Genomic DNA, 237,584 nt, shown 5'->3' with positions numbered 1-237,584 from the left:
CGCCACTGTGCCATGCCATCAAATGCAGCCACTGTGCCATGCCATCAAACGCAGCCACTGTGCCATCAATTGTCACCACTGTGCCATCAATTGTCGTCACTGTGCCATCAATTGTCGCCACTGTGCCCATCAATTGTCACCACTGTGCCATGCCAAACGCAGCCACTGTGCCATCAAACGCAGCCACTGTGCCATGCTATCAAACGCAGCTACTGTGCCATCAAACGCAGCCACTGTGCCATCAATTGTTACCACTGTGCCATCAAGTGTTACCACTGTGCCATCAATTGTCACCACTGTGCCCAGCAATTGTCACCACTATGCCATTCCATCAAATGCAGCCACTGTGCCATCAATTGTCACCATTGTGCCATCAATTGTCGCCACTGTGCCCATCAATTGTCACCACTGTACCATTAATTGTCGCCACTGTGCCCAGCAATTGTCACCACTGTGCCATCAATTGTCGCCACTGTGCCCATCAATTGTCACCACTGTACCATTAATTGTCGCCACTGTGCCCATCAATTGTCACCACTGTGCCATCAATTGTCGCCACTGTGCCCATCAATTGTCACCACTGTGCCATCAATTGTCGCCACTGTGCCCAGCAATTGTCGCCACTGTGCCCAGCAATTGTAGCCCCTGTGCCCAGCAATTGTAGCCACTGTGCCCATCAATTTTCGCCACTGTGCCCAGCAATTGTCGCCACTGTGCCATCAATTGTCACCACTGTACCATTAATTGTCGCCACTGTGCCCAGCAATTGTCACCACTGTGCCATCAATTGTCGCCACTGTGCCCATCAATTGTCACCACTGTGCCATCAATTGTCGCCACTGTGCCCAGCAATTGTCGCCACTGTGCCCAGCAATTGTAGCCCCTGTGCCCAGCAATTGTAGCCACTGTGCCCATCAATTTTCGCCACTGTGCCCAGCAATTGTCGCCACTTTGCCCATCAATTTTCGCCACTGTGCCCAGCATTTGTCACCACAGTGCCCTGTAAAATGCCCCCCCCCTCGCCTGGCACTTACCTTTCTAGGGTTAGCCACCCTGCTTCTACTGTCCCTCGATGTCTTCTCCCGCCCTCGATGACGCTTCAGCCAATCAGGTTACCGGTAATCAGAACCGGTGAACCTGATTGACTGAGACGCCTGTCATTCTTATCCAAGGACTGCATCCCCCGTGCGTCCCTGGATAAGTGTTTGGAAGCCTATTACAGCCTGAGGGCTGTAATTGGAAAGCCTATCAGAGCCGCTGGCTTTGATAGGCACTTCCACAGCCAACCAGCTTCCGTTACTCAGATGACCGGCGCTCACCAGGGCCACCACTATGGACGCACCGCCACTGGTTGGGTGTGAAGTACATTCACACCTGAGCCGAGCGTTTTCAATCGTTTTTTCCAAGTGTTTTTCTTTTTTTGTACGAATGTTCAGAGGCATTTATTGTTTATAGGTGAAAGACGGTTAAAGCGCGGAGCTAATTTGCCAGGGCGGCTGTTAGAGGGACATCGTCCTGATGAAGGAGAGGAGCAGCCTGCTCATCTGTGCCACCCGCCAGTGCATAACAGTGCTGCCTATCAGTGCCACCCATCAGTGCCCACAGTGCCACCCATCAGTGCCCACAGTGCCACCCATCAGAGCTCACAGTGCCACATATCAGTGTCACCTACCAGTGCTGCCCATCAGTGTCCACTACCAGTGCTCATCAGTGTCACCTAGCAGTGCCCATCAGTGTCACCTTCCAGTGCCACCTATCAGTGGCCATCAGGGCCATTCAGTGCCCTCTTATCAGTGCCACCATATCTGTGCCCATCAGTGCTACCTTATCTGTCCCCATCAGTGCTGCCTTATCTGTGCCTATCAGTGCCGCCTATCAGTGCCCACCAGTGCAGCCTCATCAGCGCATATCAATGAAGGAGAAAAATTACCTGTTTGCAAAATGTTATAACAAACTATGAAACATGATTTTTTTTTTCAAAATGTTCCATGTTTTTTTCTTTGTTTAGCTGCGGAGAGCAGCGGGAGTCATCTCCCGCCGCCGATAAAAGTGATCTTGCGGCGAATCTACTGCAGAGACCACTTTTATTAGAAACCAGACCGCTCACTGAAGAAGAGGATATCGGGGTTATGTACACAGGGTCATTTCCAGGCAGTTGAGTTTAGAAGTTTTTTTTTTAATGCAAAAAATGCATTTATAACAGATGTTCAGAGGCATTTGAAACACCAAATGCTTGCAATGCTTGTAATAGTGTGTAAACGCACAATAGCAACTATTAGCCAGATTCAGAGAGACTTACGACGGCGTATCAGTAGATACGCCGTCGTCAGTCCGAATGAGCGGCGTCATATCTTTGCGCGCATTCTTAAAATGAGATACGCCTCACTGTTGCTAAGATACGACCGACGTAAGTCTCCTACGCCGTCGTATCTTATGTGCATATTTACGCTGGCCGTTAGGGACGTGTACGTGGATTTACACGTCAAATATGTAAATGAGCAAGATACGCGATTCACGAACGTACATACGCTCATCGCAGTAAGCTACGCCGTTTATGTAAGACATACACCGGCGTAAAGATAAACCACCAAAAAGATGGTGCAGCCCATGCAAGGTATGGACGACGGAACAGTATTTTACGTTGTTTGCGTAAGAGTACGTGAATGGGGCTGGGCGTAGGTTACGTTCACGTCGAAAGCATTGAGTATTTGCGACGTGATTCTGAGCATGCGTGAGCATGCGCCGTACCAACGGCCCTCATTTACATTGGGTTACGGTTACTTTACATGTAGCACACCCACTACCTGCCTAATTTGAATTAGGCAGGGTTACGCCGGGCCATTTGCGCTACGCCAACGTAACTTAGGGAGCAAGTGCTTTGTGAATACTGGCCTTGCCTCACTATGTTACGTTGGCGTAGTGCAAATGGGATGCGCTACGCCAAACTAAAGATGCGCCCGTCTCTCTGAATCTTGCTATATATTTTTCAATTGCAAATGGTCCGAAAAGATTTGTAAAACGCTTGTAAACTAAAACGTTCATTAACACCCCTAAACGCGGCATGTAAATGTGGCCAAATTTCATTTACTGTAATTTTATTGTCGGTTACTAGCTGTCAACTTTTAAAACGTCCCGTGTACGCAAAGCCCAAAAGGTTTGGAGTTCTGCTGAAAAAGGGAGGAGCTCTTTGAGCTGAAAAAACATCATGTTGAGCTGTACATCACGGGACACAGAGCCATAATAATAACTAAATGAGTTATATTATACCTTCAAGTGATTGAACGCTGGCACACCCAAGACAGGAAGTTCCCCTCTATATAACCCCTTCAGTTTTTTCGCCAGTGTCTAAGGTGTTGGTCACAGTTAAAGATGTGCTAAGAAGAGCTCCACTGAGGGTATCCCTGTGGGATCAAGGAGCTATGGAACCGGAATCATCCAAGGTGCCAAAAAAGGCCAAAATTTATGGTAGCCGGGCCTTGTGGAAGAACGAGGTTTTGTCTGTAATGTCTCTCTTTGTAGGACTGGACTCTGGGATCCAGCACATTGGGCACATATCTAAATGTCCAAAGGTTTTCTGGCAGGGTGCTATACAGGTGCTATACAGGTCCAGGTGAGAGGCCCCCTTAATGGGAACCCAAGTCCCTGAAGGTCTGGCACGACATGACAATTTAGGATGGGGGGGTCCCTTGCTATCTGCAGGTCCCACGACGGTCCGCTGAGTTTAATCCTTGTCCCCCCCCCCCCCCCGCTCGCCCGCCATCTGCTATTGTGCGTGGGCAGGAGACACTTCCAAATACCTACAGATAGGTTGGGATGGTGGGGAGGGGGTGTGGTTGCCGACCGACGTGCACGTGGATACTGGCTTGCACGTCTGCATACAGCAAAGGCGCAAGGCTAACTAATAAAAGCCTCATACCCTAGTGTCTCTGTTTACGAAGGGACACAGCAGCATATTAATGGGCATGTAAGCTTTGTGTGTTGGCTCCAGGCATACCTTGTAAAGACACCTACTCAGCATCAGGCTGTGCAGTGATAGCAGCATTTAGTTGCTGGACTAGAAGCTCAGCAGTGGATGCAATTGTTTTAGTACCTCTGCTTTTCTTAGGACTATGCCTTCCCAAAAAAGGGGTTCAGGGGCAGGAAAGAGGGGCGCAAAGACGTCGCCATTGGGATCTGAAGATCTTGGTCATGCCTCCCCAGTACCATCCTCCCCTGAAAGACCTGAGGTGGCCGTCTAGGATGAGCCATTATCCCTGTCAGGCATCGCAGCTTCTCCCAACTTTGCAGCCCCTGCATACGTCACTAAGGAAATTTTTGCATCAGCATTAGTGGGTTTAGAAGAGAGCTTAGCTGCTTTAATCGCAGCATCTTCACAGAGCGGTAGAAAGCGGAGTAGGTGCCCTTCCCCCGATCCGGACCCTCAATCGGAGAATCAGCAATCTGATGATTAAGAATCAACATCAGGGGACAGGGAAAAGGTGCAATCTGATGAATCAGAGGAGTCAGAAGAGCTTTTTTTCAGCCTCACAAACTCTGCAGTTGCAGGTGCAATCTTTTACAGAGGCCATTCGCGCCACGTATAAGTTGCCCTCAGAAACTCCTACCTCCTCTTTGAGGTCTTTAAGGTTCCCGCAGGCTTTATATACTTTCCTAGTCCACCCATTGCTGGAAAAGCTTATTTATGCTGATTGGGATCACCCAGATAAGTTTTTTTCTTCTCCTAAGAAGTTTTCTATACTTTATCCCATGGAGGAGAAATTCATCAAGAGATGGAGTGTACCAGCGGTAGACGCTGCTAACTCTTGCGTGAATAAGACTCTAACCTGTCCAGTAGACAATGTTCAGGTGTTTAGAGATCCAGCGGAAAAAAAAGCTGGAATCATTACTTAAAAATTATTTTGAAATGGCTGGTGCTGTAGCTCAGCCTGCAGTAGCGGCAATTGGCATGTGTCAGTCCCTAAAGGATCAAATGAAGCAGGTTATCAAAATTGTTCCTGCTCAGCAGTCCAAAGTTTTAGCAGGCCTACCCAAGGCCTTATGTGTTTTGCAGTGGATGCTATTAAAGATTCTATTCAGCAAGCATCTCGCCTTGCTCTCCTGCTAGTTCATATGCGCAGGATTCTGTTGCTGAAGCATTGATCAGCTGAAGCACCACGCAAGAAGCTTTTGGCTGGTTTTCCTTTTCATCAAGAATGCCTCAGTCAGAGACAAGAGGCAAAGCCCAAGGCCAAGCTCCGGACAGAAAAAGCCCTGGGGGCAGAAGTCTGCTAAGCAGAGTCCCAAGGCTTCCTTATGAAGAGGCGCCCCCACCTGATTGAGAGGGTGGAAGGCTTCTGCGATTCTCAAGGGCTTGGTAGGAAGAGATTCAGGACAGATGGGTCATCTCCACCGTAGCTCTGGGTTACAAGCTGGAATTTCGGGAACTTCCGCCATCTCGTTTATTAAGCGTTCCCAAGGACCCGGTAAAAAGAAGGCCCATATTTATAGCATTAGACCACTTGCTGTCCCAAGGGGTAATCATAGAGATTCCCTCAGAGAAGCAGGGTGCAGGGTTTTATTCAAACCCCTTTACGGTTCCAAAACCAAATGGAGATGTCAGACCCATTCTAGATCTCAAGGATCTAAATCAATTCCTAAACATCCGCTCCTTTTGCATGGAGTCAATACGCTCAATGGTTTCCACCCTACAAGGGGGAGAACTTCTAGCTTCAATAGACATCAAAGATGCGTTTCTGCATGTGCCTATATTTCCCGCCCACCAAAGGTTCCTGCGGCTTGCATTAGAACAACACCACTCTCAATTTGTGGCTCTACCCTTCGGTCTAGCTACCGCACTCTGGGTATTCACAAAGGTTCTGGTCCCGCTCCTGGCAAGGCTAATGGCTCAGGGCATAGCAGTAACATCTTATCTGTACGACTTGCTACTGGTGGATCAGTCGGTGGCATGCTTGAACCAGAGTGTGCTCAGCACAGTCAAACATCTAGAACACCTGGGCTGGGTTCTCAACCTAGAGAAATCATCCATTGCAGCCAGTGCAAAGGCTGGAGTACCTGGGTTTGGTCATAGACACAGCTCAAAAAACAGTATTTCTTCCCCAATCAAAGGTCAACTCTATAAGGGACCTGGTCCAGGTAGTCAAGGCAAGAAAAAATCCTTCTGTTCGCCAGAGGTGCGCCAGAGCCTCACTTGGTGGTTACTAACCAAAAATTTGCAGAAGGGAAAATCCTTCATCCCAGTTGCCTGGAAGGTTGTGACAACGTATGCCAGCCTTTTGGGCTGGGGAGCAGTCCTAGAAGAGGCTGGGTAAATGGTTCGAAACTGAAAAGACCTTGCCCATTAATATCCTAATGATCCGGGCAGTATGTTTGGCCCTGAGGGCCTGGACGCACAGGTTACAAGATTGTCCTGTCAGAATACAATCCGACAATGCCACAGCAGTGGCTTATATCAATCACCAAGGGGGCCACCAGAAGTCTTGCCACCCAGAGGGAGGTGAACCATATTCTGGTTTGGGCAGAGAGGCATGTACCCTGCCTATCGGCGGTCTTCATTCCAGGAGTGGAGAATTGGCAAGCGGATTATTTAAGCCCCCAGCAGTTGTTCACAGGGGAATGGTCCCTTCATCCAGGCATCTCTCTGGCCATATGCCAAAAATGGGGTACCCTGGATGTAGATCTATTGGCCTCCAGGTTCAACAAGAAGTTAGACAGCTTTGTGTCAAGGACAAGGGACCCACGACCCACTCACTGATCTATGTGTTCCCCCCCATTCAGCTTCTACCACAACTTCTTCACAGGATCAAGGAGGAGAGAAAACCAGTGGTCCTCATAGCCCCAGCGTGGCCCAGAAAACCCTGGTGTACAGAGATCATGAGAATTGCAGTAGGGGACCCATGAGTCCTTCCGCTGCGTCCAGACCTGCTCTTCCATCCTTCCTTACAAAATCTAAATTTTACGGTTTGGCTGTTGAAACATATGTCTTAAAGAGTTGGGGGCTCTCAGGTTCAGTCCTCTCCACTCTGGTTAATGCTAGGAAGCCGCACTCCAGGCTCATTTATTACAAAATCTGGAAGGCATGTTTCCTGGTGTGAATGCAAGGGTTGGCACCCTCGGAAACATATCATTGGTAGAATCCTTGCCTTTCTACAGTTGGGGGTGTAAATGAAGCTGGCCTTGAGTACCATCAACGGTCAGGTCTCGGCCTTATCAGTGTTTTGGCCTCACATTCCTTGATCCCTTTATTCAAAGGATGATGCGCTTGAATCCACCAGTTAAATCCTACTTGCGCCCGTGGTATTTGAATTTAGTTTTGTCTGTGTTACAGTGGCAGCCTTTTGAACCAATACGTCACATTCCCTTGGTCCTTTTGACAAGGAAATCGTTTTTTTTCTGGTTGCTATATCCTTCGCTAGAAGAGTATCAGAATTGGCAGATTTTTCTTGTAAAGAGCCATATTTCATTATCCACAGAGTCACGGGGCTAGATTCAGATACAATTGTGTATCTATGTGCCGGCGTAACGTATCTCAGATACGTTACGCTGCCGTAAATTAGGGCGCAAGTTCCGTATTCAGAAAGAACTTGCGCCCTTAGTTACGGCGGCGTAACGTATTTGGTCCGGCGTAAGCCCGCCAAATTCAAATGGGGATGATGTGGGCGTGTTTTATGTATATTAACTGTGACCCCGCGTATTTGACGTTTTTTATGAACGGCGCATGTGCTGTTCGTGAAAAAATCCCAGTGCGTACAGCCCTATTCGCGAACCACTTACGCAAACGACGTAAAGTTTTCAAAACTCGACGCGGGAACAACGTCCATACTTAACTTTAGCTACGCCTCATATAGCAGGGGTAACTTTACGCCGGAAAAAGTCTAACGTAAACTACGTAAAAAAATGCGCCGGCCGGATGTACGTTTCTGAACCGGCGTAAATACCTAATTAGCATATTCCTCGCGGAAATATACGGAAGCGCCACCTAGCAGCCAGCGTATATATGCAGCCTAAGATACGACGGTGTAAGACACTTACGCCGGTCGGATCTTAGGGAAATCTATGCGTAACTGATTCTATGAATCAGTCGCATAGATACGACGGCCCGCACTCAGACATATGACGGCGTATCCGGAGATACGCCGTCGTATCTCCTTTCTGAATCCGGGCCAGAGTGTTAGATTTTGAATTTATTACTATTTTAAGTGATAAAGGTTTCTGACATCTCTATTGAAATTTTGAGGGTTGTTGAGGAGAAGAGACAAGGTCATTTGCTGTGTATGTAACATCTATTCTTGAAGTTCTACGTCAAGACAATGGAGTTAAGTTACTTAATATACACAAGTGGGTGTTACGTTTGTGACAGTAGCCCCACCACCTTTCTTGGAGCTATTCTAAATGTAAATTATGCTTAGCTTGGCTTTAAGAACAGTATAAGAATCCATGTGGTTTGAGTAGCTAGGTAGGATTGTTGGGGGTCACCCGACCCTACAGGGAGATGGGGGAAGGAAGCCCACCCTGCGGGAAGCCTTCACTATGGAAGGATCGGGGGAAGAAGAGAAATTATTGAACTCTCTTGATGTAGTGAGAGCAATCAAGGTCTATCTGAAAGCGACGGCTCAGATACGGAAAACTGATGTTTTGTTTGTGCTGCCAGAAGGTCCCAGGAAGGGCCAGGCAGCCTCAAAATCTACTATCTCTAAGTGGATTCGACAAGTTATTGTTCAGGCTTATGGGTTGAAGAGAAAGGTTCCTCCTTTTCATGTGAAAGCGCACTCTGCCAGAGCAGTAAGTGCTTTATGGGCTGTTTATCACCAGGCCTCCATGGCTCAGACCTGTAAGGCCGAAACTTGGTCTTCGGTCCATACATTCACTAGATTATATCAGGTGGATGTGAGAGGGCACGAGGATGCCGCTTTTGGGCGCAGTGTACTGCAGGAAGCAGTATAGGTCCTCATGTCTGATGGTGGTCTGCCTTCATCTGTGTCTCCGTCCCCTCAAGTTGGCATTGCTCTGGGACATCCCATTTAGTTATTCTTAAGGCTCTGTGTCCCGTGATGTACGAAAAAGAAAATATAATTTTTATAACAGCTTACCTGTAAAATCCTTTTCTTGCAGTACATCACAGGACACAGAGGTCCCTCCCCTCTTGTTGGGATACTTATTGCTTTGCTACAAAAATGTAGGTACTCCCTGTATGGGAGGGGTTATATAGAGGGGAACTTCATGTATTGGGTGTGCCAGTGTCCAATCACCTAAAGGTGGAATATAACCCATTTATGATTATGGCTTTGTGTCCCGTGATGTACTCCAAGAAAAGGATTTTACAGGTAAGCTGTTATAAAAAATCATATTTTTTTAATGTCGGTTACTAGCTGTCAAGTTACTTCAATTAGAAGAGATTTTCAAATGTCCCGTGTACACAAAGCCCAAAAGGTGTGGAGTGCTGCTGAAAAAAGGAGGAGAGCTGCCGTTTGAGCTGAATATGCTTGAAAAACATCATGTTAAGCTGTTTAGGCGTTTCCATTGAAGTCAAAATGTTATATTCAGGTTCCAATCACAAGTCTGCCTGTGATTCCACAATCACTTCAAAACGCAGGACGCGTTTGCAATGCCATTACTTCTCAATGACATTCCCAAATGCGGTTAGATTGTTGCATGGCAAATTCACGCAAACAAAACAGTGGGTAGTGTGTCACCCCAAAAAAGTTGCAATTTTGTTTGCACGATTTTGCCACGATTTCTCACGCAACAATCGTGTCAAAATCGCTTTGTGTTTGAGGGGCCATTGAGAAATAATGGCATCACAAATACGCCCTAAGTTTTGCCATAATTGTGTTTGTGACTATTTGTATTCTGTGTATATCTCACATTACTCTGCTGTTAATTGGACTATAATTTTATACATTTTTAAACTGATACATTAGCCCAGTTTTCCCCCTTTATAATTTATTTTAAGGATGCACATTAGTGCAGAGAAGAAAACTCCTAAAATACTGTTTTTCTATTTCTAGTAACTCAGTAAACAATACACAGTTTTCACTTTGCTTTTATTAAATGTGCATTGTATATTTTCCAGTTGACTCATATTTTATTTTATTTACAATACAGAGTAACAAAATAAAAGTAGAAAAGAATGAGAAAAGGGTTCTATACATGGATAGCTATCGTTACATAATATGGTGGATTGCACAAAAATGAGTCCACGTATGATGTAAGAAGAAGCATTTCGTAACAACAGTACTGTCATTGCAACTAGAAAGGTATTTTTTTAACCCACCTTCTGTTCTTCTGTAAGGACATAAATAGAAATAGTCCAGTGCAACCCATAATTGTGTGAGGGAGAATTCCCACAATGCATGGAACAGTGAATATGCATGTTGGTGAATGAAGCATTGTGCGAGGATCTGAAAAATTGTTTTTGAATGAACAGATTTCAATGTGTATGGCTAGCTCAGCAGTAATATACACAGAAATTATTATGGCAACTAAATTAAATACACTGTAGTCTATTTTTCTTCTGCTAAACATTCAAACATACTTTTAACATTTTTGGTTTCCAATTTATTTCAAATATTTTGCATGGTTTACGAATATAAGGCAGATGTGGAACTTCTTTCTAACAATAGCAATGGGTCACTTGCCCTCTCTGCAACAGCAATATTGTAATGCAAACAAAAACCTTATATGCAGTACATCTCTGGGACACATGCACAATTATCCTTCCTTTATCCCTTTTTAAGACCCTGCCTATACAGAAAATATACCTATTGATGAGTCAGAAGTGCACTCGGACCACACTTTCCTGTCGTGAACTGACAACATGCATGTGCTTTTTCTAGACTAAAATTTATAAGGATTGGTGTCAGCACTGCCCAGTAGTCTTTTGTTAAACTACTGTTACGCATAGATTTCCCTTAGATCCGACAGGCGTAAGTCTCCTACGCCGTCGGATCGCAACTGCATATTTACGCTGGCCAATAGGGGCGTGTACACTGATTTACGCGTCGAAATATGCAAATCAGCTATATACGCAAATTCACGAACGTACGCCCGGCCGACGCAGTACAGTTACGTCGTTTACGTTAGGCTTTTCCCGGCGTAAAGTTACCCCTGCTATATGGTGGCGAAATTTGAACATTTTACGTCGTTTGCGTAACTCGTCCGTGAATGGGGCTGGATGTAATTTACGTTCACGTCAAAACCAATACGTCCTTGCGGCATATTAGGAGTAATGCACACTGGGAGATTTCCACGGACGGCGCATGCGCCGTTCGTGAAAAACTTTAATCACGTCGGGTCACAGAACATTAACATAAAAAACGCCCCCCTGTCCCACATTTGAATTAGGCGGGCTTACGCCGGGCCGATTTACGCTACGCCGCCGCAACTTTGAGAATACAGCACTTGCTCGTCTAAGTTGCGGAGGCGTAACGTAAATCGGATACGTTACGCCCGCGCAAAGATACGCGGATGTACGAGAGTCTGGCCCTAAGTTAGGTAGTGGAAACATTCTTTTTACTTGCCAAATTACTTTGTGGAAAGCAGCAATCCTTCTGTGGGAGCTCTACTGCTTGAGAAACTGCAACCACTCTGTAAAATCATATAGTACTGCTGATTTGCATGTAAAATAGGAAGGTTCTATTTTACAATTTGAACCAATTTGCTGTACTCCTTAGAAAATGTACTCATATAAAGAAGTCCATTCAGAAACATCACTGTAAAAACTAAGACTGGGACTGGCCCAAATGTGGCTAACATCAATGTCCTTTTTATCTGATATGTTGCAATAAAAGTTTAAAGATTGGATCAACTTTGGATGCTGACATTTTTGACTTGTAATATTTGCCTTTGGAGAAAATGTGCTGGAGAGCACCACCCGCTGTGCTTCAGTCCCGATATTGCACTAAGCAGGTGTGCTGACCACCGTTTTCCTATGTCAAGAAGCAATAAACATTAATGACCTATCAATAATGGTGCTGATTGGAACAGAACATCCAAAAAGCAAAAAAAAAACAAAAGGGAACAGAAATCCTGTACTTTTATTCTTTGACTGAAAGCACAACTAAGCATCCCTATATGATATTCTAAACATACTGTATAACAAATCTAGTCACTATATAATGCAGCCTCCTACAGTAAACACAACTTTCTTTATCTTCCCTGACAAAGCCAAATCATCCTTCATTTTTTCTCATGTACTACCCAGACACTGCATGTCACAGTGAGAGGGTTACATTTAGAAAGACAGTAGTGTCAATCTAGAAAGCAGATGGCAGGACTAGGTGTGGCAATATCCTTATTTGCAAGTCGACCAGCAGTGACAATGCTGACAGCCAACCCCCCATGCAACATTTTTTCATCCTATTGTAGTGCAAGCAACCTACATGAGCGTGTCAACTCTGCTCTGTATTCATTAGCAGTGCAGCATTTTTGCCACTTCGGTCATGACTCTCTTCGCTGCCCCTCCAGTGCTCACTGGAGCACTGGGCTGGGGAGGGAGCAGTTGGCTCAGCCTCCCATCCGCGCAGCCTTGCTAATTGATGACATTGATGACAGGCTAAAAACAGGTCGCAGGAGTGAAAGGAGAGAAAAACGTTGGTCCTACTTATCATTTTTTGGTTTAACCTTAAGTATAGCTTAGCGATATGATATTGGAAATAAAAAACATTGCCTTATAATTTGTCTCAACGCAATGCTTGGTCTGTTTACTTGTTTAGTTTCACTTTGAAAATAGCCTACCTATATTTGTAAATTTTAAAAAGTTTTACTCATGTGGTCCAAATCAATGCGTGGACAAGCATAAGAAAAATAGTACCTACCATCATTGGAGTTTCTATACTTGTGATAAACGTCATGGGTAGGGCAGAAAATAAGCAGATGGCATAGTAATATATTTGACAATAAGCCAAATAATAGAATAATGGGGGAAGTTATAATAAAGTCAAGAGAATTATAATATTTATTGAAAAGACTTTAAATAATTGTTATTACATAAAGAAGACACATGCTTAGGTAGATCATGATATGGGTGTAACTGTACTGAAGGCTATGGAAGAATTGTTTGATAAGAATTTTAGCACTGTTTAGAATCCCCTTTAAAGCTTAATATTGATAGCAAAACACTGTAATAGTATAATATTAATTAAAATCCACAAAACAATAAAAAGAATGGAAATGTTTTCATCTGATATAAAATCGCATAAACATTATAGCAGAGGTGAAAGCAGAAATGGGATATTAAAATTGTTGCCATTATGTACAGCAAAATAAACAAAGTACAGACAAAAGTGTAGAGGAAAAACAGCCAGTAAAAATGGCAGCACCATATACAGAAGATAAAACACAGATAGCCAGAGCAGAGGTAAAGGGGAATTTGAAATATTCACTCCTGTCAATGAACAGAAATAAATAATGAAATTAATTAAAGTTATATAAATTGATAAGGTTTGATTATTATCAAGAGAATTTGCATTGTGGTAATTATGGTTTTATTTCCAGCCAAGAAAAATGAAAGAAACATAAATAACTGAAGTTTGATATTTAAACACTTGTGCTGTGTGACCAAGTTGAGCTTATGTGGGGTAGCCTTTTCCTTTTTAAAGGATAAATACATTTGAAAGCTCCCCAAACACGACTGTACATTATTATTGACAATTGTTTATGGTCTGCATGGTAAAGGGTGTTGTGTGTGATTAACAAATATAGTACCTAAAGCTAATTATTGAGCGACTAAAAACTGCCCGAAAAAAATATATTTATTTTTAACTTAAGCCATAAAGCTAAAATATATACACACGAAACAGAACACTTAAACTTTCTTTCTATTTAGAATTATGCTGAAAAATAAAAAAATAATAAATAAAACACCACAACAGAAAACAGGTTTTAGTTCTTGCCAAAACAGCAAAAGTAAGTATTAATATACAGTTGTGCTCATAAGTTTACATACCCTGGCAGAATGTATGATTTCTTGGCCATTTTTCAGAGAAGATGAATGATAACATAAAACCTTTTCTTTCACTCATGGTTAGTGTTTGGCTGAATCCATTTACTATCAATCAACTGTGTTTACTCTTTTTAAATTATAATGGCAACAGAAACGACCCAAATGACACTGAAAAGTTTACATACCCTGGTGATTTTGGCCTGATAACATGCACACAAGTTGACACAAAGGAGTTTGAATGGCTATTAAAGGTAACCATCCTCACCTTTGATCTGTTTTCTTGTAATTAGTGTGTGTGTATAAAAGGTCAATGAGTTTCTGGACTCCTGACAGACCCTTTCATCTTTCATCCAGCACTGCACTGACGTTTCTGGATTCTGAGTCATGGGGAAAGCAAAAGAATTGTCAAAGGATCTGCGGGAAAAGGTAGTTGAACTGTATAAAACAGGAAAGGTATATAAAAAGATATTCAAGGAATTGAGAATGCCAATTAACAGTGTTCAAACTCTAATCAAGAGGTGAAAAATTAGGGGTTCTGTTGAAACCAAACCACGGTCAGGTAGACCAACTAAAATTTCAGCCACAACTGTCAGGAAAATAACCTCAGGTGAAATACAGGACTCTCTGAAAACATGTGGTGTGGCTGTTTTAAGATGCACAATAAGGAGGCACTTGAAGAAAGATGGGCTGTATGGTCGAGTCGCCAGAAGAAAGTTATTACTACGCAAATGCCACAAAGTATCCCTCTTACAAAACGCCAAACAGCACAAAGACAAGCCTCAAACCTTCTGGCACAAATTCATTTGGAGTGATGAGAAAAAAATGTAGCTTTTTGGCCACAACCATAAACGCTACATTTGGAGAGGAGTCAACAAGGCCTATGATGAAAGGTACACCATTCCTACTGTGAAACACTGAGGTGGATCTCTGATGTTTTGGGGATGTGTGAGCTACAAAGGCACAGGAAATTTGGTCAAAATGTATTGGAAGATGAATGCAGCATGTTATCAAAAAATACTGGAGGAACATTTGCAGTCATCAGCCTGGAAGCTGTGGATGGGACATACTTGGACATTCCAAGATGACAATGATCCAAAACACAAGGCCAAGTCGACCTGTCATGGGCTACAGTAGAATAAAGTGAAGGTTCTGGAGTGGCCATCTCAGTCTCCTGATCTCAATATCATTGGGCCACTCCGGGGAGATCTCAAACAAGCAGTTCATGCAAGACAGCCCAAGAATTTACAGGAACTAGAGGCTTTTTGCCAAGAGGAATGGGCAGCTTATCATCTGAGAAGATAAAGAGCCTCATCTACAAATACCACAAAAGACTTCAAAGTGTCATTGATGTTAAAGGGGGCAATACACAGTATTAAGAACTGGGGTATGTAAACTTTTGATCAGGGTCATTTGGGTAGTTTCTGTTGCCATTATGATCTAAAAAGAGTAAACACAGTTGATTGATAGTAAATGGCTTCAGCCAAACACTAACCACGAGTGAAAGAAAGGTTTTTGTGTTATCATTCATATTCTCTGAAAAATGGCTAAGAAATCATAAATTCGGCCAGGGTATGTAAACTTATGAGCACAACTGCATAGATCTATATATATAGTACATTTAAATTGAAAAGTTGCTAGTGGGAGACTAAGGCCGCGTACACACGGTCGATCCATCAGATGAGAATGGTCCGACGGACCATTTTCATCGGTTCACCGCTGAAACGGCCCGATGGTCTGATTTGCGTACACACCATCAGTTCAAAATCCGCTCGAGTCAGAACGCGGTGACGTAAAACACACGACGTGCTGAAAAAAACGAAGTTCAATGCTTCCAAGCATGCGGCGACTTGATTCTGAGCATGCGCGGGTTTTGAACCGATGCTATTGTGTACTAACCATCGGTTTGGACCTATCGGTCAGCGGTCCATCGGTTCGATTTTAAAGCAAGTTCTCTAATTTTTGTCCGAAGGTCAAAAGACCGATGGGGCGTACACACGGACGGTTTGGACCGATGAAACTGAACTTCAGTCCCTTTTCATCGGTTTGGACCGATGGTGTGTACGCAGCCTAAGTATAACTGGGGTCTGAGGAATTATATTTTTTATCATACAATCTAAGATTAGGTTTCCATTTATTTAGGAAGACGCCATTTTTGCTACTTAAAAGCAACACTACAATAATTTGCCTTGTAAAAATGTAAAATTTAACAGACACAAGTATGTTGGAAACTGTGTCTGATTGACTGAATATTCAGAATGTTGTTATTGTACCATAATATGTGTGGTGTGGCATGGAACACTGATTATGAAATATGACCTAAAGATTAAAGTGTTACTAAACCCAGGACCCTGCGTTCCCTATATCTGGTCTCCCACAGTACTCAGAACATGTGACTTTTATCAGTGTCCAGCCGAGCACTGGTTAAATCTTGTAAGCGTTTTTTTATTGTACTCTGACTGTCCTATGAGGCGGCATTACCCCTGACCCTCTGTCTGGACAGTGCTCATTGGCCCTGTGCTGATCACATGCACTCTCCCAAGGAAAAAACTCTACCAAACTCAGCATGTGCAGAGTGCTCCCAAGGCTCTATTCTATCAGGAGATAGATTGGGGTCAGTAGAAAAAGGAAAGGATAAGAGGAGACAGTATCAAACAGCCTTTTTACGCAATGAGGAGGCTTTACCCCTTGGGTTCCACAGTGAGTATAACAAGCATGCTTTACTGCATATACAGTGGGGATTGAAAGTTTGGGCACCCCAGGTAAAAATGTGTCTTAATATGCATAACGAAGCCAAGGAAAGATGGAAAAATCTTCAAAAGACATCAAATTACAGATTAGACATTCTTATAATATGTCAAAAAAAGTTAGATTTTATTTCCATCATTTACACTTTCAAAATTACAAAAAAATGGCGTCTACAAAAGTTTGGGCACCCTGCAGAGTTAATATCTTGTACTGCCCCCTTTGGCAAGTATCACAGCTTGTAAACGCTTTTTGTAGCCAGCCAAGAGTCTTTCAATTCTTGTTTGAGGTATCTTTGCCCATTCTTCCTTACAAAAGTCTTCCAGTTCTTTGAGATTTCTGGGCTGTCTGTCACGCATTGCTCTTTTAAGTTCTATCCATAGATTTTCAATTATGATGAGGTCAGGAGATTGTGAAGGCCATGGCAAAACCTTCAGTTTACGCCTCTTGATGTAATCCCCCATGGATTTTGAGGTGTGTTTAGGATCATTATCCATTTGTAGAAGCCATCCTCTCTTTAACTTCAGCTTTTTCACAGATGGCATCAAGTTACCATCCAAAATTTGCTGAAATTTTATTGAATCCATTTTTCCTTCTATTTGTGAAATGTTCCCTGTGCCACTGGCTGCAATACAACCCCAAAGCATGATTGATCCACCCCCATGCTTAACAGTTGTACAGAGGTTCTTTTCATTAAATTCTGTGCCCTTTCTTCTCCAAACGTACCTTTGCTCATTCCGGCCAAAAAGTTATATTTTAACCTCATCGGTCCTCAGAACTTGTTTCCAAAATGCATCAGGCTTGTCTATATGATCATTTGCAAAGTTCAAACGCTGATTTTTGTGGTGAGGACGTAGAAGAGGTTTTCTTCTGATGACTCTTCCATGAAGACCATATTTGTACAAGTATCTCTTTATAGTGGAATAGTGTACCACAACTCCGGTGTCTGCCAGATCTTTCTGGAGGGATTGTGCAGTGAAATGTGGGTTTTGAATTGCTTTTCTCACAATCTTGCGAGCTTTTCTGTCTGATATTTTTCTTGGTCTTCCAGATCTTGCTTTAACTTCCACTGTTCCTGATGACTGCCATTTCTTAATTACATTCCGAACAGAGGATGTTGACATCTGAAAACGCTTTGCTATATTCTTATAGCCTTCTCCAGCTTTGTGAGCGTCAACTATTTTCACTTTCAGTTTTCTAGACAACTGCTTAGAAGAACCCATGGTGTTGATTGTTGGGGCAAGGTCAGATGAGTCTGAGCATTTAAAACCTTCGAGATTGACATCACCTGGTCTTCCCAGATGATGATTGAGAACAATCCATGACACTGGCAGGTCTCAGCTTTGCAAAGGGGGCAGTGCATGCTATAAATTCTGCAGGGTACCCAAACTTTTGCAGACGCCATTTTTTTGTTTTCTGTAATTTTGAAAGTGTAAATGATGGAAATAAAATCTAACTTTTTTTGACATATTATAAGAATGTCTAATCTGTAATTTGATGCCTCTTGGAGATTTTTCCATCTTTCCTTGGCTTCGTTATGCACATTAATACAAATTTTTACCTGGGGTGCCCAAACTTTCGATCCCCACTGTATAGACAGATTTTACTGTTGCAGGTTTAGTTACACTTTAAAGTGATTTTAAAGTGTTATTTTTTTCCTTAATAACCAACAGAATTATACATACCTGCTCGGTACAATGGAATCATACAGAGTGCCCCCAAACCTCCTCTTTCAGGTCCCCCCACTGATGCTCCAGGCTCCATCATATGAGACCAGGAAGTGAGAGGAGAGAGTCGCTACAGACGGGCACTGGATCAAGCGAGGTGTTTAAGAACCACTTTGGTGGTCAAGCAGTTAAGTACACAGTTGCACATATGTACTGTATATATATATATATATATATATATATATATATATATATATATATATATATATATATATATATATATATATATATATATATATAATTTTTTTCACATACAGGTGGGGGATCAACCAAATTCTGCTTTGCCAGTCTTATGATGCAGCAAGCCAAGCCAGATCCTTGACTGCAGCAGCATACATAAGCAACAGAAGCATACTAATGGGTTATGTCCCCAGATTTTTCTGCTGCTTTCTTCTGTCGCCATGTTCCCTGTTAGCACAAATGCTCTACAGCAGAGATTGATTGGCAGCAAGTACTGGCCTTCCTTCTCCCTCACAGTCTGAGTGCTGCTTTGCAAGGGATTTCAGGTAGCTGATATCAAGACAAATGTTGGTATCTACAGCAGTTCATTTTAAAAGTACATTTAGATTGTTTAACCACTTCAGTCCCGGACCATTTTGCTGGTCAAAGACCAGGCCACTTTTTGCGATTCGGCACTGCGTTGTTTTAACTGACAATTGCGCAGTGGTGCGACGTGGCTCCCAAACAAAATTGACGTCCTTTGTTTCCCACAAATAGAGATTTATTTTGATGGTATTTGATCACCTCTGCGGTTTTTATTTTTTGCGCTATAAACAAAAATAGAGCGACAATTTAGAAATAAATTCAATATTTTTTACTTTTGCTATAATAAATATCCCCATAAAATATATCATTTTTTTTCCCCCTCAGCTTAGGCCGATATGTATTCTTCTACATATTTTTGGTAAAAAAAACAAAAACAATAAGCATCTATTGATTGGTTTGCACAAAAGTTATAGCGTCTTTAAAATAGGGGATCGTTTTATACCTGTTGGGGGCGCTGAAGGAGTTAAGTGTGACCTATTGAGTGATTCTTACTGTCAGGGGGCGTGGCTTGCCGTGTCACGTCACTGATTGCTGTTCCCGATGACAGGGAACACGATCAGTGACAGTGTCACTAGGCAAAACGTGGAAATGTTGTGTTTAAACACAACATCTCCTCGTTCTTCAGCTCTGTGACCCGATCGCGGGACATCGGCGGCAATCGGGTCCGTGGGTCCCGCGGGTGCGGTCACGGAGCTTGCGGCAAAAATCGCAAAAGCGCCACAGGCAGCAATTTAAAGGGGGCGTACCTGTACGCCCTTTTGCCTGTCCGTGCCATTTTGTCGACGTAAAAATGCGTGCGCTGGTCGGCAAGTGGTTAAAGAAGACGTAACAGAATTAATTGGTATCTTTTTACATTTTTGTAGCTTGGCTTTGAAAAACAAAGCAAAAAAAAAATACACAAAATGGGTGTCAAGAATTAGACAATTACAATATATATAGTATATTTAAAATTTACTACTAAAAAAAGTGCTGGGGATATCAAAATGAAACTGCAAAAATAATAATCACATTCAAGTCTGCATTGCATGACTCCAGATCAAATTTCTTTGCAAACATTCTGCAAGTCTGCTGCAAGTTCTAGTTCAGTTATGTTGTGCAATAGTCATCCCACCACAGGGGTCACTGTGGCTGTATTTTAATGCCGTAGACTTACAGAACTCTTGCTGTAGACTCACCACTGCAACTTTGCTCTTGCAAGAGACTTGCCACGCAAATTTGCTACAAATTGGAAAAGTGTCAACTAAAACGTATGCTTCAAGTGCTCCTCAAGTGTACAACTTGCCAGTGAAAATGTGCAGCAAGTTAACAAGACTTACAATAATACACTGCCACACATTTGTGGCAAGTTATCCTTACTATCTGGTATAAGGCAGCAGTGGGAGCCATTGGCTCCTGTTACTGTCCATCACAGCCTGTGAGGAGGGAGCAGGTGTCTGTGAGGAGGATCGGGACTGCTCTGTGCAAAACAATTGCACAGAGCAGATAAGTATGACATGTTTGTTATTTAAAGCGGTTCTCCACCCTAAAGTGGAGTCCCGCTGATCGGAACCCTCCCCCCTCCGGTGTCACAAGACAGGTATTTGCACCCACTTCCGGCCCGGCATTCACGGGCAAAAGACGGGCATTCCGTCACATCCCGTCGCCCCCCCGTTGTGTGCTGGGAACACTCGGCTCCCAGCACACAGTGGGAGCCAATCGGCGGGCGCGGCGCGACTCACGCATGCGCCATAGGGAACCGGGCAGTGAAGCCGCAGCGCTTCACTTCCTGGTTCCCTCAGCGTGGATGGCGGGGGGAGCAGCAGAGTGACGAGCGATCGCTCGTCCTCTGCTGCGATCGGCGCTGGACTCCAGGACAGGCAAGTGTCCTAATATTAAAAGTCAGCTGCAGTATTTGTAGCTGCTGGCGTTTAATATTTTTTTCCCATGGCACATCCGCTTTAAAATCCCTTTAAGCCAACAGCAGCAAAACAAGTGTTTAAACTGGAAGTTTCTTTTCAAGAAAAAAGTGATCATAGTTATTGAAGCACACAGAGGACAAGCACAAAACAGACCTTGGCTCTTCTGTGTGTGTGACAGTGGCCTTGTTATCACCTTGATCCATTAACCAAAGTGAGAAATAGTATAAAAAAAAAAATAGATACAGCTGGCTTTGCCAAATAGAAAATGCCTTTTAAGGGATTGGATTTAGTAAAGCATAAAATGTAGGGACAGCTGTTAGTAGAACATTGCAACATATAGCTGAGGATGATGATGATGAAGAAGAGTAAAAAGCACTGTGGCTAGTGGTGGAGGCTCTGATAAACATACACCCTTGAAGTGCTTTTAAATGAGGATTATGTATTATGACATAACTTCTTTTTTTGGCTTCTGGACAAGACACAAATGGACATCGGAGTCTACAAAACATTATTGGGGGGTGAAAGTTTTGGTTTGCGGCTTATTCTGGGTCAAACTTTGAACCAGGTGACTCAGTTTACTTATTTATATAGCATGTTACTATACAAACATAAGCAAATCATGTTTATTTTTAGAGGAATTATAGAACGATATTCCCAAGAGTCCATTATTATTGTCAGCCAATGTAATGACTCCCTCAAATGTCTTTTATACACAAATTGCATTAAAAATCACTTGGTGATTAATATTGGTCCACAGTGATTAATCCTCTACATCAGACTGCTGCAAAAGTTGATAGATTTCTTGGAAGCTTGGGCGATCTTTGGTTTCTCTTCTCCAACAGCTTAGCATGAGTTTGTAAACTGGATCTGGGCAAATGGCTGGCTGAGGAAGATATACCTAACAAAATACAGAATCAGAGATTTATTATAATTGGTATTAATATTGCAATTATTTTATTACTGATAAGACATGCATGGGAAGGAAGACATCTGGAGGAAGGAGTCAAACAGGGGAATAATAGAAATACCAGACTAAATGTTTCAGTTCAAATGCATAAAGGCATGTCACTTAAAGACATGGTTTGATGTGTAGGAACTTTAACAGCCTGCAAGGAACCCTGTCTTCAAAATGACTAAACACTTTTGGAAAAAAAGGTAATTACAGGCCAGGTCCTCTCAGCCAACATTTGCACCTGACCCTTGACTGAAGGGGCACAAATCCCCACAGACACGCTCCAAAATCTTGTGAAAAGCCTTCTGAGAAAAGACCGTCAGAGCCACAAATTCCATATAAAGGAAAAGGGTGCTCTTACATAAAGAAATGGGACTTTTCATCCTCATTTCAGGACCTCCACCCAGGCAGACATTGACCAGCACATTTCTATTTCTGCGAGCAACCAATAGTTTATATCAACTCTAATAGAAACTTTTGATTCTTTGTTAATTAGATCCCTCTCTAAAATTGTGGACAAGTTCCCTATCGATCTTGTGATACCGTGTGCTATTTGTGCCTTATGGATGCATCCATCGAGAGACCATTTGTCATGTAAATATACGTTACAATGCTCATTTTTTCCTTTGTATATATATAATTTTAGCAATGTAAATAACCCATTACCCTGTATCATTACAGATAACTACTTGTTCTCTGTTATACGTTACTCTACGAAATCCTTGTTATCGTCCTGAAGAAGCCCCACGGCGAAACATGCGTCGGCGACTTCTAAGGATTTTGTATACAGTGGTCATTTTTGTAATTGTATTTATTACCATGAATATTTGTTTGTAATTTAATATGATATTAAACTTTATTTTTTAATATACTTCCTTGGCCTCAAAGTCTGACCATCAATATCTACTTGTAGTTATTGTTCCCCCTTTACTATATATACAGATGTGGCCCATGTGAGTGCTATCCCCTTGTATTCCTAATCTTCTCCCCCTTTTTTCTTCTTCTCCTTTTTCTGCCTTTTCTTTCCCTTTCTCCCCTTCTTCTTTCCCACACCCCTCTCTTTAATTGACCAGCACAGTAGAGATGAGCCGAACCCCCCCCCCCGGTTAGGTTCACAACAGAACATGCGAACAGGCAAAAAATAATGCTTAAAGTGAAACAATAATAATGAAATATTCATTTAAATGTCATACCTGGGGGGTGTCTACAATATGCCTGTAAAGTAGCGCATGTTTCCCGTTGTCAGGGACCTGCCAATAGGCTCCGGCGTGCACGCATGCGCACACTTACTGATGGTCAGAATCAGCACCAATCGCCTATTCATGTGCGCAGGCGCGTCAAACATGCACACGGATATGAGCCAAATGCGCGCATCTGTGCGCCAAATGTGCGCGCTCGTATGCGCGCGCATGCGCCTACTACACGCGCACGTGCACGATGGCGGGAACGCGCGCGTGCACGTTAATGCGCGATTGGCGCCACTCAGCCTTTAAAAAGCAAGCAGCTGCAGTGACACTTTGCTGTCTGATCTGCAGCATTGTATCTGTGAAACTTGTGACCTGTTGTAACCTGTTACCTCAAACCGACCCGGCTCCGTCTGACCATCCGACCCTCTCCACTCCGACCCCTGGCTTGCTCTGACTCCGCTCTCCTGCCCATCGTTACCAGACCCTGTGCCTGAATCTGACTACGCTTGCCTAACCCACCTGATTATCTGCTAACCCGGTTTTGCTTCACCAGCTCCTGCTATCCAGTGCCTGTGCCAGCTCCAGAGACGCTGTCTCCTACAACCACCGTCCCGAAGGACCACCACTGGTGCCGGGCTGCTATCATCACCAGGCACTCCTACCTCGCCGCGCTCCCGAGCTTGCTGTCCCAACTCCAGCAGCTCCAGAGCCGGGGCTGTAAGAGAGGCCTCCTCCTGCACACTAGGCTCTGGCTACAAGGTACGTTCCAGTACATAACACCCGTGCTTAGAAAAGCCCCTGCGCAAAATTACATTTCTAAAAGAAAAGAAGTAATTTAAAACTACTCGCAGCTATAATGAATTGTCGGCTCCCGGCAATACAGATAAAAAAGTAATTGAAAAAAAACAGCATGGGTTCCCTCCTTAGTCCACTACCAGGCCCTTTGGGTCTGGTATAAATATTAAGGGGAACCCCGAACCAAAATTAAAAAAAATAAAAGCGTGGGGGTCCCCCCTAGAATCCAAGGGACTAAGGGGGGAACCCATGCTGTTTTATAGCCGCGAGTAGTTTTAAATTACTTTTTTTCCTTTAGAAAAAGGCAATTTTTAAAACTTTTTTTGCATTGATACATGTCCCCTGGAGCAGGACCCAAGTCCCCATACACTTTTTATGACAATAACTTGCATATTAACCTTTAAAATTAGCACTTTTGATTTCTCCCATAGATTTTTAAAGGGTGTTCTGCGGCTTTTCAAATTTGCTGCGAACACCCCAAATTGTTCGCTGTTCGGCGAACAGGCGAACAGCCAATGTTCGAGTCGAACTCATTTTCGACTCAAACAGATTTCCCCTCCCTAGTAGTGACATGACCAAACCTCATACTAGCAGTCAGCTAGATATTCACTGCAGATATACAGCTAGGAAGCTGTAGGCACAGGAGCTATTTTTTAGGGGAGAATTCCAGACTGAGCTTGAAATTTTCAGGGTACTGCTTAGGTACAATTAACATTTCAAACCTTGCTGCAAATCTTCAGATTTGGAAGATCCTTGTACACAGTAGCTATTAAAAGAGAGGGTGCACCAGCCTAGTGCATTACTATAAAAACGATTTATTAAATAAAAGCTATAAAAAAAAAAACTCACCAAAGTATGTATAATGTCAGGAATCAGCAGCAGGCATCAATCTATGTAGCTACACTTAGGCCCCTTTCACACGGACGGATAGAATGGTGCCTTTAGCTGCGGATTTTACCGCAGCTAGAAGCACACAATGCTTTCCTATGACACCCTTCACACACTACGGTTACCTGCGGTTTTGTTACCCTCGGTTTTGTGCGGATAGAAAAAATAGAACTGAATGCGTCCAGCTGCGATGTCCCGCATCTATCGGCACATAACCGCAGGTAACCGTAGTGCACTGTGTCAGCTGCATTTGGTATGAATCTTGAGGGGGAACTCCATGCCAAATTTCAAATAAAAAACTGGCATGGATTCCCCCTCCAAGAGCAGCCTGGCCGGTCAGGAAAGGGGGTGGGTGAGCGAGCGAGCCCCCCCTCCTTAACCATGCCAGGCCGCATGCCCTCAACATGGGGAGGTAGGTGCTTTGGGGCAGGGAGCGCCCCGCGTGCTCTGATATGCTTCTGGTATGGATTTTGGGGGGACCCCCACGCCGTTTTTTTGGCGTACGGGGTTCCCCTTAAAATCCATAGCAGACCCAAGGGCCTGGTATGCTCTTGGAGGGGGAACCCATGCCTGTTTTTTATTTGAAATTTGGCGTGGAGTTCCCCCTCAAGATTCATACCAGACACAGTGCTTGGTATTGGCTGGGATTCAAGTTGGATCCCTGTTCAATATCGTGTCGCGGCTAAACGCAACCGCAGCTAATCGCACTGTACAAATGCAGCTGACCACTGTACAAGGAGTCCTGAATTCCAGAAAAACATAAACATGCTTTTATCTGCGGCAAAACAGCCGTCCGTGTGAAAGGGGCCTTAGAAGATTGAGGTCAGACTGTGCATACTTTAAAGTGATTGTAAACCATCATCTTGTAAAACAACCCATTGAGTTTATAATATAAATGTAAGTAAGGCAAAACACTTGTGTATAGATATAAAAAAACATTATAAATACCTGTACCTTTTGCTTAGTTTTTTTATGAGTGATCACATTCCCTCTGTTCTCAGCTACATTAGAGCTGCAGGAGGGGGGGTGGAAGTAACAGTGCACTGATCAACCCAGTGAAAGGCTGTGCAGGGGAGGGCGGGCGTGTCAGGACAATCTGATCATTGGAGTTCCCAGCAGAGCTAGAGGCCTGACCACAGTGTGTTCTTCTGCTTAGTGTGGTCAGTTTTTTTAGATGAACAGCGGGACTGGCAGAAAACCAGGGATTTCACACAAATGAAGCAATACAAAGAGATCAGGATACCTTTTCATATAAGTAAATGGTGCAGCAGGTACATATCAAGAATATGCAATGTTGGGGTAACAAACACTTTAACCTCCCTGGCGGTATGATTCTGTCTGGAATTACGTACCAAAAGCGGTACAATTATTTTCCAGGAAATTTGGTGTTTTATACTGTAGGCCTGTAATTCTTAGGAATAACTCACTTATATCTGACCAAACAAGAGTTTAATAGGCATCCCGGGTATGACATTTAAAAAAAAACAAAATTATAAATTATAATATAATAAATAATTATAAATAATTATAACAAATAATAATATAATTCTAATAAAAAATATGTAATAATGTAATCAAATCAAAATCACTGAAATTTTCTCAGTTGCAGAATTGTTGCTGTCATTATTTTATTTTTTTATGACGGATTTCCCCACAAATCGCTATCGCACAATTCTGCGAGTGATTATAATTTATTATCGCTGTTTTTTAGCTGATCTAAAACCATTTTTGACATAAAGGGACACTTTTGGTTGCTATGGACAATCTACAGTTTGCAGGGAGAAAGAAAGGTTTTTATTATATAAAAGTACATGTAGGGCACTGGGCTGACCACTTGGGACAAGGGGTGTGTGTTTTTTTTTACATACAGTACTGTAATCTATAAGATTACAGTATACTGTATGTATAGTGTTTGTTTACTTTTTTGAATTTGGCGCCGTTCTCCGCTCCCGTGTGTCGTAACGTCGCAGGGAACGGAGATCGGCGGCACAGGAGGACGCTGTGTGAATCGAGCGAGGTCCCGCTCGCTCACACAGCGCGGTGACATCGCTGGATCCAGGACAAGGTAAGCCAGCGCACGCTGCAGGCTCTGCATAGCTTACCCCGAGCGTGACTCGGGGATACCGATCGCAACATAAAAAACCCACCCCGAGTCACGCTCGGGGATACCGCCAGGCAGGTTAAGTGAGATCGATTTACAGGGAAACATAACCCATCCAAGTACCAGCAAACAGAAAACACAGCAAACATAAAGATATAAGTGAGCCATACCGCATAACAAAAAATTGAGTAACCTAAAGCCTAACTAACAAACTGGTCATATACAATATAATCACAAAATGGGGAACACAGATCAACTTGGCAGACTGGAGAAGGGGGAACCAGGACTGGGATCAGGAAGAAGAGTAGCAGATAAGAGGCAGATAAGAGGCAGTAGGGTACAGGATGCAGTATAGGGGCAAGACCAGGGTCAGAAGCAGAATAAATGTCACACAGTTTCTGGCAGCAGAGCAAAACATTGGAGTGAGAGGCACTAGTAGGGAAGGACCTAAATACCCTCCCAGAAGGCGGCATCAAGAAGAATCTGATTAACAGGATCTGCTGGTGGATACTAAAACTACAATCTGCTGCTCTGGTAAGCACAGTGCCACCATTAGGTAATCTATGTTCTAACATAAAATCTGGCACATTAATAAGATCTAGTCAAATCCAATAGTAAAACTTCAAAGATGCCCACCAGCTGGGATTGAGGCTTACGCGTTACAAGGGCAGTACCCTCTTCACCAGACCTTCACATCAAAATACTACTTTATATGAATTCCAATCCTTCCCATCTTTAATCCTAAAGAGCCAACACCTTTTTTGTGCATGTTTACCTATTTTTTTATCACAGTCCAGCCCGCCCCCCCGCCTCCATTTTTACCTAGGCAAGAATGAAGTTAAAGTAAAACAAGAGAGAGTCTCTAAGTGCAGCATTGAAATAAATGTATTGGTTAAAAAGGTATAAATGTCCACTCACATTTAGTAGGAACTAAACAAGCATATCATGTAAGTTGAGTCAACATTCGTGGTCATAGGAGGCAGAGGAATGAATCCAGATGGAATGCACGGAGACGGTGGAACATGGGCAGCACAAGTAATGCTGCCAAATGGTCAGAGATCTGGCAGCGTGGCAACCTCTGTAGTAACATTTCTAAAGTCTGAGGCCCCGTACACACGACCAGTTTCCTCGGCAGAATTCAGCTTCCGACCGAGTTTCTGGCTGAATTCTGCCGAGAAACCCGGCCGTGTGTACACTTTCGGCCGAGGAAGCCGATGAGGACCTCGGCGAGGAAATAGAGAACATGGTCTCTATTTCCTCGTTGTTCTATGGGAGCTCTCGTCCCGCCGAGCTCCTCGGCGGCTTCAGGGCTGAACTGGCCGAGGAACTCGATGTGTTTGGCACGTCGAGTTCCTCGGCCGTGTGTACGAGGCCTGAGGCTTGAGAAAAAGGTGTTACTTTCTCAAAACATATAGCCATGCCCCCAGCATCATGACATAACTGCAGAGATTCCCAGATCTCTGACAGTTTGGCTCCTCTGTAGTCCAGGCTCTGCAGGGATCCCGACTATAATGTTGGGATCTGCCAAGATGCTTGACTGGCAGATGACTCAGCCTCTCAGTGCGCAGTGTGCCACTCCCACATTCTCCACAGCCCTGCACTCCAGTGAGCGATAGGAGGGAAGAGCACAGAGCGGTAACTGACAGTCACTGCTCTGTGCTCAGAGCGGACCTAAGAACTGAACGATCAGTGGTCTTTGATCGCTCAGTTCTCAGTGTAGAGCCGGCAGGGGACAGCTGCGGCAAGAGATCAGTGCTGTATCTACATAGGTAAGTAAGAATGTTTGGTATTTTTGAATCACGCACTTCTCTTTTAAATATCTTCTCTGTTACCTGTTTTCCCTGGTCTCTGAAAAATTCTCCTGTGTTCTCAATGACTTGCTCATCAGACTGTTCACTATAGGGTTGCTCCCGACAAAAAGTCAGCATCTCCCATAAAGTAACTGCAAATGCCCACACGTCGCTTGCTGTTGTAAATTTGCCCTAGGGTTAAAGTGTAAAGATTCATATTAATATTTTTTGATCCTATAATTTTTTTAAATCATACACATATACAATTTTTTTAAAATATGGTACAATGGTTTTTTATTTTGAAAAACATTATATTAATAATACGTTTTATTCAATGTTTAACAAAAGAAGCCGTAAGCAAATATTGATCATTGCCTAACACTATTGCCTTTTCAATTCTCCAAGATTCTATTGTGATTACAGATTTATCTGCACTAAGTTTGCATGTTTGTTTGTGTGTAATTTCTCTGGGTGCTAATACTTACCCAGTTCAAATGTATGCAATATGTATTTGTATAGTGCCTACATTTGCCTTAAAAGATTTGTAAAAAGAAGATTACGTTGTAAGGACTGCTAAAGAAAGTTCTTTGTAATTAAGCTGTATAATATCTTAAATAACTGCAGAGTATTTTAGGGCTGTGTAGATAAAAAACAAAAGGAAGGGAACATTAAAAAAAATAATAATAATTTATATGAAAATATGCTTGTTAGATTATTACATGATTTAGATTACATATAGTGGAGATCTACAATGCACACTGGACATTTTTAATGCTGCTCTTAAGGGTGTCTGGTGTTTTTTCTTATGCTTCTAAATGCCCCTGCATATTAGTCTATGGGGGTTATTTACTAAAGGCAAATCCACTTTGCACTACAAGTGCAGTCGCTGTAGATCTGAGCGGGACATGCAAGGAAAATAAAAAACAGCATTTTTGATTGGATGATAACATCAGCAGAGCTTCCCCTAATTTCAGAGCTTCCCCTCAGATCTACAGCGACTGCACTTACAAGTGCACTTTCAAGTGCAGAGTGTATTTCCCTATTAGAAAAATCAACGTGTCCATGCATATGTCCATAGAGGATTTTAGAGGCAGAAAAAACCCCACTGTCAGTACATCCAGGAACAGTGGCGTTATGACAAAAAAATGCCTGCCACATCTAAATGTGTGTTAATGCTAGGTGTGTTTAGTGCAAGAGTTCATAAAAACTATGAATAAATGATTATTTTGGCCAATGAAATTAATTAACGCCCAAGCACTTGATGTGCTTAAACGCGTTACATGCATTTAGAAGCGTCAAGAATTTTTCCTGCCAACACCACTGCAAGGAGGAAAGGTGTCTAGGAGATAGCAAAAACGTCCAGTGTGCTTAACCACTTAAGCCCCGGACCATATTGCTGGTCAAAGACCAGAGCACTTTTTGCGATTCGGCACTGCGTCGCTTTAACTGACAATTGCGCGGACGTGCGATGTGGCTCCCAAACAAAATTGGCGTCCTTTTTTTCCCACAAATAGAGCTTTCTTTTTGGTGGTATTTAATCACCTCTGCAGTTTTTAGTTTTTGCGCTATTAACAAAAAAAGAGCGACAAATTTGAAAAAAATGAATGTTTTTTACTTTTTACCATAATAAATATCCCCCAAAAATATATAAAAAAAACTATGTTTTTCCTCAGTTTAGGCCGATACGTATTCTTCTACATATTTTTCGTAAAAAAAATCGCAATAAGCGTTTATTGATTGGTTTTCGCAAAAGTTATAGCGTTTTCAAAATAGGGGGTAGTTTTATGGCATTTTTATTAATATTTTTTTTACTAGTAATGGCGGCGATCAGCGATTTTTTTTCGGTACTGCGACTATATGGCGACACTTCGGACACTTTTGACACATTTTTGGGACCATTGGCATTTTTAGCGATCAGTGCTATAAAAATGCATTGATTACTATAAAAATGCCACTAGGGGGCGGGGAAGGGTTAAGTATGTTCCCTGGGTGTGTTCTAACTGTAGGGGGGTGGCCTCACTAGGGAAAATGACTGATCGCTGTTCATACATTGAAAGAACAGACAATCAGGCATTTCTCCCCTGACAAGACGCTCTCTACGTTTGAGAGACTGCAAGGAGGTGTGTATTAGTGGGAGTGTCTATGAGGCCGCAGCACTGCCTCCTTTGACTTAGTTTCATTTACTAAGCTTTACTGCCCCGTCTGGACTCCGCCCCCTTTCTGTGTGAAGAACTCCTAAGCTGTGGAGGCTGGAATGGCTGGGTGGGCGTTTTTGTAAACAATGAATACAAATCTAGTGGACGGTATAGTGGGCTGTATATGTAAATCACCTTTGTATGTTCTCGTGCCTTTTTTTAACCAAAAAATGCACTGCACATGCGCAATACCGCAATGCATGCTGGGAAATGTAGTTCTATTACTACGGCGACGTCGCTTACATGAACGAGCGCCGCTAAGCAGAAGGTAAAGCACAGCAATGAGGTATTCATTTGATGTTAAAGAGAAAGAATACATTATTCTGCCTGTGTACCTAGCAGACATTGGCCCGGATTCACAAAGCACTTACGCCGACGTATCTCCAGATACGCCGTCGTAAGTACAAATGTGCGCCGTCGTATCTATGCGTCGAACCAGAAACCAAGATACGCCTAAAAATAGGCTTCCTCCATCCGACGTAACTTGCCTACGCCGGCGTATAGTGGGCGCATATTTACGCTGGAAGCATGTGGCGCTCCCATTGATTTTCGATTCAAATATGCAAATGAGGGAAATACGTCGATTAACGAACGAACTTGTGCCCGGCGCATAATATACACGGTTTGCGTAAGTCGTACGTCCAGCATAGAGTTATTCCCCATATATGAGGCACAACCCATGCAAAGGTATGGACCAGGGAACACAAGCTGTCGTATTTTACATAGTTTACGTTGGACGTGAATATGGCTGGGCGTAGGTTACGTTCACGCCATAGGCAGTGATTCAACTTATCTTAGGCAGTTGTTTCGACGTGATTCTAAGCATGCGCACTGGGATGTGGCCACGGGACGGCGCATGCGCCGTTCGTTATATGTATCTGTCTGGCACTCGGCCCATCATTTGCTTGGGGTCACGCCTCATTTGCATGTCTCACGCCCACTTCCACCTACACCGGCTTACGCCTTAGAAACCCAGCGCAGATGTCGGAGCAAGTGCTTTGTGAATTCGGTGCTTGCCTCTCTGCGCTGCGTTGGCGTAGCGTAAAAAAAAGATACGCTACGACGGCATAAATATGCGCCAATGTCTGTGAATCCGAGCCTTTAAGTTTAGCCCAATTTTTTTTTTTCCTTTACAACTCCTTTAAGGTCTAAAAAAAAATGTATGTAATATCTATGGACACTTCCTAGATCATGAATTAAGGTTTGCACTCAAAACCTTACTGTGTCAGGAAATATGAACTTCTGGATTTAAAAATGCTCATTATTACTTTGCCCGGGCATACCTTGAATACTTCATGTTATATTATTATATCATAGTATCATTGATGAGCATTACACTGTATTAGTAAATACTGACAATTGTGTCTTGCACACTGAATTACGAAAAGGAAACTTCTATTTTTACTCACCATTAAGATGCTTTCCCAAGACATCCATCGTATAGGGAGTACAGCCCTCCCCTGGATTCTATAATAATCACCACTGTACAAGTTTCGACTCATTCCAAAATCAGCAATTTTGATTGTATAATTCCTACCAACAAGACAATTCCTTGTTGCAAGGTCTCGATGTACAAAGTTAAGGGAAGAAAGGTATTTCATGCCAGAAGCAATCTGGGCAGCCATGTATCTGAGGTCTGAGTAGCTGGAAAACATGTATTTTGTAAATCAGTCAAAGATTTTGTTGCTTTCGTAGTAGAAGAGGTGCAACATCACTCTGGATAAAAAAGTTTAAACATTCCGAAAGAGTTCCTAGTCACCTAGGACATGACTTTATTGATAATACTACATATCAATGCTCTTAGAAAATGTATAGTAAAATAAAGTTAACCAGTCACCAGATCACGCCCAGAGCTAGAAAAAAGTTTTGGAGTCATATAAAAAAAATAACATTCTTACTTGATGCTCAGCTTGCTATTTGACTGTTCTCTGTCTGCTGGCTGACGAGAAAGGAACTGGTTTAAATCTCCATTTTCCATGTATTCTGTAATCATGCATAGCGGGTCCTCAGTAATACACACAGCCAGTAATCGAATTATATTGGGATCCTTTAATCTAGACATTATTTTTATCTCCTTGAGAAAATCATTTCTGTTAAAGTGAAAAAGAACAAGTCAGATCGTAATGCAAAGCTATATTAGAATTATAGTAAGTCTTTTTGAGAGCTGAATTTACCAAAAAGTGTATTTATAGTCAGCTGTTTTCTACATAAGAATTTATTGAGAATTCAACAAAGCACAGTTACTCAGTTGTTTGGCATTAGTAAGACCTATAACAAGTGAAGTAGGGGTATGGGGGTTGTTGAGCCCACTACCAACCAGTCAATGTTTAGAAACTTACCCAAACTCCATTACTCATTAGTCATTCTAAAATAATTTACCGTACTTTAAAAATATAGTATAACTTGCTCTCTCCCTGAGTTAAAGATATATATCCTCTGGGTTCCAACCTCAAACTGACATTCATTTTGTTGGCAAATTATTAGAGGGAACCTGCCATAAGCTGGTGTGACTGTCTGTGATCCTTCAGGTTCGTCGGCCACCGACGCTCCCTTGGGATTGGAGGAGCTGCACTCTGCCGCTAAATCCTTTAGGCGGGGCAGGACCCCGGCTAAGATGGTCTCCCAGTAGAGCTCTATGTAGCGCTGTGGGATCTTGTGAGCCTAGACCTGCTCGAGCTGTATGAGGATATGGTGGTGGAGGACAGAATGCCTCCATGGTTGAGGGAGGGGATGACATCAGATCTGAAAAATTGGCGTCCGATCTCTCTCTTGAACGTGGACTACAAAATCCTCACCAAGGTTTTGGGAAACAGGCTAAAGTCATTGGACAGATCATCCACCCGGATCAAACTTGTGGCATTCCTGGCCTCAGGATTGTGGGAGCCTTGCACTGGTCCAGGACATGAGTTTATGTTCAGAGTTCAGCGCAGGTTTGGTCTTGGAGAAATGTTTTGTTCATATGTGAATGTGATGTATAATGACATTTGTAGTTTGGTGTTGATGAATGGCTGGAAAACTGACCCCTTTCCGGTTCTCTGGGGTCAGACAAGGCTCCTCTCTCTCACCTTTGCTTTTTGTTTGCTGTATAGAGCTCTTCGCCCAAAGCATCAGATGGAACCCAAAGATTTGAGGGATCACCGCACCAGGACCGGACAGACAGGAGGTCAAGTGCTCACTCTACATGGACGACGTAACAGTGTTCTGTGCCGATCATCGTTCCATCGACACACTCGTCCAGACCTGTGAGGACTTCATCACTTCATTTGGAGCTCCAAAATTGACAGAGTGAAGCGGGTGGTTATGTTTAAGGAACCTCTCAAGGGCTTGCCTGACATCGCCACACTTTTGAGGGTGTTCTTTGCTTGTAGCTGCATCCGCAGGACTTTTGTTGACAGAACTTTGGACTCTGGCGGTAACTCCGACAGGTCAAATTGCATGACAAGTTGCAGCCTATTGACGGCAATGGCACTGTTCCAATCGGTGCAACACCGCACTGATTTGCAAAAGTAGTCCTGCACTACTTTTACTGATTTCGGGTGCGACTTCAATAGACATCTGTGCATGAAGCCACACAGATGTCTTTCAATTTGCACACAGACATGCTGCTTTGAAATCGTGCGGCTTCAGTTGAAGTTTCAAATCTGTGTTCAATGTGAACAATGGCTCAAAGTATATTTGACTGTACAAGTTATGATGATAAGGTACTAAAGCAACCAGAAAGCCCTCCAACCCATCAGTGCATAACACAGTAAATCATTTTTAGAACAGAATTGATTCACATGTCTCATAACATAAGAAAAATCTGTATGTAGTTTGGAATATATGGCGCTATAATATCTTGCTGTATTTGCAGTACACACCAGCTGTTCTTGTTGTGCATCTGGTTGATTTGCATGGCTGTGTCCACTGTGCTGAAATGAGAATAATCATCTTATATTTGGAAAATATGATGGAATTAGAGATGTGAATACTTTCTATTCTAAGGAGACTTTAATGTGCTAAGGAAATCTGCAAACATTAGGGTTTCTTTTATTTTCTCCTCAAATAAAACGTGCTTAACCATGGTCTGTTTCTACCAGTACCACTTTTGCTTATTACTAAAGCAGTGTCAGTAGGAACATGTGAAAAACTGATGAAAATAAAATTGTAGCCAGGACTGCTTTCTATAAATGAAGGCTTTGTTATAGCCTAGCTCAAAATTCAGTCCCAGAATTATGATTATGCTTTTAAAACAAGTCAACAAGCCAAGTGTGTTGGATGAAACAGCCTGCTTTTTGTTTGTAGTTTCCTGCCACTGAAAGGCTGGTGCTGCTGGTTCAACTTTTCCAAACTGCACCAGTTGCTTTACTGTGGGATAAGGCAACATTGAAAGGTCATTGTACCATACCAGTTTCTTGTATCTTCTTGTAAGAGCTCCAGTGATCTCCTCCCCAATGGTGGCTGTATAGTCCCACCTGTGATGTCATCCAAAGGAGTGGCATGGGACAGAGCCAGACATGAAGGTTAGTGCCAATGAACACCAATGATGTTGCATCGTTTCCCCTGACACAGGATTATCATTACCACTGACACAGGGGTACTATTGTGACTACTAACACAGGGGTATTTATTACTCCTACTGATGCAGGGGCATGCTTTACTTCCACCTTCTAACGATGCAGTGACTTTTTTTTTCCCACTGACCACTGATGAATGCCCATTTTTAAACTCTCACAACAATTTTCTTTTCTTTTATTGACCAATGATACAGGGGCATTTTTTTTACTCCCAATATGCTCAATGCCAAGGATTTTATTTTTTACTCCTATTAATCACAGTTCAGCTCCCAAACAGTGTGATGGACAGTGAACTGGACCTTTATTTAAAAAAGTTTTGCCACTGGTCCCTAAGTGCCATTATAGTAAACGCAGCTCTTAATTATGTACAATTGTTATGCAATGACAATGGTAAAGATAACAGAAATATGTTTGTGGAACCGAATGTCTGAGTAAGATACTACAAGTTTTAGAATCATGGTTCTTGTTCCCATTCTCAGATCAGTTAATTATTTAAATAAAGGAGGTCTACTGTGATTACAGTCTACCCACAATTGTTCTATTTGATGAAATTAGGTTACATCAGTTAAAGCATAGGAACTGGATTGTGGCAGCTGAGCAAGACTGAATCTCAGATTTGTTGCACTGATTGTTAATTTCATATTGTAGGTCTTGGTGCACGGTAATATTCAATGCAATACATGAAAAGATATTGAGAGATAAACATTGTATTGTCTTCTACTTACATTTTTTTTAATATTTCAAATACGGTACAAACCTGGCATTCTTATTGGCATCTGCTCTGAGCATTTTCACTGCCACAAGAGTGGGTTGCCCAACACTTTGGTCCAGAATCAAGTCCTTATCAAGAAAGTCTTCCACACCCTCAGCTTCACAAAGATGAACCTGTGAATAGTAACCACAAGGTTAAAATACATAGAATGCAAGCTACACAACATTTGTGTATTGAGATGGTTATTCTGCAAAGAAAAAAGCTAGTATCTAATATCTAAATTATACTGAAAAAATACATGTGTGAGGGTGGTAGAACACAAGACCTTTTTTATTACAGTGCTTTAGGACTTGGGTACATGTAGGTTTGTGTTTGGTTGATGAAATGTTTTTGGTCCATTTTGGCCACATTTGGAATATAGTGCTTGAATTTTTAGATATGTAATGTTTTATGCCATGCATTGTTGTCTTGTACAAAGGGGCCATGCATTGTTTTATATAGTTACATAGTTAGCCAGGTTGAAAAAAAGACACAAGTTCAAGCCAAAGAAGGGGGGGGGGGGGAAATATATACAATCCCATATACACAATCCTATACCCACTGTCGATCCAAAGGAAGGCGAAAAAACCTCAGTAAACCATGATCAAATTTTCTTAAGTAGGGAAAAATACTCCCTCCTGATCCCCCGAGAGGCAATCAGATATTCCTTGGATCAACCTTACCTATAAATCTTAGTATCCAGCTATATTATGTACATTTAGGAAAGAATCCAGACCTTTTTTAAAGCAATCTACTGAGCTGGCCTGAACCAGGTCTTGAGGGAGTCTATTCCACATTTTCACAGCTCTTACTGTGAAGAAACCTTTCTGTATTTGGCGATTAAATCTCCTTTCCTCCAGATGTAAAGAGTGCCCTTTGTCCTCTGTGATGACCTTAAAGTGAATAACTCAACACCAAGTTCACTCACTATATGGACCCCATATATATTTGTACATGTTGATCATATCCCTCTTAATCTCCTCTTCTCAAGAGAAAATTAATTCAGTTCCTCTGATCTTTCCTCATAGCAGAGCACTTCAATGCCTTTTATCAGTTTGGTTGCTCTTCTTTGTACCTTCTCTAGTTCCCCGATATCCTTTTTAGAGAACTGGTGCCCAAAACAAAACTGCATATTCCAGATGAGGTCCTACTAATGATTTGTACAGGGGCAAAATGATATCTCTCTCTGGAGTCCATACCTCTCTTAATACAAGAAAGGATTTTGCTCACTTTGGAAATTGAAGCGTGGCATTGCATGTCATTATTGAGCTTAGGATCTACCAAAACACCCAGGTTCTTCTCCACCATTAATTCCCCCGGTTGTACTCCCCCTAGTATGTATGATGCATGCATATTCTTAGCTCTTAGTGCATAACTTTACATTTATCAATATTAAACCTCATTTGCCACTTAGTCGCCCACATAAACCGTGCATTGTATTTTATGTATTTGTATGTGCAGTATGGCATTGATAGACTCAGGCCCCTTTCACACTGGAGCGGGAGGTGGTAAGCGCCGCTATTTACCGTCGGTATTGCGGTGGTATTTGGCCGCTAGCGGTGTGGTTATACCCCCGCTAGCGGCCAAAAAAGGGTTAATACCGTCCGCAATGCGCCTCTGCTTAAGCGCATTGACGGTGGTATACCTGTGGTTTCCCATTGCTTTCAATGGGAAGGAGCAGTGGAGGAGCGGTAAACACACCACTCCTTCACCACTCCAAATATGCGGCTAGCAGGACTGTTGGAGCGGTCCTGCTAGCGCACCGCTCCAGTGTGAAAGCCCTCGGGCTTTCACACTGGAGAAACAGCAGCCGCTGTTTTAGGTTGGTTTGCAGGCACTATTTTTAGCGCCTGCAAACCGCCCTAGTGTGAAAGGGGTCTAACTAGATTACCCTTAAACTAAGTTTTATACCTCTACACAAGTCAACATAAAAGCAATATGAAACAGGGAAACACACTTCAAAAGTAATTCACTTTTCTCTGAATGCATTTAGGAGCATGCTGTCTTGTGGCTGCAGTTAAGTTTCTAAATTTGATACCATGTACACAGGGTCTAATGTCGCGTACACACGATCGGATTTTCCGTCGGAATTCCGCTTGAGCTTGGCTTGCACACACATGGTCACACAAAAGTTCTCTGAACTTTCGACCGTCAAGAACGCGGTGACGTACACTATGACGAGCCGAGAAAATTAAGTTCAATGCTTTCGAGCATGCGTCTAATTGTTTCCGAGCGTGCGTCGGAATTTTGCGCGTCGGAACTGGTACAGATGAACGGAATTTCCGTAGGAATTTTTTCCGTCTGAAAATTTGAGAACCAGCTCTCAATCTTTTGTTGGCGGAAATTCCGACAGCAAAAGTCCAACGGATACACGTGGTCGGAATTTCGGACCATAAGCTCACATCAGACTTTTCTTGTTGGAATTTTCGATCATGTGTATGTGTATGTGCATTAGAGTTGTGCATGTATCCATTTTCTAGGTTTGAAATTTAAAAATGTAAACTTTTCTATTTACTCTATTTACTCTTAGGTAAAGTAGCGAAGGGTTAGATCTTATTGCAAAAAAAATGTATGGTCTGTGTCTCTGCCTGGGATATTTATTCCTTGTTTTGTCCTGCTGAACATTGAGACAGAAAAAAGGGCAAATCCTAAATTACAATTAAGTTGCTGAATCTGATGCCTTATACACAGGGCCCTAAAGTTGTGAGGGTATCCATTTTCTAGGTTTGAGATTTAAAAAGTATGCAAGGGTGAAACGGTTCTTTTATATATATATATATATATATATATATATATATATATATATATATATATATATGTGTGTGTGTGTATATATATATATATATATATATAAATAACAGGGAAAGGTTAGATCTTATTCCAAGTTGTTTGTTGTTTCTCCACCTGGGATATTCCTCCCTTGTTTTGTCCTGCTGAGTTTGATTGATTGATTGATTGTCACAGAGACAAAAAGTAAGGGCAAATCCTACATTGCAGAGTTGTCATATGACCAATAAGTGATGGATAAATCTTCTAATGGGGACATATCTTTTGATGCAAACTCTAATGCTGCGTACACACGATTGGAAATTCTGACTAGAAAACTGTGGATTTTTTCTGACGGTATGTTGGCTCAAACTTTTGTTGCATACACACGGTCACACAAATCTTGTCGGAAAATCCAACCGTCAAGAACGCGGTGATGTACAAGACATACAACAAGTCAAGATCAATGAAGTTCAATAGGCAGTTCAGCTCTTCGGCTTGATTCTGAGCATGAGTTTTTTTGCGCTTCGGAACTTCATACAGACGAGCGGATTTTCCGATAGGAACTTTTCCCGTCAGAAAAATAGAGAACCTGCTCTCAATCTTTTGTTGGCGGAAATTCCGACAGCAAAAGTCCGATGGAGCATACACACGGTCGGAATTTCCGACCAAAAGCTCATATCAGACTTTTCTTGTCGGAATTTCCGATCATGTGTATGCGGCATAAGATTGGGATTCCTGTCACTTCCTGTTGGGTCAAGACAGAAATAATGGGAACTGCCCCTAGCAGACAGAGACAACAAAAATAACCTCATAGGGGTTTTACCTTTTCCTACTCTATCCAAATCCAAAAAGAAAAATGTTGGCTATATACACTTTACTTAGACAGGGATGGTTTTGTCAAAGCAGATAGTCAATCACAAACCTCTGGAGGGTCTTTTATATTTGCAAAACGATATTAATGTCCTGACCTTGCTAAGTTTCTAAATCTTATCCACCCTATGGAAAATAAGTATTCGGAAACAGAATCCAGCATAGCAGGTGGTAAGAGCACCCAAAAACCTCAAAATTGTCCACAGCAAGTCAAGGAAAGATTAATCTCTGTTAGAATTATTTATTACTAAATAATTGATTTTAAGCCACCTCTACCTTATACAGACATTAAGGTTCAGTATCGCCAGGCTGAATTTAGGAGTGTGTTTTTGTAAGTTATGGGACCCTCAGTTTTTCCAAGAGGCTGCAAGTGGCTGCATGATGTCACCATTGATATATTGATAAGGCCAGAAGCGGGACCTGTGTCATCTTTTACTTTGAGAATAATTTTTTGGTTTTTAGCTGGTAATTTTACATAGGGGGCTGAATGGCTAGACATACATTTTAGTGAAAGGTCAGTTTTAACACATACAAAAAGGAAATACACATTCTAATAATTAAACCAAGCAGTTTAAAAGATGTGTCATTATTTTCTAATATACAAATATATATATATATATATATATATATATATATATATCTATATATATAGAGATAGATAGATAAATCTATCTATCTATCTATCTATCTATCTATCTATCTATCTATCTATCTATCTATCTATCTGGTATATTATTGTGTATTTATTTGTAATTGTTTTAGTATGTGAGCTGTATAAAATTGTAATGCTTTTTTAATCTGATTGACTGAATATAATTATTAGCATGGGCTCCTCATAACATGCAGTGAGATATATGCAGTTTAAACTATTTAAGTCTACCTATAAACATGGACATACTGACCTCACCAAACTGACCCTCGCCAAGTTTCTCTTTGAAGGTTAAATGTTTCCTTGGAAATTCCTCCACTGCTACTTCTTTACCAGACAGGAGGTCCATTGTGATTGCTGGGACTGAGTAGGTGTTGCCACCTGTCACCCCTTGTAAATTAACTATATCTGCCTCAGCGTAATGTGGGACTCCTTCTGCATTAGTGGGCAGTGGTAGTTTGCCAGCAGAACTTCCTGTTTGGTGGACAAAAAGAAAACACATTTTTTTAGGTAAAGTCATATACAAACTTTTAGATTTGCAGTGTAAACTTTAATTGTTTGTAAAGCCTATGATTCGTCATGAATAAAAATACAGTATGTCCCTTCATGTATAGTATATTTATTCTTCTTGCTTCCAGGTCAATTTGCAGCATTTCAAAGAGAAAGTGTTTGAAATGTATGATCAATTTTCCATATCATAATAATGCATAACTGGCATGAGTGTAGACATTTACAATAACGGGGCAATGCTAGAAATTCTGGAAGGCAATCAAAACTATGGTCATCCAAGGACAAATATGCTGTTTTTTTTTTACTCTTTGCAGAATTGGATAGCACTGATTTATAAAGCTGGAGGAAATGAATGCTGAAATGTGATTTTAAGTTTCATTCTTCTAGTTTAGGGTGGAATAATAAATAAATGTCAAGTTGCAATGGACTCTATAACCTGCTATAGCAGTTGTAGTCAAGGGACATTTGTAGGAAAACCCTTCTTTGTAGTCTTCCATGACATCAGCAACAGCAGTGTGGCCTTGTATTAAATGGCCTTGGATTAAAGTACTTACTTCCTAATGAACTTCATTAATTCAGTTAACTGAGCAAAACATTGCTATAGTTTCTTTACCTGAGATGTTTATTTCAGCATACAGTATTAGGAATTTTGTTTACTCAAGGAGGGGTATTGATTATCAAATTTGTAATTTATGAAGATAATGTATTGACAACTTTCATCATTTGTAGCTTAGAAGACTCATTTGAGTTTTCACTGTCTAACTCTTAAATGTAATGTTGAAACTGTATCCTATATACACTATAATATACAATACGGTTTTTCAATTGCACTAAAACCTATAGACCAGTGTTGAGCAATATAAAGTTTTCCTACTTGTTTGTTCTTGAGATGCAAAAGAAATGCTTGTATAGAGAAAAACTCAAACACCCAAATATAACAAGAACAATGCGGTATATGCAATCAAATGGAGTAAGTGCACAGACCTATTAAATGAAAACAATAGACTCAGACCAAACAAAGTATTGCTTATTCCTCATGTCAAGATTTGGCAGTGTACGTACACCTAAAGGTGTAGAGCACACTCTTTTGAGGACAGCAAGGCACACTTTTAGGACATTGAAGACTGATGGACCAAAATAAATATAAAGAAAGATATCTATGTCAAATTAGCTGTCCTTAAAGAGAGGTGGATGAGTTCAACACCCACTATCGGCACCTTACCATGCTTCTCTAATATCTTAAAAACCCAGCAGTTTTTTTTAACAGGAAACACTTGCCCCAGTGAATTGCTGTGAGTTGCCGTGTTAAAGACCAACTTCAGTCTAAAAATAATTTTTAAGTTTGGATAGATAGGAAAGGGTTGGAATCTTTGTAAGGATTTATTGCTGTCCTTGACCTGTGCTGGGGAGACTCCCCGTTCATTTTTTACTAAATGACACAAGGCCAAAGGGTATCACCTAAACAGAAAGACAGTCACAGAAAAAGAAGCAAAACAGACATTTAACCCTTTCACATATTACCTAAAAAGGGTGGTTTTTTTGCACTCTTTGATTTCATTGAAATAATTCTCATCACGTTCTGTCCCCCATGACTTCATGTTACTTTGGCAAAAAGTGAGGAAGACACAGCAATAAAAAAATCTTACTGTGGTTCGAAATCTTCCTCTCTCTTTCCAAAATGACAAAAACTTTGGAGAGAAATTAAGCTTCAACAATAATTCAAAACTTGAAATACTGCAGATAACTCATCTCATGTGCACAGGGCCAGATTGTCCCTTGGGCATAGTAGGCAAGTGCCTAGTGGTGCTATTGCTATAGTGTTTCCTGAACTCAAGGGGACCCACCATATGGTGGTAAAATAATTGTTCACAATTCAGGTATGTATCAATCAGACACCAGTCATCAATCTGAGTCCACCCTTGGTCCAACAAGTCTAAGCTGAATGCAGTCTTTTTGCTATCAGTGCCAAAATAAGGTGAATGAGGTAGCCTCAGGCCCCAAGCTCACCATAATGCACACATTATTGTTTTCAGTAATTCAAATGATTATCTTCCCCTGCTACAGATGCACAAAGAAACAATATGCTTAATAAAATATAAGTAAAGCTGATAGAGCATCATCCAGCATCAAAGAGAAAGACTAGTGAACTGAGTGCAATCAGTGATCTTTGACTCATTTGGCTCTTTGGGTCATTTAGGGGTCACTGAAGTCAAGTGCCACTGATATCCTATTACTAATTGCAGGGAACTGAGAGGTGGGTGACTATAGAAAACTGCTGGTACCTTATTTGCTGAAACAAGAAGGTGTTCAAACGTAAATGGTATTAAAGCAAGTCTATTGCAATACTGAAGTTCCTAAACAACGCCATACCTGTAAAAGAAAAGTGCAAATGACTCACCTCTAGTGCCATCAAACACTGATCCATTCATAAGAAATCATTCCTTTAAAGGGGTTGTAAAGGTAAAAGTTTTTTCACCTTAATGCATTCTATGCATTAAGGTGAAAAAACTTCCGACTATACTGGCCCCCCCCCCCCCCCAAGCCCCCCGTTATACTTGCCTGACCCCTCAAAAGTCCAGAGCTCAGCCCCGACATCCTCTTTTCCGCTCAGCCTGGACGTTTATTGGCTAGAGCGGATGTATTGATAGCAGTGCAGCCATTGGCTGATGCTGCTGTAAATCACATCCAATGACGCGGCTCGCCAATTCTGTAAATAAGTAATTTTTGTCCTTCACTGATGTGCACTGATGGGCACTGATAGACTGCACTGATGGTGTGGCACTTATGGGCACTGATGAGGCGGCACTTATTGGCACTGATTAGGAGGCACTGATGAGGAGGCACTAATATGCCGCACTTGATCGGTGTCACTAATGAGCACTGATAGGCGGCACTGATATATGGCACTGATGGGCACTGATAGGTGGCGCGGATAGGCGACACTGATGGGCGTCACTGATGGGCACTGATAGGCAGCACTGATAAGTGGCACGGATAGGCGTCACTGATGGGCACTGAAAGCCAGCACTGATTGGCATCACCAATGGGCACTGATTGGTGGTACTTGTGGGCACTGATTGCTGGCACTAGTGGACATTAATTGTTGGCACTGGAGACGCTTTAGTGTAATCAGGGCACTGATGATCAATTCCACTGATCAGCTCCCCCGCCAAACTCTCTGTCAGTGTGAGGAGATGAGAGCCGATTACCGTCACTTCCTGTATTTACATGTGACTGGCTGTGATTGGACACAGCCAATCACATGGTTAAAAAAAATGCGTTGGTGGCTCTTTACAGAGATCGGGGTTGCACCATTTCATAGCAACATGGCATGGCTGTGATCGCCACACTGCGTGCCCCTGGGGGTGTCCGGGAGCGGCTGTTCAGGTGCGCCATCATATGACGTCTACCCAGAACGAGAGCCACACCATCCCTCCGTCATTTGATAAAGGGATTCCTTAATGCCATTTTTCACTTTCTCTGTCACTTTAGCATTTCAGTGGATACTCCTATTGTAAACTCTGATTCTGCAATTTCAATAAGTGGGCAGGAGCTAGCCATAATTTCATAGCAAGGAACATTTGGGTAATTACACAATTTTCCTAATAGATAATTAACATACATTCAACGCTGTATCTTGGGCGGCACTTTCCTGGGGGGGGGGGGGTCACAAAATCTGCCCCCCTGTACAAAAAAAAACAGCCTCCCACATGAAAAAAGTGCACAAGTTTAGTCAGACCTAGGGCAGCACAAAACCTAAATACACCACTGACTACATTACAGACAGTTTTATTGCTTTATATTCATATTTAAGATCTTTAACAAAATAGTTTAATTTAGTTCATACAGCCCTACTTTAAAAGTTTGCACTAAACAAACTCTCCTTACCAGCTTCTTCCTCTACAACTGCTTGTGCTGTGAGTTCTTTATAGTCTGCGCTGAGTGGGAATATCCTGTCATAAGTGGAATTAGATTCTTGTTCACTAGCTGACACAGATTCATGCCTTCGATTTGTATTGTAAGTATTGCAATCACTTGGAATTGAGAGGCTGACAGTCAGCTCTTCATCCAACATTCGTCTTGATGCCTAGGAAAAGAGAAAAAGAGAAAAAAAATTACCAGGGCCAGTAGAGCAAGCAACTTTCCAAGTAATCTCCATTTAAATTAAAAAATTAAATAATACACAAAACATAATATCCAAGGTTTTTCAATCATGCTTACTTGCACTGGATAAAAATATGTCTGTGAGGCCTCGTACACACCACCCAACATGTCCGATGAAAACGGTCCGCGGACCGTTTTCATCGGACATGTCCGCTGGGATCATTTGGTCTGATGTGTGTACACACCATCAGACCAAATTCCCCGCGGACAGAATACGTGGTGACGTGGCGGCGACGATGACGCCGCGACGTGCGCGCACCAGGAAGTTCAATGCTTCCACGCATGCGTCTAATCACTTTGACGCATGCGTGGGATTTCGGGCCAGCGGACATGTCCGATGAGTCGTACTGACCATCGGACATGTCCGACGGACAGGCTTCCAACGGACAAGTTTCTTAGCATGCTAAGAAACTTTTGTCCGCTGGAAACCTGTCCGCTAGGCCGGGAAACTGTCCGGTCGGCCCTACACACGACCGAACATGTCCGCGGAAACTGGTCCGGCGGACCAGTTTCAGCGGACATGTTCGGTCGTGTGTACAAGGCCTCAGTGTAAGCAGTTGAAGTGGCCACACACAGATTATCAGACACAATAGATTTTAATCCTAATTCGCCAGAAGTTTACATGTGTCTGATTGGCCTACCTTACCTAGAGGAATGGATATCTAATTACGCAATGATAGTAATCATGCAAACTTTTCTTGTACAATCTAGAAATGTGTTAGTGTGCCTAATAACCAAATTGTTTAGTGTTAGCCATATGCATTGCCCAACCAATCAATGATCAGACTGCCAAATCTCATGCATTGTTTAAGTCACGTTTTACAACGTGAATAAGTCTTTAGTCTGTTTTTCCAGGCCCACCAACAAACCTATTATCACAGCATAAACAATTCAGTAAGGTGATCAATATTATCTTGTGAAGCTATGCATTCAGTATATTAGCTACGATCAAAATTATGATAAATGATTTGGTTACATTTATATAAAAAATAATGATATGTGAGAATGAGATAAAGATATATTATGTTTATAAGCTAACCTTTTCCAACATCTTTTGCCAGAACTGTCTCCATAGGATTATTACAATAATGGCTACAAGAATTAAAATAATTGCAACTAAGCAACCGATCAGCAGGCGGGTGTGGCTGTCATCTATTTTGAGAGTCGGATCTAGAAGAGAGTAAATATCTGTATAAGAACGTATTATAGAAGTTAAAAGAGTTGTAAAGGAACATTTTTTTTTTTGCTCAAATGACTGTTTACAGGGTATAGAGACATAATAGTTAACTGATTTCCTTTTAAAACGATTAAAAATAGATAAAAAACAATCATATAATGTTCCTTTAGTTTCAGTTTCGTTTTTGCATGTTATGCTGCCTCTGTGCTGTATAGAGCCATAGAGAAGTGAGGGTTTGAAAACGAAACTAGAATCTCCCAGTACTGTGGTCCAAAGGAAACAGACAACCAGGAAGTGTCCAGAACAGAGCAGAATTACAGCAACATCAGAGCAAAAACAAACAATGAGGACATGAACCCAGGACTGCAGTAAGGTAAAGGAAGCTATTTAGCTAAAAAAAAAAAATTCCTTTAGTGACCCTTTAAGCTTTAGTACAAAAAGAAAAAAAGAGACGTATAAGTAAATATATTCTGGCTTTAGGTTAAAAGTAAAATATCGTCAGGAGAGGAAGCAAATCTAGTTTTCCCAGATTAATTGCTTTTTTTTTTCCTTCAGTGGAACAATGGAGCTTCAGGAAGTGCAGGGGCGTCAAACGGCCGCTGGCTATGTCCAGATGTTGCAGAGAGCATTCCTCATGACTGAGGGCCCTCGTCTGTGTGGTAACGACTGGGTTTTTCAACAGTACAACGCTACAGTACACAATGCCCGCAGGACAAGGGACTTCTTCTAGGAGAATAACATCACTCTTTTGGCCCATCCTGCATGTTCCCCTGATCTAAATCCAATTGAGAACCTTTGGGGATGGATGGCAAGGGAAGTTTACAAAAATGGACAACAGTTCCAGACAGTAGATGGCCTTCGTGCGGCTGTCTTCACCACTTGGAGAAATGTTCCCACTCACCTCATGGAAACGCTTGCATCAAGCATGCCGAAACAAAATTTAATGGTGGAGCTACTCATTACTGAGTTCATGTTTGGAAGTTGGATTTCTGTTTTGGGGGGGTTTAGTTTTTTTTTGGAGGTGTGGTCCTAAACTTTTGATCAGCTGAAAAACAGCCTGTTTCAGTTTATTCGTTGTTTTCATTAAATTGAATGCTCAAATTTTTTTTTGTCTCACTCTAATTTCTTCTTGTTGCATGTTGAAGCTCTACTTGGAACCTTGTTAAGATCCAACAATGTAAAATATGATTTTTTGCCATTTTTCAAGTGGTCTTAAACTTTTGATCAGGACTGTATAAAGCAAAAGAACTCCAGCAAACTCAATGACCAGAAGAGAGTCCCACTAGGATGCAGGCTGTTTGTCAGCTGGGCCACTTATGCCTCATAGGGATTTTTGCCCTTGACTAATAAGTATTACTGATATATACAGCTGTTTGTCCCACTAATGCTATCTGGATTTGCAATAAGGGCTATGGCTGTTTGAATGCATCTTCAATTGGGCTACATTGATCCACATATGACCTGGGTAGAGCCTTGTCATTGTGTTCACCTGAATCTGGATAGCCTTTGTTGTGGGCAGAGCTTTTTTTCTTTGGGTCTGGCAATGCTGTGGACGTTGTGATTGACATTGAACATTGTTTTTTATTTTTTTTTAACAATTATCAAAAACTGTCTCTTGTCTTTTTTTTTTTACACTTTTTTTGGTGAATGAATAGGGGTACAATGTACCCCCAACTCATTCACATGGGGGGTGGATCTAGGCGGATCTTCCAGATTCGAATAAGCCCCCTGCCTGCAGGTCCCCACAGCCACCGCCCAGGGTTTAACATGCCTCCCTGAAAGTATTCCAAGTAGTAAATCAAATAGGAGATCCATATGGTGTCTGCTTAACTAAGCCTGTTTAACTACCTCCTGCCCAGGCACTAAACATAGATGGCCCGCTGGGAGCCTCCTTGTATACAACTTTTAGCATTTAAAAAAAAAATTGTTGCAAAAAATAAAAATAAAATTAAGTCTTTAAAAGATTGTTTCCTATCCAAAAACACATTATGGGTGTTTCTAGTGTCCTAAAGTTCCAGGACCTCCAAACAAGTGAGAGGTAGTCAGAAAAGTATATGCAATTTATGGCCCAAGAAAGCCTAGAGGTGCTCCTTGTATTTTGGACCCCTCTATAGGGTTAGGCTGTATAAAACTCTCACACATGTGGCATCGCCATGCTTGGGAGGAGTATTAGAATATGTTTTGGGGTGTTATTTTTAAGTATGCCTATACTGTGTGATAAAAATATCTTATCCATTGACAACTTTGTGTAAAAAAAATAAAATATTTTCATTTTCTTTTTGCATTTTCCAAAAATGAGTGGTTACACCAGCAGTCAAAATAATTTTATTTGCTGGGACTTAAGAAGCTGCAGGACAGATGTCAGAAGTGCATTCACTTCCTCAGGGAATATGTAGATTAGTGTGACAGTACAGCTTCCTAACTTTTTTTTCTGGGTAAAGCTCAATAATTATCAGCACTCCCTCGTATATATACGATAGTTTGTAGACTCTTTTACACAGACTAAAATTGATATACTGATTTGTCTTACTTTTACCAAAGGAATGTAGCAGAATACATTTTGGCCTCAGTTACAGAAACTAAGAAAACATTATTTTTTTGTTGGTCTTTTTTCTTTTATATCACTGTGCTGAAAACTGGAAAATGGCCTGGGCAGGAACGGGGTTGAAAGTGTCCGATCTTGAAGTGGTTAAGCTCAGTCAACATTCTTAAGTTCTGATGGAGGGGGAGTGTGTTTGGCCCCTAAAACAATTTGGCTTTTTCATGCTATAAATCAATTTTATTATTAAAAACCTTGGACTTTTGGACATTTGTTTGGTTCTCTCTTTGGACTGTATGTTTTTGGATTCTCAACTCTGGGTTCTTTCCCTGTTAATAAGGATAGTCACCATTTTGTGGGGTGCTGCCAAACTGGTGCCCAGTGACAATTTCAATGATCTTTAGAAAATCTGAATCCAGTACCCTATTTGTTCTTGTGTTTGGACACTGCAGGCAGAGACTGCAGAGCTCAATGTAACAGGCCGAACGTCTATTGCTTAACGATGTTAATGTCATTACCCCTAGACACCTGTCTGTTGTCTGTTGTAATGTTAATGAATCCAGACTTCTAAGGATCCTTTCATGGGGGCTTGGGCTTATTGACCCTGTATTGTAGGAAAGGATTCCTGTGATAATGTGTATTAAAGTTCAGGAGACAGCCAGGCTGCTAAAAGGAATTAGGTAATTAGCATGTTAATTAGGTCTGGTCACAGGTGTATTTCCAGAGTAATATGATGCACCTCCTCTTTTGACTGTGTATGAAACTTGTGTTTTTTTTTTAATAAAGATTGTCAGTCCTGCTTGAACCTCAAGACAGAGCTTAGTCTCGTTATTGGGGGAGAATTATTCTTATGGGTCTTGTTCGCCTGACTGGAGTGTCTGTAGCTGCCTTGTGTTTGGAAATGGCATGTCCTAAATGGCTTTAACAGCTTTCATACTTAGGGTGCTGTTACACTAGGCAAAACCTAATCTTTTATATTTTGCAAAAAAATTTAGTCATATGGTATGTGTGCATTAAAGGTAAATTTATGTTTTTTTTTAGGAAACTTGTGCATGCTTCTGGCATAAAAAATTTGAACTACCACCATTACATTCTCCAAAGTCTCTGCTTTCTCAACGTTCACACTGTTTGAGGGTTTTAACTAATCGTCAGGTCTAAAATTCGTTTTTAATATGTGTGCAAAAATGACATGTGAAAGGGAGATGTTGGGATCCGATGTAGTGTGAACACATTATTATGTAGTACCCCACACCGCAATTGACAGTTTTGGTAGCACAATACAGCAAAGTACTTTATAGCAATGCATATGGCACTGTATAGTACATCTATCGCTCCCTGATAACCTGATCACAGACTGTCAGCTCTCCAACACATACTGACAAAAGACTGCTGGAAATCCTAGCTTTGCAAGGGGAATATTGTATCCAAAATTATAAACAATTAGGGCCAGATTCTTAGAAGAGATACGACGGCGTATCTCCAGATACGCCGTCGTATCTCCGCGTCCGGCCGGTCGTATCTGTGCGCCTGATTCTTAGAATCAGTTACGCATAGATATCTGTTAGATCCGACAGGCGTAAGTCTCTTACGCCGTCGGATCGTAACTGCATTTTTAAGCTGACCGCTAGGAGCGTGTATGCTGATTTACACGTCGAAATATGTAAATCAGCAAGATACGCGAATTCCCGAATGTACGCCCGACCGACACAGTAAATTTGAGCCGTTTACGTTAGGCTTTTCCCAGCGTGTAGTTACCCCTGCTATATGGTGGCGTAAGTGCGGCGCACCAATGTTAAGTATGGCCGTCGTTCCCACGATGAAATTTGAAAATTTGGCGTTGTTTGCGTAACTCGTCCGTGAATGGGGCTGGATATAATTTACAGCCTTGCGGCGTATTAGAAGCAATGCACACTGGGAGATTTCCACGGATGGCGCATGCGCCGTTCGTGAAAAACATCAATCACGTCGGGTCACAGAAGATTAACATAAAACACGCCCCCCTGTCCCACATTTGAATTAGGCGGGCTTACGCCGGCCGATTTACGCTACGCCGCCGCAACTTAGTTGCGGCGGCGTAATGTAAATCGGATACGTTACGCCGCCGCAAAGATACGCGCTCCTACGAGAATCTGGCCCACAATAATTATGCTGATTGGTTAGTGGAAATGGCACAAGCACAGGGACGTTTCAGAGGGCTGTTTGTCTGTTTGTATAGAATGCCTATTAATACACCAATAATAAGCTTTTTATGCTTTACCTGGAATTCTAGATTACATCCCAATATTGGATGAATCATAATTAAAAATCTTTGAAGAAAAATATGTAATCCATAACCAATGTTAACAAACAAATTAAAAATGTATTTACATACCATAAGTGGTAGGAACACCAGCAGGCCGTGGGGGACCCAGTGAATTGTTGTACATAGTAGCATCTATAAAAACAGAGGAAATATATTGATCCCTACCGGTATATACACATGTACACACAAAAAACTAATATTCTTTCTAAAGTGGTTAAGGCAAGAATCAACCACTATTAGGTTTTATGCACACTAGAAAGCTAAAAACTGCTTTTAAGCTATGTTTAGTAATGTTAGAGTTAAGTAGCGGGGCAGCCGGTGTCCTTAGCAATCAGTAAATAGCTGGTTGTCCAGTGGGCTGGTCCTTAACAACGGATGAGTCATCAGCTGTCAGCGAGCCCTTGGGGTCTGGTATTGATTCTAAGGGGAACCCCATGCCAAAAGGTAAAAAAATAAATGTAGTGTGGTCCCCCCTAAATCCATACCAGACCTGAGCATGCAGCTTGGCAGGCCAGGAAAGGGGGGGGGGCAAGAGAGCACCCCCTTCCTAAACCATATAAAGGAAAAATACAGCGCTAACAAACATAAAAACACCTAAACTATGCAGCAGCTAGAAAGTGAAAATACACACTAATAAACAATGGCAATAAGGGTAGCCACCCTAACCCAACCTGTAAATAATATTAGAAAAACCCACATGTAGTAATGATCAATAAGATACACAATGAAGGAGGTATCATCAAAAAGTATGAGTGAACCAATCATATGAAAATACTAAAACATATTGTGCAGAATTTCAAATATGAAGTCCAATAAAAAGTCCAATATTGAAGGAAAGACAGCAAAAGTAACTCTTGAGTAAATGAGTGACATCAACAAAAAATTCCACCACCAAAAAGTGTTATCACCTTAAGGAATGCTCGCTTACCAAATAGCAAGCGAGATAAGCTTGCGGCTGCCAGGGCATTTAACCAGGTACTCGTGGTAGCGACAACTTCACAGGAGCAATTGATGGAAGACTGGATACTTGTATTAATCAAGTATCATGCAGGAAAAACGGTGGTTTACCGAAAATGAAAGAGGCTCACCATAGTCTAAATCCAATAAGTAAGAACGGTTTAATAAGGTTAAAAACACTTAGATCTATACGAAGATAATACAGCAAAATAGTATCAATTAGCCAGCCAGCTGGCGTCCGCTTGTCTGCTCTGACTTCAAACGCGATGACGTCAGCACGTCAACTCCTCCCTGAGATTTTCAGCCGCAAGCTTATCTTGCTTGCTATTTGGTAAGCGAGCATTCCTTAAGGTGATAACACTTTTTGGTGGAGGAATTTTTTGTTGATGTAACTCATTTACTCAAGAGTTACGTTTGCTGTCTTTCCTTCAATATTGGACTTTTTATTGGACTTTATATTTGAAATTCTGCACAATATGTTTCTGTATTTTAATATGATCGGTTCACTCATACTTTTTGATGATACCTACTTCATTGTGTATCTTATTGATCAATACTACATCTAGGTTATTCAAATATTATTTACAGGTTGGGTTAGCATGGCAACACTTCTTGCCTTCCTAAACCATACCAGGCCACATGCCCTCAACATGGGGGGGGGGGTGTTTGAGGCAGGGGTGGCTCTGCCCCCCACCCCAAACCACCTTGTCCCTATGTTGATGGGGACAAGGGCCTCTTACCCACAACCCTGGCCTATTGGTTGTGGGGGTGCGGGGATGACTTATCAGAATCTGGAAGCCCCCTTTAACAAAGGGGCCCCCAGATCCTGCCCCCCATGTGAATAATATGAAGTACATTTTGCCCCCACTCATTCACCAAAAAAGTGGCAAAAAGTAAACAAAATAATGCACAGACAGTTTATTTAAACTGGTGTAGATCCACCAGCAGTTATGATGAACGGCAGGCACTAACCAAAAAAAAGAAAAGAGAAAGACTGCTATCGTCTGACATCTCCGCCGCCTCCCGCCGCTAAATAAATGATGGAATGGGGCCACCCAGTGATGTCACTTGTGATGTCACCTGCCCAGCATGCCCCCCAGCTGTTGATGTCAAAAGGGGTGGGGCCACCTGGGGATGTCAGGTGACCCTGCCACTTAGTTTATTTATCGGCGGGAGGTGACGGAGTTGTCAAAGTAAGGCAACCTTCATCAGGTACAAACTTTTTTTTTCCGGGCCGGCGGATGGCGTTCATTATGATTGCCGATGGATCTACACTGGGGGAAAAAAATTTCCTGTGTTTTTTTTACACTACACTTTTTTTGGTGGTGAATAAGTAGGGATACCATCTGTAACGGAATGACCCGGGACATCCAGAGACTTTGTGAGGATGGGGGATACTCCTGTGTCAGCGTCACTGATAACTCTTGGGTCTGAGTCCACCCTGTGCCTTTTGGGCATGGGGTGGCAAGGGAATCATAATTCATGTATTACATGAGATAGGACATCAATAATAGTTCATATTGCAGGATCTTGAGAGATTGCAAGATGTTGGCCCAACCAGTCAATAGTGACTCATTTCTAGTGACATGCTAATTGCATCAGGGCTTGGAAGACATTCCATTGTCCTTGTGTAAAGGTGTTGTAACGGACAGGTGTTAATCCCAGGTCTGCTCCCAGAACTCTAATTATGCATACTAAATACTGCTTACGTGTTATAACACTGTCTACAACCTATTGATGCTCAGAGGTGTCAAGCTGTGAAATGGGATCGTGTCCTGTCGGTTGGAGTGTCGATAAGCTGTCGTGACTGGGATAGAAGGTCGTAAACGGTGGTGACCATTACACCATCTACCCCAGGCATGTCCAAAGCCCGGCCCCCCTGGGGTTTCGGATATATATTGTTTGTGGCCCCCAGGGCCACAAAAGATATACACCGTATTTATCGGCGTTGCCTTGGAGGGAACAGGGAGGGGGCAGGACGAGCGCCGTCAGATTACATGAAGAGAATCTCCCGTTTACTCAGCAGTGTCTGTATTGGAAGTCCCGTCTCCTGGGATGCCATTGGACGACTGTTCTGTCTATCATAGGAGGCGGGACTTTGTATTAAAGAGGCCATAGAGTAAACAAGAGATTCTCCTGTTTGTAATCTGTCGGCACTGGTCTTGCCCCCTCCCTCTGCCCTCCGAGGCTGCAGATGGGCATTGATCAGGCTGCACTGAGGGCACATGTGAGGCTGCACTGATGGCACGTGTGAGGCTGCACTGATGGCACGTGTGAGGCTGCACTGATGGCACGTGTGAGGCTGCACTGATGGCACGTGTGAGGCTGCACTGATTGCACGTGTGAGGCTGCACTGATGGCACATGTGAGGCTGCATTTATGGCACATGTGAGGCTGCATTTATGGCACGTGTGAGGCTGCATTCATGGCAATGGTAAGCCTGTGCGTGTCCTGTCAGTGGGGGAAATGCTGATCTTCTGTACATACAATGTATGAACAGAAGATCAGTGATTTCCCCTAGTGAGGCCACCCCCCCCCTACAGTTAGAACACACCCAGGGACCATACATAACCCCTTCCCCGCCCACTAGTGTTAACCCCTTCACTGCCAGTGGCATTTCTATAGTAATCCAATGCATTTTTATAGCACTGATCGCTATAAAAATGCCAATGGTCCCAAAAATGTGTCAAAAGTGTCCGAAGTTTTCCGCCATAATGTCGCAGTACCGGAAAAAAAACAACGCTGATCGCCGTCATTACTAGTAAAAAAAAATATTAATAAAAATGCCATAAAAATACCCCCTATTTTGTAAACGCTATAACATTTGCGCAAATCAATCAATAAACGCTTATTGCGGGGTTTTTTTTTGAAAAATATGTAGAAGAATACGTATCGGCCTAAACTGAGGACATTTTTTTTTTTTTATATATTTTTGGGGGGATATTTATTACAGCAAAAAGTAAAAAATATTATTTTTTTTCGAAATTGTCGCTCTATTTTTGTTTATAGCGCAAAAACTAAAAACCGCAGAGGTGATCAAATACCACCAAAAGAAAGCTCTATTTGTGGGGAAAAAAGGACGCCAATTTTGTTTGGGAGCCACATCGCACGACCGTGCAATTGTCAATTAAAGCGACGCAGTGCCGAATCGCAAAAAGTGCTCTGGTCTTTGGGCAGCAATATGGTCCGGGGGTTAAGTGGTTAAAGCATCTAACATGTAAGGTGGGGTACTCTTACATGTATGGTGGACTACAGCTGCTTTACAGCAGTGAGTCTAAAGCACTTGTTTGTCTCTCAGGACCTTGGCGTTCATTATGATTGCCGATGGATCTACACTGGGGGAAAAAAAATTCCTGTGTTTTTTTTACACTACACTTTTTTTGGTGGTGAATAAGTAGGGATACCATCTGTAACGGAATGACCCGGGACATCCAGAGACTTTGTGAGGATGGGGGATACTCCTGTGTCAGCGTCACTGATAACTCTTGGGTCTGAGTCCACCCTGTGCCTTTTGGGCATGGGGTGGCAAGGGAATCATAATTCATGTATTACATGAGATAGGACATCAATAATAGTTCATATTGCAGGATCTTGAGAGATTGCAAGATGTTGGCCCAACCAGTCAATAGTGACTCATTTCTAGTGACATGCTAATTGCATCAGGGCTTGGAAGACATTCCATTGTCCTTGTGTAAAGGTGTTGTAACGGACAGGTGTTAATCCCAGGTCTGCTCCCAGAACTCTAATTATGCATACTAAATACTGCTTACGTGTTATAACACTGTCTACAACCTATTGATGCTCAGAGGTGTCAAGCTGTGAAATGGGATCGTGTCCTGTCGGTTGGAGTGTCGATAAGCTGTCGTGACTGGGATAGAAGGTCGTAAACGGTGGTGACCGTTACACCATCTACCCCAGGCATGTCCAAAGCCCGGCCCCCCTGGGGTTTCGGATATATATTGTTTGTGGCCCCCAGGGCCACAAAAGATATACACCGTATTTATCGGCGTTGCCTTGGAGGGAACAGGGAGGGGGCAGGACGAGCGCCGTCAGATTACATGAAGAGAATCTCCCGTTTACTCAGCAGTGTCTGTATTGGAAGTCCCGTCTCCTGGGATGCCATTGGACGACTGTTCTGTCTATCATAGGAGGCGGGACTTTGTATTAAAGAGGCCATAGAGTAAACAAGAGATTCTCCTGTTTGTAATCTGTCGGCACTGGTCTTGCCCCCTCCCTCTGCCCTCCGAGGCTGCAGATGGGCATTGATCAGGCTGCACTGAGGGCACATGTGAGGCTGCACTGATGGCACGTGTGAGGCTGCACTGATGGCACGTGTGAGGCTGCACTGATGGCACGTGTGAGGCTGCACTGATGGCACGTGTGAGGCTGCACTGATTGCACGTGTGAGGCTGCACTGATGGCACATGTGAGGCTGCATTTATGGCACATGTGAGGCTGCATTTATGGCACGTGTGAGGCTGCATTCATGGCAATGGTAAGCCTGTGCGTGTCCTGTCAGTGGGGGAAATGCTGATCTTCTGTACATACAATGTATGAACAGAAGATCAGTGATTTCCCCTAGTGAGGCCACCCCCCCTACAGTTAGAACACACCCAGGGACCATACATAACCCCTTCCCCGCCCCCTAGTGTTAACCCCTTCACTGCCAGTGGCATTTCTATAGTAATCCAATGCATTTTTATAGCACTGATCGCTATAAAAATGCCAATGGTCCCAAAAATGTGTCAAAAGTGTCCGAAGTTTTCCGCCATAATGTCGCAGTACCGAAAAAAAAACAACGCTGATCGCCGTCATTACTAGTAAAAAAAAATATTAATAAAAATGCCATAAAAATACCCCCTATTTTGTAAACGCTATAACATTTGCGCAAATCAATCAATAAACGCTTATTGCGGGGTTTTTTTTTTGAAAAATATGTAGAAGAATACGTATCGGCCTAAACTGAGGAATTTTTTTTTTTTTTTATATATTTTTGGGGGGATATTTATTACAGCAAAAAGTAAAAAATATTATTTTTTTTCGAAATTGTCGCTCTATTTTTGTTTATAGCGCAAAAACTAAAAACCGCAGAGGTGATCAAATACCACCAAAAGAAAGCTCTATTTGTGGGAAAAAAAGGACGCCAATTTTGTTTGGGAGCCACATCGCACGACCGTGCAATTGTCAATTAAAGCGACGCAGTGCCGAATCGCAAAAAGTGCTCTGGTCTTTGGGCAGCAATATGGTCCGGGGGTTAAGTGGTTAAAGCATCTAACATGTAAGGTGGGGTACTCTTACATGTATGGTGGACTACAGCTGCTTTACAGCAGTGAGTCTAAAGCACTTGTTTGTCTCTCAGGACCTTGGTCGCTGCAACCAGGATTTCCCGAATGATGGTGCGTTTCTCAATCCTTAGGATGCAAAATCTGACGCATTTCGGCTCAAACAGCCATCAACAGGGGCCCTGTTGATGGCTGTTTGAGCTGAAACGCATCTGGTTTTGCATTATAGCACCCCATACTGCTTTTATTCATGTGATCACCTTCATTTTTATCTTTTGTCATTTATTGTGACCTTTTAAAATAAAACCTGTCACCTCATAACCCCCTGGAGTAATTCTGTTTTTTTGTGGTTATGGGATATAGGCACAAGGCATGTTGGGGCTGTGTGCGGGGTGGGGGGTGGGGAACTGTTCACTTTATGTTGGTTGGTGCCGTGTGCTGCTGTCTCTCTCTTTATCGATCCCCACAGGTTACAAGTACTGGTTCTACTTTGATGGACCAGGGAGTTCCTCAACACATATCACTGATGTGTCTACTCACTGAATGGCGGGTAAGATAAATATACTGTCCTGGAATGTACGGGGTCTGAACTCGAAGATAAAGCGCTCCCTTGTATTTGACTTTGTAAAAAGGTATAAACCCCATATTATCATGCTACAGGAGACGCATCTTCAAGGCTCTAAGGTTCTAGCGTTGAAAAAGGCTAATATTATGAGGGTTATACACGCTGAGTACTCCACCTATTCTAGAGGGGTGGCCATTTTAATCACTAAGAGGGCAGCTGCGCATGTGTTGCAGGTAAAAACTGATCCGAAGGGAAGATATGCTATCCTAGTATGTCAGATATTTGGGGTGTGTTTGACATTGGTATGTGTGTATATCCCCCCTCCTTTCTCTTTCCAGGTCCTGGAAGAGGTCCTTAGTGCTGCAGTACAGGTGGCACAGGGTCCGCTGCTCCTGCTGGGTGATTTTAATGTGGTGTCGGATGCGTCACTCGACAGGCATGGGTGTGTGGCTGGCCCTCGCCCTACTCTTTCCTCCTGGTTGGACAGCTATGCCCTCAGGGATGTGTGGCGCTGTCGTAACCCTGGGGTCAGGGCATATTCATGCCACTCGGGGACGCATCGGACACTCTCCAGGATAGACATGGTACTGTCCTCGGTTGATGCTCTCTCCATCGTTTCTGAGATTAGATACCTCCCCAGAGCTCTTTCTGATCACTCCCCCATGGAGGTCACATTGACTTTAGATGTGCCCAGCGGGAGACGGATGTGGCGTATGAAGACGCAATGGTTAGAGGAGGAGTATGTGACGATAAAATGCAAACTAGCCATGGAGCAATATTGGACTGAGAATGCTTTGGGCACCTCGGTGTCCACTCAATGGGATGCTTTTAAAGCCACTTTGAGGGGAGTGTTTGCCAGGGAGACACGGGAATTTGCAAAGGCACTAAACTCAGATGTTCAGCTAGCCGAGCAGGCTGCCGTGGCTGCTGAGCATCGTTACATACAGACCCCATCCCAGACCGCCTACAGCTCATGGCAGGACCTGACAAGAAAATATAGGCTGCTGCTGACTGACCAGACTATGAAACTACAGTTACGACAGGCCAGGTCTATTTTTGAGTTTGGTGACAAGAGCGGCAGACTTTTAGCTTTTCTGGCAAAGCCCCTGTATACACCTACTTCAGTTCTGCAGATTAAGAACCCTGATGGTGATGTAGTGAGCGACTCCCAAGGTGTTCTTGACACATTCCTGCACTTTTACGATACTCTGTACCGATCCCAGTCCTGCTGTTCGGATCAGGAATTAGCTTCCTATCTGGAGGGTATGACTTTACCATCCCTGACGGAGGGGGACAGGAATACTCTTGACCAGCCCATCACATCTGAGGAAATAGCTGCTGCAATTGCTTCCTTTAAACAGGGAAAATCGCCCGGTTTGGACGGCTTCCCGGCGGAGTGGTACAAGCTGCATAGAGAGAGCTTGACTCCCCGTCTTCAGAAGGTGTTTATCACTGCAGAAAAGGAAGGTATACTACCGGAATCCATGCGAGAGGCTTTGATAGTGGTGATACCAAAGCCCGGTAAGGATCCTCTGGAATGCGAGTCATACAGGCCGATCTCGTTGATCAACACTGATGTCAAGATATTGGCCAAAATTCTGGCAGGTAGGCTGCAATCGGTGATACTTAAGCTAATTCATTCGGATCAAACCGGGTTTATACCGGGGAGATGCACTCAAATGAATTTGAGGAGGCTACATGTCAATCTGCAAATGCCTCATGCTAATTGTGGTAAGAGGGTGGTGGCCTCACTCGACACAAAAAAAGCATTCGACTCTGTCGAATGGAACTACCTCTTTGCCTTACTTCTGAAGCTGGGCCTTGGGCCTCGTTTCGTGGGCTGGGTTAGGTTGCTCTATAGGGAACCGAAAGCAAGTGTTAGGGTCAATGGACTTATCTCGCAATCATTCAACATTGGCAGGGGAACGAGACAGGGTTGCCCCCTGTCACCACTTTTATTTGCCTTGGCCATAGAACCCCTGGCGGTTAAGCTTAGAAATCAGGCTGACATCAAAGGACTGTTAGTCGGGGACTTGGAGGAACGCGTATCATTATATGCTGATGACATGCTCCTGTATCTGGGAGACCCGGATGGGTCTCTGACGGCTGCTTTCTCCTTGATACAGGAATTCGGGGATTTCTCCGGATTCCGGATCAATTGGTCCAAATCGACGCTTTTCCCTCTAGATCCACAGCCGACCCTGACCACCCCCCTTCAATACCCGCTTAGGGTGACAACCCGTTTTAAATATCTAGGAATAAATATAGAGCTACCTATGGATAGATTCTCTGAGACAAATTTATGGCCGGTAATTAGAGACTTCAGGGACAGGATACAGAAGTGGAAGGACCTTCCGCTCACGCTGTTAGGGAGGGCCAACCTGTTTAAAATGATATACCTCCCAAAGTTTTTGTACATACTTTCTAATGCCCCCCTGTACATCCCCAGGAAGACCTTTAGATACATTGACTCCCTGCTGTCTTCCTTTTTATGGGGAAATGGAGCGGTTCGGGTGGCACTGGCTGTGTTACAGCTACCAGTAGGGAGGGGAGGTCTGGCCATCCCCGACCTCCGCCTGTACTACTTGGCGTCGCAGCTAGTTCAGGCACACTGGCGAATGTTTCCTCAGCTGAACAACGCCGCGGTTGCGGTGGAGGCAGCTGCGGTGACCTCTTATGAGACACTTTTAAATTTCTTCTATAGGGGGGAAGCTCCGACGGAGGGTGGAATGGCGATCCTCCGACCAGCCAGGAGGGTGCTTGAGATCTGTATGAAGCATGTCCAGGATAATCCCCTACACCTGTCCCCCAATGCCCCTCTGTGGTTCAACCCCAGATTGGCGGAACTTCGCCTGCTGGAGGATGGGCATAGATGGGCCAAATTTGGCCTAGTATATCTCCATCAAATCTTTGATCGGGGGGAATTTAAGACATTCACACATATAAGGGGAGAGCTGGGGGTGCCTGCAGCTTGGCTGTTTCATTACACCAGACTGAGGCACGCTGTTCGCGCTCAGTTTGGCATGGGACCCGTCGCCCTGGGAAACACTAAGCTGGAGTCCTTGCTGCTGAAACCTGAACACACTAAACTGATCTCTACTTATTATGCGGTACTAATGGGAAAGACACAACCAAGGGAGGAAAAAGCGAAACTTAGATGGACGGCTATAATTCCTGAACTGACTGATTCCCACTGGGAGGAGGTACTACTATCCTATCTCCCTACGGTGATTTCCGCTAGGGACAAACTAATACAACTGAGGTACCTGCACCAAATGTACTATACACCACACAGATTATATAGAATGGGCAGAAGAGAGGACCCTGTTTGTCATAAGTGTCTGGTGGCAGAAGGCACCTTTATTCATATGGTGTGGGAGTGTGACAGGATCCGCCCGTTATGGTCACAGGTTACACAGTTTATTGCAGATACTTTCGATCTCCCAAATATATGTAGTCCACTTTTGTGCCTTTTAGGCATTATAGAAGATGAAGTTATGAGTAATAATATGCGAATATTTTTGAGGTTGCTCTTTTACTATGTCAGAAAACTCATAGTCCTAAACTGGGTGAAGAGGGAAGGTCTTACTCTATCTGCTTGGAAGGGGCTGGTAAACACAAATGTCACGATGTATAAAATGACTTATGAAGCAAGAGGGAGTAAGAAAAAATTCTGTAATGTATGGGGGAGATGGGTGGACTCCAAGGATACCACCCCTGATGAGACGTCAAGGCCGGCTGGCTTTGACTGAACCGTATAACAATCATTGTATACTTGTTGTTGAGAGAACTGTGGGGATTGGAGGGACAGCAGCGCACGGCACATAAATGGGGTTTTATAATTTTTCTATGCTGGGATATTTTGGTTTTTTTTCCTCTCGCCATTTTAGTTTCTTTACTCTGTGTTCTAATCTAGGATGGCTACGCCACACTATGTCACTTCTCCACGATATGGACTAAAGTACTACTTGACGGGTATTAGACAGAAATGTGGAGCTTAGTTGTAGTTACAAGTTTGGAAAATATAAAAATGGCTATATGCACTTGAGGAGAACCCATGTTGGGATCTTCTTCTGTTATTTAGGTACGAAGAGACGTGCACTTGGGATATTCCATATCCTCCGCGTTCCAAGAATGCGTGCTATTATTCTTATACTTTGAATGCCTTGTGAATTTTCTATCCTCCTCACAAAAATGTACCATTGCTTTTGTACCCTGAATGCACTGTCGTTTCCTGAGAATGTGTTTTATGGCTAATAAAAACCTTTTAAAAAAAAAAAAAAAAAAACCTGTCAGGGTTTTGACCTGCACCATTGGAGCACTCTTTTTCTTTTTCCATTTCGAGTTCATTTGAACCACCTGTTTCCTGTGTCCCTGCATTTGAAACCCGATTGGTTTGGTTCCTGTCGTTTGTACCGTTCCTGATTTAATGCTAAGGATTGAGAAACGCACCATCATTCGGGAAATCCTGGTTACAGGGACCAAGGTCCTGAGAGACCAACAAGCGCTTTAGACTCACTGCTGTAATGCAGCTGGAGTCCACCATACATGGTAAGAGTACCCCACCTTACATGTTAGATGCTTAAGGATCCCTGCAGACAACCAATCATTTGTCAGTCCATACCAGCGACTGGAGAATTGGTTACAGTTGTTTTCACTGACTATTTCCACAATAGTGGATTCTTATTTTGTATCACTTTTGTGATATTCAGTTTTCACATATGGACTTTATCAAATGTTTTATCATTATTTGTTATTATTTGTATGTTATTTCCATCACTGTGTTGAGTTATATCCTATAGCGCCCTCCCCACAATCCCCCCTTCCAGTATAAAATCCTCAGTCCCATATAAATTCCAACTTACATCCCTACTCTCAGCAGAAACCTTCCCCCAATCTCCCCCTCTCAGCACAAATCGTCACCCTCTTATACCCCCTTATATTTTAAATCCCCCCTCTCAGCACAAAATGTCCCCAATTTCCCTCCTTCTAGCATAAATCCCCCAAATCCCTCCTTCTTTTACAAATTCTTTTACCCCCCAAATCCCCCTCTCAGCACAAATCATCCCCCACATCTCCCTCCTCCCAGCACAGATACCCCCTCTCTGCACAAATTATCCCCCACATCTCCCCCCACCCAGCACAGATACCCCCTCTCGGCACAAATCATCCCCCACATCTCCCCCTCCTAGCGCAGATACCCCCTCTCTGCGAAAATCATCCTCATATCCTTCCCAAACCCCTCCTTCTTTCACAAATTATCCTACCCCCCCACCCAAATCTTCCCTCTGTGGACAAATCCTTACCCCATATAATCCTTCCCGTGTAAATATCCTCTAAACCTCTCTTCTTACACAAATTATCTCATCCTCCTTCCCTCCATGCCCCCCTTAGCACAAATCTCTTATTTAACCCCTCCCCACTATATCCTCCCAACAAGCACAATCCCCCCAATACAAATGCCCTCATCTCAAATTTGCAGCACAAAAATCCCTCATTTCCTCTTCTTCCTGCCCCAAGCACAGATTTTCGTTCCTCATAATTCCTCAGCTTCGGGAGATCTCCTTCCCAGGCTCCTCCTCCTGCCCTGTCAGAACACACGTCAGAGCTGAGGAGCTGGGAAACTTCCCTCGGTGCTCTGACACTTTGGGGGTTATTTACGAAAGGAAAATCCACTTTGCACTACAAGTGCAAAGTGCACTTGAAATTACACTGAAAGTGCACTTGGAAGTACAATCGCTGTAAATCTGAGGTGTAGATCTGAAATAAGGGGGAAGCTCTGCTGATTTTATTATCCAATCATGTGAAAGCTAAAATGCTGTTTTTTATCTTCCTTGCATGTCCCACTCGGATCTACAGCGACTGCACTTCCACGTGCACTTTCAGTGCAATTTCAAGTGGATTTGCCTTTCGTAAATAACCACCTTTAGCTGATGTAAACATGCAGCCGGCTAGGAGAGATACTGGCTGCTATAGTGTCACCGATGACTGTGCTGGAGACCCGGAGACACCCCACAGGAGACGTGGGCAAATTCTCGGTGCCAGTGATCGCCCGACACTCCTGCCTTGCCTAGTCCCAGCCCTGGTGATACACACCGCGATGCAGTCTCTGCACTGCAGTCGACATCTCCCTACGGGCTGCCTATCACTGTAACTTATGGTGACAGACAGCTGGTGGGGAGATGTCAGTTGCAATAAAAATATTAGGTCACGGTGTTTAGTACCCCATGCACCTTGCACAAGCTGCTGGGCAAAGGCAACCAGTGCCCATGCTAGCGCGCCCCCTTCGGACATGTCCCTGGAACCAAGTGCTGGAACTTTTTCGCCACTTGGCTCCACTCCCGGGAATTAGCCTTGGTACACCGGGACGCTGGGCCTTGCATCAAATCTGGGACAGTTGGGAAGTATGATTACCACCACCGTTTCATCTGAGGGAAATCCTGAAAACATGACCTGTTGGGGGTACTTAAGAACTGGAGTTGAGGAACATTGCCATAGAAAACCATGTCATATGAACTGTAGTGCGTTTCTGCAAAAAGCATCAATGCATAGATGTAAACCAGGCCTTAAGACTCATTCTCCTCTTTAGCAAACATAAATACAGCCCTGCAAACTTCTATTACTTATAAAGGGCGCAAATCTGCTAAAACACGAAAACTCAAAAAGACAATATCACTCCAGACTTTGAGAAATCTTTCAGGTTTTCAACAACGGTATACAAAAATTTGTATATTATGTCCCCTTTTCAGAGTGCAGAAGTAATTGTTTTTGTACATTTTTTCCACCAACAAACCATTGATGATCATCACCAGGTCAAAACGAAGACATGATGGGGTGGGTTTACTAAATGCAAATAGACTGTGCACTTTGGAAGTACAGTTGCTGCAGAGCAATGAGGGGAAACTCTGCTGACTTCCATCATCCAATCATGTGCTATCCAAAATGCAGATTTGTTTTTATTTTCCTTGCATGTAATTGGGTGTTATTTGCAAATTGAGGGTTTACTTCATGTACTAAGCTCTGGAGTAACTGCACTTGCAACCTCCACAGTTTATTTGCTTTTAGTAAATCAACTCCTCAGTGGCCATTATTGGCTTACATTGATAAACAAAAGCATGAAGCAAGTGTACAAAAACAAAAGACACTCCAAAATGTTAAAAATGTTGTATTTTCTTTGCTTATTTGTTTTGTGTATTAGGAAAACAAAGTACAATATAGCAGTTTTTTAACAATGGGGTGTTATTTTGGCAGTTTTTTCCATATTGTGTTAAAAATACACCCAAAAATATATTTGGAGGGAGGGGTGTGGTTTGACCGTAATAACAAGCAGCTCTTGATCTAAGTAGCACCCGCCGCCCTCTTTCTTCACAGCTCAGTCAACCTTTTCAGCGCTATTCCGGCCCAACACTACCACCAATCCTTTGAGAGGAAAGAAAGGAGGAATCGCAGCCTATCTGGTGGACTGCAAATGCCTGGACTCGGCCGGCTCAAATATGGCAAATATAACTTCCTCCTCACTCCCTGTCTGGTGAGATACTGGTGCTGCTGCAGGAGGACACACTGATGGAAGCTTCTGCTATGGGTGAGTCCCCCTCCCTCCCTGTCTTCCTTTCTATCTCTATTTCTCAGCAGTGGGATCAGCATTACAGCATCCCCTGGAAACTGACCCACTATCCTAATGAACTTCCCATTAAAGCGGATCTGGCAGCATTCATTAAACAAGTTGAGGAGGCATACTGTAGAAGGCAGGCTTTCTGGAACTGAATTCAGAAACTTTACAGCTGGGAACTAGGGTGGAATCATTAGAAACTCACCGCACTGAGCCCCCGTCTGCATTACAATCTCAACAGACCCGCCTGAACCAACAAGATTGAGGACTATGAGAATAGGTGGTGCAGGGAAAAACATTTGCATAAGGCACCTTGCAGCTGGGAACTAGGGTGGAATTGTTAGAAACTCACCACACTGAGACCATGTCTGCATTACAATCGGTGTAGACCCGCCTAAACCAACAACATTGATAACTATTAGAATAGGTGCCATAGGGAAAAACATTTGCATAAGGTGCCTTGCAGCTGGGAACTAGGGTGGAATTGTTAGAAACTCACCACACTGAGACCATGTCTGCATTACAATCGGTGCAGACCCGCCTAAACCAACAACATTGATAACTATTAGAATAGGTGCCATAGGGAAAAACATTTGCATAAGGTGCCTGGTGGAGATAAATAAATTTTAACTTCGCTTATGATGTTCAATAAAGCCCTGGACAGGCCCCTCTAACAAGCTAAAGAAATCAAAAGAGTCTTGGTGCTTCCAAATCCTGATGCAAACAAGCCAAGAGATGTGATTCGTAAACTATCATGTTTTCAGACCAAAACACTATCATCAAAGGCATATGGCGAAGGTCTCATCTTGATTTTGAGGCAAAAAAATACAACTTTTTACTCTTTACTCTGATCTTTCACGTTGCACTTTGGCGATACATAATGCCGCACACTTCCTCCTGGATGCTCTCAAGCAGACAGAGGCCAATTATATGTGGGGCTTTCTATTTCGGCTCACTGCTACCAGAGGGGGATTATGGCTTCTCTCCGTGACAAGGATGACCTGCCTCATTTCCTCCAAACTATCACCCTGTCGGAAATTAACTTTCCTGATAGGAGGGGTTTAGGAGACTTTTCGTATCTTAGTTTTTACCGTGATTTTTACTGTGATTTTGTACAGGTCACCAATGTAAAAATCAGAAAAACTTCCGTAATTCAGGTGTTTTGCTTTGGGTGACAAAAAACGCTCAGATGTGAACAGGTGCCATTAAAATGAATGGGATATTACTTGTTGGGTGTTTTTCAGGCATTTTATGAGCTGAAAACGCTCAGGTGTGAATGCAGCCTGAGTTGCAGGAACCACGTGGCATCAACCTGGTTTCTCACCTGCAAGCACCAGGAAAGAATGAGTAGTGATTTTAGAGCCCTTTTCTCTGACTTTTTGAAATAGAGCTTTCTTTTTGTGATATCTAATCACCACTTCTCTCCTCACACTGTCAGCATGAGGAAAGAAAAGCAGATAACCGGCTTGTGTTTCCTTTCATGCTCATCTGTCATGGGACACAGCAAATCATATGGTTAAAGGGCAGCTGTGATTGTCCCTTTACCTCCAAAGGACTCAGCGATTACAGAGCGTGCCGCCCGCACGTTGCAGGTGGTGTGGGGCAGCGCGGATGGTGGATTTCAATGGACACCCTCCTGGAAAAGTAAGCCTGCACTGTAGCCATCTTTTGGTTATAGCGTGGGCGAGAAGTGGTTAGATGCATTCTTTATTCATGGGTGATTATTGTTCTGGTGATATAAGATATTAGTCGGCCTTGTCCTTTTTGGCTACTGTTGTTTACTGTTTTATCTTAAGCTAGGGTGTATGGTCTATGTTGGAGCTAGCTGGATAACGCAGCAGTGGTGAAGGCAGTCTGCACGGTTCTTGAACATTATTTAGTGGAGAATTGTGTGGAGGATATGATCGAAAGCTTGCTATGGGAAGCACACAAGACAATGGTGAGAGGTGCCTTCATAGTCCAGACAGCATCCTTGAAAAAGCAGCTGTAATATGATTTAACCACTTTATTGTCTCAGATTACGGACCTACCACACAGACATAAGGCAGACACAGACCCTTTGGTTGGTGCACAACTCAAAAACTTATAACTGCAGCTAAAAGACTTATTTGATAAACAGACCCGCCACAAATGGATTTTTTTTTGCCCATAAATTTTAGGTCCAGGGTAACAAATGTGGGTGTATGCTGGCGAGAACCCATAAACGCAACTATGGTGGTACACATGTACCCTATGTCATGTCTAGTGCCAGAGACAAACTTTACTATTAATTGGACATCTCGTTCCGCTGAAATCCTGCATGTGCTAAAACACCTTCAGGGAAGAGTCTGGGACCTGGATAGCCTTAGGCCCCATACACACCATAGAATCCATCCGCAGATAAATCCCATCAAATGGGTTTCTGCGGATAGATCCTATGGTGTGTACACGCCAACGGATATTTATCCGCAGAGAAATCTCCCCTGGGATGGATTTCCAGCAGATGGATATTTGCTGACATGCTCAACAAATCCATCTGCTGGAATCCATTCCAACGGATGGATCCGCTCGTCTGTACAGACTTACCGGATCCATCCGTCTAAAGGGATTCCCCGCACGCGTCGTAATGATTTGACGCATGCGTGGAATTCCTTATATGACAGCGTCGCGCCCGTCGCCGCGTCATAATAGCGGCGACGGCGCGACACGTCATCGGCAGAGGATTTCAGCGCGGATTTCAATGCGATGGTGTGTACACGCCATCGCATAGAAATCCTCTGAAATCCTCGAGAGGATTTATCCGCGGATACGGTCCGCTGGACCGTATCTGCGGATAAATCCTCTCGTGTGTATGGGGCCTTACTAGGGCCTACTTTGTGAAATTTTCCAACATGTTGCTGCCACATATGCAATCTTACTTCAACTCTTTGGCCAAGGGTGGGCAGATTCCTCTAGAGCAGAGCTGGGCAAACTACGGCCCGCGGGCCGTATACGGCCCGGCGGACCTTTTAATCTGGCCCGCGGATCGCTAGCTACAGTAGTGCCTAGGGGTGCAACGGATCGTTATTGATCCGCACGGATCAACAGCCTCGGATCGGCACACACGTGATCCGCGGGATACGCTGTAACAGCCGACATTGTAATTGCCTCTGCTCTGCTGCACTCACACAGCCCCGCCTCCTCCTAACCCCCAGCTTGTGATAGACAGAATGCTGGGATGTGTTCTGTCCATCACAGTGCAGGGTTAGGAGGAGGCGGGGCTGTGTGAGTGCGAGTGAGCCGATCCCTTCCACCCTCCAATCACACTCTCTTCTATCGCTCCTCATACGTCGCCCCGCCCCTTCTACACACACGCCGTGTCCCCATGTTATCTGCCTGTGTGTCCATCCAGGAAATGTAGAGGAGAATCACCGGGAACCGCAGAAGTGGGTGAGGGGCGGGTGTCCCTGGCATGTAGATCTGTCACAGCGCCGGTATTTGTGAATTTACCCTAAATGAAATAGCCGGCAGTTGTTTAGTGTGGATTGGAGGACTCTGCTGGTTTTCTCTCCTTCACTCCACGGGCTAAACAAGAGAAATGTATGCGTGTATGGCTAGCATTAGTAGAGGAGGGGAAAGCTATAATCTCTCATCCTTTTATCACTATTTGTGAATTTTGTTTTCTCTATCTTGTGACTGAAGATAAGAGAGTGAGGGGAAATGTCACTAATGTTGCCCTAAACCACCATAACAATTGGTCCCTACCTTTTACCATGCCGTTCAAAGCTATAAAATAAAAATTTTGCTGAAGTTAAACTTTAAGTGGACCAGGTGGGTGTCCTTTCTCAAGTATTCAAGATTGATGGATGAATGCTGCATGTACTACAAACCATTGTCACACTGTAGTTAACCGTTATGGTGCAGATAGAACCAGGATCAATTGGAAAATATATATTTCCAGTTGATTGTCAGTACTAGTAGTGTAGGGATGATCAGTTGATGATGCTGCAATTTGGGGCACGGTGAGACTACAGTGGAGGGCACAGGTCACACTGCATTGATGGGCATTTGTCTTGTCTTTTTTTTTTTGCCGATCCGAAAAATGATCCGATCCGTGACTCCCAATCCGAGGAACGATCCGAACCGTGAGTTTTTTGATCCGTTGCACCCCTAGTAGTGCCTGGGCCTAGTAACATCTCACAGCGTCTCCTCCTCCTGGCTAGTCAGTGGCTGGGCCGGCCAGCAGCTAGTGGGGGGGGCGGGAACATAGGCAGAGTACGGATTGAGCCGTACGTGCAGGCGCAGGCAGGGAGTTGGCGTCACGTCAGATGACGTCAGCTGCCTTTCCGCGCGCCTGTGAGGAACAATCCATGCGGCGTGAATGTGAGGAGTAGACGCTGTGAGTGTGAGATGTCATTCCGGTGTAATACACAGGTGAGTCCACCCATGGCATGCCATGTATATTACAACCCTAAAACCCCTTTGCTGACAGCTGAGGGACAGGGTGATAGACCCAAGAGGCAGGGTTCACCCAGCAACTGCCAACCTGTGTCTCTTCAGAGGATGGGGAACTACAAGCCCCAGCATGGATTTGATATTAGGCAAAATCAAATGTTAGGTTTCTTCAAAGAGAGGGTTTGTAATATACGGTATATATATTGTACCACTGTACACTATTGCTATGTATATATTTTTTACTTTTTAATACTGTACTTATACTTATATATACATTTTTTTTTATACTGTACCCCTGTGCCCTATTGCTATGTGTATATATAAAGTACAAGTACTCGTACCAGTTGTCCAACAATGATATTTACTGCTTTTTATAAAGAAATACAATTGATTTTATGCAGTATTGAGTTTAGCCTTTTGGCCCGGCCCTCCAAAATATTTTTAGTTTCTCATGTGGCCCCATCGAAAAAATAATTGCCCACCCCTGCTCTAGATGGTCTATTAGCACATATATCTGTCTTTATTAAGGACAGCAAAGACCTGTTAAATGTGGATAGGAAGGTCCTAGCAAAAATTTGAGCTAACCTCCTCCAGGATTATATGCGCAAGATTATACATAAAGACCAACTGGGCTTTATTTGTAGTAGGTAAGGCAGAGACAACTCCCAATGGATAGTCTCCCTTATCCATAGGATCTCCAAGACTTGTACTCCCTGCCTTGTCCTATCGATCGATGCAGAGAAAGCCCTTGACAGGTTTTATTGGGTTTTTAAGTCAATGGTGTTGCAAAGCCTTGGACTAGGTGAGCATGCTTGGATCTCTGAGATATATGATAGCCCCAAAGCTCAAGTGAAGGTGAATCATGTTTTCTCTCCACCATTCAACATCTTGAATGGCACAATGCAAGGATGCCCCTTGTCACCTCTGCTGTTTGTCCTCGTACTAGATGTACCGACCAGTGGATCCACCTGCTCAGCTGGGCATCTGTCTGGTGATCCCTGCTGAGCAGGCAGATGCAGAGCGGACACAACCCGCTTGCTCTATGGAGGGTCGGATGTAAATGGACACATGTCTGTTTACATATGGCGTTCCATAGAGGACAATGGATGATCCACCTAAAAAACTGACAGGCTGTAACAGGCGCCATTACGCCGCCTGTTCTCTCCTAATGACAGGCGTTTTCGGCGCAGTAATGCGGTCCATGCTGGAACGCATACGGCGCACGCGCGATGACCTCATCGTTTTGTCATAATGGGGTCAAAGACCCCATTGAGAACGTCTGACTTATGACGAAACGTGTCTGGGAGGACGAGCAGTGACGTCACCACGCAGAGGAGGAAGGGCTCCAATAGTTGCCGGCCGGCACTTTTGTTTTACATGCTGCTTGTTTTTATCTACGTTTGTAAGTACGCTTACGTTTTAAATAAATATACATTTTATACGGAATTACGCTATGGTGCATCCTCTTTCCATCTATATGTCTGGATGAGCCTGAGATTGTGCCTGGAGTTTTCCTCGGGAACCTGTCTCCCCCTGCATTTCTGTGGGTCCATAATGGCCACGGCTGGGTTAGAGCCGACTGCATTTCAAGCTTGCCCTCTGGTAAGCGGCCTTGCATCTTGGTGAAGGGTGTCACTTCAGTGTTGAAAAATCTGTCACTTTTGGTGGTGTGTGCTTCCAGGATTCTGCATCTGCATGAACTTTATTGCAATTTGGAATTACATACTTACAGTTTGCATCCTATGGACTTACCCTAACATCAGAAATCATTTTCCTGAATGTACTTTTCCAGTTAAGAGTTTTCTGGCGCAGCTTTATTTTTTGTGTATGTCTTGCTCTGTGGATCGCACACAAGCTGCTGCCTTTGATAATATAATTTTTTGCATGATTTTCTGTATTGTATTAGCACAGTTTTTTCCCTTTTAAGGACTGCTTAGACTCTGATATTAGCTTAGGTTAGCTGGGATGTTTGATTTTGTTGTTTTAAAAAAAAAAAAAAACATTTTTATTGTGAGTTTTTCCTTTTTTTTTGTGTAATTTATTGTTATACAGTGCCTTAAAAAAGTATTCATACTCCTTGAAATGTTACACATTTTGTCAAGTTACAACCAAAAACAAAATGTATTTTATTGGGATTGTATGTGATAGACCAACACAGGGTGGCACATACCGTATTTATCGGCATATAACACACACTTTTTCCCCCTGAAAATCGGGGGACAAAGCAGGGGTGCATGTTATACGCCGATAGCGTACCTCAGAGCTGTCATCTCCTCTCTGTGGACCAGTGTTCTGCCTATCACAGTAGCTGGTCCAATGCCAATGGTGGAGGCGGGACTGTGTGTGTAACGTGAGAGCCGAGTGCAGAGGAGATGACGGCTCAGTGATTTCCTGATTCAGGCTGTTGGTGTGGGAGATGGTGAGACTGCAAATGATATTAGTTCAAAAAGGCATTAATGACAATAATCAGGCTGCAATGAGGACTTTATTTGTGCTGCATTGAGGACTTTATTTGTGCTGCATTGAGGACTTTATTTGTGCTGCATTGAGGACTTTATTTGTGCTGCATTGACTGACCCTTAATTTGCTTCAGAGTTGTTTATTTTAAAAATATTTTTTTTCCTGAAACTTACCTCTTAAAATTGGGGTGCGTGTTATATGCTGGCGCATGTTATACACCGATAAATACGATAATTGTGAAGTGGAAGGAAAATTATAAATTGTTTTCCAAATTTTTTCAAAATAAACATCTGAAAATCGTGGCATACATTTGTATTCAGCAAAATTTGGCCTTTATGGAGTGGCAAGAAGAAAGCCATTGTTGAAAGAAATCCATAAGAAGTACCATTTTCAGTTTGTGAGAAGCCATGTGGGGGCACAGCAAGTATGTGGAAGAAGATGCTCTGGTCAGATGAGGCCAAAATGTAACTTTTTGGCCTAAAAGCAAAACGCTATGTGTGGCGGAAAACTAACACTGCACATCACCTTGAACACACCATCCCCTATGGTGAATCATGGTGGTGGCATCATAATGTTGTGTGGATGCTTTTCTTCAGCAGGGACAGGGAAGCTGGTCAGAGTTGATGGGAAGATGGATGGAGCCAAATACAGGGCAATCTTAGAAGAAAACCTGTTAGAGTCTGCAAAAAAAACTTGAAACTGGGGCATAGGTTCACCTTACAAAAAAGGAGAAAGAAAGGCGCACCAGCCTCGTGTACTACCATATGACAATTTATTAAATAAAAATGATATTAAAAACTACTCACAAACAAATGGTGATAAAAGGCTTGTCTCAAACGATAAAGTAAAAATCGTTTGAGACAAGCCTTTTATCACCATTTGTTTGTGAGTAGTTTTTAATATCATTTTTATTTAATAAATTGTCAAATGGTAGTACACAAGGTTGGTGCGCCTTTCTTTCTCCTTTTTTGTTTCCTGCCAGGATTTCCCCATCCATGAAGGGCAGCAAGGCTTGTGTTACCATGACTTTTTGACTTTTGAGGAAATCTGCACGCAGACTATAGACTAAGTGTTGAACATCCCACCCGTGCGCAGGAGTTTGTGTTCCGTTGTCTGTATATCACAGAGGTTCACCTTCCAGCAGGACAACAACCCTAAACATACAGCCAGAGCTACAATGGAATGGTTAAGATAAAAGCATATTTATGTGTTAGAATGGCCCAGTCAAAGTCCAGACATAAATCCATTTGAGAATCTGTGGCAAGACTTCAAAATTGCTGTTCACAGAGGCTCTTCGTCCAATCCAACAGAGCTTGAGCTATTTTGCAAAGAATAATGGACAAACATTTAATGTATATGTGCAAAACTGTTAGAGAAATACCCCAAAAGACTTGCAGCTGTAAGTGCACCGAAAGGTGGCTCTACAAAGTATTGACTCAGGGGGGCTGAATTCAAATGCACACCACACTTTTCAGGTATTTGTAAAAAATGTTGAAAACCATTTATAATTTTCCTTCCACTTTACAATCATGTGCCACTTTGTGTTGGTCTACACATAAAATCCCAATAAATACATTTATATTTTTGGCTCTAGCATGACAAAATGTAGAAAATTTGAAGGGGTATGAATACTTTTTCAAGGCACTGTATGTGAAAAAAAGTCAAAGTCAAAGTCAAATATCTACACAATACCCTAAAAAAAGCAAAGGATAAAAACAAAAAAAAAAAAAAATTTCAACCCAATTGCAGCCTTAAAGTGACCTTCAGTTATTTAAGCAATTTTCAGCAGTTGATTCAATCACTTACTAAATATGCAACTTTTTTATTGTTTAATCCTTGCCCAGTTCAAGCGGGTGCCATGACACTGCCCCAGGTTTCATGTTTCAGTATGGCTCCTTTCTCTTGTAGCATCCTATGGAGCCATCTTGCAGGAATTTAGAGTTGTATCTCCCTACACTATGTGCATAAATAGAAACGCCCAGCACTTTAGCATAGAATGGTAAGGCACTCCCCTGCTCCTCCCTCCTCCCTTCTCCAAGCTAACACACTGATTGCAGTCTGCAGTTTCCACTGCTAACTCTTTTTTGTGGAGACTGGAAGTTCCGAGAAGCAGCATTGGGAGAAAAGGAGCCAGCAGTAAGAATTTTAACAATAGTTTAGTGGAGAATGTTTGCTTTGTTGTGCTCAATATATTAAGCTAAAAATGCAGAGGTTTTTAATACTACCTTAACCCTCGTACTACCAGAGCCATTTTTTTTGCATTTTTTTTGCACATGTTTAAAAATTATTTTAGGCCTAAAAACCCCAAAACATTTTCTATTCTTTGAAAGCAGACACTCTGAAGAATAAAATGGTGGATAGTCCCAATTTTGTATGTTACACAATATTAGCACAATGGTTTATCATGCGTAAAATGTCAGTAAATGTATATTAAAGTTAGTTTTATAGCACACAAATGTAATATATTACCCAATTGTAGGTAAAATATAAAAGATGAAGGGGGTTATTTACTAAAGTCAAATCCACTTTGCACTACAAGTGCAAACTACAGGTACAAAGTGCACTTGAAATTGCACTGAGCGTGCACTTGGAAGTGAAGTTGCTGTAGATCCAAAGGGGGACATGCAAGGAAAATAAAAAACAGCATTTTAGCTTGCACATCATTGGATGATAAAATCTGCACAGCTTCCCCTCATTTCAGATCTACCCCTCAGATTTACAGCGACTGCACTTCCAAGTGCACTTGTAGTTTGCACTTGTAGTGCAAAGTGGATTTGCCTTTTGTAAATAACCCCCAAAGTGTCAAATATGTATATACCCACCATGTCAAGCCTTAAAATGGCAACAAACTTTGGGACCTTAAATTTTCCATAGGTGGCACTTTTCAAAGCTTCTACAGATCATCAGTATAGAGTTAATCATAAATAATGGTCCTCCAATTATTGCTCGCTCCGGCAAGATGTTACATGTGCAGTGCCAGTGATGTTTTCGTATGTAGGCACCTCTGAAGTGTGAGGCCTTGTAGGCAGCCTACACAGTCCAAAATCTAAGAATAGGATGTTGCATTGGGGTTGATTTACTAAAGGCAAATATACAGTGCACTCTGCAAGGGCATCTGCCCCAGAGCTTAGTAAATTAGCAGGAGCTCTGCTGACTTCCATCATCCAATTATGTGCAAATCATTTTTTTTCCTTGCATGTGAATAGATATTCTTTGCAAAGTGGAGCTTTACCACATTTATTAAGCTCTGGAGCAACTCTGGGATCAACCCCATTGTATGTTACCTCAAAGGGTCTACTGTTTATTTGGATGAAGAGGTCATAGAAAACAGCTTTACTGATCCATCCTAATTGGATTTGAGTGTGTGCACATTGTGAAATGCTGTACAGATCTCATTGTGGAATGAGCAGAATACTGCATGTCTAGGTGATATCTAATGTGATGAGACCTTTAGCCTAGGTTCACACTGCTGCGAATTCAAAATCGCGGTAAAATGAGCGATTTTACCGCGATTTCGAAATATACTTTTTGAAATCGCAGATGCGGCGTCACACTGATTAGGACAGTGCCATTGCCGACAATTGCCGCCGATTTGAGATGCGATTTGACATGTCAAATCGCATCTCAAATCGTTCCAAATCGTACCCAGTGTGAACCAGGGCTAACTGACATTTTTCTTAGTGTTGGACTTGGGATGCAATTGTAGCAGGTACTTCTCCAGACTGATCTAAACTATTAGGGCACAGCTGTCTGCTGCAGCAGCGTGGGCTTTTCACCCTCATTTCTCTCTTCACACACAGATTCTCAGAACTCCTTGTTTGTAAACTCCCTATTGGAGGTTGTCTGAAAACTCTGTATTATAGCAAATGACTGTGGGGGAGGAGATAAAAAGCCAGAAGAACTTTTTGCCTGCACCCCATCAGGAGAGGATCTCCTGCACTATGTGTGTGTGGAATCGCGGCCTACCAAGGGGCACACAGCCTGCAACTCCAGCCCAGAGGAACAGGTTGTTCATGCAGCTCCAGCCCAGAGGAACAGACTGTCCATGCTAAAGAAGGACACCCTGCAACAGCTCAGGGACTGAATGCTAGGGTGACCACATTTCCAAACTACTATTCAGGGACACCCTCCCTTCCCAAAAGTCGGCTTGTACTGTAACAAATCACAGCACAGTGATTGGACACATGAGGCGGGATTTATGATTTCTCCAATCACAAGCAGGGGGCAGGGATTGTGCTCCTCAAGGCTTTCCTGGCCAGCACAAGCACTGTCAGTGAGTAAAGCGTGATGTGGTGGCCTTTTTTGGAGGCATCAGATTGGCCCGGGGGGGGGGGGGGGGGGGATGTGTCAGTTTTATTCCGGGACAATGCCTGGGACAGACCTACAAAATGCGGGACAGTCCCGGGCAATCCGGGACACGTGGTCACCCTACTGAATGCCACACACCTGCATCTAAGATCAATCGATCGCCCAGGGGAGGACCGCTGACTGTGTACAGGATTTGGTGAGAGGGCTTTGCCCAGGAACCTTTAATGCTTTTCATAGAATACCACATCCAAATATTGCCACAGAGTTCCTAGATTGCCGGTGAAGATAATAAAACACAAAGCTTTGTCTCCAGGACATTACAGGGGACACACCGCGGGTATTGAGATCATTTCACTGGGTGTGTACTAGAAGCATCGTAGGCTGACCTGGGGTTCCCCTTTATTCACAGCATCCCACACACACCAAAAGTTATTGGGGAGTCTATTTAATCTCTACAGTCTGACTGTTTTCTTTAAACTGTTTCAACCAAGTCTTAGGTACTTACACAGGTCCTGGCTGACTAATGTTAACCTGAATTTTACTTTTCTTCAAGTAAACTACATGAAGAACTGTGTTGTGTATTCCTGCTAAGTTATTCCATTAATCACATTGCTAGGTGTACCAGAGGGGCTGGGACATTTTTTTAGGGTTGAAAGGCAGAGTAACGGACTGAACAAACAAAAGCAGCTCCCTCTGGGGTTTGCTACACAATAAATTGGATGACAAAGGAAATAACATTGCTTCCAATTGTGCGTTTTCTCAACAATGCAGCACAGCTGCGATACAACTTTGGAATGAGTCTTGTACTACTTTAGTGGGATTATGGCATCATTTGGCCCAAAGGAATATGTAAACTATATCCAAAATACATCCAAATCTGTAATAAAGTCGCACTACATTATCGCACTGCAAATCGAGTCAAAAATTCATCAAGGTAGTGTAAATCGAGCCTAATGCCACACAACCGTTTTTCGCGATGTAAAAAATGGGCATTAAAAATTTCGAACACGTTGTAAAAAATGGTCGTGTGTGGGCTTTAACGATGTGAAAAAAAAGCGTATGCTCAGAAGCAAGTTATGAGAAGGGAGCGCTCGTTCTGGTAAAACTAGCGTTAGTAATGGAGATAGCACATTCATCATGCTGTAACAGACTGAAAAGCGCGAAGACTGAAAAGCGCGAATCAGCAAAAGCAGCCCCAAGGGTGGGGCCATCCGAATGGAAATTTCCCTTTATAGTGCCGTCGTACATGTTGTACGTCACCTCGCTTTGCTAGAGCATTTTTTTTTCACGATCGTGTGTAGGCAAGGCCGTTTTTTCTAGACCATTAAAAACGTCATTTTTTACAACCCGAAAAACGGTCGCGTGTACGTGTAGGGTTGCCACCTCATCCCTTTAAACCCGAACACATATTAATTACACAGGTTCTGTGGCTGATTAAGGTGGTAATTAACCACTTCCCGACCGCCTCATGTAGATATATACGTCGGCAGAATGGCACGGACAGGCACATCAACGTACCTGTACGTGCCTGCTTAAACGTGGGTCGGGGGTCCGATCGGGACCCCCCCCCGCTACATGCGGCGGTCGGATCCCCTCGGGGAGCGATCCGGGACGACGGCGCGGCTATTCGTTTATAGCCGCTCCGTCGCGATCGCTCCCCGGAGCTGAAGAACGGGGAGAGCCGTATGTAAACACGGCTTCCCCGTGCTTCACTGTGGCGGCGTATCGATCGAGTGATCCCTTATATAAGGGAGACTCGATCGATGACGTCAGTCCTACAGCCACACCCCCCTACAGTTGTAAACACACACAAAGTGAACACTAACTCCTACAGCGCCCCCTGTGGTTAACTCCCAAACTGCAACTGTCATTTTCACAATAAACAATGCAATTTAAATGCATTTTTTGCTGTGAAAATGACAGTGGTCCCAAAAATGTGTCAAAATTGTCCGAAGTGTGCGCCATAATGTCGCAGTCACGAAAAAATCGCTGATCGCCGCCATTAGTAATAAAAAAAAAAATTAATAAAAATGCAATAAAACTATCCCCTATTTTGTAAACGCTATAAATTTTGCGCAAACCAATCGATAAACGCTTATTGCGATTTTTTTTACCAAAAATAGGTAAACGAAAACGTATCGGCCTAAACTGAGGAAAAATAATTTTTTAGATATGTTTTTTTGGGGGATATTTATTATAGCAAAAAGTAAAAAATATTGCATTTTTTTCAAAATTGTCGCTCTATTTTTGTTTATAGCGCAAAAAATAAAAACCGCAGAGGTGATCAAATACCACCAAAAGAAAGCTCTATTTGTGGGGAAAAAAGGACGCCAATTTTGTTTGGGAGCCACGTGGCACGACCGCGCAATTGTCTGTTAAAGCGACGCAGTGCCGAATTGTAAAAACCCCTTGGGTCATTTAGCTGCATATTGGTCCGGTCCTTAAGTGGTTAAACTCACTTGGTGCCTTTCCTGCATTAAATTAGACTCAGAACCTGTGTAATTCATGTGTGTTCGGGTTTAAAGGGATGAGGTGGCAACCCTACGTGGCATTAGAATACTATCTCCAGCTTGCCATTTCCAACTATCTAGCAACTTCTGTTCAACCACAGTGGTCATACATTGATCGAAATTTGTCCAATCCCTGCTGAACCGGCTTGAATTTCAATTCATGCATGGCCAGCTTTAGTCTATAAAACCCTGAAAAACAATAAAACTGAATAATTTCTCCCAGATGTGCTACTCTCCTGACTGGTTCATTACGAGCAAAAGACACTCAGAAAGTATGCTAATTTTGAATATTTCAAATCTACCAAAAGGTAGTTAGGCAATATCTCCCATCATGAAGGTCAGAACTGAAATACGTTCATTGAGGCTGCATTCACACCTGAACGCGGCGTATGTTACCGCGATTTGTCGCGACAAATTGCAGCGTTTTGTCCCGCGATTTGCCGCGACAAAACGCTGCGGTTTTTAAGCCTAACATACGCCGGAGGGGTGATTAACATTGTCGGCTATGCCGAATGCCAAAAACCGCCTGAAAAAAAGGTCCGGGACTTGTTTTGAGCTTCAGGCGTACTACGTTTCGGCGTTCGGCGTGGAGATGTGAACAGCTGACAATGTTAAATCACCCCTCCAGCGTATTGCAGGCTGCAATAGCGTTGCGCTACAGGCGACAATACGCCTAGGTGTGAATGGAGCCTTAGTCATGTAAGAAAATGTAACATATAATCACCACATTTGCATAGTAGAGAAAATTGGGACTGGATTTAGGTGAACTGTGACATGTTATAAAGATGGTAACATTTTAGATGTTATCATTTAGTATTTCTTACCAGACTGGAAGGTGATTTCACTAAACATCATCCAGGAATCTGCAAAATAGTACTGGCACTTAATTGCCCTTGCCATGCGATTGTGCAGTTGCACAGTGACATATCGAGCGCTAGGGTTGGCATCGTCCAGTATCAGGACAGATAAGACAGAATTGGCTTCCCACTCATTGGCCTCAGATCTGAAAAAGCACTGTACCTCCCTAAAGACCTTTACACCTTTTGAGAACATGTTGTTACAGTGGACCTGCATAGAAAGAAATTCATATTTTTATTTATTTTACATAAACATATTTAAAACAATGAAACATGCTAATTTAAAAAGAAAAGGGAATGTAAAAATTATAGTAAAGCATTTCAAACAATCTAAATTCATTTTCACTATGCCAAGTTCAATAAACTCACATTTGCCCATATGCTTAGAAATTCTGCAGTTTAGACACGCCCCAGCGGTTGATTTACTAAAGGCAAATCCACTTTGCATTACAAACAGGGCCGTCTTTACCGCAGGGCAAATGGGGCAGGTGCCCTGGGCCCTGTCACTGTTGGGGGCCCAAAGCAACCCCCTTAAAAAAAAAAAAAAAAAAATTTTTTTTTTTTTTTTTTTTTTTTTTAGGGGTCCGGAGGCCCCCAGGGGCCCGGAGGACCCCAGGGCCCCAGATGGCAACCCCCCCCCTTTTTTTTTTTTTTTAAATAATAAAAAAAATTATATATTTTTATTAAAGGGACAATTTTTTAATATATTTTTATTTTATTTTTTATTAAAGGGCCAATTTTTTTTAGAGGTCTGGGGGTCCCCAGGGGCCCATAGTTCCCCAGGGCCCCGGATGACAACCCCCTTTTTTTAATAAAAAAAAATCGTTTATATATATTTATTATTATTATTATTATTATTATTATTATAGGACCCAGAGGTCCCCAGGGCCCCGGATGGCAACCCCCCTTTTTTTTTATAAAAAATATTTTTTTTATATATTTTATTTCTATATATATATATATATATATATATATATATATATATATATATATATATATATATATATATATATATATATATATATATTTTTTTTATTTTTTTATTAAAGGGCTCAGAGGTCCCCATGTGGCAAACACCCTTTATCTTTTTTTATAAATGTTTATTTTTTTATTTTTGTTTATATATTTGTTTTATTTATTTTTAATTTAAGGGCCCAGAGGTCCCCAGGGCCCTGGATGGCAACCCCCCCTTTTTTTTTTATAAATGTTTCTTTATATATATTTTTTATTAAAGGGCCCAGAGGTCCCGGATGGCAACCCCCTTTTTTTTGTAATTTATTTTTTATTAAAAAAAAAATATTAAAGGGCCCAGAGGTCCCCAGGGCCCCAGATGGCAACCCCCTTTTTAAAATATATTTTATATATATATATTTTATTTCTTTTTTTCTTTTTATTAAAGGGCCCAGAGGTCCCCAGATGGCTACACCCCTTTTTTATATATATTTTTCTTTATTTCTTTCTTTATTTCTTTTTTTGTAAAGGACCCCCGCTTCTAAATTTGCGGCAGCCCCCCCCCCTGCTTCTCAATTTCAGGCGGCAGCACCCCCCATCCCGGTTCTCTGCTCCAGGGGGCCCATGCCTGAAGCTGTGTAAGTGGCCCCATAATTCCTGATGGCGTCCCTGCCTCCCGTTAAGCCCCTGTGCTGCCCACAAATCAGGCTGAAAATCATCAGCGGCACGCAGCCAGTGACAGTACTGCTTCCCTTCCCAGTGTTTTAAAATGTACAGCACCCCTGACTTCCCTTTAGACACGCACTTCTCCCTTCCTGCCACTGGGTGCTGCTTGTATATAAAAGTGAATTAGAATGTGATTTTATAACATCCCCAGTTTGCTCTTCCTGAGGCTGACTTCTTCATGTCCTGCTCCTCAAGGTATGTCACTGTTTGCTAATCTATATTGTAAATTGAAGTTTTCTGTAGAGTGTGCCCAAAGTCTTTATAATATTTGATGATTCACTGCAGGTCTGGTCAGTGTTTTAAAAAGTTCCTCTATTTTACACACATGGCATGGCATGGGGTCACAGCACCGTCTGTCCATTCTGCTTTAGCACCATGGGACCCCATGCCATGCCATGTGTAAAATAGAGGAACTCTTTAAATCACAGACCAGACCTGCAGTCCAGGCTGAGTAAAGCCTCAGAGTACATGACATTACTGTCTGTATTTAACTGCTTGATGGGCTTATTTTGGGCCTGGCTGGTTCACATGTATGTGTTTTGGCGGCCCACATTTGCGCAGGCACAGCAGCCCATTCGCCATGCCTGCGTTTCCTGCAAAGAAAAGCGCATGCCTCATGTAATAGGCTGCGCGCCTATGCCCATCAAGCACTGAAATACAGCACTGTCTGTCCATTCTGCTGTCTGCTGTGACTTATCTGCAGTTCCCGCACTGTCAAACTTGCTGCATTTTTAGATGTTTAGGTCACGCTTTTAAAAACACCGTGCGTTTGTGTGTGCAAGAACTGCAGGTAAGTAGCATGGTGCAAAAGCAGAATGGATTTCAAGGCAACTGTATTTTTAAAATGCTGAATGCACCTTTTTTCTGCAGGAAACAAAGGCATGGCAGCCCATTCAAATCAATGGGCTGCTGTACCTGCACAAATAAGGACCGCCAAAACATACATGTGAACCAGCCAGGCCCAAAATAAGCTGGAGGGGGGCCCAAAAAAAATGTTTGCCCTGGGCCCATACCATATTAAAGACGGCCCTGATTACAAATGCACTGAAAGTCGCTGTAGATCTGAGGGACATGCAAGGAAAATAAAAAACAGAATTTTTGCATGTACATGATTGGATGATAGAAATCAGCAAATCAGCAAATCAGCAAATCAGCAGATTTTCCCCTCAGATCTACGGCAACTGCACTTCCAATGGGAACTTGCAGTGCAAAGTCGATTTACCCTTAGGGGTTGAATTACAAAAGGCAAATAGACTGTGAATTTTGTAAATGCAGTTGCACTCTGAAAGTGCAGTTGCTCCAGAGCTTAGTAAATGAGGGAAAGCTCTGCTGACTTTTGTCATTTATTTATGTGCATGCAAAAATGCTGTTTTTTTTAATTACCTATTTTTTTTGTTTATTTGCCTTAGAGCGGAGGTTCCATTACAAAAAATAATAAAATAAAAGTCAGCAGCTACTAACACTGGAGCTGCTGACTTTTAATAAGGACACTTACCTGTCCTAGCCGCCAGCGATGTCAGTCCCCGCCGTGGCCGATCCTCGATCCTGGCAGCTCCAAGCGCCGCCATCCACAGTAAGGGAAACAGGCAGTGAAGCCGTACGGCTTCACTGCCTGTTTCCTACTGCGCATGCTCGAGCAGCGCAGCGCTTTGTGAATGGGCCGGCTGCTTTCTGGGACACATACAGTTCCCAGAATGCAGCGCGCCCCATTCACAAGAAGACACCGAGTGTAGGAGGAGGAAGAGAATCCGCCGCGGAGGATGAAGAGGCAGATTCGCCACTTTCGCATAGCAACAGCTACTAATTTAGGGTAAGTAAAACATTTTTTTTTTTTTTTTTTTAGATTATTGGTGGAATTTTTTTTTTCAGGTGGAACCTCCACTTTAACTACTTCAATACCAGGGCAGCACTTACACCCCCTTCCAGCCCAAGCCAATTTCCAGCTTTCTGCACTGTCGCTGTTTTTTTTTTTTTTTTTAAATATTTTTATTGGAGATTTTTAAACACATTAAACATCACATTTTAGACAAGACTAGACACAGACAGCTCAACATCGTACGACTCTCAAGGAGAGGCAGTTGGTACAACAGAGGGATAACATCATCTATCGTGCAAACATGTTAATAGGCTGGTACCTGCAGTGAACGGCATACACATAGGGGGGGAGGATGGGGAAAGGGAGGTGTCACATCTCAGAACCTTCAACCCGCAGTCTCGGATTCCTCCACCCAGACCCGCCATATCTTATCAAATTTCTGCTGGGCAGCCACGATTGGCATACGTGTCTTTATATAACGGAAGGCTGGCGTTCACCAGTCGCCGCCACTGCACTAAGGATGGGGGCGAGGGTTTCTTCCAATGCATAGCTATGTTCTTGCGGGCGTAAAAAAGCAGCAGGCTTACTAGGGTACGTCTGGCCGAGGTTCGGACAACATTCTCTATTATGCCCAGGAGGCATACCTCCATAGTGAAAGGTAGTGATGTTCCAGCAATCTTGTTGGTCAGTTCCAGCACAGCCTCCCAATAGTGCATCACCTCTGGGCATCGCCAGAAAATATGGGAGAAGTCACCCGGGGAGGCGCCGCAGCGCCAGCACTTCTGTGAGTGTGAAGGGTTCATCTTGTGTAACCTGTAGGGGGTGAAGTATGCCCTATGCACTATTTTGTATTGGACCAGTCTATCGCGAACAGACACCAACGTAGTGAAGGGAAGGTCCCATATGTCATCCCAGTCGTCTGTATCTAGCGTGGGAATGTCAATTTGCCACCTGGCTCGCAGCCCGTCAAGGGGAGGGAGGGACACAAAGAGTAGGTAGGAGTATAGGTGTGATGTGGGCTTCACGCAACAATCGAATCTGAGTGTCCTCTCCAGCTCCGACTGGGCCACGATACAGGAGGACAAAGGAAACTGCGCCGAAAAAGCGTGTGATAGTTGGAGGTACCTGAAATAATAGTGAGTGGGCAGGTTGAACTCAGACGAGTGCTCGGCGAAGGACTTCAACGCGTTCCGCGACACAATATGGGAGACCAGTTTCACGCCGTGCTTCGACCACGCGAGGGGATCTAACAACCTGTAAAGATGGTTCAAGGTAGGGTTTTTCCAGATCGGGGCGTTAGGTGAAATTTCAGTGGGCTTACATTTTTCGATGGCTAGGCCGGTCCGCCACGCCCTCAGGGTGGTAAGCATGGAAGGAGTGAGAGAGTATGGCGCATGGGGGCCCCGAAACAGCAAGAGCTGGAGGGCCTCCAACGAGCCAACCACCGATGCCTCGAGAGCAGTGGAAGTGTTGGTACCATCCGGCCGCAACCACCAGGCCGCCGTTACCAGCTGGGCGGCGAGGTAGTACTTGTAGCAATCAGGAAATGCCATCCCACCCTGCGTTCGCGGCCTCATTAAGGTAGATAGTTTGTACCTCGGCGGAGAGGACCCCCAGATAAAGGAAGAAAAGAGTTGATTCAGTTTAGTAAAAAAGGACCTAGGCACCCACTGCGGCGAGTGACGGAAAAGATAAAGAAGTTTGGGAACTATTTTCATTTTAAGAAGGTTCACCCTCCCCCATACCGATAGAGGGAGGTTGCCCCAGGCTTTGAACTTGGATTGGGCGTCCACCAGAACCGGAAAGAGATTAAGGGGACAAAGTCAGAAGCCGAGGTAGAGATATATACTCCCAAATATTTAAACGTGTCCACCCAGCAAAGGGGGTTATCAGGGGGGGATGTGGATCTGGCCGCCTGGTCTATCGGGAACAGGAGAGATTAGGACCAGTTCACTTTGAGTCCAGTGACCGGGGCGAAGGTGTCCAGAACAGACAAAGCGCCCTGCAGAGAGGGGCCTGCATCATTCAGGAAAAGCAACATATCGTCGGCGTATAAGGCCACCCTCTCCTCTAGCATACCCACCCTTAGCCCCTTAATGTGGAGAGATGTACGAAGAGCCTCTGCCACAGGTTCGATGGCAAGGGCAAATAGGGCCGGGGAAAGGGGGCAGCCTTGCCTAGTGCCACGAGAAAGCTGAAAGGGGACGGAAACTCCACCACCCAGACGCACCGACGAAGTGGGGGCCTTGTAAATTACCTGTAGCCAAGTTATAAAAAGCAAGGGGAATCCCATCCGACGCAGGGTCTCCCATAGGAAAGGCCACTCGACCGTGTCGAAGGCCTTTTCCACGTCTAATGAGGCCACAGTCCTCGTTCCGGTGTTAAGGTGTTGGGTGTGAATGTTTGTAAAGAGCCTCCTAAGATTAACGTCCGTAGACCTCTTGGGCATGAACCCCGTCTGGTCAGAGTCTATCACCGTGGGCAGCATGGGGTATAGTCTAAGGGCTAGTAACTTAGTAAGCACTTTAAAGTCAGTGTTCAGTAGGGCAATAGGGCGGTAAGATGCACAGGAAGTAGGGTCTTTTGGAGGTTTGTAGATCAGTGTCAAGTGGGCATGGTACATAGAAGCGGGGAGGCTGCCCTCGGCTAGACATGTAGTGTAGAGCTGTGCCAATAAAGGGGCCAGGAGGCCCGCATGAGCTTTATAAAAGTCTAAGGGGAGACCATCCGGTCCGGGCGCTTTGCCCGGTGGGAAGGACCGGATGGCATTCTGAACCTCAAGAGCTGTGAATGGTTGCACTAGGGCTTCCCTCTCCTGGTCGGAGAGCCAGCCCAACGCCAGGGGATCAAGCAGGTCACCTAGTGTCTCAGGCCGGAAGCCCGCGGGCAACCCAGAAGAGTAGAGGGTCCTGTAGAAGTCATTGAAAATCTGCAGTATGTCTCGAGGGGAGGACACAGTTCCCCCTCCCGGAGTCTGAAGGATAGATATGGTCGTGAGAGGCTGGTCGTGTTGGGCCATCATGGCCAGAAACCGGCCATTCCGGTCCCCCTGTTCAAAGGCCCTCTGTCTGCCCTTATGTAGTTCCAGACGCGTCGCTTCAGCTGTGTGCAGGTGTAAGTCACGCTGGGCCGCCATCATCAGATCAAAATGATCCGAAGAGGGGTCAGAGTTATAAGTGGCAGTGCGGTCTGTAACCAGTTTCTCTAAGTCACCCAGCTTCGCCGAATGTTGTTTTTTGACACTAGCTATAGAGGAGATGTATTGCCCCCTTGTATATGCCTTAAAGGTATCCCACACTACGTCCGGGGAGGCCGTACCAGCATTTTTCTCCCAAAATTCTGTCAGTAGGGGGGGTACAATAGTAGTCACGTCAGGGTGAGTGATCCACTGCGCGCCCAGCCTCCAAAGTGCGGCACATCGCGAGGCCGGAGAGCGGAGCACCACCAACAGCGGGCTATGGTCCGACAGACCGCTGGGAAGATAGTCCATCTCCAACACATCCGCTAACAGTGCAGGGTTGGAGAAGGCCAAATCTATCCTGGATGCGGTCTTGTAGGACGCTGAATAACAGGAATATGCGCGCACATCTGGGTGCTTCCACCTCCAGACCTCCTCCAGGCCCACCGCCTGAGCCCAGGCCAATAAATCTGAACATCGTGACTTCGGTGGGGTAGGTCTGTCTAACTCTTGGGACAAGATGGCATTGAAATCCCCCATCACCATAACCCTCCCAGGGCAGAAGGGCGTAATCTTGTCTAGGACATCATATAGTAGGGCTGAGGAGAAGGGAGGGGGGATATACACATTAACAACAATGTACCTCTGCGACCACAGTGTGAAAACAAGTATCACATATTTACCCAGGGGATCCGTACGGACTTCTTCAATGACACAGGGAAAATTCTTATGAACAAGGACTGTCACCCCCCTGGCATATGTAGAATACGTAGCATGTATCGCCCGCTGAACCCAGGGCTTTTTCAAGGTCAGGATCTTGCTGCCCATGAGGTGAGTTTCCTGGAGTAGGATGAGCTGTACAGGGCGTGACTTCAAATATTGGAAGAGGGTGGCACGCTTAAACTTGGAATTAAGTCCCCTGACATTCCAGGAGAGGATAGAGAATGAGTCAGTCGGGCGATCAGCCATTAGGCATAAAGGGTGAAGGGAAGACAGGATACTCATATGAGAACAGCTCGGGACACCTCAGGAACAGCAAGACACCGAGTACACTGCTTGACACATAGGCCAACCTTGCACATTCCATCATCCTTATAGAGTAAAAGACATTGAGCATAACACATACAGTAAACACAGAAAATAACAAATTTCCCAGGCACTGGGTGCCTATCCGACTATGTCCCATACCTCTAGCAACTGCCCGAGGGGTGGGAATAGTTTTTCCCCAAAAAACAGTCAACCGTTAAAGGTGTAAATGGGCCCCTAAACTGGGGACCCTACACAGTATCCGCAGGGCTATCCTCTCACAGCGAGGGTCTGCGGTCAATGTTCATGCCCAGGGAGCCCAAATGGGCCAGGGCGCAATAATAGATCCAAAAACAAGAAACAAAAATAAAATAAAATGAATAAGGGACAAAACAAGCACTGGGGGGGGGGGGGTAGCGGCTCCTGCTCGTCACAGTTCCGTGGAGTCTAAGTGATGCGCCGCCGTGTCCACGCGCTGGGTAACCAGCTCTAAAACATCGGAATGGGCAGATTCCAGGCCTGAGCAGGGCACGGGGGCCGAGGTGCGGGGGGTAAAGACCCCCGTTTCGGAAGGCAGCGGAAGGAGGACAGTCCAGCAAAACGGGGAGGAGAAAGTAAATAAATGAAATAATAAAAAGATGAAACGATGGGGGGAATCGTATCTCAGTTCACAATGTAGAGAGAATACCTCTTGAGGGACACATGCATATTCGCCCCCCTGTAACAGCAGGATTTGGGATCAGGGACGGCATCAGCCATCTTGCAACGGATGGCAATGGTATAGTAAAATAAAAGGAAAAACAAATGTAAAAATTAGTCAGCCCTGACAAAAAAAAAAGGGGGAAAAAACAAGGGGGGGGGGGAGAGCTGATCCCCATCTGAAACCCCGAAGCTGTAGCCCACCAACAAGGATACCATCAAGGTGGGAAGAAGAGGAAGGGGTGACCCAGGGACAATCAGAAAACTGGTCTCGATACTTGCCACGAGGTATGCTCCATCAGCGGGTCTCCAGCCAGGACATAGCCGCCTCCGGATCCGTAAAGAAGCGCGTGCGGTCCCCGTCTATCACCCGCAACTTACTGGGGTACAGCAGGCTGAACTTGAGGCCTTGGTCACGCAGGTTCCTTCTCACCTCAGTGAAAGAGCTGCGTTGGCGTTGCACCTCAGGAGAGTAATCCGGGAAAAGCATGATCCTGGCTCCCTCAAACATCAAATCCCTCTTCTCCCTGGCAGCCGCCAGGATTCGATCTCTGTCACGGTAGTTAAGTAGGCGAAGCAGGAAAGGCCGCGGAGGGGCCCCGGGGACCGGAGGCTTGGGGGGAACCCTGTGTGCCCGTTCAACCACAAACGTAGGTGGCATAGCTGGTAGGCCCAGGAGGGAGATGAGAAAGGTTTCAGTGAACTCCGCAGGCTTGGGGCCTTCCGCCCGCTCCGGGAGGCCCAGGATCCTGATATTGTTTCTCCGGAGCCTATTCTCGGTGTCGATGGACTTCTCCTGAAGGGCTCTTACTTGTAGCTGCAGGGCATGAAGGTCTCTTGAGTCTACCCTGGTAGAATCCTCAAGCTGCGAAATGCGGCCCTCCGCCTCGACGAACCGGGCCCTAAATTTGTCCATGTCATGCCTAATGAGGCTCACATCCGCCACTAGGTGATCGATCTTCACCATCACAGAATCCCGGCCCTCCTTGATGGCTGCCAGGAGTTCAGCATGTGAGGCGGCTTGCGATGCCGACGGATTAGGCAGGGCTGGGAAATCGACGGACATCTCTATAGCTGAAAGCCTCGTGGGTAAGATGGCCGCTGCTGCCCGTGCTCCAGGCGTCGAGGACAAACGGAGCTTACCCGGCGACAGCGGAGGGGCTCTCGGGGTAGCTGGTGCCTTCTTCCGCCCCAGGGTGCCTGTCAAGCGGGTATTGGAAGCAGGAATCTGCGCTGGAAGTCAGTCAGGATGAGGGTCTGCACTGTCGCTGTTTAAATGACAATTGCGCGGTCATGTTACACTGTACCCAAAGAGAATTTTTATCATTTTGTTCCCACAAATAGAGCTTTCTTTTGGTGGTATTTGATCACCTTTGCCAAACAAATAAAAAAAGACCGAAAATGTTGAAAAAATAAAGTTTTCCTTTTGTTTCTGTTATAAAATTTTGTAAATAAGTAAGTTTTCTCCTTCACTGATGGGCACTGATAAGGCGGCACTGACGGGCACTGATAAGGCGGCACCGATGAGGCGGCACCAATAAGGTGGCCCTGATGGGCACTGATATGCGGCACTGATGGGCACTGGTAGACGGGACTGATGGGTGGCACTGATATGCAGCACTGATGGGCATTGATAGGTGGCACTGATGGGCACTAATGGGTGGCACTGGTGGGCACTGATGGGCACTGATAGGTGACACTGATGGGCACTGAAAGGCTGTCAATGATGGGTACTTTTGGGAGGCACTGGGAGGCGGTACTGATGGGCACTGATAGGTGGCACTGCTGGACAATGATACATGGCACTGATTGGCACTGATATGCGGCACTGGTAGGCATTGTAAGTGGGCACTGATTGGCAGTTGCCTGGGCATTGATTGGCAGCTGCCTTGGCACAGATTGGCATTTCCCTGGTGGTCTAGGCGGCATACCTGGTGGTCCAGTGTGGATGGCCATCCCTGGTGCTCTCGGCGGCATGCTCGTGGTCCTGGGCAGGCATCCAAGGGGGGTCTCCCCCTGTCAGGAGAGCAGCCGATCGGCTCTCCTCTACTCGCGTCTATCAGACGCGAGTGAGGAAAAGCCGCTCAACGGCTCTTCCTGTTTTCATCGTGATCAGCCGTGATCGGACGGAGGCTCTTTACGGAGATTGGTGTATCGGTGTGTTAGACTGACACACCGCACCACCGATCGCCGCGATGCGTGCCCCCGCGACACTGTACCCAAATAAAATGTATGTCCTTTTTTCTCCCAAAAATAGAGCTTTCTTTTGGTGGTATTTGATCACCTCTGCGGTTTTCATTTTTTACGCTATAGACAAAAAAATACTGCCAATTTTTGGTTTACAGACCGCCATTCTGTCTCTCTCCCACCGATTGCCGGGTTTCCGCCAGACCCACCGATTGGCTCCTGCTGTGTACAATCACAACAGGAGCGGAGCTCCAGTGGCGTGTGCGTCCGGCCCCAGAGCAGAAGAAAGAAATCACGTACAGTATATGTACATGGGGCGGTCCTTAAAGTGGATGTAAACCCCACATTTTTTTTTATGTCACAATGTAGAGTATAAGATTTCCTATCATCTGTGCCCAGTCTTGCCACACAGAGTTAATCCAGCTCTGAGCAATCCTCTTTTATTGTTCAGTGAAAATGAACAGACTTTCAGATAAAAGTCTGTTCCTCTCTCCTTGCTTTGAGTGACAGGTTATTTACATATCTAGCTTGGACATGTTTATCATATGTTATGTTATGTTTATCATAATATGAGGTGATTCACAGTTCATTGTATATTACCAGGATGTGTTATGTGGGGGAGGGGTGGATTTCTCACTTTTTATACTGTGGATCACCTCATATTATGATAAACATGTCCAAGCTAGATATGTAAATAACCTGTCACTCAAAGCAAGGAGAGAGGAACAGACTTTTTATTTAGGCAGGGTTTTATCTGGAAGTCTGTTAATTTTCACTGAACAATAAAAGAGTGGCACAGATGATAGGAAATCTTATACTCTACATTGTGACATCAAAAAAAAATAAAACATTTTGGGGTTTACATCCACTTTAAGCAGTTAATGTCATGTAATCATAAAAGAAAATGTGGTGAACATTTATTAAGGTGATACAAATACATGGATATGTAAAATTCACAACTATATATCAAATGAATCAATTTTGTAAGGACTCATTTACAAGGGCAACTAAAAAACCTCAGAACAATTGGCACAGTGAATATTCAACATAAATATAACCAGTCTAAATTCAAATGTAATATATACCCTTAATTGCCGCTAAAACATCTTATATCAAATAAAGTCTATAACACATAAAGCATCCAGAACCAGTGTGTTGTGGTAATTACTGTCTTGGAGATTTTCCTATACGCTACGCGTAATCCATATCTTCTGCACTTTAAGCGCCCTTTTAGCTTAATGGTATAATGCATCTTATTATCACTCTGTTTCCTGGATATCCCCAAGTAAACAGACTTGACCACCATGCTTACGTGATTACATTCTCCACTCGACTGCCTCTCCCGAGCACAGCACTTGGTTTTTATTCATTGACAACAAAAGGAATGACAAACAGGAAGTCATGGCCCTAACAGCCAATTGCTTCCTCCATGCGAAATGACATCAGAGGAAATGGCATCACAGGATATGACATCAAAGGAAATGGCATCACAGAAAATGGCATCACAGGATATAACATTCAGCATGGAGCCAATTCAATACTGCTCAGAACCAGTATCTAGTGAGGATCATTCTATTTGTTCTTACAGGCTTGAGAAGATCTGCGGGGACCTTGCTACTGCTGTTGTCAATATACGGTATGAGTATACCAACAAGGCGGATATCAATGTCCTCTTATAAAAGCAGATATGTATCCAAAAAGGATAGCATAGCCACAACAGAGATATAATAGGTTTCTCTCGTTATGCAGACTTTGCTTCTCTAATGTGCATAGACATTTGAAGGCAAGAAATCCAGTGCATTGCGCTTGATACTTACAAACTGACAAACGTCCACAAACACAGAGAATTTGTCTCCAAACCCATGAGAAGGTTTTCATACTGACAGTTTTACCGCTGGTCCCGATTCAACCCAAGTACACTCTGCTAGTGCGCTCTTCGATTAAATCAGTCACAGGGAGACACATGACAATCTATAAAACACACATCCTAGAATAAAATGTCCACACGAGTCCACATAATAATATTTCCACAACAATTACTAATATCTTCCAATCAACTAAATGCTGCTCAAGCTCACCTCACAATGCCACTAATAAAATCATGTCTAATATAGGAAAACTCTGTTCCGCACATGTTACTCCTAGACAACCGGAAATTTGGTTTTCATACGCAAATTCAACAGACACTATCCTAATTGACCTTCTCATGAAATGGCAACTTTTCCCTGCTGTTTCTCATCTCCGCGTATGACAGTGATGGCCATATGTTTATGGAATTTCATATATCTCAGAAAAGTCAAATCTGAATTAGAACTGTGATTATTTCTGAAAATATATTTGAAGTGTGAGGGACATGCCCTCCTAGACATTTATCACAGAATATTTTTCCCCATTGGAGATTTCCACTTTACTGCTGTTCAGATAAAAAATTTAAGTTATGGTGATAATGGTCATCAGAACAGAGGATAGTAAATCTTCCTAACAAACGCAGACAGTAATAAAAACCTAAAAGGGTTGTAACCCTACCACAATAACCAAAAATCTAAATAATGAAACATTTCAAACCTTTTTGTGACTGAGGGTAAAACAAATTTCAGTGCCTGAATACAATTTAGCAACTTTGACATGCATTAGTAAAGCTGTGCATATCATCGCAAATACTTTATGTATCCAGGTGGATTGTACCTTGTTTATTTTGGAGGAAAACGGGCATTCTTTTGGTGGTAAATGGTAATTGATATCTCCTGATTTTATTTCTATTATCAAAGGAAAACTGGTCCAAAATGATAAAAAAAAGTTTTCCTTAAATGAGTCTGTATATTTCTTGCTATTACCATAACTTACCACCAAAGAACAACCCAAATAAAATTCCCCTGCTCCTGACAATCACAGCGATACCACATATGTGTCCTTAATTTGTTGTTTGTACCTGTAGTAAACTGTGGTACAGCACTTATGCCCCTTACACACGATCACTTTTTGTGATGAAATAAAATGACATTTTTAAAAAAGTAATTTAAAATGATCGTGTGTGGGTTAAACATCGTTTTACGTCTTCCGAAAAACGACCAAAAAAAAAATTAGAACATGCTTCAATTTTTTATGTCATTTTTGAAAATGTCATTTTTTGTGTTGTAAAAAATGATCGTGTGTGGGCTAAAACGACGTTTTAAACCCGCACATGCCAAGAAGCAAGTTATGAGACGGGAGGTAAAACTACCATTCATAATGGAGTAAGCACATTCATGACGCTGTAACAGACAAAAAAGTACAAATCGTCTTTTACTAACAAGTAACCAGCTAAAAGCAGCCTCAAGGCGAATAGAACTTCCCCTTTAGAGTGCTGTCGCTTTGTTCATCATTTTTCAAAAACAATGGTGTGTGGGCAACATCATTTTTAATGATGAAGTCGTTTTTTATCATGATGAAAAAATTATTATTTTTTTCAAGACAAAAAGTGATCATGTGTACGGGGCATTAGAGGTTACCAGAGCATATATGGTCTTTAATGGCACTGGAAGCATGAAATCTGTAGTGCAAGAGACTTGTTTCAGCAACACTGCTGGAAAAAAAAGCTCACATGAAATGGCATTGCCAGTGCATTAGAAAGGTGGATTGTTGTGGAAACAGCATAACAAACTAACTTTAATATTATATATTATTTTAACCAAACATTAATCCAGTTTGACTTTACAAACCTTCATTGTTGTAAAATTTCTCATTCTGTCAAATTCAAACATTATTTCCACATATCCATTGGGGAAAGTTTCATTGCTCCACCCTACGTAGTCATATCCAGGCCACATATGATATTCATGAGTCAAAGTAAAGTCATCAAGACCAGAAACGCCATCAGTCAGCTGGCCAAGTCCTTCCATCATGCTGACATAAAAACAAAAACAGAATAAATATAATCACTTACTATATAGCAAGTCTTTTATATACTATATGTTAAACCCATTACTGCAGTGATTCACAATTTTTTTTTTATCCAAGGAGATTTTTATTTACCGTATATACTTAAGTATAAGCCGAGTGTTTCAGCACATTTTTTTTCTGCTGAAAATGCCCCCCTCGACTTATACTCGAGTCACCTTTTTGCGCCTGATCTCCCGGACTTTGGGGACCCAGTACCGGCTGGCACACATGTAGCCCCACTCTTCCTCTACAAGTATGCAAAGTTTGTTGTCCGGGGGACCTACGGCCGGGGAGCATCGATTTTTCAAACCTGGGCACCCCTTCCATAGACTCCCATGTTAAACGGTCATTTCTCCGGTAAATTTGGGGACCCGGTACACGCCAGTCATAGGTCTCCTGGACCCGACACACATGTAGCCCTATTTCTCCTCTACAAGTGTGCAAAGGTTGTTTTCTGGGGGACCTACGGCTGGGGAGCACAGATTTTTCAAATCTTGGCACCCCTTCCATAGACTCCCATGTTAAACATCAGTCTAGTCATAGTGAGGCATGGAAACAGTGATGCATGGGCATAGTGAGGCATAGAAACAGTGAGGCATGAGAACAGTGAGGCATGGACACAGTGAGGCATGGACACAGTGAGGCATGGACACAGTGAGGCATGGACACAGTGAGGCATGCACATGGACACAGTGAGGCAAAGTGAGGCACAGTGAAGCATGCAGATGGACACCCTAGGCTTATACTCTAGGCAATACGTTTTGCCATTTTTTTGTGGTAAAATTAGGTGCCTCGGCTTATATTCGGGTCGGCTTATACTCGAGTATATACGGTAACCAAATCTTTTACTCTCCACCTAGGGTTATAACTATTTAATGTTTGGCATAATGAATGTTATATACGCTACTAATCTGCATGTCTGCTTCACCAAAATGTATTTGATAAATATTCAATACAATCATTAAAGAATTCATTGTAACTTATTTGTGTTTTTTTATATTTTGTATCCCCATATCAATTTATAAACAGATAGTACTTAAGTTTTTTTTTAATTTATTTATCGTCAATTTACGCAGTGCTTTTTTTCTTTTAAACTTAAAATCTCTATTTTCTCCTTCTCTAGAACATTCTAAAATTATTCAAACTCTCTTAAAGCATAACCTCACTTTCTCAATTAACATTTTAATCCTTTAGCATTAGTGAATAGATAGGAAAGCATATCATATTTACTTTTTTTTTTTATTACATTTCTATTTCTTCAGTTACTTCCTGATTTCCAGGCTTAGGCACATTATGTCATACATCCCAGGAGTTTTCGGAGGGGGGGGGGGGGGCGTAAGAGGCGTTTTCTAAGCACACCCTCCTGCATGCATGCCTGAGCTAAGGACATATGGATTCCAGGAAGTAAGTGCCACATTAATTATTTGCTCTTACTAAACATGACCACTGCCAGAAATGCTAGGGGTGTTTATTAAAGTTATTTCTCAGCAAAATAAACCATGGAGACATGAAAATATGGATGGGTGTGTTTTATTTGAGTGTTAAAAAATACTTATTATGTATGCCAATAAAAGTCTTTAAAGAAAAAAATTAATTAAATTGTGTTTTTTGTTTTATGGTGCTCAGACGTAGTCTAGTTTCATTTTAAATATTTACTTGTCTTTCTCATCCAAATTCTATTTCTCATCTTTCGTAAATCTTTCCCAATCTTTCTTATCAAAATTGTATTTATTCTTGGTTCATTCTTCTAACTAATAATTGATTTTTCCTCCATAACTAACATTACACCATTTTTCATGTATTCATGAAAAGTGAGAGTGCTCTTTTGTGCAATAAACACAAAACAAGTAATATTATTGGCCACTGACATTATAGTCCTCAATCTTTTAGAGCTTCTTTTTGACCAGCCCATTGTCATCTGTTGAGGAGATCATGTATGCCCTTTTTTGTTGAACATCAGATGACATCATCAAGTAAACATGTGTATGATGTCTATGACATCATTGAGGCAGGCTGCGTCTACATGCAAAATGGTGTTAAAAATTCCCAGTACTTCAGTTACTCAAATAATTGTTCCTTTATAGTCAATGGAGCTAATTATGGAATGGCATTATTGTGTATTTACCATCATTCCATAGTTATCGAATTGAGTTACCGCATTTATCTAAGTATAACACACACTTATTTAGAAGCTTTGATTTACAATGAGAGTGACACAGAAGGAGTGGTATATGAGAAGGGGCAGACAGTGACGTTTTCTCAACTTTAGAGTATTCGGGCAGCGCTATCCAAGGAGACAGGGCATCTCCTGGGAGTGCAGGGGGGGCTTTTTAACCTCCCTGGCGGTATGATTCTGTCAGAAAAAAGGTGCTGAAAGCGGTACCATTATTTGCAAGGAAATTTGGCGTTTTATATTGTAGGTCTGTCATTTTTAGAAATAACTCACTTAAATCTGTCCAAACAAGATTCTAATAGGCATCCCGGGTATGACATTTTTTTAAAAACAAAATTATAAATTATAATATAATAAATAATTATAAATAATTATAACAAATAATAATATAATTATAATAAAAATTATTCAATAATGTAATCAAATTAAAATCACTGAAATTTGCTCAGTTGCAGAATTGTTGCTGTCATTATTTTTTTTTTTTTTATGACGAATTTCCCCACAAATCGCTATCGCACAATTCTGCAAGTGATTATAATTTATTATCGCTGTTTTTTAGCTGATCTAAAACTATTTTTGACATAAAGGGACACTTTTGGTTGCTATGGACAATCTACAGTTTGCAGGGAGAAAGAAACGTTTTTATTATATAAAATGACATGCATGACACAGGACAGACCACTAGGGACAGGGGGGGTGTGTTTTTTTTACATACAGTACTGTAATCTATAAGATTACAGTATACTGTATGTAAGGTGTTTGTTTACTTTTTTGAATTTGGCGCCGTTCTCCGTCCCCGTGCGTCGTAACGTCGCAGGGAACGGAGATCGGCGTCACACGGAAGCACTATGTGAATCGAGCGAGGTCCCGCTCGCTCACACAGCGCGGTGGCATCGCTGGATCCAGGGACAAGGTAAGTAAAAAGTGCCTGTGGATTCAGCGAGGCGAGCCCGAGACTGACTCGGGGTGACCGATCGTAGCAGGAAAATCAAACCCCGAGTCAGTCTCGGGAAGACCGCCAGGGAGGTTAATGTAAGGGGGCTGTGTGTTGTGCAGGGGGTTGTGTACTATGCAGGGGGCTGTGTGTTGTGCAGGGGGCTGTGTGTTGTGCAGGGGGTCTGTGTATTATGCCAGGGGGCTGTGTACTATTCAGGGGGCTGTGAATTTTTTCCCCTGAAACTTCCCTCTTAAAGTTAAGGTGCATGTTATACGCCGATAAATACGGTATATCTTTTTAGGTTTATATGTTGTAAAATTATACTTCTCAATTTATTAGATATTTATAGATTCCTATATATTTTTAAGAGTTTATATATAAGGTAAACAATCAAAATAATATATAATGGCTGGGTACTTAGAACAGGGTATACACTTTCAGTTAGTGTCTCTAGAAGCCAGTCATGGATTCTTTAGTAAAGCCCTGCAGATGAGGAGGAGAAGGAGGTGGAAATGAGTGACGTCTTTAGAAGAATTCTGAAATTTTAATAACATTCAAGAATAAGATGAAAGTTAGCTAGCTTGGAGATGTATATCATATAAAAAGAAAACACAGTCAAAGATTAAAGGAAAAGCGTATGAAATAAAAAAATAAACACCTATATAAATACACACACCTATTTGGCTGTCCCCTTCCGACTCTAAGACTGAGAACTGAGTGATTGCTTGGTTCTTGGTCTTCACTGAGCACTGCCCCTCCAGCACTCACTGAAGCGTTGGGCTGTGGAGTGGGCGGGAAACGGCTGGTTCAAACTCTCATTGGCATGCCGAGAGACTGAGTCAGCTGCTGGTCATGCACCTGGATGAATCCCGACCTTAACGTAGGGATCCTTCCATAGCGTGGGACTATAGCTCTGTGATGTCAGCCAACAGTGGGCTTCAGCCCCCTGTCTGCTGAATCTGGGTCATAGGATTTCAGAAATAGGTGCACTCCTGTGACCCAAAAGAGACATATGGCCAAAAAATCTTTGGCTATACTTCTCTTTTAAGGTCTCTGATTAAACCTATTTCAAACAATAGTGATAAAAAAAATATGAAAGAATGGGGGCAGTTGCAAACAAAAAATACATTGAGAAACATGCCATACTTACTGGGACTATGAAAATAAATATTTTGAGAGAAAAATCTGAAATTTAAAAACACATGTTGATTTTGGTAAGGTGGAAGAAAGCCCTATAACTCTGGAGGAATAAGATCACACAAAAAATGTATTGGGACTGACTTTTAGAAAGATGAAGTATATAACTTGGGCATTTCAGTATGTAGTGAAACAGAAAGTTCTAGTAATGATGAGCAAGTTGAAAAGTTTAATAATATATTATTGAGGGCAGAGGGAATATAAAGGAAGACAAAGGAGCAATAAATATTTGTACCACCAAAAAAAAAATTGTGGAGATGGCTATTTATGAAACTCTGGTAATGGAGATTACACTGCTTCTGAACGTTTTCAGAAGGTCAAAAACAGCAGATGTTTTTAAGAGGAAGTTAAAAAGATCAATGGGAAAGAGGAAAAAGAGGGGGACCGGGAATAGAGAGGTAGCGGCTGATAGTACCGCAAACTCACACCAACTATCACCCAGGTCAAATGTATGAATGGACTTTCTCGGTACTGATAACACAAATCAATGTGGTAAAAAATGTATTTATTATACATAAAACTATACCGTTTTTGACCACTTAAGGACCGCCACCTGTAAATATACGTTGGCAGAATGGCACGGCTGGGCAGATGGACGTACCGGCACGTCCTGTACATCTACCCAGCAGCGCCCGCGACCCGGTCCGAAGCTCCGGGACCGCAGGACCCGCGGACCCGATCGCCGCTGGGGTCCCGTGATCGGTCCCCGGAACTGAAGAACGGGGAGAGCCGCGTGTAAACACGGCTTCCCCGTGCTTCACTGTGGCGGCTGCATCGATCGTGTCATCCCCTTTATAGGGAGACACAATTGATGACGTCACTCCTACAGCCACACCCCCCTACAGTTGTAAACACACACTAGGTGAAACATAACCCCTTCAGCGCCCCCTGTGGTTAACTCCCAAACTGCAACTGTCATTTCAACAATAAACAATGCATTTTAAATGCATTTTTTGCTGTGAAAATTACAATGGTCCCAAAAATGTGTCAAAATTGCCCGAAGTGTCCGCCATAATGTCGCAGTCACGAAAAAAATCGCTGATCGCCGCCATTAGTAGTAAAACATTTTTTTTTTATAAAAATGCAATAAAACTATCCCCTATTTTGTAAATGTTATAAATTTTGCGCAAACCAACCGATAAACGCTTATTGCGATTTTTTTTACCAAAAATATGTAGAAGAATACGTATCGGCCTAAACTGAGGAAATTTTTTTTTTTTATATATTTTTGGGGGATATTTATTATAGCAAAAAGTTAAAAATATTGAATTTTTTTCAAAATTGTCGCTCTATTTTTGTTTATAGCGCAAAAAATAAGAACCGCAGAGGTGATCAAATACCACCAAAAGAAAGCTCTATTTGTGCGAAAAAAGGACGCTAACTTTGTTTGGGAGCCACTTCGCATGACCGCGCAATTGTCAGTTAAAGCGACGCAGTGCCGAATCGCAAAAAGGGGCCTGGTCCTTTACCTACATTTTGGTCTGGGGCTTAAGTGGTTAAAAGACAAAACTAAGACCATCAACCTCACTTATGATACAAAGATAGAATTTGCAACGGAGAACCGTGGGGTATCTGAAATTGTGAGGTGGGGTCGTAGGGAAGACCTCTACCGGTTTCGCGGATGACCGCTTCTTCAGGAGGTGGTCAGGGGTCGAGGACCGTTGTGGAGCTCGCTGACCAAGGTTCCCCGTGGCGAACAAGGGTGAAGAAAAACGGGTAATGCTCAATGCTAGTAGTAGCACTAGATTAAGGGCGGCTGGGGAGAAGGCTTTAAGTCAGGTATTTGAATTCAAGAATGGCAAGGCAGCTGGAGATGATCAGCTGTGAGCCAGAAGAAACCCCCAACACACTGGGTGACAGTGGAAATTAAGGGAGCCAGAGAGATGGAATACCGCACGTCCAGGCAACCTCCCAGTGTTAAGCCCAAGGAGAGTCACAGAGGAGCTTAATCTAAGCCGCCCTAAATCTAGTGCTACTCGCATTGAGCATTACCCGTTTTTCTTTCCCCTTGTTCGCCACGGGGGACCTTGGTCAGTGAGCTTCACAACGGTCCTCGACCCCTGACCACCTCCTGAAGAAGCAGTCATCCGCGAAGCCGGTAGAGGACTTTCCTACGACCCCACCTCACAATTTCAGATACCCTACGGTTCTCCGTTGCAAATTCTATCTTTGTATCATAAGTGAGGTTGATGGTCTTAGTTTTGACTTTTAAAGCTGTATAGTTTTATGTATAATAAATGAATTTTTTACCACATTGATTTGTGTTATCAGTACCGAGAAAGTCCATTCAAACATTTGGCCTAGGTGATAGTTGGTGTGAGTTTGCGGTACTAGCAGCCGCTACCTCTCTATTCCTGGTCCCCCTCTTTTTCCTAATTAATTCCGGATGATGGTACATTTTATTTTTGTTTAATCTTCTAATCTGAGGCTACACTCAAAATTTACACATCAATGGGAAAGTGATGGAGAAGAAGAACGCACCCCCAAAAGCAAAATGCTGTCTCGGGATCACCTAAGAATTTCACTAGACATGTGCACTGCCGAAAAATTTGTTCCGTTTTCGCTTAACTTGTTTTTTGCATTTTTCGGAAAATCTAAAATTCGAAAATTTCAAAACATTCTTAAATTCATAAAATTGATTTCAGAATTCAGAAATTCGACATTTTGGAATTTAAAAATTCCTAATATTTAAAATTCGAAAATTCGGAAGTTCGAAAATTCAAAAATCGGAAAATCCAGAAATTCAAAAATCCGAAAATAAGAAAGGAAAATCCGAAAATTAGAAAGAACGTAAATTCAAAAATCCAAAAATTCTAAATAATAACTAACTAACTAATAACTAACTATTAAATTATAGGCATTGGAATTTTGGAAAAATGTGGCTGTTAGTGAACATAACAAATGCTAATTTATCTGAAGTTATGAATTATCCAAAATAAAAAATGCTGCATATAAACAAATGGAACAAAACTAAATAATAATACATAATAATTTGTTTTTATTATTATTATTGTTATTTATTATTAATAATTTGTTATAAATTTGTGTTCACTACGTTCACTATCAGCCAAATTTGAAAGGAAATTCCAATACCTATCATTTAATAGTAAGAAATAGTTAAGTTATTATTAGTTATTATTTCCGATTTTCGAGTTTTCGGGTTTTTGAATTTCCAGATTTTTGTTCTTATTTTCAGATTTTCGATCTTTTGAATTTTCGGTTTTTCATTCTTATTTTTGGATTTTCGAATTTCCAGATTTTTGGATTTTTGAATTTCTGAATTTTCGAATTTCCGAATTTTCAAATCTCGAATTTCCCAATTTTCAAATTCAGAATTTCAAATTTTCGGATTTTCAAATCTTTGGATTTTCCAATTTTCGAATTTTCCAAAATTAAGAATTTTTAGATTTTCGGATTTTCAAAAATTCTGAAATTCGGATAATCGGAATATTTAGGAATTCGGAATAAACAAATTTGTCTAAATTTGGTAAAAAACGAATTCGGAACTAAACGAATTGCACCTGTCTAAATTTCACCATCATTGATCAGTGCCAAAGATTCAAGTAAACAATATCAAATTTAGATTTTAGAAAAGAGGTTAACCTTTATTCCAATATCAAATTCCATCTTCTTTAATACGATTAAAGATCTAAAAGTATTTACAAGAAAAGCTAGCTTTGACAAAAGAAGATGCTAAGGATAGGGATGAGTGTAGCGAATAAACTTGAGAATACTTGAATCCTTAGGCCCCTTTCACACATGCGGACCGGACTGTATGTCTGCTTTTTCATCCATCCGTTTGCGGATGAAAAAGGGAAAGACATTGGTCCCTATGAGATTGCGGGTGTCAGCGGTTGAACATCCGCTGACACGCGATTTCGTCCCCCTCCGCAATGATCCGATTCTACAGACGAAAGAAAACCCTATTTTTCCATCCATCTGCGGATCGGATGAACATACGGTCCGTGTTCATCGGATCCCCCCATAGGGGAGAGCGGAGAAAAGACAGGGCGGCTCAGCGGGGGATCAACGGAGCGATCCCCACTGAGCATACGAAGGCGGATCATTACTGATCCGCCCCGTGTGAAAGGGGCCTTAGGAAGAGAAAAGGCTGAGACAGAAGTAACAAGCCCTTTTACAAACTTGAAACACAAAAACAAAAGCACTTCTTCCTTTGTCCCGTTATCCAAACATCCAACTATTTGTGAAATTAGTGGAGACTGAATCAATGCAGATCAAACACAACCTTTCAAGTAATGAAATAGCTGCTTTAGAGATCTTGAATCTAATTCCAATATAATTATGCCTATGGACAGGGGCAAAAATATAGTTCTATTCTGGATGGACAGAAACATTTGATTATATGTTTAACATTGTTACAAAATAATGCACTATAAAACAATACAGTGGAACCTTGGATTGTGAGTAACGCGGTTAACGAGCATTTTGCAATAAGAGCACTGTATTTTAAAATATCGTAAATCGGTTTGCAAGTGTTGTCTTGCAACACGAGCAGGATTCAGGCCAAAGCGGTGTGCAGTACCGCATTTGGACTGAGGTGGGGGGCGTCGGAGCCGAACGGCGCAGATTGCAGCTGATCGGCTGCAATCTGTATATAAGTAAATACGTGGATGAAATATTGAGACCATTTGTAAAAATGCTTCCATTTGAAAGATTTAGAACATTTTTAATGACTTGCCTACTGTAGAAAACACTCTTATGAAAAAGCCTAGATGTTGAGACATTATGTAACGACATTGAGCATATTCTAGGCTTAGATACCTGTGCCACTTTCCTGAGCAATCCATTTTCAGCAACATTTGGAGTTATTGTTGGATTTATTACATTATGTCCCTAAGCATAATTATTTTCTCTTTATAAATAAAAAAGAGGCACAACAATGAGAACGTAATGTGCTCTTTGCAAATGTGTTTTTTTGGGTGGTGGGAAGAGAACATTGGGGCAGATCCACGTACAGCGGCGCATATTTCCGCTGGGCGTAGCGTTTCTAAGATACACTACGCCGCCATAACTTACTTTTTTTTTTCGAATCCTCAAAGAATGCGCGCCATAAGTTACGGCGGTGTAGTGTATCTTTGGCGGCGTAAGGGCGCGCAATTCAAATCGATGTCATGGGGGCGTGTTTTATGTAAATACGTTGTGACCCGACGTAAACAACGTTTTTTTTAACGGCGCATGCGCCGTCCATGGGGGTTTCCCAGTGCGCATGCTCGAAATTAAACCGGAACAAGCCAATGCTTACGACGCTGACGTCATTCTACGCAAATCCCTATTTGCGAACGACTTACACAAACAACGTAAAAAATTAAAATTTTGACGCAGGAACGACGGCCATACTTAACATTGAGTACGCCACCATATAGCAGCTTTAACTATATGCGAGAAAAAGCCGAACACAAACGGCGTAAAAAAATGCGCCGCCCGGACGTACGTTCGTGGATCGCCGTATCTAGCTAATTTGCATACTCGACGTGGAATTCGACGAAAACGCCACCTAGCGGCCAGCGTAAATATAAACCTACGATCCGACGGCGTACTAAGACGTACGCCTGTCGGATCGATCCCTCATTCCATCTTATCTTGTTTTGTGGATACAAAACAAAGATACGACGTGGGAACTTTGAAATTACGCGGCATATCAATAGATACGCCGGCGTAATTTCTTTGTGGATCTGCCCCATTATGTTTAGTGAAGGACTGAGTTGATATTTAGTCTCAGTATTATTATGGATATGTTTTATTGATAACAATATTATGGGAAGGATCCAAGAAAAGACACAAGGAAAATGTAAGGATTCTAAATAATAATATAGGGATGTTTTTAACAAGTGAAGCACAAGTAGATACATTTAATTTCCTAGATCTAACTATATAGGAATTTTATAAATATAACTAGTTTTATATAGTTTTATTATAGTCCCTTTAAAACTAAACTCTCTAAATCAACAATAATAATTTCAATCCTTATGCTACTAGCATTAGTAAAAAGATTGGAAATTATATTTTATTTACTTGTTTTAACCACTTGCCGACCAGCGCACGCAGATATATGTCGACACAATGGCACGGGCAGGCACATTGGCATACCTGTACGTCGCTTTAAATTTTCTGCCCAGCGTGCGCTGCGTGCCTCGTGAGTGTGCTCGCGGGTCTCGGGAACTCGATTGTCCCCAATTGTGGTCGGCAAGGGCAAAACAGGGGGATACCTTTGTAAACAAGGCATTCCCCTATTCTGCCTAATGACACTGTCACTGATGGCTGTTCCCTGTGATCAGGAACGGTCATCAGTGACGTGTCACGTGTAGCCATGCCCCCTAACAGTAAGAATCACTTCCTAGTACTGACTTAACCCCTGAAGCGCCACCTAGTGGTTAACCCCATTCACTGCCAGTTTGCACCTAATGCTACGTAGTGTGTACTGCCTGTGTCCTCTGCAGTGTGCACCTAAAGCTACGTGGTGTGTGTACTGCCTTTGTCCTCTGCAGGCCATTAGTATGCCTGAAAGGACAACAAGGAGAGGCAGAGAGTCACGAGCCGATAAAAGAGGGCAAGCAGGCTCTGCGTCTAGAGGCAACAGTGCTGGTCATGGACACGGTGCATCCTCATCAGCACGTGGCCATGGGACAACGCCGTCCTTTTTTTTCGGCAGCTGGCCATGTTGAGCCACAACATGCCGAAGACTTGGTAGAGAGGATGACCAAGCCGTCCTCATCCTCCTCATCCTCTCTCACCCAGGCTCAGGGTACTTTGTCTGGCAAAGCAGCTGCCAAGGCGTCCCCTTCACTCTGCTCAATGGCATCAGTCACGCCTTCTCTAGCCCCACCATGTCCTCCTGAGGAGTCCCCCGAACTGTTTGAACACAGTGTTGGGTACATGCTGCATGAGGATGCGCAGCGTTTTGAAGGCTCCGATGATGGTACACAGCTAGAGGAAGGCAGTAACTTGAGCCCAGAGAGAGGGGGTGCCCAAGAAGGACAGCAATCTGGCAGTCATGTTCCCCCAGCTGCAGCATACTGCCAGGTTTTCTACAGTGATGAGGAGGGAGGGAATGATGAGGTCACTGACTCTACGTGGGTGCCTGATAGGAGAGAGGAGGAGGAGGCACAGGCACATCTCCAACGAGGCAGGATGCCCTCCAGGGGCCAGCTTAAGGGCAGCACACTGACTGCATCACAACGCAGAGCTACGCATGTGCAGTGTCTCAACGTTATTCCAAAAGTTCTTTGGTGTGGGCCTTTTTTGAGACAAGTGCATCAGATTGCACCGCTGCTATTTGCAACATATGTCTCAAGCATATCTCGCGTGGCCAAAACATCACCCGCTTGGGCACCACATGCTTGACCAGACATATGTCGACCTGCCATGCAGTTCGTTGGCAAGCGTACCTCAAAGACCCACACCAAAGAACAAAGCGGACCTCCCCTTGCCTTTCATCAGCTGGGATCTCCAACCCCACTATACACTCAGTCATCTCTAAAGCCTGCACTGATAGGACTGAAGGTGTAGAATTAGGTGTGTCACAGCCTAGTACATGCGGGCAATCTACTATCGGTACACCGATGGCAGATTGTACCAGGCAAATTTCCCTGCCCCAGCTGCTGCAGCGCCAAAAGAAGTTCTCTCCCAGCCATCCACATGCCCAGCGGTTGAATGCTAGCTTAGCTAAATTGCTAGAAATTCAACTGATGCCTTTTCAGTTGGTAGATTCTGCCCCCTTCCGTGAGTTTGTGGAATGTGCGGTACCTCAGTGGCAAGTTCCCAAACGCCACTATTTCTCACGGAAGGCGATTCCGGCTCTCTACCGGCATGTGGAAGGCAATGTCCATGCCTCGCTGGACAGGGTGGTCAGTGGTAAGGTGCATATTACCGCTGACTCATGGTCCAGCAGGCATGGACAGGGACGTTACCTATCTTTCACGGCCCATTGAGTGACTCTGCTGGCAGCTGGGAAGGACGCAGGACAAGGTACAGTAGTGTTACAGGTTGTTCCGCCACCACACCTCCAAAATGCTACTACTGGTTGTGACACACCTCTCTCCTCCACCCCCTCCTCTTCTTCTTCCTATGTGGCCTCTTCCTGTGCTGATGTGTCCTCGGAACCAATGGTGCTCCGTAGGCGTTCCAAGGGGCTACGCAGGAAAGCAGGCAATGAGATGCCATGCGGTGCTTGAGCTGGTGTGCTTGGGGGACAGGAGCCACACTGGGGCAGAGGTTCTGTCAGCTCTGCATGGGCAGGCTCAGAGGTGGTTGACGCCACACCAGCTTAAGCCAGGAATGGTGGTTTGCGACAATGGCACCAACCTGCTCTCCGCCCTGCGACAGGGACAACTAACCCATGTGCCCTGTTTTGCTCATGTCCTTAACTTGGTGGTGCAGCGGTTCTTGGGCAGGTACCCGGGCTTACAGGATGTCCTAAAGCAGGCCAGGAAAGTCTGTGTGTCATATAATGCCAGTGCTCGGCTGGCAGACCTCCAAAGGGAATACAACCTGCCCAAGAACCGCCTAATCTGTGACATGCCCACCAGGTGGAATTCTGCGTTGGCCATGCTGCAGTGGCTGCACATGCAGCAGAGGGCCATCAATGAGTATCTGTGCCAATATGGCAGCAGAACTGGGTCAGGGGAGTTGTTTTTTTCCCCCACGCCAGTAGGCCATGATCAGGGAAGCATGCACTGTCCTGTCAGCATTTGAGGAGGCCACGAGGATGGTGAGCAGTGACAGTGCATGCATCAGTGAGACTGTCCCTCTTATTCACATGTTGGAGCACACGCTGCATGGAATAATGGACAGGGCCCTTGAGGCAGAACAGAGGAAGGAAGAGGAGGACTTCCTTACCTCTCAAGGCCCTCTTTATCCAGACAGTGTTCCTGCTTGCCTGCCTATCACACAGGAAGAGGACAAGGAGGAGGAGGAGGATGAGGATTGTGTCAGCATGGAGGTGGAGCCTAGCACTCAGCATCAGCAGCAGTCTTCAAGGGATCATTACAGTCCCAAGAAACCCATGGACTTGTACGTGGCTGGGACGAGGGTGGCTGTGGATTCATGTCGTCCTCAGTGACCCAAAGGGACTCCGCACCGAATGCCTCAGCAAACCTACGTGTATGGCCTCCCTGATCCTGCAAAAGTCTGCGGAAGGATCCTTGTATTCGTGCTATCAAGGAGAGGGATCATTTACTGGCTGGCAACTCCTCCTTGATCCACGTTTACAAGAATAAGGTTGCGGACCTTTTCTTGGCAGGGCAGAGGGACCGGAAGATAAAACATCTTCGGGAGGCCTTGCAGAAAGGTCTGTGCAATGCCTTCCCAGAGACTGGGAGGTTACAAAATCCTGGTCCTGGACAACGTGTTGCTGAGGCTTCAGTCAGTCACAGAAGGAGCGATGGAGAACGTGGCTGTCTGACCGATGCGTTCAGACAATTTTTTAGTCCGCAGCCCCAAGGTATGACCGGTTCCAGCAACCATCGCCAGCGTCTGTTTTACATGGCGCAGGAATACCTAGGGGCAAGATCAGACTTGGACACCTTTCCCACTGAAAATCCTCTGGCTTACTGGGTCTTGAGGATGGATCACTGGCCAGAGCTTGCACAGTACGCAATTGAGCTACTGGCTTGTCCTGCATCCAGGGTTCTTTCAGAACGCACATTCAGTGCTGCTGGAGGCTTTGTAACCGATCACAGGGTGCGCCTCTCCAACGACTCCGTCGATCGACTGACTGTTACGGAACCATGAACCAGACGTACAACAAGAGATAAGTGAAAATAAGAAGGCTTTATTGAAAATCAAGCTGTAAAGCAAAAGTCCAAACGGATGGTGAAACCGAAGCAGAGTCTTGCGAAGCCAGAGGTCAGGAACCAGAAGGGTAGTCAGACGAAGCCAGGATCAGGAACCAGCAGGGAAGTCAGACGAAGCCAGGATCAGACACCAGCAGGGAAGTCAGACGAAGCCAGGATCAGGAACCAGCAGGGAAGTCAGACAAAGCCAGGATCGGAACCAGAAGCAGCAGCAGTCTTAGAAGCATGTGAACACAGGAGGACCAAGCAAGGAACTGAAGCCACAGACCTCCTATATATATGAGCCAGGCATCCAGCTCCTCCCAGTGGGAAGGAGGAGCCGCAGGGTGGGAGGCTACAAGAGACCCAGAAACCAAGATGGCCGCCAGCACATGTCAAACGAAGGAGACAGGAGAGAGGTAAGACCATGACAGTACCTCCCCCTCAAGGGCCCCTCCTCCGCGGTGCGAAAAACGGTTTCTGAGGGAAGCGTGCGTGGAAGGCTCGGAGCAAGGCAGGAGCATGGACATCTGCAATACTCCTCATGATTGCCCACTTGGACCGGACGAGGCCGAGGAACCGAGGAAGTGAAGCGATTGCACACCAGTGGCTTCAACAGAGAGACATGAAACACGTTGGAGATCCGCATGCCAGGAGGAAGCGCAAGGGCATAGGCTACCGGGTTTACCCTGCAAAGCACTCGGAAGGGACCAACAAAGCGAGGAGCCAGCTTGGGAGTGGGCATTTGAAGGTTGAGGTTGCGAGTGGACAACCATACACGGTCTCCGACCTGGTAGGAAGGAGCAGGCGCTCGTCTGCGATCAGCCTGGAGTTTCTGGCGCTGCGCAGAGACCTCAAGGGACTTCTGGATCTGTACCCAAGAGGCGCGTAGGACGGAAAGGTGATCCTCCACAGCCGGAATATCCTGGGGAGAGAATGCCTCCGGTAACACGGCAGGTTGGAACCCATAATTGGCCATGAAGGGAGACGTCCCAGAGGAAGAGTTCACCGCCGTGTTCCTGGCAAACTCAGCCCAAGGCAGGAGGTCAACCCAATTGTCCTGGTGATCGGAGACATAGCAACGAAGGAATTGCTCCAAGGCCTGATTGGATCGTTCTGCAGCCCCATTGGACTGAGGGTGGTAGGCCGAGGAGAAGGAGAGATGAATCCCCAACTGGGAGCAAAAGGCGCGCCAGAACCTGGACACAAACTGACTCCCCCCGATCCGACACTATCTCCTTGGGCAAACCGTGCAACCGGAAGACCTCCCAGGCAAAAATCGTGGCCAACTCTTGTGCAGAGGGTAACTTCTTGAGAGGAACACAGTGGCACATTTTGGAAAACCGATCCACAATCATGAGAATGACCGTATGGCCTCGGGATGCAGGGAGGTCCACAACGAAATCCATCCCCAGGTGTGACCATGGGCGCTCCCCGGTGGCTTTGGGTTGCAGCAGGCCCAACGGAAGGTGCAGAGGGGACTTACTTTGGGCACAAACGGAGCATGCCGCTACATATGCGGCGATGTCGGAACGTAGGGAAGGCCACCAGAACAGACGTGAAACAGCCCAGGACAGCTGATTCTTACCAGGATGCCCCGCGGTCTTGGAGTTATGGTAGGTTCGCAACAACCGAGTGCGCAACTCCTCAGGCACAAAACATCTGCTGTTGGGTCTCCCAGAGGGAGCACCAGATTGAGCCGCCAAAATCTGCTCACCAAGGTTAGAGGTCAGGCTGGTGCGAATGGCGGCCAGGATCTGATTCGGAGGTATGACCGAAGTCGGTATAGATTCCTCCCTGGACAGCTCGGAGTACTGCCGTGATAAGGCATCCGCCCTGATGTTCTTGGAACCGGGTAGGTAGGAGACCACGTAATTAAAACGTGACAAGAACAGAGCCCATCTGGCCTGACGTGGTGTCAATCTCTTGGCCTCAGAAAGGTAGGTCAGACTCTTGTGGTCTGTCAGGATGAGAACCGGAACCACCGAGCCCTCGAGCAAGTGCCTCCACTCTTTGAGAGCCTGCACTATGGCCAATAACTCCCTGTCACCAATCTGATAGTTGCACTCCGCGGGTGACAGTTTCTGGAAGTAAAACCCACAAGGAAGCAGCGGACCCTCTGGTGTTCTACGCTGAGACAGAAGGGCGCCTACTCCCGTCTCAGACGCGTCCACCTCGAGGACAAAGGGCAACCCAGGGTTGGGATGAGACAGAATCGGAGCCGACACAAAGGCGGAATTTAGGGCCTCAAAAGCCCGGATGGCCTCGAGCGGCCAGACCTGGGAATTACTGCCCTTCCTGGTCAGATCCGTGAGAGGCTTGGCCAGCATGGAGAAGTCCCTGATGAACTTCCGATAATAATTGGCGAAGCCCAAAAAGCGCTGCAAGGAACGAAGACCACTGGGCTGAGGCCACTGTAAGACAGCCGAAACCTTCTCAGGGTCCATGGAGAACCCCACAGCGGAAATGATGTAACCTAAGAAGGTTACCTGGGATCGGTAAAATTCGCATTTCTCAAGCTTACCGAACAGCTTGTTCTCTCGTAACCGTTGCAACACTAGCTTGACATCCAGAATGTGGGCCTCCATGGATTCAGAGTATACCAAGATGTCATCCAAATAGACCACCACACACTGCTGCAACAGGTCACGGAAAACATCGTTGATGAATTCCTGAAAGACTGCGGGCGCATTGCACAACCCAAAGGGCATAACCAAGGATTCATAATGACCGGTCCTGGTGTTAAACGCGGTCTTCCACTCATCGCCCGCCTTGATCCTTACCAGGTTATATGCCGCCCTCAGGTCGAGTTTGGTAAAGACCGTGGCCCCCTTAAGGCGATCGAACAGCTCGGAAATCAAGGGTATCGGGTAAGCGTTCTTGATTGTGATGCGATTAAGGCCCCTGTAATCGATGCAAGGCCTCAACTCACCGCCCTTCTTTTTCACAAAGAAAAATCCAGCCCCTGCCGGGGACGAGGATTTGCGAATGTGACCACGGGACAGCGCCTCCATCACGTACTCCTCCATGGCCTCATTCTCCGCAACCGACAGTGGATAGACCCTGCCGCGAGGAGGAACGGCACCAGGTTGTAACTCTATGGCACAATCGTATGGGCGGTGCGGAGGTAGGGCAACTGCGCGCACCTTATCGAATACATCCCGGTACTCCTCGTAATCAGGAGGCAACAGAGAGTCCGAGGAAGTACACAGCAACTTGACAGGCCCATGGATGCAACTAGCCCCACACTGTGGTGACCATGAGAGGATCTCGGCCGATCTCCAGTCGAAAGTCGGATTATGCTTCTGGAGCCAGGGGTACCCCAAGACCACCGAGTAGTGTGGAGACGAAATAACCTGGAAGCAGACCGACTCTCTGTGAACGGCACCAATGGCTATCCCCACTGGAAGGGTCTCATGAGTCACGTGTGACGGCTGGAGGGGTCTGCCGTCTATCGCCTCTAGAGCCAGCGGGGAACCTCGAGCCTGCAGAGGAATGGAATTGGCGGCAGCGAACTCACTATCAATGAAAAAACCACCAGCACCAGAGTCCACCAACGCCTGGGTCGTCACCAAGCCCCCGACCCAGGAGAGGACAACAGTGATCAGTGGTTTATCAACACGGGAAACCGGGGACGAGGAGACTCCACCCAAGATCTGCCCCCGACAGGATCTCAGGTGCGAGCGTTTCCCGGACGGTTCGGACATGCCAACCGAAAATGCCCACCGAGACCACAGTACATGTATCGGCCCTCGCGTCTCCGGAGTACCCTCTCCCCCTCGGACAGGCGAGCAAACCCCAGCTGCATGGGTTCACCCCCAGACAAGTCAACCCCAGGAGGCGTGGGAGGAGAGGGAGGCACGGGTGGGACAGCAAACGTAGGCGCCAAACTGTTAGGAGGCCTCCGCAGGCTCTCCTTAAAGGAAGGTCTCTCCCTGAGTCTGGTGTCAATCAAAATCAGGAAAGAAATAAGAGCCTCGAGCTCCACTGGTAGGTCCTTAGCTGCAACCTCATCCTTCAAGGCATCCGAGAGACCATGAGAGAAAGCAGCGACCAGAGCCTCATTATTCCAACCCACCTCTGCTGCCAGGGTACGAAACTCAATGGCGTATTCGACTACGGATCGTGAACCCTGTCTGACGGACATAAGGAGCCTCGCAGCAGAGGCGGCGCGAGCCGGCACATCAAATACCTTCCGAAGAGAAGCAACAAAACCGGAAAACTCGGCAACCACCGGATTGTTGTTCTTCCATAAAGGGCTGGCCAAGGCCTTGTCCGAGAGCAGCGAGATCAAGAAGCCCACCTTTGATCTCTCAGTGGGAAAGGCATGTGGCAGCAACTCGAAGTAAATGCCCACTTGGTTAAGGAAACCTCGGCACTGAGTTGGCTCTCCCCCAAATCGCTGTGGAAGGGGGGCAGAACCGGTCATACCCCGAAACACCGCAGGCGCAACAACAGGTGTCGGGGTAGACTCTGGCACAACAACCGGAGCGGCAGTAGGAGCGGGCCCAGGAGCGACAACCGACCCATCGGCAACGGGAGCGAAATGAGCCGTGCGTTCAAGCAGGGTTTGCAACGACCCAACAGGTGATCCTGCTGATCAAGTCTGGCAACCAGCGTGGGTACCGAGGATGGCCCTGTACCGTCAAAATTCATGGCTTGGTCCTAATGTTACGGAACCATGAACCAGACGTACAACAAGAGATAAGTGAAAATAAGAAGGCTTTATTGAAAATCAAGCTGTAAAGCAAAAGTCCAAACGGATGGTGAAACCGAAGCAGAGTCTTGCGAAGCCAGAGGTCAGGAACCAGAAGGGTAGTCAGACGAAGCCAGGATCAGGAACCAGCAGGGAAGTCAGACGAAGCCAGGATCAGGAACCAGCAGGGAAGTCAGACGAAGCCAGGATCAGACACCAGCAGGGAAGTCAGACGAAGCCAGGATCAGGAACCAGCAGGGAAGTCAGACAAAGCCAGGATCGGAACCAGAAGCAGCAGCAGTCTTAGAAGCATGTGAACACAGGAGGACCAAGCAAGGAACTGAAGCCACAGACCTCCTATATATATGAGCCAGGCATCCAGCTCCTCCCAGTGGGAAGGAGGAGCCGCAGGGTGGGAGGCTACAAGAGACCCAGAAACCAAGATGGCCGCCAGCACATGTCAAACGAAGGAGACAGGAGAGAGGTAAGACCATGACACTGACCTTCATAAAAATGATTTAGGCTTGGATCACCACCAGCTACCAAGCACCTGATGCTGATGTAACTGAATAATTTTTTTTGAAATGTCAGATCCCTTCAAGACTGCTTATGCTGATGCTGAGTGACTATCCTGTTATGCTGAGTGACTATCCTTTTACTCCTCAATGATCATGCTGATAGCTTGTAAGAACATTTTTGGTTCTGGGCACCGCCACCAGTGGCTAAGGCCCAATTTTTCTGCCCCTGTTTAACAGGGGCGTGTAATTACAATTTTTGATGCAATACTTTGCAGCGGGCTCATTCCTGCGCTCCAACTAGAGTATCTGTGAGGGGTTGCAGTGTTGTGGCACCAGCACCAGTGCCTAAGGCCCAATTTTTCTGCCCCTGTTTAACAGGGGCGTGTAATTACAATTTTTGATGCAATACTTTGCAGCGGGCTCATTCCTGCGCTCCAACTAGAGTATCTGTGAGGGGTTGCAGTGTTGTGGCACCAGTGGCTAAGGCACAATTTTTCGGCCCCTGTTTAACAGGGCATGTAATTATAATTTTGATGCAATACTTTGCAGCGGGCTCATTTCTGCGCTCCAACTAGAGTAACTGTGAGGGGGTTGCAGTGTTGTGGCACCAGCACCAGTGCCTAAGGCCCATTTTTTCTGCCCCTGTTTAACAGGGGCGTGTAATTAAAAAATGTTGATGCAATACTTTGCAGCGGGCTCATTCCTGCACTCTAACTATAGTATCTGTGAGGGGTTGCAGTGTTGTGGCACCAGTACCACCACCAACAAAGGCCCAATTTTTCTGCCCCTGTTCAACAGGGGCATGTAATTACATATCTTGATCTAATATTTCACAGCAGGGCCCATTCCTGTGCCCACCAAGAGTAACTGTGAGGGCTTACAGAGTTGTGGCACCAGCACCACCATCACCAACAAAGGCCCAATTTTTCTGTCCCTTTTCAACAGGGGCATGAATTACAATTCGTGATCTAATATTTTACAGCAGGGCCCATTCCTGCACCCACCAAGAGTAACTGTGAGGACTTACAGTGTAGCACCAGCACCAAAGGCCCATTTTTTCTACCACTGTTCAACAATGGCATGTAATTAGAGTTCTTGATATAATAGTTCACACAGCAGGGCGTTCCAGCGCCCGCCGCCCACCAAGACTAACTGTGAGGGCTTACAGTGTTGTGGCAACACCAACACCTAGGGCCCAAATTAATATACGGCAGGCCCCTACTTTCAAACATCCAACTTACAAACGACTCCTACTTGCAAACGGAAGGAGACAACAGGAAGTGAGAGGAAATCTACCCCTAGGAATGGAAATTCTCTTCTGTAAGAGGTGTCTCCTGTCCACTGATGCTTTATCACCAATCCTTGTTTCAGTAAAAAAAAAATTTTTTCAAAAAATCATTTGTCATTGGGACAGAAAGTGAATTGCAATCTTCTGAACAGATGCACACAGACAGCAAAACAAATGTTACTGGGGTGATAACCCTTCTCTATGCTTTCAGAAAAGCTTAAAAATACATTTTATGGCTGGAGCTACACTTTAAAAAAGTACCAGTTCACAATTACAAACAGATTCTACCTAAGAACAAACCTACAGTCCCTGTCTTGTTTGCACCGCCTGTATACTGCTGTTCAAAGTATATAGGGCCAAACGGGCTTGTAATGACGGATGGTGAAACCGAAGCAGAGTCTTGCGAAGCCAGAGGTCAGGAACCAGAAGGGTAGTCAGACGAAGCCAGGATCAGACACGAGCAGGGAAGTCAGACGAAGCCAGGATCAGGAACCAGCAGGGAAGTCAGACGAAGCCAGGATCAGGAACCAGCAGGGAAGTCAGACGAAGCCAGGATCGGAACCAGAAGCAGCAGCAGTCTTAGAAGCATGTGAACACAGGAGGACCAAGCAAGGAACTGAAGCCACAGACCTCCTATATATATGAGCCAGGCATCCAGCTCCTCCCAGTGGGAAGGAGGAGCCGCAGGGTGGGAGGCTACAAGAGACCCAGAAACCAAGATGGCCGCCAGCACATGTCAAACGAAGGAGACAGGAGAGAGGTAAGACCATGACAGTACCTCCCCCTCAAGGGCCCCTCCTCCGCGGTGCAAAAAACGGTTTCTGAGGGAAGCGTGCGTGGAAGGCTCGGAGCAAGGCAGGAGCATGGACATCTGCGGAGGGAACCCAGGAACGCTCCTCTGGACCATAACCACGCCAGTGGACCAAAAACTGCACCCGACCGCGGACCAGGCGTGAGTCCAGGATATTGCTCACCTCATACTCCTCATGATTGCCCACTTGGACCGGACGAGGCCGAGGAACCGAGGTAGTGAAGCGATTGCACACCAGTGGCTTCAACAGGGAGACATGAAACACGTTGGAGATCCGCATGCCAGGAGGAAGCGCAAGGGCATAGGCTACCGGGTTTACCCTGCGAAGCACTCGGAAGGGACCAACAAAGCGAGGAATCAGCTTGGGAGTGGGCACTCGAAGGTTGAGGTTGCGAGTGGACAACCATACACGGCCTCCGACCTGGTAGGAAGGAGCAGGCGCTCGTCTGCGATCAGCCTGGAGTTTCTGGCGCTGCGCAGAGACCTCAAGGGACTTCTGGATCTGTACCCAAGAGGCGCGTAGGACGGAAAGGTGATCCTCCACAGCCGGAATATCCTGGGGAGAGAATGCCTCCGGTAACACGGCAGGTTGGAACCCATAATTGGCCATGAAGGGAGACGTCCCAGAGGAAGAGTTCACCGCCGTGTTCCTGGCAAACTCAGCCCAAGGCAGGAGGTCACCCAATTGTCCTGGTGATCGGAGACATAGCAACGAAGGAATTGCTCCAAGGCCTGATTGGATCGTTCTGCGGCCCCATTGGACTGAGGGTGGTAGGCCGAGGAGAAGGAGAGATGAATCCCCAACTGGGAGCAAAAGGCGCGCCAGAACCTGGACACAAACTGACTCCCCCGATCCGACACTATCTCCTTGGGCAAACCGTGCAACCGGAAGACCTCCCAGGCAAAAATCGTGGCCAACTCTTGTGCAGAGGGTAACTTCTTGAGAGGAACACAGTGGCACATTTTGGAAAACCGATCCACAATCATGAGAATGACCGTATGGCCTCGGGATGCAGGGAGGTCCACAATGAAATCCATCCCCAGGTGTGACCATGGGCGCTCCCCGGTGGCTATGGGTTGCAGCAGCCCAACGGAAGGTGCCGAGGGGACTTACTTTGGGCACAAACGGAGCATGCCGCTACATATGCGGCGATGTCGGAACGTAGGGAAGGCCACCAGAACAGACGTGAAACAGCCCAGGACAGCTGATTCTTACCAGGATGCCCCGCGGTCTTGGAGTTATGGTAGGTTCGCAACAACCGAGTGCGCAACTCCTCAGGCACAAAACATCTGCCGTTGGGTCTCCCAGAGGGAGCACCAGATTGAGCCGCCAAAATCTGCTCACCAAGGGGAGAGGTCAGGCTGGTGCGAATGGCGGCCAGGATCTGATTCGGAGGTATGACCGAAGTCGGTATAGATTCCTCCCTGGACAGCTCGGAGTACTGCCGTGATAAGGCATCCGCCCTGATGTTCTTGGAACCGGGTAGGTAGGAGACCACGTAATTAAAACGTGACAAGAACAGAGCCCATCTGGCCTGACGTGGTGTCAATCTCTTGGCCTCAGAAAGGTAGGTCAGATTCTTGTGGTCCGTCAGGATGAGAACCGGAACCACCAAGCCCTCGAGCAAGTGCCTCCACTCTTTGAGAGCCTGCACTATGGCCAATAACTCCCTGTCACCAATCTGATAGTTGCACTCCGCGGGTGACAGTTTCCGGGAGTAAAACCCACAAGGAAGCAGCGGACCCTCTGGTGTTCTACGCTGAGACAGAAGGGCGCCTACTCCCGTCTTAGACGCGTCCACCTCGAGGACAAAGGGCAACCCAGGGTTGGGATGAGACAGAATCGGAGCCGACACAAAGGCGGATTTTAGGGCCTCAAAAGCCCGGATGGCCTCGAGCGGCCAGACCTGGGAATTACTGCACTTCCTGGTCAGATCCGTGAGAGGCTTGGCCAGCATGGAGAAGTCCCTGATGAACTTCCTATAATAATTGGCGAAGCCCAAAAAGCGCTGCAAGGAACGAAGACCACTGGGCTGAGGCCACTGTAAGACAGCCGAAACCTTCTCAGGGTCCATGGAGAACCCCTCAGCGGAAATGATGTAACCTAAGAAGGTTACCTGGGATCGGTGAAATTCGCATTTCTCAAGCTTACCGAACAGCTTGTTCTCTCGTAACCGTTGCAGCACTCGCTTGACATCCAGAATGTGGGCCTCCATGGATTCAGAGTATACCAAGATGTCATCCAAATAGACCACCACACACTGCTGCAACAGGTCACGGAAAACATCGTTGATGAATTCCTGAAAGAAGGCGCATTGCACAACCCAAAGGGCATAACCAAGGATTCATAATGACCGGTCCTGGTGTTAAACGCGGTCTTCCACTGATCGCCCGCCTTGATCCTTACCAGGTTATATGCCGCCCTCAGGTCGAGTTTGGTAAAGACCGTGGCCCCCTTAAGGCGATCGAACAGCTCGGAAATCAAGGGTATCGGGTAAGCGTTCTTGATCGTGATGCGATTAAGGCCCCTGTAATCGATGCAAGGCCTCAACTCACCGCCCTTCTTTTTCACAAAGAAAAATCCAGCCCCTGCGGGGGACGAGGATTTGCGAATGTGACCACGGGACAGCGCCTCCATCACGTACTCCTCCATGACCTCATTCTCCGCAACCGACAGTGGATAGACCCTGCCGCGAGGAGGAACGGCACCAGGTTGTAACTCTATGGCACAATCGTATGGGCGGTGCGGAGGTAGGGCAACTGCGCGCACCTTATCGAATACATCCCGGTACTCCTCGTATTCAGGAGGCAACAGAGAGTCCGAGGAAGTACACAGCAACTTGACAGGCCCATGGATGCAACTAGCCCCACACTGTGGTGACCATGAGAGGATCTCGGCCGATCTCCAGTCGAAAGTCGGATTATTCTTCTGGAGCCAGGGGTACCCCAAGACCACCGAGTAGCGTGGAGACGAAATAACCTGGAAGCAGACCGACTCTCTGTGAACGGCACCAATGGCTATCCCCACTGGAAGGGTCTCATGAGTCACGTGTGACGGCTGGAGGGGTCTGCCGTCTATCGCCTCTAGAGCCAGCGGGGAACCTCGAGCCTGCAGAGGAATGGAATTGGCGGCAGCGAACTCACTATCAATGAAAAAACCACCAGCACCAGAGTCCACCAACGCCTGGGTCGTCACCGAGCCCCCGACCCAGGAGAGGACAACAGTGATCAGTGGTTTATCAACACGGGAAACCGGGGACGAGGAGACTCCACCCAAGATCTGCCCCCGACAGGATCTCAGGTGCGAGCGTTTCCCGGACGGTTCGGACATGCCAACCGAAAATGCCCACCGAGACCACAGTACATGCATCGGCCCTCGCTTCTCCGGAGTACCCTCTCCCCCTCGGACAGGCGAGCAAACCCCAGATGCATGGGTTCACCCCAAGACAAGTCAACCCCAGGAGGCGTGGGAGGAGAGGGAGGCACGGGTGGGACAGCAAACGTAGGCGCCAAACTGTTAGGAGGTCTCCGCAGGTTCTCCTTAAAGGAAGGTCTCTCCCTGAGTCTGGTGTCAATCAAAATCAGGAAAGAAATAAGAGCCTCGAGCTCCACTGGTAGGTCCTTAGCTGCAACCTCATCCTTCAAGGCATCCGAGAGACCATGAGAGAAAGCAGCGACCAGAGCCTCATTATTCCAGCCCACCTCTGCTGCCAGGGTACGAAACTCAATGGCGTATTCGGCTACGGATCGTGAACCCTGTCTGACGGACATAAGGAGCTTCGCAGCAGAGGCGGCGCGAGCCGGCACATCGAATACCTTCCGAAGAGAAGCAACAAAACCGGAAAACTCGGCAACCACCGGATTGTTGTTCTCCCATAAAGGGCTGGCCCAGGCCAAAGCCTTGTCCGAGAGCAGCGAGATCAAGAAGCCCACCTTTGATCTCTCAGTGAGAAAGGCATGTGGCAGCAACTCGAAATAAATGCCCACTTGGTTAAGGAAACCTCGGCACTGAGTTGGCTCTCCCCCAAATCGCTGTGGAAGGGGGGCAGAACCGGTCATACCCCGAAACACCGCAGGCGCAACAACAGGTGTTGGGGTAGACTCTGGCGCAACAACCGGAGCGGCAGTAGGAGCGGGCCCAGGAGCGACAACCGACCCATCGGCAACGGGAGCGAAATGAGCCGTGCGTTCAAGCAGGGTTTGCAACGCCACGGCGAACTGACCAAACAGGTAATCCTGCTGATCAAGTCTGGCAACCAGCGTGGGTAGCGAGGATGGCCCTGTACCGTCAAAATTCATGGCTTGGTCCTAATGTTACGGAACCATGAACCAGACGTACAACAAGAGATAAGTGAAAATAAGAAGGCTTTATTGAAAATCAAGCTGTAAAGCAAAAGTCCAAACGGATGGTGAAACCGAAGCAGAGTCTTGCGAAGCCAGAGGTCAGGAACCAGAAGGGTAGTCAGACGAAGCCAGGATCAGACACCAGCAGGGAAGTCAGACGAAGCCAGGATCAGGAACCAGCAGGGAAGTCAGACGAAGCCAGGATCAGGAACCAGCAGGGAAGTCAGACGAAGCCAGGATCGGAACCAGAAGCAGCAGCAGTCTTAGAAGCATGTGAACACAGGAGGACCAAGCAAGGAACTGAAGCCACAGACCTCCTATATATATGAGCCAGGCATCCAGCTCCTCCCAGTGGGAAGGAGGAGCCGCAGGGTGGGAGGCTACAAGAGACCCAGAAACCAAGATGGCCGCCAGCACATGTAAAACGAAGGAGACAGGAGAGAGGTAAGACCATGACACCTTCCCCCAGGGCGTCACTATTCTGTCTGATCGCCTCCTTGCTACCAGATTGTGCCTGATACCTTTCCTGAACCTTCCTGTGTCCTGATCCGTCCTGCACCCCTCTGCCTTGCCCCTGCTCTTGTACCCAGTCGTGTTTACCTTCCTTGCATCCCTGTTACCTTTGCCCCTTATGTTGTAGATATTGTATATAGATAGTAGTTAGGTTCATTAGTTATTTTTGTTCTTGTATGTTGGAGTGGTTTATGTTTTCACTGGTTGCTGTGTATGTTTATTGCTGTGTGTTCACTGTAAAAAAACATCACTGGATAAATACATTGTTTGGTGTCAGCTACGTGTCTAGTCTCCTTAACCACTGATTCCTGACAAATAAAGTGCTTGACATATACAGTATATGTGCTCAAGTTAACAAGTAAAGTGCTTAACAGTGCAAATAATTGTGCTTCAAACTAATGTCACATTTCTTGAAAATATAAACAGTCCAATTCATTAACCATTAAGTGCTTCCTTGTATCTTTACATTTCATGCATGTGCCTAACATGCACCCAAGTGCTCCCCTATTCGGTGTGTGCTCACCTCAGACAATGTGACCTCATACTTAAAGGGGTTGTAAAGATTTGTTTTTTATTTTCTAAATAGGTTTCTTTAACCACTTAAGGACCCCTTCACGCCGATATACGTCGGCAGAATGGCACGGCTGGGCACATCAACGTATATGTACGTTGCCCTTTAAGCCTAGCTGTGGGTTCGCGGGCGCGCGCCCACGGCACGCGCCCACGGCCCGGTACGAAGTTTCGTGACCGTGACCGTGGGACCCGATCACCGCTGGAGTCCCGCGATCGGTCCCCGGAGCTGAAGAACGGGGAGAGCTGTGTGTAAACACAGCTTCCCCGTTCTTCACTGTGGCGGCGTCATCGATCGTGTGATCCCTTTTATAGGGGGACACAATCGATGACGTCACACCTACAGCCACACCCCCCTACAGTTGTAAACACATATTAGGTCACACATAACCCCTTCAGTGCCCCCTGTGGTTAACTCCCGAACTGCAACTGTAATTTTTACGGTAAACAATGCATTTTAAATGCATTTTTTTCTGTGAAAATTACAATTGTCCCAAAAATGTGTCAAAAGTGTCCGCCATAATGTCGCAGTCATGAAAAAAAATCGCTGATCGCCGGCATTAGTAGTAAAACATTTTTTTTTATAAAAATGCAATAAAACTATCCCCTATTTTGCAAACGCTATAAATTTTGCGCAGACCAACCGACAAATGCTTATTGCGATTTTTTTTACCAAAAATAGGTAGAAGAATATGTATCGGCCTAAACTGAGGAAATTTTTTTTATATACATTTTTGGGGGATATTTATTATAGCAAAAAGTAAAAAACATTGCATTTTTTTCAAAATTGACGCTTTATTTTTGTTTATAGCGCAAAAAATAAAAACCGCAGAGGTGATCTAATACCACCAAAAGAAAGCTCTATTTGTGGGAACAAAGGACGCCAATTTTGTTTGGGAGCCACGTTGCACGACCGCGCAATTGTCTGTTAAAGCGACGCAGTGCCGAATTGTAAAAACCCCTTGGGTCATTTAGCAGCATATTGGTCCGGTCCTTAAGTGGTTAACAGGGGCGTGTAATACATTTTTTTGATGCAATACTTTGCAGCGGGCTCATTCCTGCGCTCCAACTGGGATTTTGGGAGCCACGTCGCACGACTGCGCAATTGTCTGTTAAACCGACGCAGTGCCGAATCGCAAAACCTGTCCGGGTCCTTTAGCTGCATTTTGGTCCGGGTCTTAAGTGGTTAAGCTAGTGCATTGTTGGTTCACTTACCTTTTCCTTCAATTTCCCTTCTAAATGTTTTTTTTCTTTGTTTTCTTTGTCTGAATTTCTCACTTCCTGTTCCTCCTCAGTAAGGTGTTCAGGAAGCTGTTCTAAATGAGTTTCCACCGCTCGGATGATGGTGGAAAGCTTACCGAGGAGAAACAGTAAGTGAGAAATTCAAACAAAGAAAAAAAACATTTAGAAGGGAAATCAAAGGAAATGTTAGTGAACCAACAATGCACTAGCTTAAAGGAACCTATTTAGAAAATAAAAGACGAAACCTTTACAACCCCTTTAAGTTCGGTCAAACAAAGAAATAGGAATAGGAATCCCACTGAGGAAGTCTTGTGACCATGTGACATCACGCGTAGGGGAGGGGCGGATGGTGTGACGAGAGGCTAAGACACTTGATTTTAAAATACGCTGTATATAGTTGGTGCACTGCAGCACCCATCAAATGTGAGTGTGATATATATATCCTTCAATAAACATATGGTTTAAAACGATTAAAGCACTATTCTGAGCTCTTTTTCTCTTGCATATATCGAGCAAACACTGCCATTGGTGATATACACTGACAGACTGGAAGGAGGCAATAAGACTAAAAAGCTTTGTTTGACCAAACTTAAGTGTGTGGTAACATTGTCTGAGGTGAGCACACACCTAATGGGAGAGCACTTGGTTGCCTTCAAAATCCTATCAGAGGGAAACACATTTTGCTTGCAAGTGATAAATGATAGATGTTGGCACATCTTCACCATATTTACTAAGCTAAGTGAAAATCCCCTTGCAAAGGGAAAATCCACTCTGCAAAGTGATTATCCTTTACGCCTTTAAATCAGCCACATTATGCAGAATTTATAATATAGTTTCCTTGATGTATTATAGCAAATTCTGCAGACAAAAATAATAATAATAATAACAATAATTTACCTGTAGCCAACTGCTCCATCATATATAGTATCATTTAGGTTAATCATCTGGCCATCAGATAAGATAAATTGCTGACCAGCTGGGGCATTGTAAGAGACAAGTCCATCTATTTAAAAAAAAGAAAAAAAAAGTTTACATATTTTGATCTGTTACATATATTAAATATTGTGTTAGCTAGATTAAAGTGGTTCTAAAGGCAGAAGGGTTTTTATCTCAATGCATTCTGAGTACAGCAGCCCCCCTCAGCCCCCCTATTACTTACATGAGCCCCATCTCGATAAAGCGATGTTGCATGAAAGACTCGGCTGCCTCTCCCTCCTCATTGGCTGAGACATCAGCGAAGCGTCACTGGCTCCTGCTGCTGTCAATAAAGGTCAGTGAACCAATGAGGAGAGATTTTTTACATCAGTATCACTTTATTCATTTCCATACCAGGCCACAGTAAAATTACGCTGGCATGAACACTATCTCCATCCGGGCAGGTGTCATAAAACGTCCGTCTGTTATCGCCGCTCCTGCACACTGAAGCATGTCCCTCAGGACACAGCCCATCCTTGATGAGGGTAAGGAGCCAATGAAAATGTCAGTTTACCACGTGACCGGCTGTGTCCCATTAAAACCGGTCATTTTCAAGGTCTGTGTGCAAGCCGCTCGTGAGTGCGCAGCTTGGTAATCAGGGAATGTCAACAAAAGTGTGAGGAGGAGATCACGGGAACAGTGAGTTACCGTTTACTGTGTATACTACTGTGCCCTGATTGCCTCACTGAATAAAGAGTACCTGTCACCAGATCATCCGAGTACCTGTCACCAGATCATCCGAGTACCTGTCACCAGACCATCCGAGTACCTAAGTACCTGTCACCAGCCAATCAGAGTAATCGATTACCTGTCATCAGCTCATCAGAATACACGTGTACCTGTCATTAGCTCATCAGAGTACCCGAGTACCTGTCACCAGCTCATCAGAGTACCCGAGTACCTGTCACCAGCTCATCAGAGTACCCGATGCCTGTCTCCAGCTCATCAGAGTACCCGAGTACTTGTCACCAGCCCATCCGAGTACACGAGTACCTGTCACCAGCCCATCAGAGTACCCGAGTACCTGTCACCAGCTCATCAGAGTACCCGTGGCCTGTCTCCAGCTCATCAGAGTACCCGAGTACTTGTCACCAGCCCATCCGAGTACACGAGTACCTGTCACCAGCCCATCAGAGTGCTCGAGTACCTGTCACCAGCTCATCAGAGTACCCGAGTACCTGTCATTAGCTCAGCAGAGTGCCTGAGTACCTGTGACCAGCTCATTAGAGTACCCAAGTACCTGTCACCTGCTCATCAGAGTACCCAAGTACATGTCACCATCAGAGTACCTGAGTACCTGTCCCAAGCCCATCAGAGTACCCAAGTACCTGTCATCAGCTCACCAGAGTACCTGAGTACCTGATACCAGCTCATCAGAGTACCCAATACCTGTCTCCAGCTCATCAAAGTACCCGAGTACCTGTCACCAGCTCACCAGAGTACCCAATACCTGTCACCAGCTCATCAGAGTACCCGAGTGCCTGTCACCAGCTCATGAGAGTACCTGATACTTGTCACCAGCCCATTAAAGTACCAGATACCAATCACCAGCCCATCAGAGTAGCCAATACCTGTCACCTGCTCATCAGAGTACCCGATTACCTGTCACCAGCTCATCAGAGTACCTGTCACCAGCTCATCAGAGTACCCAAGTACCTGTCACCAGTTTATCAGAGTACCTGATACCTGTCACCAGCCCATTTTGAGTACCTGAGTACCTGTCACCAGCTCATCAGAGTATGGGAGTACCTATCACCTACTCATTAGAGTACCCGAGTACCTGTCACCAGCTCATCAGAGTCCCCAATACCTGTCTCCAGCTCATCAGAGTACCAGAATACCTGTCACCAGCTCACCAGAGTACCTAATACCTGTCACAGCTCATCATAGTACCCGAGTACCTGTCACCAGCTCATAAGAGTACCTGATACTTGTCACCAACCCATTAGAGTACCCGAGTACCTATCACCAGCTAATCAGAGTACCTGTTACCATCTCATCAGAGTACACAAATACCTGTCACCAGCTCAGAGTACGTGAGTACCTATCACCAGATCATCAGAGTACCTGATACCTGTCTCCAGCCCATCAGAGTACCCAAGTACCTGCCCCTAGCTCATCAGAGCACCTAGTACCTGTCACCAGCCGATCAGAGTACCTGTCTCTTGGTTGTCATGAAATTATATGTGTAATTTATGTCCCTAGAAGACCCAACAGTGCTCCCTGAATGTTGGGCCTCTGTATGTGGCCAGACTGTGTAAAAGTCTCACACGTGTGGTATCACTATACCCGGGAGGAGTAGCAGAATGTACTTTGGGGTGTAATTTTTTCCTATGTACATTCTATGTACATGCTATGTGTTAGAAACATCATATAAATTGACAACTTTGTGTAAAAAAAAATACGTTTTAATTTTCTTTGCACATTTTTCAAAAAACTTGTGGAAAAAAATGACACGTTCAAAAGACTCACTATGCCTTATATAATATACCTTGGGGTATTTATTTTCCAAAATATTGTGGGTAATTTCATAGTCCTGGTGCTCCAGGTGGTTGTCAGAAAATTATATGTGTAATTTATGTCCCTCGAACACAGTATTTATATGCCTCTATTGAGGAGACTTTAAAAGTTTAGTTAGGACTGCAGAACGCAGAGAGCCTTGTCGATGGCTCTGCAGCTTAATCATGTACTTGCAAATGCGTGCAACCAATCCTCTGCTTTTAACATATACAGTTAGACAGTTTAATTTGGCTTGCTGTTTGGGTGGTAAGTGTGAGCCTGATTAAAAACGTTTACAACTTTATTTATACTTACTGTTTGCTTAAAAAAGCATCTCATCTAAAGTCCCCAAATCTCCCCTCTTTTATTTATGCTCCTAGAACGCCTAAGAGGTGCTACTTGGATGTTCAGCTTCTGTATATGGCCAGGTGTAAAAGTCTCACACGTGGTATCACTTTACTCGCATGCTTCTGCATTACTTGGATGATGGAAGAACACGTCTCGGGGATGAAGCCTATTTTATTTTTGGTTTGAAATACTCACTCAAATAAATGTTATACTGATGTTGGACAAGGATGTCTTTTTGTAATCTGATTGCAATGTTTATGTGCAAAAGTACTAATTTTTTTTTGTTTGACTCCACAGTTTCCTTCCACGCCACAGGAATGGCAGACTGTGGCATCCCATTTTGCCCAGCGGTGGGACTTCCCTAACTGCGGAGGGGCAATTGATGGGAAACACGTGCGCATAGTGCCGCCACCCCGTTCGGGGTCCTACTTTTATAATTATAAAGGTTTTGATAGTATTGTGTTTATGGCGGTGGTGTCGGCACAGTATGATTTCATGTATGTGGACTTGGGGACGAATGGCCGGATGTCAGATGGCGGAGTATTCGCGCAAACAGAGTTTGCCCAACGTCTCCAGACTGGTGGCCTGGCACTGCCACCGGATGAAGATAATGTGGAGGGACTGGTGTTTGTGTGTGTCGCGGATGAAGCTTTCGGGCTGGGACCACACCTGATGAGGCCGTTTCCCCAGAGGACCCTCACCCCGGAGAGGAGGCTTTTTAATTACCGGCTGGCCAGAGCCTGGAGGGTTGTCGAGAATGCCTTTGGGATAATGGCCAGCCGGTTCTGCCTGTTCCTGACAGCCATCCACATGGCGGAATATAAACTTAACACCATTGTCTTTTGCTGCTGCATACTGCATAATTTTCTGCGCAGACATTCAGTTTCCTATCTTTCAAACCTTGGGCCTGAGGCCGGACATTCTGAAACCCTGACTGGCCTGGACACTGGCCGTACTGGCTTGGCCCCCCAAACTGCTCAAAATGTACGTCAAAAATACATGGAGTACTTCACGGGTAGGGGGGCCATCGCTATGCCAGAGCACATCTATTTTTTTAGATAATAAAAAATAAACACCAAATTTGATCTTTGAAAAAAGTTTTGTAATTTTTGCTTGTGTTTGTAATTTTGACTGTCCTATGATCCTGGACCACAAACCTTCCTTGCTGTGCTATATGTTTCTGCTGCACCATTGGCATGGTTATATCTCTCCATAAAATTATCAGAAACTTGTACTTAAAGTAGAACTATTGGCAACATTTTTTTTTTCATTTTGGATAGTTAGGGAGGGTTATAGCCCCTGTCAGTTTATTTTTTACCACCCCTGTCCCATTGTGGAGATTTCCCTTCACTTCCTGCCCCATTGCCAAACAGGAAGCGAGAGGAAATCTATGTAAATCAGGGGAATCCATTGCCCACCCGACCCTCGGAACTAGTGTCACCACTTGAAAATTTCAGGGCAGGTCTTAAACAGCAAGGGGTGTGGCCTTCACAGGAAGGGATGGGCCATATTTAAATTAGGTGGTGCATGAGTTTAGTCAGGCCTAGGACAGCACAAAACCTAAATACTCTACTGTATGTTACAACATAATTTATTATTTATCTATTTACTGTGAAATTACTGGTTTGAAGTTATAACTTCAAACTTCAGTAATGTGTCAGTTAAGCCACCTGCTTGAGTACAGCTTTTGAAAATATAGTAAATTACCTTAAAAACAATATATAATACTTATTTGTATATTACTTATGGTAATTAACCCCTTGCCACCCAGGCCAATTCTGACACTTCTCTCCTACATGTAATACATTTGTTTGCTAGAAAATTACTCAGAACCCCAAACATTATATATATTGTTTTAGCAGACACCCTAGGGAATAAAATGGTGGGCAATGCAACTTTTTAAGTTACACGATATTTGCACAGCAATTTTTCAAACTTTTCAAAGTTTTTTTGGGGGGAAAAAACTGTTTCATTAATATATAAAAAAAAACACTAAAGATGACCTGATTTTTTTTTGTATACTGTGAAAGATGTTGTTACACCATGTAAATAGATACCTAACATGTCACGCTTTAAAATTGCTCACACTAGTGGAATGGCGCCAAATTTTACAAATGACATATTTAGAGTTACAGAGGAGGTCTGGTGCTATAATTATGACTGACTAATAATACCTAGAATTCTAGGGGTCCCTAATAGCAGGGGGTAAGAGGGTTTTACACTTAATAACAGTAGACACAGACAATCATAAAAAATAGAAAAAGTTTATAAATACAATATAAAGTAATCTGTAGACTTTTTGGGTAGCAAGTAGATAAGGTATTTTTAACGTTTTTATTTTGGCAGCTAGCTATAAAATACATATTGAAATATATAATAATAACAACACATTTCCAAAGGTAACTGTTTGAGGCTATTTGACTCTTACCTAGCCAGACGCAGCCATATAGCTCCACTCGTAAACACACATTCATAGAATGATCAGTAACTGGGATGAAACGTAGAAATCTAGCAATAATCGGTGGTTCCAGATCCTTTAAGACTATGTCATAAGGGTTGATATTTCCTTCAAGAAGCTGTAAACATATGTGATTTAATGAGAATATGAAAATTAGAAATAAGGAAATAATAGCATACTTTCTTATTATGATAACTATATACAGTACATATGTAAAGCTAATCAATTATTACAAGCAGGGACACAATTTTACTATTAATTTTAGGACAGCATTTTTGGTAGATGTGCAATGCTAAATCCTATATTACATAATTGGAAAAGGAGGGCTTTAGAATCTTATTTTTTCACAGTAGAACATTTAGAAAAAATATTATGGTCCCCAAAGTTAGGCGTTAACAATTGTGAGGAAGTTCATGTGAAATGGAACCCCACTTACAACCCAAAGAAAAAGCTAAAAACATCTTTTATGTTTCGTTAGTATTCTTCAGTAGCTCAGAAGCACCTAGGGGAATGTGAGCTAAACAGCTTTAACCCCTTTATGAGCCTACAGCTATTAGACATGAATCAAAACTCTTGCAACTTTACACTAGGATGTTAACAGTTCCCAGGGAAATTCTTAGAAGCTCTTTGGCAGACGTTTCTACTGATTCCCAAAGTACAAAAAAACAAACAATTCACCAGTTCATGCATTGATCACAGAAACCCCAAATCCAGCTGGTAATATTGATTAAATGAAATAAGCATCTTCTATCACTAAAAGCAAGGCAAAAAAGGAAGAGAAGCACCAATCAGGATTGACCAGACACAGTGGTATGCGGCTTCTCACTCTGACAGCTCCGGAATGCTCCTACACAGTTACATAGCCAGCGGCCTCCCCAGGTCCCTCAAAGCTTCAGCTTCCCGCTGACACACATCGCTCATGGACTCTTTCAGAGGGACACCCCGGTGGCTCTTCTGTTATGCTGGATCTGGAAAGCACTTACCCCCACTAGCACTATGTAAGTGCAACTTATATTGTCAACGATTTGTATTTTAATCAAATAAAATAATACTACACTAGGATTTGCCTGGCGCTTCTCTTCCATATTTTCCTTCCTTTTCCCATAGTGATCGAGTCCCCCAGCCCATGCCGGAAGCAGACTTGCTCCCTTTGCAACATTTGTTTTAGAGACTCAGAGTTGACAGGGGCGCACCCCCTAGAACTCCATGTTCAACTCGTTTATTTCAGGACTTTGATAGGTTGATTTTTTACAAAAACTTTTGTTTTTTATTTAAAATGTATTATATTCTTACCTCTACAATATTTTTTTTGTTGTTGCTATTGGCGAATCAGCATACTTATGCATGTCCTCCCACTATTTTTCACAATCAGGCGTTTCAGCGCTGAGCGTTACACTAGTGCTTTAAAGATGTGTGTGTGTTTTTATAAAGTTCTATCACTAAAACGCTGCAGCTCCATAGTAAATCCACTGGGTGGTGGAAGTATATCTAAACAGGAAATGAGAAGAGAAAAGAGCGCATGTCCACCCTAGTGTGATGCTGTTTAATAAAACGCATAATAAAAACTTTTACAAGTTGCACTCACATTTGGAAGTGTATGTACAGGCATGAGGTATACATATTCTCCTCTCCCGGGTGGTTGCTGTAAGATGTATCATGGAATGAGGGACATCCAACCTCCCCAAAGACGAAATTGCAGCTCAATAGACGCTCAACAGCACCTCTGACATGCACGAAGACAGTACATGCGCCGGGCCAGCCAGTGCCGAGCAACAATGGTACGGCCCTCAGTACAAGGAGTACCGATGGAGACGGAGAGTAGTACGTCAGCCCACAGGGTTGCTATGACAACACATTTCAGAGACATGGCCTCTTTTATCAAGTCACACCCATACCTCTGATACACAGCTATTTATTAAGAGTTGCGTCACCCCCCCTCCAACCCATCATAAAGGGGACTTGCAAGGAGAGAAAAACTCACATTATTAACAGTAAATGGGGCTGATAGCAACCTTAAGTATTAGATTCATTTAGAAGTTACACACACAGAAGACTTGTGTGTAACGTGTGGTGACTCTTCTTGTGCAAGCCACAACTCAGCCTCATCACCCTCCAACACCGAGCCCCTGCTTGCAGATCCAGAGCGGCGTCCCAAGAGATCTAGGCTTAGATCAGCCTTTTTATATCCTCTCCCAGCAGGCTGTTCTTCTCTCCTCAGCAGTGTGGAAGTTAGAGTTCTAAAACAAGTGCAATCTCAATGTGAAATGAGTCCTGGAACTACAATTCCCTGTATGCTTTGCTTCCTGGCTTTATTCACTCTGTTGGCAGGATGTGATGTTTCTGCTGTCATGATTTAATTTTTAATAGATTTGTCATGAATTTACATAGCTTTATATGTTTTTAATTATTATATGAATTTAGTAGATGTTTTTAGCATATATTCTATTTTATATATATATATTGTAAGGGATTAGCTCGGTAGCGGGGTGTGTGACCCCCTGGATGGGTTCACTACACACTGATTTATACAGAGAAACAGCCTTAGACGGTTGAAAGCAAAGATTTTGGTTTATTCTTCCATCTTGCTGGAAACAAGTGCAAGCATCCAAACAGCATAAACAAAATCAAACATAAAATAAACCCTGGCCACTTGGGGCGTCTACCTTCACCACACAGGAACCTATATAGAGTCTCGCACAGCCTAGTGCTGGGCAGACACTGCTGGTCCTACATCAGAAAACAATAGTCTCTTTTTGATTTTTATCACACAGAAAAATCAAATCAACAGCACTTCACCTCTTCAGAAGTATTTCTGTTCACTGCTCTCCTTCACTCAGAAAGCCTCAGGATGCAGCAATCAGTAGTAATCCTCTGGATTACTTATAGAGGCCTTAATTGCCTCATTCTGAACAGCTGAAGTTTTCCAACGCCCTTAAATCTTTCTGGCTGCTTCTGCAGCCGACACCACCTGATATTAATTGGTTTATTGTCCAAACAAGGCAGAAATGTATCTTCCATCTGTGACAACACCCACAGATTTACCTGACTTCCTGTCACATAATTATATATATATATAAGTCTTCTGCATGTGTAATTTCCCAAATAATCTAGTAGTTACAGTTGCTATCAACCCCATTTACTGTTATTAATGTGAGTTTTCCCCTTCTGGCCTGACCCCTTTAACCACCCTGGCGGTAAACCCGAGCGTGACTCGGGGTTGGTTTTCAATGCTAAGATCGGTATCCCCGAGTCACGCTCGGGGTGGACGTGCAGCGGCGCAGCTTACCTTTCGCTGGATCCACAGGCAAGTAACTCACCTTGTCCCTGGATCCAGCGATGCCACCCTGCTGTGTGAGCGAGCGGGACCTCCTCGCTCGATTCACAGTCTCCCCGTGTGCCGCCGATCTCCGTTCCCTGCGACGTTACGACGCACGGGAGCGGAGAACGGCGCCAAATTCAAAAAAGTAAACAAACACTTTACATACAGCATACTGTAATCTTATAGATTACAGTACTGTATGTAAAAAATACACACACCCCTTGTCCCTAGTGGTCTGCCCAGTGCCCTACATGTACTTTTATAAAAATAAAAAATGTAATTTCTGCCTAAAAACTGTAGATTGTCCAAAAGTGTCCCTTTATGTCAAAAATGGTTTTAGATCAGCTAGAAAACAGCGATAATAAATTATAATCACTTGCAGAAATGTGCGATAGCGATTTGTGGGGAAATTCGTCATAAAAAAAAAAAATAATGACAGCGACAATTCTGCAACTGAGCACATTTCAGTGATTTTGAGTTGATTACATTATTGAATAATTTTTATTATAATTATATTATTATTTGTTATAATTATTTATAATTATGTATTATATTATAATTTATAATTTTGTTTTAAAAAAAAAATCATACCCAGGATGCCTACAAGACTCTTGCTTGGTCAGATTTAAGTGAGTTATTTCTAAAAATTACAGGCCTACAGTATAAAATGCCAAATTTCCTTGCAAAATAATTGTACCGCTTTTGGTACGTAATTCCAGACAGAATCATACCGCCAGGGAGGTTAAGATGGGTTGGAGGAGAGATGAGGCAACTCCCAATAAATAGCTGTGTATCAGAGGTTTGCGCGTGACTTGATAAAGGAGGCCACGCCTCTAAAACACATTGTCATAGCAACCCTGCGGACTAATGTACTACTCTTCGTCTCCATTGGCTCTCCCTGTGCTATGGGTCATACCATCGTTTTCCCAGTACCAGCTGGTCCGGGCGCATGCACAGTCTTTCTGTGCATGCCAGGGTGCCAACGGGGCGGTTTGTGAGCTGCCATCTGTCTTTGGGGAAGTTGGATGTCCCTAGTTCCATGATACATCTTACAGCAACCATCTGGGAGAGGAGAATATTTGTACTTTATGCCTGTACATACACTTCCAAATGTGTGTGCATATTCTCAAATATAATTTTTATTAAACTTCCAGAAAGGGCAAGGCCCAAATATTAACCTATCAAAGTCTCTATACTTTACTGTTTCCTCTTCCAGTTAAAAAAATGTATTGGAGGGAAAGATTTTCACAACTATGCCCTGAGGGTCCTGCTGCAGACCAACACGAATTCCATTGTGAATTTTGAAAAAGATTTGTTTAACCCGTAAACCTAGCTGAGTAGGTACAGAAGTTTTTGCTCCCTAAATTTGAAACTTATTTTCACAGGAGGTGGATATGGAAAGATACATAAAAGACTGAATACCTCAGATGGATTTTTATAACATCTGTTATTTCATGCATAACCATTTCATCAGTGCAAAGTTTGGAAAACTTACTTAATTTTAGCTCCACCATACAGCAAATAATGAAAGAATATACTTTATACCACAATAACTACTAGGTTTAATACTATAAAATTAATCAGATTATATACTTTTCATTTTCCAGCATCCATTTTTTATTTTTTTCCCTGGATTCTGTATATGTTGTATCTTATGTACTGTTGAATTTATAGTTATATAATAACCACTGTTCTAAACTACACATATAATTTGGCATGGTTTTAAAAGCTATGATTGGTAAGAGGCTGCCTGAAACCTCTAATAAGTTGGTCAACTTTGACTGTGTGTGGCCAGCTTTACTTGATGAAGTAACCTATCACCAAGTACCTTAACAGCAATCCATTATCCATATTTTCTTACATTATAGGTCAAGATTACTAAACTATATTTTAGGTCCGGGTAGATGTTGAGCTGATGGGGTTAAATCACCAGCCAGCACCTTCTATCTCAGTCATGCACATCTCTGCAGCTTTAATGGCCATTACTTTAAGGGAATCACTGTTACAGATGGTTGTGATTCACCCTTTAGAAAAGTTGAAATTATACAGTGTTTGTACCTGACTGCCGTGTCGATTTTTCCAGGAGATCCAACGAGTGCCATCTCTACTGTAGTTTATTTTAAACATCTGAGCAAATTCGTTGCCATGTCCTCCTGCATGTCGACCTTGAGTGCCTACCAAGGTTATGAAATGAAGGACCCGCAAATCAATCTGCAGGAATTCTGTCAGTTCTTCTGGATCTACCGGTAACTCTGGACACCATGCCCCATCTCCTTCTTCTAAATCCAACCTGTTTGACAATAAGTTTCAGACTTCATATACATTTATCCTTGCATTAAACAGATGATAGATCTCTAATTCCTTGTATTATGATTTGCACAATTTTTTTAAGCAATAACACAATTATAAATGTATGATTGAAAGTATTATAAGCTATATATAAACATGCTGGCCAGGACACCAAAGTGAAAAGGCTTCAGGGGACCAGTCACATGGAAGCATTTATAAGGTAAGTAAAAGGGGTACCCTAGGCAAAAATTTGCATTTAACGCTACCAGTGCAAAGGGATCCTCGCTGTAACTGCCAATTTTTAATTTCCCCAAGTTAAACTTTAGGATTCCCATTAACCTGCCTGGCGGTATCCCCGAGCGTGACTCGGGGTGGATTTTCGATGCTAGGATCGGTATCCCCGAGTCACGCTCGGGGTAGCTGTGCAGAGTGTGCAGCGGCTTACCTTCGCAGCATCCACAGTCAAGTTACTCACCTTGTCCCTGGATCCTGCGATGCATCCCCGCTGTGTGAGCGAGCGGGTCCTCGCTCGATTCACAGTGTCCCCGTGTGCCACGATCTCCGTTCCCTGCGACGTTACGACGCACGGGGGTGGAGAACGGCGCCAAATTCAAAAAAGTAAACAAACACAATACATACAGTATACTGTAATCTTATAGATTACAGTACTGTATGTAAAAAATACACACCCCCTTGTCCCTAGTGGTCTGCCCAGTGCCCTACATGTTATTTTATATTCTTTCTGCCTGAAAACTGTAGATTGTCCAAAAGTGTCCCTTTATGTCAAAAATGGTTTTAGAGCAGCTAGAAAACAGCGATAAATTATAATCACTTGCAGAATTGTGCGATAGCGATTTGTGGGGAAATACGAAATACGGAAATAGCGACAATTCTGCAACTGAGCAAATTTCAGTGATTTTGAGTTGATTACATTATTGAATAATTTTTATTATAATTATATTATTATTTGTTATAATTATTTATAATTATTTATTATATTATAATTTATAATTTTGTTTTAAAAAAAAATCATACCCGGGATGCCTACAAGACTCTTGTTTGGTCAGATTTAAATGAGTTATTCCTAAGAATTACAGGCCTACAGTATAAAACGCCAAATTTCCTTGCAAAATAATTGTCCCGCTTTTGGTACGTAATTCCAGACAGAATCATACCGCCAGGGAGGTTAAGTAATTTTTTACTCTTTTTTGCTGTCTCCCTCTGGGGGGGGGGGGGGGTTCTTCTACTTCTTATCTTGGAGATGCAAGGGAAAATGAAAGGACATTTCCCCAAAGTGAGGGGAATTCTCATTGTAGGCAGCTGTCCCCAAGACATTTGTCTGCTTTGGAAGATTTCCCTTCACTTCTTGATCTCATGATAAGTATAAAATGCAGGATTTTTACCTTTCTGACTCAGTAATAATGGCCATCAGGACAAACAGAGTGTGGATCTTCCCAGCAGGAACAAAGACAGCAAAAAAAAACATGAGTCACTTTTAGTAACCACTGTACATTGAATTTGGGAACATGACATGGACAGTGGGTAAATCTGGAGGACAGAAACGTAAATTTAAAGTAAAAAGCCTGAAGGAATTAATATAATGTGAACAAAAACTGCATATCCCAAACCTCTTAATTAAATTACCAAATAGAATCACTGATGCCAAGCATGGGCATAGCCAAGTTGATGTTCTCTATAGCTGGCTGTAAGTACAAGCACACTATGGCAGAAACACCTGGCTCTTTTATGCTGTAAATCCTGCCAGGCTGTGAGCAAGCAATGAAAGTACTTCTTGATGTAAATACTATATGAATTTGAGGTCTGTGGTTTTATTTAGCCTTTTTATTGAGGAAGGTGTGGGGGATTTTGACAGCTTATAAAGCAAACATAAAGTTACCATTTAATAATGGAACATTCATTTTTTTTGTGCTGAAAATTGGCTGTTGTTTTTTGGTGTGGTAGTATTGGAACTTACAGTTGTGCTCATAAGTTTACATACCCTTTGCTGAAATCACAAAAAGTAGTACAGAAACTACTTTTTGAAATTAGTGCAGCACCGCAGATGCCGCGTCACACCGATTAGGATGGTGCCATTGCTGGCAATAACCAGCACATGCTGCCGATTTGACATGCGATTTGACATGTCAAATCGCACCAGTGTGAACCAAGGCTAAAGGTAACCATCCTCACCTGTGATCTGTTTTCTTGTAATTAGTGTGTATGTATAAAAGGTCAATGCGTTTCTGGACTCCTGACAGACCCTTGCATCTTTTATCCAGTGCTGCACTGATGTTTCTGGATTCTGGGTCATGGGGAAAGCAAAATAATTGTCAAAGGATCTGAGAGAAAAGGTAGTTGAACTGTATAAAACAGGAAAGGGATATAAAAAGATATCCACGGAATTGAGAATGCCAATCAGCAGTGATCAAACTAATCAAGAAATGGAAAATGAGGTCAGGTAGACCAACTAAAATTTCAGCCACAACTGCCAGGAAAATTGTTTGAAATGCAAAGAAAAACCCACATATAACCTCAGGTGAAATACAGGACTCTCTGAAAACATGTGCTGTGGCTGTTTCAAGATGCACAAATGCACAATAAGGAGGCACTTAAAGAAAGCCATTACTATGCAAATGCCACCAATTATCCTGCTTACAATACGCCAAATAGCACAGAGACAAGCCTCGAAACTTCTGGCACAAAGTCATTTGGAGTGATGAGACCAATATTGAGCGTTTTGGCAACAACCATAAACGCTACATTTGGAGAGAAGTTAACAAGGCCTATGAGAAAATGTACAGAGGTGGATCGCTGATGTTTTGGGGATGTGTGAGCTACAAAGGCACAGGAAATCTGGTCAAAATTGATGGCAAGATGAATGCAGTATGTTATCAAAAAATACTGAAGAAACATTTGCATTCACCAGCCAGGAATATGCGTATGGGAGGTACTTGGACATTCCAACAGGACAATGATACAAAACACAAGGCCAAGTCGACCGGTCATTGGCTACAGCAGAATAAAGTGAAGGTTCTGGAGTTGCCATCTCAGTCTCCTGATCTCAATATCATTGAGCCACTCTGGGGAGATCTAAACGTGCAGTTCATGTAAGACAGCCAAAGAATTTACAGGAACCGCAGGCTTTTTGCTAAGAGGAAAGGGGAAGCTTTACATCTGAGAAGATAAAGAGCCTCATTCACAAATACCACAAAAGACTTCAAGCTGTCATTGATGTTAAAGGGGGCAATACATGGTATTAACCCCCCTGGCGGTATTCCCGAGCGTGACTCGGGGTGGGTTTTTCATGTTACGATCGGTAACCCCGAGTCACGCTCGGGGTAGATGTGCAGAGCCTACAGCGTGCGCTGGCTTACCTTGTCCTGGATCCAGCGATGTCACCACGCTGTGTGAGCGAGCGAGACCTCGCTCGATTCACACAGCGTCCTCCTGTGCCGCGGATCTCCGTTCCCTGCAACGTTATAGTGTTTGTAAACAAACACTATACATACAGTATACTGTAATCTTATAGATTACAGTACTGTATGTAAAAAAAACACACCCCCCTTGTCCCTAGTGGTCTGCCCAGTGCCCTACATGTCATTTTATATAATAACAACCTTTCTTTCTGCCTGAAAACTGTAGATTGTCCATAGCAACCAAAAGTGTCTTTTTATGTCAAAAATGGTTTTAGATCAGCTAGAAAACAGCGATAATAAATTATAATCACTTGCAGAATTGTGCGATAGCGATTTGCGGGGAAATTCGTCATAAAAAAAAAGAAATAATGACAGCAACAATTCTGCAACTGAGAAAATTTCAGTGATTTTGATTTGATTACATTATTGAATAATTTTTATTTTTATTATATTATTACTTGCTATAATTATTTATAATTATTTATTATATTATAATTTAAAATTTTGTTTTTAAAAAAATGTCATACCCGGGATGCCTATTAGATTCTTGTTTGGTCAGATTTAAGTGAGTTATTCCTAAAAATCACAGGCCTACAGTATAAAACACCAAATTTCCTTGCAAATAATTGTACCGCTTTCAGCATGTTTTTTCAGACCGAATCATACCGCCAGGGAGGTTAAGAACTGGGGTATATAAACTTTTGATCAGGGTCGTTTGGGTAGTTTCTGTTGATTTAAAAAGCGTAAATACAGATGACTGATAATAAATAGCTTCAGCCAAACACTAACTATGAGTGAAAGAAAAGTTTTTGTGTTATCATTTATATTCTCTGAAAAATGGGCAAGAAATTGTAAATTCTGCCAGGGTATGTAAACTTATGGACACAACTGTAAAGTTTTGTCACTAATTCACCATAATTGTAAATGCAATTCTTAATCCCTATTTGTATCAAAAATTTAAGACATGAACTTAAGGTTGAACTCGGCAAAAAAAAATGTATTCTAATATATTTCTCAATAGCCACAAAGGATTTAAATCCATTTGTGTGTATTAAATGCCATTACGAAACCAAATATTACTTTGTAAAAGTAGAAGTGACATTATCATTGTGCTACACAAAGCCCATCAGGAAAGCAGAGCTGTAAGTGGGACCCATCAGGTCCTCCTACTACATGCAGTCTGCAGGAAACTACAGGGGGCAGATACAACACTGATTACACTGTCAGGGAACCAATGGTAGGAGAAGGACTCTAGGACCCAGCATCTGTCAAGACACCAATGGCAGGAGAAGAAGCATCTTTACCATCAGGTCACATGGGTCTTCATAAGGAAGTCTGTTAGTGGCAAGTTGCTGATTGAGCTTCAGCTTATACCGTGTTCCTGTGATCCTTGTTCCTGAAAGTTCTCTGCTACCAACTCAGCTTGTCCTTTACTATTCTCCTGCCTGTCTCCTGACCTGACCTCAGCTTGTCCACGGATATTCTCTACTGTCTCCTATGTCTGACTTTGGCTTCCCCATTGACCCTGCCTGCTCTGTTACCCTTCTGGCTCCCAACTCTGGCTTGAACTAACTTACCATTTTCTCAGCGCTACTACAGACCTGCCATTTCTCACAGGTACCACCTGTCTGCAGCCACTACTTAGCACATCAAAAACTCATCTGAGTTCCACTGCAAACAACATCACTGGTGACCTGTGCTACTTTGAGCCTGACTCCTCCTGTTCTCTCTTTCAGGGGAGTCTGGGAACTTAGCCGCAAGGGAAGCCCTCTCTCCATTGGCCTCCAGTACATGATATACACTACACAAGGAGAGAGAGAGAGAGAGAGAGAGAGAGAGAGAGAGAGAGAGAGAGAGAGAGAGAGAGAGAGAGAGAGAGAGAGAGAGAGAGAGAGAGCAACAGTGACCGGTCTAGAATACAGTCTTAATACAGAAAGAAGTAACATAGAGGCAATGTTTCACGCTGGATTACTGTAATGATTGGGAAGAAATACACAAAGAATGTCAAGATTCAAGTAAAGAATACAAGTCTTTTGTATGTAAAGAATTTTTGCTTATCCTGGTGTTTAGCAGTAAATCTTTATCTGGAACACAAACCCTAAACTCAACCCTGCACTTAAACCTAACCACTAAAATTAAAACCTTCACCTGACCCAACTCCTAACATTAACCCTAAACCAAAAGCATTGTTTTTAAAGAAATGGACAACTTGATTGGTTACAGAGAAATACAAACACTTTTACAGTCATATACTCAATACTTGAGGCCTTTAATTAATTCAGGTTCTGGTGCTAGAATCTTGGCACTAAAGAATCCAGGAGTAAGCCACCTGGGACTAGCGGCATAGAGACTGATTCTGTTGTCCAAGGCTTTGTGACTCTTAGGCCCCGTACACACGTCCGAGGAACTCGACGGGCAAAACTCATTGTGATCTCGGCGAGCCAACTTTCCTCATTGAACAATGAGGAAATAGAGAACATGTTCTCTATTTGGCTCGACGAGGAACTCGTCGTCTTCCTCGGCCGAAAGTGTACACACGCCGGGTTTCTCGGCAGAATTCAGCTCCGATCGAGTTTCTGGCTGAATTCTGCCAAGAAACTCGGTTGTGTGTACGAGGCCTGACAGTGAGTAAACTGGTTGCCTGCATTCCTATTGCACAGCCATGTGGCAACATCACATGGCACCAAGATCCAACAACAGAAGAAAAACAGAGGTCCCTGTATTATCACAGCACTAAATAAATGGAAAATGTCATCCAATAAAATATTTTGCATCTATTAACAATATGATAGATTACTGCAGAAATAATTATATAAAGAATTATACAGCAACCAGGTACAGTATCAGCTTTTACAATATAGGGCAGCTGAATGTTGAAAGCTGCAGTCTGATTGTTTGCTGATTATTATAGTATGTAATATGAAATCACAAAAATAATATTTTACAATGTAATATCTAGCAGATACATTTTACTTAAAGGATAGGTTCACCTTTGTAAAAAAAAAACAAAACAAAAAAACATCTTTTTGCAGGTAATAAAATGTGCATTTATTACTTTTTTTACTAGGAGCCTGCAAAGCACTGTACCCACGTTCAGCAGATTGAGCGATCATCGCCCCCCTGGTAGTTTATCGAGTACTATAAGTTGACAGCCACAAAAGGCTGTCGATACATTTAGTCAATTCACAGAACTTCGTGAAGGAATGACAAGGCCGGGTGGGCGGAGCTCCGCATGGCCACGTTTTTCTAAAATTGTGACAGCGAGTGGTTGGAAAAGATCCTCGCTCACTGTCACAATGGGAGATCGATCTGGGGATTAGCAATCTGTAACATGTTACATGTTAAACCCTGAATATGGGTGTAACATGTAATATGTTATGGAGGGTGAACTTATCCTTTAAGCGCCTGTCCTTTTCTTATAAAAGTCTCTGCCCAATTAATGGACATACCTGCCATATTTTGCTGCCGTAGATTCTGACCACTGACTAGACGCAGTAATATCTTCATCCAGAATCTGTCTTCCAGTCATGCCCAATGGATAGCGGCATACAGCTGAAATGAAGAAATAGGCATGTTGTTTGTGTCATAGCTGGTAAGATTTCAGCATTAAATAACTGGGTCCCATGAGCACCTAGGATCACCCCACACACATTATAATTGGTTTGTACAATTCTTTCAGTTTATATACAATCAGAAAAACCCTGACTCTATATAGTTGTTGATATACTGTATATAAATAATCCAAATCCATTTGCAATAAGTATGGTCAGATAGATAAAATATATTCCTGTTGAAATCAATAATCATGTGTTAGTACAACGTAGCCATTCATACAAAGACTGTGCCAAAGTGTGCCATAACATGAATATTGTTGTAATATTAATTCATCTGAAAATACTGCATGCAGCTCAAATCAAGGCTGTTAAAAAAAAAAAAAAATAGGGCTTACCGGGATTGACCTGTGATTCGACAAAATCCAGAATTAGGATTAGTAGTAAAATGTGGATTATTTCTTTTTTCACCAACATCTTCCCGTGGCTGAAGTCAACACAACCTAAAAAAAATTATGAAAAGTTTCACTTTTTCAAATGAAGTATTTACCTTAATAAATATATATAAATATAAGTATATTCAAATGCTTGAAGACTATTGGGCTCCATTTACAGAACCAGATCGCTTACGGTATGTAGGTGTTTGGACACATTTTCCCTAAAGTCCGTCGGAAAATAATATAAAGTACAGACACGCATGCTCAGAAGCAATGCTAACCATAACACAACATTAGCAGAAGTTGCCCAAAGGGCTGAGAAAACACATTGTTTCGTGTTTGTTGGCCAACAATTATTTGCTGTTTGTATGCAATACAAGTTCCTGGCCAACGTATTTCGGACAAAAATCCTATGCTTTGTCCGCGGAAAATCCGATTGTGTGTACAAGGCTTTAGAGGGGAAATCTTCCAATGGGACAAAGATAACCATCCCTTCCGAAATCTAATACCCCTATACAAACTTAAAAAAAAGGTTTTGTCTATAGTTCCGCTTTAAAGAGTAACATTTCCCCTCTAGGTGATCTATGTACATTACAAGGATTTTAACAATTTTTCTGCAGGTTCCTACCTTTTGTTATTCTGAAGAAATCCCTGTGTGTTCCCATGTGTGAGTCTAATGGGAGTGATTTCATAATTATCAACCAGCTGCAGCACCTGCAAGGCTCAAATGAGGAAAATTGCAGGCTCTGCATCCCTTTAGAGGTGATTTCCTATTGGCAGTAGAACGCCCAAAATTACATTTTTGCTGCAGGGGATGCCTGAAATCTGGCTTGTATCTTAGTGCAGACTTCTGGGAAAATCAGTGAGCCAATCACACAAGCAGGAAATTACATATCTGGGGGGCGTTCTGTACACATTCTGTGTACAGAATACCTCCAGGTGGCCATTTTGGTGGCCATTTTGGACCAAAAGAAAGGTAACTTTTAATAACGTTAAATTACAATATCTTAATAACTTGTGTCGCAATTGTATATGATATATTATTTTTGTTTTTATTTTGTACCCTTTAAGACAAATAGACTGTGCATATTGCAAGTTGCTCCAGAGCTTAGTAAATGAGGCAAAGCTTCACTTTACAAAGAATACACATGCAAAGAAAATTAAAAAAATGCATTTTTACTTGCACATGACCAGATCATGAAAGTCAGCAGAGCTCCCCTCATTTACTAAGCTCTGGAGTAGCTGCAGTTGCAAAGTTTATATGCCTTTAGTAAATCCATCCCATTACATGTAGTGAAATATACACTATATTGTCAAAAGTATTGGGATGCCTGCCTTTACAGGCATGAACTTTAACCACTTCCATACAGGGCACTTATACACCTTCCCGCCCAAGCCAATTTTCAGCTTTCAGCACTGTCACACTTTGAATGGCAATTGCGCGGTCACGCTACACTGTACCCAAACAAAATTGGCGTCCTTTTTCCCCCACAAATAGAGCTTTCTTTTGGTGGTATTTGATCACCTCTGCGATTTTTTTTTCTGCGCAACAACTAAAAAAAGACTGAACATTTTGAAAAAAAATTACGTTTTTATTTTTTTCTGTTAATTATTTTGTAAATAAGTAACTTTTCTCTTTCAATTACAGGCACTGATATGGCGGCACTGATGGGCACCGATGAGATGGCACTGATGGACATCGATGAGGTAGTACTGATGGGCACAGATGAGGTGGCACTGATTGGCGGCGCTGGTATGCGGCACTGATGGGCACTCATAGGCGGCACTGATGGGCACACATAGGCGGCACTGATGGGCACACATAGGCGGCACTGATGGGCACACATAGGCGGCACTGATGGGCGGCACATGATGGGCGGCACTGGGCACTCATAGGTGGCACAGATGGGCACTCATGGGCGGCACTTATGGGTGGCACAGATGGGCACTGATAGGTGGGCACTGGGCATGGATGGGCACTGTGGGGTGGCACTGATGGACACTGTGGGGGGGCACTGATGGACACTGTGGGGTGGCACTGATGGACACTGTGGGGCGGCACTGATTTACCAATGTTGCCAGTCAGTGCCCATTTGTGGGCACTGATTGTCATCCTTTTTTTTTTTATGTTTTTTTTTTCCCCAGACTTTTTTTTTTTTTACCTTTTTTTTTTTTTTTTTGCCCTTCCCTTGTCCAGGGTGGGCTTCCCCGGGGGCGCGCAGCGGCTCAGAATCCTGAGGACGTCATATGACGTCCAGTCAGGATTCTACAACCACTTTGCCGCCGTCAATATGTCATTGGCGGGCGGCAAGTGGTTAATAGCATCTCAATCTTAGTCCGCAGGGTTCAATATTCCTATAATGGCTGCAAAGGGTGGGCCAACTTAATTTTGAACCCTACGGACTAAGGCTGCATTCACACCTAGGCGTAGGCAATAGCGTCGTTTTCCGGCGTTTTTTTTAGGCGTTTTTTCCGCGCGTATTCATGCTAATATGCGCGTTTGCATACAGCGTTGTCCGACGTTTTTGTACTTAGACGTTTTTTTTTTAGCCAATAGGAAAAACTATCATCTTTTCATCACTTGTTGCTATGTTGGTAGATTTTTTTAATCTTCTGCATGGGCGACAAGTTCTATTGACGAAACGCCTGTAGCAAACGCTTGTTGTCGCGCAATACGCGCGTATCTGGCGTTTTACATTGATTTCAATGGAAAACCAAAAACGCTCAAATACGCGCATATCGCGCGTATTGCGCGACAAAAAAGGGTCCGGAACTTCTTTTGACTACAGGCGATGCGCGTCAGGCGCATCAGCGTGCAGATGTGAACCATCCCCATTGACTTTCATTGCTTTTCGTCCCTCTGGCGTTTGTTCGCGTCGCGCTACATGCGACAAAACGCGAAGGTGTGAATGGGGTCTAAGACTGGGATGCCATTAAAGTTCATGTGCGTGTAAAGGCAGGTGTCCCAATACTTTCGACAATATAGTGTATTTTCTTCTACAGTCATTTTTCCAGCTTTTGGAGACTTTATTTGTGTATATACAAGCATATACATCATGTCATATGTACAGGGCCAGATTAAGAACAACATGAGCCTGGTGCTGAGGATTTTGGTGGGGCCTTTCAGGCTGCATTCACACCTCCGCGACAAGTAATGCCGCGTACGCGACGTATTTTGCCGCGAATAGTGTAACTTTTTTTTTACAAATCCTTCCTATTGCTTTGTATGGCCGAACGCCAATGCCGCCTGAAAAAAAGGGTCCGGGACTTTTTTTCATGCCGCAGGTGTACGGCGTCTATGAGATGTGAACCATCTCATAGACAGCAATGGGAATTCTCCCCTCCAGCGACACGAGCGGCCGGCGTCGGGCGTTTTGTCGCGGAGGTGTGAATGGGGTGTAATAAATAATAAATAAATGCGTGGGAATGACATGAACGCAGCCCAGCCAAGGCAAGTGACCAAAGGCACAGAACCCAGAAGGAAGACCGGGTGAAGATGTAAGCGCCCGGGCCCCGCCTGATTCATCGCAGCACTGGAGGGCTCAGTCTGAAAATGTAAGTGTACACTAATGTGCTAATATGCTGTGCATACTTGTACGTTGTGGCATAACCTACCCCAGGGCCTCTAAAAAGTAGTAATGTCAGGAAAGTTTACTACCGCTTTATTATCACAGGATCCCAGGAGCCTCTCATGGGGCCCCCTACTGACCCGGTGGACGGTGGCCCTTGGGCAGTGCCTAAGTGCACAGTTGCCAACATTTAAAAAATATTTTCAGGGACACTTTTTTATATAAGTGCTATATTTAGAGTAGCTGAGATCCCCGATGTTCCTCTATACATCATAGTAGTAATCACAAAATTAAAGGAGTACTAATAATGGGGCAGAACAAATATGAGAACTGATATTTCCTTTAGTTGAACTAACAAAAGTGTGTCCATTCTAGAGCTGGTAACATTGAGGATATTCAGTATAATTTTAAAGAACTGTTTTTGTGGGTAAGCGACATAGGGGAGGAGTATGGACGGTATATAAGTGGGAAGTATGTGCAGGTGAGGGAGAGGAATGTGGAGGGTCTAACAGTGGGCACTATGTACAGGAGAGGAGTACAAAGGGTACGGAAAAAAGCACTATGGGCAGTATGTACAGGAGAGGAATGTAGATAGTATGATAGTGGGCTCTATGTATAGGAGAGGAGTGTAGAGGGTATGACAGTGAACACTATGTATAGGAGAGGAGTGTGGAGGGTATGACAGTGGGCACTATGTATAGGAGAGGAGTGTGGAGGGTATGACAGTGAGCAGTATGTACAGGAGAGGAGTGTGGAGGGTGCGACAGTGGGCACTAAGTACAGGAGAGAAGTGTATGACAGCAGGCACTATGTACAGGAGAGGAGTGTGAAGGGTATGACAGTGGGCACTATGTATAGGAGAGGAGTGTGGAGGGTATGACAGTGGGCACTATGTACAGGAGAGGAGTGTGTAGGGTATGACAGTGGGTACTATGTATAGGAGAGAAGTGTGGAGAGTATGACAGTGGGCACTATGTACAGGAGAGGAGTGTGGAGAGTATGACAGTGAGCACTATGTACAGGAGTGGAAGGATATTTAGGGACTGAGTAGTGGTTAAGCGGGTCATACATGGGTTGAAATTACGCCAATTATGCAGAGACCAGCCATAGTCAATCTATGTATGGGCTAGCTGGTTTTACACAAGTCAATCTATTAATCAACTTGAGTACAACCAGCCTGTTTTTTTTTTCTTAAAACAATCAGTGCTGCCAGCTAAAGTTAGCAACACTGATCATTGTACGCACTGGCAGAACACAATAACACTGCAGGAGTGATTCCCCCATCCACAGGTCAGCAGGTGAGAGGGTGTGTGGGGACAGGCTGGGGAGAGATACTAGTCAGTGGCTGGGTAGGCACTGGTAGTATCAGAGCCAGATACACACAAGTTACATACGCCACGATCGTTAGAGCGAGAACAATAATTCTAGTACTAGACCTCCTCTGTAACTCTAAACATGTAACCTAAAAAAATGTAAAGCATCGCTTAGGATACCAAAAAAAAAATGTGCTAACTTAACTAACTAACTGTTTTTTTAATGAATGAAACATTTTTTTCCAAAAAAACATGTTTGAAAAATTGCTGCGCAAATACCGTGCTAGAATTGCACAATTAATCGTTAAAAAAATCGTGATCTCGATTCAACCCCCCTGACGATCTTCAATGCAGAGTTTGCTGATTCTTTCATATAACAAGTGGAGAGACTTTCAGCTGTCAAAAGAAAATATGTGGGCAGTCTGCCAAGTTTTTAACAGGAAACATTGTAACTGACACTTCCTTCTTAGATCAAAGGGATACACTTCTGTGTGTAAAGAACAAATCTGGGCAGTCTGCGAAGTTTGTAAACAAAATGAAACATTGTAACTAACTAACATTGTAACAAAATTTAACCACTTAAAGTCCAACACTTGTTTCTTAAGTTAGAAAGCAATATTATTTGCTAGAAAATTACTTGGAACCGCCAAACATTATATATATTTTAGCAGAGACTCTAGGGAATACAATGGCTATTGCTGCAATATGTTATGTCACACTGTATTTTCCCACTTCAATGAATAATAAAAACAAAACAGTGAAGTTAGCCCATTTTTTTTTTTTTTTATGTGAAAGATGATGTTACGCCGCAACAATCGTGAGAGAATCGTGATCTATCTTCTAAGCAAAAAAATTGCAATTCTCATTTTAGCCAGAATCGTGCAGCTCTGTACCCTGCAACATAAAAAGTGCAAAGACCACCATAGAGTAATTTTCTAGCAAAAAAACAAATGATGATTTTTACATGTAGTAGAGAAGTGTCAGAATTGGCCTGGGTGGCAAGGGGTTAATTACCATGAGTAATATACAAATAATTATTATTATAAGCACTGTGATCCTATCAGTCTGCTGTAGTGTGTCAGCTTGTATTTATATTGGCCGCTCTGAATGTAGCTTCTGACAGGCTGTGCAAGCCATCAATGCTGCCAATCTGTGCCCATAGGTGCTGCCAATCAGTGCCCATCAGTGCTGCCAATCAGTGCCCATCAGTGCCTCCTCATCAGTGTCACCTATTAGTGCCACCAACCAGTGACCATCAGTGTAGCCTATCAGTGCCCATCAGTGTAAACTATCAGTGCCCATCAGCGTCCATCAGTGCAGCCTCATCAGTGCTCCTCATCAGTGCAGCCTCATCAGTGCTCCTCATCAGTGCCCGCCAGTACCATCTCATCAGTGCAGCCTATCAGTAATCATCAATGCCCATCAATGCCACCTCATCAGTGCCCAGCAGTGCAGCCTCATCAGTGCAGCCCATCAGTGCCCATGAGTGCAGCTTATCAATGCCCATCAGTGCAGCCTCATCAGCGCACATGAGTGAAGGAGAAAAAATACCTGTTTGCAAAATTGTATTACATGTTTGTTTATTTAGTAAAAGAAAAAACCTAGTGGTGATTAAATCCACCAAAATAAAGCTCTATATGTGTGATTAAAAAATTGTCTTTCAAAGTGCAACAGCGCTGAAAGCTGAATATTGGCATGGGCAGCAAGGTGGTAAAAGTTCCCAGTAGGCAAGTGCTTAAAGAAGGGTCTCTCAACCAGGGTTCAATGGAAGCTTAGGGTGACTCCAGAGGTTACCAGGGGAAAATAGCATAAAAAATGACACACATATACATACTGGACCAGATTCAGGTAGGAGATACGATGGCGTATCTCCAGATACACCGTCGTATCTCTGAGTCTTAGGCGTCGTATCTTGGCGCCTGATTCAAAGAATCAGATACGCCAGAATTTCTCTAAGATACGACCGGCGTAAGTCTCCTACGCCGTTGTATCTTAACTGCATATTTACGCTGGCCGCTAGGGGCGTGTACGCTGATTTATGCCTAGAATATGTAAATCAGCTAGATACGCCTATTCACGAACGTACGCCCGGCCGTTGCAGTACAAATACGCCGTTTACGTAACGCTTTTTCCGGCGTAAAGTTATCCCTGCTATATGAGGCGCAGCCAATGTTAAGTATGGACGTCGGGACCGCGTCAAATTTTCGTCGTTTGCGTAAGTCGTTCGCGAATAAGGCTGTGCGTCATTTACGTTCACGTCGAAAGAATTGGCTTTTTGCGGGTTAATTTGGAGCATGCACACTGGAATACTTTCACAGACGGTGCATGCGCCGTTCGGAAAAAGCGTAATTTACGTGGGGTCACAATTCATTTAAATAAAACACGCCCACCTCTTCCAGATTTGAATTAGACGGGCTTACGCCGGCCTATTTACGCTACGCCGCCGCAACTTTGCTTTGTGAATACTGCACTTGCCTGTCAAAGTTGCGGAGGCGTGGCGTAAATAGGATACGTTACGCCCGCACACAAATACGCGCTGCCTACGTGACTCTACCCCACTGTATATATCTCTGACGGATGCTCTTTACCACAAGATCATCCAGAAAAAAATGAAAAAGTGTAACCAGAAAAAGCCGTGAACAGCTTTTCCTCTACTTGCGCTAACGGGCGTGAGTAGAGGAGATCCGATTGGCTGCTCTCCTGATAGGGGGGGGTCTATAATGATGGATTATCGGTGCAGCCCCCCCGAGAATGCCCACCCAGGACCACCAGGAGCCATCAGGGATGCCCACCCACCAGAGATGCCCACCCATGACCACCAGGTAAGCCCAATAGAGCCCACCAGGGATGGCAATCATTGCCCTTTAGGGATGGCACTCTGCGTCCATCAGTGTTGCCTGCCAGCGCCTCGGATCAGTGCTGCCTATTATTGCCATCTAGCAATGCCGCCCATCAGTGCCGCCTATATGTGCCCTCCAGTGCCACCGATCAGTGCCACCTATGAGTGCCCATCAGTGCCACCTATGAGTGCCCATCAGTGCCAGCTATCAGTTCCCATCAGTGATGTATATCAGCGCCCATCAGTGCTGCTTATCAGTGCCGCCCATCAGTGCCGAATATAAGTTCCACCTCATCAGTGCCCATCAGTTAAGGAGAAAACGTACTTATTTACAAAGTTTTGTAACAGAAACAAAGAAAAATGTATTTGTAGCGCAAAAAATGTAAACACCTGAGGTGATCAATTACCACCAAAAGAAGGCTATATTTGTAAGAAAAAAATTATAAAAATGTTGTTTGGATACAGCGTCGCATGACCGCGCAAATGCTAGAGCGCTGAAAGCTGAAAATTAGTCTGAGCAGGAAAGTATATAAGTGCCATGTGCTGAAGTGGTTAAAGCTATGAAGAGAGTGAGGTAAGCGTGTGTAGAATTAATGGAAAACTGTTTTATTTTTGCAAAATAAATACATTAATGCTATATTGGTACATAGGGGAACTGAAATTGAAAAAAAAAAGGTGAACTTTAAGTGCCAACTTTGCAGCATATCTTCCAGTTCTAGCAACATAATCAGGACGTGAACCAGCACTGACTTTACCTGGCTACTTGATCCATTGCACACTAAGGCTCGGGTCACACTGGAACCGGCTGCGGATCATACAGGAACGCTGTGCGTCCAACGAATCGGGGCTGAATCTTTGCCTAAATTTGGCCCTGAAACATGCGCGTGGGAGATTTCAATCCGGCATGGGTCGGCGGGGCCGGCCCTTCAGCCGAGGATCCCCCCTGCGCATGCGCCACTGCAATCATTGCGAGGGGAATATCTCCTAAACCAGGGGTCTCAAACTCAAATTACCTGAGGGCCACAAGACAAGTTTTCATAAGCCATGGGGGCCGCATGCAAACTTCAAAAACAACAGTACTGGTGTCAGCGAACACATTATTAACCCCCAGCACTGGTGTCAGCGAGCACATTATTACCACCTGCACTGGTGTAAGTCAGGATTTGACAAATTTGCTTGGAATCTAGGAGCCAGCTAAAAAAGTTAGGAGCCAGAAAACGCACCCCGTCCCGACGAGCTTGCGCGCAGAAGCGAACACATACGCGAGCAGCGCCCGCATATGTAAACGGTGTTCAAACCACACATGTGAGGTATCGCCGCGATTGGTAGAGCGAGAGCAATAATTCTAGCACTAGACCTCCTCTGTAACTTAAAACATGCAACCTGTAGATTTTTTTAAACGTCGCCTATGAAGATTTTAAAGGGTAAAAAAGTTTGTCGGCATTCCACAAGCGGGCGCAATTTTGAAGAGTGACATGTTGGGTATGAATTTACTCGGCGTAACATTATCTTTCATAATATTAAAAAAAATGGGGATAACTTTACTGTTGTCTTATTTTTTAATTAAAAAAAGTGTAATTTTTTCCCAAAAAAGTGCGCTTGTAAGACTGCTGCGCAAATACGGCGTAACAGAAAGTATTGCAACGATCGCCATTTTATTCTCTAGGGTGTTAGGATAAAAAACATATATAATGTTTGGGGGTTCTAATTAGAGGGAAGAAGATGGCAGTGAAAATAGTGTAAAATGACATTAGAATTGCTGTTTAACTTGTAATGCTTAACTTGTAATACCAACGTCCACCACCAGATGGCGCCAGCTCACATCTGGTGGTAATAACTTGTAATACCAACGGCTCACCACCAAATAGCGCCAGCTCACAAAAAAAAAAAATTAAAAAAAAAAATTTTTTTTTTTTTTTTGCTCCCCCCACTTCTGCCCTGCCTGCGGGCCATTTATAACTGGTCCGCGGGCCACAAATCGCCCACGGGCCGGTACTTTGAGACCACTGTCCTAAACCGTACAGGTTTAGGAGATATTCTTTATACAAAAAAAATGTAGAAGAAAAAGTAAAAAATGTGGGTTTACAACCACTTTAAATCACTATGCATCCAACCACCTGTACAAAATGCAACAAATATATACAGTACCTCAAAGGTCACATTTTCGTAAATATTTTATTGTATCTTTTCATGTGACAACACTGAAGAAATTACACTTTGCTACAATGTAAAGTAGTGAGTGTACAGCTTGTTTAACAGTGAAAATTTCCAAATTGGGCCCAAAGTGTCAATATTTTGTGTGGCCACCATTATTTTCCAGCACTGCCTTAACCCTCTCGGGCATGGAGTTCACCAGAGCTTCACAGGTTGCCACTGGAGTCCTCTTCCCCTCCTTCATGATGACATCATGGAGCTGGTGGATGTTGGAGACCTTGCGCTCCTCCACCTTCCATTTGAGGATGCCCCACAGATGTTTAAAGCGGATGTCCGCTGAAAAAAAAATATTAAAAGTCAGCAGCTACAAATACTGCAGCTGCTGACTTTTAATATTGGCACACTTACCTGTCCTGGAGTCCAGCGATCGATCGTCACTCTGCTGCCCCCCCCCCCCCCCGCCATCCTCGGTGAGGGAACCAGGAAGTGAAGCGCTCCGGCTTCACTGCCCGGTTCCCTACGGTTCATGCGCGAGTCGCGCTGCGCCTGCTGACTGGTTCCTGCTGTGCTCTGGGAGCCGAGTGTTCCCAGAACACAACGGGGGGGGGGGGGGCGCGGGTTCAGGAGGTGACGTCCTGCCCGCAGTCGACCCGCAGACTGTGTGGCCAGAAGTGGGTGCAAATACCTGTCTTTAGGGTTAGGGTTAGGCGATCAAGCAGAGAACTTCTGCTTGATCGCCTAGGGTATCAAAACTAGGTACCCGCCTTTAGACAGGTATCTGCACCCCCCTCCCCCCTGAAAGGTGTCACCGGAGGGGGGAGGGTTCCGATCAGCGGGAGTTCCACTTTAGGGTGGAGCTCCGCTTTAATTGGTTTAGGTCTGGAGACATGCTTGGCCAGTCCATCACCTTTACCCTCAGCTTCTTTAGCAAGGCAGTGGTCATCTTGAAAGTGTGTTTGGGGTTGTTATCATGCTGGAATACGGCCCAGTCTCCGAAGGGAGGGGATCATGCCCTGCTTCAGTATGTCACAGTACATGTTTTTTTTGTAAAAAAAAAAAAAGGGCTCCAGTCATATTTGTGTTTATTAAAAAGTCAGCAGCCACAAAAACTGTAGCTGCTGACTTTTAATAAACAGACACTCACCTGTCCCAGGAACCAGCAATATGCTCACCTGAGTGGTTCTTTCGATCTGTCTTCTGCCCCCTGCTGCGCTGGCATTTCAACTGTGGGCACCCGCCTGTGACAGCTTGCAGCTTCACAGCCGAGTGTCCACTGTGCTTGCACAAGCCACGTTATGCATTGTGAATGGTCCCGCAGTCTTCTGGGACATGTGATGAGTCCCAGAAGACTACAGGGTGGGAGGTGTGGAGGAGAACTTCTGCTTGATCGCCTAGGGTATCAAAACTAGGTACCCGCCACCCTCATGAAAAAAAAAGTTCCATGTTCTAAAGAGGAGGAGGGGGAGGGGAGAAGGCCTTAAAGTGGAACTTTCCCTTTTGGGTGAAGTTATGGGGACCGGGGTACTGCCCACAGGGGACATATACCAATGCAAAAAAAAACTTTTAAAAATATAATTTTTAAAGGAGTAGGGATTTTAATGATGCTAAAAGTAAAACAATAAAAATGAAAAATTATTTTAACTATAGTGCCTATAGTCTGCCTGTAAAGTGGTGCATCTGTACTGTTTATAGAACCTGCTGCAACAAAACTGATATTTATAAAGAAAAATAATTTACATTTAAATTCATCTTCCCTGCAAGATTTTGTTATTTGGACAAGCTGGAATTAGGACGATGGGCATGTGGGTGGCAGAGAGTGTATTTTTTTTCAAAGCAGCAGCTGGGGCAAAGAAATTTGCCTGCTATACAGTACTCTACAACTGGTGGTATGCTGCTGGCAGACGTGTTGCAAGGACCTGTGGCACCATTTGCTAAACCATCATCCCAGTCAATGGAAGCTGCTAAGAGATCATGAGATATAACAAGGGTAAACATGTAAGGTGAGTAGTAATTAGGTGAAGAATTGTGTCCTTTTTGTTTGTTCGTTTTGAGGTGTTCTTGCCAACAGGCTGAATGGTGGGAGCTTAAATGCCTTTGCAAGCATTTGGTACCCATGCTTGATCTGCTTGCCACAGAGATTGCAAATTGCAGCCGTGCGATCAGCTGCACATGTGCTAAAAAAGGCCCACACAGCTGTGGGAAGTGGGCCAGGAGATACAGTAACAGCCCCACAATCTGATGAAATAGGCCAGACAGCAAGCAATTGTCCTGCAAGTTTAAAAGTTTGCAAGTTTGCAAGTTGCCAGGGTTCACAAGTTTGTTGCACAATTGCAGCAAGTCCGCATTGCATGACTCCAGATCATTCTGCAAGTCTGCTGCAAGTTCTGGTTCAGTTATGTTGTGCAATAGTCATCACACCACAGGGGCTACTGTGGCTGAATTTTCATTCTGTAGACTTGCAGAGTTCTTGCTGTAAACTCCCCACCGCAACTTTGCTCTTGTTAATGCAGCCCACCGTTGGATGGGCTGCATTGCTACAAATTGGAAAAGTGTTAACTATAACTTTTGCTTCAAGTGCTTTGCCGGTGTACAACTTGCCAGTGAAAATGTGCAGCAAGTTAACTTACAACTCAACACTGTCACTAATTTGTGGCAAGTTATGCTTGCTATTTTGGAGGGTGGCTGCTCTCTACTATTTCATCTACCATCTTCCATCTTCCTCTACCTCAGAACCAACATCAGAATCAAGGAAAGCCTGTGCATCCTTAAGAAGCAAGTGGCTAACGCTGTGTTCAAATAATTCAGTAGAATTCTCCATGCCTTATGCTGGGGCTATGGCAGGAGTAGCTGTGAACAAGAAGGCAGAAAAAGACACTCTGGCAGCTGCGGTAGACTGCACACTAGTCTCTGCTTGGGTGACGGAGGATGAGGAGGATGGTTTAGTAAGCCAGTCCATCACCTCCTCTGAATTCTGTGGCTGGATAGCATGGGCAACATCACTAAACAGAGACAAATGTGCCCTGCCTGAGGACAGACCATGTCCACCTTTGCCTGTGGTCACCAGTGGCGTCGCTAGGAGGTGGCTGTTGGGGCTGTAGCCCCAAATCTGGAGCCCATAGCCCTGAGTCTCTTGCCACAGGGTTCCTGCCTAACCAGCGGATCTTGGCTGTGATGGGTGGGCTGCATTAGAAGCAGATGAGAGTAGAGAGGTGAGTGGGCGGATGAGCAGAGATGACATTATCTCTCTCCGCCCCGCTCCACTTCATCGCTCTTCTGCCCTCACAGCCGGGCCTCTTCAATGTGGGAGCGATGAGAGGCGGGGAGCAGAGAGATGACACCGTCTCTCACTACCCGCCACACATCAGCGCTTTTCTGCCCTCACAGGTGCGGGTGCTCATTTTTTCAGAACATGGTCCTCTTCAATGTCGGAGGTGCAGCGGGGAGCAGAGAGATGACAAAAAGGTTGGTGACCGATGCTATGGGCTCGAGCCCCAGATCTTTTGCAGACCTAGCAATGCCCCTGGTGGACACAATCACTGCTACTCACCTCATTGTGGCATAAGAAGGTCTGCCCCTCCTTAAAAGAAACCGGAAACTGTGTGATTGGATACACTTTATTGAATGAAAAGTGGTGTTTGAGGACTGATGCTGGCAGAAATGTAAAAACTATAAAAAAAAACAATAAATAAATGAAGAAAAAAGGGTAAACACCAGCGTCGCAGTCAAAAAAACTGTGGCTGACAATTTAAAAAGGGGGGGGGGGCAGGTAGGAGACAAAAAAAAAAAAAGACAGGTATACAGCACTAAATGTTATGTAATGCTGTGTTAAACATTACACTATACACACAATATACTCATACTATACTGACACACTACACTATAGTCACATTACTGTATACTGATGCAGTACACTATACTCACAAACTATACTATACTCATACTATACTCACACAACACTATACTGACACACTAACTCTGTAGTAGCAAACTGAGCCCTGCTCTATCTATCTCCACTCCAACAAAACACTGCAAAAGCTTCTGGTGAGAAGGAACATTTTATAGTGCGGGGTGAGACTATGAGCCATGATTGGACAAAGTCATCATCATTTTGTCAAATCAGGGCCCTGACAGTGCTCTGTGCCCTTATTGGCAAAGGTGCATGGCTTCATCCAATTAGGGCCCTAGAACGCACTGTGCAGCACACAGTGCATTGTGGGGCACTCGGTAAGCGAACATCCTGCCAACCGCCCCGTAAATTTGGGTGTTCGCCAAACTTTTGCTCGGCCCAAACCATTTGCCTAACTCTAGTTACAGCATACACTTTCATTTTATAACATCAGCAATGTAATAACAATACAAACAATAGTTATTTATGACAATTCAATATGAGCTTACTTTAAAAATCTTCTTTCATGTTGTGAGTTCTATTTACAGAGGAAATGCTGTACTATCTGGATGTTAGCATGGGTGCCTTGATGCAATGACCCTTAATAAAAAGTGTGTTGATGTGCAAACAAAGTATTTTTTACCATAGAGCGTGTGATCATAGCATCACAAACCTTATAATCCACATATGTGCTGGAATGTATAAAGTGCCTCAGTGCTGGTAAAATAAAAATAAAGTGTTGTCGTGCAAACTCCAAAAAATTCACACAAAATCAAATCAAAAACTTCATGTGTCACATAAAGTAATCAAAATACATGCAAATATATATATATATTTAAAGTGAACTAGTGATGAAAAGTGCTGAGTGCACACACAATAAATGTAAAGATTTCATATAAAAAGAAACATCATTAAATATTGAAGTCCATTCCAAAATTATTCACAGCTTGTACTGGTGATAAAACTTGTGTTCTCATGTTCACCCAAGTGCTCCCCCGTATGTGTGTAGGCTCACCTTAGAGCGGGTGACCTCACAATTAAGTTCAGTCAAATCACGCTTGTGAACCACCCCTGGGTTCTGTGTCAGTAATGGAGTCCTCTGCTGCCCAGATCTGCTACTTCCACAGTCGTGCAAAACATAAAACGACTTGATAGTGTGATACTGTTTTGTAAAATAATTGTATTAATAAACCATAACCCCTCTGACAGGGTACTCATGTTTGCTGGGTGCTTCAGTGCACCACACTATAGAAAGCCAAACAAAATGCCAAAAAGCGGAAATAGTGTGTTTCTTCAATACAGGGATAAATCGTATCTTCCTCAGGGGAAATCAGTCTCAGTGAAAACATAGAATTACTGAATTGCAAGCATTAAATCGGTTGTAAACCCTTCTATATAACCAGTGAAGTGACTGGCCACAGGTGATACACAGAGATGAAACAAATCCTTCTACGTAAGTTATACTGGTTAATCTACTGTCTTCTCTTCATCTGTTCAAAGCACAGCGTTTACAGTATAAAGCTAGTCTGAGCTGTCAGAAAACAGGGGGTGGAGAGCTAATTGGAGGGAAGAGACTTGCCCCTTTCACACAGCACAGAGGAATGGAGATGAGTTTGTCAATCAGCTAAAGCTCCCTCCCCTATCCCCTTTTTTCTCTTGGTGTCAGAAAAACCTGACGGAAGTGATTCATACTGAAAGTAAAATGAAGCAGGAGACAGAAATGACACGAGTGCTCTTAACCTCCCTGGCGGTATGATTTTTTCTGAAAAAAGGTGCTGAAAGCAGTACAATTATTTGCAAGGAAATTTGGCGTTTTATACTGTAGGCCTGTAATTCTTAGGAATAACTCACTTAAATCTGACCAAACAAGAGTCTAGTAGGCATCCCGGGTATGAATTTTTTTTAAAAACAAAATTATAAATTATAATATAATAAATAATTATAAATAATTATAACAAATAATAATATTATTATAATAAAAAGTATTCAATAATGTAATCAACTCAAAATCACTGAAATTTGCTCAGTTGCAGAATTGTCGCTGTCATTACTTTTATTTTTTTATGACGAATTTCCCCACAAATCGCTATCGCACAATTCTGCAAGTGATTATAATTTATTATCGCTGTTTTCTAGCTGCTCTAAAACCATTTTTAACATAAAGGGACACTTTTGGTTGCTATGGACAATCTACAGTTTGCAGACAGAAAGAACCGTTTTTATCATATAAAAGAACATGTAGGACACTGGGCAGACCACTAGGGACAAGGGGGGTGTGTATTTTTTACATACAGTACTGTAATCTATAAGATTACAGTATACTGTATGTAATGTGTTTGTTTACGTTTTTGAATTTTGCGCCGTTCTCTGCTCCCTTGCGTCGTAACGTCGCAGGGAACGGAGATCGGCGGCACACAGAGGCACTGTGTGAATCGAGCGAGGTCCCGCTCGCTCACACAGCGCGGTGGCATCGCTGGATCCAGGGACAAGGTAAGTAAACCAAGCCTGTGGATTCAGCGAGGCGAGCCCGAGTCTGACTCGGGGTTACCGATCGTAGCCAAAAAATCTCACCCCGAGTCAGACTCGGGAGTACCGCCAGGGGGGTTAATTGAGACATGTACACACTATAGAGGGATATGCTGTGTTTATATTACATGTCTGAAGCCTCGTACACACGACCGAGGAACTCGATGGGCGAAACACATCGTTTTCCTCGTCGAGTTCCTTGTTAGGCTGTCGAGGAACTCGACAAGGCAAGTTTCTCCATTCCCGTCGAGGAAATAGAGAACTTGCTCTCTTTTTGGCTCGTCGAGTTTCTCGACAGTTTCCTTGACGAAAATGTACACACGACCGGTTTCCTCGGCAAAAAAATATCTCCCAGCAAGTTTCTTGATTGGTATATGACTATATTTAATGGTTTATAAATTTAGAGTGAGGAAAATTTCGGTATACTGTATGTAGCAAGATGTACACATTTTGAGACCCAGTATAGCCTATGGTCCATAATTGCTCAACAAACATTCTGTAGCAAAGACAAGGCGTTTTCTACACATACAGAACAGCAAACATTCTTTGGTATCTTTCTCTACATAGACTTCACACATTCTTTTCTTAGCAAATAGTAGTGAACGTGAGAATTCAAACATACAAAATAAGGTCTAGAACAGCCTTTCTCACACGTTTTACTCCAGAGGAACCCATGAAATAATTTTCTGGTGCCAGGGAACCCTGCTAAGAAACCTTCATTGGAGGTTAGTGTAGTGAAAAAAATGCCCCTTACATTGGTGACCAATGGGAAAAATGACACCCTTACAGCGGTGGTCAAAATGCTACACTTGCAGACAGCTAAAAAGGTCACTGGTGTCATGTCCCTGGCTTTGCTAAGTGGCACTGGCCTCAGAACTAGGCAGCACCATTAAATGGGAGGCCAATAAGCCACAGCTCAATAAACCCCCAGCAACCTGGTTGAAAAGGGCTGGTCTCCTATCCTGAGATAGGAGGATTTTCTTCCATCAGGCTTAGCAACCTTGCCCTGATTGAAGTGCAAATGGATAGACAGACTGCCATTTGTAACAACTGTAATTATCTGTGCCTGTAATATTCTGCTACCGCTTCTTGTATGTTCCTTAGTGCTAGTGGTATGTTATCAGGTGTAACTATGGGTTCTTGTCTGTCAGTGCTCCCTAGTGGAGTATTATAAGGTGAAGTATTATATTCATGGATTTTGTGCTCACTAAATGTATATTATAAGATGGATTCTATGTTAATGCTCACTAATGGTATGTTATCATGTTATCATGGATTTTGTGGTAATGTTCACTAATAGGTAGATTCAGTAAGAGTTAGGCCGACTTATCAGTAGATAAGTCGACCTAACTCAGAATCTCCGCTGACCTATGTTTAAGCGTATGCTCAAACAGAGATACGCTTAAACATATCTAAGATACGACGACTTGCGCCGTCCTATCTTAGATTGCAATTTTTCAGATGGCCGCTAGATGGCCCTTTCATTGCGGTCGGCGTAGAATATGTAAATGAGTTTGTACGCCGATTCACAAACGTACGCCCAGCCGCCGCAGTCGATTTACGGCATTTCCGTAAGGCCTTAGGAGGCCTAAAGTTATTCCACCTATTAGGTGGAATAACAATGTTAAAGTATGGCCGCTGTTCCCGCCGCGAAATTCGAAAAGGCACAAAAACAGTTTATGACCTGCTGGAAGACAGCGATACAGAATCACTTGCAAAATTGAGCGATAGCGATTAGTGGGGAAATTCGTCATCAGACACAGAAAGTTATTTTAGCAACGATCCTGCGACAGAGCTCAGTGATGTGCTCAGTGATGTGCTCAGTGATGTGTGGACTTGGTGCTCTATTGACTGTGGTACGGATCACACAGCACCACCAAGATTCCCAATTACTGGAGCAACTGGTATGAAAGTGAATGTTGAAGATGACAAGCCCTTGGCACACCTACAACTTTTTTTAACCAATTAGGTTATTGAAAAAATAGATGGAGACAAACCGGTAACAAGAGCAACAAGCTGCTACGCATCAGAAGTTTTCAAGAAGTAAAAAGTGGGAACCAGTGACCAAAGATGATATTTGAAAATTTTTGGACCTAATAATAATTCAGGGAGTGGTGGGGAAATCCCTGAAAAAGTGGTATTGGACAACCACTCCATTCTTTGGCACAGTCATGCCAGAGTACAAATTTCCCATGATAATGAAGTATTTGCACTTTGAAAACAATGAAGAATTTGAAGAAACTACTCATACTCACACCAAAACTCAAGAAAATTATGAAATATATCAAATGAGTCTGAAGAATTTACAATGGGGCTATGTGCCAGATAGAGACATCAGCATAGATAAAGGTTTAATGGCCTACAAGGGAAGGCTCAGCTGGATACAATACATGGCATCAAAGAGAGCACAATTTGGCGTAAAATCCCTCATGCTATGCGAATAGACAACTGGCTACATTTGGAATTCAAAATCCAAGTGCAAACAATAAGTGACAGTCCTTTAAAGATTCCAGTGCCGAAAATATATTTGACTTTTCCGTGCTCCCCTCTCGTAAATGCACTGACCAGAGCGCCCTACCCCTGCCGGGGTGAAAGCCATGTAAGAGAATATTTGTGTTCCTGGAATTCCAAGGGCCAGAATGTATTCCTCCTCCACTGCCTGGTTGAAGTGATCAGATATCCGCCTGTAACCTTGATCTCTCTAAGGATGTGTAGAGAACTCTGCTCTGCCAGCCACTCCTTCACTAGTTGCAGTATCCTCTTTCATCCACCGCAAGGTTCAAACATTTGGGTATCCTTATGTAAATTAATTAAAATAAAGGAACCTCATAGCGTACAACTGTAAAAACTATGGGCCGGATTCAGATACATTGGCGTATCTGTCCGGCCCGCGTAACGTATCTCCAATTTAAGCGCCCTTAGTTACGGCGGCGTAACGTATGTGTTGCGGCGTAAGGCCGCGTAATTCAAACGGGGATGTAGGGGGCGTGTTTTATTAAAATTTTGTTTGACCCCTCCTTTTTGACGTATTATTTGAACAACGCATGCGCCATCCGTAAAATATCCCAGTGTGCATTGCTCTAAATGACGTCGCAAGGACGTCATTGGTTTTAAGGTGAACATAAATTACGTCCAGCCGTATTCGCAAACGACTTACGCAAATGACGTGAAATTTCAAAACTCGGTGCAGGAACGACGGCCATACTTAACATTAGCTACCCCTCATATAGCAGGGGTAACTATACGCCGGAAAAAGCCGAACGCAAACGACGTAAAAAAAAAGCAGTCGTTCGTTTCTGAATCGGCGTAAATGCTCATTTGCATATTCGTCGCGTAAAGATACGGAAGCGTCACCTAGCGGCCAGCCGGGAATTGCAGCCTAAGATCCGACGGTGTAAGACACTTAAACCTGTCGGATCTTAGGGTTATCTATGCGTAACCTGATTCTATGATTCAGGCGCATAGATACGACGGCCGGACTCAGAGATACGACGGCGTATCAGGAGATACGCCGTCGTATCTTCTTTCTGAATCCGGGCCTATGAGTATTTATTTAAAAGAAAAAAAAATCCTATTTAACAAGACCTTAAATAAATACTCATAGGGCCAAATCCACAGAAGAGATACTCCGGCGTAAGCCGTCGTATCTCTGGTTCTAACTTTGGAACTGATCCTCAGAAGCAGTTTTCCTAAGTTAGGCAGAAGATCCGACATCTGTAAGGGACTTACACTGCCGGATCTTAGGATGCAGTACCGCATCCGCCACTGGGGGCATTTCGAGTCGAAATGCCTCTGTTAGTATGCAAATTAGCACTTAGGGCGATCCTCAAAGCTTTTGTGCCTAGTTTTTTCGCCGTAAGTGTTAGTTTGCCTGGTGTAAAACTAGGGCTGCTTTTACAAAGTGTAAAGTTAGTCACACCTTGTAAAGGCCCATTCAAGCGACGGCATTTGGTATGCAGTCCCGAGGGAGAACTCCACGGCAATTTGTAAATTCCAAACCGGCATGGGTTCCCCCCCAGGAGCATACCAGGCCCGTAGGTCTGTTATGGGTTGTAAGGAGACCCCCCCTCCGCCGAAAAATTGACGTAGGGGGTCCCCCTACAATCCATACCAGACCCGTATCCAAAGCACGCTACCCGGCCGGTCAGGAATGGGAGTGGGGACGAGCGAGCGCCCCCCCTCCTGAGCCGTGCCAGGCCGCATGCCCTCAACATGGGGGGGTTGGGTGCTCTGGGGCAGGGGGGCGCACTGCGATGTTGATGAGGACAGGACCTCTTCCCGACAACCCTTGCCATTGGTTGTCGGGGTCTGCGGGCGGAGGCTTATCGGAATCTGGGAGTCCCCTTTAATAAGGGGGTCCCCAGATACCGGCCCCCCACCCTAAGTGAATGGATATGGGGTACATCGTACCCCTATCCATTCACCTGTAGGCAAAAAGTAAAAGTTAATAAACACACAACACAAGGCTTTTTAAAATATTTTATTATTCTGCTCCGGATGCCCCCCCTGTCTTCGTTATTAGCTCAATTACCAGGGGGGGCTTCTTCTTCCACTCTCCGGGGGTCTTCTTCCACTCTCCGGGGGTCTTCTCCGCTCTCCGGGGGGGCTTCTCCGCTCTCCGGTGGGCTTCTTCCATCTTCTCCCCTCTTCCGCTCTTGACTCGGCGAACCCCGGTTCTTCTGCAGCTCTCCGGTGCCTTCTTCTTCAGCGCTGGCTGCCTGCTATGTTTGTGTGTTAGCTCAATTAGTAACAGGCAGCCGGCGCGGTCTTCTGTGGCGTCAGGGTCTTCTGTTCCTTTCTTCCGATGTTGCCTCGTCGCCTGTTGTCGCTGTAATGATGGAAGCGTGCCTTGCATCCCATTTATATAGGCATCACCGTCCCATCATGCTCCGGCAGGTACCCACGTGGTGGGTGCCTACCCACGTGCACCCACCACGTGGGTACCTACCGGAGCATGATGGGACGGTGATGCCTATATAAATGTGATGCAAGGCGCGCTTCCATCATTACAGCGACAACAGGCGACGAGGCAACATCGGAAGAGGGGAGAAGAACAGAAGAGAAGATGACGTCACAGAAGACCACGCCGGCTGCCTGTTAGAAATTGAGCTAACACACAAACATAGCAGGCAGCCAGCGCTGAAGAAGAAGGCACCGGAGAGCTGCAGAAGAACCGGGGTTCGCCGAGTCAAGAGCGGAAGAGGGGAGAAGATGGAAGAAGCCCCCCGGAGTCCGGAGAAGCCCCCCCCCCGGAGAGTGGAAGAAGAAACCCCCCCCGGAGAGCGGAGAAGACCCCCGGAGAGTGGAAGAAGAAGCCCCCCCTGGTAATTGAGCTAATAACGAAGACAGGGGGGGCATCCGGAGCAGAATAATAAAATATTTTAAAAAGCCTTGTGTTGTGTGTTTATTAACTTTTACTTTTTGCCTACAGGTGAATGGATAGGGGTACGATGTACCCCATATCCATTCACTTAGGGTGGGGGGCCGGTATCTGGGGGCCCCCTTATTAAAGGGGACTCCCAGATTCCGATAAGCCTCCGCCCGCAGACCCCGACAACCAATGGCAAGGGTTGTCGGGAAGAGGTCCTGTCCTCATCAACATGGGGACAGGGTGCTCTGGGGTGGGGGGGCCCGCAGTGCGCCCCCCTGCCCCAGAGCACCCAACCCCCCCATGTTGAGGGCATGCGGCCTGGCACGGCTCAGGAGGGGGGGGGACGCTCGCTCGTCCCCACTCCCATTCCTGACCGGCCGGGTAGCGTGCTTTGGATACGGGTCTGGTATGGATTGTAGGGGGACCCCCTACGTCGATTTTGCGGCGGAGGGGGGTCTCCTTACAACCCATAACAGCCCTAAGGGCCTGGTATGCTCCTGGGGGGGGAACCCATGCCGTTTTTTTCATTGAAAATTGGCATGGAGTTCTCCCTCTCAGGAATGCATGCCGAGCGACGCTGTCATTTTTTTTTATAATTATTTGTTTTCCCGGCGCGTCTTTTTTTCACCCGTCGCAACTTTAGTGTCCCGTCGCAATCCACAAAGCCGCCCGGCGTCAATTACGTTCGCGCGATGCACGTCGGGAAAATGACGTCACACGCATGCGCAGTACGGCCGGCGCGGGAGCGCGCCTCATTTAAATTGTAAACGCCCCCCGGAGAGGAGGAACGCCTTACGACGGCGGCACTTAACTTACACGGCTTGAAATTTTTACGTAAGTGCTTTGTGGATCAGGCACTTAGGTAAAAACTTTAAGTCAGTGTAACTTAACTGCTGAAAGTTAAGTTACGCCGCCTGGCTGAGGATTTGGCCCATAGTTTTTTACAGTTGTATGCTATGAGGTTCCTTTCTTTTTTTTTTTCTTTTAAATCTCTTTATTGATTTTTCTTTTTTTTTTTCATACAAAAAGAAGTAAACATACATACACATATACAGTACATTCACATTATACATTTAACATGTATCTGCTCTCTTCTGGAGCCTCCTCAAATTTCACATTTATTTTACCTAACTCAAATACCTTTTACACCCATCTCCCTCCCTTCCTTTATTCAATGGTGTGGTTATCTTCCCCTAAGGCTGGGTTCACACTACTACACTACTTTCATCCTACTTTGCTCTGCTACATTGGTCCTACATTTATCCTACATTGGTCCTACATCCATCCTACTTTCATGAACAGGATACTACTTTGGTCCGACTTCAATGACATTCAATGGGCTGAAGTAGGATCAATGTAGGACCAAAAGTAGTACAGGGAGCATTTTCAAAGTCGGACCGACTTGTGTAGGACCAGTTAAGACAGCTCTCATAGGGAAACATTGAACACAGAGCAAAGTAGGATGAAAGTAGTGTAGTAGTGTGAACCCAGCCTTATACCTTATTTAACCTGAAGCTGTTATGGGATTTTCTATCCACCTTTCCCATACTCTCTTGTATTTCTCCCCATGAAAATGGCAGATTAGTATTTACTAGATTTTTCCAATGTACTATCGAGGGAGCTTCTGCCTTTTTCCAGTTTAAAACTATCGCCTTTCTAGCATAAAATAATAATAAAGCCACCTGTGTTCTCCTTCCCACAGAGACGATATCTTTTCCTACCAATCCTAGCAGGCAGATTTCTGCCTCCTGTTCCAGAACTATTGATGTTATTATAGCAATCACTCTCAGGACCTCTCTCCAAAATGCTACTATCTTCGGGCATGACCAAAATATGTGCATAAAATTACCTGGCATGTCTGCACATCTCCAACAATTTTGAGGATTTGATGGGGAGATCTTATATAACTTATATGGTGTGTAATGGCTTCTATGTATTATTTTAAATTGTATTAATTTATCTCGAAGTGATACCAGGATCTGAAATGGAAACCTCCATACTTCCTCCCAATCCTCCTCCACCAAATTTGGAACGTCTCTTCTCCAATTTTCACTTACTTTACTTATATCTGGAGATGTAGGGGCAGATCCACAAAAGGATTACGCCGGCGTATCTACTATCTAAATTTCCCGCGTCGTATCTTTGTTTTGTATCCACAAAACAAGATACAACGGCATCTGGGATCGATCCGACAGGCATACGTCTTAGTACGCTGTCGGATCTAAGCTGCAATTTTTCGGCGGCCGCTAGGTGGCATTCCCGGTTGAAATCGGCGCTGAGTATGCAAATTAGCTAGTTACGGCGATCCACGAACGTACGTCGGCCCGGCGCATTTTTTTACGTCGTTTTCGTATAGTTTCGTACGGCGTATAGTTAAAGGTGCTATATGGTGGCGTTCTCAATGTTAAGTATGTCCGTCGTTCCCGCGTACAATTTTGAATTTTTTACGTCGTTTGCGTAAGTCATTCGCGAATAGGAATTTGCGTAGAATGACGTCACCGTCGTAAGCATTGGCTTGTTCCGGTTAAATTTTGAGCATGCGCACTGGGATACCCCCAGGGACGGCGCATGCGCAGTTAACAAAAAACGTTGTTTACGTCGGGCCACGACGTATTTACATAAAACACGCCCCCATTACATCCATATGAATTCCGTGCCCTTACGCCGCAAGAGATACACTACGCCGCCGTAACTTACGGCACAAATTCGTTGAGGATTCAAAACAAAAAAAAGTAAGTTACAGCAGCGTAGTGTATCTTAGATACACTACGCCCGGCGCACTAATGCGCCGTTGTACGTGGATCTACCCCGTAGTCTTTATTAAATATGTGTATATGGTTGAAATTGACTTTTTTCCACTTTTTACCATTTGTTCCAAATCTAGTTCCATTAATTGTGGGGTTCCTCCCAGGAACTGGGCTAACAAAGCATGAATAAGTTGCATATATTTGAAAGCATAACTCTCAGGAAACTTCCAAAATTGCCTCATTTCTACATATGGATAGAACTTCTCCCCCTGTAGTACTTGTGACAACCTTTTTACTCCATATTTAGTCCATGCCCCTGGATCCTGAATAGAATCCAAATGTGGTAATTCAGGTTCAGGTTCCTTTCTTTTAATTACATTTTTAATTAAATTACATGAGGATACCCGAATGTTTGAAAAATAGTTACTGTCAGCTAGCTATGAAAATAAAGACATCCAAAAGAGAGAGGGTTGTCTGTAGTTGGCTTCATTATACCGCCGCTTTTATAATGTATATTTGTTGGCTGTTTGTTGTGTTTTTAGCATGGAAACTATTAGTTATTATGCTGTTATTGGCACAGGCTGACATTACAAAATGTTAAAAACAATGATGTTCACCCTGTGCCTCCTGGACCTCTCTGTGGTCATACTACCTACTCCTAGCTTTTTTTTTACTTGGTAAAAGATTACAATATTTAAGTTTTGTTTAAAGCTGCAGTGTAGGTATGACCATTTTTACAAAGGTACACTGGTCCAGCTGGGAACAAAGCAAGTAGGATCCCAGTGGAAGCTGGAAATTACTTTAATAGGCACTGCTGCTACAGTCATTTACACGAGCCCGTGCCCATGCCCATTCCCCCACCAAGTGGCTGCCCTGCTGCATTGTGAACACATGAGGTTCTATTCAGGGAGCACCTTGTATTCTCTCATTGAATGCAAAGGGCTCTCTGATTAGACAAGGTGGAGAAGCTGAAAGGTGACATCAGTATCTCCACCTCATTCAATCAGAGAACTGTTTGCATATACTAAGAAAACTAACAGTGTGCTCTGAATGGCACCCATGCTGCATAGGCAACCCCCTGTATTCACTATGTAGCAATAAAATGTATATTCTTGTAAAATTTGTAAAATGTATGTTCTTTTTTTCCCCACAGATAGAGCTTTCTTTTGGTGGTATTTGATCACCTCTGCGCTTTTATTTTTTTGCGATATAAACAAAAAAAGAAAATTTTGAAAAAAATGCAATATTTTTTACTTTTTGCTATAAAAAAAATCTCCATTAATTTAGGCCAATATGTATTCTGCTAAATATTTTTGGTAAACAAAAAAAAAACAATAAAGCCCTGTACACACGATCGGTTTGTCCGATGAAAACAGACCGATGGACTGTTTTTATCGGACAAACCAATCGTGTGTGGGCCCCATCGGTTTGTTTTCCATCGGTGAAAAAAAATAGAACATATTTTAAATTTTTCCTATGGATAAAAAAACAATAGAAAAAGCGATCGTTCATGTGGAAGTCCATCGGTCAAAAATCCACGCATGCTCAGAATCAAGTCGACACATGCTCGGAAGCATTGAACTTCATTTTTTAGCACGTCGTAGTGTTTTACGTCACCGCGTTTTGGCACAGTCGGATTTTTGATCGATGGTGTGTAGGCAAGACTGATGAAAGTCAGCTTCATCGTATATCCCCTGAAAAAATCCATCGGATTAGATTCTATCAGATATCCGATCGTGTGTACAGGGCTTAAGTGTATATTAATTGGTTTGCAAAAAAGTTATAGCGCCTATAAAATAGGTGATATAGTTACAGCATTTTTATTCATTTATTTTTGGCAGCGATCAGTGATTTTTAGCGGGACTAACTGACACTTTTGACACTTTTTTGGGGACCAGTGACACTAATACAGTGATCAGTGCTAAAAATATGCACCGTCGCTGTATTAATGGCACTGGCTGGGAAGGGGTTAACATCAGGGGCGATCAAAGGGTTAACTGTATCCCTAGGGGGTGCTTTCTAACTGTGTGGGGGATGGATTCACTAGATGAACAGAGTGATCCGTGTTCCTGGTTAGCAGGAACAAAAGATCACTCTGTTCATCTCTGACAGAGCAGCGGTCTGCTTTGCTTACATCAGCAGACCGCTGTTCTATCTCTGTGGGGAGCGATCGTGGGTGGTCGGACTATATGATAGGGGCGGTGCCTCCATAGTGGGCGCAGGAGCGCTGCCCCCTCTCTCCTGCATGCACCTGTCACTCAACAATAGATAAATTCATGCATTGCATTAAATATATATATTGTCGCCACTGCCGCCCACTATTCAGGTGTCCGCCCCATTGTTGAGCGCCGGCCATCTGAATAACAGCGGTGGGTGTGTTTTGGAAGTGCCTGATTAGAGCCAGAGCCTCTAATAGTCTTCCTGATTAGAGCCTGTGGGCTCTAATCGGCTTCCAAATGGTTAAACAGAGGGTGCACGTCTGTGCGTTTCCTGTTTAAACCATGCTTTGTTAGGGAATCGCTTCCCTAACACTGAACCGCCTCTCAGCCAATCAGGTGCACCGGGTCTAGTTACCTGTCACCTGATTGGCTGAAGTGACATCGAGGACGGGAGAAGACTTTGAGGGAGGGATGGAGCGTGGAGAAGGAAGACGCTGACCCGAGGAAGATAAGTGCCAGGCTGGAGGGAAACTGGCTGTATTTGGGGGCAAACTGGCTGAATTTGGGGGGCAAAGTGGCTGCATTTGAGAGGAAACTGGCTGCATTTGGGGGGAAACTAGCTGCATTTGGGGGGGAACTAGCTGCATTTGGTGGGAAACTAGCTGCATTTGGTGGGAAACTAGCTGCATTTGGTGGGAAACCTGGCTGCATTTGGTGGGAAACCTGGCTGCATTTGGGGACAAACTGACTGCATTTGAGGGGGCAAACTGGGGATGTTTGATGGGCACAGTGGCTGTGTTTAATGGGCACAGTGGCAGTAATTTATTTATTAATTTTTTCAGTTTGTTTGCGCCCCCCAAAAATTTTGAGCACCAGCTGCCACTGCTGTATGATACGTTAAATACAGTTTCGTAAGCAACACCTTATTTTCTAGCAGTGCCCCCCCCGAGACTAGACTCTAGATCCGCCACTGGTAGCAGGGCAGTTGCTCAGTACCTGATCCAGAAGCTAGCAGCACCAACTGTTGTGGAGTACAGTACAGTCAGTGGTGTAGCTAGCACATCTGGCACCCGGGGCTGGACATTTTTTTGCACCCCCCAAGAAAAATGGTATGTGGCAATATAGTAGCGCCACGCCTAAACTGTGGGTGTGGTCAGATTGCATCAACAGTGGTAGGGGCTTAAAATGCCATATGCCGGGCATTACTAAATGGTGGACAGCGGGCCAAATGTGGACCACAGCACTCTGCCATTTAGACCGCCGTGGTACCGCCATTTAGGAGTCTTTTCTTTCTCCTGCCGTCACTCTGTAATCCTCACAGAGCCGACAGCGGGAGGTGGGACAGTTCTGGGTGGAGAGTGGAGCTGCCCGAGGTTATCAAATAGGTGATTGGCTGCTAGGACCGTCCTTCATCCTAGAAGCCAATCACCTGTTTGTTACCTCGGCAGCTCCGCCCTCCATCCAGAACTGTCCCGCCTCTCTCCCTGCAATCCCTGCCTCTATCCAGACATGCTGTGCCTCCCTCCGATCTGTCTGTATAAGGTAGGACAGTGAGGGGGGTGAAGTTATAAGCTAACAACTGAATGTAGGGGAGGATGCAGAGGATTGCAGTGGTGTGGGGGGGTGGGGGGGGGCTAAGGACATCAAAGTAGGGGAACTAAGGACTGGAGTGTGGGGAAGCTGAGGACTGTAATGTGGGGGAGCTGAGGACTGTAATGTGGGGGAGCTGAGCACTAGAATTTTGGGGAGCTGAGCACTACAATGTGGGGGAGCTGAGCACTACAATGTGGGGGAGCTGAGGACTGGAGTGTGGGGGAACTGAAGACTAAAATGTGGGGGAGCTGAGCATCAGGATGTGGGGGAGCTGAGGACTAGAATGTGGGGGAGCTGAGGAATAGATAGTGGGGGAGCCGAGGACTAGAATGTGGGGGGAGCTGAGGACTGGAGTGTGGGGGAGCTGAGGACTGGAGTGTGGGGGAGCTGAGGACTAGAATGTGGGGGACCTGAGGACTAGAATTTGGGGGAGCTAAGCACTAGAATGTGGGGGAGCTGAGGACTAGAATGTGGGGGAGCTGAGGACTATAATGTGGGGAAGCTGAGGACTGGAGTGTGGGGGAGCTGAGGACTATAATGTGGGAGAGCTGAGGACTGGAGTGTGGGGGAGCTGAGGACTAGAATGTGGGGGAGCTGAGGACTGGAGTGTGGGGGAGCTGAGGACTGGAGTGTGGGGGAGGGGGGATGAAGACATTAAAGTGGGGGACTGAGGACTGTAATGTGAGGGGACTGAGGACTGTAATGTGGGGGGCTGAGGATTGTAATGTGGGGGGGCTGAAGAAGTTAAATTGTGGGGACCAAGGACTGTCATATAAGGTGGGGCTGAGGACATTAAAGTGGAGAGGGGAGGAAGTCTGAGAACTGTGATGTGGGGGACTGAGGACAGTGATGTGGAGGGGCTGAGGACTGTAACATGTGGGGGGGGGGGACTGAGGACAGTAATGTGGGGTTATGATGTAAATAGGGGCAGAAGACAGTACTGTTAATGGGGGTTGATGTTAAGGAAGTGTGAGGACACTACTGTGGAAGGAATAGAGGGGGATGATGTAAAGGGAGAGCTGAGGACACTCATCAAGAGGGGATCTTGATGTGAAGGGGAAGGGGACTGTGATGTGCACTGGGGTCTAAGGGTCATGATATAAGAATGGGTTAGGATCTGTGCATGTTCATTAGGTGTACACGTCGTGGGTGGATCAGCCCATTTTAATGGGCTGTATTACCCACAAGAAACTGAGAGAAAGGAGTCCTTGACCTTTTTTTAAAAAGAATAGCGCCGCACCAAGCCGCATGGTGTTGCAGCAACATGTAGTTTGGCTCACGTGAAAAATGCATGACAGGGAACCGACATGATATTCGGACCTCTGCTAGAAGAAAATTTTACTGACCGAACCTTGGCGAATTGTAATTCAATACCCCTGCCATATGCTTTAATGACTGTGCCACAAGCGAGTATGTAACAGTATGTATGTAACATTTTAATAAAACAAAACTGTTCAATTGCATATCCTTTACTACAATGGTTCTCAACCCTGTCCTCAAGTACCCCTAACAGGCCATGTTTTGGGAATTTCTCTTAGCTCGGATTCTCCTCTTCTTGGGTCCCTCACAGGCACCTCTGGCCCCTCCATCTTTGTGGATGCCCCAACAGCAAGCAGCTTGCAGGCACACTCCCGTGTCCATTCACACACAGAGCCATGGCTCGACTCCGATCTCTCTGTCTTCTGATTGGCTCACTGCCTGTGATTGACAGCAGTGTGAGCCAATGGCTCCTGCTGCTGCCAAAAGCCAATCAGGAGTGCGAGTCCCCAGACAGCCAAGGCTCTTGTGGACATCGAGAAGTGGGAGGGCTGGGTGGGGCTGCTGCACAAAGAAGGTTTTTTACCTTCTTGCAGAGAATGCATGAAGATTAAAAACTTTGTGCCTTTACAATCACTTTAACAAAGAATGTTCTGTACTTAGAATGCAGTAGTCAGGAGTAAGAAATGTAAAACGCAGTGAGGGGAATTTATCAAAACTGGTGCAGTCAGAATTTGGAACAGCTGTACATGGCAACCTAATGGCAGTCAGGGTGCCATTGTCTAGTCTGTAGAGGTCTGTGTGTCCCTCCATAGATATGCCTTTCCCAGACCATCACAACCCACCACCAAACGTTGTGCAGAAAGATGTGCTCAGGGTGCTTATGCTCTCATCTGTGAAAAGCATAGACCTGCCAATTCTGGTGTTCAATAGCAAATGCCAATCAAGGTCCACAGTGCCGAACATTAGGCACAGGGCCCACCAGAGGACGTCGGGCCCTCAGGCCACCCTCACGGAGTCCGTTTCTGAATGGTCAGAGTCTGTTGCTTAAGGTCATTTTGTACGACTCTGGCAGTGCTCATCCTGTTCCTCCTTGCACAAAGGAGAGGATACCAGTCCTGCTGATGGGTTAAAGTGATACTAAAGGTTTGTTTAAAAAAAAAGTAACAAACATGGGTTTTGCACAAAGCGGCACCCATCCTCCTCTTCTGGGGTCCCTCAGCGGTGCTCATGGCTCCTCCTCTTCTTGAGTGCTTTCCAAGGGGGCCCTCATTTGGACAGCAGGCCCTGTCCCCAGCTCCTGTGTCACTGGATTTGATTGACAGCAGTTTGAGCCAATGGCTCCTGCTGCTATCAATCTAGCCAATGAGGAGCCGAGACTGCCGAGGCTGTGCTTATTCTTGTCGCTGTAATGATCAGGTTCAGGTAAGTAAAAAGGGGCTCTGGGGGGCTGCTGCAGCATGGAAGGTTTTCACCTCAATGCGTCTCCTGGAATCTCTTCCATGCTCTTGAGACCTTCTAGCAATGGTACATATTGACGTGCCATTATGGACAAGTACAACTACCTATGCAACCTCTATAGGGTCCAGGTATCGCCTCATGCTACCAGCAGTGACATTGACCCTAGCCAAATGCAAAACAGTCAGAAAAGATGAGTAGGAAAAAAATTCAGTGGCCTCCACCTGTAAAACCATTCTTATTTTGGAGGTTGTCTCATTGTTGCCCATCTTTGTCAGACAGCTTCTATTTATGTGATTTCTTGATTCAACAGGTCTGGCAGTAATCAGGCCTGGGTGTGGCAAGTGAAATTTAACTAGGCTTTCCAAAAAGTTGTGGTTATTCACAGTTCATTCATGATTCAGCATGGGAGGGGGCAATTACTTTTTCACCTAGGGCCAGACAGGTTTGAACAGCTTTTTTCCCTTAATAAATGAAATAATGATTTAAAAACTGCATCTTGTATTTACTCTGGTTATCTTTGTGTAATACTAAAATTTGTTTGATGATCTGAATCATTTAAGTGTGAGAAATATGCAAAAAAAAAAATCAGGAAGGGGTAAATACTTTTTCACACAACTGTAGGACACCCAACATTAGAGGTGATTTATTCTTACAATGCATGCTGGTACTGACTAGTGTTCCAGCGTTTCTCATTCCTCTCATTTTCTCTTCTTTCTTTGGCTAACGTGACCCCAGTGCTGATGGAGAGGGTCAAACAAGGAAGTCCTCAGGCATTAAACATCCACCTTATCAACCTGTAACATCATTGGTTGTTAGGACACCGGCAGATGACATGCATGGTGCCCAAGGTTGTAATGTTGCACAATAAAAATCTGTAGCCTTGTGTAACAAAAAAGCATCATGTTTGAAAAAGGCTGACATAGTGCAACACGCAAAATTCATTTACCTCTAAATAGACATAGCCTTGCATGGAATGTGGCGATTCTCCTGGAGAACAGAGTTTCTCTTTCTTCGTAAAATAAATAGTTCTATCAGCGCAAAAATATACTAATCAAATAACTAATTCAGCTAGCACAAAAAGATCATTGCATAATCCCAATAGAGTATTACAAAATTTCTCTATGACCTTGCTCACTTTTCACCAATTTTTTTGGACAATTTGGGGCAATTTTTAGGCATTTTGCCAAGGCACCTCTGAAGGACCCAGAAGGCACCCCAGGGTGCCACAGCACCCTGGTTAAAAATGTTGCTCTAGTCATCCTGCTCATTTCTGGACAAATTGTTCACTGGTTGTCTTGGCAGCCGTCAGCTGTTGTTCTTGTAAAGCGTGATGGATACTCTTCCTGCGTTTTAGAAAGTCTAGGAGGACACAACAAGTCTGTAGCAGGAGCCTGTGATGTCATCACGCTCAATATCGCTGTGAGTCAATGGAGTCTGTGTCTGGTAACAATTGTGGACTGGATAATTTTGCTGTTATGCTCAAGTTTATTATTTATATGTGAGTGCAATTTAAGAAGTTTAATTTGAATAAATATACAGTGAGCACTATGCAGTTTTTCCTTATGTGTATATGGGACACTGAATGGTGTTTACAAGCGGACCCAGATTCCGAGGGAGACCTGTGGAGGGTAACAATCTATATGACCTTCTATTAACACTAAGGTAAATCGAAATAGGTGAGGGCACATCTGATAATGCACTTAGGTGGAAGGAATTGTCACTCTGGGAAATTGTGGATATTTGACACGGGATAATCTTTGTGAAACACTGAATTTTTTTGGTGATTCATAGCATCATGCTGGTAAATGTTTGAACTTGTACTACTTTGGTTTGTTTTTTTGGTTTAAGAGTACTTACTGGTTTATGTATGAACATTTGAATTTATGAGGAAAAATTTGATGTATTTATATTCACAACGTCTTTTATGATCATATATATCTGTGTTTTTTTTTTTCATTCTTTAATGTGTGTGTTTTTCCATATAAAGCAATAAATACTGTTATTTGCAAAAGAAAACCTGCTTAAGGAGTGCTGCACTATTTTTTAGAGATTACTGCTACGAAAGCTTGCCATACATTTTATGTTTTGTTTTAGGACCATTCATTTAGTTTTCTAATAATTAGTGGGGTCAAATCAACATTTGTTTTTCAACCACAGTGACGAGAAAATTCAAAAGAGCAGGATTAATTTTTTTTCTTAAAGCGGATGTCCGCTGAAAAAAAAAATACTAAAAGCCAGCAGCTACAAATACTGCAGCTACTGACTTTTAATATAAGGACACTTACCTGTCCTGGAGTCCAGCGCCATCCACAGCAGAGGACGAGCGATCGCTCGTCACTCTTCTGCCCCCCGCCATCATCGGTGAGGGAACCAGGAAGTGAAGCGATCCAGCTTCACTGCCCGGTTCCCTATGGCGCATGCGTGAGTCGTGCTACGCCTGCCGATTGGCTCCCGCTGTGTACTGGGAGCCGAGTGTTCCCAGAACACAACGGGGGGGGGGAAGAGATGACGTCATGCCTGCAGTCTGCCCGAGACTGTGTGGCCGGAAGTGGGTGCAAATACCACTTTAGGGTGGAGCTCCGCTTTAAACTAATACATTTCTAACATTGTATGTGATTTTTATTTGGAAAGTTACATTCATTCCGAAACAAATGTAAAAAACAAATGAAATGTTAAAATATTTTCAAATGACATTAATCCACTCATCAAATATACAAAGAATCATTGTATAAATCCACTGTTCCTCCTCCTACCTCGCCCTTCTTCTGCAATAATTGGCACATTTTTGTTGGGGGGGGGTGGGGGGGAGTGGGTACGTGTTTTTGTGGAAGTTCTCCTTCCTCCTACCTCCCCACAATCATCACAGGTCCCAGAAGACTCCAGGACCTTTCACAAATCGCAGAACAGTTCATGCATGTGCAGCGGGCAGGGCTTTGAAGCCACAAGCTGTCAGAGCTGAGTGCCCACAGTTAAGGAGCCTGGTGAGCGGTGGAAAAATCAGCTCGGGTAAACACAGCTCTAAGTCTTGGAAAGGCGAGTGTCTGTTTATTAAAGTCAGCACATACAGTTTTTGTAGCTTATGACCTTTAATTTTTCCTCTTTAAGCTAAAGACATAGTAATGCCCCATACACACGATCTGAATTTACGATGGAAAAGGTCCGACTGATTTTCTCCATTGGAAATTCCGACCGTGTGTATGCCCCATCGGAGTAATTCCATCGGAGTTTACATAGAGAACATGTTCTCTTTTCCTCCGGTGGAATTCCGTCGGAATTCCGATGTGAATTTGGTTGGACAAAGGTCCGATCGTGTGTACGGGGCATTAGTGTACTTATACGTTTTATATGTTCAGAATTGTTAAGAGTTAAATCTCCCATCTTCCAAAACTTCCACTTCTGCATTACCAGTGCTGAGATCCCAGGTAAAGCTGTTAGGACATTATATTCTCCCAGTCTTTGTTTGTATTTCATCTGTATGCTCTAGTTTCCACTCAAAGTCCCAAAACACACTTGCCACTTTAACTGCTTCCTGGCTAAACTAGCTATGTCTAAATTTCATATACTGCCATGACCAATTCCAAGTCTGTTCCAAGAAAAGAGGACAGCAGGGTAATCGGCCAAGAACCAAGGGCCTGATCCACAAAAGGGATACGCCGGCGTATCTACTGATACGCCGTCATATCCCTGTTTCTACCCTCCCTGGGGAGGAGCCTAAGTGACGCGATTGATGGGAGATTCGTCCCAGTGAGGAGATGGCAAAGCACTGAGCGGCGTTTGACTCTACAGCTGAGCCTGTTTGATCTGAAGTGTATCGTGAGTGCAATTTTTCTCCTTTTATGAGCGGTATTGTCCTGAAGGAAGATGAAATCTAGGGGGTGAAGTTTACATACATTGAATTGTCTGCTACAGGATTCCTCATCACAGGATCGTTTTGTCCTTTCTCCATAGTGATTGTGCAGTGTGTTTTTTCCATGGAAGTTTTATGCTGACCTTTAACGGGACTGGTATATTTTTGGCACTAGCACTTCATCATTTATTTCTTCAATTATATTAATTTTAATTAATGTTTATTTGCACCTTGATGCCCCTTATTTGATTTATTTGGGGATCTCTTATGCACTATTGTATGTTTACAACAAGTTAATATTAGCGCAGCACCTATTTTTCTTCATAAGTGAAATATTACTTTAAATTTCGTACCTAGGGGGGGTGTACAGTTGGCATGTGAAATAGCGCATGTTTCCCGTACATAGAACTGTCCCTGCACAGTGTCATTTCTGAAAGAAAAAAAATACATTTAAAACTGACTTGCGGCTATAATGAATTGTCGGCTCTGGCAATTCAGAGAGAATTCATTCATAAAAAAAAAAAAAAAATAGCGTGGGGGTCCCCCCCAAATTCCATTACCACGCCCTTCCGGTCTGTAATTGATACTAAGGGAAACCCCGCCGTCAATTAAAAAAAAAAATACGTGTGGTTCCCCCCAAATATCCATTTCAGACCCTTCAGGTCTGGTGTGGATTTTAAGGGGAACTCCACCCCAAATTTTAAAAAAAATGGCGTGGAGTTCCCCCAAAAATTCACACCAGACCCCTTATCCGAGCATGTTAACCTGCCCGGCCGCAGAAAAGAGGGGGGACAGAGTGCGCCCCGCCCTCTCCTGAACCGTACCAGGCCAAATAACAAAGGGGACCCCCAGATCCTGGCCCCCCCCATGTGAATTGGTAATGGGGTACATTGTACCCCTACCATTTCACGAAGGAAGTGTAAATAGTTGGAAAAAACACACACACACCGTAGAAAAAAGTCCTTTATTAATAGGAAAAAAATCCAGCGGTGGTAATCTACTCGGTCCCAGCTCTCTGCTCCAACGTTGTCTGTATCCAGCGACAGGTGATCTCCGGTCCAGCGATGAGAAGATCTATCCATCCAGAGCGCAGCCACACCGACCTCCTCTCTCCGCTGGACACAGCCCAGCGAATAACGCGGCTGAAGCTGTGACATTTCTTATATAGGGAATGCCCCCTCTGACGCACCCTCTGCTACGTCACTGGGGAAGCCCAGTCTTCCCCCTTGCGTCAGAGGGGGTGGGGTCACCTGGCGGGTGGCCCCGCCCCCTATACAAGAAATGTCACAGCTTCAGCCGCGTCATTCGCTGGGATGTGTCCAGCGGAGAGAGGAGGTCGGCGTGGCTGCGCTCTGGATGGATGGATCTTCTCATCGCTGGACCGGAGATCACCCGTCACTGGATACAGAGAGCTGGGACCGAGTAGATTACCACCGCTGTATTTTTTTTATTTATTTTTTATTAATAAAGGACTTTTTTCTACGGTGTGTGTGTGTGTGTGTTTTTTTTCCAACTATTTACACTTCCTTCGTGAAATGGTAGGGGTACAATGTACCCCATTTCCAATTCACATAGGGGGGGCCAGAATCTGGGGGGTCCCCTTTGTTAAAGGGGTCTTCCAGATTCTGATAAGCCCCCCGCTCGCAGACCCCCACAACCACCGGGCAAGGGTTGTGGGGATGAGGCCCTTGTCCCCTTCAACATGGGGACATCCTCCCCATGTTGAGGGCATGTAACCTGGTACGGTTCAGGAGAGGGGGGCCACACTCTGTCCCCCCCTCTTTTCTGCGGCCGGCCAGGTTAACGTGCTCGGGTAAGGGTCTGGTGTGAATTTTTGGGGAACTCCACTCCATTTTTTTTTATTTGGGGTGGAGTTCCCCTTAAAATCCACACCAGACCTGAAGGGTCTGGAATGGATATTTGAGGGGAACCCCACGTAATTTTTTTTTAAATTGACGACGGGGTTCCCCTTAATATCCATTCCAGACCTGAAGGGCCTGGTAATAGAATTTGGGGGGACCCCCACGCTATTTTTTTATTTTTATGAATGAATTTGCTCTGAATTGCCAGAGCCGACAATTCATTATAGCCGCAAGTCAGTTTTAAATGTCTTTTTTTCTTTCAGAAATGACACTTTGTGCAGGGACAGTTCTATGTACTGGAAACATGCGCTATTTCACATGCTAACTTTACCCCCCCCAGGTACGAAATTTAAAGGAATATTTCACTTTTATTGTTTCACTTTTTAGCATTATTAAAATCACTGCTCCTGAAAAAACGTCTGTTTTTAAAACTTTTTTTTGCATTGATACATGTCCCCTGGGGCAGGACCCGGGTCCCCAAACACTTTTTAGGACAATAACTTGCATATTAGCCTTTAAAATTATCACTTTAGATTTCAAATGTTCGAGTCCCATAGACTTTAACGGGGTTCTAAAGTTCACATGAACATTTGGTGTGTTTGCAAGTTCTGGTGCGAACCGAACAGGGGGGTGTTGCCTACAGACAAGACACACTTGGTGGCAGGAGTGTCATGGTCTGGGTCTGCATGAGTGCTGTTCCCCACTGGGGAGCTACAGTTCATTGAGGGAACCATGAATGCCAACATGTACTTGACTGTCACGGTCTGGAGTCAGGCTCAGAGGCCAGTAGCTATAGCAGCAAAGCAGGTATTCACACAGGTCACCCTGGCTGATGACACGAATGGTAGCAAAGATAAAGTCGGCAGCAGGAGACAGGAGCAATATATTGGCTGGTAAAGGCACAATATTCTGGCAACCAGGAAGTGCAGGGACATGGCTTAAATGCATTTTTATAAAAAAAAAATTTGTACTACTAATGGCGGCGATTAGCGATTTTTTTTCATGACTGCGACATTATGGCGGACACATCAGACAATTTTGACACATTTTTGGGTCCATTGTCATTTTCACAGCAAAAAATGCTATACAAATGCATTGTTTACTGTGAATATAACAGTGCAGTTTAGAAGTTAACCACTAGGGGGCGCTGTAGGGGTTATGTGTGACCTCATATGTTTTTCTAACTGTAGGGGGGTGGGGCTGGACATGTGATGTCATTGATCGTGTTTCCCTATATTAGGGAAACACACGATCAATGAAGCTGCCACTGTGAAGAACGGGGAAGCTGTGTTTACACACAGCTCTCCCTGTTCTTCAGCTCCGGGGACCGATCGCGGGACTCCAGCGGCAAACGGGTCTGCGGGTCCCGCGGTCACGGAGCTTCGGACTGGGTCGCGACCCACGGCTGGGCACTTAAAGAGGACGTACAGGTACATGATTGTGCCCAGCCGTGCCATTCTGACGACGTATATCTGCAGGAGGCGGTCCTTAAGTGGTTAATGGCTGTGTGTTGAGTTATTTCAGGGGATGGCAAACTTACACTGTTATGCAAGCTGTACACTCACTACTTTATATTGTAGCATAGTGTCATTTCTTCAGTGTTGTCAAATGAAAGGTATAATGAAATATTTACAAAAATGTGAGGGTGTACTCACTTTTGTGAGATACTGTATGTATTTTGTAAAAAGGCAGTTGGTTCCCTGCCTCATAATAGCCTGCTACAGGGTGTGAGTATGCAAGGACTTTAGGAAAATACATGTACAAGGGTAAAAAGAAAATAAAGTGTAAACTCATAGAGACAGAAAGAGAATATGGTCTTTCCAAAGAGGACACTGAAAGCTGTTTTTTTCTTCATAAAAGTGGAGACCTGTTAAAACCTTTCTCAGATTTCCATTGATATTTGTTCTTGGAAGTGGAAAATTCCCATTACTTGTCATCCAAAGAGAAGTGAAAAGAAACATTTCCATCTGGAACAGCAATAAAAAATCTCACAGACTTTTTAAGCTTAGTAAACAAATTAAATATGTCCAAAATAGGCTACGATAAGCAGTGGTGTTTTAAGGGATTGGTATTGGAAACATTATCTCCATGTTTTAATTGATTACATAGTGGATGAAATGTAAAGTAATGATGATATTTTGCTTATTACCAAAATTATGTTGAATTATTAAGACTTAGCAGGAAGTGTCATATTTGTGAACAAATCAAGAAGCAAACACACCGCCCTGAAGTCATACTGTATTGCAACCAATAAAATCATAACTATATAACAAGATGAAAAATTAGCACAGAATTCAGCTACAGACCTGATAGGAAAAATACCAGCCCTCTAATAAAGTCGTTTCAACTATTTTTATATATTTAAATATATCTCATATTTATAGTAGATGTAAACCCAAATGAAAAAACTCATATAACTTTTAATGCTAATTGTGATTTCAAACATTCTTTCAGCTTTTAAAAAAAAAAAGTTTTCTGCAATAAAGGCACTTCATGGAATAGGGTGACAGCGCTCTGCTTCTGGTGGCTTTTTCCTGATTAAATATAAGCCACATATTTTCCCCCTATTATCAATAGAATGATAGTCATCCCATATATATTTTTTTTACACATGGCCACTATATCTGTGACCACTAAAAGAAAGAAATACTTAGGCCTCGTACACAAGACCGAGTTTCTCGGCAAAAACCAGCAAGAAGCTTGCTGGGTTTTTATTTGCCGAGGAAACCGGTCGTGTGTACACTTTTCGACGAGGAAACCGTCGAGGATCTCGTTGGGCCAAAAAGAAAGCATGTCCTTCTTTTTCCTCGACGGGAATGGGAAATTTGGCTTGTTTTGCCCATCGAGTTTCCTCGGACGTGTGTACGAGGCTTCAAAGTAGATCTCCAATCAAAAAATCAAAGGTCCACTACAATTACAGCCCCCTTCTATCCTTAAAGCGACGCTAAAGTTAAAAGTTTTTTTTTTTTTTTTTAAATAACAAACATGTTATACTTACCTCCACTGTGTGGCTCGTTTTGCACACAGTGGCCCTGATCCACATCTTCTGGGGTCCCTTGGCGGCTGTCATGGCTCCCCCTCCGCAAGAGCTTTCCACCTTCATGCGAGCAAGCTCGCATGGTGGAAAGCTCTTGCGGACGCGCTCCCGTGATACAGTGGCGGGCATATCCGCGACTGTATCATTCGGCCCCGCCCCCCGGCGCGCCGCATCATTGAATGTGATTGTCAGCAGCGCAAAGCCAATGGTTGCGCTGCTATCAATCCATCCAACCTAGCCAATCAACGGCCAGGCTGGGAACCGAAGAGGATGACCGGGATGAGCGAGGGTAAGGTAAGTAGAACGGGGGCTTGGGGGGCTGGTGCTGTCGAATGTTTTTTTCAACAGGATGCATTAAGGTGAAAAAACATTTACCTATTACAACCCCATTAAATAACAAATGGCTTAAAAAGGGCAGGCATACAAAAATACAGCGTTACCAAAGAATAAATAAATTAATACTTATATGCATAAATAAATTTACAATTCTTACCTTTGACCGGGCATCCAAAGCTTTCTGGAGGCGGGCGTGACATTACCGAGTTTCACAGTTACCTCCTGGGAAAGTTAGGTGCTTTAAATCCATGGGAATGTGCTTCAACCTAACGTAAGAGTAAATTCTTGTGGGATTTTGAGGTCAGCCGTGTCTCCCAAAAGCTTTAGGAGCTGGGCTGAGTTACGTTTAACCACTTTGCTTACTGGGCACATTTACCCCCCTCCTGCCCAGGTGAAATTTCAGCTTTCGGCACTGCGTCGCTTTAACTTACAATTGCGCGGTCGTGCGACGTGGCTCCCAAACAAAATTGACGTCCTTTTTTCCCCACAAGTAGAGCTTTCTTTTGGTGGTATTTGATCGCCTGTGCGGTTTTTATTTTTTGCGCTATAAACAAAAAAGTGCGACAATTTTGAAAAAAATACAATATTTTTTACTTCTTGCTATAATAAATATCCCAATTTAAAAAAAAAAAACACATTTTTTTTCTCAGTTTAGGCCGATACGTATTCTTCTACATATTTTTGGTAAAAAAAAAAAAATCGCAATAAGCGACTGGTTTGCGCAAAAGTTATAGCGCTTACAAAATAGGGGACAGAATTATTATTTTTTATTATTTATTTTTTTACTAGAAATGGCGGCGATCTGCGATTTTTATTGGGACTGCGATGTTATGGCGGACACATCGGACACATTTTTGGCGCCATTCACATTTATACTGCGATCAGTGCTATAAATATGCACTAATTACAGTATAAATGTGACTGGCATTGAAGGGGTTAACACTAGGGGGTGAGGAAGGGGTTAAATATGTTTCCTATATAGTGTTCTAACTGGGCGTGGAGGGGGGGTGACTGGGTGGGGTGACCGATCTGTGTCTCTATGTACAAGAGACACAGATCGGTCTCCTCTCCAGAGACAGCACCGCTGTCTCTGTGTAAAACGGCAATGAGAGATGATCTCATATGTTTACATATGAGATCATCTCTCATTGGCCGCACAGATCGCATCGCAAACGGCCACTCTGATTGGCCGTTCGCGGCGATCTGTAATTGGCTGTGTCGAAGGGACACGGCCAACACAGATTTTCCCCGCTGCGCGCTCTGGAGCGCGCGCGGGGACCGTCCAAAGGGGCGGACGTCAATTGACGTCCACTTGGATTTTGGGATCCGCGCTGTAGCCGTCAATTGACGGCTAGCGGATCCCAAGTAGTTAAAGGGGTTGTAAAGTAATTTTTTTTTTTTCATAATAAGCATCCTTTACCTGCAGACATTCCTCTTTTCACTTCATCATTGTTCGTTTTTGCTCAGAAGTTGCTCTATTTCTTCTCTGTTCTGTTCACTTCCTGCTTGTCTGATTTTACTGACCCCCGTGACGGGAGGCTTTACTGCGGTGGTCAGTAACGTGCTCACCCCCTCCTGGGAACTACATCTGTGTGGCAGGACGCTCTCTTCGTGTTAGAGACCTCAAGGAGGTGTGAATTACTGGGCGTGCCACAATCCATACTGGGAAATGTAGTTCTTACATGAACGAACAATGAAAACCAGGAAGTGAATGAGAGAACAGAAACTAGAATGCCGGAGGTGATATAGATGAAGGAATTTAATAGGTATTTACTCGTTTTTTAACAGAATCATTACACTATTCTGTCTGTCTACCTTGCAGACATTAATTTTAGGCAAAAAAAATAATTCCTTTACAACTCCTTTTTAATTTTTGGTCAAACGTAATCTTTGCATTGTTCTGTCCACCAGATGTCTATGCTGATTATCTGTATATGTGTTGTTAAAATTACATGTAAGGTTTGTAATTTACATAAGACAATCATATGTGGAGTGCAGGCTCCATCTAGTGTTCTTTTTTCGTATTGCTGCAGTTGTTCTGTTTATTTGATTTACTGTATATGTAGTTAAGGAAGTTGTTAGTAAGCAGAGAATTCTGGGAAGAATCTTCACAAGAAGTGAAGCAGCCACCATTCTTTGAGAAGATACTGCAGGAAGCAAGACATGTATTTCTCAATCTAACGCCATCACCCCTTAGAGAACTTAAAAAGTATGTTTTACTGTCTCATCTTATATTGTAGATCTTTGTTTCTGTAATGTGTGCTGTAATGTATGCAATATTGTACTTATTGCGGTCCATTTCTGTTATTTTGTAGTTTCACCTGGCTTGTTCTAATAAAATTGAGATCAAAGAAATATGGTATCTGAAGTTTATGGGACAAGAAGGTTTAGCTATATGTCCTTGAGACAGAACATGCATACCTATAAAATTTCATTTGCGTACAGTGTTGCATGACCATGCAATTGCATGTAAAAGTAGCACAGTGCTGAAAGCAAAAATTGCTCTGGCCATGAAGGGAGTAAAACCTTTTGGTGTTCAAGTGGTTAAGCTGCTGGCTAAAAAGCTTGTGATTAATGATAGGTGAAAATTAAAAAATGAATGTGATATTTATGTATTTTAAATATGATTCCAGTCCATTTTTCAGATAATAAATCTGTTTAAAGCTTGGGGGCTCAATATTTAAGAAAGAGGTAGCACCAAATAGCACTGATCACAGCCACTGCAATAGAGCATATACTGTATATTTTTATGCACACATGGACCTAATATATACTAGCAATGAGTGCCAATTCCTTGCCTTGACTGGATGATTCAGTGTATTCAGTCTTGTATAAGATAAGTGTCATAGTTTGTGAATTATGTGGTGTCTTGTAAACAATATTTAGCTTTAGGTACATCAAGAACAACATTGCAACAACATGGCTGAACAAGTCATAGAGACATCTTTTGATGTCTTTGGTGGGTTTCGCAAACATAAAGGATGTTTGCTGATACCAACATGATTATTTATTATGGTCATTTCAATAGTAATGTACAGGTGAAACTCAAAAAATTTGAATATCGTGGAAAAGTTCATTTATTTCACTAATGCAACTTAAAAAGGTGAAACTAATATATGAGATAGACTCATTACATTCAAAGCAAGATAGTTCAAGCCGTGGTTTGTCATATTTGTGATGATTATGGCTTACAGCTCATGAAAACCCCAAATCCACAATCTGAGAAAATTTGAATATTGTGAAAAGGTGCAATATTCTAGGCTCAATGTGTCCCTCTCAAATCAGCTAATTAAGCCATAACACAAAGAGTTCCTGAGCCTTTAAATGGTCTCTCAGTCTGGTTCAGTAGGAATCACAATCATGGGAAAGACTGCTGACCTGACAGTTGTGCAAAAAACCTCATTGACACTCTCCATAAGGAGGGAAAGCCTCAAAAGGCAATTGCAAAAGAAGTTGGATGTTCCCAAAGTGCTGTATCAAAGCACATTAATAGAAAGTTATGTGGAAGGGAAAGGTGTGGAAGAAAAAAGTGCATAAGCAGCAGGGATGACCGCAGCCTGGAGAGGATTGGCAGGAAAAGGCCATTCAAAAGTGTTGGGGACTTTCACAAGGAGTGGACTGAGGCTGGAGTCAGTGCATCAAGTGCCACCACACACAGACAAATCCTGGACATGGGCTTCAAATGTCGTATTCCTCTTGTCAAGCCCCTCCTGAACAACAAACAACGTCAGAAGCGTCTTACCTGGGCTAAAGAAAAACAGACCTGGTCTGTTGCTTAGTGGTCCAAAGTCCTCTTTTCTGATGAGAGCTAATTTTGCATCCCATTTGGAAACCAATGAGCCAGAGTATGGAGGAAGAATGGAGAGGCACACACTGCAAGATGTTTGAAGTCCAGTGTGAAGTTTCCACAGTCTGTGTTTATTTGGGGAGACATGTCATCTACTGGTGTTGGTCCACTGTGCTTCATTAAGTCCGGGGGAAACGCATCCGTCTACCAGGAGATTTTGGAGCACTTCATGCTTCCTTCCGCAAACGAGCTCTATGGGGATGCTGACTTCATTTTCCAGCAGGACTTGGCACCTGACCACACTGCCAAAAGCACCAAAACCTGGTTCAATGACTGTGGGATTACTGTACTTGATTGGCAGCAAACTCGCCTGACCTGAAACCCCATAGAGAATCTATGGGGCATTGCCAAGAGAAAGATGAGAGACATAAAAATTAACAATACAGAAGAGCTAAAGGCCGCTATTGAAGAATCCTGGTCTTCCATAACACCTCAGCAGTGCCACAGTCTGATAGCTTCCATGCCACGCCGCATTGAGGCAGTAATTGCTGCAAAAGGGGCCCAAACCAAGTACTGAGTACATATGCATGCTTATACTTTTCAGAGGTCCGATATTGTTCTATGTACAATCCTTGTGTTATTGATTGCATGTAATATTCAAATTTTCTGAGATTGTGGATTTGGGGTTTTCATGAGCTGTAAGCCATAATAATCACAATTATGACAAATCACAGCTTGAACTATCTTGCTTTGCATGTAATGAGTCTATCTCATATATTAGTTTAACCTTTTAAGTTGCATTAGTGAAATAAATTAACTTTGACCGATATTCAAATTTTTCAAGTTCCACCTGTATATGCTCTCTTATCATGGCAACATTAAGAATGTCACAGCCACAGTCTCACACTGTCTCTCCCCTAAATTGCTTAGCATATGTTTCACCCTTTTTTTTTACCACTGGTCTACATCATATTTCAAATTATAAGTTTACAAAGTATTCAAAATGATCTGCAAATAAAACATTTCTTGAGTGCATAATCGTGGTAAACTCCTGAACAAGCTCTGGTCAACGAAAAACGCCTTTGGAGGTTTCATAATTAGTTCAATAGACTCTGCTCCACTGAAATTAAGGTGTCACATAATAAGAATTTAAGGACATTTTTTATGGAAGACCTACATTTAAAAAATGAAAATAAAATATGGAGATCAATGAGAAATGGTATAATGTTCTCAAGAAGCACCAATTAGGGTTGGGCTTTAAAACAATATCCCATTTTTAAAAATGGAAAGAACATGAAACAACCAAACTCATGACAGTGGTGATAGCTCTTAAGATGTTGAAGAGATACAGAGCCAGGAGAAAGGGTCCATGGGCCAATTATGACCCAGATTCTCCAGAAAGCTAGGATGTGTGCAATAATTACAAGGAAAAACTCACCTGTGGAAAAAAAAAGATCAAATCCCTTTTGATGTTTGTAAAATAAATACATAAGCATACCCAACAAAACTGTAGAACACTATTCTTGTGTTCAAAGAGATCAAAATCAAATGTTTTTGCCCTACAACAACATTTTTTTTTTAGAAGAAAGCATCAATGCTCACCAACCTGAGGACCCCATTAGCATGTTATAGCAAAGGGGTGATCACACCTTTTTTTGGAATTGTTCTCTTGCGCACAGGAGCCGTTGTGTGATGTCACTCCGGCTCATGTGCACCATTAACGGCACAGGCTAGGGAAGAAACGGCACAGAGTTGATTTCTTCCCCGCTCATGCGCTGTTAACATTTTTGGCGGTCTACAACAAGTGAAATATCTCCTAAACTGCACACGTTTAGGAGATATTTCCACTACCTATAGGTAAGCCTTATTCTAGGCTTAACTATAGGTAGAAGTCCAAAAAAAAGGGTTTACAACCACTTTAAAGGTGTAATTCTGAATAAATATATGAAAACCACCTTGGCTCACCCAAATTCAACTTGTTTTATACTCATTAGCCATTCTTCTATTAGTTAACGTTCAATTTGACTCGAGCCAAATTATATAAATCTTAAAATATGACACCTTGACAGCCATACATTTCAATGAAAAATTCCCCAAAAAAAGCCAAGCTATTCCTATATGAAAACCACCTTGGCTCACCCAAATTCCACTTGTTTTATTCTCATTGGGCATCCTACCATATAGGAAAGTTCAATTTGGCCGGAGCCAAATGATGGAAATCCTAAAATATGGCACCTTGACAGCCATGCATTTCAATGGGAAATTCCAAATAAGAAACCAAGCTGTTCCTTCATGAAATCCCATCATGGCTCACCCAAATTTAATTTGTTTTATACTCATTGGGTACCCTTCTATTAGTTAAAGTTCAATTTGGCCTGAGCCAAGTGATATAAATGTAACGGCTCTGGGGAACGGGAGTGAACCACAACTGCGGATGCAAGGATTTCAATGCTCTTCTCTATGTGAGAATTCAGTATTAGACCCCAGGCGTCACTCCACACAAACAGGAGTTTGGGGGTTCTCTACATCATCTCTCTCTCACATAAAGATAGGCGTTGAGCTACTAAGCTTGGACGCATTACAGCATGTGACCAGAGCTTAGTGTTTAAATTATACTATGCACTAAAAATTCCAATGCACAACTGTATGCAAGTGATTATCAGTATTACATAGCGTCGTGCATAAGGCCACTAAGGGAGAAGGTATGAAATACGTCAACCCTTAGCATAGAAAAGTTTAGGCGAACATGTTCCGCAACTTAGGGCATAGGCCCATAAACAAGTAGCACTTATGTCAGGCACGTAGTAAATAGACATTGTAGAAACAACTAATAACTGCTTATGAGAGGCAAATATAGCTCAGGAAATTTGAGAGTACCCATAGTAAAGAGGAGTTGTAGAGACAACTAAAAGTTTCATATGAGAGGCAAATATCGCTCAGGTAATTTGAGAGTACACGTTAGCAATAGCAACTAGTAAGTGCATATGAAGGGCATCCATAGCACGGGTATTTTGAGAGTGTATGTCCCTTTAAGATATTCCTTAGCAAACAGTCATAGGCACAACAGTCTATCCCAAGTAGTATGTTAATAGCCACAAGCCATAATAAATAACAACAATTGTTTTAGATGGAAGTATGCAGCAGATCTGTCTATAGAACTACAAGTGAAACAATTGCTACTTATCCATTTGCAGGGCTTCAGTGTAGAAACAAGGGATTCCATAGTGTAGGTGTCAGCAAGGAAGGTGATCTTTCATTCAGGGTCTCCTGGTGGGGCGTATTTTGGGCTGTCCTGTAGAACCTGCAGTAAGGTTTGCAGCGCTGATACAGGAGTGGGATGGTTGCTGGGGATGCCTTCAGGTCCAGGGAAGGATGGCTGGTCTCTGCAGTTCTTCTGTAGCCATGCCAGTTACGGCCGACAATAATAGAACAGGGCTTGTATGGCTTGTAAATGCCTTTATAGGCAGGAGACAGCTGTAGTGCATAGCACTAATTTAAGAGAACCGCCAAATCGCAGTGCACTTACGCGTTCCACAGTGGAACGCACGCGGCGCCGGGCAATGATGTAATCACGCGGTCACCGCAATGCGCTCCAGCGTGGAACGCATTATGACGCTGGAAGCTCCTGTTACAATAAATCATAAAATATGTTACCAAACGTTGCACCATGACTGCCATGCATTTATATGGGATATTCCGAATAAGAAACCAAGCTATTCCTATATGAAAACCATCGTGGCTCACCAAAATTCCACTTGTTTTATACTCATTGGGCATCCTACTATATAGGAAAGTTCAATTTGGCCCAAACCAAGTGATAGACATCATAAAATATGGCACCATGCATTTCAATGGGAAAATACTGAAAAGGTAGCCAAGCTATTCTAATATGAAAAGCATCTTGGCTCACCTAAATTCCAATTGTTTTATACTCATTAGGCATCCTACTATATAGAAAAGTTCAATTTGGCCTGAGTCAAATGATAGAAATCCTAAAATAGGGCACCAAACATGGCACCATGACAGCCATGCATTTCAATGGGAAATTCCGAATAAGAAGCTAAGATATTCCTATATGAAATACATCTTGGTTCACCCAAATTCCACTTGATTTATACTCATTGGGCATCCTACTATATAGGAAAGTTCAATTTGGCCCAAGCCAAATGATATAAATCTTGAAATATGGCAACATGACAGTTGTGCATTTCAAATGGGAAATTCTGAATAAGGAACCAAGATATTCCTATATAAAAACCACCTTGGCTCACCCAAATTTCACTTGTTTTATACTCACTGGGCATCCTACAATACAGTAAAGTTCAATTTGGCACAAGCCAAATGATAGAAATCCTAAAATATGGCACCAAACCTGGCACCATGACAGCAATGCATTTCTAAGGCCGCGTACACACGGTCTGTCCAACCGATGACAACGGTGAAGCTGACTGAGGGTCTGATGTGCCTACACACCATAGGTTAAAAAAACGATCGTGTCAGAACACGGTGACGTAAAACACAACGATGTGCTGAAAAAAAAATGAAGTTCAATGCTTCCAAGCATGAGTCGACTTGATTCTGAGCATGCGTGCATTTTTAACCAATGCTTTTGCATACTAACCATCGGTTTTGACCGATCGGTTAGGCGTCCATCGGTTTAATTTTAAAGCAAGTTCTACATTTTTTGACCGAAAGATAACTGACCGATGGGGCCCACACACGATCGGTTTGGATCGATGAAAAGGTCCTTCAGTCCGTTTTCATCGGTTTTGACCGACCGTGTGTGTACGCGGCCTAAGGGAAATTACGAATAAGAAGCCAAGCTATTCCTATATGAAAACATATATTTTAGGATTTCTATCATTTGGCTCGGGCCAAATTGAGCTTTACTATATAGTAAGATGCCCAATAAGTATAAAATAAGTGGAATTTGGGTGAACCAAGTTGGTTTTCATATAGGAATGTCTTGGTTCCTTATTCAGAATTTCCCATTTGAAATGCATGGCTGTCATGGTGTCACATTTGGTGCCATATGTTAGGATTTCTATCATTTGGCTAGGGCCAAATTTAACTTTCCTATAAAGTAGGATTCCCAATGAGTATAAAACAAGTGTAATTTGGGTGAGCCAAGATGGTTTTTTATGTAGGAATAGCTTGGATTCGGAAAATCCCATAGAAATGCATGGCAGTCATGGTGCAACGTTTGGTGCCATATTTTATGATTTATATCACTTGTTTCGGGACAAATTGAAATTTAACTAATAGAAGGGTACCCAATGAGTATAAAACAAGTGAAATTTGGGTGAGCCAAGATTGTTTTCATATTGGAATATCTTGGCTACTGGCCCCATGGCACCATGACAGCCATGTATTTCAATGGGAAAATTATGAATAAGAAGCCAAGCTTTTCCTATATGAAAACCATCTTGGCTCACACAAATTCCACTTGTTTTATACTCATTGGGTATCCTTCTATTAGTTAAAGTTCAATTTGGCCTGAGTCAAGTGATATAAATCTTAAAATATGGCACCTTAACAGTCATGCATTTCAATGGGAAATTCTGAATAAGAAAGCAAACTATTCCTATATGAAAAACAACTTGGCTCACCCAAATTCCACTTGTTTTATACTTGTTTTAACAAGTGGAATTTGGGTGAGCCAAGATGGTTTTCATATAGGAATAGTTTGGCTTCTTATTCAAAATTTCCTATTGCATGGCTGTCATGGTGCCACGTTTGGTGCCATATTTTAGGATTTAGATCACTTGGCTTGGACCAAATTAAATTTTAACTAATAGAAGGATACCCAATGAGTATAAAACAAGTGGAATTTGGGTGAGCCAAGATGGTTTTCATATATTTATTCAGAATTACCCCTTTAAATACCTGGCATTTAGGGATATATTATTATAAACATTGCAGATGATTGTTTAGTAAATAATCACTTTTGTGAATAAAGATCCAACCTGAATAAGAAGCTGGCCGAATAAGGAGCCAACTTCTGCATTCGAATAAGAAGCTGGCTGAATAAGGAGCTAACTTCAACTTCATTATGTATATTCTTTCTGTTATTGCTTTGGTTGTATGTAATGCAATCACTTTATCATATATAAAGTTACACTAATCACCTGCTGGTATGTCTGCATATATTTACTCTTAGAAATCTATGCTGGGTGTGTTAGTACTATTGCTTTCAGTTATTTTGGGTGTGTTACTAGTTATTGTCCTAAAAAGGGATAGGCCCGGATTCACAAAGCACTTGCGCCGACGTATCTCAAGATACGCCGCGTAAGTGCAAATATGCGCCGTCGTATCTGTGCGCCAGGCCCACAAAACTAGATACGCCTGAAAATAGGCTTCATCCGACCGACGTAACTTGCCTACGCCAGCGTATCGTGGGCGCATATTTACGCTGGACGCATGTGGCACTCCCATTGATTTTCTATTCAAATATGCAAATGAGGGAGATACGCCGATTCACGATCGTACTTGCGCCCGACGCAGGCTACGACTTGTGCGCGTAAGTTGTACGTACGGTGTAAAGTTATGCCCCATAAAGGAGGTGTAACTCAGCAGCATCCATGCAAAGGGCTGCACCAGGGAACACAAGCCGGCGTATTTTACGTAGTTTATGTTGTACGTGAATAGGGCTGGGCGTAGGTTACGTTCACGCCGTAGGCAGTGATCCGGCGTATCTTAGGCATGTTCCGACGTGATTGTGAGCATGCGCACTGAGACGCGCCCACGGGACGGTGCATGCGCAGTTGGCAATACGTATCTGTCTGGCGCTCGGCCCATCATTTGCATGGGGTCACGCCTCATTAACATGGCTCACGCCCACTTGCACTTACGCCGACTTACGCCTAAGAAACCCAGCGCAGATTTGGGAGCAAGTGCTTTGTGAATTCAGTGCTTGCCTCTCTGTGCTGTGTCGGCGTAGCGTAAAGAAGATACGCTAAGGCGGCATAAATATGCGCCGATGTATGTGAATCCGGGCCATAATCTCTACATAAACTGGAGCCCTGTTCTAGGTGGAGGCACTGCCAATTACATACAGTATTCATAGTCCACTCTTCCTTTAGCTAAGGCTCTGACTCATTTGGTTACTTGTAGGTTAGCGCCATAGCCTGTGTGGAGAGGGCAACTTCCTATGACCCGCAGTATAATAGGGCTACTCTTATGTACATGTGATTTTCTTTTCGTTTTTAATACATTTGCAAACATTTCCAACAAACTTCTTTCACAGTGTCGTTATGGGGTAGCGTTTGTAGAATTTTGAGGAACATAATGAATTTAATCCATTTTGGAATAATGCTATAACATAACAAAATGTGGAAAAAGTGAAGCGCTGTGAATACTTTCTGGATGCACTGTATGCGTGCAGAGATCTTCAAACTGTAGAGGATTATACAGTTTATGAATCATAGATTCATGATTCCTGAATTATGGGAAGCTTTGTAGATTAGACAGTTCTGCATGGAAATACTCAGGCAAATACAAATTAGCCCAGTAGCTTGTTAATGACAATCGTCTGGTATTCAAGCATATACGTGGTAATGTCTTAACATCAGTTACTGAAGTTTTAGATGTGACAAAAATGTATTTAATATGTTGATGTTTATTAGTCATTAAATGTGGTGGCTGCATTCGTTTTTATTTATCAGGCTGGGTACATTTTGTGCAGGTAAAGAATACCTATAAATCTTGCTAGAAGTTTTGGGTGGATGTAAAGTCCTGTTCACTGAATTGAATTGTTATCAGCCTTTCCAGCTATTATCTGGGAACTACAAAAACAACAAAGTATAGTGGAGAAAAAGATAGGGGAAGGTTTTTGTAGCCCCAATCAGGATTACAGCCAAGGGTAACAATGTTCATAGAGTGCAGTGAATGTCATCACTCTAATACAGGGAATGTATTGCTAGCAGCAGGGCCGGACTTACCATTGTGCTTGACTTGGCTCAAGCCCATGGGCCCCGTCCAATAGGGGGCCCCTGCCTGTTAAGTCTCCTTACTTTTTTATTTGATTATTCCTCCAGCACATGCGCTTCCCGTCCACTGAGTCAAGGCACACTCTGTGTGTGCTGTTCCCAGGGCCGATCCGCCCTATATGATTGCTACGCAAGATGCGTAGGGCCCCCGCAATGTACTCGGGTCCCCCGCCTCCCCTTCCTGTCCTTCTCCATACACGTGACGTAAATAGGTAGCGCCGCCCTGAGCTATTGACTGTCTGACGCTGACTGTGTGTCCTGCCAAAAAAGTTCCCCGGTGTCCTACCAAAAAAGTTCCCTCGGCAGATAAGCACCCCCCCTGTACTGCGTAGGCGTAGCGCGGCGCTTGCCCAGTATGAACCTGAACTGAGCCTCCAAAAATAGCCAAACGTGTAGAGCTGAGACGGAGGCAGCACTAGACGGCAAGTCACGTGACGCGTCTGCGCAGTACAGGGGGGTTCTTATCCTCCGGGGAACTTATTCGGCAGAACACCGGAGGCTGTTGAAAGGTAAACCAGTTTCAAGGCTCTGTCTGCACAATCACAATGTTATTATTGTATAATATATAATATATTATTGTTGCTGCTAGTTGACCTTCGTTTTGTCGCAGTTTTTATTAGGCTGGTCAGATGGTAATTACTAGGACATGAATCATAGGGAAAAGGGAATATTTCTGTACTGACTAATGAATGATTTTTATTATTTAGCTCTTGTTTTCCCAAAGACTCCGGTGAGTGCACAAGTGGGCCTTTTGTTTCTTTTCGGACCAAGAAATATTGGTTGTGGATATTTTAGCGGCGGGAGAGTCATTGGTATACAGGGGGTAGCAAATAGGCATTAAAGAGCTTGTTATATGTTTAAGATGAATAGCTGAATTGATAGATAGATAGATAGATAGATAGATAGATAGATAGATAGATAGATAGATAGATAGATAGATAGATACACATATTTTTATTGTGGTGTAGGATCTGGGCCTGCTGTACCTCCATCTCTCTCTCTCTCTCTCTCCCTCTTTCTCTCCTTTCTTTCTCTCTTTCTCTCTTTCTCTCCCTCTTTCTTTCTTTCTTTCTTTCTTTCTTTCTTTCTTTCTTTCTTTCTTTCTTTCTTTCTTTCTTTCTTTCTTTCTTTCTCCCTCCATCCCTTATTCCTCTCATACTCTAACCACACCCCTTACGGGCCACGCCCATTTGAGTCATGCCCACTATTTAACGTGAACCACGCCCATTTTTCGTAATGTATAGAAGGTAGGGCCTGAAAGTGACTCATGCCCAGGGGCCCCCACCACCCTAAGTCCTGCCCTGGCTAGCAAGATTACCAAGTGGAAATAATGGGGGGGGGGGGGACTAAATAAACACAAATACAATCATCACAACTAACAACTGGTAAGCTGAAAAATATGACATTTTTTGTTTTAGATTTAGATAAACTTTAAAGCTGCTTGCAACAATTTACTGGTAATCTTGTGCACACTGCAATGCTATAACATGAATTAAGCACGTTTTGAAGATGGTGATGAGCAGTTTGCCATCTGCCGCACTCTTAAATTTAGATACAGTTTATAGAAAGATTTTTGTCTTGAGTCTTTCACAAATCACATACATCACTGGCCAATGCTCTGCAGAGTAAATAGTAAAATAGAGAAAGACATATGTGACTGCCTTATTTTGTATGTTTAAGTATTTCTATGTTAAAGCATTGTCTATGTGGAACAGCTGTCTGCAACACACAGGAAAAAGTCAGTTGGCAAAAACCGATGGCTAGTAGTGTACAGTGACACATAATGCAGCAGCAGTAACTGCAGAAAATCATGTCACTGGATTTGTGTGGAGATACAAAATAAGTTGGCTTGTTTTAAAAGTCATTGGGGGAAATATTTTTAGTGGTGTCTTATTATTGCGTTTACTTGGGAGTTTACATTTTTTTTTTTTTTATATATAAAACTCTTTTTTACTTAACCATTGAGGATGATTTACTAAAGTTAAATAGACTGTGCACTTTGCAAGTGCAGTTGCACTCATGTTCCCCAGAGCCTAATGAATGCAGTGAATCTTCACTTTGTAAAGAACACCAAACTAGGTGCATGGGGGAAAAAAACAGGATTTTTTTACTTGCACAAGATTGGATGATGGAAATCAGCAGAGCTTTACTGCATTCACTTACAGTAGCTCTGGGGAATGTGGGTAATGCATAATTTTATATTCATACTATTATGAGTCATTTTACACACTTTTTCCTGGGCTTGTGGAAAACTAAAAACATTAGTCTTCAAACGCCTAAACCTGCTTCTGTTTAATTTGTCAGCTCCTATGTGTATGCTTCAAAGTGTCCCTGCAAGCCCTGCTGCCCTCACCTCTGCAGAGCTCTGCCAGAGAGTATGTAATTTTCCAGCTCTGTATAGGCCCTCATGTACATGGACATGTAATGCAAAAAAAGATCTCCTGCACTATAACTGTGAATGTGTGCAATCCTATTGGCAGACAAGGTGCCCTAGACACCCTAGGAATATAGTTCTAAAACCCCAAAAAATAGGCTACAGCGCTGATATAAGAATATATAATAAAATGAATCCCATGCAACGTGATCAAATTGGTATGTGGGTCTTGACCATATTATTTTTGTTATTTGGTTTAAGTGATTAATTTTGTTATATATTCACCGCTTGCAAACCGGCTCACGCCGAAGAACGAAGATTTGCAGTCCAAGGACCACGGCTATTGAACGCTCTACCAACAGACATCCGCATGGAAGAAAACCATCAGGCCTTCAGAAAAAAACTTAAAGGATCACTAAAGGAATTTTTTTTTTTTTAGCTAAATAGCTTCCTTTACCTTACTACAGTACTGGTTTCATGTCCTCATTGTTCGTTTTTGCTTTGAAGTTGCTGTAATTCTGCTGTGATCTCCACACTTCCTGCTTGTCTGGCTCCTTATGAAAAATCTCATGGCAGCTTTTCACTGTGGTCCAAGCTGTGTGTCTAAAACTCCTCAGAACCAGATTCATTTAAAAACAAAACAATGCCCTAGATTTGTTTGTTTTTGTTCTGTGGGTCTCTTTACTACACAGAAACATGAAACCAGTTTAAAAACGAAAGTGAAACTGCAGGTACGTTATATGATTGAATTTAATCTATTTTTAATAATTTTTAAAAGGAATCAGTTAACTTTTATGTCTCTATACCCTGTAAACAGTCATTTCAGAAAAAGCGACTTGAGGCGATTTAGTTTGCATGTGTAGCGCTATACAAGTTATTCACTCACTCTCTCAGCAGCTCTAGCTGACAAGCAGGAAATGAAGACCAGGTGAGTCAATGTGGAAGAAAGAGTCTTTGGCAATTACCAGCAGCTGAGCACAGAGCTCTGAGAAGGAAGGGCTGAGCCCAGCCCTGACAGTACCCTCTCCTCAATGACCCCTCCGACTCGGAGGACCACCATAATTCACCATGAATGTCGTGTAATGGATTTCTTGAAAGTCAGACCAAAGTAGTGCATGAACTTTTTTGAAGTTGCTGTGACTTTAAGCCACACATATATGAATGGTTATCATTGGAAAACCTGGGATATGATTGTCATGCAACTTTGATGTCCAAAGTCCTATGACAAGTCACACAAGTGTGAATGGGGTGTAAAGCCTGTCTATGACTGTGTTAAAACAGTGAGATCAAGGTACACGTCCCATAGTTGTAAAGTGTGGTATGGATCATTTATAGTCTGAACTCCCTGAAAAGGGGATAACATTTGGAAACCATCAGTAGTGACGCCAGTTGTACAATGGTCATGTACCCTTCTGAATCAGGAATCTCTGATCCCTTTTCATTGTTGCTCCTATTTTTGGTCTAAGCCAAAGTGTATGTCCAGGCATTACCTAAATGCACCTCTAAACCTTCAACGTCCCAAAATATGAACCAGCATTTATTTTACCTTGTTCCTGTAGCGTGAAACAAATTTTATTACTCCCTGGGATTTGATCAAGATGTTTGTAACATTCTTGCAGGGGTAGCTCAGTTTCCATCAATGTAGACCTGCTCCCAGAAATACATCTCCCAAGAGTCTTTTCGTTGTTTAGGCAGGCTCTTAAACATCAAAGTAGCGGAATTATTTTACTGGCAAATAAGTCGATATATATGATTGTGGAGTGGACTAGAGAGTGCTGGGACCAGGTTGTCTGGTGTTTTTTTTTGTGTATGTTTTTCTGTTTGTTGGTTTGCCTAAAACATAATAAAAATATCTTTTAAAAAAAAAAGAGGGCTGGGGATTTGGGGAGTTCTGTAGTCTAGCACATGGGGTTCACAACACTGTTGTGGATTTCAATGCTGCAAAAGCACTTTGCTGTCAGCCAAAAATAGTTAGGAGCACCAAACTTTTGGTGAATCAACAGATGCTCTGTACTTGCATTGTTTTTAAAGAAATAACACATGGGGAAATGTGCATGCATTGGCAGAGATGCACTGAATATTTTTTATTTTAATTTCTCTTTAAAACATTATCAGGTATTCATGTTATACCGAAACCGGGTAAGGATCACGGGGACTGCGCAAACTATCGTCCGATTTCGCTAATTAATACTGATTTAAAAATCCTGACTAGAATCCTAGCTCTTAGATTGAATACCTTCCTCCCCCGCTATATTCCACTGGACTAGGCAGGTTTTGTCCCTAATAGACAGGCATCGGACCAAACCCGCAGAATTTTGAATTTGATTTTGGCCGTCCAATCTGATTGGGACGGCGGAGCACCTAGAAGGGGTATGATACTTTCATCAGATATTCAGAAGGCGTTCGACTCCCTTTCTTGGGATTATCTGTTCGATGTATTGCATCGTTATGGATTTGGCGAACGCTTTCTGGCCCTTCTCCGAACGTTATTTGATGCTCCGATAGCCTCCTTGGTGCTCCGGGGGTATTCTTTCCAACCTTTCGCTATTAAGAGAGGAACTAGGCAGGGGTGTCCGTTGTCTCCGCTCCTGTTTGTCCTGGCAATAGAGCCGCTGGCTTAAAAAAAATTGGGATTGCCAGGATATACGGGGGATAGTGGGCGGTGGACATGAACACAAATGTTTTTGCTTTTTGCTGACGATTTGTTAACTTTAACTTCACCGATCACGTCTCTTCCCAATTTGTATGCAACACTTAATCCATTTTCGGTAATATCGGGGTTACGAATCAATCATAGTAAATCTAGGGCACTTAATATTTCACTGCCAAACTCCACCCAGAAAGCACTTGAACAATCGCACCGGTTTTAGTGGGAACCCGAAGCACTTCCCTACTTAGGTATCAACTTAACTTCATCTCTACAAACGCTATATAGGAGGAATTACCCAGCTCTTTTTAGGAGGTTAACTGAGCATCTGGCCAAGTGGCAAATTCATCCCCCATCGTGGTTTGGCAGACTTCACTCTATTAAAATGAACGTCCTACCAAGGATATTGTATCTGTTTCGTACGATACTGGTACCATTGGTACACAGTGATTAGAAAATTTTGCAAAAGAAAATCTTACAGTTTGTTTGGGGGGATAAGAGGCCTAGGGTAAATAAGCACACTATGTTTACTCTTAAACGTAAAGGGGGCTTAGGTCTACCTGACCTGCAGAAATATTTGTATGCGGCCCAGCTAGCTCACTTTTCCAAGTTTTAATTCTAAGCGACCACAAGCGATATGGATGATCATGAAATCCTACTCCTGTCGTCCGCATCAAATATCCCATATTATGTGGCTTCCGCTTAAGGATAGACCCACTATATTATGTTTATCTTTCTCCTGGGATCATTTGGGATAGAGTCTCTAGATCCCAGAATTTTAAATCACCACACTCCCCATTGGCACCTATAGTGCGGAATAGTGCCTTTACCCTGGGTCTCGATCCTCTTGCTTTCAAATAGTGGACAAATAAGGGTTTGCTGCATAAAGCAGACGTTTGTGATGGAGGGGGTGTACTTACTGAGCAAACTATGAGGGAAAAATATCATATGCCATTGGTGGAATGTTATAGATATGCCCAATTGCGTCATTATGTGCAGACCTTGGCTCGTCGGGGGATCTTGCGACCTCTACTCCCATGGAGCACTTCTGTATTCAATATGATAGACTTAATAGCCATATTTCTGAGATATATGCAATGTTGATGAGTTCATCGACTAAACTGAACTATATGCTCCAATGGGAGGGAGATTTGCAGGAGACCCTAGGTTTGGAAGAGTGGCACAGGTTGTCAGACACAGCGTCCAGATCGCTTATCAATACGTCTATAATAGAAGCTAATTATAAAGTGTTACTTAGATGGTATATGGTGCCGGCTAGGCTTGCTACCTTTGTACACGGAGCTACCCCCAAGTGTTTTAGAGGCTGTGGTCAGACTGGAACCACCTATCATATATGGTGGACTTGTCCTAAAGTTAGGAGGTTCTGGATCAGGGTCTATAATTTTATATACTCTTTGACTCGGTTGAATTTGGTTAAATCAGCGAAACAGGCTCTTTTGGATGACAGGGTTGTGGAGGCTTCTAAGGCCCAAAGGCGGTTGCTTGCTTTCATTTTTATATCGGCTAAAATTACAATTGCTAGAAATTGGCAGTCCGCAGCCCTGCCATTTGATCAGCTTAAGAGGAAAATGTCCTGGCTAATGCTGAATGAACGCTTGACGGCACTGGTACAGGACAAAATTAAGTTTTTCCATAAAGTTTGGGACCCATGGCTTGGGTATCTTACCAATGACCTGAGGACACTGGCGATGTAGGTATGATCCTATCTGATGGATTTTGGGGTACTGGACGGTAGCTCTCACCTCTTTCTTCCTTCTCTCTTCTTTACTTCTCTTCTTTTCTCTCTCAATTTCTCATTCAGGAGCTCTCCAACACGGGCCCTTATTGCTTAGATGTTGGTATTAGCAGTAAGATGGGCTTACAATTTTGTGCCCGAGAACTTTTGCCCTGCGGGACTTGAGGTCCCTGGGATACACACTGTTCGTTATGCTGTTCCTGAAGGGTTATTCTTAGGGTGGTATCCTGGAGGGGTTCCTCAGAGTCTGTGTATATTTGTACTTTTATTTTTCATGACTTACTGCACTATTTGTATGGTATATGTATGGGTCCTTGACTGCGCTTGCTAACTCCGGTGGATGTGTTGAAATGCTTTTGTACTGTTGTATATATCTTTTCAATAAATACCATTGAATATAAAACATTATTAGGAGCAGCCAATCTAATTTTTTAAATATACATTTTTTTATTAAAAATTGTGAAAACATTTGTCTAAAGTTATCACATACTAAGGCTTCGGTGTTACAAACATCACCATCAGCATTGGATGAGCAAAATGTCTAATGCCGCGTACACACCATCACTTTATGTGATGAAAAAAAATGACGTTTTTAAAAACGTCACTTTAAATGACCGTGTGTGGGGGAAAATGTTGTTTTATGTCTTGTAAAAAACGACAAAAAAAAAATTGAAGCATGCTTCAATTTTATGTGTCGTTTTTCAAAACGTCGTTTTTTACTTCACAGAAATTGACCGTGTGTAGCAAAAAACGACGTTTAAAATGACGTTTTTAAACCCGCGCATGCCCAGAAGCTAGTTATGAAGCGAGCTTCAATGGAAAAACGTGGTGAACGTAACCTCGCTTTGCTAGAGCATTGTGAAAAAACGATGGTGTGTAGGCAACTTCGTCTTTGAAAATCGAAGTTACAAAAACGGCGTTTTTTACTTCACAGAAAATGTCGTTTTTTTTCATCACATAAAGTGATGGTGTGTATGCGGCATGACATTAAGCAGCATTAGGTAGAGGTAACAATTCATCCATGGGAAAGTGCAATAGAGGGACCTGGTAGCTATACATAAATGGAAAACTACTGTATTTATTGGCGTATAACACGCACTTTTCCCCCTTAAAATCAGGGGGAAATCGTGGATGCGTGTTATATGCCGAATCGCTGCCTCGGAGGGGAAGGAGGGAACGAGCGCCATTGAAATAGACAGAGACGAGTGTACTGTCTACACGGCTCCGCTCTCAGTTACGCCTCCTAACATTTACGTCCAGCCATTAGACTGGCGTTATGTGCGATAAATATGGTATCTGTTAATTTTAATATTAACAAAATCAGTTCTTTAACCACATAGCGACCAGCCATAGGCATGCACACAGGGTTTGCCGGATGTGCCTGGGCACACCCTAATCACCCGTGCAGTGTTTGTGTAGCCCCATGCTCTCCCGAGATCTGCCCGCTGGACTGCTGTGAAATGCTGCTGTGAATTGCCGTGCTAAAACAGTATCACATTGAGCGGATATTGGGGCTTGTAAGATCCGCTTAGTGTGTGACACTGTCCTGTATTGTAACTGCTTGCAGGGAGAAAGATAATCTGTCAGATTTCATTGTTGACGTCGGGGGTGGGTGGGGCCTAGCAGCTATCGAACACCAGCCAATAGGAAGAGGAATGGCCGGACCGCTACGTATGTGGCCCTGCCATTTTTCTTAAACAGCCCAATAATTGGCTGGTGTTCGATAGCTGCTCAGTCCCGCCCACCCCCATATCACTGCAGAATTATGACAGCTCCTCCTCTCTCCCTACAAGCAGTTACATCAGATGACAGTGTCACACACTGAGCGGATCTTACAAGCAGCAATATCTGCTCAATGTGATATGTCAGTGCTTGCAATCCGTGCCAGCAGTCAGTGCCAATCAGTGCCAGTGCTGCTTGTCAGTGCCAACCAGTGCCATCTGTCAGTGCCAATCAATGCTAGCAGTCAGTGCCAATCAGTTCCAGTGCCGCTTGTCAGTGCCATCTGTCAGTACCAGTGTCGATTGTCAGTGCCAATCAGTGCCAGTGCCGCTTGTCAGTGCCAATCAGTGCCATCTGTCAGTACCAGTGCCACTTGTCAGTGTCAGTGCAGCCTGTCAGTGCCAATCAGTGCCACCAGTCAGTGCAAATTAGTGCCAGTGCCGCTTGTCAGTGCCAATCAGTGCCACCTGTCAGTACCAGTGCCGCTTCTCGGTGCCACCAGACAGTGCCAATCGGTTCCATCTGTCAGTGCCAATCAGTGCCAATGCTGCTTGTCAGTGCCAATCAATGCCACCTGTCAGTGCCAGTCAGTGCTTCCAATCAGTGCCACCTGTCAATGTCACATGTCAGTGACAGTCAGTGCTACCTGTCAGTACCAGTCAGTGAAAATTAGTGCCACCTGTTAGTGCCAATCAGTGCCACCTGTCAGTACCACGTGTCAGTGCCAGTCAGTGACAATCAGTGCCACCTGTCAGTGCCAATCAATGCTGCCTTTTAATGCCAACCAATGCCCCCTATCAGTTCTCATCAGTGATTCCTATCAGTGCCACCTGTCACTGCCAAACAGTGCCTCCTATCAGTGACAATCAGTGACAATCAGTCAGTGCCCATAAGTGTCAATCAGTGCTGCCTACCATTGCCAGTCAGTGCCCATAAGTGCCAATTAGTGATGCCAATCAGTTCCCATCATTGCTGCCAATCAGTGCCCATCAGTGCTCCCAATCAGTGCCCATCAGTGCCACATATCAGTGCCCACCAGTGCCGCCAATCAGTGCCGCCAATCAGTGAAAGAGAGCAGGTATGGGGAGATGAGCTCAGCAAACAGGCACATAGTCCATGGGCTGCCGGCATGGTGGGGCACAACTGAAACCTGTTGATGTAGTATAATAGGCAATCACCACACTACTATTTACAATAATCTACTGGAGGTAAAATAAAAAAGTGTCAGTAAAAGGCCTGCCACTAAGCACTGTTATATGTTCCCACACCACAAAAAAAACAAAGTGCAACACTAACCCACTAATCAATAACTTAACAATAATGGTGAAACCCTCTAATGTATGAAAATCTCAATAAACTTCAAAATTACCACAATACCGGTCTCTGTGATATGTAACAACACATATAATACACATCACACTGAAAATAAGACTGTATAAGGCCCCTTCCACACGGGCAGACCGTTGAGGTCCGCCTGTCAGTTATTACGGTGGACCTGAACGGGCGCTCCATACAACTCTATGGAGCGTCAGATGTCAGCGGTGACTGGGATTTCAATTAAAGTTCATGTGTGTAAAGGCAGGCGTCCCAATACTTTTGACAATATAGTTTGTGTGTGTATATATATATATATATATATATATATATATATATATATATATTGTAAGGGGTTAGCTCGGTAACGGGGTGTGTGACCCCTTGGATGGGTTCCCCACACACTGAATTTATACAGACTGGCAGTCGAAGACGGTGGAAAACAAAGTTTTTGGTTTATTTTTCCATCTTGCTGGAAAACAATTGCAAGCATCCAAACAGCATAAACAAAATCAAACATAAAATAAACCCTAGCCACTCTGGACATCTACCTTCCACACAGGAACCTATCTATGGAGTCTGGCTCAGCCTAGCGCTGGGCAGACAGTGCTGGTCGTACAGCACAAAACAATAGTCTTTTGATTTTTATCACACAGAAAAATCACTCCTCTCCACACCTCCTCAGAAGACTTTGAGTGCTGCTCTCCTACTCACAAAGCCTTAGGAATTATGCAGCCCATTAGTGGTAATCCTTTGGACTACTTATAGAGGCCTTAATTGCCTCATTCTGAACAGCTGAAGTTTTTCAACGGCCTCAAACCTTTCCTGGCTACATTTTTCAGCCGACGCCTAATAACAATTAGTGTATTGTCTAACAAGGCAGAAACGTATGTCCCGTCTGTGACAACACCCACAGATTTACCTGACTTCCTGTCACAATATATATACACACACACAAACACACACAAACTGTTTGAGCTTTGGGTGCACACCCTAATGCAGTAGGCTGCACACGCCAATGCGAACAGCGCACACACATTTACTTCTACACAATGTCACGGGCAGGCAAACAGGCGTACCTGTGCGTCCCTTTAAATTTGCCGTCCAACGGGGGCGTGCGCGCCACCAGAAGCGTGCACCCGCCGTGTGCCTTGTGAGTGCGCTCGCGGGTCATGGGAACTAGATGTTCCTGGGTGGCCCGCGATTGTGGTCGGCAAAGGCAGAACAGGGGGATGCAAAACAAGGCATTCCCCTGTTCTGCCTAGTGACATGTCACTGATCTACTGTTCCCTGTGATCGGGAACAGTGATCAGTGACATGTCACTGGTAGCTCCTTCCTCTAACAGTTAGAATCACTCCCTAGGACACACTTAACCCCTTCAGCACCACCTAGTGGTTAACCCCCTTCACTGCCAGTGTAATTTTTACAGTTAGTGCATTTTTATAGCACTGATCACTGTAAAAATGACAATGATCCCAAAAATGTGTCAAAAGTGTCCGATGTGTCCGCCATAAAGCCGCAGTCACAATAAAAATCGCAGATCGCTGCCATTACTAGTAAAAAAAAATATAATAAAAATGCCATAAAACTATCCCTTATTTTGTAGACACTATGGGCCAGATCCACGTACATCGGCGCATATATAGGCCGTCGTAGCGCATCTCATTTCCGCTACGCCGGCTCAACTTAGAGAGGAAAGTACCGTATCCTTAGAGTATTTCCGTCCAACGTTGCGCCAGCGCGACGTAAATTCCTAGGCGTAAGCCAGCGTAATTCAAAGTAGGAAGGAAGTGGGCGTGTTCCATTGAAATGAACCGTGACCCCATGCAAATGAATGGCCGAACGAACGGCGCATGCACCGTGACGCTGACTATGTCCCGCGCCTCTCTGCCCATGCTCAGAACTAGGCCCGGCGTAATCCCTGAGATACGCCCAGGGCATAAATACGCCCAGACATGCGCCCGTCGAGTGCAAAAGTACATCCGCTTGTTTCCCCCCCTGAAGCAAGGTACTTTTGCTGGTTGGTTTGGTGCAGGAGAAGGAGGTGATTATCAGGGCCATGGCCCAGTTTGATGTCTTCCTCCATGGTGCAGAGAGTGCCAACACCACCAAGGCCAGGAGGACGGAGATCCTGTCGCAGATTGCGGCTGATGTGAATGCATTGGGCTACGAGGTCAGGACCACCAATGACATTCAAAACAAATTAATGATCTGCATCGCCTGGTCAAAGGTAAGATGGCGAGGATGAGGGCTCATGCCAGGGGCACTGGAGGGGGACCAGCAACTACCTTGACACTCACTCCTGAGGAGCAGGTGGTTGCCCAGTGCCTCCACAGGCATCAAGTGGAGGGAGTTGAGGACTTTGAGGACAGGTAAGTGTGTTTTATCTCCTATCTGGTGTGTAGCATGTGTGGCGGTGGAAGGGAACATGTGACAAGTGTGTGGATCCTGCAAAATGTGAATGTTTTGTGTCATCCACAGATGTGCAGGAGGGTGCTGGGCCATCTGCTGCTGGTGGCTCTTCAACACCATCCCCCGGACATCAGTCCGATTTAGACCCCCTGGCAAGCCAGGAGTCATCAGTGGAGGGGAGAGGCCACACCTCTCCTCGGGAGGTGGTTGAGGAGGAGGTGACCAGTGGAAACGAGGTCAGCCTCTATTTGGAGGAGTCTCCATCTCCCCCTTTGGCTGGGACCAGTAAGCCCTCCATCAGGGGTAGCCCCTCCGGGTCCTCCCCCAACAGGGCTTCCCCCTCAAGGGTCTCCCCTTCTCCACGGCCCCAAGCCTCTTCTGGCCACAGGAAGGTGTCCAGGAAGACTAGGGGGGTGTCTGATGTTCTCCCAGACCCGCCATCTGGGTGAGGTTGCCATGCAGATGGAGCGCATGGCAGACAGCATGGCCTCCTATGTCACCATGACGGAAGCTGTCCAGGACGTTGGCGCAAATTTTGCTGCTGTGGTCATCTGCCTGGGGGATCTGCAGGCCACCACAGCAGGCCTTGTGGGTGAGGTCTACGCCCTGGCAGAGGCTGTCAGGGAAAATACAGCTGCCATCCAGGCGGAGGGGAGGCAGTCAAGGCTGCTGCAGGCCGACACAGATGCGGTCCTCACCCGCATCGCCCTGGCGTTGGAGGGCAGGCTGCCAGGCGTGGAGAGACCAGGGGATGCTCCTCCTCCTCCTGATTCCCCCCCCATGAGTCTCCCATGAGGAGTCGGGGCCGGGGCCGTGGCCGTGGCAGGCGTGGGCCACGTCAGCGTAGCTGATGGTTTTTTTTGTGTTTTTTTTTTATACTCAGCTTATGAGTTGTTTTTTTGTAGCCCCCAAGCACACGGTCAGTAGTGCAGGCTACAGTGTGACTGGTGTTTGAATGTGGGGGTGACATTCCTGCCGGAAAAGGGGTGTCACCATCGGTCGACGGGGAAAAGTGATCCCCAGGACCGTGTGAATGTGGTATGAATGGACAGCAACATAACTGGAGCCTTGACGGGGCGTTGCTGCTCCCAAGTCCTGCATTGTGGACTTGGGCTAATCCAATGTGATGAGGATGTGGGGTGTGTGTGCTAGGGACCACAGTGGTGTGTATGCGTGCATTCTGCTTGTGCCATGATGAATGTGTGTGTTTAACATGCAAAGATGCCTACTGTGAGGCATCTCCTGACTGCTCTTCCCTCAGCAGACGGGGTAGCCTCGGTTAGGGGGGGAATGTCTGGTTCGGGGGTCAGGTCATTACGTATGTCAATCTCTAGGCCCTTTCTCACGGCGAAGTTGTGCAGCATGCAACATGCAACATGCACCGATGATCTGGCACACAAAGTTTGGGGAATACAACAGGGTACCCCCCGACTTATCCAGGCATCGGAAACGGGACTTGAGAAGGCCAAAGGTGCGTTCCACCACTGCACGGGTACGTGTGTGTGCATCATTGTATCTTCTCTTTCCTGTGGTTTCAGGATTCCGGAATGGAGTCATGATATGGGGCCCAAGTGCATATGCCGCGTCACCTGGAAGGGAAAAGACAGGAGGATGTTAGTCGTGCATGTGCCCCTCGTGATGTCTGCATCATGGGGTCGGACAGTCATGCCTGACTCCCATGTCACTCACCAACCAGCCAGCTGTCCCCATACACGTTCTGTTCAAATTCTGTTGGGATGGTGCTTTGACGGTATATGTAGCTGTCGTGGCTGGACCCTGGGTGTTTGGCACGGACGTGCCATATGAGGCATTGGGCATCGGCTATCACCTGTACGTTGATGGAATGCCAATGCTTACGATTGCGGTATATGTGCTTTGTGTCACGGGGGGGCCGTAGTGCCACATGTGTGCAATCAATGGCCCCCACGGTGCGTGGGAATCTTGCAATACTGTAGAAATTACGCATTGCCTTCTGCCGCAGATGCTCCTGGGTGGGTCTGACGATGTGGTGGGCCATGCGTCTGAGGATTGCGGGGACAACCTGGTGCACACATCTGCTAATGGAGGATTGTGCCATACCAGCCACAACTCCACTTGTACGCTGGAACGAGCCACTGTGGCAAGGAAATGGAGTGTTGCCAGTACCTTGACCAGTGGCTCCACTGCATGTGAGCGCTGTGTCTGGCTGGTGATGTCATCTTTCAGGGTTGTGGCTAATTCCAGGATGGCAGCAGGGCTGAATCTGAAGATGCGATACACCTCCGAATCCCCCATGCCAAAGACGTTTAGGTGCGGTCGGTATATCCGCTCCCGTGCCCTCCTCCTACGCGCCTCTGAAGCCAGTAGTATAGCTATGACCATGGATGACCCTGGCATGTTGGCATACAGATTGTTGTCCTGCAAGTGTGGATGCTCAGCTCGTCCGTAACGGTGCTGCTGAAGCTGCTCTCCAGCTGACCTGTGCATGTCTGCTGCTGACTTACCCCTGCTTTATGAGGGGTAACTTTAGGCCGGACTTACAACCTACGCGTGGTGCCCGTAGCCCACGTCGGCCACACGTACGTTCGTGGATCGCTGTATCTCCCTCATTTGCATATTTGAATAGCAAATCAATGGTGCGTCCAGCGTATATATGCGCCCACGATGCGCCGATGCAGAAAAGTTACGTCGGTCGGAAAAAGCAGATTTTCAGGCGTATCTAGTTTTGTGGATACGGCGCATAGTATATATACACTTACGCCGCGCATCTCAAGATACGCCGGCGTAAGTGCTTTGTGGATCTGGCCCTATAATACTTGCCAACCAATCAATATACGCTTATTGCGATTTGCTTATTGCACAACCACCCAATTGTCAGTTAAAGCAACGCAGAATTTGGTGTCCCAAGCACTTCCGGGCAATCTGATAGCGGTACACTAACATCGGATTGTAGCAGGAAAATTTCCCTACCCCAGTTGCTAAACCAGCGAAACACATTCGGTCCCAGCCATCCACATGCTCATCGGCTGAATGATAGTTTGGCTAAATTGCTAACACTCCAACTGCTGCCTTTTCAGCTGGTAGACTCTGCCCCCTTTCGAGAATTTGTGGAATGTGCGGTACCTCAGTGGCAGGTTCCCAAATGCCATTTTTTTGCTCGCAAGGCCATTCCGGTGGTATGGTGACTGGTAGTGGTGATTCTGCCACACCTCTCTCCTCTACCCTCTTCTCTTCTTCTTCCTCTATGGCCTCTTCCTGTGCAGATTTGCGGTGCTCCGTAGGCATTTTTAGGGGCTACGCAAGCACTCAGGCAAAAAGATGCCATGCAGTGCTGGAGTTGGTCTGCAGGAGCCACACTGGGGCAGAGATTCTGTCAGCTCTGCAGGGGCAGGCTCAGAGGTGGTTAACGCCACGCCAGCTTCAGCCAGGAACGGTGGTTTGCGACAATGGCACCAACCTCCTCTCCGCCTTCTGACAGGGACAGTTGACCCATGTTCCCTGTTTGGCTCACGTCCTTAATTTAGTGGTGCAGTGGTTCTTGTGCAGGTACCCGTTCTTACAGGATCTCCTGAGGCAGGACAGAAAAGTCTGTGGGCATTTCCACCGGTCATTTAATGCCAGTGCTCAGCTCCTTCAAAAGGAATGAAATCTGCCCAAGAACCGCCTCATCTGTGACATGCCCACCAGGTGGAACTCAATGTTGGCAATGCTGTACATGCAGCAGAGGGCCATCAATGAGTACCTGTGCGAGGATGGCACCAGGACAGGGTCAGGAGAGCTTGGCTTTTTTTCACTACGCCAGTGGCTACTGATCAAGGCTGCATGCATTGTCCTGTCACCATTTGAGGAGGCCACGAGGATGGTGAGACGTGACAGTCATGCATAAGTGATACTGTCCCTCTTGTCTTCCTGTTGGAGCACATGCTGCATGGAATAATGGACAGGGAACTTGAGGCAGAACAGAGGGAGGAAGAGGAGGACTTCCTTATCTCTCAAGGCCCCCTTTATCCAGACAGTATTCCTGCGGGCCTGCTGCTCACACAGGAAGAGGAGGATGAGGATTGTGTCAGCATGGAGGTGGAGCCTAGCACTCAGCATCAGCAGCAGTCTTCAAGAAATTGTTTTACAGTCCCTAAAAACCCTTAGTGACCCAGAGGACTCTGGATGGAATACCTCAGCAAATCTACACTGCATGGCCTCCCTGATCCTGCAAAGCAAGAAGAGGGGTCACAACTGGTTGGCAACCCTTCTTGATCCAAGTTACAAGGGTAAGGTTGCGGAACTTATCCAGCCTTTGCAGAGGGAGCAGAGGATTAAACATCTTCGGAAGGCCTTGCAGAAAGGTTTGTGCAATGCTTTTCCAGAGCTACAGGCTACAATTTCCTGGTCCTCCTGGATAACGTGTTGCTGAGGCTTCAGTCAGTCACAGAAGGAGCGGTGGAAAAGGTGGCCGTCTGACCGATGCGTTCAGACAATTTTTTAGTCCACAGCCCCAAGGTCTGATCAGTTCCAGTAACCATCGCCAGAGTCTAATTTACATCTAGTGCAGGAATACCTAGGGGCAAGATCATACTTGGAGACCTTTTCAACCGAAAATCCACTGGCTTACTGGGTCTTGAGGATGGATCAATGGCTAGAGCTTGCACACTATGCAATTGAGCTACTTGCTTTTCCTGCATCCAGCGTTCTATCTGAACGCATATTCAGTGCTGCTGGAGTCTTTGTAACTGATCACAGAGTGCGCCTGTTCACAGACTCAGTTGATCGGCTCACCTTCAGAAAAATGAATCAGTCCTGGATCACCAGCTACCAAGCACCTGATGCTGATGTAACCAAATAATTTGACTATGAATGTGAGATCCCTTAAAGACTGCCTATGCTGATGCTGAGTGACTATCCTGTTATGCTGAGTGACTATTCTATTCCTCCTCAATGTTCACGTTGAGATCATTTCTGTCCCAATTTTTCTGCCCCTGTTTAACAGGGGCATGTAATTAAAATGTTGCTGTAATATTTTGCAGCAGGGCTCATTCCTGGGCACAACTAGAGTATCTGTGAGGGGTTGCAGTGTTGTGGCACCACCACCACTGCCTAAGGCCCAATTTTTCTGCCCCTGTTTAACAGGGGCGTGTAATTACAATTTTTGCTGTAATATTTTGCAGCGGGGCTCGTTCCTGCGCACAACTAGAGTATCTGTGAAGGGTTGCAGTGTTGTGGCACCACCACTACCACCTAAGGCCCAATTTTTCTGACCCTGTTTAACAGGGGCTCGTAATTCCAATTTTTTATCTAATATTTCTCAGCAGGGCCCGTTCTTGCGCTCAACAAGAGTATCTGTGAGGCTTTACAGTGTTGTGCTACCACCACCACTGCCTAAGGCCCAATTTTCTGCAGAGTATATAGGGCAGGCCGTATATTTTTTTTATGTATTTCAAACATCTGACTTACAAACGACTACTACTTGCAAACAAGGGGAGACAATAGGTAGTAAGAGAAAATCTACCCCTAGGAAGGGAAATTCTCTCCTGTAAGAGTTAATATGAGAAAAACGTGTTTCCCCACTGATGCTTTATCACCAATCCTTGCTTCCCTAATAGCCCCAATTTTCTAAATCCAATTGTTATTGGGACAGAAAGTGAGATGAAATCTTCTGAACAGGGGCACAGACAGCAAAACAAATGTTACAGGGGTGATAACCCTTCCCTATGCTATCCAAAAAGCTTAAACATTTATTTTTTGGCTGGAGCTACACCTAAAAAATGTACCTGTTCCACATTAGAAACAGATTCAACTTAAGAAAAAACCTACAGTCCCTGTCTTGTTTTGACCACCTGTATACTGCTGTTCAGAGTATATAGAGCCTGGGGGCCCCACACCTTTTCGTTTTTTTATTTGGGTGCAGGGTTCCCCTTAATATCCATACAAGGCCCAAAGGGCCTGGTAATGGGCTGGGGAAACCCATGCTGTATTTCTCAATAATTTTCATCTATATTGCCAGGACCCAACATTACATTACAGCCGCAAGCAGTTTTAAATGATTTTTTTCCTTCAGAAATGTTGTTTTGTGCAGGGACTGTTCTAAAAACAGGAAACACGCGCCACTTAACAGGCATACTATACCCCCCAGGTAAGATATTTAAAGGAATACTTCACTTTTATTTTTTCACTTTAAGAATTATTAAAATCACTGCTCCCGAAAAAACATCAGTTTTGAAAAAAAAATTGTCCCATGTGGCAGGACCCAGTCCCCAAACACTTTTTAGGACAATAACATGCATATTAGCTTTTGAAATTTGCACTTTTGATTTTTGAGTCCCATAGACTTTAAAGGGGAGGTTCACCCTAAAAACGACTTTCTAGTATTACAATGGCCCCCCACATTACAATACAATTATGCCTATTATGTTTTTTTTTATGCTGTACATACCTTGGTACAGCTAATTCACCCGTGGCTTCCGGGTTGCGAGTCCCGCGGGAGTGGGCGTTCCAAACTTGCTGGTGATTGACGTGATGACCAAAAACTAGCTCCCCCCTGTCGCGTAAGCTGCGTCACGATTGCCGAAAGGAGCCGAACGGCGGTGCGCAGGCGCAGTATAGCGCTGACTCGCCGTTCGGCTCCTTTCGCCAATTGTGACGCAGCTTACGCGACGGGGGGGAAAACAGTATGCATTGCATACTACAGTACAGTAGAAAAGTAATATTCTAATAGAGACATACGCAAAAATCGTGAATTCCAAAAATAGGCATGCTCTGAAATGAGTATCTCCAAGTATCAACAAGCAGATATAGACTATCAGCCTAAAATATTTCTAAGGTAACAATAGTGCTAAAGTGCAGTCAGTCACACACCTCTCATCTTCATATCAATCCCCATGTCTCTATGAAGCTTCTTGGATCCAAAGTAGGGTTGTCCCGATACCACTTTTTTAGGGCAGAGTACAAGTACCGATACTTTTTTTCAAGTAGTCGCCGATACCGAATACCGATACTTTTTTTAAATGTCATGTGACCGTTTTCAAACCACAATACAGACTAAGGATATTTTCTTTAGAATTATGAAGAACTGGTACATCATGGTGTGGGGATGTTTTTTAGCATACGGTACTGGAAAACTACATATTGAAGGAGTGATCACTGCCAGTGCCACCTATCAGTGCAGCTCATCGGTGCCAGTGCCCAAAAGTGCAGCTAGCCAGTGCCACCTATTAGTGCAGATCAGTGCCCATTAGTGCATCAGTGCAGGGAGGCAGCTTATTAGTGCATCTCATCAGTGCCACCCAATCAATGCCAGTGCCACCTATCAGTGCCATCCATTTATGAGTGCCATTCATTCAATGCCAGTGCCACCTATCAGTGCCATCCAATGGCACTGCAGCTGCCTGGACGTGTGGATTTATTATATAGCGGTCGTTGGCCGGCCGCCGGGCCCTGGTGAAAGAATTAAGTTTGGGCCTATATTATGATGGGGGCCTGGAGCTGCAGCTCCATCAGCCCCACGGTTAATCCAGCCCTGCCTCTATGCACCGCTCGATGTCAAAAAAAAAAAAAAAAGTATTCTATTTTGGTATCGGGAGTATTTGCGCGAGTACGAGTACTAGCGCAAATACTCGGTATCGGTCCCGATACCGATACTGGTATCGGTATCGGGACAACCCTAATCCAAAGTATAAAAAGCACATGGGGCATCAAATTCAGCTCAAGTAGAACTAAGTCCTGTCCCCTGATTTTCAACTCTCAAATGCTAGCACCTCAGTGGGCAGGACTTAACATGAGTATAGGGCTTAATAACTTAAAGAAGACTTTCAGAAGGGGGTATGGCGGTTCCACACCCAAAGTTATATTTTATTGCGTCACAATTGCAACATCTGGTAGGGGGTGGAACCACTGAGGGAGACGGCTTTATTAGTCGCTTGATGTTAACGGGTAATCCCCATAAATTGTTGGTGGAAGCCCTAGAGGCAGATTATTTCCCCCATAAATTCCCAACTATAAAATTGGCTATTAAAGTATGGCATACAATAAAGACCTTATTGGGATATAGTGGCCAAACAGAATTCTCCCCCCTATGGAAAAACAATAATCTACAGGAAATAACAAGCATAGAAGAATCAAGAGAATGGAAGAGTCAAGGTATAACTCGTTTAAAGCACCTGTTTGAGGGTAACACACTAAAATCATTCTCAGATTTAACAAGAGAATTTAACATTCCCAACAAAACATTCTACAAATATCTGCAGGTACGCCATGCTATTCAAGCACAATTTAGTTCTAAAACAATTGTATGGACCCAGATCCCCGTCCTTCTCAAAGTAATCAGGGCAAGTACTGCCAAGGGCTTAATAACAGCAACATATAACAGCTTGAGTGCTAGAGCGATAAGCAGAGCGGGCCCGGTCAAGAGTAAAGAAGCGTGGGAAAGAGACCTGGGAACAATATCATCTGAACAGTGGGAGAGAATTCTGCATCAATGCGCCTGTGTTTCAATCGCCCCAGCGCAAAGACTGTCCCATTTGTTTTTATTGCATAGGGTATATCATACTCCGCATAAAATGTTTAAATTGGGGTGGAGACAAAATAATGAATGCCTGAGATGCAAAGATAAAGGGGATCTAATTCACATGGTCTGGAAGTGCCCCAAACTTTACGACTATTGGGTAGAAATAATAGAGAGGATAAACAAGATATTTCGCACATCCCTCAATCCAGTGGCCAGAACCTGTCTTCTGGGGTGTATAGAAGATATAAGGGCACCTCAGGGTAGCTTGGAAGCTATATTGAGGTGCCTTTTCCAGGCACGTAAAACGATAGCCCAAAAATGGCAGGCGCAGATGCCCCCGTCGGTAGATAACTGGTTAGCGACTATGAACCTAACAATTTCAAATGAGAGAGTATATTTTACTAGACAGGGGAACCATGGGAAATTCACTAGCATATGGGGGCCGTGGCAGAGGGCGGTGTGGAACAAATGAGGATGGCACTTGAGGAAGTGACCCCAGGGTAACACGTCCCCTCCCTCCCCCTCCCGACAGAAGTGGCTGTCACCTATTGCGGCGGGAGCAGGGTTGAGGGGTGCTCTAATGGGGATTGGCGATATAGGGCATGTGACCACTGTTATCGACACAAGAGACAAGGGTAAAATACGGCCACCTCCTCTCTTCTGTTCTCGCCTGTCCGCTCAGTGGATTAACTAATGGGGTAGTACGCTCCCTTAGGTAGTTGGGGGGAGGGTGGGGGAGGGGGGGGAGTGGATATAGGGTTAGAAGACCTAGAAGATATCAGGTACATCTGATTATACAGGCTAATGCCGCGTACACACCATCACTTTCTGCGATGGAAAAAAACGTCATTTTCAAAAACGTCAATTTAATTGACCGTGTGTGGGCAAAAACGTCGTTTTATGTCTTCTAAAAAACGACAGAAAAAAATTGAAGCATGCTTCAATTTTATGTGTCGTTTTTCAAAAGTGCACTTTTTACCTCACAGAAATTGACCGTGTGTAGCAAAAAACGTCGTTTTCTAAGACGTTTTTTCATCCACGCATGCCCAGAAGCTAGCTTCAATGGTAAAACGTGGTGGAACGTAACCTGACTTTGCAAGATCATTGTGAGAAAACGATGGTGTGTAGGCAACTTCGTCTTTGAAAATTGAAGTTTCAAAAACGTCATTTTTTACTTCACAGAAAGTGTCGTTTTTTTTCATCACATAAAGTGATGGTGTGTACGCGGCATAAGAATATGCTTAGTATCGATTTGTAGTATGTTGCTTTCCTTTTCTTTTTCCTGTTTGTACAACGCTAGATGGTTACCTGTTAAAATAATTGTCTGATGTATAAGTCATCTTAAAATCAAATAAAAAGAAATTAATAAAAAAAAAAGAAGACTTTCAGGTGTTTCATTTCATACATTGGTCTTGGACCATTAGTCCAGCTTGGAAAAATGTAACTATGCATATACCATACCCATGGAATCCCTCTAGAAGTTGGAAGTTATTGTAGTAGACACCATTACCACAATAATCCCCACTAGCTCCTGGCTCCCATCGTGAGCAGCTGCCCTGCTGCATTTGGAACACAGAAGGATGGTTGCTTGGCATGGGCACCACTCTGAGAATGTATGCATTTTCTCTTTGAATGAAAAGCATTTTGTGATTGGATTAGGTGTCTAGGTGGGGCGGTCCCACACCTGGGATTCTTTTAACAGGAAGGATAGGGCTGAATATTATACTGAAAATGTGCAGCGGTTTGTAATAAAAATTGCAAAGCCCTACACGTTATTGGTATACTATGTGTTTAGTTGTGGTAGAAAGTGATTAGTGTTGCTCACGAATATTCGCATTGCGAATATTCGACTCGAATATAGCATATTCGAGAAATCGCGCTATATTTCGAAATTCGCGGTGAATATTCGCAATTCCGAATATTCGATTTTTTACAATTTTTTTTTTTAATCAGATCACATCCTAGATATCTCCATCGACGTCTAAAAGCATTGCTGGTATCATTAGAGACCCTGGGCCGAGTAGCTGAAGCGTTCATTGAATTTTCCAGAAAGATCGCAATGCGATTATTCGGCAAACGCAATATCGCGCGATTATTTTCCTCGCCCCGATCTTCCGCATCAGAGCGATTTTTACAGTTTCATTTTTAAAACAGATCACATCCTAGTGATCTCCATAGACGTCTGAAAGCATTGCTGGTATGATTAGAGCCATTGGGCCGAGTAGCTGAAGCGATCATTTTATATTGCCGAATATTCGCAATGCGAATATTCGGCAATAGGAATATTGCGCGATTATTTGCTCCGCCCTTTTGCATCAGAGCCAATCAGAGTTCTCCTTCCACACTCGTCACAGGTTAGCAACCAATAGGAACCTGCCTGCATGGACATTATATAAGCTCACTCCCAGCACCATTTCATTGCAGATTCAGAAGCTGGCTATAGAGTGTGGAGGCTGTTTCTGTGTTCCTGGTTTCCTGTGTCTTTGTTCTTGATTGATTTAGATCATCACCAGCATTGCTATTTAGTGATTCCAGTGGATCTTTTCCAGTATATCAACTGCTTTTTTCAAAGCAATAGACCCAAGAGCTTTTTTCAAAGCTACGTTTTGTGCTGTTTTGTGCTGTTTTTTTCATTTGTGTTACTGTTTGATCCTGCAATCCTCCCTGTTCAGTGATATTTGCAAGAGATTTCAGAACACATTTTGCTGAGCTTTATAAAAGAGCTTTTCTAAAAGCTAAGTTTTGTTCATCTTGTGTTACTGTTAGATCTTGCAGGTTCGCTGTTCAGTGATATTTGATAGGCATCTCAGTTCACATTTTGTTTAGTTTTCCCTAAAGAGCTTTTATAAAAGCTAAGTTTTGTGTTCAGTTTAGTTAAATTTTGTGTAGTAAGTGTACACACTGTTAGTGTACATTTATTTCATCTAGCTTAGCTTAGTGTGTGTTTAGTGTCTGTGTTTTGTGTTTAAAAAAAAAAAAAAAAAAAAAAAAGTTAGTGTTTGTTTAGTGCTTTTTTTTTTTTCTTTAATTTTGTAGTCCTTGTCTGGTGTACTACTTTTCTTATAGTTTAGTAGCTGTCTGTGTACGTCTTTGTCTGCGTGCCTGTCTTGTAAAAAAAACACAAAAACACATTTTGTTCACATTTTCCCCCCCCAATAAAGTTTACCCCCCCACACACATATCAGCAATAATGAGCGGCATCCGTGGCCGTGGCAGCAGGGGTAGGGGAGTTACTCCCAGTGCTGGATCGCTGCCAGCACGGGGTACCTCTCGTGCCCCTACTAGTGGTAGAGGATCGGGTGCAAGGGGAGTACGCCTGATCCGGGAGTTCTTCCCATCGGGCAGCCGCCCGATATTGCCATCTCAGGCTCAAGTAGTGGTGGACTACATGGGGCACAGCAGTGCCACTGAGTCGTCGGTCCCGACTCACAGTAGTACCACCATTACACCGTTGCCTGTACTACCCCCCCCCAGCCCCCAAGAGTCCAGCATCTTACTGTTCGACAGCGACAGTGAGAGGGATCTCTTGGGGGAGGCCATGCATCAGGCAGACCTCCAGCTCTGTCCTGATGGTCAGGACCTTTTTGAAGGGATGGATGAGGAGGATGGGATACCTGCTGGCAGTATCCCAGAGACATCCCTTCAAACTGGTGCTGCTGTTTTGGTGCAGGAAACAGCAGCACCTAGTCAGACCCAGGCGTGGGTGAGGGGACAGCGGAGCCAGGCTAGAGGCTCCATGTCACGTGGTTCCCTCAGACCAACACATCTCAGCCCTTGGTCTGACATCTCTGGGGGCGAAGAGGGTGACCCATCATGGTTGCCATCTGACGCGTCGGCTCACTACGTCAGTGACGACGGGGAAGGTAGGCACCCTGGTGAAACGGTGCGCCAGGTCACCACCAGGGAGACCATCGTCAGGGTCTCCACTGGTGATGGCAGCAGGAGGTGTCAGGAGGAGGAGCAGCAGCAGCAGCAGCAGCAGGCAGCTCCACCTGTGCGCACCGAGTCCCAGCAGGTGCAAGTAAGCGTCACCCCATCTGACAGGAGGGCGGTGCTGAAGTCACCTGTCTGGAATTTCTTTACCCTGGTGGCAGACAACCCTACCGTGGCCATCTGCCGGATTTGTAAAGTGAGGGTGAAGAGAGGGAAGTGTTTGGCTCGGGTGGGTACCACAGCCCTGAACCAGCACCTGAGGATAAACCACTGGGCGTTGTATGACGAGATGAAGCGTGGTGGTGGTAGCAGCGCCACCACCACAAGTGAGCAGGGTACAGCAGCCCCTGCCACATCTTCATCTGTTTCCAGCAGGTCATGCCCCCCCGCTCCCTCTAGTAGAGGTACTGGTACCGGCAGCCAGACCTCTACTTCCACAGCACCCTCCACGTCTGTGTCCCGCACTGCCGTCCGGCGACAGGCGTCGATTTCAGACGCCTTTGACCGCACCACTCCCTTCCCCCCTGGAGACCGACGTGTGCGTTCCCTCAATGGGCTCCTGGCAAGGGTTATTGCCCAACATCTGCTGCCCTTCAACATAGTTGACAGCAACCCCTTCAGGCAGATGTTGGAGCAGGCCCAACCCCAATGGCGTGTCCCCAGCCGCCATTTCTTTGCCAGGACTGGTGTCCCTGCCCTACACCAGCACATTGTGCAGAATGTAACCCTGTCGCTGGATCACGCTGTCAGCGACAGGGTTCATCTGACAATGGATGGCTGGACCAGCAGGCATGGGCAGGGACGCTACATCAGCTTCACGGCCCATTGGGTTTCCCTCCGAGGCGTCGGTGAGGGATCGTCGGCAACCGATCTTGTGGTGCCGCCCCGGGGTGTCCAGGGGAGAACTGCTGGTCTCCCTCAAGCCACTGTCTCCGCAGCTGCTGAGCCTCCCAGCAAGCGCCCCCGTAGCTACTCAAGTGTGGGGCACGTGCGCTGTCAGGCCGTGCTCCAGCTTGTTAGTTTAGGGGACCTGAGACACACTGGAGAAGAAGTGCTGAAAGCACTTCAAGCTCAGGTCCAGAAGTGGCTGACACCCCGAAGGCTCCAGCCAGGTATGGTTGTCTGCGATAACGGCAGCAACCTACTCGCCGCCCTCCATGCTGGCAGTCTGACGCACGTGCCCTGTCTGGCACATGTCCTCAACCTGGTGGTGCAGAAGTTCCTGCGCACTTATCCAGGGTTGAGTGACATTGTGGCAAAGGCGCGTAGGATTGCCAGCCACTTCAGGCGCTCCCCAACCGCTACCGCGTCCCTGTCCAAATTGCAGCGGAAGTACAATCTGCCCCTTCACAGGCTGATTGTGGACAGTGTGACGCGGTGGAACTCCACCCTCCACATGCTGAAGAGGTTGTGGGAGCAGCAAAGGGCGGTGAGGGAGTACCTGATGGAACTAGGCACTGAGAGGGCTTCACCACAACTCCCTTTCATCGCCTGTGCGCAGTGGGGGCAGATAAACCAGGTCTGCCAAGTGTTGTCCTCCTTCGAGCAGGCGACCAAGATGGTCAGCAGTGAGCAAATTGGCCTCAATAGCGTGCTGCCAATACTGTTCATGCTGGAGAGGACACTAGATCGCCTGCTCGAGGCTGGGGAGAGTGCCTTGGTGGAGCAGGAGGAGTCAGCAATGCTCCACCGAGACCAGGGCCAGGACGAGGAGGAGGAGGAGGAGGATGATGATGAAGAGGAGGAGGAGGTGGTTGCTGGTGTCGTCCCGGAGTCAGGGCCTGGTCAGGAGGGAGAGCCGGTGTTGGGGGCACCGATAGTCCGGGGGTTGGGCATGTCTGAGTTTGACCAGCAGCGCCTCAGGGATGAAGAGTCGCACCTCATTCACCTGGCCAGCATTGAGGAGTCACAGCGGGCTGTGCTCTTCCCCATGGCTGCCCACATGCTGAGATGCCTCAGGAGGGACCCCCGGGTTAAGACCATCAAGACGAGGGATGATTTCTGGATGGCCACCCTTTTGGATCCCAGGTGCAAGGGGAAACTGGAGCAGTTCATCCCAGCCAGCCGGAGGCAGCACCGGATGGAGGAACTGCAGGCAGCCATTGTCAGACGGTTGGAGCAGGCAACTCCCCGGCCTCCAGTTGTCCCCCCTCATCTCACCCAGCAGGTGGCTGCACCCAGCTGCAGCCGAGCAGGGGACCTAATGGAAGAGATGAGGATGTTCTTCCAAACCGAGCGACCCAGTACCACCACCAGCAGCAGCAGCAGCAGTCACCACCAGCGGCTGGCCCACATGGTGGCAGACTACATGGCGTCCGTCGGTGCTTCTGACAGTATGAGCACCGACGACCCCATGGAGTACTGGGTTGCCAGATTGGACACCTGCCGCGAGCTCGCTCAGTATGCGCTGGAGTTATTGTCTTGCCCCCCCTCCAGCGTACTATCTGAGCGGACATTCAGCGCGGCAGGTGGGGTGGTCACGGACAAGAGGACCCGTCTGTCCACAGACTCCGTGGACAGACTCACATTCATAAAGATGAATGAGTCCTGGATCGGCGGTGACTTTCTGGCACCCGTCGTCGGTTCAGGGCGCTGAAGGGTCCCTTGCCATGCATTCCCTGATGAAGCCCCGGACCTGATGTATTTACAGTGCTGAATATAACTATTTCAACATCAGAGAAAATCAATGTTAATATTTGGTACAGTAGGCTTTCTTTGCAATTACAGCGGTCAAACATTTCTTGTAGTTTTAAACCAGCTTTGCACACACTGGAGGAGGGATTTTGGCCCACTCCTCCACACAGATCTTCTCTACATCAGTCATGTTTCTGGGCTATCGCTGAGAAACACGGAGTTTGAGCTCCCTCCAAAGATTCTCTATTGGGTTTAGGTCTGGAGACTGGCTAGGCCACGCCAGAACCTTGATATGCTCCTTACAGAGCCAATCCTTGGTTATCCTGGCTGTGTGCTTTGGGTCATTCTCATGTTGGAAGACCCAGCCTCGACCCATCTTCAAAGCTCTAACTCAGGGAAGGAGGTTGTTGCCCAAAATCTTGCAATACATGGCCCCGGTCATCCTCTCCTTAATACAGTGCAGTCACCCTGTCCCATGTGCAGAAAAACACCACCAAAGCATGATGCTACCACCCCCATGCTTCACATTAGGGATGGCGTTCTTGGCATGGTACTCATCATTATTCTTCCTCCGAACACGGTTAGTGAAATTATGATCAAAAAATTATATTATAGTCTCATCTGACCACATGATTTTCTCCCATGACTCCTTTGGATCAGTCAAGACAATTATGACAGCAGTTATTTCACACCCTATATACTCTTATTAAGACTGCTGTACATCATGGCAACTCCTGCCCATGTGATATGACTCTGTATCAACTACTACTGTTAATACTACTACTGCTGCTTCAGCTGCTGCTGCCGCACAGTCAATACACCTATGTCAGCAGTTGTTTAACACTCTATATACTCTTATTCCTACTGCTGTTCATCATGGCACCTCCTGCCCATGTGATATGACTCTGTATCAAGTACTACTGTTAATACTACTACTACTGCTGCTTCTGCTGCTGCTGCCGCCCAGTCAATACACCTATGTCAGCAGTTGTTTCACACTCTATATACTCTTATTAAGACTGCTGTACATCATGGCAACTCCTGCCCATGTGATATGACTCTGTATCAACTACTACTGTTAATACTACTACTGCTGCTTCAGCTGCTGCTGCCGCCCAGTCAATACACCTATGTCAGCAGTTGTTTAACACTCTATATACTCTTATTCCTACTGCTGTTCATCATGGCACCTCCTGCCCATGTGATATGACTCTGTATCAAGTACTACTGTTAATACTACTACTGCTGCTTCTGCTGCTGCTGCCGCCCAGTCAATACACCTATGTCAGCAGTTGTTTCACACTCTATATACTCTTATTAAGACTGCTGTACATCATGGCAACTCCTGCCCATGTGATATGACTCTGTATCAACTACTACTGTTAATACTACTACTGCTGCTTCAGCTGCTGCTGCCGCCCAGTCAATACACCTATGTCAGCAGTTGTTTAACACTCTATATACTCTTATTCCTACTGCTGTTCATCATGGCACCTCCTGCTCATGTGATATGACTCTGTATCAAGTACTACTGTTAATACTACTACTGCTGCTTCTGCTGCTGCTGCCGCCCAGTCAATACACCTATGTCAGCAGTTATTTCACACTCTATATACTCTTATTAAGACTGCTGTACATCATGGCAACTCCTGCCCATGTGATATGACTCTGTATCAACTACTACTGTTAATACTACTACTGCTGCTTCTGCTGCTGCTGCCGCCCAGTCAATACACCTATGTCAGCAGTTATTTCACACTCTATATACTCTTATTAAGACTGCTGTACATCATGGCAACTCCTGCCCATGTGATATGACTCTGTATCAACTACTACTGTTAATACTACTACTGATGCTTCTGCTGCTGCTGCCGCCCAGTCAATACACCTATGTCAGCAGTTATTTCACACTCTATATACTCTTATTAAGACTGCTGTACATCATGGCAACTCCTGCCCATGTGATATGACTCTGTATCAACTACTACTGTTAATACTACTACTGCTGCTTCTGCTGCTGCTGCCGCCCAGTCAATACACCTATGTCAGCAGTTATTTCACACTCTATATACTCTTATTAAGACTGCTGTACATCATGGCAACTCCTGCCCATGTGATATGACTCTGTATCAACTACTACTGTTAATACTACTACTGCTGCTTCTGCTGCTGCTGCCGCCCAGTCAATACACCTATGTCAGCAGTTATTTCACACTCTATATACTCTTATTAAGACTGCTGTACATCATGGCAACTCCTACCCATGTGATATGACTCTGTATCAACTACTACTGTTAATACTACTACTGCTGCTTCTGCTGCTGCTGCCGCCCAGTCAATACACCTATGTCAGCAGTTATTTCACACTCTATATACTCTTATTAAGACTGCTGTACATCATGGCAACTCCTGCCCATGTGATATGACTCTGTATCAACTACTACTGTTAATACTACTACTGATGCTTCTGCTGCTGCTGCCGCCCAGTCAATACACCTATGTCAGCAGTTATTTCACACTCTATATACTCTTATTAAGACTGCTGTACATCATGGCAACTCCTGCCCATGTGATATGACTCTGTATCAACTACTACTGTTAATACTACTACTGATGCTTCTGCTGCTGCTGCCGCCCAGTCAATACACCTATGTCAGCAGTTATTTCACACTCTATATACTCTTATTAAGACTGCTGTACATCATGGCAACTCCTGCCCATGTGATATGACTCTGTATCAACTACTACTGTTAATACTACTACTGATGCTTCTGCTGCTGCTGCCGCCCAGTCAATACACCTATGTCAGCAGTTATTTCACACTCTATATACTCTTATTAAGACTGCTGTACATCATGGCAACTCCTGCCCATGTGATATGACTCTGTATCAACTACTACTGTTAATACTACTACTGCTGCTTCTGCTGTTGCTGCTGCCGCCCAGTCAATACACCTATGTCAGCAGTTGTTTCACACTCTATATACTCTTATTCCTACTGCTGTTCATCATGGCAACTCCTGCCCAAGTGATATGACTCTGTATCAACTACTACTGCTAATACTACTACTGCTGCTGCTGCTGCTGCTGCTGCTCAGTCAAGACAACTATGTCAAAAGTAATTTCCCACTCTATATACTCCTATTACCACTGCTGTTCATCATGGCACCTCCTGCCCAAGTGATATGACTCTGTATCTACTACTACTACTACTACTGCTGCTGCTGCTCTGTCAAGACACCTATGTAAAAAGTTAATTCCCACTCTATATATACTCCTATTACCACTGCTGTTCACTGATACCACTGATAGTTAATTTATCCCTTAACTACCCCCATTTGTGAGGGTCGGGGTTTTCCTTTAAAGTCCCATGCAAATCAATGGAAAATGTATGTTCCCACATAACTTCTGTACGCCTGGAGATATTTCAATAATACCCGCTATACATATTACTTATATGCCAAATAAAAATATATAACAGTTAAATTAACCCTTACCAACACCCTTATATAAAAGATGGGTATATTTATATTACTATGATTTTCCTCCCCAAAAGGTTAAGATAGGAAGACCGGGCAACGCCGGGTATTCAGCTAGTAATAGTATAAAATGTTTTCGGTTATTATTAAGCTAGATGTGTTGATGTTGATGTTGATGTTGATGTGTTAGATGTGAAGTTAGATGTGTTTAAAAAACTAACAATTTCAATAAGAAATGAAACCTTTGCAAAATATAACATTTTTTATTAAAAAAAAAAAAAAAAAAAATTAGGACATTAACTTCTGAAGCTCTGTCACCTCATCCATGTTTTTCGCCAGTTGTTGCACCAGTTGTTGATTTTGGCGCATCAAAAACAGTATCTGCTGCTCATTTGCCATTACTCTCTTCGTCAGGTTTTTCATGGCAGCTTGTTTCACCTCTAGCTTTTTTAGAACTGTTAGGATATAAGAAAAAAACATTTGGATTTCAAAGACCGTTACGAAAGATTATTTTCAGCCATAAAAATAATAAAGTCTGACTTAAGAGACTCTATGAAAGAGGATCTGGCAGAGGCAATTCTCTTCCTTAGAACTCTACATTGCATTTATTTGCATTTGCTAAGCCTAGAACTACATTTCAAGATTAATATAAACCATTTCTAGGTTTTTCATATTTTTTTTTTGGGTTCATTATAGATAAGCTTTGTTTTGGTTCTAAAACAGCCAAATAATGTGGTCTGTATTTTTGAACTGTTAAAGATCATGTTCCTGATGTTTAAGCCTGCTGCTACTATCCAGTCACTTGATTGTTTTCATTGTGTTTGTCTTTTGCTTAAACTGTGCAATACAGTAGACTGTTGGCTTCCCAGCCAGTAGTCCTGTGGTAGTTTGCGTTTCTTTCCCTCAAGGAATCTATAAAATACATTCGCATATTAATACAGAGGAGTCGGAGTCGGGGAGTCGGGGAGTCGGGGAGTCGGAGTCTGAAGTACATAAAACTGAGGAGTCGGAGTCGAAAAATTTATCTACCGACTCCACAGCCCTGCTTTAAATGCTGTCCATTTTTAGAGCTACATTTTATTGTTGAAATTTTATTAATATATGTGCACATATTTACCCTCCTGATTGATGGTATAATTAACCGTCTCATCCTGCTCCTCTTCCTCGTCACCCACTACTCCACCAGAAGTTTCGGGGGGGGGGGTGCAGCTCCTCCTCTTGCTCCTCCACAGGAACTGGGGGTGGTGATGTGGATGGCCCTGGCTGCTCCTCCTCATCCCTCTCCTCCTCTTCCACATCCTCCTCCTGCTCCTCCTCTGCGGCCTGTCGCCTTGTGCGCTTGGGGCGCACAGTTGGTAGCGGAGCTCCTATAATAACACAATGTTCATATATTATAAAAATGTTTTCTAATGACGTATGCAAATTCTGTGTACTCTACTGTATTGTATATGAATACAAATTAATTTATATAGACAGTTAACCAATGGGACAATGTTATATTAAAGGGTCTTGTGGGCACTACAGGGGACTGAGCGTGAGCTGGGCTGCCACCATGGTAAAATGAGCTGTTTTTGTCTCCTTTGTTTTGTTCAGACGATCTCATGTTAAAAAAAAGTACTTGATGGAGTACACAGGATTACTATAACAACCCCACGCCTAACACAGGAATTTAGTGGGAATCTATATATATAAAACTCAACGTGTGTGTGCATGTATGTATGTATGTTCCACCATCACGTCCAAACGGCTAAAGATATTTACATGAAACTTGGCACACAGGTTACTTATATGTCAGCCACAAATATAGGATTGGTGGTTTAACCCATACCCACCCCCATTTGCCTTGGTCAGGGTTTTTCTTTAAAGTCCCATTCAACTCTATGGGAAATACATGTTATTTCATAACAGCTGTAGATATTTCGATAACACTTGGTCACATGTTATCTATACGTCCACTTAAAGTATAGGATCGTTAATTTATCCCTTAACTAACCCCATTGGTGAGGGTCGGGCTTTTTGTTTAAAGTCCCATGCAAAGCAATGGGAAAAGTATGTTCCCACATAACTTCTGTGTTCCTGTCTGCTGTCCCATGTTTTTTTCCAACAGTACTATGAATACCTTGGCTGGTGGTGATATATGTTACAACAACATGGCGTCTTGGTTAACAACATCTGACCTTACATTAATTACATATGACCTTACATAACTGTCCCCAAGGGACCCGGGCTGGCTCAACGCGATTGCCACTGCGCTGACAAGCCATTCACCTCTGCAGCTAGGGGTTCGGATCCCGCTCTCGGCTACATGTGAATTGAGTTTGGTGGTCTCAGCTCGGCCCCCGGTGGGTGTGCTATGCGAGGTAAGCCTGCGCTTAGTATGCCCACCTCCCTCCCACAAAAACCACCACACTTACACACGCACTCGCAATTGGGTTAACATGCACGCACTCTGACCATGCGGTCTCTAAAAAGAGAGGCGAAGGACTAACGGGGCTGGTTGAGCGGGCAAATCCTCTCACTCCCTTATAGGGAGTCCCTCTGCCCCGTGGGGCTTCGAAGCGGAGCAGGTAGGACGGTCTGTGTGGGAGGACCCCCTCACACCCGCCATTGCCACCCGGGGCATGGAGAAAGGTGGCAGATTACCTCTGGGGGAGGCCTGCCTACTCCCAACTCCTGCAGTCCGGCTCCTCTCTCGAGTACACGCACAAAATACACTTTAGGGGAAAAAAAACATAACTGTGACCAATAACTTACCAGGATGATATTTATTCCGGATACGCCTGACCCGGTTCATCTGGCGCCTCTTCAGGTCGGACCACTTTTTGAGGATCGCCATGCGAGTGTGTTCTTCGCCTAGTTCCTCAATCAGGGAGCTTATAACTCCCTGTTTTTCTTGCTGCCTCCGCAGCTCATCGTATCCTGTTTCCAGGAACTTCTGCAAGATGAAGAACAAAGTATATTGTAATACTTTTGTTGACAGCCTTATGGATATATGACATAAATGTATGCTATTCAACAATTGGAAGCATTCTCGCCTTATTAATCAATGACAGGGGTAACATGACAGATTTTATATACTGCCATTTCCGTCGCCACCTTTTTTACATAAATATAGCAGCCATTATCATTTGCATAATTATGAATATATACTAACTTTTAAACTAGACTAAAATGCAGTTGAAGATAATGAAATAACAGTGGTCAAAATACTTACACAAATCAGCAACTTTTCCTCAGATACAGTGAAATTACTTCCAACCATCTTGCTCTGCGATTGCGTTGCGATCATAAAGTTGGAAACTGGCAAGGGTCCAGGAAATGGTCGCGTGTTGTTCGCGTGTTGATTGCGCTGCTTGGACCGAGATGGGTCCATATGGCTTCGGCTGTATGGACCACAGTAACTCTTTTCCCTGTCAGGAGCCTAACGCCCCGGGGGGTCAGAGACGGGACCTTTTCGGAGGACCACTGACGTATGCAACCGTCGCAGTTTTTTGTGATGTCACTCTTTAGGTGTGTGCAAATTTTTCCTTGCACCGGGTGGAGTTTTTGGGTTGTGTTTTGCACGCCACAGGCTTTTCAACAGAAAATAACCAGCTGGAGGCAGAATGGTTGCAAAACACTACGGGTTTGTTACCTAACTCTGGGTTTCAAGACCAGTCCACCTCCAGCTGTTGCAAAACTACTACTCCCATCAGCCACGGTCTGTCAGTGCATGCTAAGAATTTTACTTTTGCTGCATCTAGGGTGCCACAGTTTAGAGACCCGTGCATAAAGGCCTGAAAAATGGGGGCCTGCAGAACTTACAATACTAGAAGTGCCAGCATTCCCAGGCATGCTGGAAGTTGTAGTTCTGCAACATCTAAAGGGCAATATGTATTCGAACGTCCTTGGGCCTTGAGGACACTGAAGTCAGGACGTTCGCATACGTCCTATGTCCAAAAAATTTTTAAATTCATTATGCTAAATAACAAGGAAAAGTGCCTAAATACACATTTGCCAACCAGGGTGTCTGCAGCTGTCCAGGCATGCTGGGACTTGTAGTTTTGTAAAAGCAGGAGACACATTTTTTGTGAAATACTAATATCTGATCATATATACTAACTTTTAAACTAGACTTAAATGCAGTTGAAGATGATGAAATAACAGTGGTCAAAATACTTACACAAATCAGCAACTTTTCCTCAGACTTAGTGAAATTGCTTCCAACCATGTTGCTGTGTGATTGCGCTGCGATCATAAGTTGGAAACTGGCAAGGCTCCAGGAAATGGTCGCGTGTTGTTCGCGCAATTGCGCATGCGCGATCGAAAAATCGCAATCGCAATATGTATTTTGGTTAAAATATCATACATATTCGATTTCAGAGTGCTGCTACAGCAGTTTTCGAAATATCTGCAATCAATTTCGCATTCGCATGTTGCGATATTTCGATAAAATATCAGGAATATTCTGAGCCAATCAGAGCGCTCCTCCAGCATATCTCGAAATTGCGCAATAAATATCGCATTCGCATGTTGCGATATTTCGATAAAATATCACGAATATTCTGAGCCAATCAGAGCGCTCCTCCAGCATATCTCGAAATTCCGCAATAAATATCGCATTCGCATGTTGCGATATTTCGATAAAATATCACGAATATTCTGAGCCAATCAGAGCGCTCCTCCAGCATATCTCGAAATTCCGCAATTAATATCGCATTCGCATGTTGCGATATTTCGATAAAATATCACGAATATTCTGAGCCAATCAGAGCGCTCCTCCAGCATATCTCGAAATTCCGCAATTAATATCGCATTCGCATGTTGCGATATTTCGATAAAATATCACGAATATTCTAAGCCAATCAGAGCGCTCCTACCGCAGTTATTAAAAAAATCGCAATTATTTTCGCATTCGCAATAGCGAAAAATCGCAATCAATTAATTTCGATAAAATATCACGAATATTCGAATTTAGCGAATATATCTCGAATATTCGAATATATATTCGAGATATATCGCGAAATCGAATATGGCATATTCTGCTCAACACTAAAAGTGATACACAACAGGTGTTTAGTAGCTTTTTACACTTTGATTTTTTTATCACGGAGTGTGGGTTTTAAAGGCAGAGCGGGAATATTATAAAGATTTTTATTGGTCTATAAGCGCAAGAAGGTTTTAGAATCTGATGCCGCGTACACACAACCGTTTTTCGGGTTCTAAAAAATGAAGTTTTTAAGGGTCTAGAAAAAACAAAGTTTTTTTCAACCCAATCATTAAAACAGCCTTGCCTACACACGATCGTGAATAAAAATGCTCTAGCAAAGTGTGGTGACGTACAACACGTACGACGACACTATAAAGGGGAAGTTCCATTTGGATGACGCCACCCTTTAGGCTGCTTTAGCTGATTTTGTGTTAGTAAAAGATGATTTGCGCTTTTCTGTCTGTTACAGCGTGATGAATGTGCTTACTCCATTACGAACAGTAGTTTTACCAGAATGAGCGCTCCTGTCTCATAAGTTGCTTCTGAGCATGCGCGGATTTTTCACATCGTTAAAGCCCACACACGACCATTTTTTACAACCTTAAAAACGACAAAGTTAAAAACGTCGTGAAAAAAAGCATGTTAAAAAAAAAATTGCCATTTTTTAGAACCCAAAAAATGCTCTGAAGCCCACACACGATCGTTTTTAATGACATAAAAAAAACATAATTTTTTAGAACCCGAAAAACGGTCGTGTGTATGCGGCATAATCCTTTGGAAGTCTTACCCAGGTACTTGCATAAAGGCTAAGGCCTGGATTCTCAGAGGACTTAGGACGGCGCAGCGCCATGTACGCCGTCGTAAGTCCTAATCCGAGCCGTCTTATCTATGCGCCTGATTCTTAAAATCAGTTACGCATAGATATCCATTAGATCCGACAGGCGTAAGTCTCTTAAGCCGTCGGATCGTAACTGCAATTTTACGCTGGCCGCTAGGAGCGTGTAAGCTGATTTACGCGTCAAAATATGTAAATTAGCTCGATACGCGAATTCCCGAACGTACGCGCGGTCGACGCAGTAAATTTACGCAGTTTACGTTAGGCTTTTCCCGGCGTAATGTTGCCCCTGCTATATGGTGGCATAAGTGCGGCGCAACAATGTTAAGTATGGACGTCGTTCCCGCGTCGAAATTTGAAAAAGTTACGTCGTTTGCGTAAGTCGTCCTTGAATGGGGCTGGACGTCATTTACGTTCACGTCGAAACCAATGACGTCCTTGCAGCGTACTTTGGAGCAATGCACACTGGGAAATTCCACGGACGGCGCATGCGCCGTTCGGGAAAAACGTCAATCACGTCGGGTCACAGTAGATTTACATAAAACACGCCCCGCTGATCCAAATTTGAATTAGGCGGGCTTACGCCAGCCGATTTACACTACGCAGCCGCAACTTACGGAGCAAGTGCTTTGAGAATACAGCACTTGCCCGTCTAAGTTGCAGAGTCGTAACGGAAATCGGATACGTTACGCCCGGGCAAAGATACGCAAATGTACCTGAATCTGGCCCTCACCTGAATAAAAGAATAGAATAAATGCACATATTTTTTTCCAGCAGGAGCAGAGAAAGCATTGTACCCATGATCAGTTTCTCTTTATGGTTTTGAAACTACATGTCCATCTGCCATAGTGGCAGACAGTTTTTGTAGTTTGTTCATTCACTGGAAACTGTAAACGAATGATACTGCTTTGTGGGCATAGCCCCACACAACCGCGTTCTTCTTTTCAAAAAATGACAGCGAGTGCAGGGAGAAGAGCCCCCACCCACTGTAATGGGGAAGGGGGATCAGGGAACAAGGCAGCAGGAGCCGGTTCCAAAGATGAACTTATCCTTTAAAAGGTACCTGCATGTCAGCACTGTTGTAACCTTTGATGTGGTTTAGGCCAGATCAATACTTCTTTAGCATGTTGCATTTTATGAAATACGGCCCAGGGCTCTGCCACGTGATTACATACCTAGGCATATTTGGCCCAAAGAACTTAGGATCGGAATTGGATAAATCCACTGATTAGCTAGCTTTTCCTCAAAGTCCATTTTCACGCCACTTGGTGAAATGATGTAACCAAATTTATAGACATATGTCCATGTGACCAAACACTGTGGCAACTCAGATAAGCTTTTTCCTCACACAGGTAAGTGTTATAAGTTTGTTTTTAATGTATTATTTTGAGGGGCAGGATAATTAAAATTACAGGGGCTTGCATTTCTACTCCATGTTTACTTTGACTTCCTGCTTAGTAATACTATATAATAATATTTCCTGTTTTTATTTGTGGCCTCATTTAACCTAAAACAAAAAGGAGCTACACAATACAATTTAACACAACTGCCAGTAACGTTCTCTATAGTTGACAGAAAATTTTGATACATATTTACATTCGTAGCAATTTCACATAAGATAGCAGTTTAGTATTACCGTCCTTTTAAATCACAGTTCAACAAGACAGCATGTAATACGCAGAAGTTATTCTTTTATATCAAAGTACACATATATATTCTTCCACAAACATTACAACCGCATTTTGATATATGGATACAACAGACCTAATAAAACGCAAGAATTTAAATCAAAAATATTTTTTTTTGATTCACTACCACAAACCACTTCTAAGTGTATTCTGGTTTAATCTCCATTTCTACAAGAGGAGCCAGCAACACCATGCCAGGCTGTTAACATTATCGTGCCAGACTAAGATGTAAAATACACATTTAAACAGAGGCGCTTTTCCCCTAATGATGGTAAAGCAATACTTGTGTTGTATACAAGTCGGTCTACAATAAAATACAAACATGTATACATGCTAATACACATCCTTGCACCAGATAATAACACTATGTGAAATAAATTGTACGGTAAATGTACGACTTACATATTAGTTGAAGAAATTCCATATGTCGTTCTCAGAAGACTTTGGCAGAATTTCAAGATTTATTAACTGTGACAACTCTTTAGCATCTTCGTATAGTGCTTTTTTCCTAAGAACATTTCTTCTTTACAAATTCTTTGTTTATCTGGAGTAGTGCCATAATTCCGAATAACTATAATTTTTAACTAAGCGATTACACATTATTTTACTGAAATACGTTTCTGCGTATGTGTCAGCGAAGACGGCAAACAGAAAATCCCGAGCTGTGGAAGCCGAAGAAAAAGGAGAGAGAAACGTCTGTTTCCAAAGGAAATGTCTGCAGGGAGGTTCAGTAATGTGCCTGATATAAGATGCCTTTCAGAAAGTTTCAGTGTATGGCAGAGAGGCTGCCAGAGTTCCCAGCATGCAACCTGTGCAACATTTGGCTTCAATTAAGGAAAGAAAATTTAGCTCACATCAATAACACTGGCCTCAGTTGGAGATTTTCTTTTCCTCTGGATTCAGTATTGTGTATGTGTGTATATGTACAGTATATATACAGTATATATATATATATACAGTGTGTATACATATATATACAGTGTGTATATATATATATATACAGTGTGTATATATATATATATATATATATATATATATAATCTCCTCCTCTTTTTTGTCTACAATTTAAAATAAAATATATTGTATATTTTTTTACTAGAAAACAAATGAGGCGTATAATCAGAACAGTATTTAATTGTTGTGAGTGGCAGAGCTTTTTTTCTCAGAAAATAGGTGCAGAAACTCAACCACGACCCCGTTCAGATTTCAAAAACAATAGAAGGGTCTTAAAGGGGCATTAAATACCAGGATTGCATTACATACAGAGTGCAGAGTTCAGGTGGTTACACACAGAGTGCAGAGATGTCACTTGTAAACACAGAAACCAGACTTCTGTGTTTACAAGTGATTGTGGTGAGCAGGCACCAAAGGGTCTGAGCCAGAGGTGGTGGAACTGAGTTCCTCCAAGTTCCCGCTGAAAAAAAGCCCTGGTGAGTGGCTCTATTGGGGGGATTTCATGGACTTGTAGCACCTTAGTCACTCCAGTAAGGTCCTTAGTAAGGACCAGGGTTGCCAACCGCCAGTAAATTTACTGACAGATTGTAAAAATCTGTGATTTTTTTTTACAACTGCCAGTAAATATCAGGGGCTGATAATTTCATGCTGTGTTGACTTTTTACGTGTAAATCAAGTTACCTTGTTATAGGTATTGTCAGTGTTTCCATATCATGTCTATACTGTTCCAATATTCACTGTGATAGTTTTCAATAGAAGTTATGTACTTTCTAAGGTTGCCAGTAAAAAATGTGCTCCACCAGTAAATTTCCCAGGTTTTGTCAGTAAAAAATGCTGCGGGAGGCTGGCAACCCTGGTAAGGACACCCTTTGTGTAGTAGGGAGGTGGCTATCATACCTGCAGTATTAGAAGACTCTCTGCAACATTGTTGCAGTAAGACTGTTTTCCTCTAGTGCCAGCTAAGATTCTGTGTCATCACATCCTGCCAGCAAAGTGTTTATCACCAGGGAGCAAAGCATTCAGGGAATTGTAGTCCCAGGGCTCAAGTGGCACATTCGTTTGAACTGCTGGGGAGCTACAACTACCAGCCAGCTGGGAGTAAATAACAGGCTGCTGGGAGAGGATATAAAAAGGCTTGTCTAGGCCTAGATTTCTCTCTTGAGACGCTGGCCTGGATCTGCAAGCAGGGGCTCTGTGTTGGAGAGTGTGGAGACTGAGTTGCAGCCTGCACAAGAAGAGTTAACACAAGGCATGAGAACAAAGTAAACTTAGGGAAGAGGTGCTGGCTCCCAGGTCCATCGACAGCATTGATCCAGGTATCGACAGCTCCCAGGTTCATCGACAGCATTGATCCAGGTATCCACAGCCGAGAGGGGATCCCAGGTGCATATTCAGATGCACCCGCAACGACGGTGTGGAACATTGCGATGTGAGGTGACCAGTCAGGTCACTAGCGGAGCCTGCCTGTTCCAGGATGTTTGTTTGGGCCTTGATCGCAGGATTGGGTGAGGGGGCATTTGCCCATTTGCAGGAAACAAGGACACTGCACACAGATAGAGTTGTATGGACACTGTATACAGACATCAATGCTCTTAGTCACCTTGCTGACACTTGTAGTGCTACTGGACATAAGGTCATTTAGATACAGAGACACTGTATACAGACATAATTGTCCTTGCACCCTGCTGAGGAGGATCTTGTATTCTTTACTTGATAATCCAGGGCAATTGTGTTGTTTGGCCCTGCTATTCACAAGTTTAAGTGCACCGACTAGAGTTTCTGAAGAATCCAAAGCCTCATCTTACTTCCAAGAGACTAAAGTTTTTGGTGCCATACGGGCATGCAAACACATGTCCAGGGCTCTGTCCATGTAGTGGGTGTGTGGGATAGTTTATTTGGGAAGTTAAGCCACTGAATATTGTACATTGTTTGTAGTTGGGCCTGTGGTGTCAGGGGACAGAAGAGAGAGGGCTGACATAAAGAGGATCAGTCTTCTGCTCTCCTCCTGCCTGGACTCATAGAGCCAAATTTGAGTAGAGGTAACCAATCCGATATAAAGTGTCATATTGTAATTTATTTGCCATTTAAGTGTGCCTCTGCTCTTGGGGACATTCTTAGGTTTGGAATCCCCTGAAAGTAGCCTGAATACAATATTGAGCTATATTGCTCTTGATCTCAGTTATTGCTCTCTAGTTGCATTACTTGAATATATACTGTTATTGTCTGTTACCCTTTTCACAGAAATATTGCAGTAAAGATTATTTCTGTGTTTTTTTATAACGTGTGTGTTTCTCATTCGTCATTGCACTTACACTATTGCCAGGTGTGCCAAGAGGGGCAGAGACTGTTATTGGGGTTGAGAGGCAAAGTATGCAACAACAAACTTAAACGGCTCCTGCGGGGATAGCGCTACATTTGTATACACTCAACCCTTTGGATAATACAATTACCGCCTGCCGTGTATTGAAAGCCTCTACAGTACTGGATTTTTTGACTCCTTATTAAAGCCCCTATATGTGTATGTAGCACCCGCTACCTTAGGTAGTGGCTAGGTATAAAGGTTTTTGTGTAAGCTGCCAGTGCAGTTAAATTTGAGCAGGTCTATTCTGCGAGCTAGGCCTGAAAGCTGGAGTGACATGGGGTACATGTGAGGAGCTCTGACCAATCTCCAACTAGGATTGGCAGGGGGCAGGCCTCTTACATATACCCATGGTCAGCCTGCTGGGGTAGGTTGTCGGCTGGGTGAACTGGATGATGGAGTGTTAGGTCAGGAATTAGCGAGGCTGATGTGCTTGTGGTCCCAGTGCAGCAACGATCGGGTGGCCATCCGTTGTCAAAACTGCTCATCGTAACGCAGCCACGCCATACGTCCGGTGAGCCTCGCTAATGGCTTTCAAGTAAACGAACAATGCAGAACAATGCTCAGGGGTCCTCTCTCCTATGACACTCGCCAGAATGGCAAAAGCCTGCAACCAATTAGCGAAAGTTCGAGTAATTAGACAATATTAGTGTTTTTCCTCGTCTTCCTTCTTGTTCTCCTCCGGCTTCAACCTATCCAGATTGAACTTTTCAAGTGGCAGTAATGTGAAGATCTCCACATACTTCTACTTCCTATTTTATTTTACATTTCCGCCTTGAGATGAGCACCCAATGGGCCCTCAAAACAAACGTAGACCTTGCACTTAGCAGAGTCAGGCAGCCTATCTGAATCTGAGATTTCACATGAAATTCGACGGCAGTCCGACGTCCATACTTAACATTGGCTGCGCCATCTTTTTGGTAGTTTATCTTTACGCCTGAAAACGCCTTACGTAAATGGCGTATGTTACATGCGATGGCCGTGCATACGTTCGTGAATAGGCGTATCTTGATCATTTGCATATTCTCGGCGTAAATCGACGTACACGTCCCTAGCGGCCATCGTAAATATGCAGCTAAGATACGACAGCGTAGGAGACTTACGCCGGTTGTACCTTAGCAACAGATAAGCGTATCTCAATTTGAGCATACCGCTTAAAGATACGACAGCGCGGATTCGGACTTACGACGGCGTATCTACTGATACGCCGTCGTAAGTCTTTATGAATCTAGCTAATAGAGCCCAAAGCTGACCCTGAAATCAGATCGGAAATTACGAGTTTCAGTACCAAAGCTTCTGAAGCCACACTTCACTCACATTGCTTTGATAGATTTTCTTGCTGGAAGATATTAGTTAAGACCCTAGCCAGACTCATCCATGTCGCTAAGACCTTCCGGAGAGAAACCAATAGCGATCTGATCAGAAGGTGGAAAGGTTTCCATGAACAGGTCAATCTAGTAGAACTTGCTCAGGCAAAGTCTGTTATAATTTCTTCTGTTCAAAACAAACATTTCCAGAAGGTAATTGACTGCATCAAAAAACAAAAGACATTCCCAAAACAAAGCCGTCTTAGGAGACTTAGCCCCTTTTTAGACAAGAATGGGTTGTTGAGAGTAGGTGGATGTTTGTCTCTTGCTGAACTTTCAGAGGAAGAGAAACAGCGTGTCATTATACCTTATGATTAGGGTTGAGCGAACCCGAACTGTAAAGTTTGGGTTCGTACCGGACTTTTGGGTTTTTGGTACCTGGACCCGAACCCGAACAATTTACTGTAAGTTCAGGTTCGAGTTCGGGTTAGGCAATGTAATGGCGCGCTGCAGGGCAGCCAATCAACATTTGTTTAACTTGTGTGACCTAGAAGCCATCACAGCCATGCCTACTAATGGCAAGGCTGTGATTGGCCAGTGCAGCATGTGACCCAGCATGTGACCCAGCCTCTATATAAGCTAGAGGCACATAGCACAACATGTCACTCTGCTTTAGATAGGGTAGGCAAAGGCTGCTGCTGCTGCTGCTCTGAGGGAGAGAATTAGATAGGAGTCAGACTGTCCTGCTTCAAAAACTCAGCGATCTACATATGTGCAAGTCACTCTGCATTAGATACTTTAGGGAAAGGTTCCTGGTTCAGTCCTGCTTCAGAAATCAAATTACACCTGCACTGCATATTTTACTGTGAGATACTCTGCATTAGATACTTTAGGGAAATGTTCCTGGTTTTGCTTGTAGAGGGAGAAATAGATAGGAGTCAGTCCTGCTTCAGAAATCAAATTACACCAGCACTGCATATGTTACTGTAAGATACACCCTTTAGATACTTTTCTTCTATTGTGCTATTCAAAAAACACCCATTTAGGGAAAAAAAATATTTTGCAGTGTTTCCTCCAGTGTTTGCAGTGTTTCCTTCATATCTGTACGTGT

General features: G+C 44.0%; 1 protein-coding gene across 2 annotated transcripts; it reads right to left on the bottom strand.

The window, feature by feature from the left end:
• Nucleotides 1-21,422: 21,422 nt before the first annotated feature.
• On the bottom strand, nucleotides 21,423-232,630 carry DDR2 (discoidin domain receptor tyrosine kinase 2). Of its 2 annotated transcripts, XM_040359729.1 has the most exons (17): nucleotides 232,256-232,630; nucleotides 141,843-141,947; nucleotides 141,343-141,445; nucleotides 134,247-134,478; nucleotides 128,840-128,987; nucleotides 123,487-123,592; nucleotides 94,290-94,473; nucleotides 79,976-80,219; nucleotides 51,117-51,179; nucleotides 46,069-46,199; nucleotides 44,754-44,952; nucleotides 40,609-40,829; nucleotides 36,074-36,201; nucleotides 32,659-32,850; nucleotides 32,170-32,404; nucleotides 28,608-28,757; nucleotides 21,423-21,750 (listed from the first exon to the last, which is right to left on the bottom strand). In XM_040359729.1, the coding sequence occupies exons 1-17, from the start codon at nucleotides 232,275-232,277 to the stop codon at nucleotides 21,613-21,615; spliced, it is 2,601 nt and encodes an 866-aa protein (XP_040215663.1). In that variant the 5' UTR covers nucleotides 232,278-232,630; the 3' UTR covers nucleotides 21,423-21,612. The 2 variants fall into 2 exon arrangements, with proteins under 2 accessions (XP_040215663.1, XP_040215664.1); XM_040359730.1 differs by lacking the exon at nucleotides 51,117-51,179.
• Nucleotides 232,631-237,584: the final 4,954 nt, after the last annotated feature.

The sequence above is a fragment of the Rana temporaria genome, chromosome 7 (genome assembly GCF_905171775.1).
Source record: "Rana temporaria chromosome 7, aRanTem1.1, whole genome shotgun sequence".
NCBI classification, from domain to species: Eukaryota; Metazoa; Chordata; class Amphibia; order Anura; family Ranidae; genus Rana; species Rana temporaria.
Note: the sequence above shows the minus strand (reverse complement) of the source record. Positions and strands in the feature narration are given on the sequence as shown.

Coding starts and splice junctions, on each gene's coding strand:
- DDR2 (XM_040359729.1), bottom strand. CDS start 232,277: ATGGAATTTCTTCAACTAATAT. Junction 32,851..36,073: donor GATGCCAATAAGAATGCCAG/GTTTGTACCGTA, acceptor TCACTTTAACAG/AAATGATTTTCTCAAGGAGA. Junction 32,405..32,658: donor AATAGCAAGCTGAGCATCAA/GTAAGAATGTTA, acceptor CATGTTTTCCAG/CTACTCAGACCTCAGATACA.